The sequence below is a fragment of the Hyperolius riggenbachi genome, chromosome 5 (genome assembly GCF_040937935.1).
Source record: "Hyperolius riggenbachi isolate aHypRig1 chromosome 5, aHypRig1.pri, whole genome shotgun sequence".
Lineage (NCBI taxonomy): Eukaryota > Metazoa > Chordata > Amphibia > Anura > Hyperoliidae > Hyperolius > Hyperolius riggenbachi.
In genome coordinates, this window is record NC_090650.1 from 282,413,288 (window position 1) to 282,701,645 (window position 288,358).

A 288,358-nucleotide genomic window follows, 5' to 3' on the forward strand; every position below is an offset into this window, starting at 1 on the left:
AACAGTGCATGCTTTGTGAAAACCCACAGAGGTAATTAATCAGCTCTGCTGACACAGGGCTAGAGGAATCTGAAAAGCTGGAGAAATCTTTTCACAAGGTTGAAACTCTCCATTAAATAGCTGTGATCCTCAGGCCCTCAGCCAGTGCTGTATTATAAATAGACTTAGGCCTGGAACCCGCTAGCAGTACGTTACTAAGCCGCTTCTAAGCGCTTGTGATTTGAAAAGTTCTTGCAAATGTAATTCTATGGGTGTGATCCCACTAGAGCAATGTGATTTGATAAAAATCACCCATAGCATTGCATTAGCATGAGCTTTTCAAATTACCAGCACTTAGAAAAGGATGCTAGTGGGTTTGAGCCCTGATTCTGTAGTGGAAATCACTGCATGGGCTTAGGGCTTCTTAGAAAAAACTTTATCAACTTTTATCAGTTTGTCGCCTGAATGCAAGTGAAATCTCCATCAAATAAGGAAGAAACTATATAGAAATTTGACCTTAAAGCTGAATCAAAATCTCAAATTCTTTTCAGAATACATGGACACACTCTGGCCCTTAATCAATTCACATGTTCTACTAAGTTTTCTTCTAGAAAAGATTTTTAATCTTCTGTTTAAAATGACTTTTCAGCACCCTGGAATTGAAAACATTCCAAAAACTAGAGGAAAAAGTACTGTAAAAATTATTCTAGCTTAAAAGGCATTTTATTCACAAGTTGTGAAAATATCACCTAGGAGGAAGCATTGATTGCATATAGGCCTCTGGAGCAAAGAGATGATGGACCACCCAGCTTAATATCACAGTACAGTTCTAACGCCAGCATCTACCTTGGTATGATGGTGCTTATATATAACACGGGAAGCTTATACATCTTGGAGTCAGTGTAAAGGTTGTATAAATTTGCTGTCCCATGAAAATAATTAAACACACAGCCGTTAATGTCTAAACCACTGGCAACAAACGGGAGTACACCCCTAAGTCAAAAATGTCAAAATTCTGCCCAGTAACCCAGTTTTCTCTCCTCAGGTCATGTTATTCCTTAGTGTTACTAGGTCTCAGGTGTGAATGGGGAGCAAGTGTGTTAAATTTGTAGTTATCACTCTAACACTCTCTCATACTGGTCACTGTAAGTTCAACATAGCACCTAATGGCAAACAACTCTCTGGAGATCTTAAAAAAAGAATTGTTGGTCTATATAAAAATGGCCTAGGCTGTAAGAAGATTGCCAACACCCTGAACTGCAGCAAGGTGGCCAAGACCATACAGTGTTCAAGCAGGACAGGTTCCACTCAGAGCAGGACTCGACATGGTTGAGCAAGGAAGTTGAGCTCATCCATATCCAGAGGTTGTCTTTTGCAAATGGACGTATGAGTGCTGGCAGCATTGCTGCAGAGGTTGAAGGTTTGTGTGTGTGTGTCCCAGATAGAAGCCTCTTCTAAAGATGATGCACAAGAAAGTCTGCAAGCAGTTTGCTGAAGGCAAGCAGACCAAGGGCATGGATTACTGGAACCATGTCCTGTGGTTTGATGAGACCAAGATAACCTCATTTGGTTCTGAAGGTGTTGAGCAAGATAATGTAATGATATGGACTTGCTTGCTGTTTTGGTTTCATTGTTGGCATCCCATGCCGGTTCCTGAATACACCTTGCCTGCTGCCAATACATAAACTGTCTGTGAACTTTTCACCACCCGCTGCCTGCGCCGTTTGCTTGTTTGTATGCTTTCTGTCAGCTGTCTTCCCTGACCTACTGCCTGGCAAACTCCTCTGGCTGCTTGTGACCTTTGACCTCACACTGGTTGTGGAACTCCTGTCTTTCCACCTCTGTATTGGGGATTCACCTGCTCTCCCTGCCTCCAGTGGTGGCAAACTTAGGTACTGCAACCTTGTAGTCACCTGCAGCAAAGTAAACTCTTGCTCACTATTGGTAATAGTCCATCGTCACTTGAGATATGCTCTAGTTACGACTAGTGTCTACTTAGATTTTGTGCCTTAAAGAGAAACTCCAACCAAGAATTGAACTTTATCCCAATCAGTAGCTGATACCCCCTTTTACATGAGAAATACAATGATTTTCTCAAACAGACCATCAGGGGGCACTGTGTGTTTAATTTTGTGCTGAAACCCCTCCCACAAGAGGCTCTGAATACTGCGGTACTCTGGGCAAACTGCCACAATGTAACAATGTTCACAGACAGGAAATGGCTGTTTAAAGCTGTCTGTAACAGCCAGAGCAGCTAGAAACAGCTACATAACTTGCCCACAGTAACAATGTCATCATGTAATACATGTCAGAATGTGAATCTGGGAGAGGAAAGATTTTACAATGAACAAACACTGACTAAATCATTTATACATAATTATTGTAAAAATGAAGCACTTTTTTTTATTAAATTATTTTTACTGGAGTTCCTCTTTAAGAAAGCCACAGCTTCCACTGGTGTCTGTGTCAAGAGAGCTGACAGTCAGTATGGAACCTGCAGGAGATTCCATCCCATTTGAAGAACCTTGCAGACAAGTTGCTGAACGGCAAATATCTGTTCAGGAAGAACAGCACAGACATTACCAGCTAGAGGGCCATCTGCGGATGCTGACTACTTAAACTGTCCCAGGCAGCCAGCCACTACCAGTTTTTGCCTCCCTGTGCCAAAGATCGGGTTGCCCAACAGATTCATGAGAGATGGGAACAAGTTGCAGCCTCCATTTCATGTCCAAGAAGATTCACTGTAGAGAGTATTTAAGTTGGAATACGTGTTTATTTATTGCAAGGCAATGATCTCTCGGATACTTCCCAAGGGTGTAGGTTTCTCACAGTCTACCAACCTGATTAGAGATGCTGCAGAATTGCATAGCTTATGTTCTGAGACTGACAATACCTCCTTAGTCTTTTAATAGGGTTATCATGGCAACATTTAGGTCTAGATGTCTAATCTTTCCAAATAAATTGTGTTTATTTTTTTTTACATATTGTGTAGAATCTTGATTGGTGAGATCTGAAATGGACAGAAGATTCTGGTTAATTCATTCATTCATTTTGATTATTTTTATCTTGCTAAACTTTGCATTGTATGGTAGGTCCCATTTTTCTGGCCTTCATTAAACATAAGTGATGATAAAAATTTGTTGAATCCAGACCAGCTTTATTTTTGCTTACAATGATTAGCCAATTGAGTTGATGACAGAGGGTCATATGATCAGAGACTGAATTCATCTCCACTTGCAGCCTCTAAGAGAAGTGCCTAGACAAAAGCATACAGGCACGAAAACTAGGTTATTAAATTAGAGTTTCAGCAGCACGAAAAATGCATTCACTTTAATTTATAATGCAGCAGCAGGAAGGGGGTTTGAACTTTTAAAATAAGGAGACTTCAAGGAACCAGGTGATATGCTTCAGGACAAGACTGAAGGTGCATACACACATCAGACTATAGTCTTTGGAAAATGAAAGATCACAGACCAATCTTACCACCCTTCATGTAGTATGAGAGCCATACTCTACACAGTCTTTTCTATGGAGCTGAACTCCATATCAGAAAAAAATCTTTGCAAGATGCTGCACACACAGATGCTGTACAGACACAAAAGATCAGTATCTGCAAAAGATCTGTTACTGCTAAAAATCCATTCCTGCAATTTGCAATGATAGTCTATGAGATCTGCAGATCATCGTACACACATGATTTAACTGACATTCATCTGCAGATCAGATCCACCAGGATGGATTTTCAGATCTGCGGATGATTGCTTGGTCTGCAGATGAATGTCAGTTAAATCATGTGTGTATGATGATCTGCAGATCTCATAGACTATCATTGCAATTTGCAGGAATGGATTTTTAGCAGGAACAGATCTTTTGCAGATACTGATCTTTTGCGTCTGTACAGCATCTGTGTGTGCAGCATCTTGCAAAGATTTTTTTCTGATGGAGAGTTCAGCTCCATAGAAAAGACTGTGTAGAGTATGGCTCTCATACTACATGAAGGGTGGTAAGATTGATCTGTGATCTTTCATTTTCCAAAGACTATAGTCTTCTGTGTGTATGAGCCTTGAGGGTTGACCCAAGTACTGGACAAGATGGCAGCACGGTGGCATAGTGGCCAGCACTCCTGCCTTACAGTGGCCCCACATTTAATTCCAAGCCTGGACATCGTGTGAAATTTAAATGTAGTCCATAAAAGACAAAAATGTTTTAGCATGTTATCTCTTCTATATGTTGCTGGAGGAGATTTTCCCAGATCTCCTTGCTATTATTTTATCTTCCTTGAGAAATTTTTATCAGCCTACTACACCCTGCATCTGTTCATTGAGCTCCGGAACTCAGAGAGAAGTCCTGCCATTAAGCACCATTACAAATATTAGCGGGGCAAAGTATTTTTTCTAGAATAGTAAAGGCCATTTACCTATGCTGTATTCTCTAAATGTTCTTGTTCATTCAGCCAGTTGATGACCTCTTCTTTTAAAATTTGACATTCCCATGTCAGAAAAGAATCTTAAAGGCTTTTTTTTCTTTACAGTAGCAAAAGCTGTATCCTGGTAAACCATTTGATTATGATTATGGTAATTGTTATTTAATCTGTGTATTGAGTATATTTATTCTGTGAGTAACATGGTTTATTTATCTAATTTATTACAGATGACCCCCAAGTCAAAGCGAAAAAGTATTCACAGCAGAATGCTGCGTCCAGTATCTAGAGCATTTGGTGAGTTTATTGAACAATTGGTTGCATTGGTTATTATGTAGACTGTTATAGGTTGTAGTATTTGCTTTGAAAAACATAAAGCCTGTACACACACTTGATTAAAGTTGCCTGAGGCGGTCAATAACCACGCCTCGGCCGATAACCAGGCATGTGAGATCTGTCATGGCATCCGCTCACCCGAGCCATGGCCGATTCTATTTGTTTATGCCGCTCCTCTGCCCACAACATGTCATCATGGATGCCCTGCTCCGTCGTCCGCCCACCTTACACACACACACACACACACACACACACACACACACACACACACTCACACACACACTCACACTCACACACACTCACATGTGTATGCACCTTTATAGCTACCTCAAACTTCTGCCCTGTAAGTGGTTGATAGTTATACAATCAAGAATTTTTCAGGGAATATCCATCATTTTACCACCTTGCACCAATAGACATCTATTGGAACAAAGAATGACCCTTCCCAGTCACATTTTTATCAATCTATCAATCAAAAATCAAAAGGGACAGGTTTTTAATAGATTTTCATTCATGTGATCCAATATTTTTATTAAATTGAAAGTCTAATCTACTACAAGCATTAAATGGTGTATGGTACCATGTAGCAGGAATTGCTCATAGGCACAATACAAAAGTTGCATTAACAAGACGATGTTTTGATGAAAGAGAAACCGGCTTTTTATTAGTGCTTATTCTTTTTTTCCCTTTTCATCCATTTCTAAGAAATGGAGTTTGATCTAGACAAAGCACTTGAAGATGTCCCAATACATATCGAGGACCCTCCATACTCCTCTGTGAAACAGGACAAGAGAACATCTGGTGTAATTGCAGAACTGCCATCCGAGGAAGCAAAAAAGCTGGAGCACTTCACTAAATTACGACCGAAAAGGATGAAGAAGCAGCAGCCCAGCAAAGCCAATGTTAGTATACATTAAAAAAACTTAAGTGTTCTGTGCTTATATTGAGGTTCTGCTACATGGCTTTTTTAACAAACTTACAATGTCTGCATATCAGAGAAAGAATAGAGTAGTGTACTCATTGCTGGAATCAAGTTTTTTTTACATCCGTATGTGTGTTTCTGGACCCAGCTCACTACACTTTTCCAAATCCACGAAGCTGCTGCATTTAATAGTTTTACTTTATTTTAATTGAGCTATAGTTTTATGAAGTTTACATTCCCAAAATATTAGTATTTATCTTTTTATGATATATGTATGAAAGTAGGCGATATCATTATAACTTGGCATGAACTAGAAGTGCAGTGATCAGAAGCAAATTCTTGGCAACGTACTGGAAATATTTTCTTAGGAAAGTGTTCCATAGTTGAGTTCTGAGAGTTTAAAGGGAACCTGAAGTGAGAAGTATATGGAGGCTGCCATATTTATTTCCTTTTAAACAATAACAGTTGCCTGGCTTCCTGTTGCTCTCTTTGGCTGTAGTAGTGACTAAATCACACACCTCAAACAAGCATGTAGCTAATCTTCAAGCCAGAGGATCAGCAGGACAGCCAGGCAACTAGCATTGTTTTAAAGGAAATACATAGAGCAGCCTCCATACCCCTTACACTTCAGGATCCCATATCTATCTGGGGTTCACCTCTTTTGACCTGAACTCTTACAGCGGATCCATTGCATCGGTTTGCATAGAATTAACTAGTATTCAATGAGGAATTTATTGTATCCACCTCCGGACAAAAATGGTGGGGTTGGCAGAAAGCCAGCTGGCCAATTATGTGACTGTCGTGTTTTAGTTCCTTCCAGCCCGAGAGCCCAAACAGCTCCCAGACATCATTAATAGTGTTCAGCAATAATAAATCTTGTCTCTGACGGCCCAAAACTTGCAGTAGAAGTGGGAATGAAATGGGAATGAAAATCTCAAGCTGTGCGTAAGGTACCAGTAATGACATATGGCTGAGCACATCCTGTTTGCCAAATTACAATAATGACAAACACTGATGAATTATTCTTTAAACAGACCTTGGATTGCTGTGGTCACATTGTAGAGGAGCATTGTTCCATAAACAAATAGTACAAGAAATTAATCTGCACCTTAGCTGTGATTAAAAGGAATGGGATCTGTCTTGAACATAGTAAAGCAAGGTATCGTAAGATCTTGCACCCACTGCCACTTAGCAGTGCTGCAGGTTAGCACCCACTACTACTTGGCAAAAGCTGCAACTGCGCACTCAATACTTTTGGGCACTCACTACTACATAAAGCCCACTGCTGCCGGGCACCCTTTGCAACTTGACATTCAGTGCTACCTGCTGGCAATGCTACTGCACCCTTTGTTACTTTTTGTACCTTCTACTACTTGGCAACCACTGTTATGCGACATTGAGTACTGCTTAGCATCCACTGTAACTTGGAACCCAGTGCTACAATTGCTACTTTTTTTAAAAAAAAACTATTTTTATTTTCAGATATACAAGACATTACATTTAACATTAGCAATATCCATAACCCCTCCCTATCCCCACCCCCCACAATCGGTTCCAATTGAGGTAAACATATTGTCCCCAGTACATAGACAAATCAAGAATAAAGAAGTACAGGTAATAGCAGTTAGAGTTATAGTATTATATCACATTTTGCATTAAGAGAGTTTACAGATCAATTTTAAATTTAGATAGCCATTTGGTCCAAATCTTGTAGAACTTCTTTTGCGAGCCTCTATTAGCATATATCCCTTTATAAATAGGCAGATCATTATTAATGGATTGGGTTAGTGCTTCTAAAGTAGGGGAATTGGCGGACTTCCAGCAAAGGGCAATTTGTCTTCTGGCATAGAATAACAGTATTCTAGCCAGCAGTAGTTTCTTTTCCGAGAGACTTTTAGTACCAAATATGTTGAGTAGCATACTTTTGGGTGTTGAGGGGATAGCTGGACTTACTACTTCAAAAAGTAAGGCATGGACATTATCCCAGTAATGTTTGATTTGGGGGCATGACCAAAAAATATGCATAAAATGGGTGTTAGAACTTTTGCATCTCCAGCAACTGTCTTGATTATTCAGGCCAATTTTTGGATAGTTTATGTGGGGTTAGGTATACCTGGTATAGGTATTTAAAGAGAGTCTGAAGCGAGAATAAATCTCGCTTCAGACCTCATAGCTAGCAGGGGCATGCGTGCCCCTGCTGAAACGCCGCTATAGCGCGGCTTAACGGGGGTCCCTGTCCCCCCAAACCCCCTCCGTGCAGCGGGGGAGCGCTTCCTGGTTGGGGCAGGGCTAACCGCCGCAGCCCTGCCCCATGCGCGTCTGTCAGACACGTATCTCCGCCTCTCCCCCGCCCCTCTCAGTCTTCCTTCACTGAGAGGGGCGGGGGAGAGGCGGCGATGCGCGTCTGATAGACGCGCTGGGAGGCAGGGCTGCAGCCGTTAGCCCTGCCTCCAGGAAGAGACAGCCAGCGACCATTTTACGACCAAGTATTGCGGGGGGTGGGTTGGGGGTGAAGGGACCCCCGTTAAGCCGCGGGATAGCGGCGTTTTAGCAGGGGCACACGTGCCCCTGCTATATATGAGAGCTGAAGCGAGATTTAGTCTCGCTTCAGTGTCTCTTTAAGCGCTGATAATTTGTGTCGAGCAGCTATTGGAGTGGGGATGAACAGAGATACCGATTCGTTCCATTCGGTGTCAGTGAGGTCTGGTAGATCTTTCTTCCACAGTCGGTAAGGTTTGGCTTTACAGGTATTATTAGTATTAATAAGAGTGTTATAGGTAAGAGAGATAAGACCTGTTTGATTAGTATGTGATAGGATATGTTCAATAGGGTGGGGTTGCATAGTCAGTGGTGAAGAAGTGGTGAATTGAGAGCGGAAAGCATGCCTAATTTGGAGGTACCGGAAGTATATTGAGTTAGGAAGGGAGAATTGTTGTTTGAGAGTATTGAATTGTTTGAGTTCGTTATCGTCCACTATATCTCAGTTTTGTTATGCCTTTATTAGCCCAGATTGAGGGATCAGGGATGGTTAGAAACTCTTTAAGTTTAGCATTGTTCCATAGTGGAGTAACTGGTGACCATTGGCCCCTGTTGGAGGTGAATTGTCCAGCTTCTTCCCATACTTGGGCAGCGGTGATCATTGGTAGGGTAAGAGTTACGCTGGCTTTGGGTCCCCTAAATGGTAAGCTAGCCAGAGCCAGTGGTGAGCCTATAATCTCCGCCTCTAACGCAGAGGCTGGGTTGTAGGGGGACTGTTTGAACCACCAATAGATGGTGGGGAGTACAGCAGCCCAATAATAAAGTTTCATATTTGGCAGGGCCAGCCCTCCCTGGTCAACTGGGAGTTGCAGGTTGGACAGGGCAACACGAGGAGATAGGGTGTTCCATATGAAAGAGGAGAACATGGAGTCAAGTGTCTTGAATAATTTAGCTGGCAATCTAATGGGTGTATGCCTAAAGACATATGTGAATTTTGGGAGGATACACATCTTAAGTAAATTGACCCGACCAATGAGTGATATTGGAAGAGTAGCCCAGGCTCTTAGCTTGTCTTTAACCTGCGTAATTAGGGGTTCAATATTATGGGCGTAATAGTCTTACGCTAGTTGTAAGTTTGATTCCGAGGTATTTGATTTGGGATACTATTTGTAGGGGTTGATTGTGTTGCATAGGAAAGGGATCTAATGGCATAAGGAGAGATTTGTGCCAATTAATGACTAGGCCAGAGTAGGAACCAAAGGATTCTATAGTTGTTAAGGCTGAGGTTAGGGACGCATGGTGATCTGCTAGATATAATAAGAGGTCGTCTGCATATAATGAAAGTTTTTCCTTGAGTGTGCCCACTTGTAAACCTACAATATCGGACTGTGAGCGGAGTATCGCAGCTAATGGTTCCATGGCTAACGCGAATAAAGCCGGGGATAGGGGGCAGCCCTGACGAGTGCCACGCTGCAAGGGAAAAAAAGAAGAGACTTGGTTCCCAGTACGGACCCTAGCCTTAGGGGAATAATACAGGGCTTTAATGTATGTAATAAAGTTAGGGCCCATATTAAATTTCTTGAGAACTTCCCAAAGATAGGGCCACTCAACCGTGTCGAAGGCCTTCTCAGCATCGAGGGAAGCAATGACCCTTGTACCACAATTACTGTGTTGTATAGATAGGTGGGTGAATAATCTGCGGAGATTGATATCGCATCCTTTCCCAGGAATAAAGCCGGATTGGTCCCTGTGTACAATGGAGTTGATAACTCTGTTTAATCGCATAGCAAGGATCTTTGCCAAGATTTTGCTGTCCACATTTAGGAGCGAAATGGGACGGTAGGACGAGCAGAGAGTGGGATCACGTCCCGGTTTATGTATTACCGTAATTAAGGCTTCAGACATTGTGGGTGATACGGTACCTGTGCGAAGGATTTATTTATAGACAGTTAATAATTGAGATGCGAATTGGCCTTTGTATGTAGAGTACAGCTCTGATGGTAGCCCATCTAGACCAGGGGCCTTCCCTTTTTTAAGAGAGAGTATAGCTTGGGTTACTTCCAGAAGTGATATGTCTGCTTCAAGCGAATTGAATTCATCTATATCAAGAGAGGGAAGTGGAATATTTTGTAAATAGGCGTCGATTTCAGCTGAGGCCCTCGACACGGTTGAGGTATACAGTTTTTGACAGTATGAGCAGAAGACCTTGTTAATGTCTCCTGGGTGTGTGATTGTTTCCCCGTCATCTGTCTTTAGTGTTGCGATTTGTGTACTGGCAGTGTATTGTTTGGTCAGCCGGGCAAGTAATTTTCCTGTGCGGTCGCCCTGTTCAAAGAGTCTTACTTTACGTAGTTGGAGTTCCTGTTTGGTATTATCAATTTGTTTGCTAGAGAGGGAAAGGAGTTGTGATTGCCATAGTTGGTATGTTTGAGGATTTGGATTCGCTATATATTCTCGTTCAGTTTGTTTAGTTTTTTCCTCTGTTGGTAAGTATAATATTAGATTGGCGTTTCTCTTCCGCTATGCTAGATATATAAGCCCCTCGTATAACTGCCTTATATGCATCCCAGGTGACCAGGGGGGGAACCGGTTCATGGTTTAGAGAGTGGTATTCTTTCATTCCATCTTGAACCAGATATTTCACTCTAGGTTCCAAGAGCCAATGCGGGGAAAGCCTCCATATTGTGTTGGATGTTGATCTACCTAGATCTAAAGTGAGTAAAAGCGGGGTATGGTCCGATATACCTCGGGGTAGTAGAATGAGATCATATACTAATTGTTGTGCAGAGGGTGAGGCAAAGGCGAGATCTATTCTAGATAGCGTGCGATGTGAGGCAGAGTGGCATGTGAAGCCGGGGTCATCTGGGTATTTCCATCTCCATATGTCAGTTAATGAGTATGCTTTCGCCCAATCTATAAGAGCCGAGGAGTTGGATGTTTTGGAATGTAAACGATCAGTTAGGGTGGAGGGGGCCATGTTGTAGTCACCTAGGAAGAAGCAATGAGGGGTAGAGTAACTGAGTGAGACCTGCGCCAATTCATTAAGAAGGTCCACAGTGCCTGGAGGGGGGTTATATAAGCCCGTGATTACAATTTTGGTTTCGTGAAACTTCCCATGAATTAGAACATATCTACCCGTGTCATCTATTTTAAGGTCTAATAATTGAAAGGGAAGATTCTTTCTGACCAGAATAGAGACTCCTCTGGAGTATGATGAGTGTGTAGAATTGTAATAGTGCCCTACCCAGGGTTTCTTGAGTGTGAGCGTTTTACTGCCGTGGAGATGTGTCTCTAGGAGAATGACCAAGTGTGGCGAGTACTTTTTAATATAATTAAATACCAGTGATCTCTTAAATGAGGAGTTTAGACCTCTAACGTTCCAAATTAAACAGCTGATCTGTTCACGTTTATGTGCCATTTATGAAGGAAGTGATAATCTGAGTATAAATTCTTGGAAATATTGTGTCTATGATGGGGACAGCAATGTCACAGAGAGCATATAAGATTTCCTTACCCTTAGAACCGAGAAACCCCCCACCCTGCATCTTCACTCAACTTGAATCTGCCTTGATCCCTTAACCCTTAATAAAAGTTCCCCTCCCCTTCTTTATCTAACTACCAACAATGTAGAAGAACTAGTGATACTTGCAAACTTCAAGGGAGTTCAACCGGGGGCTGTCAACTTCTTTATCCTCCGCGTGAGCTCCGCTGCCTAGTACGCCCCAACCTGCATTGGGGGTTATATCTTTGAACGTTGCTATAATAGTAAGACCCAGAAGCCCGAACATAGTGCAGTCAATAACATCTAATAATGAATGTATGTAACTATAAAAGCTAGTCCCTAGTTTTTAGCCTTCAGTTCCCAGACAGCAACCATGAGGGTATATATGAACTACAATTGAAGCGCATCATAACTACGACCCCCCCCGAGAGTGTCACCGCCGAGTGTAATTTGGATAGAGCATCACAGACATTCCTCCTCTGCGTTAGTATAGAGGGAGAGTAAAATGAGCGGGCATATTGATAGAGAAGCGAAATTAGGTGCATTGGCACCCTCTAGTGGATTCGGGAGAAGGAGGTAGTGTTACCTCGTTCCGTAGATGGGAGTTTGTTACGTAGTGATGATAAGAACTCCTCTAAAGAGGGGTATAGGGAAGTGACATAAAGTGGGTAATTAATAGGCTATCAATCGTAGGACATCGGGTGCCTCATGGGGCCGCCTCACGGAACTATCTCTCATGGAGGAGGATCACAATAAAAACGCGCATAACTGAGTTACCCAGCAACCCACCCCACCGCCCCCACATCCTCAAAGTACAATGAATAAGTGCATGTTTTGGTGTATGACATAACAATGACATCTCTAGTATTACTACAACAGCATGGGTTTATGCGCTAATCCCAGGGCATAGGGCAACAGGCGGGGGGCCCGATCGGAGGAGCCGACCCAGTGACGGGGGCCGCGCGCGGACCGGGGTATGAACTGGTATAAATTACCAGCACAGTGACGGGGAACCACACGTGGCCCGGGGTGTAAGTCGGAGTCCCCCGACCCCACCCCCCACCACACCCCCACACCCCCAGACCACCGCAACGAGCGGTTTCCACCGCGCGTATTAGTAAAGCTTGAGGTCAAGCAGTATTACAGCTTGCATTATTTAAATTGTAGTGGCTATAATTTAGCATTGAGGCTCTCGTCTCCCCCCCCCCCCCCCCCCGCAGTAAGCAGCCCCGAATTCAGCATCAGAAGGAGTTGCAGAGTAAAACAGTTTGCAGGCGCCAAAATTGTGGGAGTGCCAGATCAGAAGCCCGCCACAGGGAAGGACACACCCTCCCATTTCATGTTTTGCGGAGCGCGTGGAGAATATCTACATTACAACCATTATTACTGATAGTACATACATAGAGAAAAATCGCCCAGCTGTAGTGATTTGCTGGCAGATGACATATATAGCTGATGTATAGAGTAAAATAATAAAATAAGCAGTGAAAAACGTGGGCAGAGAATGCAATGTAACAGTCCGGCTGTTAGCTCCCGCGGCCATCTTGTGTCGGAGTTCTCAGAGTGTTCTTGTACAGTTTGTATGCAGAGGTCAGCGCCATGTTGTAGAAAATAACAGTCGTTTTAGACAGTGTGCATTATAAAATTGGCGTAGACCAGGGGCCATGCGGTGGGTCACAGGGCAAAAAAGTTTTTTCCTCGGGGAGGGAGTAAAAGGCTGCTGTATAGGTGTAGGACGTGGGAGTCAGCCATTTAGATGGTATGTTCAGGCAGTTCTGTGCGCATATAAAGTGTCCACAATGGTGGACTATGGAAACAGGTAATAAACAAAGTTTATAGTGAACATATTACTTACAGTTTGTGTTGCAGCGATATAAAGGAGGGATTATTATTTATTGCGGTGCTGGGAGGGAGTCCAGCCAAGTGAACACATCTTCTGCGGTTTCAAAAAAATGAGTCTCTTCATTATGCTGGATTCGGAGCTTGGCAGGGAATAGCATGGCATACTGGATGCCACGTTCTCTGAGCTTTTCTTTGGCCTTTATGAAAGATTTCCTCATCTTTTGGGTAGCAGCAGTGAAGTCTGGAAAGAGCATAATGCGGGTATTTTCCAGCTTGAGGTCACCTACCAGACGGGCTGCAGATAGAATCGCATCCCTGTCCTTGTAGTGTAGGACTTTGAAAATGAGAGCACGCAGTGGCTTGCCAGGAGGGCCCATTTTACTGGGCATCCGATGTGCTCTTTCGATTGTGAAAAACGGGGAGAAGGCGTCTGCAGGGAGCAGCCGTTTTAGAAGGGTCTTCACATAGGTAGGTACATCTCTTCCCTCAGTCCCTTCTGGCAACCCCAAAAGCCTGATGTTATTTCTGCGATTTCGATTTTCGGAGTCCTCCGCTCTATCTTCTAATGTTTTGAGCCTGGATTTCATGTCGGGGATAGCAGCATCATGATCTCTCAGCTGGTCTTCTGCATCCGAGGTGCGCCGTTCTATTGCGGTGATACGATCTCTGATTTTGGACATATCCTGTCTCAGTAACCCCATCCCCGCTTCCACGTGTTCCATTTTCAGGGTTAGAGTAGTTTGGCAGTTTTTTATGGCTTCCATCAAAGCCTCAACATATGGCGGGGGGGTCTCCGATTTCTCTCCATCATCAGGAGAGGATATCAGTTGATCTTGCTTGTTCTTTTTTGAGGTGTTGGGGGTCTCTGGAGGACAATCAGGTCCGCGAGCTTTCTCCCCTCTGTCTTTATCTTTGTTAGCTTTAACCCGTTGAGCCATCGGTGTACTGTATGGATGGAAGCGCGGGTGGGGAGGGAGACTCCTGGACGGCCCAGGGCTCTGGTCCCAGTCAGAGGCGTCGGGTTCAATTGCTCCGCAGCCGTCACTCGGAGGGTCAGTCCAGTCAGCCAGCGTTACTCCAAGACTGCTAGGAACAGGTGTAGCAGGGTTAAAGCGCAAATTTCGTGGGTAATATCCAGCAACTTTACAGTATAAAAGTATAGAGGCAGCGGAGCTCTCACACCACGCGTCCGCTCTGCATCCAAGCCACGCCCCCCTACAATTGCTACTTAGCACGCACTGTTACTTGGCATTCAACGCTGCTTTGTACCCATCACTACTTGACATCCACTGTAGCTTTGCATGCATTGTTATCTAGCTTTCAATACTCTGGACTTACTATTTGTCCACCATGACTTGTCACCCATTTCTTGTCATCCCACGATCTTTTACACTAGCTATTGCTGCTTGTCACCTACTACCTATCACCTACTTCCTTCCTTTCACTATCCGCTTGCCACTAATATAACCGAACTCTCAGTACTATCCTGTCTTTAGAACTTGTTGATCAATACTTGACTGAAATTAATATCTACAGATTACTACCAACCTGCCGCGAGAATGTAACTATAATTACTTGCATCCATGTCACTATTATTACAAAATTAATCTTTGTTAGGAATTGTGTTGAACAGTTGCGTAACAGTAGAGGGTGCAGAGGTTGCACCGGGGCCCACCCTTAACCACTGTATTGGCTCTCTATTGGTCCTATAATCACTTATATAGATGCTGTGAATAGTAGTGATCATTAACAAACTGTTCCCCATCTCCTGCCTGTTGTTGAATAGATGTGCTTTGTATGCAGATGTCCTACAATGTATAAAACTGAACTAAAGGAGTTGCCTTTTTCTCAGGAATAGCAGAGCCTGTTACCTGAACTGAAAACAAACTTATGAGATAGACAGTTACTGGTATATCTATAGTCCTAAGTTTAAATAGGCGCTCTTATTCTGTATGTAAAAGAAAACAAAAAGTCTAGGATATTGTTTAAATAAAAAAAAAAAAAAGAGCACAAAAAGTAAAACCCTTAGGGTCCATTCACACTTGAGCGTTTTGCCGGCGAATTCAGCAAAATGCTCAAACCCTAGCGCTTTTCAAAGCGCTAGGGTAATAAAAGTCTATGGGCCCATTCTCATTTGGGCGATTTGCGCAAATCACCCAAAAACGCTAAACGCAAACGCGTAGCCTGCACTGTTTTCAGGCATTTCCCGTCGATCATGTTTTTAGTGCTATAGAAGCGCAAAACGCGATTGCTAAAAAATCGCCAGGTGGGAATAGTGATTTTTTTTTTGGGGGGGGGGGGGCGTTAATTGCCAAAAATGCCAGAGCAAAACGCTAGCAAAATCGCTAGCGTTTTGCGATCAGCAAGTGTGAATGGGCCCTTATAGTTTCAGGTGAATGATGTCAGTTTGCAATGTTTTACAGCTCCTATCTGGAACTATTGACTTATTTTGTCTGTTCCCTAAATTTGGAAGTTTTTTTTTCTCTGACATGCAAGAGCTTTATATGGCCTGTTGGGTATCAGAGTTGTGCAACTGGTAACTAGAGTCTGACTGCAGAGAAGGGATCATTTACATCCCTGGATTCTTAACCCTTACAGTGAGAAAAATGGAATAGAGCATAGTTCTTTGTAGGCATGGAACTGTACATACCCTTGTCTGTTTCACTCTGTCCCATGTCAAGACAAGAAATGAACAACGAGATGCCAATAATTTCAAGTAGATGTAACATTTTATATTAATTGTATACAAATATTTGGAACTGAACCATCGAAATGCAATGGGTTATGATTTTGAGTGATCAAATTACAAGCTACATAATTCATTACTTAAAATTAGCATAACATTTGCATCAATTTAAAATTATTAGTATCTCACTGACCATCTTTAGTCAAGACTAGTTTATGATTATGAACAGTTTCAGGGCTAATGATAGTACAAGGCTTGCATATTCTGTGATCAAATTAGGAAATACTTGTGTTAGCGAAGCATGCATAGAAACACTGCTGGCATATCCAACTCCTGAATGCAGAGAAAAAATACAGTAGGGCTGTTATTTTAGTTCTGTATGTAATAGTAACTAACCTCACCAGTGGCATCTCACCAGCTTCCGCCGTGGCAGGTTCCGCTAGAACTAATCTATCAAAATACTGAGTGACAAAACCAGCCCTACCTATAATAACATTTGAGATACTTGATTTTGTTTTTGGGTGCATTATAAACTAGTTGATGTATAAATATCATCTACAATTTCACTTTTAGAATCAGCCTTTGTAATCTCTGCTCTGATAGCTTTCTTATGGCAAATACAAGACCTGTTTCATTTTTTAAAGCCAAGCAAACAGCACTTTGCTTACTTTTGCATTTTTAGTCCATGTTCTTATATTCTAGCCATTAGCTGAGTTGCAGTTGCATGATTACTGTTCTGGACACGTAGTGAGACTGCTCCAGCGCCTTCAGCAAGACAGATACATATTTCATAAAACCATCATAAATATATATTGGTCATTTGCTGGCTATATGGTTTGTGAGTGTGTAAAATATGAGACTAAGCTATACAAATATATAGGTGTATGTATATTTCTACAATAAAAGAAAGGCATAAGTAAGGCATGTTGGCTATGATGGATCTGTATTCATATTTACTAATATTCTTGGGCCACTTCTTTTCTCAGTCTACACCCGTGGCCTGGGACAACTAACTCTTTTGGCTTCCAGTATCACCTCTATGCGGATGACACCCAAATCTATCTCTCAGCTCCTGATCTGGCATCACTACTATCTAGAGTCCCCGACTGTCTACGTGCCGTTTCTGCATTTATGTCCTCCCGCTTCCTCAAACTTAACATCAGTAAAACAGAAATTGTGATTTTTCCACCATCGCTATCTACACCTCCACCAATTGCAACCATAATGGTAGACAACACCCCAATAACCTCAACCACTAAGGCCCGCTGCTTGGGTGTTATACTCGACTCAGAGCTCTCCTTTAAAGCTCACATTGCCTTATTAACCACCACCTGCTATTTCCAGCTCAAAAATATATTCCGTATCCGTCCTTTCCTTACACAAGAGGCCACCAAGATGCTTGTACATGCCTTAATCATCTCCCGCCTAGACTACTGCAACACCCTGCTCTGTGGGCTACCACAAAAAAGGCTAGCACCTCTCCAATCCCTTCTAAATTCAGCGGCCTGCCTCATTCACCTCTCCACACACTCTTCCGATGCAGCCCCACTATGCCGTTCTCTCCACTGGTTACCTATTACCCAGAGGATCCAGTTCAAACTCCTGACTCTAACATACAAAGCCCTCCATGAGTTGTGCCCTCCATACATCTCATCACTAATCTCAAGATATTGTCCCTCCCGCAACCTCCGCTCCTCCCAAGAAATTCTCCTGGCCTCTAAGCTGATCACCTCCTCTCATGCTCGCATCCAAGACTTTACACGAGCATCATCTCTTATCTGGAACTCTCTTCCACAGCCTGTACGTCATGCTCCAAACCTGAACATCTTCAAACGCACTCTTAAAACACACCTTTTCAGACAAGCTTATAACATTCTATATCCCTTATTTACTTATTTGACACAATGTAATCAGAGGCAAAGGGTCACTGCCTCATCCATCTTTCACCCCCTTACCTAATGTGTCCCCCACTACCCACTAGATTGTAAGCTCGCAAGGGCAGGGTCCTCCTCCTAATGTTTACTGTTTTTGTCACAATATTTGTGCTGCTTGGAACTCTGTTTTACAATTTGTTAGTATATCTATGTTCCCCTTGTCGTCTTAGTGCTTTGTAAAGCGCTGCGGAATATGTTGGCGCTATATAAATAAAAAATAATAATAATAATATTTCTGTTTTTTCTCTCCAGCAACCTGGAGCGGAGGTGCCTGTGGAGGGTGAGCAGAACGGCCTCACGCCTAGAGTAGATGAGGGTGTGGATGAGTTTTTCACCAAGAAAGTTACAAGAATGGAGTCAAAGTAAGTTAAATAATGGCTCTCAGCACAAAACATGCAAGTATGGCTAATCTTACCTAAAACTAGGTAAAAAAAAAGTTCTTATTTACTGCTTTGTAGTAAAGATACGGAAGCTCTACAATTAACAGTTGGGTCATGTTGGTGCGACTTTCTTGAGATAGAAGGCTATGCCTTGGCTTTGATCTATTCAGTGCAAGGATTTTAGCAAACGTTCTTTCATACCTTGGTTTTCTGTTTGGAGACACATGATCGTTTCAGCTGTTCCCGAATATCAAAAAGCCTGATGGATGTGTCAGTTTGCTGCTGCTCCAGATGTGTAGGAAGAGTTGTAATGCCTTGTGCTCTTAATAGCTGATGCAGGATGATGGGGGGAGTTGCTGAGCTTTTTAACATACAGAGTACGTTCTCACTAACATGTTGTGTTGCATTGTAATAGACACTATTTTGCGAGTTGTAGTGGCTGGATAGCCAGCACCTATTCAGTGAGGAGACCTTGGGCAAGATTCCCTAACACTACTACTGCCTATAGAGCATGTCCTAGTGGCTGCAACTGTGCCGCTTTGAGTCCGCCAGGAGAAATCGCAATATAAATGTTCTGTGTCTTGTCTTGATTCAAAGTCTATAAACAGTTTGCAACATTTGCTGTGCAACAGATCCCATTTTTACAAGGCAGAACATGCAGTACATTGTTAGAGGCGCAACTATATTGACGGCCATAATGTTGGTCAGTAAAGGTGCAGATTAGTCAATTGCTTCTTAGCATGTGTTGCATCACATACAACCACTGCAAATATTGTTATTGGTTGCATTATTTGTACATAATGCAATGCCCAAGTTTGAAACTAGCCTAAAGGACCAAGTTTGTGAAAAACTGTAAAATGGTACATATGTACATATAAGGTATGCATTTATCTCCAAGGAAATGCGCTATAATGACTTTGTTCCTGCTGTTACTTACAGTAGTTATTATCAAACATACCCAAAAAGTCCATCACAAATACCGTAAGTGCAATCCCTCCTAAATGAAAGTATCAATTGTTTAAAAAGATCTGTACCATTATAAATATGGCATTGTGAAATCTAGCATCGCTTCAGTAGAACTAATGCACTTTTTACAGTGATCAGCTGATTGCCATCTCTATAAGCAGGCCCCTAGGTCTTTGCTCTTATTACGTTTCTTCTTCCTGCAGCCATACAAATTGACACATGAAAATCAATTTCCCTTTGAAGTGAGCACAAGCATGGGCTACCGTTGCTGACTTTTCTGTAAAATGACAACTTATGAAATTAAAAGGCCAAAACACTTAATTGTCACTTGAATGTGTGGTTATGGCGCATTGTGAGATCCCTTTGTAAGAATCTGTTATCTAGGGGCTAGAGCCGCCAGCAAGTGCCTATTGAATACAATGGATAAGGTACTTATTAGAGCATGTTGAAAGCTTTTCCCAGATTGTTGCTTAGTGACATGTTAAATGATTGGAATATCCAGCTGTGGAGCAAATGTCTGATAATTAACTAGAAGGTGCAGAGTGGGTATTGTTGCATTTTCTTTTAATATTTTTAAACAAATGGCATGGAGGGCCGTGCTTTGATCAGGTTCTGTGCAAGTGCAAATGTTGTGTCACGCTTTTCCCCCCTGTGGTGACACAACGGCAGATTCTCGCTTCAGCCAGAAGTACAAGCCACAGTATTACAGTGAACCTAGATGTGCTTTAGTTACTGAGTACCTATGGCCCATGGCAGTGTGAGTGAAAAAGCAGGACAGATCTATCTTAAAATTTTTTTTTACTAATTTGGCCTAATCAATGTTTTTAGGGATGAGGATATCTATGTATATGCTCTTCCCTTTGTCTCTGTCTCCTGGTGACAGTGCCTAACCTGCCAACAACACTTCATGTGAGCACTTCTCATTGATGCTGAGGACAGAGCTCAAGTGCCACAACTGCCTGACACTACCAGCTGTTCCTTAGCTTGATGAGCGTGATGATATGATAGCTGGTGTGGTAGGGAGGAAGGATTACTTTTTTCTCCACAAAAGTGTTTTTTCACTTTAAAGAGACTCCGTAACAAAAATTTCATCCGGTTTTCTTCCATCCTACAAGTTCCAAAATCTATTCTAATGTGCTCTGGCTTACTGCAGCACTTTCTACTATCACTATCTCTGTAATAAATCAACTTATCTCTCTCCTGTCAGACTTGTCGGCCTGTGTCTGGAAGGCTGCCAAGTTCTTCAGTGTTGTGGTTCTGTGATGCATCTCCCCCCTCCTGGCCCCTCTATGCACACTGCCTTTGTGTTATTTAAATTAGGGCAGCTTCTCTCTGCTCTATTATCTTTTACAAGCTGGATAAATCCTCCTCTGAGCTGGCTGGGCTTTCACATACTGAGGAATTACATACAGGCAGAGCTGTCTGCACTCTGCAGGAAGAAACAGCCTGACACTTCAGTGAATGATAACTGCAGAGGGAAAGAAACACACAAATGATCTCTTGAGATCAAAAGGAAGGCTGTATACAGCCTGCTTGTGTATGGATGTATTTTCTATGTGTGGACATACTGTACATCAACCTACTTCCTGTTTTGGTGGCCATTTTGTTTGTTTATAAACAAACTTTTTAAAACTGTTTTTAACCACTCTTAATGCGGCGGAGAGCGGTGAAATTGTGACAGAGGGGAATAGGAGATGTCCCCTAACGCACTGGTATGTTTACTTTTGTGTGATTTTAACAATACAGATTCTCTTTAAACTACTGGCACTTTGCCATATTCTGGACTGCTTTCTTTATCTGGCTTTTGGACTGCTTTAACCCAAGTAAATGTGACCTAAGCTATCCTCTTACCCTTTTGACATGTCTAATGTTCTTCCTGAAAGGAGATGCCCAAAACCAGAAAACGATATAGATGAAATAGGGCCTTAGGCAAGATGGCACTTTTTGCCCTCCGCTAATGGCCACCTGTCTTTTTTAATTCAATTTGGAGGGGGCTCGCAGCCACCAAGCCCTAGACTCTCAACAAGCCCTAGGCAACTGCCTATGTTTGCCTTGTGGATGATCCAGCTCTGCCCCAAACTGCTTCCTATTCAGATTATGACCTAATAGTTATCTTATAAAGGCAATGTAGAGTTTTTATAAAACATTTTAAGAGAAAAAATGGTAAATAATCAAAGTCCACAATGAAAAAGATATATACTTTATTAATAATCAAAGTTAAGTGTGCCAAGGTCCATACGATAATAGTATAAAAGTAGCATACGATCATGCACTGTTGTGTGGACAAATAATTCCTAAACCCGAAGTTGCCTGATCAGAAGGATATTCCCCCAGTGCTGGTTTAAATGAGTAGTCGGTTCACAATATTTATAAACCTGTATTGGAAAGACTGCATTTCAAAGTTCAGATGTAATTCATGAAGGTAGTTATATCTAAACTTTAAAGAGACACTGAAGCGAAAAAAAAATTATGATATTATGATTTGTATGTGTAGCGAAGCTAAGAAATAAAACATTAAGATCAGATACATCAGTGTAATTGTTTCCAGTACAGGAAGAGTTGAGAAACTCCAGTTTTTATCTCTATGCAAACAAGCCATTAAGCTCTCCGACTAAGTTAAGGTAGCCATACACTGGTCGATTTGCCATTAGATCGACCAGCTGACAGATCCCTATCTGATCGAATCTGATCAGAGAGGGATCGTATGGCTGCCTTTACTGCAAACAGATTGTGAATCGATTTCAGCCTGAAACCGATCACAATCTGTTGAGCTGCTCCTACCGCCTGTGCCCCCTCCCCTATACATTACCTGACACTGGCTCCCGGGCGTCTTCTCCGCGCTGCACCGCACCGCTCTGTTCTTGCTCCATCCCGGCGCTTCCTGTGTCACTCCGTGACCAGGAAGTTCAAATAGAGCGTCCTCTATTTGAACTTCCTGGTCACTGCAGTGACACAGGAAGCGCCGGGATGGAGCCGGAACAGAGCGGTGCAGCGCTGAGAAGACGCCCGGGAGCCAGCGTCAGGTAATGTATACCTGATCGGATCGGCCGCCGCTAGCGACGCGCACCCTACCCGCGGGTGATCGAGGGTAATTTCCCGCACGGCACGATAGACGGACCGATCCGATTTCGGGAGAAAATCGGTTCGACGGGTGCGTTTAGCGCAAACGATTGGCAGCAGATTCGATCCCAGGATCAAAATCTGCTGTCGAAACGGCCGCGAATCGGGCCAGTGTATGACCACCTTTAGTCGAGGAGAGGGCTGTTATCTGACTTTTATTATCTCAACTGTAAGATAACTGTTTACTTTTTCTCTGCTAGAGGAGAGGTCAATACTTCACAGACTGCTCTGATAGACTCATTTTGAATGCTGAGTGTTGTGTAATCTGCACATATTATAGAATGATGCAATGTTAGAAAAACACTATATACCTGAAAATAAAAGTATGAGAATATTTTCTTTGCTGCTAATCTTCAAGTAATTATTCATAGTACACAACCAATTCACTATATCATATTTTTTTTTCGCTTCAGTGTCTCTTTAAAAATGCAATGTTTCCAATGCAGGGTTATAAATGTATTAACGGGACTGCGCATTTAAACCAGCACTGGGGAATCTCCTTCTGATCAGCCAGCTTCATGTTGTTTGGGAACTGTTTGTCTACAATACAGTGAATGATGATGCTTTTATACTGTTATCGTACTGACCTGGGAACACTAACCTTTGGGGTGTCCCCAGGCCCATTTTTATGTATCTATATGGGGCATATTTTCTTTGTTGCCAGTGATTTGACAGTCTTTCTTGGCTGAGGTATTACACCTATACAAGATACGATATGGTTATGCCAGCGTTTTCTACATTGCTATGTACAGTGACACCCCTCTGTGTGTTTCAGGGTATCTGATGTTTTTAATGGTTAATTTTTGAATTTTTTTTTTATATTCATATAGTATATATGTTTATATATGTTTAATTGAATAAAAACAGTGATTGTATTTTATTTTATATTTCTTATTATTTTAGGAAACATTCCTTTAAAGGTGCAGAAGATGGTGGTGAAGGTGATGAAAAGAAGAAGAGAGAGTCCAGGAAAAGTGGTTTTCTCAATCTGATTAAATCTCGATCATCCAAGTCCGAACGTCCACAGACTGTTAGTGTATCTGAAGAGCCTCCATCACCCCGGCCCTCTATAAAGAGTCCTGCTCCTGACCTGGGCAGAAAGGAGAAGGTGTCTGACACCAATGGGGCGGTGAGCTCTAGTGCAAGTGCTGCCAGCAGTGGGCCAAGCAGCAGCACAGAGAGGTCAGAGGAGCTAAAAACTCCAGACTCTATTGAGGAAATTTTACAGCTTGATGATGGTGCTAAAACCGAGCGCACGGATAGCAAAAGTAGCCCACAGAGTGGAAGGCGATACGGCGTACAAGTCATGGGGAGTGGGCTGCTGGCTGAGATGAAGGCCAAGCAAGAGAAGAGAGCAGCAAATAAGGTATGAGCTTTCATCCATTTATCTTTTGCTACGCATATCATGGAGACCTGGACACTCGTGTCATATCAAAGCTATTCTTTCAGCAGCCTTTGAATCCTTCTCAGTGCTGGCATCAGCAAGGCTTAGCAGCGATTATGCCGGTGTTCGGACAGATAATGGTACTCCAAACTGCAATGTGAGAATAGACCGCATTAATTCCTTCCATCAAAATGTAATCTTTTAAAGGGCAAACCGCCTGCTGGGAGAATGTGCATATTCTTTTTTTTCCTTGGCTGGAATATAGCGTGTGCATATGTAAGCATGCAGTATTAAACCTGGAAGGCTTCTACTAGATCTACCATTCTGAAGCAGCCGCTAAAAAGATAATTAACACGATAAAACATTTTTACATGACTCACAACTTTTAATTACATCATGTTATTAAAAGATGTTACTGTAATATTAATTAATCCAAGCGAGGTAGAACTAAGAGTGCAATCATGATGATATAGGAGATGCTGGTCTCCACTGACACCAGCCTTTTTTAAAAGCATTAATCATGTGACATCATCACAGGGCCTTACAGTGACTACATTGTACAGGAAACTACACAGTGGCTCTCATTTATCCTTATAAAAATCGTAAGGCAGGCAGCACTTTCCTTCTCTCTAATGCTGGGAATACACGTTTCGTTTTTGCCTTCGTTTAAACCTTCGTTTCGATTGTGCCTTTTGTCCTTTTCGATCCCGAAATAATCGACCGTACGGTTAATATCACCACCCACGGTTTCGTTTTTTTTTTTCAATTCTGATGGTTTCGTTTTTCCAATGATCGAAGGCTGCAAAGAAACGAAACGTAGTACAGGGACGGACGGCATAAACGAATATATAATCGATCTGAACAGCCATCAAGCCTACCAATGGCTCGATTAGATGGATAAAGAGAGATAATATCAAACATGTTCGATCACTAGTCGTTCGTTTTTGGGGTCTATTAATCGAAACTATAATGAGATTATGACTATTTTCACATACGTTTTCAACACTCGATTCGTTTACCGAAGGAATCGAAGGCTAAAACGAAACGTGTATTCCCAGCATAAGTAAGCAAATCACATTGTTAGCCCACATGAGAAAATTATTGACATCTATTTTGCTTTGGACAAAAGTATTTTACGTTTTTTCTCAATTTTACAGAGATTGTACAGATTTTTTTTTAAGGGATGTATTGCAGAACAGGATTGTTTTGTGGTGCCCATACATTGCTCGATATTGCAGGCCCATTGACCTTCCGATTTGATAATTTTATTCTATTGTGGAAAAAATTGCTAACACAACATGGCTGCCTGATCGATCTTTCAGTCTTTTCAACACAGGTCACAAATCATATTAGATATCTGATTTTCCTGAGAAGATCTCTAATGTGTTGCCAGTATAGATCCAAACCACAGGTCTAATGTATGTAAAGTAACAAATGTCAGTGAAGATCAGTAAGACTGAATAAAGCACTGTTAAAGCAGCAGGGACAGCCGTACTGTCTAAGAAAAAAACATATATAAGTAGATAAATACTTGGTCTACTTACATATGTATTGTACAGTCCTTGTTCTGATTTCAGTGAATTTTATATAGTAAATAGAAAACCGTTCCAGGCATTTTCCATCGTTACTGTCTCTAACGGAAGCCACTCCTGATGTCATTTCCATCCTTACTCGTTTTTTCTCCTAGAGGCTGTACTGTCATATCTAGCTTGCTTTGTAAACACGTGAGCACAGCATAGGTTGGATTTCAGCAGCTTCTGCAGAGGGGTAAGGTGTATTTTCCTTCTCAGCCTCATGTCACATAGAAACTGCCCTCAGCCAATCAGTGAGAAGCAGGAATGTGGGAGGGGAGATGACAAGCTTCCTTCTCCCTGGCAATGTACCAGAAATGAGCCAGGCTAACTGAGATAAGATTCATTACAGCAGACACAGTTATGATTATATTGGAATGCTTGCAATGCAAACTGCATGTAGATTACATAATAAACACAGAGGTAAAAGGAATTAGATTGTGTGGCTGACAATCACGCGTTAAGAGATAAAAGATTTCCATGCCTTGCATAACATCACATTTTCCCATATTCCAGCATCCCCAGTGCATCTGCTTGACTCATGCAGTTTTAACCCCCTCTCATACAGTGGGATGCAACCGTTTGCGCAACCTTGCTAATCGTCAGGATTTTCCTGTATAAATCGTTGGTTGTTATGATAAAAAATGTCAGTTAAATATATCATATAGGAGACGCACACAGTGATATTTCAGAAGTGAAATTAAGTTTATTGGATTTACAGAAAGTGCACAATAATTGTTTGAACAAAATTAGGCAGGTGCATACATTTGGGCACTGTTGTCATTTTATTGATTCCAAAACCTTTAGAACTAATTATTGGAACTCAAATTGGCTTGGTAAGCTCCGTGAACCTGACCTACATACACAGGTGAATCCAATTATAAGAGAGTATTTAATGGGGTCAATGGTAAGCTTCCCTCCTCTCTTAATTTTCTCTGAAGAGTAGCAACATGGGGGTCTCAAAACAACTTTCAAATGACCTGAAGACAAAGATTGTTCACATCATGGTTTAGGAGAAGGATACAGAAAGCCGTCTCAGAGATTTCAGCTGTCTGTTTCCACAGTTAGGAACACATTGAGGAAATAGAAGACCACAGGCTCAGTTCAAGTTAAAGCTCGAAGTGGCAGACCAAGAAAAATCTCGGATAGACAGAAGCGACGAATGTTGAGAACAGTCAGTCAACCCACAGACCAGCACCAAAGACCTACAACATCATCTTGCTGCAGATGGAGTCACTGTGTATCGTTCAACCATTTGGCGCACTTTACACAAGGAAATGCTGTATGCAAGAGTGATGCAGAGGAAGCCTTTTCTCCATCCTCAGCACAAACAGAGCTGATTGAGGTATGCTAAAGCACATTTAGACAAGTCAACTTCATTTTAGAATAAGGTGCTGTGGACTGATGAACCTAAAATTGAATTATTTGGGCATAATAAGGGCGTTATGCATAGAGGAAAAAAACACAGCATTCCACGAAAAACACCTGCTACCTACAGTAAAATATGGTGGTGGTTCCATCATGCTGTGCGGCTGTGTGGCCAGTGCAGGGACTGGGTGGGAATCTTGTCAAAGTTGAGGGATGCATGGATTCCACTCAGTATCAGCAGATTCTGGAGACCAATGCCCAGGAATCAGTGACAAAGCTGAATCTGCGCCGAGGCTGTATCTTTCAACAAGACAATGACCCAAACACTGCTCAAACTCCACTAAGGCATTCATGCAGAGGAACAAGTACAACGTTATGAAATGGCCATCTCAGTCCCCAGACCTGAATATAATTAAAAATCTGTGGTGTGAGTTAAAAAGAGCTGTCCATGCTCGGAAGCTATCAAACCTCAATGAACTTGAGATGTTTTGTAATGGTTCAAAATTCGTTCAACCAGAATCCAGACTCTCATTGGAGATTTTTTAGTGGTGCCCAAATTTATGCACTTGCCTAATTTTGTTTAAACGATTATTGTACACATTCTGTAAATCCAATAAAATTAATTTTAATTCTCAAATATCACTGTGTGTGTGTCTCCTATATGATATATTTAACTGACATTTTTTGTCTTAACCAACGATTTATACAGAAAAATCATGACAACAAGGTTGCCCAAACTTTCGCATCCCACTGTATAAGAAGCCACATGACTAATCAGTCACATTTTATTATTTCCCGTTTGTGTAAATTTACCTTCTGTAAAAACTCACATTGAAAATATACTGAAATAATTGGCTTGACACAATAACATATCTGTCATTTCTGTAGTGCACACTATAATGTAGGAGAGAAACACATGATTGACTGCCATAGGAAACACTGATCATTTTTCCTATCCAGTTTTCTGGATGAATCCTGCTAACTGCGAGCATTAATTGGATGGCCTGACTTGATATGACTAAACCCTGTAATCCACACATTCTTCTCTGGCCAGTTATTCATGGTTGTCATCCTGTCAGATGAGAGAATCTGTTTGCAGACTGTGCTGTGAGTAGACCTGGATCTGAGCATGTATAACTAATATGTGAGCTGAGATGATGCAGTACTTAATGCATCAATGTAGATTGTATACAAGCTGTTTGTCAGCTGAAAAAAAGCTCTTGTCTGGCATTACACTATTGCAGAAGGTGTTCATACACGACATATACTTCAACTTCTGCAAAATAGTCTAGGAGCTTGTGTAAAAAGAATGTGCAAATGAAAAGCAAAATGTAAACTTATCACCGATTTTCTGTGTAAATGGACAATCCAGATGCAGCAGATTAGTGCATCTGGTACTAGAAACAGTATGAAGCAAAGGCAACATATATTTGGACAGCTAGTATTTATGTACGTTTGGTGTGGGGCAGGGGTCTCAAACTCGCGGCCCGCGGGCCATTTGTGGCCCTCAATACAATATTTTGTGGCCCGCGCCGGCAAAAGCTTCCTTCAATTCAATTCACTTTATTGTCATTGTGTAACACAACGAAATTACTTTTCATGACAACCCCCACGGTGCAGTGCTCCTAAGTAATCTGCCGCATCCCCGCCGCTAAACGAGGGCTGCAGAGCCCCCAAATCGCCCAGGGGGCAATCCGCTGGCATTTCCTGGAAGAAGCAGAGCTTTCAGCCTCTCCCCGCCCCTCTCTGTGAAGGAAGAGTGAGAGGGGTGGGCAGAGGCGGCGCCGCGATTGACGTCAGGAGGGGCAGAGCTGAAGCTGAAAGCTCTGCCCCTTCCAGGAAATCAGAAATCAGAAAACTTTATTTCGCCAAACACGACTGGGTCGTGTCCGGAATTGGGCTTGGCACGTACAGGGTACTGATACACGGTATACAGTAGTTACAGATACAGGACATGCAGTAGTAACAGAACATTATACAGAAAAACAGAACATTATATAACATTTATGCAGAGGGAGACAATGGCATAAGTTACAATACAATAAAAAACAACCAAAAAAGTACGCTTGTGCTGGAGCGCCGTCTATGTGCAGAGTGCCTCAGTGCGTCATGGTATTGTGGGGTGGGGATGGGCATTTCCGTGGCGAGAGTTCAGGAGGTTGACAGCTGAGGGAAAGAAACTGTTCTTATGTCTTGAGGTCCTGGTGTAGATGGATCGGAACCGGAGCTTCCGGCTCGAGGGGAGCTGATTAAAGAAGCTGTAGCGTGAGGGGTCGTTGGCGATCTTTAATGCTCTGGTGTACAGCCTGGAGTGGTAGAGGAGGTCCAGAGTGGGAAGGGATCTCCCGATGATCCTCTCTGCAGATTTGATGACCCTCTGCAGTTTGAGCTTGTCGCTGGCAGGGGAGCTGGCGTACCAGACCAGGATGGACGAGCATAGGACGGATTCTATCGTGGCTGAGTAGAAATTTGTCAGCAGTTTTTGAGCCATACCAAACTTTTTCAGTTGGCGGAGAAAGAAAAGTCTCTGTTGGTCTTTCCTCTGTGTTGAGGCAGTGTTGGTGTTCCACCTCAGGTCATTGGAGATAGTTGTGCCCAGTAGGCGGACACTGGGGACTCTTTCCACTTCCATGCCATCCATGTGGATTGGAGGCGGGGTAGAGGCGCGCCTCCTGAAATCAACAATCATCTCAACCATTTTTGCTGTGTTTAGGACCAACCCGTTCTCTCTGCACCAGCGGCATATGCTTTCGACCTGGTGGCGGTACGCCTTCTCATCGTTTTTGGTGATGAGACCCACAATGGTCGTGTCATCGGCAAATTTAATTACTTTTACCGAGTCCGAAGTGGATTTGCAATTGTTCGTATACAGAGCGAACAGGAACGGCGACAGGACGCAGCCTTGTGGGGCCCCTGTGTTGGTGATCCTAGGTTGTGAGGAGATGGTGCCTAACCTAACGACCTGGGACCTGTTGGTGAGGAAGTCCGTGATCCACAGGCGTAGGGTGGGGTGGACTCCTAGCGCAGCAAGATTGTCCTGAAGTATTTTAGGGCTGATGGTATTGAATGCTGAGCTGAAGTCCAGTAGGAGGATCCTGGCGTAGGAGTCCGGTCTATCCAGGTGATCATAGACGTGCTCCAAGCAGATGTTGATGGCGTCATTTGTGGACCTGGTCGCTCTGTACGCGAACTGGTGCGGGTCTAGCAGTCCCTCAGTAGAGTGCTTAAGGAGGGGTAGCACCATGCTTTCAAAAGCTTTCATGATCACAGATGTAAGTGCCACGGGCCTGAAGTTGTTGAGGTCGAGGATGCCCTGCTTTTTGGGGATAGGGATAATGGCAGACCTCTTGAAGCACGCGGGAACTTTGCCTTCCTGGAGGGACCTCGTGAAGATGGAAGAGAGGGTGGAAGCGAGCTGACGAGCACAGGTTTTCAGGCAGGCTGGCGACACACCGTCCGGACCTGAGGCTTTCCTAGCATTTAGCCTTAGCAAGTGTTTCAGTACATCCGCCTCCCTCACTGACGGTGGGGGTGAGTAAGGGCCTAGGGCTACAGTGGCAGATTGTGCAGGTGGCTGTGGGAGTCCTGCAGGTGCTGGCTGACTCTCGAATCTGCAGTAGAAGTCACTGAGACTCTCGGTAAGCTCAGAGCTCGGTGTGGCATGCTGAGGAGGGGGCTTGTAGTTGGTGGCAGCCTTCAACCCTTTCCACACAGCTCGTGGAAATGCCGACGGATTGCCCCTTGGGCGATTTGGGGGCTCTGCAGCCCTCGTTTTGCTGCGGGGACACGGCGGATTACTTGTAATGGGAGCACTGAAGCGAACTATAAGGTAAAATAGGCAAAATAGTTCGCTTCAGTGTGAATTTGATTTTGAAATAAAAATCAATGCAAGGGACGAGGGGGGGGGGGGGGGGTGCTGCTGATTGTGAAATCCCTTATGCGGCTCAGCCTCATCCTGACTTGCCTCCTGCGGCCCCCAGGTAAATTGAGTTTTGAGACCCCTGGTGTAGGGGGATGTTTTTTGGCATTGAAGCACAAGAGCCATGGGCTCTTTTCCCATCTAGGGCACTACTTGTGTGAAATTTGGATGTCCTCCCTATATTTACATGTATTTCCCTGATCAATCCAGATTCCCAAATCCACAAAACCTACTGAAAAAATCAATTGGTTCCTACAAAATTGTACATAGGCTAGGGTACAGACATTAGAGGACTGTGGTAGGAAATAGATTGTGAGGACAGTTAGTGACATGACGGTGCCTCTTTGGGAACCCTGTCCCTCTATCCCACTTTCGTCCCCATTTGTCCCTTTTTCAGGACTGTTGTGCAGATCTATATAAATATTTGTATTTTTCTACTGACACATTTGTTTAATTGACTTTTAATTTTATTACCATCCTTTAAATTGATAGATTTGTTACTTTCAAATGTTAATATGAAGGAAGTGCCCCTCCTTATTATCTTACAATTTGGGAGGCATAACTATGTGCTATGGTAAAGTGGTTGTTTTTTTAGGATGTCCATACTATATTAATACATACAGTATTCTAATGATTCCTGACAAAACTAAGCCTTTATTTTCTTTTCTAGTGACACGTGGCAAAGGCTCTATGTCATCTGTTGATAGTCATGTATAGGGTTCTGTAACAAACACAATGAACTCTTCCTTGAATTGGAACACATATGGCCTACAAATAATTTTATAGATCTCTATGTAAGTAGGAAGGCTGGCTTACCTCCTATAAGAGACAAAAACAAGCATGTTTATTGATAAAACGCATAGACTTTATTTACTGCACATTTTCTAGACACTCTGGCTTCACCAGGTAACATCTGTGTTAATGTAGTAATTAAGCTGAAGAGCACCTCTACTCAGCTATACCCTGTCCACACTTGCAACAGAATTTGTGGTTACTGTGTTGTTTTTGAATTCTGGTCAGCATGGCAGAAGTTAGCTGTGACCCTTTACTCCAAAGACACTGTGGGCCTGATCCAATTTACTTTCATATCCCGTTTAAAATAACTTTTCAGCACTCTGCAACTGAAAAAGTTTCAAAAAGTAGGTGACAAAGTACTGTCAGAATTGTTCTAAGTATTTTCTTGCTGGTGAGGCATTACCTAGGAGAAAACTTAGGAGGAAAAGTGAATTGGATCGGGCCCAGTCTCTGCTCTCATAGCTGAAAACAAACATTCATACAAATACACAATAATTGTTGGCTACATTGATCATGACTTGATCTTTCAGGTGACAGTTCAGGGCCAAATGCTGTACAGGCACATCACTAGGCTACAGCCTAGCAGTACAATCTGTTGATGTGGAGAGGGGAGGAAGGGCAATAGCAAAGTTCTTGACCGACCGGCTTCTAGCAAGAGAGGTAAGGAGGGGAATAATGCTTTTGCTCAAGATGATCCGGCACTCCAGAACTTAGTGATGCATTGTGATGGCTGTACACACAATAGATTATCCGCAGAGATGGCCCCGCCCAGACCCTTTTTTTACAGTTTGAGACTTAACTCTTGCAACTTTCTAATAACAGAATATGGCATAACTATATGCATTCCCATTTTCCTGTTCAGAATGAATAAGGTATGCTTTAGATTGGTCTCTGGGTATTGATCTTCTAGTATGCAGATTCCTTCTTATGTTAAAAGTAATAAATAAAAACATTTTCACACTTTTTTGGCCTTTGCGTTTATTTTGCTGTAGTCAGACCTTAGATAATTCATTCCTTTATAACTGTATGAAGGATGCCTGGTGACTGCAACATTCTAGTCAGCTTCAGGCAGCTTCTGGCAAGTATTCTCAGGGCAAGAAATTGACATAGTTCCATTACCTTATAACACTCCGGCCATTTCTGTAACTTCCTCTTCATTGCTCAGAATTGTAGCCATTCTTTACACTTGCAAGAACATTTTACTGGAGGAGACATAAACTTTATCTTTCAGGCAGGGACGGATCTAGAGCAAGTTGCCCCAAGTTGCGCCTGGGGCAAGGTCAGGTTTTGGCGCCTAAACTGCCATTCCCCATCCAAATTTTTCCGCCTTTTTAAGAATTCAACAAACTGCGCCTGGGGCAAGAGACCCGCTTGCTCCCCCCTAGATCCGTCCCTGCTTTCAGGATTTCCTGTATGGTGGCACTTCCTGGTACAGCCCTAGAAGTGACTGATCTTTAAGGGCTCTTTCACACTAGCTAACATGTGCACGAACCTGATTTCATGCACGCGCTATGGCATGATGTCAGGAAGTTGTGGTTCGACACTAGTTCTAATTCACCCGACAGGAAAATGCTTGCGCTGTACGAGTAAAAGCCCCCAGAAGCGTTACAATGCAATGCTCTGTAACGCTTTGTCTAATGTGAATAGTAACTTGAAAGTCAATAGACTTTCGTGTTACCTTTTTTACCGCATCCTAGGTGCGTTCCGTCAAAATGGAAATAGTGGAATATGTGTGAAAGAGCCCTAAGCAAACTTTCTGGCTGTGTGGTAGCTAAGCGAATCCTAGTTTCTTTCCTTCTTATTACGCTCACGAGGATTTGTAAAGCATTGGCATCTCCTGCAATTCTCATACTCTTTGATCCCCTTCATGAATTTCTTATGCACTGTGAACAGAATCGGTCTCTCCCTCTCTCTCTCTCTCTCTCTCCCTCTCTCCCTCTCTCCCTCTCTCTCTCTCTCTCTCTCTCTCTCCCTCCCTCCCCCTCTCTCTCTCTCTCTCTCTCTCTCTCTCTCTCTCGATTTGAAATGTGCTTGTCTTTGGGTGATTACACAACTAGGTGCTTTTATTAATTTTCTGCCTCACCTTCCAGTGTGTACAAAGCCAGTTTAACTTGCAGTCCTCTGGGAATTCAATAGCAACATACTGTAACTTTGATTTTCTTTCTCTAGTCGCTGGGAAATGTATTGTATCCATTGTATCTTGGAAAGCAAACTGCTATTATACCTACAAGTTGCGCTTGTGATTGATGTACATGGCTTGCAGTGAAGGCTCATCAGCCAGTTCCACTGTGCTAATTAAATCCTGCTCATGGACAGGAAATGTGATAGATGGTAGAGGCTTATAAAACAGAGGCAGTTTATATCTCTATAGCTGGTATTTACTGCTGACCTTTTTCTCTGCTATGATGATTTTCAGTAAATAAAATGTTTGCAGTTGACAATCGGCCACATATAGGTTTCAGGAACAAACCTATAATGGCGCTACAATACAGTCCTTTAGCCTGAATTCATCAAGGTTTTTTTTTTCTTCAGCAGCAGCATTGGAAACGGATCTTTTTACATTAGTGGAGTAGCCAGTGCTGAGCTCTGTTTTCTCGGGTAGCAGTGTAGAGTCCATGAAACAGGAGCCTCCCTATTTCTGGCTCCAGATTTCTCTCATCTTCTCCAAACTCTCTATTCTTTAAAATACTTTTCTGTACTACAGAGACTGGGTCTTCTTGTTGTAATTCCCACAGGAGCTTTCCTTACTAGTGTTAGTGTTGAAATTCGGCATAGTCGTTTCAACACATCTTAATACTCCCGTCTGCTGCTGTTCAGCCCTGAACAAGGGGACAGGGTCAGGAGGAGTCCACTGGCTTGGTAGTCACGTTGCATTTCACATGACTCCAAAACTTCACCCTTCTGGTTTGGAAGGAGGAAGCATCAGAGCATGACTTGCAAGCCTATGAACTCCTCCTGACCAAGTCTACTTGAACGGTGCTGAACAGCAGCAGACTGGAGTATTGGAATGTTTTGAATGGGCTATGCTAATTTTGAACAACGACTTTACTCCTTACATCAGCTCTGCAACTGACTCCTCCAACTGGCTTTCAAGCCCTAGTAAAGCCCTTAATAAGGCCATTAGCATTCTCCCTCTAGCAACCATCACTCTATCCAGTTAAAATATACTTTAATATACATGCTTTTAATATTTTTAAACCCTATTAAACCAGAAACATTTCTAAACTGGATAGCACTCCTACAATAGAGCATGCTATGTTTGCAAAATGCAATGTAAATACACCTGCAACACCCATGTACTCAAGTCATTAAACAGGACCTAACAATCTGTTAGGAACTACTATATTTTTTGCACTATAAGACACTTTTTCTTCCCCAAAAGTGGGATAAAAAAGTCACTGCGTCTTATAATCCAAATGCAGGAAGTTCCTGACTTGTGAAAGCCTGCCAATACAAACCTCCAACCCGCCACAATGTCGGAGACTCCCTGTACAGTGCCTATGCAGAACAGGACACGGGGGACACAAAGGGGCATAGAGGAGGACACTGGGGGACACAAAGGGGCATAGAGGAGGACACAAGGAGGACAGAGGCAGAAATGTGGGACACAGGTGGACACAAAGGGGCATAGAGGAGGACTCAAGGAGGACACAGGAGAGCACAAGGGGGACAGAGGTGGACACAGGGGGACACAAAGGGGCATAGAGGAGGAAAGTGGGTATAATCAACCAGATGCTTTACAGGCAGCATGGTGGTATAGTGGAATTCAATCTTGCCTTGCAGCACTGGGTCCCCGGTTCGAATCCCAGCCAGGGCACTATCTGCATGGAGTTTGTATGTTCTCCCCATGGGTTTCCTCTGGGCACTCTGGTTTCCTCCCACATCCCAAAAAACATACATATACCGTACGTTAATTGTCTTCCCCCTAAAATTGGCCCTAGACTACCATACATACACTACACAATACATACATATACATGACTATGGTAGGGATTAGATTGTGAGTCCCTCTGAGGGACAGTTACAAAACAACATAGTATGTACAGCTCTGCGGAAGATGTTGGCGCTATGTAAGTACTAAATAATAATAATAAGTAACATAAGCCTGGACATATAAAGCAATTCAAGTCAAACACTTAGCCGCCACCTTTTAATTATTTATAGACGATGCAGAAAGATGACAGGGCTTTGGTGGAAAGAACATATGGTAACTGCTGGGTTTAAGGCAGTGATATTTATCAGCTTGCCTGTGGTGAGCATTTGCAGTCCTCTGTCTCCATCTAGCGTACTGTTAGATGTAGCTTGTTGCAGGGGAATCAAATCAAGTGATCAACGTACAGCTTCAAGCTCCTGTGCTGAAATAACAATAACATTTCTATAGAGTTTTTCTCCCATAAGTGCTTAGGCTTTCTCAGATTCAGTAATTGTTAGTAGGGGGATGTATTAACACAACAATGAACAGGAGGTTACCTTTCAAGGTCAGGAGATAGTCAGTTCACTGACGTGCTTACAGAAGTTTAAACCAAGCTTGTGAAATGGTGTAATCACTTAATGCTGGGAATACACGGTTCGTTTTTGAGGTGATTAGATGGTTCGATAGATAATTTCCGACATGTCCGATCACCCTTTCGATCGTTTCGCCGCTCGATTTCTGATAGCTAATTACACCAGAGAGGAAAAATGTGTGCATCAACCAAGTGAACCTGACAAATCTGGCTTTGCAAATTTGGCCTACTGGCTAATCACGAGACATAGCTCATGCAAATATGCATTTGCTTTCGCATGCCTAAATATGCAGGGTCAAAAACCAAAAACTGCAAAACAATCGCCCTGTGGGAATTAGTTCATGCTACATAGCACTATCCAGGGGCGCCACGAGGAGGCTTCCCATTACCTCCATACAACCGGGGGGCCGCGGGGGTCCCAGGCCCTCTCACCGCCTGGAACCCACACAGCGGCACCCCGGAGAGGGAGGCTGGGGGGTGCAGGCGATCTCCCCAGCGTGGCCAGCGCCGGGAAGAGCCGCCCGCACACACCTCCCAAGATCAAAAACAGGCACTTACCTTAACGTCCATTGCGTTCTGCTACATGCGCATGACCTGGGCGCGACACATAAGGGGAGGACAGGCGCAAACAGCCTGCTCCGATTTCTGATAGAAGTGAATGGAAAAAGATAAGAAAAATGAGCAGAAGATAAGAGAATCGACTGTAGAACTGAGCAGCAAAAACGTTCGAGAGTAGAATCGAGCACCAGAAACGAACAGTGTATTCCCAGCATTACAGAACACAAATACACTCTAGCCCACGTGTCGAACTTTAGTCCGCAGCGCCAGAAAACTTGGCCCGCCGCTACTTTTTAAATTAACGTTAGCTGTGGCCCGCGATGCTTTCAAAGCTGGCCCGCAGCCACGCTAGAGGTTCTGCCCCATCACGCCCATCATCCTCGCGTGAGTTGATAGAGCGTTGCTACGCTCTATCTCTCACCTGCTCCGCCTTCCGACTTTCTCTGCCTCCTGTCACCTCCCGATGATGGCCCATCTCCCTCCCTCCCTCTCTCTCTTCGCCGTGGGCCGTTGTCCTCTCTGGTGCGGTGGGTGGCGGCAGTTCTGCACACCAGCGTGACCCCCGCACTGATCACAGGAGAGCTGTGTGCCCCTGGCTGCTGACGTGCGTATACAGGAAGTTCCTGTATACGCCTGCCAGCAGCCAGGGACACACAGTTCTTCTGTGTCATTCTCCAGTGCAGGGCTCACGCAGGTGTGCAGAATGCAGAACAGCTACCACCCGCCGCATTGGTGAGTGCAACGGCCAGCGGGCTATTACTGGGACAACTTCCTACCTACCTATACATGGGCACCTACTTTTTGCCTGGCTACGTACAGTGAGGTACCTACCTATAGCCTGGCTACCTATACTGAGGCACCCACCTATTGCTTGGCTATCTATACTTAGGCACCTACCTATAAGCCTGGCTATCTATACTGAGGCACCTACCTATAGCCTGGCTACCAGACTGAGGCACCTACCTATTGCCTGGCTACCTATATTGGTACACCTACCTATTGCCTGGCTACCTATATTGGCACACCTACCTATTGCCTAGCTAGTGGCTACCTATGCTGAGGCACGTACCTATTGCTTGGCTACCTATACTAGGGCACCTACCTATTGCTTGGCTACTTATACGGAGGTACCTACCTATGCCTAGCTACCTATACTGAGGCACCTACCTATGCCTAGCTACCCATACTGAGGCACCTACCTATGCCTAGCTACCTATACTGAGGCACCTACCTATGCCTAGCTACCTATACTGTGGCACCTACCTATGCCTAGCTACCTATACTGAGGCACCTACCTATGCACGGCTACCTATACTAAGGCACCTACCTATTGCCTAGCTACCTATACTGAGGCACCTATTTATTGCCTAGCTACCTATACTGAGGCTCCTACCTATTGCCTAGCTACTTACTCTGGCACACCTACCTATTGCCTGGCTACCTATACTGGCACTACTACCTATTGCCTTGCTACCTATACAGAGGCGCCTACCTATGCCTGGCTACCTATAGTGGGGCACCTGCTAAGCCTGGCTACCTGTACTGAGGCACCTACTTATGCCTAGCTACCTATAGTGGGGCACCTATGTCTGCATAACTATACTGGAGCACCTGCTATGCTTAGTTACCTATTCTGGGGCTCCTATGCCCGGTCACCTATACTGGTGGCACATACCTGGCTAACCTTTACTCTGGGCAACTATGCCTGGTTAACCTAAACAGTTTTTTTTGCACCGCAGTTATGACGTGCGGTGCAAATCGTGGGGTGTTGTGCGATCATTCCAAATGGTAGGGAAGGGGGGAGAATAAATATGGCTGTCGGCCCTCCACCTGGTTTAAAGGGGAACTGAAGAGAGAGGTATATGGAGGCTGTCATGTTTATTTCCTTTAAGACAATACCAGTTGCCTGGCAGCCCTGCTGATCCTCTGCCTCTAATACTATTAGCCATAGCCCCTGAACAAGCATGCAGCAGATCAGGTGTTTCAGTGGTTCAGACTTATAAGTCTGATCTGACAAGACTAGCTGCATGCTTGTTTCTGGTTTTAATCAGATACTACTGCAGAGAAATAGACCAGCAGGGCCGCCAGGTAACTGGTATTGATTAAAAGGAAATAAACATGACAGCCTCCATATACCTCTCTCTTCAGTTCCCCTTTAAGTTTTAACTTTCGGCCCACCGTCTATTTGAGTTTGACACCCCTGCAGATCATAGATGAGCATTTCAAAACATTAAAGGATCTTGCAGGACTGAGCACTGTAGGGATTATAACTTTACTTATAAATATAAAGTTAAAATATTAGTATTTTTCATTTGTCCATATAGCATTTACAATTATGCCAATGAGTATTAGGTGACCTCTTCTGTTTAAGTCTCATAAATGGCAAACTCGAATAGGAGATCTTTGTTTTGTTTTGTTTTCTGTTTGTTTTTTTTGTTTGTTTTTTCTTATATCCATCCACATTTTGCACACCTATTAATTTCCAAATATGCACAAAATTTGAGAACTAGTCCATGCTCAGCTATGCCTAGTTATCATGATCTGAAAATAATATATCGACACACCAGACAAATTCATTTAGAAAATCCCTAATAAAGTTTAAGTAAAGGCTGGCCATCTTCACTGAGCGTCTAAAGGTCACTCATCCAGGTACATCTGTCCTATTTATTCTGCTTTATTGCAGGTTAAATCCAAACTGCACGGACAGACATAGCTTGGCGTCTTTTGTCAAATGTCTAACCTCAACTTACTATTAAATAGTGCATATCCTCACAGGAAGGGTGGGTACCTTACTTAACATATGCAAATCATAAGTAGCAAACTCCTCCTAAAATGACTCTACCATGTACAAGAAATGTACTCAAAGCTAATCTAAACAATTTATTTAAACCTAGGGGGCATAAACAATCCATCTGTCAATCCACTTGGCCTTAATTGATTATTTGAGAACTGCTGTTCCTTTCTGGGCGACCCTCCTACTTTAAATTACATCATTGACTGTAACAACATTTTTCAAACAAGCCAAAAATCTTAATACATGAATTCCAGATAAACATTCCTCAAGGTCATGCACAGAAGTATTGTGATAATTAGAAGGTATAGCCTTTGTTTGTTTTTACAATTTCCAGCCTCTTCTCAATTGGCAGAATTGTATATGTTACGGCCAGAACCCGAAGTCCTGGAGAAGGTAGTGATTTAAGTGGGATAAAAAAACCAAAAAAACGTTCTTATCCTTTCTTTGTAGATGGTATATATATGTTACGGCCAGAACCCGAAGTTTGGCCACTTCTAGTTCTGGCTGGCCACTTCGGGTTCTGGCCGGCCAATGTGCGAAGTGGCCGCTGCGCTGCGGCCAATGTGAGAAATGGAATTATCCCTGTAACATTAATGTATCTTCTGCCCGCAGCGCAGCGGCCAAATGTATCACAACTTAGTTAATTTAATGCAATTGAGCCGGCGGCAATGTAACAGATGAAGCCGCCGGCTTTTGCTCTACCTCTCTCTCCTCCCCCGCCTCTCTCTCCTTCTCTTATGGGCAGCCGGTGGGGACACGCGTGTCCCGAGAGTCGTTAGTCGCGCCAGGAAAGCAGAGCGGGGAGGCTGCAGACATTGCTTCTGCCAGCACCCGCTCTGCAAGAACGGCAGGATTCCCTGCCGCGACAAACGACCCCGGGGGGACACGCGTGTCCCCACCGGCTGCTCATAGGAGAGCGAGAGAGGTGGGGGGGGGGGGGGAGAGAGAGGCAGAGAAAAAGCCGGCGGCTTGATCTGTTACATTGCCGCCGGCTTAATTGCATTAAATTAACTAAGTTGTGATACGTTTGGCCGCTGCGCTGCGGCCAGAAGATACATTAATGTTACAGGGATAATTCCATTCTCACATTGGCCGCAGCGCAGCGGCCACTTCGCACATTGGCCGGCCAGAACCCGAAGTGGCCGGCCAGAACTAGGAGTGGCCTAACTTCGGGTTCTGGCCGTAACATATATATACCATCTACAAAGAAAGGATAAGAACGTTTTTTTTTTTTATTATTTAATCCCACTTAAATCACTACCTTCTCCAGGACTCTCCATCTTAGCTGGCTAACTGTGTGACCTTGCATATGAAAATGCTTAGCTAACAAGGTTTACAGTGCACCTTGCCTCCATCCTCCAAACATGCATTGGTTGGATTGGAACCGTGAATTTCACTCTTGTGCTCATGTAGTCTCAGCTTAATTTTTCTCATGGTAACATTCCAGTGCCCTTTCCAGTCTACTTTCACACTAGTTGTGTTGAAGAGATGCTTACTTTGACACATATGAATACAGTACATGCAGCTTTAGAGATGATTCATTTTAGATGGGACTTGTCATCTGTCACTCACACTGGGAGAGGGGAGACCTGTTCAACTTATGACATCAGTTATTTTCCATTTTCTTTCAAACAGTACTAAGAGTATTTGAGAAGATTTAAAATGCCTTCATTACATGGGTGATGGCTTGGTTTGTTTTCTTCCTTAAAGTGAACCTCCGGACTAAAAATCGACTCAGCAGCACTGAAAAGGCTTAGTGTTTCTTTAACAGTTTCACAGCATCAGAACTTTGTTTCTCTTATACAAGCCTCATTTTTAGCTGCACGGAAGAAAACTGCCCGGGCTTTTTTCCCCTGATGCTGTGCAAAGCATGATGGGATTTCTAATTTTGTATTTCTCGTTCTGCTGTTTTGGTGAAATTTTTTTTTTTTACATTTTGAATTTGACATTTGAAGCCTAGCGTGTGCAGCTGGGAGGGGTAATCAGGACACAGGACAGTTGGAACTGTGTCTCCTGCTCCTTGTCACCTCCTTTCAACCAAAAAGATGGCTGCCCCCATGACAAAGATGGCAGCCCCCATGAGTCACAAACATTTACCTGTTCTTTTAAAACAGGGTGGGTAAAAGATTATATTACCTATCTGTTCTAATTAACATAACTAATGTAACTTGATGACAGTATGTTTGTTTAGGCTGAAGTTCCCCTTTAAAGGGGAACTGAAGTAAGAGGTATACAGAGGCTGCCATATTTATTTCCTTTTAATCAATGCCAGTGCCTGGCAGCCCTGCTGGTCTATTTCTCTGCAGTAGTATCTGAATAACACCAGAAACAAGCATGCAGCTAGTCTTGTCAGATCTGACTTTAAAGTCTGAAACACCTGATCTGCTGCATGCTTGTTCAGGGGCTATGGCTAATAGTATTAGAGGCAGAGGATTAGCAGGGCTGCCAGGCAACTGGAATTGATTAACCACTTAAGGACTGCAGTCATAAAACCCCTTAAGGACCAGAGCCTTTTTTTCCATTCGGACCACTGCAGCTTTCACGGTTTATTGCTCAGTCATACAACCTACCACCTAAATGAATTTTACCTCCTTTTCTTGTCACTAATACAGCTTTCTTTCGGTGCTATTTGATTGCTGCTGCGAGTTTTACTTTTTATTATATTCATCAAAAAAGACATGAATTTTGTCAAAAAAATGACTTTTTTAACTTTCTGTGCTGACATTTTTCAAATAAAGTAAAATTTCCTATACATTTGAGCACGAAAGTTATTCTGCTACATGTCTTTGATAAAAAAAAACAACATTCAGTGTATATTTATTGGATTGGGTAAAAGTTATAGCGTTTACAAACTATGGTGCCAAAAGTGAATTTTCCCATTTTCAAGCATCTCTGACTTTTCTGCGCACCTGTCAGGTTTCATGAGGGGCTAAAATTCCACGATAGTACTAATCCCCCCCAAATGACCCCATTTTGGAAAGAAGACATCCCAAAGTATTCAGTGAGAGGCATGGTGAGTTCATAGAAGATTTTATTTTTTGTCACAAGTTAGCGGAAAATGACACTTTGTAACAAAAAAAAAAAAAAAAAGTTTCCATTTCTTCTAACTTGCGACAAAAAAAAAATGAAATCTGCCACGGACTCACTATGCTACTCTCTGAATACCTTGAAGTGTCTACTTTCCAAAATGGGGTCATTTGTGGGGTGTGTTCACTGTCCTGGCATTTTGGGGGGTGCCTAATTGTAAGCACCCCTGTAAAGCCTAAAGATGCTCATTGGACTTTGGGCCCCTTAGCGCAGTTAGGCTGCAAAAAAGTGCCACACATGTGGTATTGCCGTACTCAGGAGAAGTAGTATAATGTGTTTTGGGGTGTATTTTTACACATACCCATGCTGGGTGGGAGAAATATCTCCGTAAATGACAATTGTTTTATTTTTTTTACACACAATTGTCAATTTATAGAGATATTTCTCCCACTCAGCATGGGTATGTGGAAAAATACACCCCAAAACACATTATACTACTTCTCCTGAGTACGGCGATACCACATGTGTGGCACTTTTTTGCACCCTAACTGCGCTAAGGGGCCCAAAGTCCAATGAGTACCTTTAGGATTTCACAGGTCATTTTGAGAAATTTCGTTTCAAGACTGCTCCTCACGGTTTAGGGCCCCTAAAATGCCAGGACAGTATAGGAATCCCACAAATTACCCCATTTTAGAAAGAAGACACCCCAAGGTATTCCATTAGGAGGATGGTGAGTTCATAGAAGATTTTTTTTTTTTTGTCACAAGTTAGCGGAAATTGATTTGAATTGTTTTTTTTCACAAAGTGTCATTTTCTGCTAACTTGTGACAAAAATAAAATCTTCTATGAACTCACCATACTCCTAACGGAATACCTTGGGGTGTCTTCTTTCTAAAATGGGGTCATTTGTGGGGTTCCTATACTGCCCTGGCATTTTAGGGGCCCTAAACCGTGAGGAGTAGTCTTGAAACCAAATGTCGCAAAATGACCTGTGAAATCCTAAAGGTACTCATTGGACTTTGGGCCCCTTAGCGCACTTAGGGTGCAAAAAAGTGCCACACGTGGTACCGCCGTACTCAGGAGAAGTAGTATAATGTGTTTTGGGGTGTATTTTTACACATTCAGATGCTAAGTGGGAGAAATATCTCTGTAAATGACAATTATTTGATTTTTTTTACACACAATTGTCCATTTACAGAGAGATTTCTCCCACCCAGCATGGGTATGTATAAAAATACACCTCAAAACACATTATACTACTTCTTCTGAGTACGGCGATACCACATGTGTGACACTTTTTTGCAACCTAGGTGCGCTAAGGGGCCTAACGTCCTATTCACAGGTCATTTTGAGGCATTTGGATTCTAGACTACTCCTCACGGTTTAGGGCCCCTAAAATGCCAGGGCAGTATAGGAACCCCACAAGTGACCCCATTTTAGAAAGACGACACCCCAAGGTATTCCGTTAGGGGTATGGTGAGTTCATAGAAGATTTTTTTTTTTGTCACAAGTTAGCGGAAAATGACACTTTGTGAAAAAAAAAAACAATACATATCAATTTCCGCTAACTTGTGACAAAAAATAAAATCTTCTATGAACTCACCATACTCCTAACGGAATACCTTGGGGTGTCTTCTTTCTAGAATGGGGTCATTTGTGGGGTTCCAATACTGCCCTGGCATTTTAGGGGCCCTAAACCGTGAGGAGTAGTCTTGAACCCAAATGTCTCAAAATGACCTGTGAAATCCTAAAGGTACTCATTGGACTTTGGGCCCCTTAGCACACTTAGGCTGCAAAAAAGTGTTACACATGTGGTATCGCCGTACTCAGAAGAAGTAGTATAATGTGTTTTGTGGTGTATTTTTACATATAACCATGCTGGGTGGGAGAAATATCTCTGTAAATGACACATTTTTGATTTTTTTTTACACACAATTGTCCATTTACAGAGAGATTTCTCCCACCCAGCATGGGTATGTGTAAAAATACACCACAAAACACATTATACTACTTCTCCTGAGTATGGCGGTACTACATGTGTGACACTTTTTTGCAGCCTAGGTGCGCTAAGGGGCCCAACGTCCTATTCACAGGTCATTTTGAGGCATTTGTTTTCTAGACTACTCCCTACGGTTTAGGGCCCCTAAAATGCCAGGGCAGTATAGGAACCCCACAAGTGACCCCATTTTAGAAAGACGACACCCCAAGGTATTCCGTTAGGGGTATGGTGAGTTCATAGAAGATTTTATTTTTTTGTCACAAGTTAGTGAAAAATGACACTTTGTGAAAAAAACAATAAAAATCCAATTTCCGCTAACTTTTGACAAAAAATAAAATCTTCTATGAACTCATCATACACCTAACAGAATACCTTGGGGTGTCTTCTTTCTAAAATGGGGTCACTTGTGGGGTTCCTATACTGCCCTGGCATTTTACGGGCCCAAAACTGTGAGTAGTCTGGAAACCAAATTTCTCAAAATGACTGTTCAGGGGTATAAGCATCTGCAAATTTTGATGACAGGTGGTCTATGAGGGGGCAAATTTTGTGGAAACGGTCATAAGCAGGGTGGCCTCTTAGATGACAGGATGTATTGGGCCTGATCTGATGGATAGGAGTGCTAGGGGGGTGACAGGAGGTGATTGATGGGTGTCTCAGGGGGCGGTTAGAGGGGAAAATAGATGCAATCAATGCACTGGGGAGGTGATCGGAAGGGGGTCTGAGGGGGATCTGAGGGTTTGGCCGAGTGATCAGGAGCCCACACGGGGCAAATTAGGGCCTGATCTGATGGGTAGGTGTGCTAGGGGGTGACAGGAGGTGATTTATGGGTGTCTCAAGGTGTGATTAGAGGGGGGAAATAGATGCAAGCAATGCACTAGCGAGGTGATCAGGGCTGGGGTCTGAGGGCGTTCTGAGGTGTGGGCGGGTGATTGGGTGCCCGCAAGGGGCAGATTAGGGTCTAATCTGATGGGTAACAGTGACAGGTGGTGATAGGGGGTGATTGATGGGTAATTAGTGGGTGTTTAGAGGAGAGAATAGATGTAAACACTGCGCTTGGGAGGTGATCTGATGTCGGATCTGCGGGCGATCTATTGGTGTGGGTGGGTGATCAGATTGCCCGCAAGGGGCAGGTTAGGGGCTGATTGATGGGTGGCAGTGACAGGGGGTGATTGATGGGTGGCAGTGACAGGGGGTGATTGACAGGTGATCAGTGGGTTATTACAGGGAAGAACGGATGTAAATAATGCACTGGCGAATCGATAAGGGGGGGGTTGAGGGCAATCTGAGCGTGTGGGCGGGCAATTGGGTGCCCGCAAGGGTCTAATCTGATGGGTAACAGTGACAGGTGGTGATAGGGGGTGATTGATGGGTGATTGATGGGTAATTAGTGGGTGTTTAGAGGAGAGAATAGATGTAAACGATGGATTTGGGAGGTGATCTGATGTCGGATCTGCGGGCGATCTATTGGTGTGGGTGGGTGATCAGATTGCCCGCAAGGGGCAGGTTAGAGGCTGATTGATGGGTGGCAGTGACAGGGGGTGATTGATGGGTGATTGACGGGTGATTGACAGGTGATCAGGGGGGATAGATGCATACAGTACACAGGGGGGGGGAGGGTCTGGGGGGGGTCTGGGGAGAATCTGAGGGGTGGGGGGGGGTGATCAGGAGGGAGCAGGGGGCAGTTTAGGGACTAAAAAAAAAAATAGCGTTGACAGATAGTGACAGGGAGTGATTGATGGGTGATTAGGGGGGTGATTGTGTGCAAATGGTGGTCTGGGGGGTGGGCAGGGGGGGGTCTGAGGGGTACTGTGGGCGATCAGGGGGCAGGGGGGGGGCAGATCAGTGTGTTTGGGTGCAGACTAGGGTGGCTGCAGCCTGCCCTGGTGGTCCCTCGGACACTGGGACCACCAGGGCAGGAGGCAGCCTGTATAATACACTTTGTAAACATTACAAAGCGTATTATACGCTTCCTATCCGGGGATCGTCGGGTTAACAACCCGCCGGCGCTTCCGATTGGCCGGCGGGTTGACGTCACAGGTGGGCGGAGCCTATTGCCGGTGGATGCGCACGCATCCCAGCGCGCGATCCCCGGCCAGAGAGTGCCCCAGGACCTGACGCCAATCTGCGTTACGTGGTCCTGGGGCTGCCACTTTGCCGCCGCCAATATGAAGTAGGCGGTCGGCAAGTGGTTAAAAGGAAATAAATATGGCAGCCTCCGTATGCCACTTACTTCAGTTCCCCTTTAAAGTACCCCTGAATGGGAGGGGGAATGGGAATGAATCAAGCCCATGGATTACCTTATGCTGAGAAGCTTGATGCTGCCTGTCTTTGGGGTTCCTCATCCCTGTCCTCAGTCTTAGACTGGCTCCGTCAGTTGAAGCACCCCACCACAAGTGCTTTCTTTCACTGCACGTGTGTGATTAGGAACTCACTCGTGTAGTTCAGAATTTCTAGTAGCCACTGAAGGAAGCTTGGAGCAGAGAAGCATTGGGGTAGGGAAGGAAACCCAATGACTATTAGCACCAGACTTTTCAGCATAAGATAAACTAGCCCTCCATGGCCTTAATTCAATATTCTTTCCCTCGATTCTTGGGTGCATTAAGTTTGTTTGCAAAAGATAGCTGTAAATATATGACACATTTCTTCGTTCAGGCACATGGCTTATGTATCTTTTTGTTTTATAGAAACAAGGCAGCGATGTTGGTGGCAAAGACTGTTTAGATGCAGAAAAAGCTGATGGAAGTGGAGCAGGTTTGTTTTATTTAAGTCCACAGAAAAGTCAAAATTGCCATCCTGTCTCCTTTTTCAAGTCTGTGTGAAGTCAAAGGTCAGTTTGTCTCTTTAAATTCTTATAACTTACAAGACTGGAAGTTAAAATACCGGTATATAGAGTGTTCTCACCCCACTCCATCCCCTTGCGTGTAGAAGGCTTGGGGTAGATATGGTTAGTGAAATGCTGATCATTTTGATCAAATTAAAATTTCATATTCATTTTACATGATCAATAAGTGCATTTGATTGATTGAATTCCAAGATACATTTGCATGTAATTAACACAAAATTTGCATAAACTCAAAAACAGCATCTCAATGGCCTTCCCTAGTTTAGAATTATATCTAAAGCTGACTACTTACTTCGTGACCCAGGAAGATGGATCCCTGCGACGTCCCACGATGATGAGAAACATTTCCCCCCCCCCCCCCCCCCTCGATCCATCATCCTGGCGGCAGGTATACATGACAGAGCACGACGGGCGCAAACGAGAGGTCAAGGGATCCAGTACTCTATGCAGGAGCCTTCTGGGATCTTAAAGATCCGTTCCACCGTGACCATACCCATGTCACGAGATCGCTAACTGCTCAAAAAAAACGCTGGTTGTCTGAAAAATCAACGGAAAAATCGCGTAGTGGCATTGCTCCTGAGATATCAAAGATGCAGATTTTCTCTTTGACTTCCTAGTGTTCATTCATCGCAAACATACGCCAGGTAATATTTTTGACAGGATTTGGATCCTGGTGATTGGCTACACCCAGATAACAATGCATCCATTGACAAAGTATATACTGTAGCCGATTCCTTCTTCATCCAGTGCCCATATGTCTACTACTCAAGCCTTTCCAACACATGATTAGTCTGTCCTGGCAAGTTAATATGTGGTTGATAGGTAGTCTTGCATCCCGTCTCCACTATCCCCACTCACTACCACTCCACGCTCAGTCCCAAGGAGTCTCCCGCCTGGCTAGATCCTGGTTGATGACGTAACTCAGTAGGGTGGAAGTTCAGGAAATGTGAAGTCTAACACCCTGCCACAGTACTATCCAAAGTAAGGGTGGAAGTGATATCAGTGTATAGCGTTTTAGCCTATCAAAGGGATTAAAGCGGAACTAAAGATTGAAACGGTTTGCTTTTTTCCTCTTACCTGGGGCTTCCCCAAGCTCCCAAAAGCCGTTCTGTCCCGTGCCGGTCCTCCACGATCCTCCGTTCTGCCGCTGCTAGCTAGTTTCGGTTCCGTCTCAGTGGCAACTGTGCCTGCGCGCCACAGACAAAGCGTATCTTTCTTCGCATTCCAACTCACAAAAGCATTCTGTGCTAATAGTGCAGGATGCTATCGTTGGCTGGAATGTAAAGAAAGCTACGCATAGCCCGGGGCATGATGGCGCAATTGCCATCGATTTACAAGGAAAGTGAAACTGTTTGCCTTTTTCCTATCTTCAGTTCTGCTTTAAAGAGAACCCGAGGTGTGTTTAAAGAATGTTATCTGCATACAGAGACTGGACAGCCCAGCCTCTGTTGCTATCCCAAACCCCACTAAGGTCCCCCTGCACTCTGCAATCCCTCATAAATCACAGCCGTGCTGTGAGACTGTGTTTACATCTGTAGTGTCAGTCTCGGCTGCTCCCCCGCCTCCTGCATAGCTCCGGTCCCTGCCCCCATCCCTTCCCTCCAATCAGCAGGGAGGGAAGGGATGCAGGCGGGGACCGGAGTTCTGCAGGAGGCGGGGAGAGCAGCAGACTGACACTATAGAGATGAACACAGCCAGCTCTGACAAGCTGTTTGTCAGCAGTGTGGCTGTGATTTATGAGGGATTGCAGAGTGCAGGGGGACCTTAGGGGGGTTTGGGATAGCAACAGAGGCTGGGCTGTATAGGCAGATCCAGCCTCTGTATGCAGATAATATTCTTCAAGCCCACCTCGGGTTCTCTTTAAGGGTGGAAGTCGGGCTGTGTGAAGGGCAGAAGTGCATGGGAACAAAGGCTCCCATTCACATAAAAAACATTGAGGTGCTAGCCCCTGATGAGTTCTTTAGACGAAACGCATAGTGCATCAACCGGATGGGGAGGAGACTCTTTGGGACTGTGCAGGGAGTGGGGTTTTGGGGAGAAATTGTGATTGGCAATAGCTTGTGAAAAATAAAGAAAAAGTTGTCGCTGGGCACCCGGCAAAAAATGGGGATAAACCACACTTGCTGCAAACATACGCTATATTACTCAAAGGCCTCACTCTTCTGGCCGCACAACTATATGCGCAGTGACGTGCTCACAGTGTTGAAAACACGGAAGGAAGTCCCAAGTGATGCGGAAAACATGGAGAAAAAAGAACTGGGCACCGTCCTGTTAGAGCATTTATTTGTAACTTGCAGCCAAATGACATATGGTGATGAACACAATCATAACGTCAAACCTGTCTGATGTCTTGCATCGATATATTGGTAGATACATCCAGTGAGGCTTGCGGGGGGACGTGGTGACCAGGGGATAAAGGATGTGCACAACAGCCGTTTCGCGCTCTGTAGCGCTTGCTCGCATGCGTATCCGGGCGAATGACGGCGCTTCTGGGTCTCGGAGATCAAAATTCAAGACTCCGCCCACGGCATACGTCATTGGTCCGCGAGTAAAAGTTGGGGGAAGTGTCTAGTGTCAGAGGGTGAAAGGACGTCAGTGCTGGCGGAAGTTGCCAGTACTGGCGGAAGTGTTGCATAGGGATTAATTTCTTAAAACGAAATGGTAATGGTGTGATAAAGTGATTAGGGGGAATAAACCCATTATAAAATGTTACATTGGGGTGATTATTATGTAACCATGTGAAACTATTGCTCTAAGAATATCACAAACATCACCGCAAACTCCACAACGGATTCTTCTAAAACCAGCACTTATCAAAATCTATTATAATAAATTTAAAACCATTCCGTTTATTCAAAAAAATTTTTTACCTACTACCTAAATTAAAAACACTATAGGGGAACCTTTTGTTTAAGGAGGAAGTGATCGGGATTATTGCCCGATACACTATCCGACCATGGTTGTAGCAACCTAGTCCTTAAGACTGGACTTCTTTTGGGCTAAAGCACGTAGAAGTGGCCACACAAAGAGACGCTGTATCAGCACAGGAACAATACCCCGGGCTCATTGCCCCAAGGCATTACCTATGGGCTAGTGTGCCAGAATGGACATACAGCTCAGGCACACACCAAGTGTGCGCCATCGCTGCAATAAGTCATTGTCCCCCCGACCACGGGCATCCACACCTAAAAAGGGGAAAGGAAAGAAAGAGGCACCCCACTGTTTGTCCCAAAGGCATAGCGGGGGAAATGGGGTGTGCGAAAGGACGGGGGGCAGCAAAAATCACGCCGAGCCACGACAATTGCCTCCCAGAAAACATGGGGCCATTGACTAAATTAAATGGGAAAGAAGGCGCTGTACAGCCGTATGTCCCATACATGTCAAGTCAAGGCGGTGCTGCCCCCCGTGTACGCACCGCCCCCCACTTCACCCAGCCTCAGAGACCAATACAAAGGTCTTCGGGACAGGGAAAGCCATATGGCAAACCCCGGTGTAAATTACACTCGCTGTGGGGTGCATCACCTCCAATCGGCGTGGATACCCGGCCGGATCGGGCAGGGTACTCTTAGAATCTGTGGGCAATGGGTATTCCCATCGGAATTGGATGGGAAAGGATATCCCTGTATCACTCATAGGGGAGAGAAGAAGAAAAAAAAATTACTAAGGGTACTTCCTAAACTTATGAATGTAACAGGCAGGTGTCTGGAAGATCGAGGAAGGGGGGAGGGGAAGCAGAGAAAACAGGAAGGAAAAGGGGCAAAGGAGAGAAGAGAGAGTGGGCGACAATGGATCCCCCAGCTGAGTGGCCATCCCACTTTAGGGATCAAGGAAGCATGCCAATTCTAGTCTGTCATTGAGACCCAACGGTCCCATTGCATCCGTCTGTAGGATAATTCGCGACTCACGTCTGGTTAGCTCGCGATCTCGATCGCCCCCTCGCCTCGACGGTGCGACGTGTAGGAGGCCCACAAATCTCAAACAAGAGGATCTACCCCCATGTACATTACGGACGTGCTCGATCAAACGTTGACATCCCTTGCCACTCTTTATGGAGCCATCCGATCCCTATTAAGGCGGGGGGTCGAATTGGGGTACATGTCACAGAGGTTGGCCCTTGACCTGATCCCCCAGGCCCCCAGACACCCTGTATGGTATCACCTTCCCAAGTTACACAAATCAATGGTCAATCCCCCCGGCAGACCGATAGTGTCGGAGTGTGGGTCCTTGACAGAGCGCCTTTCCCGGTATCTGGACCACCTCTTGCGTCCACTGTTGGGAGGAGTTCCAGCCTATTTGGCGGATACGCTAGATGCAATAAGAATTGTTGAGAGCGTAACCTGGCAACCAGGCTACAGGCTAGCCACAATAGATGTGGAAAGCTTGTACAACAGAATACCACACGAAGATGGCGTACGCGATGTAGGTAGGTTCTTGGACAGAACCAACAAAGACGATGGTTACAAAGACTATCTGGAGGAGTGCCTTCAATATGTCTTAACGCACAATGCCTTTATGTTTGACGGAAGGTGGTACATGGGGACCTCTGTGGCATGTACCTACGCAGGACTTTTACTAGGTGTCTGGGAGGATTACGTATGGACTATCAGAAATCCCTTCCGCAGCAGGATAAAGGTATGGACCCGCTATGTGGATGACGTGCTGGCTGTATGGCAGGGAACCAATGGAGAGTTCCAGATGTTCATGAGTTATCTGAATTCAAATAACATCAATATGCGCTTTACCAGCGACCTCAGTGACAAGGAAATCAACTTCTTAGATTTGAAGATAAAGCCAGATGGCGCCAGGTTGATTTGTGAGGGCTTCAGGAAACAGACAGCTGTTAACTTACTGCTTCACATGCACAGTTTTCACCCCGTGCATGTGAAAAAATCCCTGCCATACGGCCAGTACCTACGTCTGAGAAGAAATAACTCCACTATGGCGGGTTTTGATGCACAGTCTGATGATTTAACCAAACGCCTTGAAGCAAGGAACTATGGTAAAGACCTCCTAAAAGTAGTAAGAGACCGAGCCAGAGATAGGGATCAAGCCTCCCTTCTAGTAAGGAGGGAACAAAGAAGGGATGAAAGATCCATTACCTTCACATTCGATTACACTTCCATGTCGAATAAGATCAAACAGATTGTGAAGAAGAATTGGGCTATGATCACCAGGGACCCCACATTACAACAGATCTTCCCCAAGCCCCCACGAATAGCCTTCCGTCGAGCTCCCACTCTGGGAGACACTCTGGTCCAGAGCGAGTATCGATCACCCTCCCCCCTGAACTGGCTATCTGCCAGACGAGCCAAAGGAAACCACCACTGCAGCCACTGCAAGTTCTGCCCATACATGGTGGAGGGCACGAGCTATCAGTTGGGCGCGGTGAGTTGGGAAGTAAGAACTTTCATCACTTGCCAAACTAAATTTGTCTCATATGTCATGTTCTGCCCATGTTCATTTTTCTACGTGGGCAAGACAACTAGGCCTTTAAAATAAAAGAGAGAGTGGGTGAACACCATGGCTCCATAAAGAGTGGCAAGGGATGTCGACGTTTAATCGAGCACGTCCGTAATGTACATGGGGTAGATCCTCTTGTTTGAGATTTGCGGGCCTCCTACACGTCGCACCGTCGAGGCGAGGGGGCGATCGAGATCGCGAGCTAACCAGACGTGAGTCGCGAATTATCCTACAGACGGATGCAATGGGACCGTTGGGTCTCAATGACAGACTAGAATTGGCATGCTTCCTTGATCCCTAAAGTGGGATGGCCACTCGGCTGGGGGATCCATTTTCGCCCACTCTCTCTTCTCTTCTTTGCCACTTTTCCTTCCTGTTTTCTCTGTTTCCCCTCCCCCCTTCCTTGATCTTCCAAACACCTGCCTGTTACATTCATAAGTTTAGGAAGTACCCTTAGTAATTTTTTTTTCTTCCCTCCCCTATGAGTGATACAGGGATATCCTTTCCCATCCAATTCGGATGGGAATACCCATTGCCCACAGATTCTAAGAGTACCCTGCCCGATCCGGCCGGGTATCCACGCCGATGGGAGGTGATGCACCCCACAGCGAGTGTAATTTACACCGGGGTTTGCCATATGGCTTTCCCTGTCCCGAAGACCTTTGTATTGGTCTCTGAGGCTGGGTGAAGTGGGGGGCGGTGCGTACACGGGGGGCAGCACCGCCTTGACTTGACATGTATGGGACATACGGCTGTACAGCGCCTTCTTTCCCATTTAATTTAGTCAATGGCCCCATGTTTTCTGGGAGGCAATTGTCGTGGCTCGGCGTGATTTTTGCTGCCCCCCGTCCTTTCGCACACCCCATTTCCCCCGCTATGCCTTTGGGACAAACAGTGGGGTGCCTCTTTCTTTCCTTTCCCCTTTTTAGGTGTGGATGCCCGTGGTCGGGGGGACAATGACTTATTGCAGCGATGGCGCACACTTGGTGTGTGCCTGAGCTGTATGTCCATTCTGGCACACTAGCCCATAGGTAATGCCTTGGGGCAATGAGCCCGGGGTATTGTTCCTGTGCTGATACAGCGTCTCTTTGTGTGGCCACTTCTACGTGCTTTAGCCCAAAAGAAGTCCAGTCTTAAGGACCAGGTTGCTACAACCATGGTCGGATAGTGTATCGGGCAATAATCCCGATCACTTCCTCCTTAAACAAAAGGTTCCCCTATAGTGTTTTTAATTTAGGTAGTAGGTAAAAAATGTTTTGAATAAACGGAATGGTTTTAAATTTATTATAATAGATTTTGATAAGTGCTGGTTTTAGAAGAATCCGTTGTGGAGTTTGCGGTGATGTTTGTGATATTCTTAGAGCAATAGTTTCACATGGTTACATAATAATCACCCCAATGTCACATTTTTTAATGGGTTTATTCCCCCTAATCACTTTATCACACTATTACCATTTCGTTTTAAGAAATTAATCCCTATGCAACACTTCCGCCAGTACTGGCGTTTGCATGGACCTCTTGCCTGGCAACTTCCGCCAGCACTGACGTCCTTTCACCCTTTGACACTAGACACTTCCCCCAACTTTCACTCGCAGACCAATGACGTGCACCATGGGTGGAGTCTCGAATCTTGATCTCCGAGACCCAGAAGCGCCGTCATTCGCCCGGATACGCACGTGAGCAAGCGCTACAGAGCGCGAAACGGCTGTTGTGCACATCCTTTATCCCCTGGTCACCACGTCCCCCCGCAAGCCTCACTGGATGTATCTACCAATATATCGATGCAAGACATCAGACAGGTTTGACGTTATGATTGTGTTCATCACCATATGTCATTTGGCTGCAAGTTACAAATAAATGCTCTAACAGGACAGTGCCCAGTTCTTTTTTCTCCATGTTTTCCGAAATTGTGATTGCCCCCGGTGTGCTGCCTGTGGGAACATAACAAAAACACTAGATCCACCTGTTGCCAGAGACTGATAAAAAGGGCGCCTGACGTTTGGGCGCTGCTGGGCCCCACCATAGACTGAAATGTGAATTAAGGCTATAGCAGCGCTCAAAGGGTAATTTGGGTGGCGGCAGAAGATTGAGCCTAAATGACAAAAAAAAACTGAACAGTTCAGCCACCAGCAACAGCTTGCAGCTGAATTGCATCTGAGCCCCGAGTCCATGGCGACTGGAGGCGGAATTGTAATCTACGCCGCCGGGAGATTTGCATTGGCAGGGTGAGCCATTTTTCGCTTCACCTTGCGTCCAAATTTCCCAGCGTCCATTTTACACGTGTATCCTTTTGTATGAGGTGGCTACAATCCAGTAATCTGAGTGCAGTGTGGGGAGCATGATTGTAGAGCACTAAACATAGAACACTTGGCGGAGCAGTGAATCCGAGCGGGATCATTTACAGAGAATGTTTTATATGTGTTTTCAAGCCACAAACTGGCCATGCAAAGTAAAATCGTGATTGAGAAGTGCCACAAATTTCACCAAAGTATCAGACACATAGGACAGTCTTAAACAATCCATATCTGCTTCAATAAACCGTTAACAGTTTATATTTTCTTGATTGCATTAACATGATTTCTTTGTGTAAATGTTTGTTTTTACAGGAAGCAAATTTCCCCTGACAAGGGGGGATTCTGCTGGTTCATCTCCAGAAAAAACTTCAAAATCAGAAATGAAGCCAGAGGCCAGTGTGCGGTCTAAATCTTCCTCCAGCACACCAACTAGTCCAAAGCCACCTCTTCAGTCATCCAAGCCTTCTCTGACTGTGCGTCCAACTGTGCCTCTGAAACCCAGAAGTAGTTCCCGTACCGGTAAGCATGATGTCCACAGAACAATGGGAATTCATTATATAACATTTAGCATATCATGGAGAACTCTTTCAATGAAATAGGAGAGAGAGACTGTATGTGTGTGTTGCGGGTGTGTGTGTGCGTGTGCACACACGTGGCAATGGATTTTGAAATGCCTGTGTACGTTTGTGGTCTGTGGTAACATTTCAAAATGATTGCCTCCCTTTTCATGCTATGGAGTGAGAGATGCAATACCTTACAAATCATTTTTGCAAGTTAAAAATGTAATATATAGATGTTTCAAGTTATTTGCATGCAATTTGGCAAAAGGACCACTCGAATGTCAAATTGTTCAAAAAATGTAAACGCATACATATAAGACCTACATTACTCCCAGAGTAAAATACACTTAAAAATATTTTTTAGCTATGTTGCTGTCGCTTACAGTAGGTCATTAAAATCTAATAGGTTTTGGACTAGCACATCTCCTCATGGGGGATTTTCAGTATCACATTTATTCTTTACAAAAACACTTCTTGAGAAAAGACCTGTACAAAGATGCTGTCAAACCTCCCTATTTGCTCACACGCTATTTTAACAGGCCGAGCGGCCTGTTAAACGTAGCGTGGATGTTTAACGTAGCGTGGATCGGGGGGGTTCGCCCTAGAGCTGCGCAGCCGCACTAGCGGCCAGGCGGACTGCGCAGCCGCGGCCAGAGGAATCGGCTATGTTGCGAGAGGCAGGAGAGCCCGACCCGGGCCGTGGGGTCGGCAGCCGTCCCGGGGGGCTAATGAGCGGGGGGACCCGGCGGATCGGCACGGAGGGCGCGGACGGCGTCCTCCGTGCCTTAAAAGATGAGGCAGGTAATTTACTTTTTTTTTGTAATTTCGCCTTGTAAGTCCTCCACTTGAGGACCCACCCTTTACCCCCCCTTAAGGACCAGCGCTGTTGTAGCTAATCTGTGCTGGGTGGGCTCTGCAGCCCCCAGCACAGATCAGCGTGCAGGCAGAGCGACCAGATCGCCCCCCTTTTTTCCCCACTAGGGGGATGATGTGCTGGGGGGGTCTGATCGCTCCTGCCTGCCGGGTGTTGCGGGGGGGGGACCTCAAAGCCCCCCTCCGCGGCGAAATCCTCCCCCTCCCTCTCCTACCTGGCCCCCCCTGGAGATCCGGGCTGCACAGGACGCTATCCGTCCTGTGCAGCCAGTGACGGGACGTCCCCTGTCACATGGCGGCGATCCACGGCCGCTGATTGGCCGGGGATCGCCGATCTGCCTTACGGCGCTGCTGCGCAGCAGCGCCGTACAAATGTAAACAAAGCGGATTATTTCCGCTTGTGTTTACATTTAGCCTGCGAGCCGCCATCGGCGGCCCGCAGGCTATTCACGGAGCCCCCCGCCGTGAATTGACAGGAAGCAGCCGCTCGCACAAGCGGCTGATTCCTGATTAATCAGCCTGCAGCTGGCGACGCAATACTGCGTCGCTGGTCCTGCAGCTGCCACTTTGCCGACGTGCGTTATGAGTGCGCGGTCGGCAAGTGGTTAACAACCTGTCTTTAACTCTGGAGTTATTTTAAGGATTGAAGAGTTAATGGGCAGGTGAAGTGTCACATTTTTCACTTACTTCAGAACTCCTAGCTTGGCAGACTCTTCTTATTTCATGATAAATGTTTTCTGTGTGGAGGTGAAAATAAACCCAGCCGATGTATTTATTTTGTGGGAGCTACCATAGGTGTTCTGATGTGTGATGTTACTATGAAATCTGGGTGCAGCTAGTTCGGTCTTAAATGCATTTTCTCAGCCAGAAAAAAACACATAATGTAATAAAGGAAATATGGTGAATACATTTCATGTAAAGATTTAGGATCTCTTATTGAACAATCTAACCTCAAAATGAATATACATGTTCTATGACAGATAAATAGAGGGCAGCTTCTGTTCTCCTGTTCCAGCATTAATAATATGTTGTTAATTTTTTATTGTTTGCTTTCGGTTGTGATAGACGAAGTCCCTGAATCTCCTTCTGGGTCTGGTTCCCCCAGATCGGCAGTTCTGCCTTCAGCACTGAAGAGGGTCCCATCAGAGAAGGATAGAGATGGTCAGAGCAATACCCAGGCTACGTCCCGACCTGCTGGAGAGGAAGGTGAGGAGAGCTGTGTGCAGGCAGCCTTCATTATGGTTTTAAATGTACACCCATTGCATAAAGCATGGAATGTTCAAAGGATTATGTGTTTGTTTTTACTGAAACTTGATTTAAAAGCAACAAAGATCCCTCTGTCACCCACAGACACAAGCTGACATCAAACAGATGCTAAATATCAACAGGGTAGTTAGTTTAGTGTTTCATTAATAACTCCATTTTGTTGTCCATACTGAAAGCCCAGAAGACTGAGCGAGTTTTCATTTTCAGTGTTGCTCACCTAGTATGAAGTGCGAATAGGTTACAGGCGTGCTACTGCCATGTAATAACTAATAAACCATAGATCACTAGAATGATGGCAACAATGTTTGAGATTTCTTTTTTCAAATGATTAATTTTAAATGTGCAGCTGAATTTTTCAGAAGTTTGGAAATATTCATATTTTTAATCAGACTATTTTTTTGGTAGATATATTTGCAATATTACCCCGATATCTTTTTTTATCACAAACGTTTTATTGTTTTCAGAATAAAAGTAAACAAATCCATATACAACATATATGACATATGCAAGTGTAGTAATATGTGCAATACAAAAGGTACAGAGAAATCTGCAACAACAGAAATTTAACACAGAATTAACATGGGAGTCGGTGGCACGAGGCATCATTCACCGACTCCCCAAGGAAGTCAATAAATAGCTTAAGAGCCAGCAGTAAAATGATGGCCACCACTCAAGCTTGGTGACCCTTTAGCTCGCGACTAAGAGTACCCTATTTCCGTTTTTTATAGTCTGGGGGTTATTATGATACCTACTTAATCCGAAGGGAAGTTTACCCAGACTCAAATAGTCTCTTGGCTAGAAGCTGTAGGATATGTTAGGGAAATGGGACAGAACCATTTAAAGGAGGGAAGGGGTAGAGTATGAAAGGAAGAAAGAAGAGAGAGGAAGAGAACAGGAAAGAAGAGCCATTCGCCGCTCCATCGCACCCCCAGGTGTGGACATGACAGTTTAAACATTGGTGAGAGAGGCTGGGAGCCAATGTGAGTAGTGAGTAAAGTATGGTCTCCACACTTTGTCAAATTGTCGGAGCGAATCATCTAAGATAGCTTTCATCTTCTAAAAAACAAAGCGCGTGGCTAAGTTTGATTTTAAATGAGCTAAACAGAAGCGAGTGGGTTTTCCATGAGCCCGCGATCACTCTTTTAGCGGCCAGGCATATATGCATTAGCAATTTATGCTGGTATTTTGTAATATCGGGAGGTTTTATACCCAGAAGGGCCACCTCTGGGAGTTTAGGTACTTGCGCTCGGATGGTGGTGTATATTACTTGGTAGATTCGGATCCAAAATCTGCGCACTCTTGGGCAAGACCACCACACGTGTAAAAAGGTACCCCGATGGCCGCATTCTCTAAAGCATAATCCTTTATTTGTTAAGCAAAATTTCTCAATACGATCTGGAGTCAGGTACCATCGTAGAAGTACTTTATATTGAGTCTCTACCAGAGAGGAGCTTATAGAGAGGCCAGGGGTATCCCTCCACACGTGCCGCAGGTCTTCAATGTCAAAAGTGTTATTAAGATCTTTCTCCCATCTTAGGATATATTGTGGCTTAGACAAATATGAGGGTGAAATTGCATTTTTATACAGTAGTGAGATTAGGCCTGGGGAGCCCGGGCTTGTAGCGCAGACGTGCTCGAAGCAGGTTCTAGTGAGGAGTGATTTGAGAGATCTGATGTGCTTATTAATGAAATGGGAGATCTGAAGAAAGCGGAAAAGTTCAGTATTTGGTAACTGTTTATGGTCTTTGAGAGAGGAGAATGTCTTAAGGGCCACGTCAGTGACTAAACTGTAAATAGTTGTTAGGTTATGTAATCGCCACCAATCAAAGGTGGGTGCACTGTGTAACCCAGGTAGGAAATCCGGGTGGCCCAAAAATAAGAGTGGCAGGTGTGGGGAAATTAGTTTGTCTTTAGCTTTAGTTTGGCCCCAAACGCGTAGGGAGTGCTGTATTATCGGGTTTTTGATAGTTTTGCATTTAGCGGATGTGAGCCAGAGCAGATTACGGAGTGCCACGGTTGAGCATAGGGAACCCTCTATCTCACACCATAATGGGACGTGCTTTTCTTCGTGCCATAGGGTTAGTTGTGCGATTTGGGCTGATTTATAATAGGCTAGTAAGTTTGGCACTCCAAAGCCTCCACCTGAACGCAATCTGTATAAGGTTTCCCGAGAAATTCGGGGACCAGAGTTTTTTCAGATGAAGGAAAGTAAAATTGTTTGCACTTTTTTGAGGAATGGGCGGGGTATAGGAATTGGCAAAGCTCTGAACGCATATAAGAATTTTGGTAATATGGTCATTTTGATCGCCGCTATCCGACCCAGCCATGAAATTGCATAACGCTTCCAACATTCCAGTAATTGTGTTACTCCCGCCAACAGCCCAGGGTAGTTAGCCTCAAAAAGAGTGCTATAGGAGTCAGTCAAAAAAATACCTAGGTATTTCAGCTTGTGGGGTTTCCATTTAAATTCGAAAGAATTTTGTAGATCCTGCACAACTTCCCGGGGTAAAGTGATATTTAATTCTTTGGATTTGAGGCTGTTTATTTTTAGTCCAGATATGTCCTCAAAGGATGAGAGGACGTCTGCTAAATTTGATAAGGACTCACGTGGGCGTGTTAAAGTTAGAATAACATCATCAGCATACAAACATAACTTATGTTGTCTACCTGCCAGCTCAATGCCGTGTATATTTTCATGGTGGTTTATTAGTAGGGCCAATGGTTCCATGATGAGAGCGAATAACAACGGGGATAAAGGGCAGCCTTGGCGGGTGCCCCTACCAATTGGATACGTGGCAGATTTAAACCCATTGTACTTAATGAAGGCGCTAGGGGAGGAATAAAGGGCCCCGATCCATTTAAGGAAATTGGGGCCGAAGCCCCAAGTGGGCAGTAATGCGAAAAGGTACTCCCAGGATTCCGTGTCGAAAGCTTTTTGGATGTCAAGAGACAGCAGCATCATGGGAGCACCCCTAGTCTTCGCTGAAGATATCAAGTGCAGTAATCTTCTCACGTTATCGCTGGCTTGGCGGTGTGGCATAAAACCCACCTGGTCCCGTCCAATTATATCCCCGATACCCCCACTGAGCCTAGTGGCTAATATTTTGGCCAGAATTTTAATATCGTTGTTCAATAATGAAATGGGCCTGTAATTTGTCCATTGTGTGTGATCTGAGTCTGGCTTAGGGATCATGCTAACTAGCTAACAGGGATTCTGGGCCGGGTTTCTCAATATGCAGTAGTTTATTAACCTCCTGAGCGGTATGGATGAGCTCAGCTCGTCCATCACCGCCGGAGGTTGCCGCTGAGGCCCTGCTGGGCCGATTTTCCTCAAATAAAAAGCAGCACACGCAGCCAGCACTTTGCCAGCCGCGTGTGCTGCCTGATCGCCGCCGCTCTGCGGCGATCCGCCGCGAGCAGCGGCGAAAGAGGGTCCCCCCAGCCGCCCGAGCCCTGCGCAGCCGGACCAATCAGTTCCGGCCAGCGCTAAGGGCTGGATCGGAGGCGGCTGACGTCAGGACGTCGGCTGACGTCCATGACGTCACTCCGCTCGTCGCCATGGCGACGAGGAAAGCCAAACAAGGAAGGCTGCTCATTGCAGCCTTCCTTGTTACTTATGCTTGCCGGAGGCGATCAGAAGAACGCCTCCGGAGTTGGCTGCATGAAATAGATTTTTTTTTATAAAAAAAAAACCCTCACGCAGCCTCCCTGGCGATCTCAATAGAATGCCGGGGAGGTTAAAGGCTCTGGTCAGCGGAAAAGCAAAGGTGTCCGCGTATTTTTTATAATATAGGGCCGGAAAGCCGTCTGGGCCAGGGGCCTTGTTGATCTTAAAGGATTGAATAGCACACAAGACTTCTTCCGAGGTGATCGCCAGGTCAAGCGTTTGTTCGAATGTTTCATCAATACCAGGCAGAGGTAACTCATTCAGTGTATTAAGGAGTAATGTAGAGTTAGTGGATGTAGATTGTTGGTACAATTTAGCCAGACCATTATGGAAGACTTCTACTATTTTCAGAGGGTTACAGGTATGTGCGCCATTCCCTATATTTAAACTGATTGGCTTATAGCAAGGGTCAGGTCTTTTAAGGCGGCGGGCAAACATGGAGGACGGCTTATTACAATTAACTGACAGTCTATATTTGCTCCATCTTAGGTGCCTTTCAGCCTTGCTAGTGAGAAAAATGTTCAGGGCCTCCTCTGCTTTAAACCTAGTGAGCTTATTTGAAGGGGAAGGGTCGCTACTAAAATTCTCTTCTGCTTCAGTGTAAGTTTGTTCTAGGAGGGCTAACTCCTGTGCATATTTCTTATTCCTGCTGGAAGCGAGAGCTATAAGATGGCCACATAGGACTGCTTTATGTGCTTCCCAGATAATATAATCTGGAACCTGATTATTACTCGGATTGAGCGTAAAATATTCTTTTATGTGTGACTCTATTGTGGCTGCAATGGCTGGGTCGGATAGCAGCGACTGATTGAGAGACCAGCGGGATTCAGTAGGTTTAGTGAGTAATGAGGATAGTGAGATAAAGACTGCTTTGTGATCAGACCATGGGATAGATTTAAGTTCGGCTTTAGTGAGGTTAGTAAGGAAGTTAGTATTTACGAAGCAGTGATCAATACGGGACTGTGTGTTATGCGGGTGGGAGTAGACGGTAAACCCTCTCTTGTTGGGGTGCATTTCTCTCCAGCTATCTGCTAACGAAATTGATTGCATTAAGTCCCTAAATTGTTTAGCTTGTCGGGCTACTGAAGGTGTTGGTCGAGGGTGAGCTGGACTATCTCTGTCGAGGTTGGGCTGCAGGACAAGGTTGGAATCACCACATCGGAGCAAGGTGCCCGTTGTGTGAGTGCTAAGCATGTCTACCAGATGGCGAAAAAAAGGTAATTGCTCCGTGTTAGGTGCATAGTAAGATACAATCGTAACCTTGGTGTCCTGCACAGTTCCCACCAAGACAAGATACCTTCCTTCTTGCATATAAAATTAACTGATCTTCTGAAAGCAATAAGAACACCTCTTTGTTTTGTCTTAGCATTGGCCATATAGAATTGTGGAAACGTGCTATGAAGGTATTTAGGAGTGTAGTTTGTTGGGAAGTGTGTTTCCTGTAAACACACAACGTCAGCGTGCATAGTTCAGAAGGAGGCAAACGCTTTAGTGCGCTTAACAGGGGAGTTGAATCCCTTAACATTCAGGGATAGCACGTTAACAGACATTGTTTTGTATTAGAAAGCATGATATGCACCATTCCTTATATTGGATAGTTCGTATGGAGGGAGGAGAACAGAGCGGCGAAGGGCTAGCAAGATGGGATAGCAAAGAAGGGAAAGAAAGAGAGTATGAAAAGGAGAAGGAGATCCAAGAAACGGAGCTCCTCGAGTAAAAAGGTGGATACTGAAAAGCATCCAATTGCTCCCGTGGGGTGTCAGCCATTAGACACTCGTCGGGTGCGTGTGGGGTTGCATAAGGGGTCGGGAGAAGCTAACTATGAGATCAATTTATAAGTCTATCACCACACCGGCTGTTGTGAAAGCCTTCCAAGGATATAGAAGTGCAGACACTTTTGTAAGCTATAGACCACGTTTCACACTACTAGGATCTGGGTAGATTTTTTTTGTTCCATCCTGTGCAGGAAGGTATATACTGCGGGCTTAATGGATCAGAAACGTGGCCCCAGCCCCCCCAGGGCAACACCCGGTCGGAGAATGCCGCAGTGGCGGACCCGGAGCATAAAACTTGCTCTGTGACGGCATGCATAACATTGTCACAGTCGGGCGTGCCCCCGAGGGGCGGGGGACCCAAGTCCAAACCAGAAGCAGGAGTGATTATACGTTGTGCTTTCATGCAATCTTGCTTTCTTAAAGTGATTGATTTCGCAATCACCTCTGAGTAGTCCGGTATGTTCCTGAAGTGACCCCAGCCCCCCCAGGGCGACGCACGGATGGAGAATGCCGCAGTGGCGGACCCGGGTCATAATACGCCCCGGGACGGCATGCTTAACATTGTCGCGGTCGTGCGCGCCTCCGGGGAGCAGGGGGCACCCACCACACCGAAGGCAGGGGCAGACAAGTATTGTAACCCTCTCAATGGTACAGGACATTTATAAAGTAACTGCATGGTAACTGTAGAGATCCAGGAGGGCTTTAGCTGCTTTTGTTATCATGAAGGTAGAATCGTTAGGGCGAATTTAAGAGGACCACTGTGCACATAACGTGGCCCCAGCCCCCCCAGGGCGCCGCACGGTCGGAGAATGCAGCAGTGGCGGACCCGGACAATAACCTCAATCCGGGACGGCTTGCGTAACATTGTCTCAGTCGTGCTCGCCCCTGGAGGGCATCGGCCCGGCCCACCAATCACAGGCTAACCGGGGCTATATATTTGAATAGCAGTAGTGCCACGTAAGTATAGCAAATCACATGCCTTTGCGATTGATGCCAGCTCTCGAACACTTTGCTTGATAAAAATAAACTTAAGCATACTGATCAGCTGCAAACATAGTTAATCCGCCGTTTATGGAGCGGAAGACTTAGCAGTGCACACAGCTAATCCATATTGTTCACAGAAAATAACTGTATTGCAATATGCTGGGATATGTTAAGAGATCAACCCATCAAGCGAAAGTCGTGGTTCGTCCCCCTGGCCCCACTATGCCACACAATTTTGTCAATCACAAGAATCTTTGATTGAATGGTGGCCATCTCAGTAGTAGTGCTTTATGGATTTCTCTGAGGTGAATATACTCCCAATTCATATAAAAGCCTGAGAAAGCGCTTGATACAGCTTTTCAATATTATTCATTATCCTTCTGCAATCTATGATTCTTGTGACTGGAAAAATAGCATGGGGTGGATTGATGGGAGTGCTGTGCTCCACATAATTAAAGAGGTTACTATTTTGCACCGAGATTGGATATCTTGTGGTTTCAACTAAACAATTTCACCATTTATATGAATTAAACCAATCACAAATGCAACAAAATGCCAATATGATTGGGGTTCCATGCCAAGATACTATTCCAGTCAACTCACCCTATTCCTAACAGACGGTACCATTACTGGCCTTTTTTGGCCTTTTTCCTTATCCTGGTTGTATGTTAAGTGAACAAAGATTGAATTTACTAAGCATCACCTTTGTACATTAATCCCATCATACGTATCTGGTAGGAGACACACTTGTAGCATGACTGGAGAGAAGCTGCATTGTAAACTATTTTTAGTTTGCTGGAGGTTTGGCGGGTTTGCTTCTCCTGTGGCTTCACTCGTTAATGTTTCAGTGACCCGTAACCAGCATGGAGGGAACTTATTTCTTCACTGGCTGGATGTCTAGTCAGTTGCTCATAAATTATTGAAGCTACAGATGAGCATGATATAGCCTTGGGAGAAGCAACTTCTAAAAAATGCTAAGAATAGCCACTTTTATGTATCAGCCAGCACTAGAACATTTATGGAGATATTATCTGTGTTCTTTGTTGAGGGTTATGTCATAGTCTCTTGATTGTGTAAGTTTTCCTAGGAGGATGCTGCAGCATGAACACAGAAATGAACATGGTTGCCCTTCATTTGATCTTTGTTGTTCTTATCTGTTACAACTCACTTGTTTTTGTTTTGTTTTTTTCTTTTTAAAAAATCCATTGTTTATATTCCTTCTATTTTTTTTAATATAATATGTCATACTTTGTATTAAGCAGTATTTTCGTTTGGTACTTTGCTGTGAGAGTACAGCAAAATTCTTAGTTGGAAATTATTTTTTTAGGCACATGATGGCGCCCCAAGCACACTTTGCAGTAAGTTGCTCACAAAAACCAACAAGCAGTTCTACAGTATTTCTTGTTGTTGAAATTTGCAGTGTGATTACTGGACAAGGACAGATGACGGCAGAGACTAAGCAGTGCATATAATTAAAGTGCAGTCATTTCTTTACCTATTATGTGAATGTAATATGGCATCCACAGTAATTGTTTCTGTGATAATTCAGTTACACATTCTTTATCAGCACAAATGTTTGACAGTAGCGTTCAGTGGAGTGTTTTACATGCATCTACATGTTCAAGCAACCTTGCTGTGTTTTGAACATGGAAATTCATGATTGTGTTTTTGTTTTGTTTGTTTTTTGTATTTTTTTTTTTTTTTTTTTTTTTTTTTTTTTTTAGTTATTTTGCATTTTAACAGAAAATTCTGCATTTACATTTTCACCTGAAAGCTTTCCCAGACTCCCTTTACCAATTTGCCCTCCCACTCTCCAGCTGTTCTGAGTGATGTTTGGTATACCCCACATTCTATGTACCGGTATACTGTACTGCATAAGACCAGATCACCTGAACTGTTAATGAGAATACTGTTAATCCAAGTGTGTTTTCTTTGGAGAGAACAGTGTGGGGAAGGTGCAGCTCCAATCGAATCATTGGTCACAATATGGTGCCCATTTTTATTATTATTTTTAATGAATAGAGGGCAGTATCACCAGATTCCTTTAGGTAAGATGATTATTTTCTTTTTCCACAAACAAACAGACCAATTAATGCATTCATCACTGTCCGGTATGCTCAGTACAACATTTCTTTCTTTCTGATCTCTGCATTGCGTCAGAGTATTGCCGGCTATAAATAGGAATTGCATGTAAACTAGCAGTTATTAAAATTCTTTTTGTTTAATAAATGAGATTTGAAATATTTACCTAAAATTCTGCTCTGAATCCACCAAGTTACAAATCATGGGTTATTATTCTGCTGTGTTTGGTGAATAAACTGTCATGTAAATGTTATGAATGTTTATATATATATATATATATATATATATATATATATATATATATATATATATATATATATATATATATATATATATATATATAGTTAGCAAGTATTATTTTATTATTATTATTATTTCATACACTTTATTGAGGAATCATCATACGGTAAAATACAGCCTCCGTAGAAGCGCGAAACGGTGTAAGACTCTTCACCCTCCGCACCCACCGCACCATCCACAGTCACCCATGGTATGTGTCTTCTATTTTTGTATGGACAATGTTGTATTTTACCGTATAATGATTCCTCAATAAAGTGTATGACAGCAGTGCCGGCACTCTCCACCTTCCCTTCTCTTCGCATATAGATATGACTTCGGCCTGAGCACGCTGAAGACGCACAGTACACACACCACAGTCTGGGACTATGCAACCCCCCCCCCCCCCCCCCCCCCCCCCTGGATGGAAGAGGGCTACTGCAGTGCCAGCATCTGTATTCTTTTTCACTCACATCTTATTATTATTTCAGCAGCACGGCCAGTGACTCCATCAGACTCCTCTCCAAAAAAGAATCGCAGGCAGCCCTCAGCTGAAGGTCATGAGCTAAAATCCAGATCATCCAGTAAAGACTCTCACAAGCGGAGCAAGTCTAGTGACTCTGGGGAGGAGGTGGATAAAGAGTTTGTTTTTATATAAACATCTGTTACCAGCACTGCCATTAAGCCCTCTATATATTGTTGTTGTTTTCTTTAGTGTTGATTTAGTGTTTGTTTTATGACACCATGCACCTTTTAGACATGTACGTATGTCCTGAAATTTCAAGTGCAGCTCTAGTAGACACCCCACACTCCACTGAGCAGTGGTACTCTTGGCATCCACAGGCTTATTTACTAATGCAGTGAAAAAGCAATAATGGACACCATTAGACAGAAATCCTTTAATATGTCTTGCCATTCTCCCCACATACACGGCAGTATGTATTTGCCAAAAACAACATACTGTACCTCTATTTTTTTTTTTCACCTCAAAATATTAATCCTGCGGCAAATTTTGTAAACCATTGTGTTTTGTTAATGAGTGTATAATAGCAAATGGTAGTGTACTCCCTAGTTCTCCTTCAGGTTTCTGTGGCATGGTACAGTTCCCTCCCTCAACCAGCTGCGTCAGCCCACTTGTGTGGGTGTTGCTGGGCAGACCTAGGCAGTTGAGAGCTAGCTCAGCTGTTTTTACATGGGAGTTCTGTGCACACAATTGGACACGAGTAGATCATGTCACGATGCCTTCAGTTTACCTTCCCACTCAGAAGTTTTGAAGTAGTAGTTAGTCATAGACCATAATATTGAACTCATCTACAGCAATTTTCAGAAGATAATTGCTGGGCCTAATGAGCACAATTTCAGTTCATAGCAGGTTATTTCAACCTGGTCATACTGAAAGCCCCTTCTTATGACTGGAAATATACTTTAATTCTTCTAACTGCAGGAAAAGAAAACCTGAATAAGGGATAAACATTATTGCAATTCCCGTGCTATTAATGCCTTTTTGAACTGCTATATTGAATAAGCCACTAAAGGGACTAGTGTATTTTGCTTATTTTATTTACTTCTTCTGTTTAGTGCTACACTTGTTTTAAAAAATGTTTTAGTAAGAACATTTTACAAATGTAATATGTTCATTTTGGAGTTCTGCCTTCTAGTTTGACTGGTCAGTTTTGTCAGCAGAAAAGTGCATTGCTTTACTGCTGTAGTAAAAACTAGTGTAACATCTCAGAAGCATAGTATTGTAATAATGGACATACCTAATCATTACTACACAGCAGTAAAGCAAGAATATGTTTGAGGTGCAATACATGACAGTCGTGCTCCAAACAATAGTTTGTTATAGTTAATATTTACATGATTTAAAGAGAACCTGGGACAGATTACAACAAGAAATATAGATACTTACTCAAAAAGGAAGCCTTTGAACCCTGGTGAGGCTTCCCACATCCTCCAAAAGACCACCCCCATTGCTTGGGACCCTCTACAGCCTCCCTGGCGGTATGGACAAGCCTGACTTGTTCTGAGAAAAATAACTGAAAATGGTATGGACGAGTCAGGATCGTCCAGCTGTTCGAAGGCAGGGTTAAATTTTTTCACGTGTTTTTCGCTTTAAATTTCAGGTTTGTATTTACATTTTTGCATACACTGGAAAACCTGCAAGCACAATTTGCACACCTGCAAGCAAAATAGGCCACTGCTTGTCACATTTTGTTTAGTTACAGGCAAAAAAAAAAATCATGAAAATGAATTGAACGTTTTGCGCAGAAAGTGCCAGGGAGGTTATGATCGCTACTGCGCTCCCATTCATGCACACGTAGGGCCACACCTGTGCACTAGCTCAGAGCCTTACTGCACAGGCACGGCTTTACTCACACATGCACAGTACAACAGCGCTTGTACATGGCGGGGAGCACAGTCATGAGAACATATCCGACATGCTCTTGTCTGATATGTTCCAGAGGTCAGCGTGTGGCAATGGTGGTCGCTAGGAGGACGTGAGAAGCCTCTGCAGGATCCAGAGTCTTCTCTGATAACTAATTTTTTTTTATATGAATCCGCTTCGGGTACACTTTAAGGAAAAAATTCTGGATACTTAGTAAGAGCACTACTGCAAAGCTCATTGATAACAGATTTGCTAATGACAGATCATTTTATAAAATGAAGCCTTTAACTATCTGAATTTTGATATAAAAACAAAAAACTGTTACACAATCTTTCCCCTTATTCAGTGTTCTCTCTGTGTAGGCAGGCCTCAGTTTCCTGTGACTTTACAGCGCCAGTCCAACTCTTTCTTCTTGCTGTGCATTTGCAGTTGTGTAATAGACAGGACTGGCTTCCCATACCAGACAAACATTGCCTATATTGCCAAGGCATCAGCAGATGAGGACACTGCCAGACTAGCCCCCTCCCCCAGGCACAGAAAGGGGCAGTGCAACCTACCATTCCTGTATAAGACTCCAACAGGTTTTCTATTTAACTGGAGGGGGGGGGGGGGGGTGTAGTATGGGAGTATATACAATATAAATCTATTTTTAGTATTAAACCCGATAAATAAGTAAAAACATGGTGAACATTCGCTATACATTCCCTTTATATGTCTTGTAAGTGTTTTATTTCCTGTATTTGTACAACCTGTACCTGTCAGATCTCCTGACTTTCTATGGAAGCAACTGCACATTGTAATTTAACAAAGCACACTAATGACAAATTATTTGTATAAATGGTAAATACATATATATAAACAAATATCTCTTTACATACATACAAATATATATATGATGATGACTGAAAAATGTTTGTACATCCTCTGGTAGGAATCTTTTCGCCTTCCTATGCTTGTATATAAATAGCCATTCATGCACTTACCAATAAGCACAAGCATGGAACCACAGAGAGTCCGTAAACTGGAAAACTCTCTAATGTACAAAGAGATTTACATAGACTAAAGAAGGATCTGATTTGGAAGATGCCGTCCTGAGTTTTAACATTTTATGTTTTGGTTCCACTCTGCCATTTTTGACGAGAAAATGTCTAACTACTGTAAATACAAGGGGGGAAAGCTTTTTTTGACAGTACATTAATAGATATTCACTTATATTACAGGTTAAAGGGGTTTATTCATATGTATATTTGTATCAATAAAACAGTTTTACAACTTTAACCTGCTTTTGCATTCCTTGTTTGTTTGCCATTTTATTATTTACTGTATATCCATACACTATGTACTACCAGAACATACCCTATACACTACCAGAACATACACTATATACTACCAGGACACTTGCTTAGCACTATATGGAAAATGTGTCCTTGCTCACGTCCGGCTCAGAAGCTTTTATTATGATTAGGAACTTAAAGGACACCTGAACAGAGAGGGATATGGAGGCTGCCATAAAGTGGTGGGCTCACGAGTCCCTAAGGGGGCCTTTCTCAACCTTTTTACCCTGGAGGAACTATGCAAATAACTTTTGGATCTCAAGGAACCCCTGCAAACCATTTTTTAATCTCGAGGAACCCCTGCATTTATTTTTCCGGAGGCATGGTCTTTAAAATAAGAAGAGGCTTTTAATTTCACTAACTCCTATTACACTGCCACTCCTTATACTGTGCGCATTATTATTCTGACCCCCAATTTAGTGCTTATTTTTACAGTACCCCCTATTATAGTGTGCTTTATCATACTTCCTCCAAGATGGAGGAAAATGCCAAGGAACCCATGCAAAGTCCTGACGGAACCCTGGTTGAGAAAGCCTGCCCTAAGGGCTCGATTTGTGATTTTCAATGAGGCTTAATTACCTCAGCTGTGTGGCTGGGAGAGAGGGAGTTAGTTACCCATAAGTCCGTTGGACTTCCTGCATTCCAAACGTCTTGCACGCGTCCTATTGGAAGGAGTAAGTGCACTGTAGTAAGTCTTGCAACTCATCCAATAGGACGCGTGCAAGACGTTTAGAACGCAGGCAGTCCCAACAGACTTATGGGTAACTAACCCCTCTCTCCCAGCCGCACAGCTGAGGCAATTGAGCCTCATTTAAATCATGAATTAGGGACTCGTGAGCCCATGCCTGCTGCCATATATATTTCCTTTTAAACCATTCCATTTGCTGGCAGTCCTTCTGATCTCTTTGGCTGCAGTAGTGTCTGAATCACACATCTGATCTGCATGCTTGTTCTGGGTCTATGGCTAAAAGTATTAAAGGTAGATGCTCAGCAGGACAACCAGAAATCCTCACTGTTTAATAGGCAATACTGTAAATATGTCCTCTTCCATATCTTTCTTTTGGTGTCCTTTAAGTTCCTAATCATACTCGAAATTTCACTAGGGCTAGGGGCCGTGAGCAGGCAAACATTTTTCTTATAGTGCTAAGTAAGTGTTATGGTAGTACATAGCGTATGGACAGATTTGCTTTGACAATCCTCATCTTACTGGTGCTACAGCAGAAGCCATAAACCATGGCAAGGTGGCATTACTTAGGAAATCTATAATGTTTTCATGTTTATGGGAATGTTGTAGTATACATTAGCAGTGTACGTTGTGTAAGGACTTCGAGAAGGAAAAACAGAAATTGCAAAAAGTCACGGAGTGCTCAACCATCGTTCGCCAGACAGCTTCTGGACGATTTACTGTCAGATCGATTATATCCAATATGTCCGATTTGCTTTCCGATTGATTTCCGAGCATTTTCCAATTGATTTCCGTTCACTTTAATAGGAAGTCGATCGGAAATCGATCGGAAAGCAAATCGGGCATGTTGGAAATAATCGATCTGACAGTAAATCGGCCAGAAAATCTCAGTGTGTACCTAGCGTACCTAGCATAAATGGAGTAAGGACACCTCTAGAACATCAGTCTCAGGTCTACAATTGTGACCACTATGTCTGAAAAATAAAGCATACGTAAGTCGAGTAAACACACCTCTAGAACATCATCCATGGACACTCAGTCATTCTAATAGATATAAAATACAGCCTTCAGGGCATTTGTTTTTTGATGGCAGAAGATACATCTGTTGTATCCTAGCCCATCACAAAATATGGGTATTATGTTCATCTAGTTTTTGACAAACCGGGAATCTGAGAAAATGTTGGTTTTTGGCAGAGGCTGCTTATTCATCTAATTGCCATAATGATATGATCAGGATCTGGAGGGTTTTTGTTTGTTTGACCATAAAACCAAGAAAATGGCTAAATAAAAGATAACAACTAGATTTTATGATATGCCAGGTGCGTGTGACCTCTGATAATATATATTTTATCTATCATATTCTTCTACCTTCAGTAACTTTTTACTGTTCTTTATTTTTCTTCTGCATCATACACTGATCAGCCAAAACACTGTGCACTATTGTGTAGGTTTCCTTTATGCCACTAATACATCTGTGGCCCACTCAACTATGGATTCCTCAAGACCTTTGATGGTGTCCTGTGTTCTGGTACTAGGGCATATTTAAAAAAGCAGATTAAAGCACACCTGAACTGAGAGGGATATGGAGGTTGACTTAAAAAATGGAGATTACCTGGCTGTCCTGCTGACCTTCTGCCTCTTATACCTTTATCCATAGACCCTGAACAAGCATGCAGAGCATTTGCTCTGACTTTAATCTGACTAGATTGTCTCGTGTGTGATTCAGACGCTGCTGCAGCCAAAGAGATCATCAGGACAGGAAGGCAATTTGCTAATTTATTGAAAAGGAAATAAATAGGGTGGCCTTCACATCCCTCTCAGTTCAGGTGTCATTTAAGTCCTGTGTATAATGAAGTGGAGCTTTAATGGATCATTGTGGATTGTTGTTGTTTTTTTTAATCCAAGCACAATCCACAGATACTCAATTGGATTGAAATCTGGGGTCTTTGGAGGCCAAAGAAAATGTGACTCAGGAGATCAGACCCCTCCCATTGTTCCATGGTCAGATCTGATCCTCACATGCTCTTTGTAGTCTTTTTCAGAGTTGGACAGGTGTCTGCATGGGCAGTATGACCGGTCTGCAGCTATGCAGTCTCATGTGCAGCAAGGTAGGACACACTTTGTGTTTTACGCCTTGCTTTGATGGATAACCTTACTTTTTTTTTTTTTACAATTTCTACTTTGCTGGACCAGATGAGCTAGATTTTGCCTTCCAGGTGCATGGAGCTTTAGATATCCACAACCCAGTCACTAGTACATTATTCTTCCATGGGACACTTTTGGTAAGAACTAACCTCTGCTTGCTGGAAGACCACCACAAGCCCTCTCTAGTCATCCCATCATCACTATTTGGCTCTGGTCAAGGTTGCTCAGATACTTACACTTGACCAACTTTGCTGCTTCTAGCACATCTCTAAGAACTGTCTGTTCACTGTCTGCCTAATATATCCTACCCTTTAACAGTTGCCTTGGTAATGAGATAATCCAAGAGAGGGGTGGGCCAACTGTGATTGATTTTACTGCCACACCTACCTAATGACTGACAACCTATTAGATCACAGTCACTAGGGAGGCAAGACTGGCAGGGATTGAAGTTTTCTTTGATCACATGCCTTACAACCTATCAATTCTGGTACATGTAACCTCATGAGGAATGAGAGGAAGCAGCGAAAATGTTAGTTTTATGGTGGCCATACATGGTACAATAAAAACTTTCCATTATCCCATTTATTCGATCTAAATGATCGAATCAAATGAAAGTTGAAAATATTTTTTTTCGATCAAGAAATTCGAACGATTATCCCGTTTTTTCCAGAAAAATCAGATCGGACATGCTGGAAAAATCTTTATAGTCGATCTAACGGAATAATCGAAGTAAATTATCGAAAAATCGAAAAAAAAAATGAAAAATTGTACCATGTATGGCCACCCTTAGATTGCAAAAACGAAATATTATACTATAGCTTTAAATGCCCTTTTTAAGTTCCATTTCTATGAAATGCAATTATAAGAAAATGATCCTGAGCGTTTAAGCGCATCCTGTTCCACGTATAGCATTTTTAGGTCACAGGAGGACATTACTTTTTGCCTGACATTGACTTTATCTTCCTTTTATGAAAAGTTTTGCAATGGGGAAAGCTGAAACCATAAAAAGTGAAAAAATAGATCCTTTGTAATTGTTTGATTGACACTTGGTCTTTGTGAAGCAGCAGAATCACACTGTGCACCATCCGTTTCCTTTCCTGAGCTATATAATTAGGAAGGCACAAGAAGGTTCCAGCAACGGGAAGTAAACAAGTCCTAGTGAGTTATGGCATATTATACCAGGCCTCTACTCAGAAAGCACATGTCAGGGTTTATAAAGCACTAGGTAGCTTTATAAATGGGAAAAGGTATTGGCAAGTGTTTCCTTTTAGTCAGTGCTGGGATAAATGGCGTGATCAGTCATTTGCTTCTGAATGTAGGTTTATTATGACATTGCCTGCGTAAAACCTCACACTGAGGCAGGTCTGGATTTTATGTATCTGCATTTTACACCTTTGCTTACACACTTGTTTATCACATAACTAGAAAAGAGGAGAAGCAGATTAGCTCACTTGGCTGTACATCAGGGACCACCAGCCCAATCCATAGACCAAAGAAATCCATCCACAGTCAGCATTGTTGGTCTGTGAATAGATTGCTTGGTCCTCCACATAACTAGAAACTAACTAGCAAAAGAAACTACTGTTTTCTGAAAGTGCAGAACAGTTGCATGAAAAAATAGTGTTTTGTTTGCAGATCATGAAATATGTAAAATCAGGGGTTAAATTTGGTTGGAGAAAAGTTTTTTTTAAAGCATACCGGTTTTTAGAAAAATTTAAAAAGATACATTTTTTGCTTTTTTTGTTTCAAACATTTTTATTTTATGTATGACAAAGTAAGGCACTGTCAAAGTTGTTATACACATGGGCCCATATGCAATTCACGTTTTATCCTGAGTTTTCTCCTAGGAGATAATTTTTCATTTTCTATTTAGAATAACTTTTCAGTACTTTGCAGTTGAAAAAGTACCAACAAGTAGGTGAAAAGGTACTGTCAACACTATATTTTAAGTATTTTTGTGCTTGCCAGTGAAATAATTATTTTACGACTGCGTCACACCGATGGGCGTGGCTGCAGCGGCAGCCCAAGTCCTGGGGCTGTAGTTTTCAGGAGATCACGCGCATCTCCTGCTGCCTGTCAACTTCTATTTATGCAATAAAAATTTAAGAGCTATTTTTAATACATATACTGTGTGGTGCCGATCCTTTGTGGACTGCAGACTGTTTTGACCCTATGGTACTAGGGTGAGGATCTGGGCACACACTTTTCAACTGCTGAGCATTAAGTGGGTGCTCCTGGATACATGTTTCTATATTATTATTATTTATTGTATTTACAAAGCGTCAACATATTACACAGCGCTGCACAATAGATAAATGGGTTAACATGCAAGGTAGGACATACAGGAAACTCGCAACAAAACTATATCATGCAAATGATTTGATAACAGTACAGTGTTATATTTCAAAATAGAGACTGTTCTAGTCCACAAGAGGAATGTTTGACCGTAAGATTGCATAATCAAGCTGGAAACACTAGGGAGGAGGGCCTTGTCAGAGGCTTACACTCTAAAAGGTGGGGGTGGAGACAATAGGTGCATCTGTTGAGAGGGTGTCTAACAGAACGTATTATGGTGCTGGTGTAGGGGGGTATGCGAGCATGTAAAGGTGAGTCTTGAGAGCTTGTTTGAAGGTATTAAAGACTGATGGCTGGTAGGAGCGAGTTCCAGTGAGTGGGGGCAGCCCTAGTGAAGTCCTGCAATCGTGCATTGTACTGAGATATGCGTGGTGTGACTAGGCACAGGTCATTGGAGGATCTTAGAGGGGTGGCTGGTATGTGTCTGTGGACCAGATCAGAGATGTAGTTCGGGCAGGTCTTGTGCACTGATTTGTAGGCCAAGCACAGGATTTTGAAATTGATCCTAAAGCTGATGGGGAGCCAGTGTAGGGTTTTACAGAGCGGAGTCGTAGAGGCACTGCGATGAGAAGATTGTATCAGTCTGGTTGCCGCATTCATTACCGATTGAAGTGCAGCAGTACGGTTAGAGGGGACGCCAGACAAGAGAATTGCAGTAGTCTAGGCGGGAGATGACAAGGGCGTGAATAAGGAGTTTAGTGGTGTCAGGGGGCAGGTGTCAGGGGGCAGGTAGGATCTTGGAGATGTTGCGGAGGTGGAAGTTGCAGGATCGGGCAATATTTGGATGTGGTGTGTAAAGGAAAGTACAGAGTCCAGGGTAACACCTACACAGCGTGCTTGGGAGTTAGGGCGGATGGTAGTATTTTCGATAGTGATTTGCAGCTGTGCGGAGCGGGAATATCAGAAGCTCAGTCTTGTCCAAATTAAGCTTTAGGAGCCTGGCGGCCATCCAGGAGGAAATGGATGTGAGGCAGGCGGAGACTTTGTCCATGGTAGAGGAGGAGAGATCTGGGGTGTGGTTGTATATCTGGGTGTCATCAGCATACAGGTGGTAATTGAAGCCTATTAAGGAGATGATTTTGCCAATTGAGGCAGTATAGAGTGAGAACAGTAGCGTTCCTAGGATGGAACCTTGAGGAACACCAACTGAGAGGGGTGCAGCAGTGGATGAGGAGCCATTGAAGAATGTTTTGAAGGAGCGGTTGGAGAGGTAGGAGGAGATCCAGGCTAAGGCTAGGTCCTGAATGCCCATTGACTGCAAGGAGTGGAGGAGGAAGAGTGGTTGACAGCGTCAAATGCCGAGGAGAGGTCCAGGAGGAGCAGGGTGGAGTATTTACCTTCGGTTTTGGCAAGGTCATTGACCACTTTGGTGAGGGCTTTTCTGTAGAATGGGCTGTACGAAAACCAGATTGCAGGGGATTGAGAAGGCAGTTGGAATTGAAGAAGTTGGCCAGGCGTTGGTGGGTCAGGCGGTCAAGAATTTTTCGAGGCAAAAGGGAGGAGGGAGATTGGGCGGAAGTTGGATGGCAGTGCAGGGTCAAGTGAAGGTTTCTTTAGCAAGGGAAGCACAGTGGCCTGTTTGAATACGGAGGCGAAGATGCCGGTGGAGAAGGAGAGGTTGAACAGGTAGGTGAGGACAGGGGCCAGATCAGAAAAATGTGGGCGGGAGGGAATCAGATGGGACCGGATCTAGGGGGCGGGAAGTGGCAGGTGAAGTTGCCAGCACCGGGTTGACTTCCTCCACCCCAACAGGAGTGAAGGAGGTAAGGGGGGGGGAGGAAGAGGCAGGAGTAGGATGGGATGAGCAGGAGGGGGCGATGGAGTGGAGGAGAGAAATATTAGTCTAGGGAAGGGTGCCATTTTTCAGGAGGTTTATTCTACCCAAAAGGGATAACATTAGTCTACTTTGAGGATTTGGTATCTCAGGGGGTTGTTCAAGAGTACTGCCACCCCCTTTGTTTATTTGTTTTTTGTATAGGTGGAGGTGTATTGTTGTTTGATACATGAGTCTCGAAAGTACTGCCATATCCCCCACTCTGCAGTGCGCCTCTTGCAGAAAAAAAAATGGGTCAGGACGCAGGGATCATAAATGAAGTACCTTACGTCTTCTTATCGGGTGATTTAACCCACCTATATTCCACGATGCACATCTAAAGTGGGAGTGGTGGCTAACAACCTGTTTTGCTTCAGAAGTCATCAGACAGCAACAGGAAACTGTGTTTGCCTGCAAAAAGTTCTTTGTATAAAAAGCCATAGGGTGTCCCAGCTGCATCCCCCAAATCTACGTTTAGTGTCTTGATAATATCCCCTTCCCCTCTCTTCCCTTCTTCCAAGGGGCCCCTCCTCTCAGCCTTTAGTATACAATACCTTATGAATCTTTCCTTCCATGTTTTACATTTTATTTCAACTTCTTGTAACCACAATATCCCATTGGGGGAAATAAAAAACAGTTTACAGTGCAGTGCTTCATGTGTGCTCTATCCCGCTTCTGCTAATGCCCAGGTCAGCAGCAACAAATACACCTTCCTCCAGTAGTTGAAGCCCATGCCTCTGCTGTGATGCAGGCTGCATTTTAGAAGAGGATGCAACTGCACTTCCGCTACTCAAAAAAACCAATGAGAATCTTTCCTGGGGAGGGCCAATTCCTATTGGTTTTTGCAACCAATGGGAGCCTGAGCTGCTTCTGCTGGGGACTTGGGATCAGAATACTGACATTTGTTCCGTGCAGGGACGAAAATAGATGGCAGCAGGTGACCATCTTGTGAAACACGTGACCATTCATTTTTACAATATAAAAAGTGATTTAAAACTGTTATTATTATTTAGTATTTATCTAGCGCCGACATCTTCCGCAGTGCTGTACAGACTATATTGTCTTGTCACTTAGCTGTCCCTCAGAGGGGTTCACATCACAATCTAATCACTACCATAGTCATATGTCTATGTATTTATAATGTAGTGTATTTATCTTATTCTAGGGCCAATTTAGGGGGGAAGCCAATTAACTTATCTAGGTGTGGGAGGAAACCAGAGTGCCTAGAGGAAACCCTTGCAGACACAGGGAGAACATACAAACATTTCAAATTCCTTTCAGGTGAAGCAACATTTGTTACAATAATACGTATTATACACATTGAGCACAATTAATATTTCATAGCATGTACAATAATAATCCATTGAAAATAATTCTAATATAACTGTATTTTGTAACTTACAATTTAGAGCATGATGGCATTGCACATATTGTTTTGACTGCACTTTATACCAGTCAGTCACATTTACTTGTGTTTTCTGGCTTCACAAATATCAATAATCTCAAGTGGCCGAGATACGTTCAGTTTGGAGAACACGATGCTTCCTTCATGAAGTGCTGAAGAACATGCTGTTCCTTGCACCAGAAATTATGTATTTTTTTAATAAACAATTTAATTAGTGTCTGTTTTTAATAGCAGTCTATAAACACACACATGTTGGCCACTGTAGCTTGTTTGCCTTAACTAAATCCGCTTTGATTTTCAGCAGCGTAAATGTTGGCATGGCGCTGAGCAGGTGTTGTTTGTTTGTGAAAATTGGTTGGCTGAGATGTGTCCACATTGATTTTTACTGCATCCAGGAATTAATTCTATTATGTCAGCAGGTAAGGAGTTATCTCCTGCCGAGTGCATAGAAAGTAAACGTGTGAAGCTTTAAATATCCCTATAAAATATATGTGATCCAAAATTACTAGAGAGAAACAAGCTTTGTAAACAACCATTCCCCCACAGCCCAGTATATTATGAGGTTTTACCTAATGGCTTATGGGGTTCAAATGTTTTAGTTTTGGAGGGAGTAGAGTGCTTCAAGCAAAATGTATACTGTACACTACAGGGAGTGCAGAATGATTAGGCAAGTTGTATTTTTGAGGAATAATTTTATTATTGAACAACAACCATGTTCTCAATGAACCCAAAAAACTCATTAATATCAAAGCTGAATATTTTTGAAAGTAGTTTTTAGTTTGTTTTTAGTTTAGCTATTTTAGGGGGATATCTGTGTGTGCAGGTAACTATTACTGTGCATAATTATTAGGAAACTTAACAAAAAACAAATATATACCCATTTCAATTATTTATTTTTACCAGTGAAACCAATATAACATCTCAACATTCACAAATATACATTTCTGACATTCAAAAACAAAAACAAATCAGTGACTAATATAGCCACCTTTCTTTGCAAGGACACTCAAAAGTCTGCCATCCATGGATTCTGTCAGTGTTTTGATCTGTTCACCATCAACATTGCATGCAGCAGCAACCACAGCCTCCCAGACACTGTTCAGAGAGGTGTACTGTTTTCCCTCCTTGTAAATCTCACATTTTATGATGGACCACAGGTTCTCAATGGGGTTCAGATCTGGTGAAGGAGGCCATGTCATTAGTTTTTCTTCTTTTATACCCTTTCTTGCCAGCCACGCTGTGGAGTACTTGGACGCGTGTGATGGAGCATTGTCCTGCATGAAAATCATGTTTTTCTTGAAGGATGCAGACTTCTTCCTGTACCACTGCTTGAAGAAGGTGTCTTCCAGAAACTGGCAGTAAGACTGGGAGTTAAGCTTGACTCCATCCTCAACCCGAAAAGGCCCCACAAGCTCATCTTTGATGATACCAGTCCAAACCAGTACTCCACCTCCACCTTGCTGGCGTCTGAGTCGGACTGGAGCTCCCTGCCCTTTACCAATCCAGCCACGGGCCCATCAAGACTCACTCTCATTTCATCAGTCCATAAAACCTTCGAAAAATCAGTCTTGAGATATTTCTTGGCCCAGACTTGACGTTTCAGCTTGTGTGTCTTGTTCAGTGGTGATCGTCTTTCAGCCTTTCTTACCTTGACCATGTCTCTGAGTAGTGCACACCTTGAGCTTTTGGGCACTCCAGTGATGTTGCAGCAGTGGCGTACCTAGGGTATTTGGCACCCGGTGCTGATTATCCACAGACACCCCCCCCAATCAGGAAGACAACGTGCGGCTGCGCTGAAAAATGGGTGTGGTCATGGACCAAAATGTGGGTGTGGTCAAAGGTAGAGACAAATTTACATGAACTTAGCAATGGTGGGACATTAGATTAGGACAGTGGTGGTGAACCTTTTGGAGGCCGAGTGCCCAAACTGCAACCCAAAAGTCACTTATCTATCGCAAAGCACCAACAGCAATTTAAACTAAATACAAACTTTTTAACTCATACGTGAACATTATGAAAAATAAACTGTAAAGATAAACAACTCATCCATCCTACTCCTGAAAAATGTATTGTTTTAGAAACCCCCTCCCCCCAGTTTTAATTTTCTGTTTTAAAAAGCTAAAAAAGTAAATTTAAGGCTATTGTCTCATATGATTATGATTCAGCTTTTCACATAGTCTCACAGTTAGCAATCATGAGGCCCCCAACAAGACTAATTCAGCAATCATGAGGACCCCAACAAGTCAAATTCAGCAATCATGAGGCCCCCAACAAGTCAAATTCAGCAATCATGAGGCCCCCACCAAGACAAATTCAACAATCATGAGGCCTCCAACAAGACAAATTCAGCAATCATGAGGCCCCCAACAAGACAAATTCAGCAATCATGAGGCCCCCAACAAGACAAATTCAGCAATCATGAGGCCACCAACAAGACAAATCCAGTAACCATGAGGCCCCCAACAATACAAATTCAGCAGTCATGAGGCACATAGACAGCATTTCACATAAATGGGCAGAATGCCCCCTTAATATGGTAGACTATCACAATCAATAGGAGAAAAAAACGTTCTATTGATGCTCACGGTACCTATAAGTGAATACTAAGATACAATCATAAAAATGTATTAAGTAAATTTTATTCAATAGATCAAATCCATAAGCAAAAAGTTAAAATAACATGAGATAGCCATCTCCTCATGCAGACCCACATCGCAACCACCACTCACCACCACTCATATAGATAACTGGCCAGATGATTGTCAAAAGTGAGCTCACAGAAAGAGTGTGGGACCTCTATATATCAAGGTTGTCCATATGAGCAGGAAGCAATTGGCATCCAAAGCAGGTTAGAGAAAACAAAGCAAAGCAGCGACAAATTTGCCATCAGTGTGCATAAGGGCAGCGTGAAGCAGCCGAATTCATATTAGCAGCATCAGCCAACATGTATTACCAAAGTCTCTCACCACTCTGTCATCCTCTGTTTGACCAAGAGCTTGAGATTCCTGCGCGTGAGTGTGTGCATCTACTGAGGCTTAGTGGACCAGATGCTCCATACTGCTTGCAAACGTCCAGTGTGGCTTGCTGTGTGATTCTCCACCATAAGTGTCCTCCAGCCTTGCAGTGATGCTGTCAGGCCCGTGATAGAAGTCCCGTGTGGTGGGCCGAAGGAGGAGCAAGCAAGGGAAGCTTGAGGGTCGCAGGAGGAGACGGCATCTCATGCGGACACGGCCTTTACATGTTTCGCCGTTCTCTACGGCATCATCAGAAGGCGTGTCCATCTCCTAATCCGAGGGGTTCAAATGTGCGGCTATGGCCAATCAGGGCACGGCGGAAACCCATCCGCGAAACAGAAGTGACGCGTGCGCCTCAGCGGTGAGGAAATAAATCCCCTGCCGCCAGCGCCGCGTCCCAGCCGCTCGCGAACCGCATGTCCACCGCGCCATAACGGTCCCATACTTATTCTTTCATACATTGCAACATACAACCATTGAAAGTATATACATATCTATCTAAATCCATATATAGAAGAGGTTTTAGTGGGCAATATAAAGAAACTCCAAAAGACCCACTACTTCAGTGGGATCATCGCAGAGTGTGCATGCCCTAACAGCAAATTGCGGTCAGGGCATGCCAAAATGCCGTCAAAAAAAGGGGGCCCATCATATGCTTACAGCGGGAGAGCCATGCCCCCGGGGCAAGAAGAGGGAAGACGCATCCCAACGGGGGATTTTTTTTTTGGGGGGGGGGGGCGGTTTGGTGAGGACAACAGGCCACCAAATCAGGACTACGAAGGAAGAAAATGAACAAAGTAACAACAAGACAAATTCAGCAATCATGAGGCCACCAACAAGACAAATTCAGCAATCATGAGGCCCCCAACAAGACAAATCCAGTAACCATGAGGCCCCCAACAATACAAATTCAGCAGTCATGAGGCACATAGACAGCATTTCACATAAATGGGCAGAATGCCCCCTTAATATGGTAGACACCTCTCACCTGGCTTCTGAATTCTCCCCTACTGGCTGCTATGCCTGGCTGGCAGGGCCGGCCCTAGACTTTTTGCCACCTGAGGCAAGTTTTGAAAAAGCTGGAGGGGTTGCCTGGCTTATCCGACCAATAAAAGAAAAGTGTTTTTAAAGCAAAAAAAGTCAACCTTCAAATAATTATGTTCAGTTATGCACTCAATACTTGGTCGGGAATCCTTTTGCAGAAATGACTGCTTCAATGCGGCGTGGCATGGAGGCAATCAGCCTGTGGCACTGGTCAGGTGTTATGGAGGCCCAGGATGCTTCGATAGCGGCCTTAAGCTCATCCAGAGTGTTGGGTCTTGCGTCTCTCAACTTTCTCTTCACAATATCCCACAGATTCTCTATGGGGTTCAGGTCAGGAGAGTTGGCAGGCCAATTGAGCACAGTAATACCATGGTCAGTAAACCATTTGCTAGTGGTTTTGGCACTGTGAGCAGGTGCCAGGTCGTGCTGAAAAATAAAATCTTCATCTCCATAAAGCTTTTCAGCAGATGGAAGCAAGAAGTGCTCCAAAATCTCCTGATGGCTAGCTGCATTGACCCTGCCCTTGATAAAACACAGTGGACCAACACCAGTAGCTGACATGGCATCCCAGACCATCACTGACTGTGGGTACTTGACACTGGACTTCAGGAAATTTGGCATTTCCCTCTCCCCAGCCTTCCTCCAGACTCTGGCACCTTGATTTCTGAATGACATGTAAAAGTTGCTTTCATCCGAAAAAAGTACTTTGGACCACTGAGCAACAGTCCAGTGCTGCTTCTCTGTAGCCCAGGTCAGGCGCCTCTGCTGCTGTTTCTGGTTCAAACGTGAGTTCATGCTTCCATCTGCTGAAAAGCTTTATGGAGATGAAGATTTCATTTTTCAGCATGACCTGGCACCTGCTCACAGTGCCAAAACCACTGGTAAATGGTTTACTGACCATGGTATTACTGTGCTCAGTTGGCCTGCCAACTCTCCTGACCTGAACCCCCTAAAGAAACTGTGGGATATTGTGAAGAGAAAGTTGAGACGCAAGACCCAACACTCTGGATGAGCTTAAAGAGGAACTGTAACATAAAAATATCCCCTGGGGGGTACTCACCTCGGGTGGGGGAAGCCTCCGGATCCTAATGAGGCTTCCCACGCCGTCCTCCATCCGTCAGGGGTCTCGCTGCAGCCCTCCGTGGAGTCCGGGCAGCGGTGACGTCATTATTTACCTTCCTGGCTCCTGCGCAGGCGCTCTGACGGCTGTCGGCTCCGAACTACACGGAAATACCCGATCGCCGTCGGGTCCGCTCTACTGCGCAGGCGCAAGTTTCCTGCGCCTGCGCAGTAGAGCGGACCCGAATGAGATCGGGTATTTCCGTGTAGTTCGGAATGGAAAGCCGCCACAGCGCCCCCGCTGGAGCCAGCAAAGGTAAATATTGAAATGACAGTCGGCACAGTCGCCGGCTGTTCGGAGGGCTGCGGAGAGACCCCCGTGGGACAGAGGACGGCGTGGGAAGCCTCATTAGGATCCGGAGGCTTCCCCCACCCGAGGTGAGTACCCCCCAGGGGATGTTTTGAATGTTACAGAGTCTCTTTAAGGCCGCTATCAAAGCATCCTGGGCCTCCATAACACCTGAGCAGTGCCACAGGCTGATTGCCTCCATGCCACGCTGCATTGAAGCAGTCATTTCTGCAAAGGGATTCTTGACCAAGTATTGAGCGCATAACAGAATATAATTATTTGAAGGTTGACTGTTTTTGCTTTAAAAACACTTTTCTTTTATTGGTCGGATGAAATATGCACATTTTTTGAGATAGGAATTTTGAGTTTTCATGAGCTGTATGCCAAAATCATCAATATTAAAACAATAAAAGGCTTGGAACTACTTCAGTTGTGTGTAATGAATCTAAAATATATGAAAGTCTAATGTTTATCAGTACATTACAGAAAATAATGAACTTTATCACAATATGCTAATTTTTTGAGAAGATCCTGTAGAAGGTCCCTACATGCTTGCTGCTGGGTGATGATGTTATTAACGTTAAATACCTTACTTGTATTCGTTTTCAAAGCTGTGACTAATGGCTTCAACTTATTGTTCACTTTTTATGCAACTATAATAGATTCAAGGTTTCTGTCATGAATGGTAAAATGTGCTACTGCTTACATAAACTGGCATGATTGAAGGTATATATATATATGTAAGTATCTGTGAGTGCATTTAAAGGCAGATTAAGTCAAGGGCTGGCAAATTAACTAGGTAAACAAGATTAGAGTCTGTGCAAAGTATTTTAAACCTCCTGCCTGCTCCCATAGCATGTACCCTAGTGACTATTTGCCACCCTCCCTCTCCAATAGCGTTTCTTGGTATCAAGTGGAGGCCTGCCCCCTCTCATAGCATGTTCCCTGATGACTAGTGTCCATTCACCCTCTCTCATAGCATGTTCCTTGATGTCTAGTGTCCATTCACCCTCTCCCATAGCAGGTTCCTTGATGTCTAGTGTCCATTCACCCTCTCCCATAGCATGTTCCCTGATGACTAGTGTCCATTCACCCTCTCCCATAGCATGTTCCTTGATGTCTAGTGTCCATTCACCCTCTCCCATAGCATGTTCCTTGATGTCTAGTGTCCATTCACCCTCTCCCATAGCAGGTTCCTTGATGTCTAGTGTCCATTCACCCTCTCCCATAGCAGGTTCCTTGATGTCTAGTGTCCATTCACCCTCTCCCATAGCATGTTCCCTGATGACTAGTGTCCATTCACCCTCTCCCATAGCATGTTCCTTGATGTCTAGTGTCCATTCACCCTCTCCCATAGCATGTTCCTTGATGTCTAGTGTCCATTCACCCTCTCCCATAGCAGGTTCCTTGATGTCTAGTGTCCATTCACCCTCTCCCATAGCATGTTCCTTGATGTCTAGTGTCCATTCACCCTCTCCCATAGCATGTTCCTTGATGTCTAGTGTCCATTCACCCTCTCCCATAGCAGGTTCCTTGATGTCTAGTGTCCATTCACCCTCTCCCATAGCATGTTCCCTGATGTCTAGTGTCCATTCACCCTCTCCCATAGCAGGTTCCTTGATGTCTAGTGTCCATTCACCCTCTCCCATAGCAGGTTCCTTGATGTCTAGTGTCCATTCACCCTCTCCCATAGCATGTTCCTTGATGTCTAGTGGCTGCCCATCCTCTTCCATTGCATGTTCCCTGGCATCTAGTGGCCATTCACCCTCTCCCATAGCATGTTCCTTGATGTCTAGTGTCCATTCACCCTCTCCCATAGCATGTTCCTTGATGTCTAGTGGCTGCCCATCCTCTACCATTGCATGTTCCCTGGCATCTAGTGGCCATTCACCCTCTCCCATAGCATGTTCCCTGATGACTAGTGTCCATTCACCCTCTCCCATAGCATGTTCCCTGGCATCTAGTGTCCATTCACCCTCTCCCATAGCATGTTCCTTGATGTCTAGTGGCTGCCCATCCTCTTTCATAGCATGTTCACTAGTGTCTAGTGGGCGCATTCTGTCTTCCATAATGTGTTCCCTGGCATCTAGTGGCCAACCTTTCTCACCTATAGCATGTTCCCTGATGACAAGTGACCGCCCTCTCTCCCAGTGTAATCCTTGGTGTCTAGTGGCTGCCAAGCCACTCTCATAGCATTTTCCCTTGTGTCTATTCTTTTGCACTCCCTCTCCCATAGCATGTTCTCTGGTATCTTGTGGCCACCCTCTCTCTCCCACAGCATGCTCCCTGGTGTCTAGAGGTGTCCCGCCCTCTCTCATAACATGTTGCCTGGTGACCACTGTCAACCCACTCTCTCCCATAGAGTGTTTCCTGGTGTATTGTGGCTGCCCGCCCTTCAATGGCCTATTGTAAAATCTTCCCTCACTATAATTTGCATTCTGAAATGTATCACAAGTGGCAACATCTTTAGTGCTGTCAGATGCATCTCAGGTGCAAAGTTCACTTACGCTGTGTTCCAAAGAGAGTAGAAATAGTACCTGGTCTCCCAGAATGCTCTGGGAAGATAACTCCACATAGCTTAACAGCCTAGGCTGTGAAAGCACTAGAAGGGTGGGACTACATACTAATATTTAGCAATACAAAGAAAGTTTTTCTAATGCTGAAACCAGGATAATGAACGTAAAAGTGGGTACCCTGAATAATTTGCTATCTTTAACTACATTGCCTCTTTAAAGAAGTCAGCAGATGGTTCAATCGCCAGCATGAATCCATAAGTAAAGTATGAGTTTGAAGAATCTGGTACTGGAGAAATGTATAGATAAACAAACTGTAGTATAATAAAAATTGTACCTTTGATAATCCTGAGCCTCTGGAGGGGACAGCAGTGTCACACGGCTGTCCCCAGTGCAGCGCTGCATTAGATAGCAGCGCTGTACAGGGTAATTAGACAGCGGTCAATCGCCGCTGAGAGACTGAAGGCGGAGCGGAGCTCCTGCAAACCACACCCCAAGGACCTTACGCCGATCAGCATTAGGCGGTCCTGGGGCTGCCGCCAGGTCTAAGCCCATCGGCATGACGCGGTCGGCAAGTAGTTAAACTGAATTCTCACAGACACCTTCGGTATTAAGAAGGCAAAATGACATTCAGTGTTGCTTTCTAGTAATAGGGCTTTTCAGTCTCTTTTAGCGCCTTACACTTTCCTAGCGGTTCTGGGTCACCATGAGCTGTCTGGTATTCTGTAATCCTTATTAAACACATGGAGAAAGGTGAGTAAAATAGCTCAGCAGTGATGCTTTACATGTGCAATGAAACTTGTTCCCATAAAATGTTCACTGCTTTTGCTTAAATGGGATAAGGAAATATTATTACATGGAATTATAATGTGAAGAATGTTATGACCTGCAAGTGGTCACCTCCCCTATAAAATTTCTACAGTGCTGAATTTGACAGCTTTACCTCGAATCCTGAGTTTTGAAACAGATGTTCATTTATTGTTTAAACCTGAAGGGTTTAAAAAAATAAATAAATTAAAGTTTGGTGTTGAAGGACACTGCTGTCATTTCAAATAGCTGCGCCATGAATAATTTATGCATGGTGGATGGTGGTTGAAGCAAATGATAATGAAAAACGAAGTACATTTTTGTCATGCTAAATAATTTAGCACAACACTTCCAGAAATATTTCCTATGACATCTAGATATGAGTTATTAGATATAAGTATAATTAGGCAATCATTTATATTTCTAGCATTGCTATTTGCAGCAAGATTTATCCTGCTCTCCTGCCTAATTACTACTTTTAAAGTTCTCCACTGTAACCAATATGTCCACTAATACTATAGAGTTTGGTTATTATAGCTTATACAATGTGTCCAAAACACCTTATTCCCGCCAAAAATAGCAAAAGCAATAAAGCATCTCTGCAAATTGACCCACGCTCAGGTTTTATTTCTGAGTTTATTTAGAAGATCAGCAACACTTTCCAACTGCTATGTAGGAATCGAACAATAATGTTTGGGTGTGTCGGGATATTATGACCTGCCAACAATTGCCGGCAGCACTCCATTCAAAGCACCGTTAAAAGGAACACAGGTGTGAGACCTATAAAGGCAGCTAGATTTATTTCCTTTTAAACAGTACCAGTTGCCTGGCAGTCCTGCAGAACTTTATGGTCAGTAGGACCGTCTCACACACCTGAAACAAGCATGCAGCTAATCTTGTCAGATTTGTCATAGACATCTGATCTGCATGCTTGTTCAGGGTATACGGCTTAATGCATTAGAAGCAGTCGATTAGCAGGACAGCCAGCCAATGTGCATAATTTAAAATTAAATAAACATGTCAACCTCCATATCCCTCTCACTTTGGGTTCCCTTAAAATATATGCCAACCTATGCCTATGGGCAGGGGCGTCGCTAGGGCCTTTGATCCGGGGCACTGGCCTGGAACCTGTTGCCATGGTGCCCCGGATCTATTGAGCGGCAGGAGGGGGCACTGGGTGGAGCGGTGGGGGGGAGCGGGCAGTTAAAAACTGACCTGTCTTCAGATCGCCGCAGGCACAGCTTCCATGTGCTTCCGAATTCCTCCCCGCGGTGTCCGTCGTCTTGGTTACAGTGCCCCCTGTGTTGACATCACAGGGGGCGCTTATACCAATGCGAGGTACCCTGCGGGGAGGAAGTCAGAGGCACATGGAAGCTGTGCCTGCCGCGATCTGAACACAGGTGCGTGTTTAACTGCCCTCTCCCCCCCGCCGCTCCGCCCAGTGCCCACTCCTACACTAGGGGAAGCTGCCTATCTAATCTACGCTGGGGGAACCTACCTATCTAACCTATACTGAGGGAACCTACATATCTAATCTATACTGGGGGAACCTACCTATCTAATCTATACTGGGGGACGCTGCCTATCTAACCTATACTGAGGGAACCTACCTATCTAAATCTATACTGGAGGAACCTACCTATCTAATCTACGCTGGGGGAACCTACCTATCTAACCTATACTGAGGGAAACTACCTATCTAATCTATACTGGGCGATGCTGCCTATCTAACCTATACTGAGGGAACCTACCTATCTAATCTATACTGGGGGAACCTACCTATCTAATCTATACTGGGGGAACCTACCTACAGTGGGATGCAAAAGTTTGGGCAACATTGTTAATCGGCATGATTTTCCTGTATAAATCGTTGGTTGTTGCAATAAAAAAATTCAGTTAAATATATCATATAGGAGACACACACAGTTACATTTGAGAAGTGAAATTGTTTTTTGGATTTACAGAAAGTGTGCAACTTCTGTTTAACCACTTGCCGACCGCGCACTCATAACGCGCGTCGGCAAAGTGGTAGCTGCAGGCTAATTAATCAGGAAACAGCCGCTCGCGCGAGCAGCTGCTTCCTGTCAATTCACGGCGGGGGGCTCCGTGAATAGCCTGGGGGCCGCCGATCGCGGCTCGCAGGTTAAATGTAAACACAAGCGGAAATAATCTGCTTTGTTTACATTTGTACAACGCTGCTAACAGTAGCAGCGCTGTACCAGATCAGCGATCCCCGGCCAATCAGCGGCCGGGGATCGCTGTCACATGACAGGCAGGAGCCTGTTAGAGGCTGCACAGGACAGATCCGTTCCTGTGCAGCCTCCGATCTCCGGGGGAGGGAGGAGAGGGGGAATCCTGCGGTGGAGGGGGCTTTGAGCTGCCCCCCCCCCCCACCAACCACACGCAGGCAGGAGCGATCAGACCCCCCCCAGCACATCATCCCCCTAGTGGGGAAAAAAGGGGGGCAATCTGGTCGCTCTGCCTAATGTTTGATCTGTGAGCCCACCCAGCACAGATCTCAGTAATCAGCGCTGGTCCTTAAGGGGGGGTAAAGGCTGGGTCCTCAAGTGGTTAAACAAAATTAGGCAGGTGTATAAATTTGGGCACCACAAAAAAAGAAATGAATTTAGTAGAGCCTCCTTTTGCAGAAAGTATAACCTCTATACGCTTCCTGTAGGTTCCAATGAGAGTCTGGATTCTGCTTGAAGGTATTTTGGACCATTCCTCTTTACAAAACATCTCTAGTTCATTCAGGTTTGATGGCTTCCAAGCATGGACAGCTCTCTTTAACTCAAACCACAGATTTTCAATTATATTCAGGTCTGGGAACTGAGATGGCCATTGAAGGAATATTGTACTTGTTCCTCTGCATTAATGTCTTAGTGGATTTTGAGCAGTGTTTAGGGTCATTGTCTTGATGAAAAGTCCAGCCACGGTGCAGCTTCAGCTTTGTCACTGATTCCAGAACATTGGTCTCCAGAATCTGCTGATACTGAGTGGAATCAATGCGTCCCTTAACTTTGACAAGATTCCTAGTCCCTGCACTGGCCACACAACCCCACAGCATGATGGAACCACCACCATATTTTACTGTAGGTAGCAGGTGTTTTTCTTGAAATGCTGCGTTGTTTTTCCTCCATGCATAACGCCCCTTGTTATGCCCAAATAACTCAATTTTAATTTCATCAGTCCACAGCACCTTATTCCAAAATCAAGTTGGCTTGTCCAAATGTGCTTTAGCATACCTCAAACGGCTCTGTTTGTGCTGTGGGCAGAGAAAAGAATTCCTCTGCATACAGCATCTCCTTGTATAATGTGCGCCGATCCACAGTGACTCCATCTGCAGCAAGATGATATTGTAGGTCTTTGGTGCTGGTCTGTGGGTTGACTATGACTGTTCTCACCATTCGTCTCTTCTGTTTATCCTAGATTTTTCTTGGTCTGCCACTTCAAGCCTTAACTTGAACTGAGTCTGTGGTCTTCCATTTCCTCAATATGTTCCTAACTATGGAAACAGACAGCTGAGATCTCTGAGACAGCTATCTTTATCCTTCCCCTAAACCATGATGGTGAACAATCTTTGTCTTCAGGTCATTTGAGAGTTGTATTGAGACCCCCATGTTGCTACTCTTCAGAGAAATTTAAAAGAGGAGGGAAACGTACAATTGACCTCCTTAAATACTCTGTTCTATAATTGGATTCACCTGTGTATGTAGGTCAGGGTTCACTGAGCTTACCACGCCAATACGAGTTCCAATAATTAGTTCTAAACGTTTTGGGATCAATAAAATGACAACAGTGCCCAAATTTATGCACCTGCCTTATTTTATTCAAACAACTATTTTGCACTTTCTGTAAATGCAATAGACTTCATTTCACTTCTCAAATATTACTGTGTGTCCCCTATATGATATATTTAACTGACATTTTTTTATCGTAACAACCAACGATTTATACAGGAAAATCATGACAATTAACATTGTTGCCCAAACTTTCGCATGATCCCACTGTATCTCATCTATACTGTGGGAACCTACCTATCTAAACTATACTGGGGGACCCTACCTATCCAACCTATACTGGGGGAACCTACCTATCTAATCTATACTAGGGGAAGCTACCTATATAACCTATACTGTAGGAACCTACCTATCTAATCTATACTGGGGGATTCTACCTATATAACCTATACTGGGGGAACCTACCTATCTCACCTACGCTGGGGGAAACTACCTATCTAACCAGGGGCATAACTAGGCCCCACGGGGCCCCCTGCAGAGCGCCCCCCCCCCGTCCCGTTTTGGGGGGCTGGAGGGGTCGCAGCATGAGGGGAAAGCCATGGCCACACTCGGCGGGGAGGAGGGACGTCCCCCCCCCCCCTCCCTCACCTCGGGGCTCTCCCCTCTGCGCTCCCCTCCAGATTAAATTACTGTCTGGGTAGCGGCAGCTGCATACCTTCTGTGCGCTCCAGCGTGCATTCCTCTCTCTAGTCTCTGACGTGACTTCCTGTTTAGGTACGCCCCCCCCCCCTCCCCGCCGAGTGTGGCCATGACTTTCCCCTCATGCTGCGACCCCTCCAGCCCCCCAAAACAGCCCAGAGCAGGCCCCAGGGGGGAGCCTGCCCCCCCCCCCTTCCACGGGAGCAGGGGCTGCAGGCCCTATTGTTACGCCAGTGTATCTAGCCTATGCTGCTGGAACCTACCTATCTAACCTACGCTGGGGAAACCTACCTATCTAACCTACACTGGGAAAACCTACCTATATAACCTACATTGGGGGAAGCTGCCTATATAATCTATACTAGGGGAAGCTGCCTATCTAACCTATGCAGGGGGAAGCTGCCTATCTAATCTATACTGGGGGAAGCTGCCTATCTAATCTATACTGGGGGTAGCAGGGGTGTAGCAATAGGGGGTGCAGAGGTAGTGGCCGCATCGGGGCCCTTGGGCCGGAGGGGCCCTCCCTCAACTACAGTATTAGCTCTCTATTGGTCCTGTGCTCATAATAATCACTTCTATAGATACTTTGGATAGTGGTAATCATTAACAAACTGTTCCCCATCCCCTTCTTGCATCTCTGACTGTAGTTGCCATTGGCAGGTTTTGGTGCGCTGTATCAATTGTTATGTATAGAGTGCCTGGGGGGCCCCATTGTAAAACTTGCATCGGGCCCACAGCTCCTTAGCTACGCCACTGGGGGGAAGCTGCCTATCTAACCTATCCTTGGGGAAGCTGCCTATCTAACCTATCCTTGGGGAAGCTGCCTATATAATCTATACTGGGGGAAGCTGCCTATCTATCCTACACTGGGGAAACCTACCTATCTAACCTACACTGGGGGAAGCTGCATATCTAATCTATACTGGGGGAAGCTGCCTATCTAACCTACACTGGGGGAAGCTGCCTATATAATGTATACTGGGGGAAGCTGCCTATCTAACCTACACTGGGGGAAGCTGCCTATATAATGTATACTGGGGGAAGCTGCCTATCTAACCTATACTGGGGGAAGCTGATTATATAATCTATACTGGGGGAAGCTGCCTATCAAACCTACACTGGGGGAAGCTGCCTATATAATCTATACTGGGGGAAGCTGCCTATCTAACCTATGCTGGGGGAAGCTACTATCTACAGTCAAGAAAAGCCCCAGGGCCCCAGCAAAGCAGAGCACTCAGCAAAGCAAACCCCCCAGCCTAGCAAAGCCTCCTGGTCCCAGCCCAGCAAAGCGTAAAGCCCCCAAAAAGCCCCCAGCAAATTGCCCAGCCTAGCAAAGCCCCAGCAAGTCACTCAACATCACCGCCAGCCAGGCGGCACAGCATCACCATCAGCCAGGCCATGCCCATTTTTTGCCGCGGTGCCCAGGGGTACCCTGGATCTCCCAGGAACCTAGAAACGTCACTGCCTATGGGTATCTTGATACTTAATGTAAATAATCTGTACCAGTTATGTACAAGGGAAATCTTGTTACTAAATAGCTGTTAAATCAAGTGGCTCAAATCTTAATGATCCAAAGTAGATATAAATAGTGTAGACACCACTGTTCTTAATAATAATGTTAACATTTGTATAGCGCTTTTCCACTGAAAAATAACTTGAGAGCTGCAGCCACTTAGGTAGGGTGCTCTCAGTAGTCCACCCTGCAGTTTTTTAGGCAGACTTTCCCCGGGACTCCTAACTGAATAGATACTGTTCCCAGCCAGCTTTCAAATTCGGGTCTCCTATGTCAAAGCAGTGCGCTAAACCAGCATACTATTCGGACACTGTTAAAATGCAAGATGTTTGTGATGTTAAAACCAATAAATCATTCCAAAACTTTTCCCTACCTGTTACCTGTATAATTCAGTTAAAAACAAATTTATTGAGGGAAATACAAAAAATAAAAACTGGACATGCAGCAAGTGTGCACAAATTGTAACTCTTTGTTTCCCCACTCTGCTGAAGCACCTTTTGATCTTATTACAGTATTTTGCTGGAAAGTGTACACGTTAAGGGCACCACCTTTCTAAGGTGTTTTGAGTCCAACAGGAGAAAAGTTCTTTACAATTGTTAGAATTATTTTTAGATACACTCTAAGCAGCAGATTTTCCTGACACTTACTTGCTTATTACAGTTAAAGCCATGATTCCTGGATTGCTACCAAATTCTAAGGCGGGGGTGATTTTAGGCCAAGGGGCATATCTCCATTCTTAAAAGGGCTGGGGGAGGGGGACTAGAGAAATTAAACAATTTTCGCTGATTGCTTTTAGGTACACTATGCCTTTGACATTTTGTCAAATAAAATATTTCCATGGGAAATAACCCATATACTATGTGCAGTTAGCACAGTGGCAGCTGCTAATCAGTGGCTGCTATTGCTACAGTGGTGGCTGATAACCTACGGGCGAGCAAAGGGGGATGCGGAGCAGAGACGCAAGATAGCCCCTGCATGCAGCACCACAGCTACAGCCTGTGGGCTGCATGGAATGCACAACTGTAGAGAGCTTTCGGGGCCAGCAGAAAAGACTTGGCGGGCTGCATTCGATCCCCGGGCCCGACATTGGACATGCCTGATCTTAGGGATCTCATTGTTGAAGGTATCAGTCAGGTGAAAGATACAAAAACAATTCCCCAGCATTGGCTATTCCAGGGAAAACAGCGAAGACAACCATCAAAAATAGACACAATATGGGACAACAATGACAAATTGAACCCCTTTGAAATCTTATCAAAGACAAGGTGAAAACTGGTCAGGTAAGTTACCAAAAGATCTTCAGCAACACTGAAATAGCTAAAGCAAAAACTGGTTGTATACTAAATGTAGCAAACCTGTCCAGTATACTCCATTCATCTGAACTATAGGGTAGTGTTTCAAGATGTGTTTTCACAAAGAAAAACATACAAGTCTAGCTAAAATTTTGAAAAAAAAAATCAAATCTTCCAAAAGCATGAGGGAAAATAATCTACTAAAAGTTTGTTTTTGAAGGTGTTGTGTGATAGCTTTTTTTACTATTAAAATCTTTACTGTATATACTGTAGTAACTATTTTTTTTCCTTGCTGGCCTATGTAAAAAAGTAATGAAAGAAATGGTTTTAATATGTGCAAGCAAAAGACTGAAACTTTCTAATCCTAAATTCCTCATACACCTTACACCATACAATATGAATTATAAAATCTTGTCTTATCTTACCACATCTAGGTTATATCAATGTAGTCTGTTTAAAGTCATTGGGAGTCATTTGTTTTTAAAGCCAGATACTTACCTAAGGAGAGGGAAGGCTCTGGGTCCTATAGAGCCTTACGACTCCTCTCCTGGTCCCCGTTCCAGCACTGGCATCCCCCGTAGCAGTATTCGACCAATTTGGTCAAATATTGTTGTCTCCACCATTGAAAGGAGGCTTCAGAAGTCTTCGGGAGCGCGTGCACAGTATGGAGCTGCTTGTCTTCGGGAGGACTCAGCTCCCAAAGACTTCTGATGTCCCTCCGCAGTGGGGGATTCAAACAGAGGAGCTGCCGCCTTAACGAAGGGACCAGGAGAGAAGAGGGAAGGCTTTATAGGACCCAGAGCATTCCCTCTCCTTAGTATTTGGCTTTTATTTTTTAAATGACTCCCATTGACTTTAAGCCTGGTACACACTTTCAATTATGATAGGCTAATCACTGACCAATTTTACCACATCCATATAGTATGAGGGTATACCGACACAATCTGCTCATGTATTCAATATCTTTTGACCCTCATACTACATGGCGGTGGTAAAATTGGTCAGTGATTAGTCAATCATAATTGAAAGTATGTACCAGGATTTACCCTTATACTAACAAAAGAAAGGCTTAATGAGCACCTTCATTGACTAAAATTGTGCATGTCAACATGTACAGTTCTAGCAACGTACTGCATGTTTGGCATTGTAACACTTGAATCCATTAGAGCCCTTCCACACAGAAACGCTGCATAAGTAGCAATAGTCCTATGGGGCTATCACATTAAACATGGTGCAGTGGGTCCCGTCTTGACGATGCGCAAGTGCATCATACGTGTTTAAGAAGAATCATATCACAGCGGACAGTCTGATGTGGAAGGGACCTTGAATCACATCCCAAATGATAAGTGGTGAACTGTTATATAGACTGGTATAGGCTTTGAATCACAGCACGTTACAGTTTGAGATGCGTTGCTTAAGACACTGTATTGTAAAGTGTAAAAGTACCATTAGCCACTGTTGCATAGATGCATAGAATGCAACTGAAGTGAGGTACCAGAGAAAAACAAGCAGGGCTGGATTTAGGTCATGGCCTAGGGCACCACAGGAGCAAGGGCACCAAAACAGCAGGCTAAACTGGTGCAGCATTTGCAAGCTTGCAAATGCTGCAGTACAGGGAGATCAGGCGAGTACCTGATCGCAGTGCTCTGCTGCTACCGGCCTGTACAGCGGCCACCCTGCTCTCTCTGCATGTTGGCGTTGTGGCCGGTGGCTATAGACTTGGGCAGCATTGCAGAGCTACAAGTGGATGTGGAATAGCAGCCACCAGTCGCTCACCTCTCTGCTCGTCTCCAACGTAGAAGCTTCCTCTTCCCGTTTGACTCGCTGGTAACATGCCGACAAGTCACGCGTGAGAAATGCTGGTTGGAGGGACAGATGTACAGCAGCGGCTGATGGAGATGGAGGGGGAGGTGAAGAGAAAGTTTCTGCGCTGGAGACGAGTGGAGAGGTGACACTGATGGCTACTGCAGTGTGGAGGCGAGCTGGCTACATATACTGAAAGGTGGGAGTGGGAAAGGGAGGGATTAAGGTAGTCATCTAGCTACCTATACTTGAGGGGGAAGGGTCATCAGGCTACCTACACTAGAGGGAAAGGGGGAGGGGTCATCTGGCTATCTATACTGAAGGTGAGCGGCTGGTGACAGTAGCCTTGGGCGGTAAAGAGTACAAATCCGGCCCTGAGAACAAGACAACAAATGCACCCAGCTCTTCATCTTGGGGAGGCTCTTGGAATCTTCTGCACATAAATTCTGTGTTTTGCTTAAGGCCAAGATCACTGGACGCCTTTCTGTGTGCAGAAGGATGTGTGGAACTTCTGGTATGAATAATGAAATCACTACCATGGAAATGTTATGTTTCCATGGCAGTCATTCTCACTTGTGAGTCCAGAGGAGGGAGAGTACACTAATGTATACAACTGTACATAAACACATGACCAGGGCTGTCCGTACATACAGAGCAGCAATTCTTGGGTTTCATTGCTCGGATATTGCAGTGTAACACCCACTAGCTGCTTAGCATAGCGGACTGAGGAAAACTGAATATGTAAAGGCAGATGCACTTTTCATCATTATGAATTTTCTACTACTGTGCATTTACTTCATTGTAAGATGCTTTCATATGTAAGATGATTTCATAACCGATATACAGAAATTAGTTATAGCAAATTTGCTCTATAAATACTATTTCCACCTACTACTTACATTAGCTTGATGGGTTTACAAAACAATAAAATGAATAGGCTGCTTTCAGGTGACTGTCTGTGACCTGTTTTTCCCCAGAATAGAGCTTATTCAGTCTCTTGATTGCAGTTAAAAAAAACAACAACTAATAATCCAGTAGGATACACACATCTGACAATATGCAGTATTGAATGCGGTTAGACAGGACTACACGACTGTAATGCTTGCGTACTAGGAAGCATTATTTCAACAATATGCAGTAAATGCTAAGAAATAATGCCAGAACTCGCAGAGGAAGCAGAAACATGAAAGTAAGGAAATTGGTTATACAAAACAGTGTGGTTTTAATTAACTTTGCAATGCTTGTTTAATTCGAATCACTTGGCCAGGGCCGGATTTACCATAAGGCACTGTAGGCACCTAATAATGGAAAGGAGTCTTACTCTGAGTGCCCCTCTCCCTTCTTTCCTATGCAGAGCGCTGATGAGAGTGTAAATGAGGGGCTACTAAGTCTGCTATTGGCATTCTACTGAAGAGATCTCCCTTCAGTCAGGGGAACCTCTAGTTCCTTACCATAATACTGAGGTTCCTCTGGCTTCCTAATACTTGGGGGCACCTTTAGCTACTTAATTTTGTGAAACTTCAGGCTACATAATACTATGGGACACCGGTAGCTACCTATGACGGGCAAGGGAAGTAAGGGAGAAGTGACAGCTGGGACAGCCAGCACACTTGTGGTGCAGTTTGGTTGGGGTTTGAAGATGCATGGAGGGCGAAGTCTAAAGTGCCAGGACATCTGTGCCTATAGGCTCCTGTGAGGTAAATCCGGGCCTGCACCTGGCTATTCTGTGCAGAGACTTTCCATGCATGCTTTCTCCTTGCTTGCTGCAGTCCAAGAAAGACCAGAACACACAGCACACACCTAAACCACACTGAAGCGGAAAAAAAACCCTTATGATATAATGAATTGTATGTGTAGTAAGGGTAATCATAGAACATTAGTAGCAAAGAAAAGTGTCTCTTATTTTTTTTTCAGTTATATAATTTTTTCTATAACGTTGCATCATTCTCTAATATTTGCAGTTTACAAACTATACTCTGAACTTTCCTGCTCTGTTTCATAGTTTAAAATACAAAGGGTCATTAGCTATGCAGTAAGACCTTAAACAAACAAGAAACCGTGAGAGACAGGTTGAGATAAGTGATTCAGAAAAGAGTTCTTAGTCGGAGAGCTCAGGAAAGCTCTTTTACATAGATAACTGAAGTTTCTTAACTCTTCCTATATTGGAAACAATGAGACTCATATCTGTGCTACTAATGTTCTATTTCTTAGCTGTACTGCACATACAAATCATTATTTATATCATAAGTTTATTTTCACTTCAGATTCCCTTTAAAGAGAACCTGTACTGAGTAAAATTATTTAAAATAAACACATGAGGTAACTTCAAATGAACATTACATAGTTACCTTGTTATTAGTTCCTCTCAGAAGCTCACCATTTTCTTCTGACAGTGATCCCTTCCAGTTCTGACAATATTTTGTCAGAACTGAAATATATCAGTTACTGTCAGTTATATATCAGTTGCTGTCAGTTACAGCTGAGAGGAGAACTGATGTGTCCATGTTTCCCTATGGCTCAAGTGGGCGATGTTACAGTTTAACTGTGTGCTGACCAGAAAGCTGTTATGGTGTAATGGCCATTTTCCAAATGGAGGACGGAGAATTCCATTGATCACAGTGGACAAACCGGATGCAGGAGAGGAAAAAGAGATTGAGGAGTAGACTACACAGGAGGTAAGTATGACTTGTGCATGCTTATTTTGACTTTTTATTTCCAGTTCAGGTTTTCTTTAAGGTGGCCATAGAAGATTCCATTTTTTCTTTTTTTTTTTTTTGTTCAACCAGAGAAATTTTACTATTTGATAGAATAATCAGAAAAAATCGAACCAATATACCATACACTTATGATCGATTTTTCTTAAAATATCAAACAAATGATCAAATAGAAATGTAAGTTTTTATATTGCTGTATCTGAATTTTCACACACAATAGATATCCTCTCTGTTCGATCATTTTGATTGACTAAACAGAAAAATCGATCAATTTCATTGTACTGTGTTTGGGCACCTTTAGGGAAACAATAGAATTAACTCCTGACTGCTCAGTTCAAATCACTATGATGATTATCCGGATGTTGTTAATCTAAACAGCATGCTCAGTGTTTAACCAGGTGCCTGTTAGGGCTGGGGCCCACTAGAAATCACAAGACACTCAAAAATACTACTGTTTTTGGCCTTGTTCACATGTCTGTCCACAGTGGGCTTATTTTGAGGAGTTTTTTGTTTCTGATTCCCGGTGCTTGGGTAGGCGATTCTTGTTTGTGGTTAGAGGTTTCCGGCGCGTTTTTCCAGAGCATTTTGGTAAATTACTCCCTGACGCAAGTCAGGAAGTGAACTCTTTGATCCAGAAAAGAATAAATATATTCTTAAAAACGCAAACGCAATTGCTCCACAAAGCAGTTTTGTGAGTGTTTTGCATTTTTCCTACACCTTCCATTGAGGAGGAATCGCCTCAAAAATGGCTCAAGCACCGCTTATCTAAACAGATCAGAAATGAACCGCTTAGATATGAACTATCTCATAGAGAATTATTGTGTAAGCGCTTTCAGGGCGATTTTGAAAAATCGGCCACTCCTAAAAAATAATAAAAACACCTGCACTGTGAACAAGCCATTTGAGAGTGATTTTTGCAGTACAAAAAACGGTAATTTGTTACCAGTGGCCAGGGTCATCACTAGCCATTTTGTCACTCCAGACGAGAAAGCCTGTGGCCAGAGTTCACCAGAAAATAATCGTAATGTGGCCAGCGTTCACCAGAAAATAATCCTATGTGGCCAGCGTTCACCAGAAAATAATCGTATGTGGCCAGTGTTCACCAGAAAATAATCGTATGTGGCCAGCGTTCACCAGAAAATAATCGTATGTGGCCAGCGTTCACCAGAAAATAATCTTATGTGGCCAGAGTACACCAGAAAATAATCTTATGTGGCCAGCGTTCACCAGAAAATAATCTTATGTGGCCAGCGTTCACCAGAAAATAATCTTATGTGGCCAGCGTTCACCAGAAAATAATCTTATGTGGCCAGCATTCAACAGAAAATAATCGTAATGTATAATCATAATGTGGCCAGCGTTCACCAGAAAATAATCCTATGTGGCCAGCGTTCACCAGAAAATAATCTTATGTGGCCAGCGTTCACCAGAAAATAATCGTATGTGGCCAGCGTTCACCAGAAAATAATAGTATGTGGCCAGCGTTCACCAGAAAATAATCGGATGTGGCCAGCGGTCACCAGAAAATAATCTTATGTGGCCAGCGTTCACCAGAAAATAATCTTATGTGGCCAGCGTTCACCAGAAAATAATCTTATGTGGCCAGCGTTCACCAGAAAATAATCTTATGTGGCCAGCGTTCACCAGAAAATAATCTTATGTGGCCAGCGCTCAACAGAAAATAATCATAATGTATAATCATAATGTGGCCAGCGTTCACCAGAAAATAATCGTATGTGGCCAGCGTTCACCAGAAAATAATCTTATGTGGCCAGCGTTCACCAGAAAATAATCGTATGTGGCCAGTGTTCACCAGAAAATAATAGTATGTGGCCAGCGTTCACCAGAAAATAATCGTATGTGGCCAGCGTTCACCAGAAAATAATCTTATGTGGCCAGCGTTCAACAGAAAATAATCGTAATGTATAATCATAATGTGGCCAGCGTTCACCAGAAAATAATCCTATGTGGCCAGCGTTCACCAGAAAATAATCTTATGTGGCCAGCGTTCACCAGAAAATAATCGTATGTGGCCAGTGTTCACCAGAAAATAATAGTATGTGGCCAGCGTTCACCAGAAAATAATCTTATGTGGCCAACGTTCACCAGAAAATAATCTTATGTGGCCAGCGTTCACCAGAAAATAATCTTATGTGGCCAGCGTTCACCAGAAAATAATTTTATGTGGCCAGCGTTCAACAGAAAATAATCATAATGTATAATCATAATGTGGCCAGCGTTCACCAGAAAATAATCCTATGTGGCCAGCGTTCACCAGAAAATAATCTTATGTGGCCAGCGTTCACCAGAAAATAATCGTATGTGGCCAGTGTTCACCAGAAAATAATAGTATGTGGCCAGCGTTCACCAGAAAATAATCGTATGTGGCCAGCGTTCACCAGAAAATAATCGTATGTGGCCAGCGTTCAACAGAAAATAATCTTATGTGGCCAGCGTTCACCAGAAAATAATCTTATGTGGCCAGCGTTCACCAGAAAATAATCTTATGTGGCCAGCGTTCACCAGAAAATAATCTTCTGTGGCCAGCGTTCACCAGAAAATAATCTTATGTGGCCAGCGTTCAACAGAAAATAATCATAATGTATAAGCATAATGTGGCCAGCGTTCACCAGAAAATAATCCTATGTGGCCAGCGTTCACCAGAAAATAATCTTATGTGGCCAGCGTTCACCAGAAAATAATCGTAATGTGGCCAGCGTTCACCAGGAAATAATCGTAATGTGGCCAGCGTTCACCAGAAAATTATACTAATGTGGGCAGCGTTTCACTAAAAATGTATAATTACCTGTAAAAAGAAAAATATTTACTCACCTGCAGAAGCCTCCTCTCCCTGGGCGCAGCTCCCCTGACGATCTTCCTGCAGCAGCGCAGCCAGCCTCCGAAAGTCCCACGCTGACAGGCAGAGCAGGGCTACAGGAAGATGGCGCCCAAAGCCCTGTACTGGATACACAAATAGTCTCCAGTACAGGACTTCAGACGCCATCTTCCCGTAGCCCTGCTCTGCCTGCCGGAAGACTATGCAGGCTGGAGCAGTGAGCTGCTGGGATGAACTGGTGCGGCGTCGCACAGTCTGGCGGGGAAGGTGGGCACTTTTCCCCCCTAGCGCGGCCGCGCCCCGGCGCTCCAGGCCACCGTTTGTCCTTGCCTGGTGGCTGGGACACCTCTGCCAGTGGCTGCAAAGCTAACTAATAAAAGCTTAGAGCTGTTAAACCACTTTATTGTTTTGGCCACAGTGCTGCAGCTCAGATTCAGGGTGATGATAATCTTCTTATGGCCCAGAAGAAGATTATTCATGTAAAGCAACAATTCTTTTTTTTTTTTTTTAAGATCCTCAGAGAGTTCTCTGCCATGAGGTGCCACATTGAACTTCCAGTGACCAGTATGAGAAAGCGCAAGAGGGATAACACCAAATGTAACACATCAAAGTGTCATATCTTCAGTGCTGTTCCATGATAAGATATAATAAAATATTTACATAAATGGGAGAGTGAGCTCCCTTTCGTGAGAGGCTGTAAAAGTTTGGCAGTTGAGTCCCTATGCTAAAGATCACATGAAGGGAATCTCTTCTGAACACTAATCCTTTAAGAAATTGCTGTTCCTGCAAATAAAGGGTATTGAAGAGGAACTGTAACCAAGGATTGAATTTCTTCCCCATCAGTAGCTGAAAACCCCTTTTTCTATAAGAAATCTTTACCTTTTCCCAAATAGATCATTAGGGGGTCTTTATGACTGATATTGTGAAATAATATTGTCATATGGATCCCACAGTTTGAAAGTTTCCTGCCTGTGAGCCTTGTTGCATTGTGGGAAATGATGACTGTTTCCAACTGCCAAGCAACCAGTATCTCTATCTGTGCATATGTATATCTATAAAAAACATTTTAGCCTATTGCTTGGTGTGATTATAAATAATGGCAGTTGGTGCTGTCTGTTTTTTTCATGTCTGCCAGTAGTAAAGATGATGACTTGCAGGCTGATTGTGGATCAAACAACATGAATAAATTACATGGCCAATATCAATATTTTCTTGATCTCTCTTCTATTTTTTAACTTCTTACTTTGCAAATGTATTGCTTTATTTGTGTCCCTTTTTCGCCAAAGTTCCTTTTTAAGTGTAGCACTCAACCTCTTTTTAAAAGCTCATTAGACAAACACAATTGACAGCAGCGGCTACTGAAGAGGGCATCTGTTAGCTGCACTGAGTTCAAGCACCACATTAGACAGACTAATTAGAGGCGTTAAGGATGACTCAAACCAAAAGATTGCAAACTACCATAATTTCAGTGAAGCTCCATGTTTGTTAAACATGGAAAACTCCTCTCCAACATAGCCCTGTACATTGCAAGGAATAGGCTCACACAATTTACATTTTCATTATAGTTGTAGTGAGTGTTTACCTACAAAGGCTTGCAAAAGAGTTCCTGACAGGAAATACTCAGGGCTCGTTTCCACTATAGCAAATCCGCATGCGGGCACTGCATGCGGATTCGCATAGTCAATGTAAGTGGATGGGGCTGTTTCCACTTGTGCGGCGGCGGGAGCGTTTTTCAGTGCGGCAGAAATCTGCACGGCAGAGCCGTCAGATTTCGCGTGCGGGAGGAATGCGGGCGAATCGCCGCTAATGCATTTAATAGGGAAATCGCATGCGGCTTTGTCATGCGGATTTCCCCGCGATTTTGCGTGCGATTTCGCATGGTTTGCTATGGAGCTTTACTCAGGCAGTGACATGGTTAAATTCGCCTGGCTCCTTGCCATGCGAAATCGCATGCGAATTTGCGGCTAAATCCGCAGGCGGAAACGCAGCAGCATGCGATTTCTTCTGCGGTGGAATCCAGGCGATTCTGCACCGCAACAGTGGAAACGAGCCCTAAATGAGAGTGTCAATCTGCTATAAATAAACGTTGAAAATCTGCTATAACAGAAGCAAGGCGTCATACTACATGTCATGTAGCAAATAAACACTGTAAACGAAACTCCCCCCCCCCCCCCCCCCTTTGATTTTTGCAAGGAAAATGAAATTAAACGCAAACTTCTCGACATTTTCTAAAGGTGGATGCACATTTTATGGAAATTTGATTTTCTTTTCAACATTAACTTACAGTTTCATTAAATAGCACCAATATGATAATATAGCAAGTTGTTAAACTACAGATAGGATAGGGTACAAATAATGGAAGAAATTGTATAACCTCACAAAACGTTGTTGAGAGGAACATCACTCATCCTAGACTTATTGTGTCCACTTGCATATCCCTGAATAGATGTGTGGTGCTCAGTCTCAAAGTAGGCAAAAGCCTGGAATAGTATTCACAGCAGTCAGCCACACAAAACCACTGTAGCAGATATTATATGCCCCAAACCCACAGAGTTTACTATGTACGAGCAATCAACCTCTAACCTATTCACACACAGTTGTGGGCTAGTACACCAAATGTGAATCGGAAAACCCAACTAGATGCAGGCCTTGCCCAGATAGGTAGAAGCTAGTTACAGCAGATGAGTTTCACTGTAGAAATTTAGTCATTAGAAATATCTATTTGTGGCTTTTAGGGTCCTTATAGACTATGTCAAACAGCTGTATCGTAGCTTAGAAGTGCAATGTGATACATAATGTGAAGCACATGGTACAATGAAAATATGCTTCACTGCCACTGTAAACACGCGTGTTGTCAGGTATGCATGTAGTGTGTTTCTCCAATGGAACCCACCGCACCTTGGGCCCATATAGAAATTAACTTTTTCTTTTGAGTTTTCTCCAAGGAGATAATTTTTCATCTTCCATTTAAAATAATTTTCCAGCACTTTTCAACTAAAAAAGTAGATGAAAAAGAACTATCAAAATTATTTTGTGTATTGTCTTGCTTTCTGGTGGCTTGAAAGGCCTTTTTTTGACAAGTTTAAAAATATCTCCTAGGAGAAAACTCAGGTGAAACAGTGAATTGCATATGGCCCCTGATGTGAACGTACCATAGAAATATAATTGCATTGCATTGTCCAATGCACCGCAATGCAATAGACGATGCGGGAAGAACCCTGATTTAGGTGGGTTATCTTAAAGAAGGTGGATACTTATGCAGCCATGTTTATTTTCTATTCTTTTCTATTTTTAAGAACTTCACCCAGCGTGAATAGTGTTAGAATATTTGTCCCATGCTGGTGAAATGCTATTGTCCATGTGCCCAGCAGCCACTAAGTGCACTCCTGCTGTATAGTGCGGTGACTGTAATTTAATTCACTTTGTACAGCGCCATGAAATGTTGGAGCTTTATAACTTAAAGGATACCCCAACTGAAATGTGACATAATGAGATAGACATGTGTATGTACAGTGCCTAGCACACAGATACCTATGCTGTGTTCCTTTTTTTATTTTTCTGCCTGAAAGAGTTAAATATAAGGTATGCAAGTGGCTGACTCAGTCCTGATTCAGACAGGAAGTGACTACAGTGTGACCCTCACTGATAAGAAATTCCAACTATAAAACACTTTCCTAGCAGAAAATGGCTTCTGAGAGCAAGAAGGAGGTACAAAAGGGGAATTTCTTATCAGTGAGGGTCACACTGTAGTCACTTCCTGTCTGAGTCAGGACTGAGTCAGCCACTTACATACCTGATATTTAACTCTTTCAGGCAGAGAAAGAAAAAAAGGAACACAGCACAGTTATCTGTGTGCTAGGCATTGTACATACACATGTCTATCTCATTATGTCACATTTCAGTTGGGGTATCCTTTAATAATTATAATAATAATTCATTTTGCAGAAAAATCTGTTTTCATTTAGACATAAAAAGTTGATTTCTGTTGATCAGAAAAGGAAACTTAAATATTACAGTGATTTAATGTTGTATGACAATAAATCACTAAAACTTTGAAGGGAAGAATAGTTTTAATGGTGATGTAAACTGAACTTCTGCTTGACATGGTGTTTTTGTTCATTGGGCTGAAAGGATTGGATTTCACCAGCCCTCGCCTGTAGCAGCAGCTACGTTTTCGCATGAGTATTTTGGCAATGTTCCAGTATGTTCTCAGTATATTAAAGGATTATTTGGCAAATGTAACAAACACTTACTAAAAACTAAATAAACAATATTGATGATCTGCCAAATATATGAGACAGAGATATTGTACATTGTTACAATATGGTTAGAGATTAATGGTAAAAGACCAAGTATATTTACTGTTGTACTATATGTATTTACTCAATCAATGTACACACCAAGACATGACATATTGTGAAGTATGTATGAAATTAAAGAGAACCCGAGGTGGGGTTCTGACAATGAAATCTGCATACAGAAGCTGGAACTGCCTATACAGCCCAGCCTCTGTTGCTATCCAGATCCCCCCTAAGCTGCCCCTGCGCTCTGCGACCACCCATAAATCACAGCCGCTCTGCCAACACGCAGCGTGTCACAGCGGGCTGTGTTTACCTGTGTACTGTCAGTCTGCTGCTCCCCCCGCCTCCTGCATAGCTCCATCCCCGCCCGTGTCCCTTCCCTCCCTGCTGATTGGAGGGGAAGGGATGCGGGCGGGGACGCAGAGCTATGCAGGAGGTGGGGGGAGAGCCAAGACTGACAATACAGAGGTAAACACAGCCCACACAGCGCGGCTGTGATTTATGGGTGATCGCAGAGCGCAGTGGGGGCTTAGGGGGGATCTGGATAGCAACAGAGGCTGGGCTGTATAGGCAGACCCAGCCTCTGTATGCGGATTTCATTGTCAGAACCCCACCTCAGGTTCTCTTTAACAAAAACTTGCAGCCTAGTAAAACTATTCAGTAACATAACTCACGACAGCCGGTTCATTTATTTTTTAGTTACTCTATTGGATATTTGAATTTAAAATGATAGTAGTATGCTGGTGGGGTGGGTAAAAAGGAGGGGAAAACGCTTGGTGCTGGTGTGGTGGATAAGAGACAAGGAAAAAAGTTGGGTGCTGGCAAGGTGGGTATGAGAGAGGGAGAAATGCTTGATTCTGGTGGGGTGGGTACGAGTGAGGGAGAAATGCTGGGTGCTGGTGGGGTGTGTAAGAGGGAAGGAGTAACGCTGGGTGCTGGTGGGGTGGGTAAGAGAGAGGGGAAAAAAAGTTGGGTGCTGGTGGGGTGGGAAAGAGGGAGGGAGAAATGCTGCTGGGTGGGGGGAGAAATGCTGGGTGTGAGAAACACTTGGTGGCTGGGTGGCATAGTGAAAGACTGGGTGCAGCTGGGAGGGAGAAATGCTGGGTGCTGGCTAGAAGGGAGAAACGCTGGGTGCTGGGTGGGAGAGAGAAACTCTGGGTGTGAGAAATGCTGGGTGCTGGGTTGGAGAGAGAAACAATGAAATGTTTATTAATTGTAGCTGATAAGGAAACATTAGCAACATAACGTAATCACTTGAATTTGAATATACGCTTCCCACTTTTTTTTTCTAGTAGTAGGTTTTATGCTGTAAATAATATTTTAAGGCAAAGAAGAAGTGATTAGTTTCATACCACTTTAATCAGCTGGGTGGGAGAGTGAAATGCTGGGTGTTGGGTGGGAGGGAGAAATGCTAGGTGCTGGGTGGGAGGGAGATTTTCTGGTCGGGAGGGAGAAATGCTGGTTGTGAGAAATTCTGGGTGATAGAGAGAAACAATGGGTGCCGGGAGTGAGGGAAAATGCTGGGTGTTGACTGGGTGGGAGAAACGCTGGGTGCCATGTGGGAGAAACACTGGGTTCTGGGTGGGAGAAATGATTGGTGCTGTGTAGAAGGGATAAACACTGGTTGGGATAGGGAAATGCTGGGTGGGAGGTAGAAACGCTGTGTGAGAGAAACCTTGGGTGCTGGGTCAGAGAGATAGTAATGCTGGGTAGGAGAAATTCTAGGTGCTGGCTAAGTGGGAGGGAGAAACGCTGGGTGGGAGAGAGAAACGCTGGGTAAGAAGAAGAAGGAAGAAACGCTGGGTGGGAGAGAGAAACGTTGGGTAAGAAGGAGGAAGAAATGGGTGCTGGTGGGGTGGGTAAGAAGAAGGGAGAAATGCTAGGGGCTGGTGGGGTAGGTAAGAGGGAGGAAAAAACTTTGTTGCTGGTGCGGTGGCTAAGAGGGAGGGAGAAAAACTGGGTGCTGGGTGGGAGAAATGCTGGGTGAGTGCAAGAAATGCTGGGTGCTGGGTGGGAGAGGGAAATGCGGGGAGGGAGAGAGAAATGTTGGGTGCTGGATGGGAAGAGGAAACACCGGGTGGAAGAAGTGCTGGGTGGGATAAATGCTGAGTGCTGGTTGGTAGGGAGAAATGCTGGGTGCTGGGTTTAAGAAACGCTGGGTGGGAGAAACACTGGGTGCTGGTGGGTGGTAAACACTGGATGCTGTGGGGTGGGTGGAAGGAAAAATGGGTGCTGGAGAGGGAGAAACACTACATCAATGCTGCCCAGTGCGATGTCTCTCTCTGGTTCTGGCTCCAGCCTCCCCCAGTGCCACAGGCAGCTATTATTACTGCAGGCACGTGAAGGATGGAGGCGGGGCTGACCAGGGGAGTGCACGCTGTCTGGGTGAGGGACAGCCAAGCAGAGCAAGGCAAGCCAGGCATGTGAGGGATGGAGGCGGGGCCAGCCTGGTGTTACAGTCCATGACAGAAAAGAGCAGCTATATGACCAGCTCTTAATCTTGTCAATTTGTCACCCCTCTCAGTTTGGGCCCATTTCCACTAGAATGTTGCATTCTGCATCAGTTTTTCTGGATCCAGATTTCTGGATGACAGGCTATCAGTCATTGTATGGGAAACTGATGCATGATGTAGAAATTCGTTTAGTGGAAACAGGCTCATAGGCACGCATTGGAGTAAGGTTTTTCCGCATCCAAAATCTGCGTGTAGTGGAAACAGGCCCTTAGTCACCCCCCATCATAGGTACACCGCTGATTATTTCCAATTTGTAATGTTCTGCTCTCACCTTAAAGCTGGATTATAGTCTATGCATTCGTGAGCTCTCTCAGATCCAAAAGCAACACAGCAAACAAAATGCAAGCACACTGTACATTTTTATATGCATTCACATGTTCACATGTGCATTATAAGTGTGCATGAGCCATTCGGAGGCGGCCTGGTGATGCGCTGATCCACCTTTTGCGCAATTTTCAATTTTACTTGGTGGCGCACCCAGGCTATGCATATGCATATGCATAGGTTAGGATTTAGTTAGTGTTAGATCCCCTCCCATATGAGGATGACTTCTCTGCAGCGGGAGGGACGAGTACTTAACAAGTTGCATGCAAGCTCTTTCAGGAAACCAACATCCTCCAGTGGTAGACAGGTAATGTGTATGCTAGGTGTGTATTTTACCCCACAAGTGGGGCTTGCACTCTCTTGCGGGTAGGTACTTATCTGTTTTTAAGTAGCACTGCTCATTTCCTTCATTTTTGGTCAGCTGCTCCCACTTAACAGCCTTGCTTTTGGTGTATATGCAGAGCTTCTGTTTGGGTTTAAGGTGCGTTTGCAGTTTCTGGGGGGGCTCAGCGCACCTCTGATAGGAGGCCATTTGGAGGCGGCCTGGTGATGCGCTGATCCACCTTTTGTGCAATTTCCAACAATCAGCACTGTGTACTACTCTGCATGTGGGGAAGGGTGGAGACTGACATGAATGATGATGAGAAGATGCATTCACAAGGAGTGGGGTCAAGAGGTCTCTGTGACAAACGGAAAGCTTGTGCTGCTATTGAATGACATTCAGAATCTATATTATACCAACCAGTGGTGCTCAGCAGAGCTCGAATATTCGAGTAGCTCGAATATTCGAGCTCTTTCTCAGCTATTCGAGCTCGGTATTCGAGCTCCGAATAGCTAGAGCTATTCGAATGGGGCATTCGAGTACACTCGAATAGCCCATTCACTATTCGAGCTATTCGAGCAAAACGGCGCTATTCGAGCTCGGTACCGAGCTCGAATAGCGTCATAGCCCAGATTGATGTCCTTAGAGCCAATCAGAGGGCTCCCAGGCCCTCTGACGGCAGCCAATCACAGAGGGGGACCCTGGCCAGCCCCTACCCTATAAATAGCGGCCGCCATGTTAGGTTTCTCCGTGCTTGCCTGAGACTTGTACAGAGAGAGAGTTGCTCCTTTGTGCTTTGGCTTAGCAAGAGCTCTATTGTGGTCATTTACCTAGCGTTTTTGCTCACATACACCTCCTATATACACCTATATTGTTGTTAGTTAGATAGACATTGTATTTTAGTTAGTAGCTTTTGTGTTACATAGACAGAGACACAGCTGCTGCAGGCTTACACAGCTTTAGGCCTCAGGGCCTGCCTGTGTGGGCAGCTGTTCTCTCCTGTCCTCTGTTAGTATATTTCTCTCATCTATACCAGTATTTCTGCTGCTGTCCTTTACTACTGATTGATTCTGTATTTAGTATTGTAGTTAGGCTAGCCTAGGACACTCACTGTCACTGTTCATAGGCTAAGGCTAAGGCTACTAGCTCCTGCGTGTGTGCACTCACAGTCTTGTACACACACACTCTATTTCCTTCTGATTAGTGATTGATTATTGTAATTAGTTAGTTACTTACTGTTACTACTTGTTACTCTTACTGTACTAGGAGTCTAGGACACTCAGTCACTGTTCATCGGCTACTAGCTCCTGCGTGTGTGCACTCAGTGTCTGATTACACACTACACACACTCTATTTCCTTCTGATTACTGATTGATTATTGTAATTAGTTAGTTACTTACTGTTACTACTTGTTACTCTTACTGTACTAGGAGTCTAGGACACTCAGTCACTGTTCATAGGCTACTAGCTCCTGCGTGTGTGCACTCACTGTCTGAGTACACACTACACACACTCTATTTCCTTCTGATTAGTGATTGATTATTGTAATTAGTTAGTTACTTACTGTTACTACTTGTTACTCTTACTGTACTAGGAGTCTAGGACACTCAGTCACTGTTCATAGGCTACTAGCTCCTGCGTGTGTGCACTCACTGTCTGAGTACACACTACACACACTCTATTTCCTTCTGATTACTGATTGATTATTGTAATTAGTTAGTTACTTACTGTTACTACTTGTTACTCTTACTGTACTAGGAGTCTAGGACACTCAGTCACTGTTCATAGGCTACTAGCTCCTGCGTGTGTGCACTCACTGTCTGAGTACACACTACACACACTCTATTTCCTTCTGATTACTGATTGATTATTGTAATTAGTTAGTTACTTACTGTTACTACTTGTTACTCTTACTGTACTAGGAGTCTAGGACACTCAGTCACTGTTCATAGGCTACTAGCTCCTGCGTGTGTGCACTCACTGTCTGAGTACACACTACACACACTCTATTTCCTTCTGATTACTGATTGATTATTGTAATTAGTTAGTTACTTACTGTTACTACTTGTTACTCTTACTGTACTAGGAGTCTAGGACACTCAGTCACTGTTCATAGGCTACTAGCTCCTGCGTGTGTGCACTCACTGTCTGTGTACACACACTACACACACTCTATTTCCTTCTGATTACTGATTGATTATTGTAATTAGTTAGTTGTACTTCCTGACTGTTACTACTTACTTACTGTACTAGGGACACTCACTCAGTCACCTCACCCACCAACCCACTCCATTAAAGTACCCCACTTTTCACCCGCCCTTTTAAAAAACTTTTGTCTTTACGCCCAAAACATCGAAGATGTCTGGAAGTGGCAGCCAGCGCGGTTTGGGCAAGGGGAAGGGCAGCAAGGGAATCAGGAGGAGAGGGAGCAGCATTGTGGCAGGCCGCGGCCGCGCCACCATGCACAGTTCCGCAGCAGCAGCAGCAGCGTCAGTGGCTAACATTCCTCCCATAGCCACTGGCCGTGGACGCCTTGGGCGCCGCCCAGCAGGAGCATCTGCAACTCACGCTGCAGAGACACAGCAGCAGCAGCGTGTAGCACCTGCTCCGATTTTCCTCCAGCCGGGTCGGAAACGTCCCATTGAGGAAAAGCATGCAGACACTGTGGTGCAACTCATGACGGAGGATGAGCAGCCCGCCATCAGCTCTGCATCCGAGGCCTCCACCCTCACCACCACCACCACCACCCCTGTTCGCAGCAGCCGCCCAGCAGGGTCTGGGGAGGAGGCCAGTTCACCGTCACTCGCCGACCTGTCATTCAGCAGTCTTTTGACCCCAGGCATCATGAGTAAATTGTCTGCTGTTGTTGGCGATCTTGAGGAGGAGATGCTGATGGGCACTTTGGGGGATGAGGGATTGGACAGCAAGACTGTGGCGACAGTCAAGCAGCCCATCCATGCATCAGGAGAGGAGTTTGGGGGGTCATCATCCCAGCAGGACATGTTTCAGGAGGGGGAGGATGATGATGACCCGGTGACAGACAGAGACTGGGTGCCACCACCTCCAGGGGATGTCGTCCTCAGCAGCTCTGAGGAGGAGGAGGAGGATGCGCTTGTGGGCCTTGCAAGGAGGCGCATCATTGCAAGCATTGGCAGCAGTAGGCAGGTCCCACAGCCAGCTGGTGTCTCAGGCTCAGCAGCAGCAGCAGCAGCATCTGCCAGTACCACCACCAGCCGCACCCAAGCCCCCCCCCCAACCACCACAGGGAGACAGGCAGCAGCACTTCCATGCCGTAGGGGGATGTTTCTGTCACCAATCTGGCGATATTTCACCATGCCCACTGTGTACAGCAAGTACGCCACTTGCAACCACTGTCAGCGGAAGTTGAGCAGAGGTGCAGACCCCTTAAAGTTCAGCACCAGCTCGCTCATCAACCACCTTGCTGCGAAACATTTCCACCAGCATGAGGAGTTCCAGAGGCTGAAGGCATCTGGTGCTGGCAGTGGCACCACACCCATCACTGCACAGCCTTCAGCAGCAGCAGCAGCAGCAACAGCAGCCACCCGCCCTCCTGCTCCTCCAGCAGCACCAGCAGGAGTGCGGAAACGCACTGCTCCTCCCCCCTCTGCAACTCCTGCCGCCGACACTGAGGCCTGTTCTGGCAGCCAGTCCTCAGTGGCCTCCTCCGCTGTGTCTGCTGATTCCCGTGCCAGCAAAAGGCCACGCCAGAGCCTTTTGAGCGAGTCCTTCCAGGGGGTGGTTAGGGCTCTGCCTCCCAGCAGCCGTCGCGTGCGGCAGCTGAACGGCTTGCTGGCACGGGCCATGTGCTCCCAACTCCTGCCATACACGCTCGTGCAGGAGGGGAGCGACATTCGTGCGCTGCTTGCTTGCGCAGCCCCAGACTGGCAGCTCCCCAGCAGACACTTTTTCTCCCGCAAGGCCATTCCTGCACTGCACCGCTTTGTGATGGCCAATGTGGAGAGAGGGCTGGAGCACGCGGTTGGTGAAAGGGTCCACGTCACCATGGACTCCTGGAGCAGCCGCTTCGGGACAGGCCGCTACCTGTCCTTCACTGTCCACTGGGTCAGCTTGGTGGAAGGGGGTGAGGATGGGAGAGCAGCAGCGGGCACAGCAGCAGCAGCAACACAGTGGGTGGTGCCACCCCGCAGGGTCAGGGGAACTGCAGCAGGTTCCTCCGATCCTCTGCCATCCTCCGGCACACCTGGCCAAACCCCCCGCCTCAGCAGCAGCGTGAAGGCCCGCCACTGCCAAGCGCTGCTGCACTTGGTCAGCCTTGGGAAGACCAAGCTGACGGCAACCCATGTGTTGGCCAAACTCCAGGAGCAGGAGAGGATTTGGCTGACCCCCAGAGGCCTCAGAGTCGGAAAGGTGGTGGCCGACAATGGGGCCAATTTGGTTGCCGCAATAGACAGGGGAAACCTGACCCACATCCCCTGTCTTGCCCATGTGCTGAACCTGGTGGTGCAAAAGTTCTTGCGCACCTACCAGGGGATGGGCGAACTGCTGGAAACGGCAAGGAACGTTGTGCGTCACTTCCGGCGCTCGGCTGCAGCCTGTGCGAGCCTGGAAGACGTGCAAAAGGAGCTGGATCTGCCACGCCATCGGCTGATCCTTGACGTTCCGACTCGCTGGAACTCCACCCTGGCGATGTTGGAGCGTCTGGTTGAACAGAAGCACGCTGTCAACCAGTACCTTGCCCTGGCCACTGTTTCCGCCGCTCAGAGAAGGGACAAGACCAGCAACATCCCGTCCATCGTCCCCGATGATGACTGGAGGCACATGCAGCAGGTGTGCTTAGTGCTGGCTCCCTTTCTGCAGGCCACTAACATGGTGAGCAGGGACCATGCTATGGTCTGCGAGTGGGTGCCCCTGGTTTGTCTGCTGAACAGGGCCCTCGATGCTTTGCTGGAACAGGGAGCGGCAGCCTTGGACCAGCAGGAGCGGCAAGCAGCTGCACAGTCCACCTCTGAGGGGGAGGAGGAGGAGGACTTGGTGGAGGTCCCTGACCTTGCTGCTGATGAGGGGGAGCAGCACAGTGCAGCTGAGTTGGTGCGGGGGTGGAGAGAGGATGAGGCTGACGAGGCAGAGGAGGAGGATGAGGACAGCAGCACTGCCGTCGATGTGCCAGCAGACGTGGCCCGCCTCTTCCCAATGGCAGCGCACATGCTGACGTGCCTGCGCAGGGACCCCAGGGTGATCCAGATGAAGCAGAGGGAGGACATCTGGATCAGCATGATGTTGGACCCACGCCTCAAGGGGAAGTTGAGCCAGTTCCTGCCGCCTGCAGGAGGAGACCCAGCGCAACAAATAAGGAGCTTGCAGCAGGCCCTTGTTGAGCGCTTGGAGGAAGCCTTCCCCCAGCCTTCCACCCCCACTGTCCAGCAGCCAGCACAGAGGCAGCAGCAGGTGCCTGCATCCAGCAGCAGCAAGCGCCCCACAGACCTGCTGTCTCTCAGCCACGAGCTCTACAGGACTGTAGAGGCTCCGGCAGCAGTGACTAGAGAGGAGGTGCATGCAGCAGCATCCTCCTCCGGTCACAGCCAGCGCCTGACCCGCATGGTGGCTGACTACATGGGGTCCTACAGCGGGCTTGACAGCGATGCCCCTGTTGATCCCATGGAGTATTGGGTCAAGCGCCTGGAGATCTGGAGCGAGCTGGCGCAGTACGCCCTGGAAGTGCTGTCCTGCCCCCCTTCCAGCGTGCTGTCCGAGCGCTGCTTCAGTGCAGCTGGTGGCGTGGTCACCGAGAAACGCTCACGTCTGTCTCACAAGTCTGTGGACAGACTGACGTTTCTCAAGATGAACCAGGCGTGGGTGGAAGGCGAGTTCCTGGCCCCTGTTGTCGGCGAGAGGGGGACATGAACTGGCTAAGAACCATCGTTAATGTGCCTTACCACCCTTTACCACCTCCTGGCTCCTGCTCACTAAGCCAGCCTGGTTCACTTTGACTATTACGTCGCCTGCAGCCACACATTTTACACCTACAGTGGGCTGCTGTGTGCTGCTGCTGCTGTCTGTCTGTCTTTCCCACCGCCAGGGTACACAGATTTACCTTCTGCTGCCACTCTGCCACCAGCTATTACGTCAAAAAATAGCTATATATCTGTGTAATTGGTTGTAAAACCAAAACTAAAAACCATTACAAAAAAAGGTTTAATTTTTCTGAGGTGCCCGGGTTGAAAACTGTGTTGTCCCAGTTGTGTATTGGACACAATGTGGGCTGCACGACCGCTGTCTGGGACCTCCTGTTGTGTTTATTTACGGCCTGGTATCACCGCTAGGTACCAGGGCTATTATGTCACGCTGTCTACCTGCTGCCACACTCACACTACTCCTCCATTACTCCTGCTGCTGCTGTCTGTCTGTGTTTCCCACTGCCAGGGTACACAGAATTACCTTCTGCTGCCACACTGCCACCAGCTATTACGTCAAACAATAGCTGCTCACATAATTACTCCTCCATTCCTCCTCCTGCTGCTGCTGCTGTCTGTCTGTGTTTCCCACCGCCAGGGTACACAGATTTACCTTCTGCTGCCACTCTGCCACCAGCTATTACGTCAAAAAATAGCTATATATCTGTGTAATTGGTTGTAAAACCAAAACTACAAAACCATTACAAAAAAAGGTTTAATTTTTCTGAGGTGCCCGGGTTGAAAACTGTGTTGTCCCAGTTGTGTATTGGACACAATGTGGGCTGCACGACCGCTGTCTGGGACCTCCTGTTGTGTTCATTTACGGCCTGGTATCACCGCTAGGTACCAGGGCTATTATGTCACGCTGTCTACCTGCTGCCACACTCACACTACTCCTCCATTACTCCTGCTGCTGCTGTCTGTCTGTGTTTCCCACCGCCAGGGTACACAGATTTACCTTCTGCTGCCACTCTGCCACCAGCTATTACGTCAAAAAATAGCTATATATCTGTGTAATTGGTTGTAAAACCAAAACTACAAAACCATTACAAAAAAAGGTTTAATTTTTCTGAGGTGCCCGGGTTGAAAACTGTGTTGTCCCAGTTGTGTATTGGACACAATGTGGGCTGCACGACCGCTGTCTGGGACCTCCTGTTGTGTTTATTTACGGCCTGGTATCACCGCTAGGTACCAGGGCTATTATGTCACGCTGTCTACCTGCTGCCACACTCACACTACTCCTCCATTACTCCTGCTGCTGCTGTCTGTCTGTGTTTCCCACTGCCAGGGTACACAGAATTACCTTCTGCTGCCACACTGCCACCAGCTATTACGTCAAACAATAGCTGCTCACATAATTACTCCTCCATTCCTCCTCCTGCTGCTGCTGCTGTCTGTCTGTGTTTCCCACCGCCAGGGTACACAGATTTACCTTCTGCTGCCACTCTGCCACCAGCTATTACGTCAAAAAATAGCTATATATCTGTGTAATTGGTTGTAAAACCAAAACTACAAAACCATTACAAAAAAAGGTTTAATTTTTCTGAGGTGCCCGGGTTGAAAACTGTGTTGTCCCAGTTGTGTATTGGACACAATGTGGGCTGCACGACCGCTGTCTGGGACCTCCTGTTGTGTTTATTTACAGCCCTGGTATCACCGCTAGGTACCAGGGCTATTATGTCACGCTGCCTGCCTCATTGACTGCATGCTGCCACACACTCATCCTCCTCCTCCTGCTGCTGAATTTACCTCCTGCTGTCTGTGTGTTTCCACTGCCAGGGAGCACATACAATGGCGCTTCCAACATGCGTGTGCCACCAGCTATTTGTTGTTACGCTCAAAAATAGCTGCATTTCTTAAAAAAAAAAAAATGAAAAGAGAAATAAGTGAAGAAGAAGAAGACGATATAGGAGAAGATGAAGAAGAAGAAGATGAAGAAGAAGATGAAGAAGAAGAAGAAGAAGAAGAAGATGAAGAAGATGAAGAAGATGAAGAAGATGAAGATGAAGAAGATGAAGAAGATGAAGAAGATGAAGAAGAAGAAGATGAAGAAGATGAAGAAGAAGATGAAGAAGATGAAGATGAAGAAGATGAAGAAGAAGAAGAAGATGAAGAAGAAGAAGAAGAAGAAGATGAAGAAGAAGAAGAAGAAGAAGAAGATGAAGATGAAGAAGAAGATGAAGAAGAAGATGAAGAAGAAGAAGAAGATGAAGAAGAAGATGAAGAAGATGAAGATGAAGATGAAGAAGATGAAGATGAAGATGAAGATGAAGAAGATGAAGATGAAGAAGATGAAGAAGAAGATGAAGAAGATGAAGAAGATGAAGAAGAAGATGAAGAAGATGAAGAAGATGAAGAAGATGAAGAAGAAGAAGATGAAGAAGAAGAAGAAGAAGAAGAAGACAATATAGAAGAAGAAGAAAAAGATATAGAAGAAGAAGAAGAAGATATAGAAGATAAAGAAGAAGAAGAAGAAGTATATACAGTACTGAACAAAATTCTGGACACAACTTCTCTTTTCACCTTTTTTTTTTTAAAGGAACATCCCCACATAATCACTTGCTGTTGTTACTTGGAAAAAAATATGTTTCTTGCATCATTCACCCTCAAAACAAGTGTTGGGAAGCTATTTAAGGCCAATTCGAATAGTCAGCTCGAATAATGAGCTCGAATACCGACTCGAATAGTGAGCTCGAAGTCCGAGGTCGAATCGAATAGTAAAATTTATTCGACTCGAATATTCGACTGACCTCGAATAATTTACTATTCGAATTCGACCAAACTCGAATTTTAAAAAGGGGTATTTGAGCACCACTGATACCAACAAGTATCCCCTTCAGAACATGCAGCCCTGGCCAAGTTTCTGATAAGTGCCTTCATGTGCTTAGTGGTAGGATTCCCCTGATGGGGCCCCAGAATTCCCCTGGGCCCTTACACCCCTCCCCCTACTGATGGTCTGTCTGTGGCCCTGATTGCAGTTACAAAAACATGTCTGCTAATCTTAATTTCAACATTTAATATGAAAAAGAAGTGTAAATATGAGTGTCCAATGATGCTGTGAGTTTACATGAGGATGACTTCAGCAGATATCAGAGAAGGTTTGTTTGAGGACATCAGAACATGATCTCTAACTCCACAAAGTAGGCATGTCCAACACCAGGCTTGCTGTCCTTAAAAGCCCTAAGCCCTGCAAAAAAAAAAAAAAAAAAAAAGTGGCAATCTATATTACAAGTACATTGTTAAAGATTGCTGTCTCTATAAGTGGCTATCCTAAACCTAAGCAATCCTGCTGCTGGTTAGACTATTCTGTTTACAATAATGATGACAAACACATTTGAGAAGTAAGATATTTCTTGCTTGATGACCAAACTTTGCACTAAGTCCTCACAATACTTTGATTTACACTTTTGGTACTAATTGCAGAACTGTCTCCAATCGTCTTAAGTAACATTACTAACAACATCAACCAGTACTGTTTAAATGCAATTTTAAAAACAAACACGTAATATCTGGGCAGTTGACTTTTGTCCCCAGCATAACAATCATGATTATCCACACAAAACAGCTCTTTAATCTTTAGCATTTCAGTATATTTACAACCTGATTTGTATAGTAGAATATCACATTCTGAAATTTGTGCAGAAAAGCACTCATGCACACCTGCTGTAGAACACAAAATACAAGGTAAATGTATGTGGTAAACAGATCATCAGTGCAGTTAGATATTTCAGCAGTCACTTGCTGTTGCTATTGTTGTCATCAAAGACACTGCATCTACTTTTACCATGATAACAGCTCCTGATCCAAGCAGAAAAAGAGAGACTGACTTGATAGATCATTACTTTGCAATAGTTGTGGCACAGCATAACCTTAGTAGTGATGAGATAAACCTCTTTTTTTTGTACCAAGTCAAATCTGAATTATCCATCTTTCCTACTATATGTTAAAATAAAATAAACTAAAACCATGGTTTCTCTAGCCAGCGCGTTGCACTGAATCTTCAATGCATTGATTATGTATCTACCGAGACCATTTACTTCCACTGTAATGTGCTAGTTTCTGCTCTGATGTGAGCCATATGGCAATGACGCAAGAAATCCAGCTGAACAATATAACTTCGTATAAGGCTCATTGGACTTTAACCTTCACAGCAGCATTTCTGTTTTAGCTAAACCTGCCTTCTTTTCAGGGACAGCAACAAGTGTTTAATGGGAGGAGATAGCTGGTAACCATAAATAGAGCCGAGTGCTGAAGTGGAAGAGAAGGTTCAGCTCCAGCCTGCGCTCTATCCTTTCAGCGGTCAGCACATTCAGCACCATGGACAGCGGCTTTCTCAAGCTGGATGCTGCCGAGTTCTTAGATATCTGGCAACGCTTTGACTCTGATGGTAAGTGTGCAGACTTCATGCCACAATGAGTTTAGCTCTGTAAACCAGAACGTGACGTGAGATCCTGTGCAGACAAAAAATAGTCTGAAAAAATGTGAAAAAGTAACCAAAGCTTTTTACTTTATTTAGCTATGTAAATAACATAGGATGTGTAACATTGATGGTATGATTTTTACATAAATTTTGATCATTTAAGTCACCTTAAACTTTAAATGTGCACACAACACATAAACTCTCTCTCTCTCTTTCTCTCTAGTTTAGTTTTAATTTTCCAGTAACCCTCAACCAAGAGTGCTTATTATATAGTTAAACATGCATTTTCCATTTCCTAGGAAACAGAATTGAATTTACCCTGTGAATGTTTTTTAATCATTGGAAATAACTGTAGCTTTTATAACCTAATATTGCTTGCATGGCCTCACCCAGCAAATCAAGGTTCTGTTGTACTTCACAAGTGCATGCAGGACTTTGCTAATGCAATACAGTGATACAGACATTTCTACTGATCTGTGGTGACCCATAGCAACTAAGTAGGGCTATCTTCCATCTTTCATGATGGGTGTTGATAGTCACTGAACTTTGCCTATTTGTCATTATCTTAACAAAGGAGGTATAATTTACGTTGTAAGCAGCACATAGGAAACTGAAGACATTGTGAAAGAACAGACACATAATTATTTGCTTATATGTGGTAGCTTACATAAACATTAACATGCATTTGTAATCTATTCTCTTTGTATGTAGACAACGGTTACATTGAGGGTAAAGAGCTTGATGCTTTCTTCTGTCATCTCCTAAAGAAACTGGGCACAGTAAGTGAATATTTAACTTGTGTAATCAGAATGTTATTTTTTTCATTGTATAAGAACCACATATTTTGTTATATTACACCCACTAGCATGCTGCATTTCCCGAGTGTCATATGAAAAGCAGCATTGTTTGGAAAGTTGCATACATTTTGTAACTGTAAAGCTTTTGCAGGCATCTTCAGTTCCTACAGTAATATATAAAGCACACGATAGCTTATGATATGGATATATGGATAACATGCTTGATTTCTAAGAACCTAGATTACCATATTTATAACTCATGTTAATGAGTATAGTTTGAATAGTGAAATATGTTATTCGGTTACCATTGTGATTTCTTCTGTTTGACTTATGTTGATGTTAATACTAAAGCTAGTAACAGCTCTTGAAATACAACAATATAAGGAAGATACGAGCAGGAATTGTAGTAAAGTTACACATAATACTTTACATACTTACAATAGGAAAAACAAACAGGAAAAACAACCTTATTTAGAAGTGCATCAGGTTATTTTGTACTAATGCCCTTTATGGAATCGACATTTCTTGAGATTGTTGAATTTGAATGGTGAGCTAAAGGCAAGTTGCGCAATAGTCATGACTGTCTTCGGTGAATTATATACAGGGGTAATACAGTAGTGATGTTGCATGATGGTCAAATTCATTGTATCTCATTTGTATTACTTTTCAGTCTTTAGAAATCCCGTCTTGGTTGCAGATGAAGTTTGATTGTATGGACATCACAAATTCAAGCTACAGCCACTTTATGGTTCATTATATGATGTAATTATATCTTTAAGCTGTTTCTCAACTCATATATATTAAACTCACATAAAGGCAGTAGACAGTAGAGATGGCCCGAACGGTTCGCCGGCGAACGGTTCCAGGCGAACTTCCGGTGGTTCGCGTTCGCAAGCGAAGGCAAACTTTCCCGGAAGTTCGATTCGCCCCCATAGTGCACCATTAGGGTCAACTTTGACCCTCTACATCACAGTCAGGAGGCCCATTGTAGCCAACCAGGCTACATTATCTCCTGGAGCCACTCCCCCCCCCCTTATATAAGGCAGGCTCCGCCGGCCATTACACTTACTCGTGTGCCTGCTATAGTGAGAGTAGGGCAAGCTGCTGCAGACTGTTTCTCCTAGGGAAAGATTAGTTAGGCTCTTGGCTTGTTAACTTGCTCCTGGCTAATTCTTATTGCTATAATAGCACCCCACAACAGCTCTTTTCAGAGCTAATCTTGTTCTTGTGATCTATTTTTTTTTCTGTGTGCCCCACTGACACTTGTGTTGCATAGACAGCCTTGCTAATTCATACTATGTGTGTGCCACTGCTTGCCAGGCCCAGCACATTCAGTGACTACCTGTGTGACAGGTGCACATTGTAATACCCAGTACTGCATATACCTAGTACCTGTTGTGTTTAGTTAACCCACCTTATCACTGCATATAACTACCTTTTGTGTTCAGTGAACCCACCTCACTGCATATACCTAGCTGTTGTGTTCAGTGAACCCACCTTACTGCATATACCTACCTTTTGTGTTGAGTGAACCCCCCTCACTGCATATACCTAGCTGTTGTGTTCAGTGAACCCACCTCACTGCATATACCTACCTTTTGCGTTGAGTGAACCCACCTCATCACAGCATATACCTAGCTGTTGTGTTGAGCGAACCCACCCCACTGCATATACCTAGCTGTTGTGTTCAGTGAACCCACCTCACTGCATATACCTACCTTTTGCGTTAAGTGAACCCACCTCATCACAGCATATACCTAGCTGTTGTTTTCAGTGAACCCACCTCACTGCATATACCTACTTTTTGTGTTGAGTGAACCCACCTCACAACATATACCTAGCTGTTGTGTTCAGTGAACCCACCTCATCACAGCATATACCTAGCTGTTGTGTTCAGTGAACCCACCTCATCACAGCATATACCTAGCTGTTGTGTTCAGTGAACCCACCTCATCACAGCATATACCTAGCTGTTGTGTTTAGTAAACCCACCTCATCACAGCATATACCTACCTTTTGTGTTGAGTGCACCCACCTCATCACAGCATATACCTAGCTGTTGTGTTCAGTGAACCCACCTCATCACTGCATATACCTAGCTTTTGTGTTGAGTGAACCCACCTCATCACAGCATATACCTAGCTGTTGTGTTCAGTGAACCCACCTCATCACAACATATACCTAGCTGTTGTGTTCAGTGAACCCACCTCATCACATCATATATCTAGCTGTTGTGTTGAGCGAACCCACCCCACTGCATATACCTAGCTGTTGTGTTCAGTGAACCCACCTCACTGCATATACCTACCTTTTGCATTGAGTGAACCCACCTCATCACAGCATATACCTACCTTTCGTGTTGAGTGCACCCACCTCATCACAGCATATACCTAGCTGTTGTGTTCAGTGAACCCACCTCATCACTGCATATACCTAGCTTTTGTGTTGAGTGAACCCACCTCATCACAGCATATACCTAGCTGTTGTGTTCAGTGAACCCACCTCATCACAACATATACCTAGCTGTTGTGTTCAGTGAACCCACCTCATCACATCATATACCTAGCTGTTGTGTTGAGCGAACCCACCCCACTGCATATACCTAGCTGTTGTGTTCAGTGAACCCACCTCACTGCATATACCTACCTTTTGCATTGAGTGAACCCACCTCATCACAGCATATACCTACCTTTCGTGTTGAGTGCACCCACCTCATCACAGCATATACCTAGCTGTTGTGTTCAGTGAACCCACCTCATCACAACATATACCTAGCTGTTGTGTTCAGTGAACCCACCTCATCACATCATATACCTAGCTGTTGTGTTGAGCGAACCCACCCCACTGCATATACCTAGCTGTTGTGTTCAGTGAACCCACCTCACTGCATATACCTACCTTTTGCATTGAGTGAACCCACCTCATCACAGCATATACCTACCTTTCGTGTTGAGTGCACCCACCTCATCACAGCATATACCTAGCTGTTGTGTTCAGTGAACCCACCTCATCACTGCATATACCTAGCTTTTGTGTTGAGTGAACCCACCTCATCACAGCATATACCTAGCTGTTGTGTTCAGTGAACCCACCTCATCACAACATATACCTAGCTGTTGTGTTCAGTGAACCCACCTCATCACATCATATACCTAGCTGTTGTGTTGAGCGAACCCGCCCCACTGCATATACCTAGCTGTTGTGTTCAGTGAACCCACCTCACTGCATATACCTACCTTTTGCGTTAAGTGAACCCACCTCATCACAGCATATACCTAGCTGTTGTTTTCAGTGAACCCACCTCACTGCATATACCTACTTTTTGTGTTGAGTGAACCCACCTCACAACATATACCTAGCTGTTGTGTTCAGTGAACCCACCTCATCACAGCATATACCTAGCTGTTGTGTTCAGTGAACCCACCTCATCACAGCATATACCTAGCTGTTGTGTTCAGTGAACCCACCTCATCACAGCATATACCTAGCATCCCCCCCTAGATGGACAAAACAGACAAACCAGGTAGAGGAAGAGGTAGAGGCAGACCCAGAGGAAGACCACCCGCACCGGCAGGTCTGTGCGAGGTCGTGTTGATGTGATTTTGTGTGGCCCTGGCCCAAAGGACAGTGCTCAGAAGAAGGCATGTGCCATCAACTCCCAAGATTGTCAGAACGTGGTTGACTATTTAACACAGAACACCTCAACTCCCGCAGCCACCAGCGCTACTACAAGCACCACATCCGCTGCATTTGACACTTCTCAGGAGTTATTTGGTGATGAAATCACTGATTCTCAGCCACTACTGCAACAACAAGATGAAGACGCTAAGCAAGTTACACCACCTCATATGTGTGAGTTATGCGACACTATGGACGTAACGTGTGAGGATAAGGATGATGAAGTACCTGCTGTTGGTGCAGTTTTGGAGGTGTCTGAGGCAAGCAAAGCTGGGCAGGATGATTATGATAATGACGATAATACGGATCCCACGTATGTTCAGAATAGAGGAGATGAAAAGAGGGACAGTTCAGAGGGGGATTCAGAGAGGAGTAGGAGGAGACGAGTTGCTGAAAGAAGCAGGGGGAGCTCGACGTCAAAAACAGCTGGTGGCAGCATCCGGCTCCATGTATCGCCACCTATGTACAGCCAGCCAACATGCCCTTCAACGTCAGCTGCTGAGGCCACCATAGTGCCATCACCCCAGGGGGGCTCAGTGGTTTAGAAATTTTTAAGTGTGTGTGCCTCAGATTGGAGCAAAGCCATCTGTACTCTCTGCCAGCAAAAATTGAGCCATGGAAAGGCCAACACCCACGTAGGGACAAGTGCTTTACGAAGGCAGCTGGAGAAAAGGCACAAACTGCAATGGGAAGAGCACCTGAGGAAAAACAGCACACAAAAGAAAAGCCACCCTCCTTCTCCTCTTCCTCCTTCAGGTGCAGCGTCTTCAGCCGCTTTCTCCCTTGCACCTTCACAGCCACCCTCCTCCACTCTGCCTCTGACCTTGAGTGGTTCCTGCTCCTCTGCCCACAGCAGCCAGGTGTCCGTGGAGGAAATTTTTGAGCGGAAGAAGCCAATTTCTGCCAGTCACCCCTGCATGGCACATGTTCTCAATCTAGTCATTCAAAGATTTGTGTCAAAGTACCCAGGCTTAGAGGATGTCCTGAAGCAGGCCAGGAAGTTGTGTGGGCATTTCAGGCGATCTTACATGGCCATGGCACGCTTTGCGGACATTCAGCAGAGAAACAACTTGCCGGTGAGACACTTGATATGTGATCGCCCGACTCGCTGGAATTCGACCCTGCTAGAACAGGAGAAAGCCGTCACCCATTACCTGTACAATTATAGTAGAAGGACACAATATGGGGAGATGGGGATGTTCTGGCCCCTGAACTGGACACTGATGCGAAATGCATTCAGGCTCATGCAGCCATTTGAGGAGGTGAACAACCTGGTGAGTCGCAGTGAAGGCACCATCAGCGACTTGATCCCCTATGCTTACTTCCTGGAGCATGCTGTGTGTAGAGTGGTGGATCAAGCTGTGGAGGAGCGTGAAGAGTAACAGTTATGGCAGGAACAGTTGTGGGAGCAATTTGCATCAGAACTAGATGTTTCCTCAACAGCACAGAGGGGGGAGGAGGACGAAGAGTGGTGTGGGGAAGAGGAGTCAGACTCGGATGATGAGGAATGTGTTGCTGTGGAGGAGGAGACAGCGGGAGAAGAACAACCACAGCAGGTGTCGCAGGGGGCTTGTGCTGCTCAATGTCCCTGTGGTATTGTTCGTGGCTGGGGGGAGGAGGACTTGCCTGACATCACTGAGGAAGAGCAAGAGGAGATGGAGAGTATGTCTGGATCCAACTTTGTGCAGATGGCATCTTTCATGCTGTCCAGCCTGTTGAAGGACCCCCGTATAAAAAAACTCAAGGGGAATGAGCTGTACTGGGTGACCACGCTACTAGACCCTTGGTATAGGCACAAAGTGGCTGACATGTTACCAACTCACCAGAAGGCAGAAAGGATGCAGAACAAGCTGGCAACTATGCTTTACAATGTGTTTAAGGGCGATGTCACAACACAACGCAAAGGTACCACTGCCAGTAATCCTCCTCCCATGTCCACGCAGGCAAGGACAGGATGCTCCAGCGATCTCATGGTGATGTCGGACATGAGGACATTCTTCAGTACAATGCCTCACCTTAGCCATTCCGGATCCACCGTCCACCAACGCCTGGACTGGCAGGTAGGCGACTACCTGGCCTTGAATGTGGATGTAGCCACTGTGAGCAGCGATGATGAACCCTTGGACTACTGGGTGCGCAGGCTTGACTTGTGGCCAGAGCTCTCCCAATTTGCCATCCAACTTCTGTCTTTCCCTGCCTCAAGTGTCCTGTCAGAAAGGACCTTCAGCACAGCTGGAGGCATTGTCACTGAGAAGAGAAGTCGCCTAAGTCACAAAAGTGTTCAGTACTTCACCTTTATCAAAATTAATGAGGCATGGATCCCGGAGGGCTACTGCCCGCCTGAAGACTAAATCAGTCCCCACACACAGCATCTCTGCCTGCAGTCCGCTTGCCTTCTCCGCCACCACCAACAGGGTCCAGGACTCCAGGCGGATTCCTGAATTTTTAAGGCCGCTGCTAGCAGCGGCCGCTATACTCCTTTTTCTGGTGCGTGTACATGCCTGCCTGATTTTTCTGGCTGCACTGCGGCTGCAACAACAAAACAAAAGGCATGTACATATGCCCATTCCCATTCGTGATCATTACCTTTCCACGGTGAAGGGGCTTGCGAATCACAATGAAGCAATGACCGCCGGCTATATGAATGTCTCGGGGGGGAGTGGGGAGGGCACATTAAAGATAATAAGGTCGTTGCTTCATTGTGGACAGACCAAATTTGAACAGCTGGACAGTCACTGTTGTTCTATCATTGAGCTACCACAGCTCGGCGACCATATGGGCTTGAAAAACCGCCACGGCCTGCACTCTCGCCATGGTGCGCACCAGTCCAGCACGGCCGTCACTGCACATACAGCTGCTTGCGGTGCATTACACAGTGAGTTTGGTGTGTCAGTGTGAAGCAGTACTCTAATTACACACCCTGATTGATGTATACACATGCAAGATGTTTGAAAGCACTTTAGGCCTGCAATTTAGCATTCAATGTGATTCCTGCCCTTAAAACGCTGCTTTGCGTCAAATCCAGATTTTTCCCTGGGACTTTTGGCATCTATCCCACTCATCCACGCCCCCCTCCAGGTGTTAGACCCCTTGAAACATCTTTTCCATCACTTTTGTGGCCAGCATAATTTTTTCTAGTTTTCAAAGTTCGCCTCTCCATTGAAGTCTATTGCGGTTCGCGAACGTTTGCGGAGGTTCGCGAACCTAAAATCAGAGGTTCAGGCCATCTCTAGTAGACAGTAATGACACGTTGGACTCTTCCCCCAGAATATAATAGGAGATGTCTCTGACCATTTTTATGAGAAACCTTCAGCAGGCTAAATTTTACTCTAAAAGGACAGTCCTATTTCATGAAAAATCCACTTACTACTGTAGTGGTTCAGTATAACAATATGAATCATAATAATTTTAACTGTAGTTGCCCTTTTAAATGTACAGATATAATTTAGGTAATGTGCATATGGCCCGGTTCACACTTGTGTTAAGTGGCAAACGGATCTGTGAAAATGGTCTGATTACCGGTCGAGCGGATCCATTTTCACTCAGCCTTCAGCTGCTTCTGTTCCATTTCCCCACATCCCCTTCCCCCCCCCCCTCCCTTCCCCCAGACCCTCCCAGCAAAGTAAATTTTACTGGCTAGAACAGTTCATTTCATCACTAGTGTGAATTTTCTCATTGCCCCCAATACAGCGCTTCAGCTTCCGTTTCCAATCCACTGGGCTCAGCAGTCTGGGAAAAATTGCTGCAGGAGGAAACTTGCGGTCCCTTTGGCGGATTGTGCTGAACGGATCCGTTTGAATGGACGGATGTGAAAGGATCCATAGGTTAACATTGGATCCATTCCCATCCGTTCCGATCTGTTCCCTTCCAATCCGAGAACGGACCATTTTTTAGTGCAGATTTCAGGGCACTCAATGGGCTAGACCAGAATGCTCTGGTCACTCCTCAGCATCCAACGATGAGTTGGAAAACAGTTTTCACCATCCTGGTAGTGGCAGTCATCTTATTGGACATCTGCATCATCAGGTATTTGGCCTTCCCAGGGTGTAAAAAGGGAGAAGACATACTTAGGGCAGTTATATCGGTCTTGTGTGCCTCTGGAGCTAGGTGATTCTGCTGCAGAAGAGATAGGTATGTGGTTTTGGAGGAAAAAGAAAATATTCTGTTGTGGTTAAGGGCTCTAATATAGCTTTGTCTGTATAGCTTTTAATATAGCTTTGTCTGATTGTACTAAGTGCTGGTAACCAATTTCTGTTTCAAAAAGGCAAGCAGGGAACCAGCCAGTCACAGTAGATTGTATATTTTCATGTCATTTTAACCACTTTTATTGTTGTACTACTTGAATGATTGAACTTTTAAACTGCATCACTTTAATTGTTCTGAGTCCAATACTGACCACTCATAAACAAAACAATTAAGCCATATTTAAGGAAACAACTCTTGTATTCAACCTATAATTCTTCAATCTACATTTCAGCAATTAATTACATAATATTGTTGAAAAAGGGGCTGAAGAGGTTGGGGGTAGAAGATGGTAGAAATTGGCTCCTTAACCAGGTCTAGCTTAATAAAGATTTAATAAAATGACACAGACTAAAAGAGGTTACACATTCCTGCTATTTCTTAAACCCCATCTCTGCCTTACTTTACAACTTACAGCCCATTAAGAATGTTGTAGAATGGATGACCCAACACTGGTCAACTAAACCCACCACTTCCTCTTCCCAGGTCCAAGAAATACCACATGTGTAGGGAGAAATGATCAGATTGGCTCTCTGCTTTCTCCCAAGTTGATTCCCCCAGATACTCTGTAACAAGTTAATCAACAAGTAATCTGAGGACCCGTTTTAGCACTCTGTATAAAGGGTGTTGATGAAGGACTCAACCAGAGAGACAGGACCAAGACTTACGGTACCAAACACTAACGTCCAACTCTTACATTACTCATTGGAGGAAGAGGAGGAGCTCAGCCAATGGAGAAATAGCAGGGTAGGTAAGTCAACAAGCAGCCTTCCACAGATAATGCCTGAAATGGGAGGAAGCAGAAAAGCTACCCCCCCCCCCCCCCATTGTATATTGTGAGAAATAGCAGCATCACGTCATCAGCACTTTAAAAGGACCAAAAAAAACTAAACAGCTGGACACCAGTTGCATTAATCATCATGTGAGGGTCCACCACACAGCTGAGTAAAGAGACCACATGTACCAGAGTAAAAGAAAAAAAAAACGCTGACTTACCTTGCTCCCTCTTCCAGCACTGCTGCTGCATCTTCCTCTTCTAACTACCATGCCACATGATACCAAAAGAAAGCAGAAGGAGAGGAGCCACCTACCAGTACTGTGCAGTGTTGCCAACCTTTCACGTTATTTTTTACTGACAAATACCTAAAAATTTAATGACAAAAGATTTTTTTTACTGACAAAACACCCTGCGCCGCGCTACGCGCCGAAAATGGGCGTGGCCACGCAACAGAATGTGGGCGTGGTCGTGGGTGGGGCCAAATATACATGATTTTAATATTGCTGTGAAAGGTCTGCCAGGGAAGTTTGAGCTCTGCCATAGTGTTTCCCCCCCTTCCCCCAAAATACATGTAATCTTACAGCATTTCACCAAAAATCCACGTAATCTGGCAGAGGTTCTTCCAAAATACATTCAATCTGACAGCAGTGGTTCCCCAAAAATAGGTAGCCCCAGGTCTATAGGTGTCCCCAGAATAGGTGGCCAGGGGTATAGATGTCCCTAGAACAGGTAGCCAGGGGGAGAGATGTCCCCAGAACAGGTAGCCAGGGGTATATGTGCCCAGTATATGTAGCCAGGGGTACAGGGCCGGTTCTAGACTGGCACATATGAGGGGGCAGTCAAATGGGTAGGGGGCAACATGTTCGAGGAAATTTGCGGCGACTAAAGTGGGCATGGCAAGTAAATGCACATAATGAGAGACAGCCTTTCACCAGTAAATGCACATAAGAGACAGCCTTTCACCAGTAAATGCACGTAATGACAGACAGCTTTTCACCAGTAAATGCACATAAGAGACCGCCTTTCACCAGTAAATGCACGTAATGACAGACAGCTTTTCACCAGTAAATGCACATAAGAGACCGCCTTTCACCAGTAAATGCACGTAATGACAGACAGCTTTTCACCAGTAAATGCACATAAGAGACCGCCTTTCACCAGTAAATGCACGTAATGACAGACAGCTTTTCACCAGTGAGTGCACGTAATGAGAGACAGCTTTTCACCAGTAAATGCACGTAATGAGAGACAGCTTTTCACCAGTAAATGCACGTAATGAGAGACAGCTTTTCACCAGTAAATGCACGTAATGAGAGCTAGCTTTTCCCCAGTAAATGAACATAAGAGACAGCTTTTCACCAGTAAATGCACATAATAAGAGACAGCTTTGCACCAGTAAATGCACATAATAAGAGACAGCTTTGCACCAGTAAATGCACATAATAAGAGACAGCATTTCACCAGTAAATGCACATAATAAGAGACAGCATTTCACCAGTAAATGCACATAATAAGAGACAGCTTTTCACCAGTAAATGCACATAAGAGACAGCTTTTCACCAGTAAATGCACATAATGGCAAACAGCCAGTGTCCTCAGTATATGTAGCCAGCAGACATATGTGCCCACTATATGTAGCCAGAGGTATATGTCCCCAGTATATGTAGGCAGGGTTATATGTGCCCAGTAGATGTAGCCAGGGGGTATATGTGCCCAGTAGATGTATCCAGGGTTATATGTGCCCAGTAGATGTAGCCAGAGGTATATGTGCCCAGTAGATGTAGCCAGGATTATATGTGCCCAGTAGATGTAGCCAGGGTTATATGTGCCCAGTAGATGTAGCCAGATGTATATGTGCCCAGTAGATGTAGCCAGATGTATATGTCCCCAGTAGATGTAGCCAGATATATATGTCCCCAGTAGATGTAGCCAGGGTTATATGTGGCCAGTAGATGTAGCCAGATGTATATGTGCCCAGTAGATGTAGCCAGAGGTATATGTGCCCAGTAGATGTAGCCAGAGGTATATGTGCCCAGTAGATGTAGCCAGGATTATATGTGCCCAGTAGATGTAGCCAGGGTTATATGTGCCCAGTAGATGTAGCCAGAGGTATATGTGCCCATGGGTAGCCAGGGTTATATGTCCCTAGTAGATGTAGCCAGGGTTATATGTGCCCAGTAGATGTAGCCAGGGTTATATGTGCCCAGTAGATGTAGCCAGATGTATATGTGCCCAGTAGATGTAGCCAGAGGTATATATGTGCCCAGTAGATGTAGCCAGATGTATATGTGCCCAGTAGATGTAGCCAGATTTATATGTGCCCAGTAGATGTAGCCAGATGTATATGTCCCCAGTAGATGTAGCCAGATGTATATGTCCCCAGTAGATGTAGCCAGATGTATATGTCCCCAGTAGATGTAGCCAGGGTTATATGTGCCCAGTTGATGTAGCCAGATGTATATGTGCCCACCCAGTAGACGAGTGACTGGCAGTGGCAGGCGGCAGCGAGCGGAACTTACCTGCGTCTTCTCTCGTCGCCGGCGCGGGATGATCTGCCGCTACTCTGGTCTGGTCCAGACCAGAGCAGCAGAGCTTCCGGCACAGGAGCGAGACGGAAGGTAAGTCCCGCCCGCTGCCAAGCGCCACTGCCAGTCACTCGTCGGAGGGGGACAGTCAGCGAGGGAGGGAGAGCAGTAAGGTGAGAGAAGGGGGGGGAGATTGCCCCCCTTCTCCACCGCTGCCCACAGCTCTTCCTCCACTGCGCTGCTGTCCTGCAACAGAGCGGGCGGCCCTTTTACGGACGCTGCTGAATTCCTTACGGAATTCACGGGCAGCTTAATTTGTATAAAAATTTACAGGCTGCCCGTAAATTTACGGGCGGTTGGCAACACTGATGCAGTTTAGTAATAAGGTTGTATAGAAAGTCACCTCACTAATTGATTTTTATACCAAGACTCCAAGTCCACTCCGAGGTCCTCAAGCCTGGTCTTGAAAATGTCCCTTGTACACTTGCAGAGCTGAGAAGGGTATATATAATCTTATCACTTCTTTCCTGGTGTTAAACGCACTACTCTGAGCATATGTGCTGCAATCTGCGATACTTTTTGTTAGTTTGTTTTTTTATTTTTATTTTTATTCAGGTAGTACAGACAGGGTATCTGAAATTTATATATAAGCTTTGTTTAAATGAGGACTTATAGTATTTGACTTTGTGCACTTGGCATAGAAAATGACAAATCTAGATTCATGACAACTGGTTACATAGATTCCTGATATTTTAAGAGTGTGGTGTGGAACCCAATCCGTGTTATCTTCTCATTAGGAGAATGACAGCAGCAGACGCCTTAAGACTAGAGGAGCTCTTTTCTGCCGGGTAGCAATGGCCTGCTCTTTTATCTGACAGCCCCTGTCAAATCAGTGTCACCCGCTGCACAGTATATGTAGGAAAATAGCGATGATGACATGATGGTGAATGGAAATTGAAACCACTGAGACAAATAACATCTTCGTGGACATTTTGATTTGAAGCCTTGGAGTGAGAGGTGGATAAATGTACGCACATTCTGCTCAGTCAGCGTTATGTCCACAACTCATGCCATTGTTTTTCTTATGCTTTAAAAGTCTGCTGGCTTTCAAATGGTTGGCATATACTATAATATGTAGTAAAGAATAGATAACTATCTGGTCATTTACTAGGTTAAACCGTTTAGTATAAGTTCACATGTAATATCATCTGCATTACTGCCACTGCTAGCTTTGTATGGCTTGATGCTTTTTACTGCCTAGTACAGCTATGGGCCCAAGTGACCCCTCAAGCACTCATACATATCAATTGATATGGAACACCAAAGCCTGCACAGGACAACCGTAGTGGAAAAAGGTGTAAGTGGGGCAGGGGAACAGTGTGTTAATTGATTACCTCTATTTAAAGCACATTTAGAGGTTAATGTTACCATCACAACACCAGTGAAGACCTAATACAAGTACTGAAGAAGGGCCTTTGGTAGTGATGCCAGGCTCTAGGTCTTTTCTCTATGATGGGCAGAGGAGGTTTTGTGAATCTTGAATTTGCAGAGGTTGAGCTTGATTGTTGCCTATGTTCAGGAACATCATCGCTGTACGATCTGTACTTGCTACACATTCTCTGCTCATGATACCGGAAGATGGAAGGGCACAACCAGTGTTCAGAGTTGGCCAAGCCAGATGCCAGAAATAACAGCTGAAAAGAGAAAAAAACAAGATATAGATAATGAATGGAAGGAGCGCTGAAAGGTGAAAATTGCTCTGGTACAGAAGGGGAAAAACCCTTCAGTTAGTGAAGTGGTTACGGGAACCTTAAGTGACATGTGACATGATGAGATAGACATTAGTATGTACAGAGCCTAGCACACAAATAAATATGCTGTGATGTTTTTCCACCTTCTCTGCATGAAAGAGTTAATATAGTGCTAAGCAACTGGCTGTTTTTCTCCAGTTTGATCTTGCAGTGAATTGGCCCTTTTTCGCTCTCCTAACTTTTTGGTGATAATGGCGCCTATTTGAGTCAAAGTTTGCCTTTACATATTTCTGTGCATTTGCAGGCAGATTTCGGAGCGGCATTGCATTGAAGAGTCGCCGTTCATAAATAGCAAAGGATGGTATTGTCTTTAATGAAGTGCATCTAATCAGTGGTGCTCACCGCCAGGTCGTGATCACGCTTACGCGTGGATTCACGACCATTTTGACGCATTCCGCCTCGGACACGCTAAGCCGTGAATAGATTTTCAACCACGAAAATCTACTTCGGCTTCGGCTTCGCGTGAATGCGGACAGAAATCCGCATTCACGCTCGTGAAACCCGGCGCTGAAGTCGTGGTTTGCGGAAATGCGTCAAACTATGCGGAAGTGACACATTGCAGGCCAATCAGAGTGCCCCAGCCAGGCCCTAGCAACCAATCACAGGAGGGGAGCTATGCCCTCCCCTCCTGAATATAAAGCGGCGGCCATGATGGAAAAGCTCTGTCCTTGCTAGACTGTGGTGCTGAGAGGATTATCTCCAGGCCATTGTTGTTTGAGCAAGTGCATTTATTGTGTTAAAAACAAAGCGTTTTTTTTGCTAACACTGCTCTTATACTGTACACAGTTAGCTAGTCAGTGAGTGATTGCTGTAGTTAGTTGTAGTCAGTGTAGTGTAGTGGGAGTGTGGGAGTCTAGTCTTATTTAACTGTGTGTAGTGCAGGCAGGTTCAGTGCTGCAGTGTAGTCAGTGTAGTGGAAGTGGGGATTATCTGTGTGTAGTGCAGGCAGGCAGGTTAGTGCAGCTGCAGTGTTCACTTGTATATTCCAGTGACAGTTATACACTTGTACTATTTGCAGGCAGCCAGTCACACCGCCGGCGCCGCCACTCTCTGCCAGCGCTGTTCATTCATTCTGTCAGTGACCTTGTGCCGTGCCCAGTGCCCACTGCTCGCTCGCTGGCATATGAGCATCTCATTACACAGTGTGACATCCTTGTGTGCCCACTGCATCCTTCAGTGACCTAGTTGTATATCCAGTGCCCACTGCTGTGCCCACTGCATCCTTCAGTGACCTTGTACTGTGCCCACTGCATCCTTCAGTGACCTAGTTGTATATCCAGTGCCCACTGCTGTGCCCACTGCATCCTTCAGTGACCTTGTACTGTGCCCACTGCATCCTTCAGTGACCTAGTTGTATATCCAGTGCCCACTGCTGTGCCCACTGCATCCTTCAGTGACCTTGTACTGTGCCCACTGCATCCTTCAGTGACCTAGTTGTATATCCAGTGCCCACTGCTGTGCCCACTGCATCCTTCAGTGACCTTGTACTGTGCCCACTGCATCCTTCAGTGACCTAGTTGTATATCCAGTGCCCACTGCTGTGCCCACTGCATCCTTCAGTGACCTTGTACTGTGCCCACTGCATCCTTCAGTGACCTAGTTGTATATCCAGTGCCCACTGCTGTGCCCACTGCATCCTTCAGTGACCTTGTACTGTGCCCACTGCATCCTTCAGTGACCTAGTTGTATATCCAGTGCCCACTGCTGTGCCCACTGCATCCTTCAGTGACCTTGTACTGTGCCCACTGCATCCTTCAGTGACCTAGTTGTATATCCAGTGCCCACTGCTGTACCCACTGCATCCTTCAGTGACCTTGTACTGTGACCACTGCATCCTTCAGTGACCTAGTTGTATATCCAGTGCCCACTGCTGTGCCCACTGCATCCTTCAGTGACCTTGTACTGTGCCCACTGCATCCTTCAGTGACCTAGTTGTATATCCAGTGCCCACTGCTGTGCCCACTGCATCCTTCAGTGACCTTGTACTGTGCCCACTGCATCCTTCAGTGACCTAGTTGTATATCCAGTGCCCACTGCTGTGCCCACTGCATCCTTCAGTGACCTTGTACTGTGCCCACTGCATCCTTCAGTGACCTAGTTGTATATCCAGTGCCCACTGCTGTGCCCACTGCATCCTTCAGTGACCTTGTACTGTGCCCACTGCATCCTTCAGTGCCCTAGTTGTATATCCAGTGCCCACTGCTGTGCCCACTGCATCCTTCAGTGACCTAGTTGTATATCCAGTGCCCACTGCTGTGCCAACTGCATCCTTCAGTGACCTTGTACTGTGACCACTGCATCCTTCAGTGACCTAGTTGTATATCCAGTGCCCACTGCTGTGCCCACTGCATCCTTCAGTGACCTTGTACTGTGCCCACTGCATCCTTCAGTGACCTAGTTATATATCCAGTGCCCACTGCTGAGCCCACTGCATCCTTCAGTGACCTTGTACTGTGCCCACTGCATCCTTCAGTGCTGTTGTACTGTGCCTGGTGCATCATTCAGTGACCTTGTACTGTTCCCACTGCATCCAGTGATTCATTACTAGCAACATGTCTGGCAGGGTTTCGCGGGGTGAGAGGAAAGGGAGTTCAATTGCCTCAGCCACTTCTGGGACTGCTCCACGTCCAGGGAGAGGACGCCCAGCTGTACGTGGTCGTAATGCAGCAGAAAGGGGGGCAGCAAAGCCTGGGCCGAGTCAGCGGACGCCATTGTCCAAATATTTTAAAGTTTCTGGTCCCCGTGTGGTGGTTGAGCAAATGGAACCTGACGTACTCATGGACATCATGACTTCCTCCCAGACCTCTACTGTGAGCACCACTCCAAGCAGCAGCAGCAGCAGCAGCAGCAGCAGCCAACGTCCCACGCTTGTTGTGACATCCACCCCAGCACCCACTGGTCAGCAGCCCTCCCAGGATGACAGCGTTCTGTCCCTCAGTCCGGCTTCTGGGAACCTGCTGATGCAAGAAGCTCAGGACTTACTGGGGACCGATGTGGCAGAGATTGAGATCGGGCCACAATCACAAGCGTTGTTGAGTTCTGGTGATGAAGAAGAGGGGTCTGTGTCTGGGGATGTAGGGACACAAGAGGAGGTGGTAGAGTCAGAGGAAGAGCTGGATTATGATGATGCTGCTGATGATGACGACGTTGTGGACCCTAACTATGTGCAGCCTGCTGAGTCCGTGGAAGAATGATCAGAGGCAGAGCAGGATGACGAGTCACCTCGGCCTAGGCAAGGATATCGCCATATGTCAGGCAGGGGCAGGGGCATCGGCAGCAGTGGGCGTGGAGGAAGTAGACAGGACACTGCTTCAGCCGGCACCACCACCATGCAACCCCCGGCAACTACTACCACACATTGTTCCGCTGCACCCTCTGCTAGTGGGGGCCGCAGTAAATTAAAGTCACCAGTGTGGGATTGCTTTGAGGAATGTACTGATGACAAAAGGTATGCGGTGTGCAGGTTATGCAGCAAAAGATTGAGCCGTGGGAAAAGTCTGAGCAAGATGGGTACCTCATCCCTCCAGGGCCACCTGAGAAGCCGCCACTGCCGCGAGTATGCGGACTTTAAGAGGAAGCAGGCACTGCTGGCAGGGGTTCCTGAGAGCAGAAGGCCCACCAGCGCAGCAGCATCATCCCTCCCTCAGGGTCGTGAATCCCCCACAGCAGCAGCAGTAGTAGCACGCAAGCGCTCGTCCACCTCGGCTACTCAGGACACAGACATTGAGGCTGGCAGCCAGTGTTCGTCTCTCTCCTCTGTCTCCCCTGCATCCCAGCGTGGTCAGACCCTGCTGAGCGACACCTTTCAGGGTCTGACCAAGCCTCTGCCTCCAAGCCACAGGCGGATCCGCAAACTAAATGGCTTGCTGGCCCGGGCCATGGCATCACAGCTGCTTCCCTACTCCCTGGTGCAGGAGGGGAGCGCCATGTGGACGCTGCTCCAATTTTGCATCCCCGAGTGGCAAGTCCCCAGTCGCCACTATTTCAGCAGGAGCGCGATCCCAGCACTCCACAAGTTTGCGGTGGAAAACGTGGCCCGTTCCCTGGACTACTCTGTGGGCAAGCGGGTCCACGTGACCATGGACTCGTGGAGTAGCAGATTTGGGACAGGTCGCTACCTGTCCTTTACGGCCCACTGGGTGACACTGATGGAAGGGAGGGAGGACAAGAGCGCATCAGCCCAGCTAGTGGTGCCACCACGCGGGATCAGGGGGGATGCAGAAGGGTCCTGTCATGACACTCCCTCTGTACCCGGAAAGCAAGCCCGCCTCGGCAGCAGCAGCGCCAAGCCTCGGCACTGCCAAGCTCTTTTAAAATTGGTGACCCTGGGGAAGGAGAGGCTTACGGCCACCAACGTCCTTGCCGCCCTCAGGAAGCAGGAGCGGAGGTGGCTGACCCCCAGAGGCCTGGAAGTGGGGTATGTGGCAGCCGATAATGGGGCCAACCTGGTGGCAGCAGTGCAGCAGGGAAACCTCCAGCACATCCCCTGCTTGGCCCACGTGCTCAATCTTGTGGTGCAGCGCTTCTTGCGCACCTACCAGGGGATGAGCGAGCTTCTGCAGGATGCCCGGGCGGTGGTACGCTTTTTCCGCCTGTCAGCCACTGCCTCTGCACTCTTGTCCACCTTACAGCAGCAGTATGGAAGGCCACAACACCGGATGATCATCGACATGCCAGTTCGCTGGAATTCGACTCTGGCCATGTTGGAGCGGCTGTGTCAGCACAGGCTGGCTCTTAGGGCCTACATGCTAGACCCAAGTGTCCCCAGCAACCAGCAAGTCCCCATGATTACTGCCACTCAGTGGACACTGATGCAGCAAGTATGCCTGGTGCTGAGTCCCTTCCTGGAGGCAACCAAGATGGTCAGTGAGGAGCGGGCCTCTGTGTGCCAGTGGGTGCCCTTGGTTTGTCTACTGGAGCAGGCAATGGACAATTTAATTGAGCGTGGGGGTGAAGCCCTGAGGCAGTTGGAATAACAAGAGCAGATGGCATCACAGTCCAGCTCAGAGGAGGGCTCACAGCAGGTAGTGGAAGAGTTGGAGGTCCCTAACCTGAATGAGGAGGAGGAGGAGGAGCAGAGTGCAGCAGGCGTTGTACGTGGATGGCGGTTTGAGGAGGACAACGACATGGCACAGGAAGAGGACAGGCATGCGTTATGGGACAATGGCGAGGACGAGGAAGATCTTGCTGGCAGGGCCCACTTGTTTCCCATGGCTGTGCACATGTTGCGCTGCCTTCGCAGGGACCCCCAGGTGATCCATATGCGTTCAAGGGAGGACATCTGGATTACCTTGATGCTTGATCCCCGTCTGAAGGGGAAGCTGGGAGACTTAATGACGCCATCCACCACCGAGCAACGCACAAGGGAGTTGAAGGAGGCCCTTGAGCGCAGACTACAGGAAGCATTCCCCCAGCCTTCCACCCCCACTGTAACTGCTCTGCCAAGCCAGCAAGAGGTGCCTGCCATTGCCACTAGCAGCACAACAACAACCACCAGCAGTAGCAGCAGCAACTGGCGCCCCGGAGACCTGAAGAGCCTAAGCAAGAGCCTGTATGCAGTGCAGCAGCCCAGAACAGAGGTGCCCGCCACAGCATCCACCACCAACCAGCACAAGCAACGACTGACCACCATGGTGTCTGACTATATGGAGTCATCCAGCGGGCTTAATGACACCGACAGCCCCGTGGACCCCTTGGAGTACTGGGTCAAGAGACTGGACATCTGGAGCGAGCTTTCCCAGTACGCCCTGGAACTCCTATCCTGCCCTCCTTCCAGTGTCCTCTCAGAGAGATGCTTTAGTGCGGCCGGTGGCGTGGTCACAGAGAAGCGCTCTCGGCTCTCCCACGCCTCTGTGGACAAACTCACCTTCCTGAAAATCAACCAGGCTTGGGTGGAAGGTGAGTTCCTGGCCCCTATTGTCGGACACAGGGGGACATAAAGTGGCTGCTGCATGTGCTGTTGTTAACTATGCCTGCCTTTATAAAGACAGTTACTACCTGCCTAGTGCCTACCTTGGTTAATTTTTTGGTGTTATGGTACTACTACCAGTAAGTTGCCATGGTCCTCCTTCTGAGCTGCTGAACTGACCGCCCGCTTTGTCCTCCTGACTCAGTCGCTACTACACTCTGCGTTCACACTGCCCGGGTCACTGGGTGCATTTAATTTTTTGGCCAGCACTATGACGCTGTGCTGCTACTACTAGCACCGGTATGTTGCCATGGTCCTTCTGTGCTGCTGCTGCTGCTGAACTGAACGCCCGCTTTGTCCTCCTCCTCCTCCTGACTCAGTCGCTACCACGGTACCACCAATGTACTCTGTCTGCGTTATCACTGCCCGGGTCACCGGGTGCATTTAATTATTTGGCCAGCACTATGACGCTGTGCTGCTGCTACTACTACCACCAGTATGTTGCCATGGTCCTTCTGTGCTGCTGCTGCTGAACTAACCGCCCGCATTGTCCTCCTCCTCCTGACTCAGTCGCTTCCCGCTGCTGCACTCTGCGTTCACACTGCCCGGGTCACCGGGTGCATTTAATTTTTTGGCCAGCACTATGACGCTGTGCTGCTACTACTACTACCAGTATGTTGCCGTGGTCCTTCTGTGCTGCTGAACTGACCGCCCGCATAGTCCTTCTCCTGACTCAGTCGCTACCACCACTGCACTCTGCGTTCACACTGCCCGTGTCCACTGACAACTCTGCTGCGATGTCTTTGCTTATTGCTGCAAAAAAAACAAAAAAAAAATTACAAAAACCTCTCTGGGGCCTTTTTGGCGTCAGCCACTCATCCTCCTCCAGCGGTACCTTCGCCGCCAAGTGCCATTGGAACTCGCCTTCACCTCTTTGACTGCTTAACGCGTATATCCCTTTTTAAAACCACTTATTACCAATTAATAGCCCCATTTAAAGTGTTGATTTCACTTTAAAATCCATTTTCTCTAGAAAAAAAAAATCTTTTGGAATTTTTTATGTTGAAGTTATGTTGCCCCTTATCACCTCGATAATCCATGCAATTTGGGGGATTGTAGCATGTATGGGGGCTTTGTTATTAACGTTAAAAGAAAATCCGCCTCCGGGCGGGAATCCACGCGTGATTACGCCATTCACGGCAGAAAATCCGCGTGGTTGCGTGGACGCGAACGAAAATCCGCATGCGGCCGGGCAGAATGCGGATTTTTTTTTGCAACCACGCGGATTGCCGAATTCGTGGATGAGGCACATTTGAGCATCCCTGCATCTAATCACAAAACAGCTGTTAAGCGCTCTTTGTCAGCCCACTGCTAATGCTGCTGTATCTACCCAGCTAGAAATAAAAGGCTTTTATAGAAGGAATGCCTCGCGTACCTCTTTCCTCACAAACCAGCATTGGAAATTGTGTGAGAGCACGCTAGCTCTGTTTCCTTTGTCAGCTTTACCCACCTGTACCTGGTGCTGGGATCTACATCTTTGTATTTCCAGGTTTATAGCAAAGCCCCCATACATGCTAGAATTACAACATTTGCTAGGTAGTGGGAACAGGGGGAAAAACTTTCAAAAAGACCTTGTAGTTTTTTGAGAAAATGTTAAATGCAGTTACAGTGGGTTGCAAAAGTATTCGGCCCCCTTGAAGTTTTCCACATTTTTTCACATTACTGCCACAAACATGAACAATTTTATTGGAATTCCACATGAAAGGCCTATACAAAGTGGTGTACACGTGAGAAGTGGATTGAAAATCATACATGATTCCAATTTTTTTTTTACAAATAAATAACTGCAAAGTGGAGTGTGCATAATTATTCAGCCCCCTTTGGTCTGAGTGCAGTCAGTTGCCCATAGACATTGCCTGATGAGTGCTAATGACTAAATATAGTGCACCTGTGTGTAATCTAATGTCAGTACAAATACAGCTGCACTGTGATGGCCTCAGAGGTTGTCTAAGAGAATATTGGGAGCAACAACACCATGAAGTCCAAAGAACACACCAGCTAGGTCAGGGATAAAGTAGTTGAGAAATTTAAAGCAGGCATAGGCTACAAAAAGATTTCCAAAGCCTTGAACATCCCACGGAGCACTGTTCAAGCGATCATTCAGAAATGGAAGTAGTATGGCACAACTGTAAACCTACCAAGACAAGGCCGTCCACCTAAACTCACAGGCCGAACAAGGAGAGCACTGATCAGAAATGCAGTCAAGAGGCCCATGTCGACTCTGGACGAGCTGCAGAGATCTACAGCTCAGGTGGGGGAACTTGTCCATAGAACAACTATTAGTCGTGCACTGCACAAAATTGGCCTTTATGGAAGAGTAACCACAAAGATGTATGAGACCGCACACTAGCGATGTCGGGGGATGGGCGTGCAGCGGATCCACCCCTGTACCCACAGGGTATAGCGTACAATTTCTCCAAGACGATCCAGCACAGCTCTTTTAATCAGAAGATTATTTTATTGGATCATAAAAATACAAACATTAAAGCTGCATAGTGGCTACGGTCCACCGCTTCGAACCATCACAGTCCTTGTTCACGCCACACAGCCAAATGAACAACTGCAGACATGCTCTTTATATAGTCAAAGCTCCAACAAGGCAACCAATCAGAGGAACCTATGCAAATGACTGGACCTGATGGGGAACTGCAGGGCTTGTCCACAAAGGGTACCGCCCTCCCACTCCATTGGTCAAACATTTTGAAATGCATGACGTCATTGCAGTAACATAAACATGTAAATAGAAACATTTCTAACTCTGATCTATAGCACCTGTTAAACATCTAAAAAGATCCTGGGAGGAATCCAGGGCATCATGATGCAGAGGGCATGGGTTTGGATGTGTCATATACAGTATAAAACTGTAAACGAAGGAACACTGAGCGCTGCCCGCCGTCGCCATGGCAACCACCATCACATGACAACCAATGCAGAAGGACGTACGCAATGACGCCTCTACTGGCGTCCTAATGCCACCGCGATGCGGAAAAACAGACGCATGGTACGCGTATAAAAATACGGGACAGACACAGACAAAAATGTGTATTTTTGTCTGTGTCTGTCCCGTATTTTTATACACGTACCATGCGTCTGTTTTTCCACATCACGGTGGCATTAGGACGCCAGTAGAGGCATCATTGCGTACATCCTTCCGCATTGGTTGTCATGTGACGGTGGTTGCCATGGCGACGGCGGGCAGCGCTCGGTGTTCCTTCATTTTCAGTTTTATACTGTATATGACACATCCAAACCCATGCCCTCTGCATCATGATGCCTTGGATTCCTCCCAGGATCTTTTTAGATGTTTAACAGGTGCTATAGATCAAAGTTAGAAATGTTTCTATTTACATGTTTATGTTACTGCAATGACATCATGCATTTCAAAATGTTTGACCAATGGAGTGGGAGGGCGGTACCCTTTGTGGACAAGCCCTGCAGTTCCCCATCAGGTCCAGTCATTTGCATAGGTTCCTCTGATTGGTTGCCTTGTTGGAGCTTTGACTATATAAAGAGCATGTCTGCAGTTGTTCATTTGGCTGTGTGGCGTGAACAAGGACTGTGATGGTCCAAAAGGGGGGACCGTAGCCACTATGCAGCTTTAATGTTTGTATTTTTATGATCCAATAAAATAATCTTCTGATTAAAAGAGCTGTGCTGGATCGTCTTGGAGAAATTGTACGCTATACCCTGTGGGTACAGGGGTGGATCCGCTGCACGCCCATCCCCCGACATCGCTAGTGTGCGGTCTCATACATCTTTGTGCTTGATTCTGTACCCGGAGACCTGCACTGTGATGGATACGGACGGAGATCTGGCCCCGGAGGGCAGCTCTTACTCCCGGACGCAGACACAGAGCATCTTGGCGTTGGCTGAAGGGGGCGCCACTTTTCTGAATCAATCAGACGCCAAACTCATCAAGCGCGAAATTGAGACCCTCCGCAAAAGTAGAATCTCATATGATTTGCATGCTAAAACTTTAGCAGAATATCATAAAGCTGGAAGAATCCCAAGATCCATAAGAGGGAATGTACCACCTATGATGTTTCCTGGCGAGAAGGAGTTTTGCAAAGGATGGGAAGGGTTCTGGAATAAAGCCGCTTTTGATTCCATGCTATTCACGATTGTGAGGATACACCGAGAACTACAAGTGATCGATGATAAAATTAAAGCCTTAAAAACGGAACTGCGCCATGCATTAACAGGGGAGGAGTATGATCAATACATGGAAAGCCTTGATGACAAGATGGAAACTTTCCTACATTCCCAAGAAGATACAAAACGAGCGAAGTTCAAACGAGATATCTCGGATTACACCAGTGGTTACGTATACACATGGCAGAAGGTTCCCAACCCTGCAGTAGGCAGGGGAAGAGGACGCGGCTGACCCAGACCCCGCAACCCTCCCCACCCGAAAGGTGAAGCAGTAGGCAGCTCCGCAGAGGAGAGTAATACTTCTGAGACCTCGATACCATCGGGGGACTCCTCACCTGCCAGTACAGGAAAAGTAGCCGCAGGGGTGGCAGGAAACACCGGTCCAAAAGGGAAGAACAACAGGAGGGATCCAATGCAACTACGCCAGAGGAAAACGTAGTCTCCCTTGTTGTGAATATCTCAGATTCACCCCTCAGTGTGATCGAGGAGAGGGTGCTTAATTTTGGACTTTCTTTTTGTCCTACCAATTTTCCCAATTTTTTTCTCTTGGATATCGAATTGCACAGTTTTTTCAGATCAGTGAAACTTAAAATTTTTTTCAGTAATCTTCCAGAACGTCCAGTTGCTCAGGAAGTTGAAGAACATGGTCTTTCTCTTAAGAACACTGGCCTTAGGAATAAGAGTGCGTTCAAGCCACCCTCCAATCCTGCCATCGATCTTTTTATTTCTAATGTTAAAAGAGAACTGGCCACTATTGAGGCAGAGTGCAAAAATGGCCAACGGAGAACTGTGTCCAATCTAACTAGTGAGGAACGTCTAGCAATTAGTAGTCTTCAAGAACGGAAGGACATTACGATTCGTCCAGCTGACAAAGGAGGGGCGGTGGTGGTCCTTAATACGGCATATTATGTGGAGGAGATATATGCACAGTTAGCTAATGGTGATGTATATGAAGAACTGCCTTGTGATCCCACATATCGAGTACAACAGAAACTTAAGGGACTTGTTGATAATGCTGTCGGCCAAGGTATTGTGGAAGAGGACTTAAAACAGTTTTTGATTAACGAACACCCTGTAGTTCCTCTTTTCTATACATTGCCAAAAATACATAAGGACCTTCACCGCCCCCCCGGACGACCTATTGTTGCCGCCGTGGACTCTGTGTTCACTCTCGTGGCACAATTTTTAGATAAAGTGCTACAACCATATGTTACACAGCTAGATTCTTATATTAAGGACACAGGAGATTTTTTGAACAAACTTGCCTCTATTGAGCAGGTAGAGGGAGAGCTGATGCTGGTCACCATTGATGTCGAGAGCCTCTACACCGCCATCCCACATGATGGCGGTGTAGAGGCTGTAAACCACTATCTGTTCACCCGGTCCGACTACGATCACCAACAGCGAGGTTTTTTGATAGCGCTTTTGAATCTGATTTTGCGGGAGTATTATTTTTCTTTTGAGGGTCGATTTTTTCTGCAGCGACGCGGTACTGCCATGGGGTCGAACGTGGCCCCTTCTTACGCTAATCTTTTTATGGGTCTCTGGGAGGAGGCCTTTGTTTACCACGACCCACTGTTCACGATGTACGCCAAAGGATGGTGGCGGTACATCGATGACATTTTCTGTTTGTGGGCGGGGCCACGTTCGACCTTTACAGTGTTCGTTGATAATCTACATAGCAAATGCAGACACATTCGTTTGGTGGTCAACGCGGACCGGCAGAAGGTGTCCTTTTTGGATATGTGTGTCTTTAAGAAGGATGGGAAGCTTAGCACGGACCTGTTCGTCAAAAGTACGGACAGGAACTCGGTGCTTCATTTTGACAGCTTCCATCCACGTCATCAGGTGGTCAGCATTCCTAATAGCCAGTACGATCGGGTGACAAAACTGTTGGTGACACTCAATTGAGGGAAAGGAGACTAGTTGAGATGGGCAGAAAATTTCAGTCTAGAGGCTATCCCCCTGATATAGTAATGAGATACCAAAAGAGAAAGAATAAGTTGAGAAATAGGGGTAGGGATCAGGGACGAATAGCATTCGTCTCTACTTTTAATACTATCAGTGATGAGGTACAACGTATTGTTATGAAACATTGGCGCACCCTTAAAGATTCCCTCCCACATGTTCCTGAATTCCAGCAGCCTCCTTTATTTTCCTACAGAAGGGCCTCCTCTTTAAGATCCAGGCTTGTTCACTCCGACCCTAATCGTGGGTCCAATATACAGGTGCCCCGTGTGTGTGGTACCTTCCCTTGTCTCAGCTGCCACATGTGCCATAGCATTATTATTTATTATTATTTAGTATTTATATAGCGCCGACATATTACGCAGCGCTGTACAGTATATGTATATACAGTATATGTATATACTAACTGTCCCTCAAAGGAGCTCACAATCTAATCCCTACCATTGCCATATGTCTATATTACGTAGTGTAAGTACTGTAGGCTAGGGCCAATTTTTAGAGGGAGCCAATTAACTTATCTGTATGTTTTTGGAATGTGGGAGGAAACCGAAGTGCCCGGAGGAAACCCACGCAGACACAGAGAGAACATACAAACTCTTTGCAGATAGTGCCCTGGCTGGGATTCGAACCAGGGACCCAGCGCTGCAAGGCGAGAGAGCTAACCACTACGCCACCGTGCTGCCCACAATTAGAGGTGATGTTTTTTCTCACCCTTCCTCTGGTAAGAGATATGCGATTAGAGGTCGCTTTTCTTGTTGTTCGCGCTTTGTTGTTTATATGCTTAAATGTCCATGTGGCAGCTGCTACGTGGGAAAAACCACACAGGAGCTCAAAGATCGTGTTTCCAAACACAAATCCAATATTAGAGGTAGAAGCTTGGATCATGCAGTCTCAGAGCATTTTGTTCAATTTAGACATGATGTTAGTCAGCTTAGAGTCCAAGTTATTGATGGGGTGCCCCGTGGGTTTAGGGGTGATAGGGGTAGAGAATTGTTAAGAGAGGCACGTTGGATTAGGGAATTGGGGACTATTGGTCGTGGGGGATTAAATAAGGAATACGACTTAAATTTTGTATGGTAGATGTTCCATGGCTCTGGGTCTGTTGTTTGGGGGTAGGGGGTGTCCTTTGGGTCCCCTTCTCATTGTCACTTTTGTATCATAGGTTCTTATGCACTTTTTTACTATGCATTATAGAACTAGGGGTGTTATTTTATGGGTTGAGTCCGGGTCACCTATTGATAGCATTGGGCATGCGTATTTTTGTCTGTGTCTGTCCCGTATTTTTATACGCGCACCATGTGTCTGTTTTTCCGCATCGCGGTGGCATTAGGACGCCAGTAGAGGCGTCATTGCGTACGTCCTTCCACATTGGTTGTCATGTGACGGTATTTGCCATGGCGACGGCGGGCAGCGCTCTGTGTTCCTTCGTTTACAGTTTTATACTGTATATGACACATCCAAACCCATGCCCTCTGCATCATGATGCCCTGGATTCCTCCCAGGATCTTTTTAGATGTTTAACAGGTGCTATAGATCAGAGTTAGAAATATTTCTATTTACATGTTTATGTTACTGCAATGACGTCATGCATTTCAAAATGTTTGACCAATGGAGTGGGAGGGCGGTACCCTTTGTGGACAAGCCCTGCAGTTCCCAATCTGGTCCAGTCATTTGCATAAGTTCCTCTGATTGGTTGCCTTGTTGGAGCTTTGACTATGTAAAGAGCATGTCTTCAGTTGTTCATTTGGCTGTGTGGCGTGAACAAGGACTGTGATGGTCCGAAACGGTAGACCGTAGCCACTATGCAGCTTTAATGTTTGTATTTTTATGATCCAATAAAATAATCTTCTGATTAAAAGAGCTGTGCTGGATCGTCTTGGAGAAATTTATGGAAGAGTGGCAAGAAGAAAGACATTATTAACAGAAAAGCATAAGAAGTCCCATTTGCAGTTTGCCACAAGCCATGTGGGGGACACAGCAAACATGTGGAAGAAGATGCTCTGGTCAGATGAGACCAAAATGGAACTTTTTGGCCAAAATGCAAAACGCTATGTGTGGCGGAAAACTAACACTGCACATCACTCTGAACACACCATCCCCATTGTCAAATGTGGTGGCAGCATCATGCTCTGGGGGTGCTTCTCTTCAGCAGGGACAGGGAAGCTGATCAGAATTTATGGGAAGATGGATGGAGCCAAATACAGGGCAATCTTGGAAGAAAAACTCTTGGAGTCTGCAAAAGACTTCAGACTGGGGAGGAGGTTTACCTTCCAGCAGGACATCGACCCTAAACGTAAAGCCAGGGCAACAATGGAATGGTTTAAAACAAAACATATCCATGTGTTTGAATGGCCCAGTCAAAGTCCAGATCTAAATCCAATCGAAAATCTGTGGCAAGATCTGAAAACTGCTGTTCACAAACGCTGTCCATCTAATCTGAGTGAGCTGGAGCTGTTTTGCAAAGAAGAATGGGCAAGGATTTCAGTCTCTAGATGTGCAAAGCTGGTAGAGACATACCCTAAAAGACTGGCAGCTGTAATTGCAGCAAAAGAGGGTTCTACAAAGTATTGACTCAGGGGGCCGAAATAATTATGCACACCCCACTTCGCAGTTATTTATTTGTAAAAAATGTTTGGAATCATGTATGATTTTCATTCTACTTCTCACGTGTACACCACTTTGTATTGGTCTTTCACGTGGTATTCCAATATTATTGATTCATGTTTGTGGCAGTAATGTGACAAAATGTGGAAAACTTCAAGGGGGCCGAATACTTTTGCAAGCCACTGTAAATAACAGATATTTGACTTGATTCACTAAGACAAATAGCATGACTTATCCAAGTTAACATGCCGTATCATAGCGAGCGCAACTTATGCCTCCTAATTGGCAATGATGAGAGCTCCTCTCGTCCTGTCCTGATCCCCTGTGGGCTCGCTATGCTACTCTGAAAAGGCATGATAACTCTGATAAGCTGTGTTATCTCTGATAAGGCATGCTATTTGTCTTAATGAATCAAGCCCATTATATCCACCAATCAGTAATGAAAATGAACATATATCAATAGAAAGAGCATTGTATTTCCTTCCGGGGTTTCCAGGCAATCAGCACACCGCGCGTAATGACCACCTTAACACCTGGTGCAAGTGCAAGGCTTTGCCAGGCATTCAAATTGGTCTGTTAAAGGACCAATAGGAGCCCCAGTGCCTAGTGACACTTTCAAAGATGCTTTGCTGGGCTTGCTTGATATAGTTAAAGGGGCACTATGGCGAAAAATTGTAAAATTTTAAATATGTGCAAACATAAACAAATAAGAAGTACGTTTTTTCCAGAGTAAAATGAGCCATAAATTACTTTTCTCCTATGTTGCTGTCACTTACAGTAGGTAGTAGAAATCTGACAGAAGTGACAGGTTTTGGACTAGTCCATCTGTTCATGGGGGGATTCTCAGGGATTTATTTATTTTCAAAAGCACTTAGTGAATGGCATTTGCTCTGTCCAACTGCCAAAAAGCTGTGTAGCGAGCAGGGAAGCTGGCCAGCATCATTGTTTAAATCCTTTATAGGGAATATCTTTATAAAGAATAAAAGACTTGCTGAGAATCCTCTATGAAGAGATGAACTAGTACAAAACCTGTCGATTCTGTCAGATTTCTACTACCTACTGTGAGAGCAACATAGGAGAAAAGTAATTTATTGCTCATTTTACTCTGGAAAAAATGTACTTCATGTCTGTCTGTGCACATATTTTAGATTTTACAATTTTTTGCCATAGTGCCCCTTTAAAGGAGTTATCAGGCAATACTACGACGTCATCACCGCAGACCGGGAAGCAGAGGAGGCGAGGAACATGCTGGGAGCTTGGGGCTGGAGAAAGTCCCGGGTAAGTAGCCCTTATTTTATGTAGTATTGCCTGATAACTCCTTTAAGCATAGCAAGTACTGTTTGTCGCTCGTCTGGGATCTTCAATCAACATAATGAGAGGATGTTGGTGTTGGACATTTTTTAAGGGTATAGGCAAGGGATTAACTAAAGGTAAGTATTTATGGTCAGTAAGGACTAATCAAAAACAATTGTCATTGTTACATCTTTTTTTTTTTTTCATTTTAACTCTCTATTGAAATGGGAAAGGGATATTTCAGTAGCCCAATACCCATTCCACCTGGGTGGACGGGCATCAGGAGGCCCCCCTCCCCCCTCTTCCCCAGGGCCTACGCTCACAGCCTAGTTTACCTTCGTCAGGTGTCAGCCCAGGGATAAACACACTGGAAATGCAATGGGAACAGAGATGCCTTTTGCTGTATGTTAGAAAGATAATTTAACCATTTGCACAATATACTGTATTTGTGCCTGAAAGCTGTAAGATGTATTCTAAATCCATCTACTGCTCTTAAGAGACAAAGGCGAAATTATATTTCTTACATATAGGTAACCATGGGAACAGACCTAACCTACTGTATAGGGTGACTTTTGCCTCTGTTTTGCCTCTGTTTTATAACCTGGTTGGGAGCTGGATATTAGCACTTGTTTGTGTTTATAACCTGATGCTAGATAGTTCTTGATGTGCTGAATGGTTGAAGATTCTTGCTTGAGCTGCCATGTGTTGTGGCTTGTGATTTCACCTTTACGGTACTAGTCTAACTAGCATGTTAAAGGGACTCCGAGCAGTGCCTGTGGGTATGCCTTTAAGCATACCCACAACGAATTAATTATATCCTCACAACTACCGGCATGATGTTTGTAATAATATCCCCCTGGGTTCCTTGTATTTCATTGCATTGCACTAAATAGAGCTGCCGACACTGGGGAAAGTGTCATCCTGCATAATACAATGCTGAATAAGGAATCCAAGGATGGCGGCTGCGATTTCAAATTCGATTCGAAAATAGCGAAAACTAAAAGGCGTAGGGTGGCGGTGTATATATAAATGGAAAGAGGAGAAAGAGAGCTTCAAAATGGTATGCATCTTTCCATAGTTACTGCACTGTTCGGAGTGCCTTTAATGTCAGGATTCATAACACCATTTTGGTGATCTAATATTTGAAGTGATTTTATCTTTTAGAGTCGCCATTACAAAAATAATGTTTTTAGATTACAAAATGAATACAACAGGTGAAAACAGAATACTAGAATGCTCTGGAATGTAGATTGTATACAAGGCCATGTGTCTATTTGTGTAGCATTGTTCACATTCAATACATTTTATGTCAAATGGTGCTATCTTACACGTTTTATTAATTCTTTAAAAATCACTCATGTATTGGTTTCTAGAATGCAATTACTAAAGAGAAAGTCCAAAGAGTGAAGGACCGATTCATGTCTGCATATGATGTCACTTCAGATGGACGCCTACAGATACAAGAGGTATGATGTACATATTTATATTTATTAAGGCAATAACAATACCGCTAAAGCAATGAAGAGAAGTCTATACTGCATCATTGATGCAGAACTGTGCATACATTTCTTTTCAGTTAGACATGGATAATGCAGAATGTGGACTTCTACAGGTTATTAATGCATTGTGTAACCTTGAAGATAATTTTATGTGAAGTCTTGATTGAAACATATAGAGAACTCACTTCTGCAAGTAGGCCAGGGTTCTTTGCTTTTAATATACCTATAGTTTTAAAAATCTTTTTATTGCTAAAAGGAGCAATAATATAACCATAACAACAATAAATTATAACGAAAATGCTCATACAATACCTTACAGGTTTTGCATACAAAATATTGATTATTATGGCTTTGGGCTTACTGCTATTAATATGTAGTTGTCTGCCTTTATTTTAGCACACCTTGTTATGTTTAGAAAAGACAGATCACATAAAATAAGGAGGGGAGTTCTGTATGTTTTGAAAAATCTCTTTATATCCGTTATGAAAGAAGACATGGCTGAGGACTGTGGCAGAGTGGAGTCTGTATGGGAAAATGTTCATGTTGGAAGTAAGAGTTGTCAATTACTTATTGAGGAATATTATCAACCTCAAAACATAAAACAACATGGAGGAAGTATAATTATTGCAGCAGATTGAAAAAGCTACAAGCAAAAATGGGGTCATAGTTGTATGCAATTTCAATTATCCAAACATTAACTGTTATATTGAGGCTACTTGCTCTAGTAAAATTGGCAGATTGATTTACACGACAAGACAATTACTTAACCATGCTTGCTTGATGTGGTAATTTCAAATAGACCAGATATTATATCTTATCTAATGTGCAAATTTGAGAACACTTGGAAAACAGCAACCATAATACACTAGTAAGTAGTCAGATCAACTTGTGACCTGTGGCTGTGTGACTGTCCCTAAAGAGCAAGGGTTTGCAAGTCCACGGGGTGGGGGGAAAGGGGGCGCAATTTTTACACCCTCGCCCTGGGTGCAATTTAGCCTAGAAACTGCCCTGATTATACTCAAAATGGGTTAGCAGTGGGGTCCCGCAGAAATCAGTGCAAGGTGCAATCTTTTTCAATTTTGATCTAGTAGATGGAATAGCATGAAAAAAACTGAACTGAAGCATAAAGCAATAGAAATCGACCATGAATGCGCATAAAACAGCATGCTAACTCAAGCCAAAGATTTTAGCACACCAGGCAACCTGGGCCTTGCATTTACGTCACAGGTGCTACATTAGCAATTGGATCAGCTGGTAAAGCATGTATGTCATGCAGGAAGACAGATGGGACACTTTTTTTTACACTTGGAAGTGAACAAAACTCTATAGGTGCTAGTGTTTTCCAAGAAAAGTTTCTTGTGCAAATAGGGGTCATGTCTTGTTATATTGGTAATACTTCCAGCATTGCTTTTATCTAATTTATCCCCTGTTTATCCTGTATTTTAGTCTATGTTAGCACATTTCTGCCCATTAGGATAGAAGTGAGCTAGAGGTAGCCAGTAGAGCCAGGGCCAGATTTGTACTCTTTACCGCCCAAGGCCACTGTCACCAGCCGCTGGTGTAGCCTGCTCGCCTCCACACTGCAGTAGCCATCAGTGTCACCTCTCCACTCGTCTCCAGCGCAGAAGCTTTCTCTTCACCTCCCCCTCCATCTCCATCAGCCGCTGCTATACATCTTTCCCTCCAACCAGCATTCCTCACTTGTGACTTGCCAGCATGTTACCAGCGAGTCAGACGGGAAGAGGAAGCTTCTATGCTGGAGACGAGCGGAGAGGTGAGTGACTGGTGGCTGCTATTCCACATCCGCTTGTAACTCTGCAATGCTGCCCAAGTCCATAGCCGCCAGCCACAACGCCAGCGTGCAGAGAGAGCAGGGTGGCTGCTGCACAGGCGGCTGACAGCAGAGCACTGCGATCAGGTACTCGCCTGATCTCCCTGTACTGCAGCATTTGCAAGCTTGCAAATGCTGCACCAGTTTAGCCTGCTGCTTTGGTGCCCTTGCTCCTGTGGGGCCCTAGGCCATGGCCTAGGTGGCCTTGGCCTAAATCCGGCCTTGAGTAGAGCTGAAAAATCACAAACACTGGTTCACATGACAGCTGGGGGCCCCAGTCTCTCTCACTGGCTGGGGCCCCCAAACCACCATGCAATACCCAGAGGGAAGTGTGGGTGGGCCCTGGACCTCTCACCCCCAGGGAATTCACCCCCACTGCCTCTGAATTGAATGCTAACTGCAAAACACACAATTTGCTCACTCCCAGCTCACCTTTATCTGGTCAGCAGGCGCCAGTCAGCCAATCAGGTATACTGTCATACACCCTTTGCCTGCTGTACCAAATCTAGCAGGAATTGCATAAATTAGCATTCAGGTGTGAGGTTTTTAGTGGACGTAATCATAGATTACATCTTTTACAGGGCACATCTGTAGGCACATCTCCCACACAGTCCCCTCCCTAACCACTCACCTGTCAACCGCATCCTGGAAGCTGCAAAAAATAAATTTAAAATCGTAAACACTGGTTTGCATGACAGCCGGGGGCCCCAGTCTCTCTCACTGGCTGGGCCCCCCAAACCACCATGCGATACCCAGAGGGAAGTGTGGGTTGGCCCTGGACCTTTCTCCCCCAGGGAATTCACCCCCACTGCCTCTGAACTGAATGCTAACTGCAAAACACACAATTTGCTCACTCCCAGCTACAGCACTTTCCTACCTTTATCTGGTCATCATGCGCCAGTCAACCAATCAGGTATACTGTCATACACTGTCAAACGCCCCATGTAGGCACATTTCCAAACACGGTCCCCTCACCTGTCAACCGCATCCTGGAAGCTGCCAAAAAATGTTTTTAAATCACGGGGCGTCCCTGTAAAAGATGTAATCTACGATTACGACCAACCAAAGCCTCCCAGCTGAATGCTAATTTATGCAATTCCTGCTAGATTTGGTACAGCAGGCAAAGGGTGTATGACAGTATACCTGATTGGCTGACTAGCGCCTGCTGACCAAATAAAGGTGAGCTGGGAGTGACCAAATTGTGTGTTTTGCAGTTAGCATTCAGTTCAGAGGCAGTGAATTCCCTGGTGGTGAGAGGTCCAGGGCCCACCCACACTTCCCTCTGGGTATCGCATGGTGGTTTGGGGGCCCCAGCCAGTGAGAGAGACTGGGTCCCCGGCTGCCATGCAAACCAGTGTTTGTGATTTTAAATTTCTTTTTTGCAGCTTCCAGGATGCGGTTGACAGGTGAGTGGTTAGGGAGGGGACCGTGTGGGAGATGTGCCTAATCTACGATTACATCCGACCGGAGCCTCCCACCTGAATGCTAATTTATGCAATTCCTGCAAGATTTGGACAGCAGACAAAGGGTGCATGACAGTATACCTGATTGGCTGACTGGCGCCTGCTGACCAGATAGAGGTAGGACAGTGCTTTAGCTGGGAGTGAGCAAATTGTGTGTTTTGCTCTGAGTAGAGCTGGCAAGGTAAGTGTGAGTGGTAGGAGTGCAGACAGTGAAGGACTATTACATAGGTGATTGGTCTCTGATTTATGATTATTAGACCAATGGATGTGCTTCCAAGTTCCAACAGTGTGGATGAGCTAAATCTCGGGTGGACTAGAACATTAGTGTATGATAATCATTATGACAGGCAACAACACAGAGGAGGTAGGTGATGGTTTGGGTAGCCCAACATGTATAGAGCCTGGATGTCTTGTTTAGAGAGAATAACATTAAAGTAGAGTTTGCTTCCTCCCTGTGGAGTGCCCAACAGGCAGATGTAAAGTTGTGCTGCATGCACAAGGTCAGGACAGTAAGCCTTCAGACAGCATGGAGCAGAAAAGACAAGTAAATAGGGCAACATTTTTTTAAGTGCCTAATATTGTAGCACAAGTGTGAAGATGGGGAGGCGTATCTTCGATTCAATTCAAAACTGTCCCACTGGCGTATCCAGACGGGGGTTCTGGATGTATGGAACACCCCCCTGAGACTCCTGTACCTTTAAAAAAAATTCCCTGAAATCGATGAAGCAGACAAGCTGGTAAATATACAGAGGCTTGCCTGCAGGGTCTGTGGGAAAAACTCAGCTCTTTCCCTATTGTAAAGACTGCATGTAGACAGCTACATAAGGTATGTCACAGGCTGAAAAGTTTTTGACAGTCCCTAAACTCCAGGAGGGCTGCCTGCAGCTTGTGTGAGATTCTCCACACCCCTATGGATGGTATACCTATATCATTCCCCTATTCCCGCAATCCTCCCCACCATGTTGTTAATGTTTTGTTTTTGCTTTGGCAATGCTAAATGTATTTGGTCCTGCCAATAAATCTTTGTTGGATTTGGCTGGCAGGGACAGGAGACACAGTACAGGCAAGTAGCCTCTGTGAGATGTGGAACTGCAATACAGATAGGCTATCTGCTCTATCTCAGTCTCTCCACTCCACCTGGGGGGCAATCTCCCCCCAGGCCCCCTTTCATTCAGTGATTTAGGGCTGGTGTCTGGTGTATTCAGGTTTGTTGTTGTAAGGCAATGCAAAATACTAGGCTAGCTGATAAAACTGCAATTAAAGGGCAGGAAAGCTGGTATATATACACAGCATGATGCAGAGCTTGCCTGGAGGGTCCGTGGGCAAAAATCTGTCTCTCCCCTATGTCATAATGACTGCATCTTGTTAAACAAGGTGAACATTTTTTGACAGTCCCTAGACTCCAGGAGGGCTGCTTTCTGACTTGTGTGAGAGACTGGAGTCCTATTACAGGCAAGTAGCCTCTGTGTGATGTGGGACTGCAATACAGATAATGCTCTATCTCAGGCTATTCTCAATTTCTCTCCACTCCTCTTCTCTCTGGGCTAGTGCACGCCAAAATCACAATAGCAATCGCTAGCAATTAGTGAGTGCGATTTTCAGAGCGATTTCTGAATGAATCACTCAAAAAAAATGCTACATGCGGTATACCTGCGATTTTGAAAAAATCACAACGCTGCTGTGGGAACACCCACATAGGGTAACATTAGCCAAGCGCTTTTTAAATCAATGTTGATTTGAAAAATGCTCAGAAGCCCTCTTGGTGTGCACCAGCCCTCCCTCATTCACCTTTGTTTCCCTCTTCCCCTAGTGCTGGCTGGCTGTGTCTTCTTGTTATACAGGAAAGCTAAATAAAAGTGCAATCCTGGTGAGGCAAATTATTATTATTTAGTATTTATATAGCACCGCCATCTTCCGCAGATACATATATCCCTGCATCATATGGGTATCGCTTGCGACATGTGACATATTCCACTGAATTGTCCAAACTAAGTCTATCTCCCGTTCCTCTCTCGGGGAGTTGTTCCAGCGCTGTCCCCTGTTCAAATGTGCTGCTTCCAGAAGCCCTCAGAAACACTTGTGTCCTTGAGTACTTCCAAAGATAGGCAGCTCCGTAATACGCCACTGCACTTTTGTGCATGGGCAGTATGGAGCCACCTGTATTCGGAAGCACTCGGGGACATAAGTGCTTCTGGACCTTTCAGGAATCCCCCCATTAAAAATCCTGCGTTTGCCCCTGTGTCCCTCTGCAATTTGGGATATCCAACAAGAACTTTTACATCTATTCACTATGGACAAATTAGATGCTTGGATACATACAGAACGGAGTGCCAAGACGTTTTTAAAAAGTGGAAAAAATACGTAGAACACAGCTTTTCTCAGGAGGAGATACAGCGAATAGTCACATTTTTTCAATACACCACGTGGTATGCCACCATGGATCTATTAGAACAGTTAGAATCTTTGAAATTGAGCTAGACACATATATAGAAATTATGGGAATAAGGAACAGCGGAAAAGGGAGGGGGCTTGGGGGGTGGGACCTGGAGAGAATTTAAGGGGTGGAAATAGAAGGGAGAGGTTATCTTAGGCTGTTTTTTGAGTTTTTATGTTAACTTAGATTGTGTTACATTATTACCAATGCTGGATGTTACCAGTGAAGGCTTGCAAGCCAAACGTTCCAGCAGACTATGCTACAGGTAGTCCTTGGGTTACGAATGCCCAACTTACGAATGACCCGCCGATATGATTGGCCCGATCCCCTCGCGATTACGTCAATTCCGCATGGGGGAAGTTTGAAGAAACGGCTTCAAACGTCCCCCAAGTGCCGGCTCTTGCAGCAGCAGCATTGGACTCACTTCCAAACCGAGTCCAATGTTGTCTGTCGACTTCTCTCCGCATCCAGATCCCTCTAGCCGCGTACAGCACCGCTTCCTGATGTCATGTGACATACAGGAACCTGTATGCCACATGACATACAGCCGCTGTACGCGGCTAGAGGGAGCTGGATGCGGAGAGGAGGACAGACAGCGTTGGACTCGTAAGGAGGTGAGTCCAGGGGGGGGGGCAAAGAGGAGGCTGCACATAGGGATCACAGCAGGAATGGAGGCCCAGAGGGGACATAGAGAGGCACAGGGGGACAAACAGGCGCAGAGGGGGACACTGGAGGGAAAGGGGGGCACATGAAATTCAAAGGGGACAGAGATGGCACAGCGTTTCGACTTAAGAACGGATTTAGGTTAAGAACGAGCCTACAGTCCCTACCTCGTTCGTTAACCAGGGATTACCTGTATTTGTCTAAGTGAAAATTTCAATAAAGTATTTAAAAAAAAAACTGTCCATCTGTTCGTTAACACCTCTATTTGCCTTCTTTTTTGTTAAATCCACCTTTCTGACCAGATTAATACTGCAATCATAGGCAGAGAAATAACCTCTAAAGTGTGTTGTTATTTCATGTTTTGTTTTATTAGCCTGTAGTTCTCTAAACGCAGGAGAGAGCATGATGAAAATGTGGAAGAATACAGTGGTCCCAGTGTCTGTAGCCATCTTTAAGCTCTGCCTGCTCCACAAACACACTTCCACAAGGGTAGCTATATTTGACCTTTGCATCCACCCCCACACACACTGTAAAGGCCCATTCACACTTGAGCGTTTTGCCGGTGATTTTGGCAAAATGCTCAAATGCTAGCGCTTTTGAAAGCGCTAGTGTAATAAAAGTCTATGGGCCCATTCTTACTTGGGCGATTTGCGCTAATCGCCGCAAATCGCCCAAAAACGCGAAATGCAAATGCGTCGCCTTCACCATTTTCAGGCGATTTCCCGGCCATCGCTTTTCAGTGCTATAGAAGTGCTAAATGCGATCACGGAAAAATCGCCACAGTGTTCAGTGATTTTTTTTCAGCTGAAAAATCACTCACGCAAAACATTTTGCCCTTTCAAGTGTGAATGGGCCCTGAGACCCTCACACTCCACCTATGCCACTCCCATGAGAGGTTCTGCCCACCATATAGGCATGGCCGGCTCTAGACTTATTGTCACCTGAAGCAATACATTGTGAGGCACAAATCACAATACACTGTAATGAAACATACTACAGTATAATACATGTAGCCAGTAACAAAACATATTACATACCTGCTATTTATTCAGGTCACACAATTTTATGTATCTCATCTTCTTCTCCTGTGTTTGTGACCTGAGCTGCCTACCCCCACCTCACAGGCCTTATCTTATCTCAATGGTGGGAGTTGCATGACAGTGCGCAGGGAACTCACTCACAGAGTGGCCAATGTAGACAAATAAATAATAAAAGATTCTCTTTTTCCATAACTTATTACATTTACATAATTACCAGTGTTTTCCATGTACCCAAAATCATGTATACGTGTACTACAAATGACTGACAATTCCTTCCACTGTATTTCTTAATTTTTACTGTCCTTAGATCGTGTTTCCTTTATTTTTTTCTCTGGTAATATAACATCTTGACGTCAAGCTTGCTCACAGAAATGCACATGGCAATGTATTAGCTCAATGGCCTGTTGTGTAGGGAACATGTGCCCATTACTTATTACACACTGATGCACCTGGCTGAAATCAACACTGCTGCACAACAGTGTGCCTAAGCCTTTCTCGTATACTATCCATATCAGCAATACAGTTACCCAACCAACACTACACTTACCTAGAGGTGTACCGAACGGTTCGCCGGCGAACAGTTCCAGGCGAACATTGGGGGTTCGCGTTCACCTGCGCCAGGCGAACTTTTCCGGAAGTTCGATTCGCCCCATAATGCACTATGAGGGTCAACTTTGACCCTCTGCATCACAGTCAGCAGGCACATTGTAGCCATTCAGGCTACAGTAAGCCCTGGAGTCCCACCCCCCTTATATAAGGCAGGCTCCGGCGGCCATTACAGTCACTCGTGTGCCTGCTAGAGAGCTGTTGTGTTGAGTGAGAACCCACCTCACTGCATCTTAAGTACCTTTACTGTTGAGTGAACCCAGCTCACTGCATCTAACTACCCAGTACCTGTTGTGTTTACTTAACCCACCTCATCACTGCATATACCTAGCCTTGTGTTGAGTGAACCCAGCTCACTGCATCTAATTACCTGTTGTGTTGAGTGTGAACCCACCTGGCCACCTCACTGCATCTAACTACCTGTTGTGTTGAGTGAGAACCCACCTCACTGCATCTTAAGTACCTTTACTGTTGAGTGAACCCAGCTCACTGCATCTAACTACCTGTTGTGTTGAGTGTGAACCCACCTGGCCACCTCACTGCATCTAACTACCTGTTGTGTTGAGTGTGAACCCACCTCACCTGTTGAGTGAACCCAGCTCACTGCATCTAACTACCCAGTACCTGTTGTGTTTACTTAACCCACCTCATCACTGCATATACCTAGCCTTGTGTTGAGTGAACCCAGCTCACTGCATCTAATTACCTGTTGTGTTGAGTGTGAACCCACCTGTCCACCTCACTGCATCTAACTACCTTTTGTGTTGAGTGAGAACCCACCTCACTGCATCTTAAGTACCTTTACTGTTGAGTGAACCCAGCTCACTGCTTCTAACTACCCAGTACCTGTTGTGTTTACTTAACCCACCTCATCACTGCATATACCTAGCCTTGTGTTGAGTGAACCCAGCTCACTGCATCTAACTACCTGTTGTGTTGAGTGTGAACGCACCTGGCCACCTCACTGCATCTAACTACCTGTTGTGTTGAGTGAGAACCCACCTCACTGCATCTTAAGTACCTTTACTGTTGAGTGAACCCAGCTCACTGCATCTAACTACCTGTTGTGTTGAGTGTGAACCCACCTGGCCACCTCACTGCATCTAACTACCTGTTGTGTTGAGTGAGAACCCACCTCACTGCATCTTAAGTACCTTTACTGTTGAGTGAACCCAGCTCACTGCATCTAACTACCCAGTACCTGTTGTGTTTACTTAACCCACCTCATCACTGCATATACCTAGCCTTGTGTTGAGTGAACCCAGCTCACTGCATCTAATTACCTGTTGTGTTGAGTGTGAACCCACCTGGCCACCTCACTGCATCTAACTACCTGTTGTGTTGAGTGAGAACCCACCTCACTGCATCTTAAGTACCTTTACTGTTGAGTGAACCCAGCTCACTGCATCTAACTACCTGTTGTGTTGAGTGTGAACCCACCTGGCCACCTCACTGCATCTAACTACCTGTTGTGTTGAGTGAGAACCCACCTCACTGCATATAGCTAGCATACCCCCGAGATGGACAAAATGGACAAACCAGGTAGAGGAAGAGGTAGAGGCAGACCCAGAGGAAGGCCACCAATCACCGGCAGGTCTGTGGCTGTGCGAGGTGGTGTTGCTGTGATTTCATGCGGACCTGCCCCAAAATACAGTGCTCAGAAGAAGGCACGTGCCATCACTTCCCAAAATCGTGAGGAGGTGATTGAGTATTTAACACAGAACACCTCATCTCCCGCAGCCACCAGCGCTACAACAAGCACCACATCCGCTGCATTTGACACTTCGCAGGAGTTATTTGGTGGTGGTGGTGGTGAAATCACTGATTCCCAGCCACTACTGCAACAACAACAAGAAGGCGCAGGTACACCACCTCATACGTCTGAGTTAGGTGGCGATAGTATGGACGTAACGTGTGTGGATGGGGATGATGGTGGACCACCTGAAGTTGGTGCACTTGAGGAGGTGTCTGAGGAAAGCGCAGCTGGCCAGGAGGATTATGATGACGATTATACGGATACCACATATGTTCCTGGTAGAGGAGATGACCAGGGGGACAGTTCAGAGGAGGAGTCAGAGAGGAGTAGGAAGAGACGACTCCATGATAGAAGCAGAGGGAGCTCGTCCTCAGAAACAGCTGGGGGCAGTGTCCAGTGCCATGTATCGCCAGCTATGGCCAGGGAGCACACATGCCCTTCAACGTCAGCTGCTGCTGATGCCACCGTAGCGCCATCACCCCAGGGGGGCTCAGCGGTTTGGAAATTTTTTCACGTGTGTGTCTCAGATCGGAGCAAAGCCATCTGTTGTCTCTGCCAGCAAAAATTGAGCCGTGGAAAGGCCAACTCTCACGTAGGGACAAGTGCCTTACGAAGGCACCTGGAGAGAAGGCACAAACAGCTATGGCAAGAACACCTGAGTAAAAGCAGCACTCCTCAAAAGACAAGCCAAACTCCTTCTCCTCTTCCTCCTTCAGGTGCATCGTCTTCATCCACTTTCTCCCTTGCACCTTCACAGCCACCCTCCTCCACACCGCCTCTTCCCTTGAGCGGTTCCTTCTCCTCTGCCCACAGCAGTACCCAGCTGTCCGTGAAGGAAGTATTTGAGCGGAAGAAGCAAATGTCTGCCAGTCACCCTCTTGCCCGGCGTCTGACAGCTGGCGTGGCGGAACTATTAGCTCGCCAGCTATTACCATACAAGCTGGTGGAGTCGGAGGCTTTCCGTAAGTTTGTGGCCATTGGTACACCGCAGTGGAAGATACCAGGCCGCAATTATTTTTCTCAAAAGGCCATACCCAAACTGTACCGTGCAGTTGAGAGGCAAGTGGTGTCATCTCTGGCACACAGCGTTGGGTCAAGGGTCCACCTGACCACGGATGCCTGGTCTGCCAAGCACGGGCAGGGCCACTACATTACATACACAGCCCATTGGGTCAACCTGGTGACCGATGGCAGCAAGCAGGGAGTACGTGGCTGCGCAGAGGACCGACTTGTCACACCTCCACGGCTTGCAGGCAGGCCTCCAGCCACCTCCTCTCCACCTGCTATCACCGCTTCGCTGTCGTCATCCTCCTCCTCCTCCTCCTTGGCTGGTGCCGCCATCTCCTCCCCAGCTACACAGCCCCAGCACCCCAGGGCCTATGCTGCATGCCAGGTGCGACGGTGTCATGCAGTGTTAGACATGTCTTGCCTGAAAGCGGAGAGTCACACTGGAGCAGCTCTCCTGGCTGCTCTTAACAAACAGGTGGAGCAATGGCTGACCCCGCACAAGCTTGAGATCGGCAACGTGGTGTGTGACAACGGCAGCAATCTCATTGCTGCGTTGAATTTGGGAAAGCTGACACACATACCCTGCATGGCACATGTGCTTAACCACTTCCCGACCGCCGTATGTACAATTGGCGGCCGGGAAGTGCACCCCGCAAGGACCGCCGTATAGACAAATGGCGGCGGTCCTTGTAGGGGCATGGGCGGAGCGATCGCGTCATCCGTGACGCGATCCTCCGCCTCCGCCTGGCGCCGCTCACCCGCCGCAACATCCCGCCGGCCATACGGAAGCGCCGGCGGGATGTTAACCCGACGATCGCCGCATACAAAGTGTATAATACACTTTGTAATGTTTACAAAGTGTATTATACAGGCTGCCTCCTGCCCTGGTGGTCCCAGTGTCCGAGGGACCACCAGGGCAGGCTGCAGCCACCCTAGTCTGCACCAAGCACACTGATTTTCCCCCCGCCCCAGATCGCCCACAGCACCCATCAGACCCCCCCCTGCCCACCCCCCAGACCCATGTTTGCACCCAATCACCCCCCTAATCACCCATCAATCACTCCCTGTCACTAACTGTCAACGCAATTTTTTTTTTATCCCCCCCCCTGCCCCCTGCTCCCTCCTGATCACCCCCCCACCCCTCAGATTCTCCCCAGACCCCCCCCCCCAGACCCCCCCCCCCCATGTACTGTATGTATCTATCCCCCCTGATCACCTGTCAATCACCTGTCAATCACCTGTCAATCACCTGTCAATCACCCGTCAATCACCCCCTGTCACTGCCACCCATCAATCAGCCCCTAACCTGCCCCTTGCGGGCAATCTGATCACCCCCCCACACCAATAGATCGCCCGCAGATCCGACATCAGATCACCTCCCAAATCCATTGTTTACATCTATTCTCTCCTCTAAACACCCACTAATTACCCATCAATCACCCATCAATCACCCCCTATCACCACCTGTCACTTTTACCTATCAGATCAGACCTTTGCGGGCACCCAATCACCCGCCCACACGCTCAGATTGCCCTCTGACCCACCCTTATCAATTCGCCAGTGCATTAATTACATCTGTTCTTCCCTGTAATAACCCACTGATCACCTGTCAATCACCTGCCAATCACCAATCACCCCCTGTCACCCCCTGTCACTGCCACCCATCAATCAGCCCCTAACCTGCCCCTTGCGGGCAATCTGATCACCCACCCACACCAATAGATCGCCCGCAAACCGGCCGTCAGATTACCTCCCAAATGTATTGTTTACATGTTATCTTCTCTAAACACCCACTAATTACCCATCAATCACCCATCAATCACCCCCTATCACCACCTGTCACTGTTACCTATCAGATCAGACCCTAATCTGCCCCTTGCGGGCACCCAATCACCCGCCCACACGCTCAGATTGCCCTCAGACCCCCCCCCCCCTTATCAATTCGCCAGTGCATTAATTACATCTGTCCTTCCCTGTAATAACCCACTGATCACCTGTCAATCACCTGCCAATCACCTATCACCCATCAATCACCCCCTGTCACCCCCTGTCACTGCCACCCAACAATCAGCCCCTAACCTGCCCCTTGCGGGCAATCTGATCACCCACCCACACCAATAGATCGCCCGCAGATCCGACATCAGATCACCACCCAAGCGCAGCGTTTACATCTATTCTCTCCTCTAAACACCCACTAATTACCCATCAATCACCCATCAATCACCCCCTATCACCACCTGTCACTGTTACCCATCAGATCAGACCCTAATCTGCCCCTTGCGGGCACCCAATCACCCGCCTACACGCTCAGATTGCCCTCAGACCCCCCCTTATCAATTCGCCAGTGCAATATTTACATCTGTTCTCCCCTGTAATAACCCACTGATTACCTGTCAATCACCTATCAATCACCCATCAATCACCCCCTGTCACTGCCACCCATCAATCACCCCCTGTCACTGCCACCCATCAATCACCCCCTGTCACTGCCACCCATCAATCACCCACTGTCACTGCCACCCATCAATCAGCCCCTAACCTGCCCCTTGCGGGCAATCTGATCACCCACCCACACCAATAGATCGCCCGCAGATCCGACGTCCGATCACCTCCCAAGTGCAGTGTTCACATCTGTTCTCTACCCTAAACACCCACTAATTACCCATCAATCACCCCCTGTCACTGCTACCTATCAGATTAGACCCCTATCTGCCCCTAGGGCACTCAATCACCCGCCCACACCCTCAGAATGCCCTCAGACCCCAGCCCTGATCACCTCGCCAGTGCATTGCTTGCATCTATTCCCCCCTCTAATCACACCTTGAGACACCCATCAATCACCTCCTGTCACCCCCTAGCACACCTACCCATCAGATCAGGCCCTAATTTGCCCCGTGTGGGCTCCTGATCACTCGGCCAAACCCTCAGATCCCCCTCAGACCCCCTTCCGTTCACCTCCCCAGTGCATTGATTGCATCTATTTTCCCCTCTAATCACCCCCTGAGACACCCATCAATCACCTCCTGTCACCCCCCTAGCACTCCTATCCATCAGATAAGGCCCAATACAACCTGTCATCTAAAAGGCCACCCTGCTTATGACCGGTTCCACATAATTCGCCCCCTCATAGACCACCTGTCATCAAAATTTGCAGATGCTTATACCCCTGACCAGTCATTTTGAGACATTTGGTTTCCAGACTACTCACGGTTTTGGGCCCGTAAAATGCCAGGGCGGTATAGGAACCCCACAAGTGACCCCATTTTAGAAAAAAAGACACCCCAAGGTATTCTGTTAGGTGTATGACGAGTTCATAGAAGATTTTATTTTTTGTCAAAAGTTAGCGGAAATTGATTTTTATTGGTTTTTTTTCACAAAGTGTCATTTTCCACTAACTTGTGACAAAAAATAAAATCTTCTATGAACTCACCATACACCTAACGGAATACCTTGGGGTGTCTTCTTTCTAAAATGGGGTCACTTGTGGGGTTCCTATAATGCCCTGGCATTTTAGGGGCCCTAAACCGCGAGGAGTAGTCTAGAAAACAAATGCCTCAAAATGACCTGTGAATAGGAATTTGGGCCCCTTAGCGCACCTAGGCTGCAAAAAAGTGTCACACATGTGGTACCGCCGTACTCAGGAAAAGTAGTATAATGTGTTTTGGGGTGTATTTTTACACATACCCATGCTGGGTGGGAGAAATTTCTATGTAAATGGACAATTGTGTGTAAAAAAATCAAACAATTGTCATTTACAGAGATATTTCTCCCACTTAGCATGGGTATGTGTAAAAATACACCCCAAAACACATTATACTACTTCTCCTGAGTACGGCGGTACCACATGTGTGGCACTTTTTTACACCCTAAGTACGCTAAGGGGCCCAAAGTCCAATGAGTACCTTTAGGATTTCACAGGTCATTTTGCGACATTTGGTTTCAAGACTCCTCCTCACGATTTAGGGCCCCTAAAATGCCAGGGCAGTATAGGAACCCCACAAATGACCCCATTCTAGAAAGAAGACACCCAAAGGTATTCCGTTAGGAGTATGGTGAGTTCATAGAAGATTTTATTTTTTGTCACAAGTTAGCGGAAAATGACACTTTGTGAAAAAAAACAATTAAAATCAATTTCCGCTAACTTGTGACAAAAAAATAAAAACTTCTATGAACTCACCATACTCCTAACGGAATACCTTGGGGTGTCTTCTTTCTAAAATGGGGTCATTAGTGGGGTTCCTATACTGCCCTGGCATTTTAGGGGCCCTAAACCGTGAGGAGTAGTCTTGAAACAAAAATGACCTGTGAAATCCTAAAGGTACTCATTGGACTTTGGGCCCCTTAGCGCAGTTAGGGTGCAAAAAAGTGCCACACATGTGGTATTGCCGTACTCAGGAGAAGTAGTACAATGTGTTTTGAGGTGTATTTTTACACATACCCATGCTGGGTGGGAGAAATGCCTCTGTAAATGACAATCTTTTGATTTTTTTACACACAATTGTCCATTTACACAGTTATTTCTCCCACGCAGCATGGGTATGTGTAAAAATACACCCCAAAACACATTGTACTACTTCTCCCGAGTACGGCGATACCACATGTGTGGCACTTTTTTGCACCCTAACTGCGCTAAAGGGCCCAAAGTCCAATGAGTACCTTTAGGATTTCACAGGTCATTTTGCGGAATTTGATTTCCAGACTACTCCTCACGGTTTAGGGCCCCTAAAATGCCAGGGCAGTATAGGAACCCCACAAATGACCCCATTTTAGAAAGAAGACACCCCAAGGTATTCCGTTAGGAGTATGGTGAGTTCATAGAAGATTTTATTTTTTGTCACAAGTTAGTGGAAAATGACACTTTGTGAAAAAAACAATAAAAATCAATTTTCCGCTAACTTTTGACAAAAAATAAAATCTTCTATGAACTCACCATACTCCTAACGGAATACCTTGGGGTGTCTTCTTTCTAAAATGGGGTCATTTGTGGGGTTCCTATACTGCCCTGGCATTTTAGGGGCCCTAAACCGTGAGGAGTAGTCTGGAAATCAAATTCCGCAAAATGACCTGTGAAATCCTAAAGGTACTCATTGGACTTTGGGCCCTTTAGCACAGTTAGGGTGCAAAAAAGTGCCACACATGTGGTATCGCCGTACTCAGGAGAAGTAGTATAATGTGTTTTGAGGTGTATTTTTACACATACCCATGCTGGGTGGGAGAAATAACTCTGTAAATGGACAATTGTGTGTAAAAAAAATTAAAAAATTGTCATTTACAGAGATATTTCTCCCACCCAGCATGGGTATGTGTAAAAACACACCCCAAAACACATTATACTACTTCTCCTGAGTACGGCAATACCACATGTGTGGCACTTTTTTGCAGCCTAACTGCGCTAAAGGGGTCCAAAGTCCAATGAGCACCTTTAGGCTTTACAGGGGTGCTTACAATTTAGCACCCCCAAAATGTCAGGACAGTAAACACACCCCACAAATGACCCCATTTTGGAAAGTAGACCCTTCAAGGTATTCAGAGAGGGGCATGGTGAGTCCGTGGCAGATTTCATTTTTTTTTGTCGCAAGTTAGAAGAAATGGAAACTTTTTTTTTTTTTGTCACAAAGTGTCATTTTCCGCTTACTTGTGACAAAAAATAATATCTTCTATGAACTCACCATGCCTCTCAGTGAATACTTTGGGATGTCTTCTTTCCAAAATGGGGTCATTTGGGGGGTATTTATACTATGCTGGAATTCTAGCCCCTCATGAAACATGACAGGGGGTCAGAAAAGTCATAGATGCTTGAAAATGGGAAAATTCACTTTTTGCACCATAGTTTGTAAACGCTATAACTTTTACCCAAACCAATAAATATACGCTGAATGGGCTTTTTTTAATCAAAAACATGTTTGTCCACATTTTTCGCGCTGCATGTATACAGAAATTTTACTTTATTTGAAAACTGTCAGCACAGAAAGTTAAAAAAATCATTTTTTTGCCAAAATTCATGTCTTTTTTGCTGAATATAATAAAAAGTAAAAATCGCAGGAGCAATCAAATAGCACCAAAAGAAAGCTTTATTAGTGACAAGAAAAGGAGCCAAAATTCATTTAAGTGGTAGGTTGTATGAGCGAGCAATAAACCGTGAAAGCTGCAGTGGTCTGAATGGAAAAAAAGTGGCCGGTCCTTAAGGGGTAGAAAGCCCTAGGTCCTTAACCTGCTGGGCGGTCTGGACGAGCTCAGCTCGTCCAGTACCGCCGGAGCCTGCCGCTCAGGCCCTGCTGGGCCGATTTGGCTCAAATAAAAAGCAGCACACGCAGCCGGCACTTTGCCAGCCGCGTGTGCTGCCTGATCGCCGCCGCTCTGCGGCGATCCGCCGCGAGCAGCGGCGAAAGAGGGCCCCCCTAGCCGCCTGAGCCCAGCGTAGCCGGAACAAAAAGTTCCGGCCAGCGCTAAGGGCTGGATCGGAGGCGGCTGACGTCAGGACGTCGGCTGACGTCGATGACGTCACTCCGCTCGTCGCTATGGCGACGATGTAAGCAAAACAAGGAAGGCCGCTCATTGCGGCCTTCCTTGTTTATTCTGGGCGCCGGAGGCGATCGGAAGATCGCCTCCGGAGCGCCCTCTAGTGGGCTTTCATGCAGCCAACTTTCAGTTGGCTGCATGAAATAGTTTTTTTTTTATTAAAAAAAAACCCTCCCGCAGCCTGCCTGGCGATCTTAATAGAACGCCAGGCAGGTTAAGTGGTTAATCTGGTCGTGCAAAGATTTGTGTCCAAGTACCCAGGCTTAGAGGACGTCCTGAAGCAGGCCAGGAAGTTGTGTGGGCATTTCAGGCGCTCTTACAAGGCCATGGCACGCTTTGCAGAGATTCAGCGTAGAAACAACTTGCCGGTGAGACGCCTGATTTGCGATAGCCCGACTCGCTGGAATTCCACCCTGCTGATGTTCTCTCGCCTGCTAGACCAGGAGAAAGCCGTCACCCACTACCTGTATCATTACAGTACAAGGACACAATCTGGGAGGATGGGGATGTTGTGGCCCAACAACTGGACACTGATGCGAAATGCATGCAGGGTCATGGAGCCCTTTGAGGAGGTGACCAAACTGGTGAGTCGCGATGAGGGCACCATCAGCGACTTGATCCCCTACGCCTACTTCCTGGAGCGTGCCGTGCGTAGAGTGGTTGATACAGCTGTGGAGGAGCGTGAACAAGAAGAGTTAGGGCAGCAGGATTCATTGGAGCCATTTACACACGAACCCGATGTTTCCACAACACCGGCGGCAGCACAGAGGGGGGAGGAGGAGGAAGAAGAGGAGTCGTGTGGGGAAGGAGAGGAGTCAGACTCTGATGATGGTTAGAGTTGGGCCGAACCTCCGATTTTAGGTTCGCGAACCGGGTTCGCGAACTTCCGCGGAAGGTTCGGTTCGCGTTAAAGTTCGCGAACCGCAATAGACTTCAATGGGGATGCGAACTTTGAAAAAAAAAAAATTATGCTGGCCACAAAAGTGATGGAAAAGATGTTTCAAGGGGTCTAACACCTGGAGGGGGGCATGGCGGAGTGGGATATACGCCAAAAGTCCCCAGGAAAAATCTGGATTTGACGCAAAGCAGCGTTTTAAGGACAGAAATCATATTGAATGCTAAATGACAGGCCTAAAGTGCTTTAAAACATCTTGCATGTGTATACATCAATCAGGTAGTGTAATTAAGGTACTGCTTCACACTGACACACCAAACTGTTCACTGAACAGAACAGGTATGCAGTGGCGGGTTCACTAAACAGGTATACAGTGGCGGGTCCACTGAACAGAACAGGTATGCAGTGGCAGGATCACTGAACAGGTATGCAGTGGTGGGTGGGTTCACAGAACAGGTATGCAGTGGCAGGATCACAGAACAGGTATGCAGTGGTGGGTTCACAGAACAGGTATGCAGTGGCAGGATCACTGAACAGGTATGCAGTGGTGGGTGGGTTCACAGAACAGGAATGCAGTGGCAGGATCACTGAACAGGTATGCAGTGGTGGGTGGGTTCACAGAACAGGTATGCAGTGGCAGGATCACAGAACAGGTATGCAGTGGTGGGTTCACAGAACAGGTATGCAGTGGCAGGATCACTGAACAGGTATGCAGTGGTGGGTGGGTTCACAGAACAGGAATGCAGTGGCAGGATCACTGAACAGGTATGCAGTGGTGGGTGGGTTCACAGAACAGGTATGCAGTGGCAGGATCACTGAACAGGTATGCAGCCAGGAAAAGCTAAGCCTAACTAATCTTTCCCTATGAGAGACAGACAGCAGCTCGCCCTACTCTCTCTAATGCAGGCGCTCGAGTGGCCGTAATGGCCGCCGCTGCCTGCCTTATATAAGGGGGGTGGGGCTCCAGGGGCTAGTGTAGCCTAATTGGCTACACTGGGCCTGCTGACTGTGATGTAGAAGGTCAAAGTTGACCCTCATAGTGCATTGTGGGGCGAACCGAACTTCCGGAAACGTTCGCGTGCGGGAGGCGAACGCGAACCACCGAAGTTCGCCGGGAACCGTTCGCCGGCGAACCGTTCGGCCCATCTCTAATAATGGTGATGATGAGGAAGGTGTTTCTGTGGAGGAGGAAGAGGCGGCGGAAGGAGAACAACCGCGGCAGCCATCACAGGGGGCTTCTGCTGCTCCACGTTCCCGTGGTATTGTTCGTGGCTGGGGGGAGGAAGAGGAGTTGCGTCCCGTCACTGAGGAAGAGCAAGAGGAGATGGAGAGTACCTCTGCATCCAGCTTTGTGCAGATGTCCTCTTTCATGTTGTCCAGCCTGTTGAGGGACCCCCGTATCAAAAAACTCAAGACGAATGACCTGTACTGGGTGGCCACGCTACTAGACCCTCGGTACAGGCACAAAGTGGCGGACCTCTTACCAACTCAACAAAAGGCGGAAAGGATGCAGCACTTGCAGAACAAGCTGTCGATGATGCTTTACAATGCGTTTAAGGGTGATGTGGCTGCACAACGCAATCAAGGTACCACTGGCAGTAACCCTCCTCCTCCCAAGTCCACGCAGGCAAGAACAGGACGCTCCAGCGATCTCAGGGTGATGTCGGACATGCGGACGTTCTTTAGTCCAACTCCTCGCCATAGTCCTTCCGGATCCACCCTCCACCAACGCCTGGACCGGCAGGTAGCCGACTACCTGGCCTTGAGTGTGGATGTAGACTCTGCGAAAAGCGACGATGAACCCTTGGACTACTGGTTGCGCAGGCTTGACCTGTGGCCAGAGCTGTCCCAATTTGCCATACAACTTCTCTCTTGCCCTGCCGCAAGCGTCCTGTCAGAAAGGACCTTCAGTGCAGCTGGAGGCATAGTTACTGAGAAGAGAAGTCGCCTAAGTCACGACAGTGTTCAGTACCTGACCTTTATCAAAATGAATGAGGAATGGATCACGGAGGGCTACTGCACGACCGAAGACTAAGTCAGTCCACTCCCCACACACAGCATCTTTGCCTGCAGGCCGCTTGACTGCCTTCTCCGCCACTACCAACAGGGTCCAGGACTCTAGGCGGATTCCTGAATTTTTAAGGCCGCTGCTAGCAGCGGCCGCTACACTAATTTTTCTGGTGCGTGTACATGTGCCCATCCCCCTTCGTGATCATTACCTTGCCGCGGTGAAGGGGCTTGCGCATCACAATGAAGCAATGACCGCTGGCTATTTGAGTGTCTCGGGTGGGGGTGGCACACAAAAGATATTAAGGTCGTTGCTTCATTGTGGTCAGACCAAATTTGATCAGCTGGAAAGTCACTGTTCTGTCATTCAGCTACATCGGCCGGGCAAGCATATGGGCTGAAAAGCCACCATCACCTGCACTCTCGTCACGGTGCGCACCAGTCCAGCACGGCCGTCACTACACAAACGGCTGTTTGCAGTCACTGCATACCTTTCACTGCATCTGTGACTGCACATTATACCTGGCAGTCAGTGCATAACTTGCACTTGAATGGATACACTTTCAAACAATTTAAAAATACAACCATCTAAACTTTCAAACAATTTAAAAATACAACCATCTAAACTTTCAAACAATTTAAAAATACAACATCTCTCATTTTCAAAAAATTTAAAAAAAAGGGCAAAAAAACTTGCCCTCCGTAAAACATTCTTGGCAAATGCTTTCGACTTGGTTTGTCTTCCGCTGGCTCAAGGGTCCATCTGACCACAGATGCCTGGTCGGCAAAGCACGGTCAGGGCAGCTACAGCATGGGTCTCAGCAGGCTCCCACTTCGGGCCGGAATCCAACCTTCATTCCCCGCGGTGACAATGGCAGACTTGCCCTCCATAACGGATTCCCGTTAAAGGATTTAAAGTTAGTTCATTTCAATTAGGGCCGCAAAAGGTCCTCCTGAGTCCTGTATTGTTATTTTTGGTCACTACCTCGGGGCGGGCGTGCATGCCTGCCTGCTTCCCTCCTTGCCTGGATGTGTGGTGGTAGACGTTGATCAGGCTCCAACTCCGGAACGCAATACAAGAGGGAGCTCGTCCTCAGAATCAGCTGGGGGCAGTGTCCGGCGCCATGTATGGCCAGCTATGGCCAGACAGCCAACATGCCCTTCAACGTCAGCTGCTGATGCCACTGTAGCGCCATCAGCCCAGGGGGGCTCAGCGGTTTGGAAATTTTTTCACGTGTGTGTCTCAGATCGGAGCAAAGCCATCTGTTGTCTCTGCCAGCAAAAATTGAGCCGTGGAAAGGCCAACTGTCACGTAGGGACAAGTGCTTTACGAAGGCACCTGGAGAGAAGGCACAAACAGCTATGGCAAGAACACCTGAGGAAAAGAAGCACCCCTCAAAAGACAAGCAGCGGAGAACAACCGTGGCAGCCGTCACAGGGGGCTTCTGCTGCTCCACGTTCCCATGGTATTGTTCGTGGCTGGGGGGAGGAAGAATGGATACACTTTTAAACAATTTAAAAATACAACCATCTAAACTTTCAAACAATTTAAAAATACAACCATCTAAACTTTCAAACAATTTAAAAATACAACCATCTAAACTTTCAAACAATTTAAAAATACAACCATCTATCATTTTCAAAAAATTTAAAAAAAGGGCAAAAAAACTTGCCCTCCGTAAAACATTCTTGGCAAATGCTTTCGACTTGGTTTGTCTTCCGCTGGCTCAAGGGTCCATCTGACCACAGATGCCTGGTCTGCAAAGCACGGTCAGGGCAGCTACAGCATTGGTCTCAGCAGGCTCCCACTTTGGGCCGCAATCCAACCTTCATTCCCCGCGGTGACAATGGCAGACTTGCCCTCCATAACGGATTCCCGTTAAAGGATTTAAAGTTAATTCATTTCAAATACACAGCAGGGCCTCGAAAGTCCGCCTCCTGTATTGTTATTTTTGGTCACTACCTCGGGGCGGGCGTGCATGCCTACCTGCTGCCCTCCTTGGATGTGTAGTGGTAGCCGTTTCTCAGGCTCCACACCGGATTCCATCCCTCATTCCCCGGCCATTACCCGGGGTCACAAATGACAGACTTGCCCGCCTCCATATGATTCTCGTGAAAGGAATGTGGTGTCATCTTTGCCCGCCATAACTGGTTCTCGTTAAAGGATTTAAAGTACATTCATTTCAAATACACAGCAGGGCCTCGAAAGTCCTCCTCCTGTATTGTTATTTTTGGTCACTACCTCGGGGCGGGCGGGCGTGCATGCCTGCCCGCTGCCCTCCTTGGATGTGTAGTGGTAGCCGTTGCTCAGGCTCCACACCGGATTCAAACCTCTCATTCCCCGGCCATTACCCGGGGTCACAATGGCAGACTTGCCCGCCTCCACAGGATTCTCATTGTAGTGGTACTGAACAAGTACACAGCAAGTAGAAAATGTAAATTAAAAACAAAACGTAAGCTTTTTAACAATGCCATGGAAAGTTGAGAAGGAAGTCACACATTACCTGACATCACTGAGTGAGGAAGAGCAATCACGTCATGTTGCGCAGTAGTCCAGCATGGCCGTCACTACACAAACAGCTGTTTGCGGTGCGTTACACTGTGAGTTTGGTGTGTCAGTGTGAAGCAGTACTCTAATTACACTACCTGATTGATGTATACACATGCAAGATGTTTGAAAGCACGTTAGGCCTGCAATTTAGCATTCAATGTGATGTCTGCCCTTAAAACGCTGCTTTGCGTCACATCCAGATTTTTCACCGGGACTTTTGGCATGTATCCCACTCCGCCATGCCCCCCTCCAGGTGTTAGACCCCTTGAAACATCTTTTCCATCACTTTTGTGGCCAGCATAATTTTTTCTATTTTTCAAAGTTCGCCTCCCCATTGAAGTCTATTGCGGTTCGTGAATTTTTCCGCGAACCGAACCTTCTGCGGAAGTTCGCGAACCCGGTTCGCGAACCGAAAATCGGAGGTCCGCGACATCTCTACACTTACCCACATATTCATGATTTTGCATATCCCTCTGCATTCACTGTCCCTCTTTCTTCTTCATTTGTCCCTCTTTCAGGTCTGATGTACAGGTCTGTGTAAATATATGTATTTTTCTACTGAAAAATATGTTTAATTGACTCTAAATTGTATTCCCATCCTTTAAATTGATCTATTTACTAATTTCAAATGTTCATATGAAGAAAAACTAGCAATGATCGAAAGGACCAGCGTGGTTTGAATTTTAAAATGGCATATTTTGCTTTGTTAGTGGTATGCCTGACTAGAGGTGTGGCAGGGGCGTGACTAGAGGTGTGGCAGGGGTGTGACTAGAGGTGTGACAGGGGCGTGACTAGAGGTGTGGCAGGGGTGTGACTAGAGGTGTGGCAGGGGCTTGACTAGAGGTGTGGCAGGGGTGTGACTAGAGGTGTGGCAGGGGTGTGTTTAGAGGCATGTCAAGGTGTGTCTTAAAGTGTCCCTCTTTCTTATCTCAAAAAGTTGGGCAGTATGGGCCTTAATGTAAAACTGTCACTGGGATTCAATGCTCCTTATCTACACCCCAGTACATATGTATAGATTAGGAACAGAATGGCTGAACGCTATCATATCATACAACTGTAAGGTACACTTCTGGCAATAATTATATATGGCCTTAATTTATTACCTTTCTCAAAAAAGTGAAAGCTGCTAGATTTGAAGTGCTCCATAACATTTCTGTAAGTTCATGGTTGCAAGAATTCTAGACTCAGTAAAACGGAATTTATGTAGCAAACAACATTTTACTGTCTCCTCTGCCAAAGACATATTTTAGCAGTATAAAGATCATGCACGCTGCACTGAGGACCTGTCCAAAAATGACTAATGCAAAACACTTTTAGCTGTGAATGTGGCATAGGAGAGACAGCATGGGCATCCCTTATCCACCTGACTATTTACAGCAGCTGTACTGAGGGGGCATTTACTTAATACGTGAAGTATGCCTGGGGAAAAGCAGGCCTCTTTCCTGACATCAAAGCTGCATTAACGTAAGTCACAGAAAGACATTTCGTATTCTCAAGACACCTTCCTCATAGGTTTGAAGACAGCGTGTACATTGTTTAGGAATGTCACTTTCTAAATTATTTTCAGCAGACTGTAACTTATGGCTGCATTTTAGAAGAAAATCTGACAAGACTGTGTTGCTTTTTAAAACAAAAATGATAGCATCCACTGAGTTGATATTAGCTTTGATTTATTTACTGTTTTTCCTTCTTATCTCAGAATTGTCAGTCTTATTTCTAACAACATATTTCTAAACTATGTCACACTAAGAGCTACCTGTAGATGTATAGTCCTCTATTATACCCGGAGACAAAACTTTCGCTATGGCATAGCCTTTTTTGAAAGACCTGTGATTAGATTTTTTTGATATAAGTAGCCCCTGATCAATATTTAAAGTAGAATGCTTTGCTGATTGTATTCCTGGAAGCGTAAAAAAGAGGTGGAGTATTGTATGTGATACCCTTTCTGGAATGTTAGCTTTCAGGAGTCTAGTATAGAGATTATATCTACAGCAGTATTTGTATGATTAGTAAGTTGTAGTAATAACAATTTAATAGTAACTTAAATGTTACATTTTCTAACTATTTAACCCAAACCATCTTTGTACTACCTTCAACAGGCACAGGTCCAGTTGACTTTGGCTTGGGCAGTTGCCTTAACATCACAAGTCCCCTTGTCCAACAAAAGCTGTTTTTAATATGTTTTTTCATGTTTATTCTAACAAATAATAGTCATACCCAAACCTTAATCCCCATTATATTGCCTGCAGGAATCAAAAATACCCCATAAGGGTATTTTCTAGGTATCACAATCTATTGTTCTTTCTATGAGGGACAGTTTGACTGGCAGCTAGAGAAGTCACTTTTATGTTCTTGAGCTAATCGAGAAATTAAATCAAGCACTCTGAAGAAACCCTCACAGGTACGGGGAGAACTTAATTAACTCCATGCAGATTGTGTCCTGTGTGGGGTTTACAATTGAGATTCTGTCTCTGCAAAGGTTAGAGCCCTATCCATCTTACTACTCATTAGCTAAAAATCCAGCTATGAAGCACCCTTACTGCTTTCAACTCCTATGAATATGAATACCATGAACATGGGGTGTGTACATACATCCACATTTTTGATTGCCCAATGATTGGACAATTTTACCACTTCCGTGTACTATGCGTTTAGTTACACAATGGGCTTGATTCACAAAGCGGTGCAAAGTGTTTGCACGCCAGTGAAAAGCCCCTTATCACGTCTAAACTCACTTTAGGCGTGATAAGAAGAAACTCGCGCGAAGTTACCGCGCGTACGTGCGTAAGTGCGCGCGCAGCACCCGACGCTTCGCGCGAAGCTCCCATTAAACCCTATGGGACTTTGCGCGCGCGCTCACGCGTGTACGCGCGAACGCGCGTACGCGCGGTAACTTCGCGCGAAGAGCAGGAAAAAGCGGTGATAACTCAGTGGTGAAAAGGTCATCACGCCTAAAGTCTTTTAGGCGTGATAACTGGGTTATCACCGCTTTGTGAATCAAGCCCCATCTGTTCCTAGTATTCAAAACATGTTGACCCTCATACTAGCAGAAAATTGGCAAATCATTGGCCAACCAAAACTGGATAAGTTTTTGCACCCTTTGAACATTGACTACAATGTTGTTTTGCTGGGGAAATCAGGATATGGATGCAACCAAAAGAAATAATAGGGGTTGTCACTTGCCTCTGCGATCACTCAGTAAATAACCTGATCCTGAAAAAGCACCCACAGCTATAGATACTTTTCGTTAATGATAACAGGCTCCCAATGTAATCTACAGCCAGCTTGTCAACTTCAAAGGAGGCCAAAGAGTTTACTAACAAGCCTAGCGGAGCGGCCTTGTCCTAACAGACAAGTTTTTTATGAGAACTCTGCAATGCAACAGTGAATGAAGCTGATCCAATCATTACTAAGCAAATCTGCCTTATTATTTTTAAGCTAAACAATAATTGTTGGACTATGGTTGTGATTGTTCCTGCTGTAGATGTCAGCCCAGAATTATGACTGTAGGTTCCTTTAGAGCAATTGGCTGGGGTGAAACTTAACTGCAGGCATGGCTCTGTATAGTCGCTGCTTGTTACAACAGAGCTATTCTATATTTATACTGTATGTCTCTTTTCCGCAAAATTAATAATGCAGTAGTCTGCATTACTGATGAGAGTCTACTTTTAAAGTGATTCTGGCCTGTAGTGAGAGGGATAGGGAGGCTGACATATTTATTTCCTTTTAAAAATGCAAATTGCCTGGCTGTCTTGCCTCTAGTATTATTAAGAACCAGTACGTAGATCAGGAGTCCTGACTTAAGTCTGACTATACTAAAGTAACCACATGCTCGTTTCAGGATTCAAACACTACTAAAACCAAAAAAGAACCAGCAGGACTGTCAGTCAGCTGGCATTGTTAAAAATGGAAATAAATATAGGAGCCTCCATATTCTCCAATATGTATTCTCTCGCTTTAAGGCTGGTGCTTTGGGCAGCACTTTCGGAGACTTCCATAAGCAGTTGGCAAAGCATTTAGAGAGATTTTTAGCAGTAAGATGATAAAACAACCAGGGGTGTAGTAGCAACAATCCCCCAGGCCCCCAAGCATAATTGTTATGGCGCCCCAAACACCTGCTCACCATCACCATCACCACCACCACGTGTGTCCATTCACAAACAGTTTACAATCTACCCCTCCCCTATGCAGAGTAAGAACAATGTATTGTGTGATATTTACCATTGCTTTGTCAGGTCTCCTCTTCTTCCCTGGCGGCCACTTGCTCTGTGCTGGATATCCAGCACCCAAGCAACATGGATCAGTAGCCAGAGAATGGCAGCATAGAGTGTGCGACTGCCAGGAAGAAAAAGGTGATCCAATGCAGTGCTGGAGTAGGTAGATATATACTGCTCTGTTGTGCTTACTCTGGGGTAGAGGAGGTAGTAGGTGGTTGAAATGATTCAGGTACATATCTCCCAACAGTGAATACTCAGCCTAAAGCTCCCTATGGACTTTTACAGTCTTAATCAATCATTCATGATTGTTTTGACCAACAGTCTGAAAACAGCCAGTGTCAGGTCATGCACACTTTGCTAAGGCAGGTACTATCCAATGGGGAGCAAAGGAGAAAAATAAGCAGTCTGTAACAAAACAGTCTGCTGGAAATAGCTGGACTGGCCACCTACTTCTCACCCTGCATGAAGTGGACTGCAAACGGCTGGAAATGCCTGTGTAGACATCAGACCGACAGCGATTGTGAATGATCGTTTCAGCCATCAAAACCTATCTGTACTTACCTTAAAGCTTTTTAGGGAGAAAAGTTAAAGATATCGTTTAAGGAAATTAATCTGGATCAGATTACTTTTTCTCTAATCGCAACGTGTGTACCCAGCATTAAAGTTTCTTATAATCCTTTTACACTATATTTATTTTGCAGCTTGCAAATATGATTTTGCCAGAGGATGAAAACTTTCTGTTACTTTTTCGCAGAGAAACTCCTTTGGATAACAGTGTTGAGTTTATGCGGGTGAGTGTCATTAAAGACCCCTTATGTTCAAGTTGCCTAATTTATAGGTACGATTCTCCAGTGAAATTCTTTTTTTGCATAGTAACTCGTATTCCCAAGGAAATGGAGTAAAATGAATATGAGCTGTTTTACAGTGAACAGGGCTTTTTAGGGGCATAACAATAGACCCTGCAAAGGATGCAGCGGCAGGGCGGGCCAGAAGCCGCAGGGGGCCCCGTGGGGGGAGAAGGTTCTTGTACCTGTCCTGAGAGACTGACAACTAAGAGCACAGAGAGAAAAAAAGCTTTCTGCTCTCTGCACAATTGTTCTAATGACTGCATTTGCTCAGCCACTGACAAGGAATCATACAAAGTTTTGCAGACAAAGATTTGTAGACAGTCCTTATTCAATATGCAGTAGGCTCTTGTCTACAGCGCCCTGCCCACAACCTCTCTACTCCTCCCCAAGCGCTGTGTACCGTAGTGATGCAGGAGAAGTCTGCACAGCCAGCTAGTTCAGTGTAATAAGCTAAGGCTGGGAGCACACTCGTCAGTCGGTTTTCTGCATGCGTTTTCTGCACACCATGGGCTTGATTCACTAAACCATGATAACTCATATCACGGCCGTTTTTGTGCGCATTTTCACATTTGCGCGCAAATGCAAGCGTGAAAATGCGTGCAAAAACGGCGGTGATATGAGTTATCATGGTTCAGTGAATCAAGCTGTATGTGTGAAATCACAGAAGCTAATGTAATTGATAGAGAAAATGCATGCAATGCTTCACTGCTGTCTGTTCTTATCTGCATGGGGAAAACACATTCAAGTGCACAATAGCCAATTGAATAACATTGGTCCTCAGTTTACCTGTGTAGAAAGCGAGGGGAGAGGAGGCATCCAAAGTTTCGCAGGTGGGCCCAGTGATTTTTAGTTACACCTGTGAAACTAAACACTGGTCTTAAAGGGAACCTGAACCGAGAAGTGTATATTGAGGCTGCTATATTTATTTATTTTTAAACAATACCAGTTGCCTGGCAGCCCTGTTGGTATATTTGGCTGCAATCGCACCAGAAACAAGCATGCAGCTAATCTTGTCAGATTTGGCAGAAATGTCAGAAACACCTGAACTGCATATGCTTGTGCAGGGTCTATAGCAGCTTGGTACACACTTTCAATTATTATTGCTCAATCACTGAGCAATTATACCACCTCCATGTAGCACGAGGGTCAAGAAATATTGAATACTATAGAGGTAAAATTGGTCAGTGATTGTCCCGTCATAATTGAAAGTGTGTGCCAGGCTTTAGAGGCAAAGGATCAGCAGGATAGCCAGGCAACTGTTATTGCTTAACTACTCTAAGACAGCTCCACGCCAACGGGCGTGGCCGCGGCGGCAGCCCCAAGACCGCCTAACGCCGATCGCGCGCAGGGTGTGGGCGCATCTCCTTCTCGGGGGGCGGAGCTCCGACCCGTCTTCAGTCTCCTAGTAGCTATTGCTGCTCGGGAGACTGTTATATGGCGTGATCGCCGTCTATTTACATGGTACAGCGTTGCGATCAGCAGTGCTGTACTGGGGACAGCCGTGTGACACGGCTGTCCCCCTGGCAGAAGCCTATGACAGCCGATCGCCTGATTGGCCGGCTGGGGGAAGGGAGGGGATTTCTACAAAAAAACAACAACACAGAATTAGTAAAAAAAACACTACAAAACAATGAACATAAATATTTATTAAAAAATAAAAAAACACAAGGGGGGCGATCAGACCCCACCAACAGAGAGCTCTGTTGGTGGGGAGAAAAAGGGGGGGGGGGAATCACTTGTGTGCTGTGTTGTGCGGCCCTGCAGCTTGGCCTTAAAGCTGCAGTGGCCAATTATGAAAAAAACATGCTGGTCTTAATGGGGGTTTACCACTGTGGTCTTCAAGTGGTTAAAAGGAAATAAATTTGGCAGCATCCATATACCTCTCGCTTCAGGTTCCCTTTAAAGGATGTCTATTGCGGAAATAAAAAAAATTATAATGGTCAGTGCTATACTATTACCATCATTATAACAATCACAGATGAGCATTGTAAAATATTTGCCTTTATTCCCTAAAATCTTCCAGTCAGATTTTCTATTAAAAAGCTCAATGTCATTGAAACAAGATTGTGCCATCAGCATTAGGGGGTGACGTCAAGAGATTATTCTAATTTATCTTATTTTATTTCAACATCTGACAGTTACAGAACCGTCTGTCAAGACGTGTAATAACAAAATCTACACCTTATTACAACAGTGCTGTCCTGTGAGGCAGCGAGTAGTTAGTGATCTTTACAACTGCAGAACTCCCCCCCCCCCCCCCCCCACACACACACATGCTCACACACACACACATGCTCACACACACGCCCACACACACATGCACACACCTCTGTATAGTAATAGATGAGTTCCCAACCTTTTTGTAGGGAATGAAGGCAAGTAGTAAAAGTTATGCACATCTCCCTATCAATACAATATAAGTACTAGCCACCTAGTGGGTGCTCAGTCCATAAACCAGGCTCTAACAGCCTTACAAACCATGTAAGAAAAATTGACTTGCGCACCAGCAGTTTCAAGATTGCAAAAATATGTAATAGAGATTCCAATATGCAAGAAAATACATACAAGAGTATACAATACATACAATATCAGATACAATGGTACACAGTGTATAGGAATAAAATGGAACTCTATGGGGCTACAGATCAAACGTACATGCAGATCACAACAATGTATTGGCAACAATATGCATAAATCAACCTGGATACAGACAGGCAAAGTGGCTACTATAACATTGATTACTAATCAGCATTGTTCCGGTCTCCGTAAGTGCCTTACGCTACTTCCTGATAAACAGGAAGTAGCGTCAGTCACTCCGAGAGAGGAACCTATGGCGCATGGAACGCATGGAGGTATATCTGTGTTCCTGCCCCGCTGCTGCCACTGGTTAATGCTGCAGGGGGGAGCGCTGAGGTGAGGGAGGGGGGGGAGTAGCCCATCCAAATTTTCGCAGGGGGGGCAGTGATTTCTAGTTACGCCCCTGAGTAATACAGTGACATCTACAAGCCAGAAGTATGAACACCACATTAATGAATCATTTTGTAATAAAAATGCATCTTTGTTTTCAGATATGGAGGACATATGATGAAGACAGCAGTGGATTCATCTCTGCAGTAGAACTCAGGGTAATGATTCACCTCTTTTACCTTAATTTCCTTAAAACTCACCGAAAGTTAACAGGGAATGCAGCCATCAGAGATGTAGTAACATCTTTTCCTCATTTACCTAAGATGTCCTAGTATCTCATCTTTTTCCTTTACCTCTGTGCATCAGTTAAGCGTAGTAGTGTCACACATATAAATTACATGCTGTAAAGGAGGTGGTGCATTTGAAGGTAGAGCACTTGCAAAACAGTTCATAAGGTCTTATTTCTGTGAAGGTTCTCCTTATCCATGTCATTGTATATAAAAACAATAAAGCAGCTTCAACTGTTCTAGAAAGCATCTAATTATTCTTGCAGTCAAACAATCTAGCTAATTAATAATCCTATGCAGATGTTAATTGTGCCTGGTGGAAGTTGGTTACTAACTCCAAAACATCTAGACAAACAAGATACAACACCTACTGCCTGGTATATGCATGACATACTACTTAAACACAAAGCATAGGCAGTACGACCTTCTACCAAAAACACACAATAGATAAACATCAAGATCACACAGAGCAACATATTAGCCTCCTTGGAATGTGTTCTAAATATCAAAGAGTGGGATACATAGACATAAAATTGTATAGGAAATTTAACCATAGAGACCAGTACCTCATTTATGATCTCCACCACCCACTGGAACACAGTCTAGGTGTTAATAGAACTCTGCACCAGGCTAATATAATAACTTTCTGAAAATAATAATAAAAATAAATCGTACACAAATCACTGTGCCTGCTTGTAACCCTGTAAAAGAATCATAAAAATGCAAATAGTGCCCAGTATTGCTTATGCCAAGCCACACAAAGCACCCCGTGGCACACTCCAGGGGGTAGTGCCACCACCTTATGAGAACAGTATCAGAATCCCCCTTTGTGGGTGCACTCACAGGAAGCGCGTCTTGAGTAATTGCATATCACAAATACACTTCTTGCCAGCCAAGGAGCCATCAGCCTTATGTAAAAGCAATTCTTTTTTAATAAAAAGAGATACCATATGTGCAGGTTCACAGATGAGGGCACTCTCTCCACCGCGGATTATACAGAGCCGCAAACCCCGACTGTTCCTGCTTCCTGATGACGTCAGCGCAAGCCTCCGACTCCGCCCTCCGGAGTCGGTGGCGTGTGCTGACGTCATCAGCCCTGCAAAGCACCCAACCCAGCAAAGCACCCAGTGCAGCAAAGAACCCAGCCCTGCAAAGCACCCAGCCCAGCAAAGCACCGAGTACAGCAAAGAACCCAGCCCTGCAAAGCACCCAGCCCTGCAAAGCACTGAGTGCAGCAAAGAACCCAGCCCTGCAAAGCACCCAGCCCAGAAAAGCACCCTGTGAAGTACATAACCCAGCCCTGCAAAGCACCCAGCAAAACACCCAGCCCTGCAAAGCGCCCAGCAAAGCACCCAGCCTTGCAAAGCCTCCAGCCATGGAAAGTGCCCAGCAAAGCTCCCAGCCCTGCAAAAGCACCCAACCCTGCAAAGTGCCCAGCAAAGCTCCCAGCCATGCAAAGCCTCCAGCCATAGAAAGTGCCCAGCAAAGCTCCCAGCCCTGCAAAAGCACCCAGCAAAGCACCCAACCCTGCAAAGTGCGCAGCAAAGCTCCCAGCCATGCAAACTGACCAGCAAAGCTCCCAGCCCTGCAATTTGCAAAGCGCCCAGCAAACCAAAGTGCTCTGCAAAGCAAATCACCCAGCCCTGCAAAGCAAAGCCCACAGCCTTGCAAAGCAAAGCACCCTGCAGGGCAAAGTGCCCAGCAAAGCAAAGCACCCAGCCCTGCAAAGCACCCTGCAGGGCAAAGAGCCCAGCAAAGCAAAGCACCCAGCCCTGCAAAGCAAAGCACCCTGCAGGGCAAAGTGCCCAGCAAAGCAAAGCACCCAGCCCTGCAAAGCAAAGCACCCTGCAGGGCAAAGTGCCCAGTAGAGATGGGCCGAACGGTTCGCCGGCGAACGGTTCCAGGCGAACTTTGGGGGTTCGCGTTCGCCTACATCAGGCGAACTTTTGCGGAAGTTCGATTCGCCCCATAAAGCTGTATTGAGCAAAATTTTTCGCCTCCATTTTACTGTCAGCAGACATGTTATTGTGAAACAGACTGCTTTCAATGCTAAAGACCTCACCCTCCCTCCCTTCAAGCTAGGTCCTTTTATACCATTTGACTCAGTTGTCTGCCTACACTAATTAGTTATGGGACAGCTGCTACACACTCTGCTAGGGAGATTTTAATTGGCCTCCCACCTCCCTCCTCCCACCTCCCACCTCCCTCCTCCCACCTCCCACCTCCCTCCTCCCACCTCCCTCCTCCCACCTCCCACCTCCCACCTCCCTCCTCCCTCCTCCCACCTCCCTCCTCCCACCTCCCTCCTCCCTCCTCCCTCCGATGGCGGCTCGCAGGCTAAATGTAAACACAAGCGGAAATAATCCGCTTTGTTTACATTGTACGGCGGTGCTGCGCAGCAGCGACGTAAGGCAGATCGGCGATCCCCGGCCAATCAGCGGCCGGGGATCGCCGCCATGTGACAGGAGACAGCCTGTCACTGGCTGCACAGGACGGATAGCGTCCTGTGCAGCCCGGATCTCCAGGGGGGGCCAGGTAGGAGAGGGAGGGGGAGGATTTCGCCGCGGAGGGGGGCTTTGAGGTGCCCCCCCCGCAACACCCGGCAGGCAGGAGCGATCAGACCCCCCCAGCACATCATCCCCCTAGTGGGGAAAAAAGGGGGGCGATCTGGTCGCTCTGCCTGCACGCTGATCTGTGCTGGGGGCTGCAGAGCCCACCCAGCACAGATCAGCTAAGACAGCGCTGGTCCTTAAGGGGGGGTAAAGGGTGGGTCCACAGCCGTCCCAGCCATTAGGCAGCTATAAATTTTTGCCTAGGGCGACAGGAGGAGGGAAGAGCGCTGTTGCACTGAGTAGTGAGATAAGAAATGCCTCTGAGCTCACTCAGGGGTCAGATTACAACAGCAGCTAAAAGCAGCGCCTGACTCCACTCATAGCTGATTAATTCAGTTCCTTCAGCTCAATGATTCAAAGAACCACAGTAATGAATGAGTCAGTGAGAGAAGGCACTGGTCCCAGCTCACTCAGTTCCAGCTCACTCAGTCAGGGATCCATTGGAGTACAGCCTCAGCTTCTGAGTCCTGACTGATTAAGTCAGTTCCTCTCTCTCTCTCTCTCTCTCTCTCTCTCTCTCTCTCTCTCTCTCTCTCTCTCTCTCTCTCTTTCTGCTACTGGTAACTCAGTGGATTTAGAGAGACTTAGTGTAGCAGCCAGGCATGGACTGCCCCCCAGGTCGCCTTTCATTCAGTGATTTAGGGCTGGTCCAGTGCCTGGTGTATTCAGGTTTGTTGTTGTAAGGCGATGTCAAACACTAAGCTAGCAGATAAAAGTGCAATTAGAGGGCAGGCAAGCTGGTAAATATACACAACATAATGCAGAGCTTGCCTGGAGGGTCTGTGGGAAAACATCTGTCTGGTCTCTCACCATTGTTAAAATGACTGCCTGTGCAGATAAGGTTTTAAACAAGTGGAAAAATGTTGACAGTCCCTGGACTTCAGGAGGGCTGCTTTCTGACTTGTGTGAGAGACCGCCAGGGACAGGAGTCCTATTACAGGTAAGTAGTCTCTGTGTAATGTAGGACTGCAATACAGATAAGCTCTCTACTCCATCTCAGGCTATTCTAAGTTTCTCCACTCCACCTCTCTCTGGGCTAGTGCACGACAAAATCGCAACAGCAATCGCTAGCAGTTTGCGAATGCGACTTTGTGAAGCGATTTTTGAAAGAATCGCTCCAAAAAATTAGAAAAAATCCCAACGCTGCTGTGGGAACACCGTCATAGGGTAACAATAGCCCAGCGCTTTTCAAATCACTGTCGATTTGAAAAATGCTCAGAAGCCCTCTTGGTGTGCACCAGCCTCCTTCATTCACCTTTGTTTCCCTCTTTCCCTAGTGCTGGCTGGCTGTGTCTTCTTGTCATACAGGGAAGCTAAATAAAAGTGCAATCCTGGTGAGGCAAACATCCTCTTCCCTCTCTTTCAGCTTTTCTCTCCTCATTATTTCTCTGCATAAGGGCTCAGACACACTATAAGGTAGTGAAAACCGGGATTAGTAGAGATGGTGGTGAAGGGGAGGACATAGGTAGGTAGGTAGGTGTGTGTGTGTGTGTGTGTGTGTGTGTGTGTGTGTGTGTGTGTGTGTGTGTGTGTGTGTGTGTGTGTGTGTGTGTGTGTAGTGTAGTGTAGTGTAGTGTAGTGTAGTGTGCGTGTGTACTGTAGTGTGCGTGTGTACTGTGCATGTGTATAGTGTGTATATAGTGTGTACGTGTGTAAAGTGCTGCGTAATATGTTGGCTCTCTATAAATACAATAAATAAATAATAAATAGTGTGTGTGTATGTATAGTGTGTGTGTTTGTATAGTGTGTGCGTGTGTATAGTGTGTGTGTGTACTGTGCGTGTGTATAGTGTGTACGTGTGTATAGTGCTGCGTAATATGTTGGCGCTTTATAAATACAATAAATAAATAATAAATAGTGTGTGTGTGTGTGTGTGTGTGTGTGTTTGTATAGTGTGTGCGTGTGTATAGTGTGTGTGTAGTGTGCGCATGTGTATAGTGTGTGTGTGTATGTATAGTGTGTGTGTAGTGTGTGTGCGTGTGCACTGTGTATAGTGTGTATGTTGTGTGCAGTGTATGTGTGTGTACTGTGTGCGTGTGTATAGTGTGTGTGTGTGTATACTGTGTGGTGTGTGTGAGTGCATGCCGCAATAAGTATATTTTATGGTGAAACGCTCTGCTGCATTACAACTATTTTCTGGTGAACCCATTCCGCAATAAGTGTATTTTCTGATTTTCTGGTGAAACGCTGCTGCATTATGATTATTTTTAGGGGTTTTGGGGGTGGGGGGTATGGGGCTGGGGGGCAATCGCGGGGGGGGGGGGGGGGGGGGCGGGGCGCCACAGGATTTCTCGCCTGGAGTGACAAAATGGCTAGAGGCACCCCTGGGTGGGTCCTCAAGTGGTTAAAAGGAAATCAATATGGTAGCCTCCATATACCTTTCACTACAGTTCTCCTTTAAGCAACCTAATGGTTCTATTGCATTGAGCAAAAATGTTAAATTTTAGGCAAGCTTCACTTACTTCTGTAGTGGTACAGTGCTTAGGGTGACGTGCCCACCACACAGTGAGATCTGGGTTCGATTCCCAGCTATGGTATGATCTGGTGTTTGACATTTTTGTAAGATCTGACAAGATTAGCTGCATGCTTGTTTCTGGTGTGATTCACACTACTGCAGCCAAATAGATCAGCAGGGCTGCCAGGCAACTGGTATAGCTTAAAAGGAAATCAATATGGCAGCCTCCATATACCTCTCACTACAGTTCTCCTTTAAGCAACCTAATGGTTCTATTGCATTGAGCATAAATGTTACATTTTAGGCAAGCTTCACTTACTTCTGTAGTGGTACAGTGCTTAGGGTGACGTGCCCACCACACAGTGAGATCTGCGTTCGATTCCCAGCTATGGTATGATCTGGTGTTTGACATTTTTGTAAGATCTGACAAGATTAGCTGCATGCTTGTTTCTGGTGTGATTCACACTACTGCAGCCAAATAGATCAGCAGGGCTGCCAGGCAACTGGTATAGCTTAAAAGGAAATCAATATGGCAGCCTCCATATACCTCTCACTACAGTTCTCCTTTAAGCAACCTAATGGTTCTATTGCATTGAGCATAAATGTTACATTTTAGGCAAGCTTCACTTACTTCTGTAGTGGTACAGTGCTTAGGGTGATGTGCCCACCACACAGTGAGATCTGGGTTTGATTCCCAGCTATGGTATGATCTGGTGTTTGACATTTTTGTAAGATCTGACAAGATTAGCTGCATGCTTGTTTCTGGTGTGATTCACACTACTGCAGCCAAATAGATCAGCACGGCTGCCAGGCAACTGGTATAGCTTAAAAGGAAATCAATATGGCAGCCTCCATATACCTCTCACTACAGTTCTCCTTTAAGCAACCTAATGGTTCTATTGCATTGAGCATAAATGTTAAATTTTAGGCAAGCTTCACTTACTTCTGTAGTGGTACAGTGCTTAGGGTGACGTGCCCACCACACAGTGAGGTCTCGGTTCGATTCCCAGCTATGGTATGATGTATACTCATGTATGTATCCCCAGCTATGGTATGATGTATACTCATGTATGTATTCCCAGCTATGGTATGATGTATACTGGTTTTTAAAATAGTATAATTCCCTGGCAGAAGAGACCCTCCTCCCTCCGGTAGGAGGGAATAGGTAGAAGGGTAGAAGGGTAGGAGGGAGAAGGGAGGAGGGAGAAGGGAGGAGGGAGGAGGGAGGAGGGAGGAGGGAGAAGGGAGGAGGGAGAAGGGAGGAGGAGGGAGGAGGGAGGAGGGAGGAGGGAGAAGGGAGGAGGGAGGAGGGAGAAGGGAGGAGGGAGGAGGGAGAAGGGAGGAGGGAGAAGGGAGGAGGGAGAAGGGAGGAGGGAGGAGGGAGAAGGGAGGAGGGAGGAGGGAGGAGGGAGAAGGGAGGAGGGAGGAGGGAGAAGGGAGGAGGGAGGCCAATTAAAATCTCCCTAGCAGAGTGTGTAGCAGCTGTCCCATAACTAATTAGTGTAGGTAGGCAAATGGTATAAAGGACCTTGTTTGGAGGAGGGAGGGAGGGTGGGTCCTCCAGCAATGATGTGTATTTCACTCAATTAGGTGTGGCTCCAGGTATTAGAGCTTTTGAAACATGTTTTCTATCATTTTTCCAGCTGATAGAATGTTTTAAAACTTTGAAAGTTCGCCTCCCCATTGAAGTCTATTGCGGTTCGCGAACTTTTTCGCGAACCGAACCTTTTGCGGAAGTTCGCGAACAGGGTTCGCGAACCTAAAATCGGAGGTTCGGCCCAACTCTAGTGCCCAGCAAAGCAAAGCACCCAGCCCTGCAAAGCAAAGCACCCTGCAGGGCAAAGAGCCCAGCAAAGCACCCAGCCCTACAAAGCAAAGCACCCAGCCCTGCAAAGCAAAGCACCCTGCAGGGCAAAGTGCCCAGCAAAGCACCCAGCCCTGCAAAGCAAAACACCATGCAGGGCAAAGTGCCCAGCAAAGCAAAGCCCCCAGCCCTGCCAAGCAAAGCCCCCAGCCCTACAAAGCAAAGCACCCAGCCCTGGAAAGCAAAGCTCCCTGCAGGACAAAGTGCCCAGCAAAGCAAAGCCCCCAACCCTGCAAAGCAAAGCACATGGCAAAGCACCCAGTCCTGCAAAGCAAAGCCCCCAGCCCTGCAAAGCAAATCACTCTGCAGGACAAAGTGCCCAGCAAAGCAAAGCACCCAGCCCGGCAAAGCAAAGCACCCTGCAAGGCACTTTGCCCAGCAAAGCAAAGCACCCTGCAGGGCAAAGTGCCCAGCAAAGCAAAGCACCCAGCCCTACAACGCAAAGCCCCCAGCCCTGAAAAGCAAAGCACCCTGCAGGGCAAATTGCCCAGCAAAGCAAAGAACCCAGCCCTGCAAAGCGCCCTGCAAGGCAAAGTACCTAGCACTACCTAAAACTGGAGGGCACTTGTCACCACCTAAACTGGGGGTGGGGGGGGGGGTGTCCCTGTCACTATCTAAACTGGCTGGCACCTGTCACCAGCACTTGTGTCAGAAGCACGCACTCACAATCTAATCCCCACCATAGTCCTTGTATAATGTCCTATCATTGCTAAGTTCATGTAAATTTGGCTCCACCCGTGAACACACCCACATTCTTCAACTGATCAGTGATGTATATGGCCATCTAGATGCATACCCATGCCCAGGAAAGACACTCTGATGTCCTGGGTTCTGACTGCCCCTCACTGGCATTCAGACACTAAGATTTTGAAGCACATTTATTATTGTAAATATACCAATGAAAGTATACATATCTCTCATTAGCAATTCTGTTATTGGTGGCTTTACTTTCTGCAGGGGAGATATGGTCGAAGGTATGGATGTATTCTGTTTAATGAGAGTATATTAGGGAGACACATTGCTGTACAAAACAGAGTGAGCACCAATGAGTGAGTTCCACTGTACATGTCATGCAAACATTTCAGCAGTAATGGGTGAATATGGACATGTTTGTTTTGTCACTCATAATTTTTGCAAAAAAAAAAAATTTCTGCACTGATGAGAATATTTGCAAAAATGTATGGGCTTGGGTGCAAAAACCCATTTTTACCAAATACATAGAAGTCAGTGGGCATGAGAGAATGCCTTTTCCCACAACTGAAAATATGCATGAAAATATATGGAGTTGCATGCAAAAGCACAATTTCACCACAAGCATAGAAGTAAATGGTCATGAGAAAACATAATTTCACAGGGATGAGAATATACTGCTATATGAAAATATATGGACATACAAAGTTCTCAGTTTAGCGAATATGTGTATCTTACATAAATCCTTTATATTTTTGCAAAGTCATGCAAGAATGGTAATTGCGATGTGAGAATGATTTCAGCAAAATTTTAGCTCATCCCTAACTTTCAGCTCATCCAGCTCATCTAATAATGGGGGGCACAAAAATAAAAAGAGCAATGCACAGGCTCCCTACCCACAGGACACCCCTGGGGAGCCAAGACAGCTACTATGGCTAATGTTTAGTTTCATGGTTCAAAAAGTGGCATCCTTTGACTTTACATGTTGAAAGGTTACCAAGCTCTTCATATGACTGCCAATCTTAAGCAATTTTTTGTGTGAAGAGATTCCATTGTCATATACTTAACTTTATGCAACTTTTTTTTAAAAGAGTATGGCTGAAAAAGATGGATGCTGTGCACAGATTTTTTTTTCTCCTGTGAAACAACATTATATGAAATTCTTCCAGCAATAATGCTGTTTATGTGTCTTGTACCAGTACAAAACAAATCCGTGTCTAATGATTTCAGTGGAAAGCAGTCATCTACTGAAAAGGAAACACATTGCCCAGAGGAGCCATTATGGACCACTCAGTGACTGGCATTGCCAAGCCATTAGTAAATCAGGTTATGGGATTGTAATGAAACAACGATTTATATTCTGCTCCAACTTTGTTCCAGATTTTTGCTATTTTGATATAAGCAAAATACCCAAAATCAGTTAGAAAAAAAATCACATCATTAACATGCCACATAGTTTACTGGTACTCTTATAGAGCACTTACTGTATATAGTAGCAGCACAGTGCTGATCGGACATTAGGGTTTGAATTTCTGCATCATCTGCTTGTATTCTGTTCAATCAACATTTGCATTGGTTTTCTGGGGATAATAATTTCCCCATTCAATTCAGATACCAGTAATCAACCTTTAAATGTGGTAAGTAGGGATAGTTGGAAATGCCAATTTCAGATTCCGCAGAAATTCCACCAGTAGGTGTCTCCAGTTTAGGTCTATAGGTGTCCCCCAGTTTAGGTATCCTGGAAGGGGGACTGGGCACACACACACACAGCAGCGGGGAAGGGGGGACATCTCCCCCCCCTCCTTCACCTGGGGCTCCCGCTCCCCCTTCCTCGCTTTCCTCTCCAGTCCAGGGTCGCGTGCCTGTTTTAATGTTGTCACTGACCAGACCGCACCAGCAGCATGCAGAGTTTCCCCGGCCGGCTGCTGCCACTCGACATGATTCTGGAGGGGGGAGCGAGTGCCCCTCTGTGTGTGTGTCTGCTCTGTGCTGCTCCCCCCTCCCCCCCCCCCCTTCCCCCCAAAGCCGCACATACAAAAAAAAAAGATATACAATAAAAAAAATATATAAAAAGAATAATAAAAAAGCCAATAGGTGGCCCATGGCACCGGCCCACAGGTGCCTCTTAAGAGATATGGGCCTGCCTACCACTTACCGCACTACAAATCCTCATTCTCTGGTTGGCGTATTCATTTTGAGTCTTCTGATTGGCTTAAAATTACAGAATATCGGTATAGCGGAATTCCCACGGAAATTTCCGACATTTCTGTCGAAATCCGCTTGCCATACTATGATTTCCGCATTCCGATGCGGAAATGCGATTTCGGAAATGTGGAAATTTACATTCTACAAAATTGGAATGAGCATCCCTAGTGGTAAATCCATTAGATTATAAACTCCTGCTGAGTGGCAGTGAAGGGGTTTGCGTTTTTTAAAACAGAAAAAGAAAATTGCCAACCTCCTAGTAATACAGATATATCGAGGCACAAAATCTCTCTTAGAGAATAGCTTTGTTAAAGGTGGTGAATGCTATTGAAGAATATGGGACCACCAAGGAGGTAGCTAGCAAGTTGCTCAAGTGAAAAAATAAAAGGCCAATTAGCTCAGCCTAAGGCCAGTTTTACACCTGGCCAGTGCGTTTGTGGTGCTATGCCCCACCACTGCCGCATCGCACCGCAACGCACTAAACATCAATCATATGACCCTGCAGCAGAATGTGCCAACAAGGTCATATGCATAGAGCTGCCCCCTCCCCCCACACACACCTCTCGCCCAGTGACATACTTCCTGCTGGACAGGAAGTACTTCAATGGCATTCATGGGGATCCCCGTCCTATTCTGCCGTTACACGCATGCTCGCTGCAATGCAGGTGGCAACCTTTTTAAAAGGTTTGCATCATAGAATTACTTACATTACTTCTGCCGCTGCGAAACTCCAGCTGCAATGCGCTGTTGACTTTGCGGCGGATTAGGCACTTCTAGCATGATACTGTCAGTGTGCTAGGCCCAATAGCGTTACATTGTCTTTGCATTACCCTGTGGTAAAACAGGGTAATGCAACGCACACTTTCTATGCAAGTGTAAAAGGGGCCTCAGTCAATCCTACTCTGAGAAGCACATGGCTGTACTGGATTGACAAACAGGTATCTGAACTCTGTGTTATAAAAGTTGGTGTTTTCTGTTGTTTTTGATCTGGGACAAGTGGTAGGATTGCTCCCAGTAGGGAGGATTCTCACATTTAAGTTGTAGTTGGTAGCCCATCTACTGGCAAGGTTTTGTGTTTGTGTCAGTAAATAATTTGTACAGCACAGCTAAAACCTGCTAATGGTGAATCATGGACTCTCTCCACATTTGCTTTGCACTGTGCCTATCTAAAAAGCAGAAAAGCACCTTCTGCCTATCCCTCTTTGTTACAAAAGATTGACTCGATTGATAGTTTTTTCCTGTGAAACAACATTATATGTAATTCTTCCAGCATAATAATACTGTTTATTTGTCCTGTACAAATATGAAACATAACAGTGCTTAACGACTTCAGTGGAAAACAGTCATCTACTGAAAAGGAAACACATTGCCCAGAGGAGCCATTATGCTCCACTTAGTGACTGGCATTGCCAAGCCATTAGTAAATGAAAATAAATGTTATCTACAGAAAAGAGGTGGAAATACTCCATATTTAACTTAGTGCACTGTTACTGCAATACATCTGTTGAGCTGTGGTGTTTTATGAACATAATGGTGTGGAACTAAGCTATGTCACATAGCCACTCATCTGCTTCTGCTAAGCCATGAATGAAAAAGAAATATTGACTGTTCCCTCGTAGATATTAGAGTTGACACAAATCCATGGTGTAGTTCTACTATGTTTCAACTTTCTTTGTTTTGATTGCTAGAACTGATATACGGTATGTGTAACTGTGCATTATGGGGTTTCATACAAAATTAGTTACCATATTTTCCTTTTTATTTTATTTTAAATATATTTTTATTTTGCCTTCTCTTAATGAAAAAAATCAACCCATGCTAAAATTTGCTGTAAACAAGTATTACTGCAGCACACTTTTCTCAGTTTAATGTTCTTAAAAATTATCTTTTCAACAACATTTGTATCCAGGTTTCTGCTAAAACAACTGCTACAAGCCCAAACTGCACTCATTTTCTAGTTTTGGATCTTAAAGGACAACTGAAGTGAGAAGAATATGGAGGCTGCCATATTTAGTTTCTTTTAAACAATACCTGGCTGCCCTGCTGATCTATTTGGCTGCATTATTGTCTAAATAACACCAGAAACAAGGATGTGGCTAAACTTATCAGATCTGACAATAATGTCACAAACACCTGAGATCCGCTGCATGCTTGTTCAGGGTCTATGGCTAAAAGTATTAGAGGCAAAGGATCAGCAGGACAGCCAGGAAACTGGTATTGCTCAAAAGAAAATAAATATGCCAGCCTCCATAATCCTCTCGCTTCAGCTGTCCATTAACCCTGTGTTCCAGTTCAAACAGCCCAGATATTTTACTTTCCTCCAGGAATAACCAGATGCACAATGCAGGAGGTAATTTTCTGACTCCTGCACTAATTAAAAGCAGAATGGACCTTTCCAAGGTGGAAGGCTGTGTTATGGTTCTTGTAGAGGGGATGAGTGAATGTATGCTCAGAGTAAGGTTTACATTTAACTAATTTAGAACTGATCCTAGCAATGTGAAGAGCTCAGCTGGACTTTAGGGATTGTTTATTTCACACCAAAACTGGAGTTTCACTTTAAACCTCTTGTGAGGACAGCTATCAGTTCTTGCCCTTCTAACTACATAGTAGAAAGCTTTTGGTAAAAATGTGATGCATTGAGGAATCTAGGCATTCGTTCCCTACCACTAGGGAGTACTGTATGACAAGGAAGCTCTTTGCAATTAGCAGCTCTTCATGCTGCACGGAGGAACTACCTACATTTAGTACACCTCTATATCTATGCTCTGAAAATACACCTATACAGTTAAACATCTGAATATGAGATAAAAGACAAGAACTTAAATGGGGTGGGAGTGCTATTAACACACTGATGCCACATTCTGGGGTTGAAGCATATAACTTTATACCTACTTTCTATCTACCTATATAAGCCTGACACATGTGACCACTGTGTACCTGAAAGTTTATCTATAGACTTCTAAAGTCTGTTAGATGTGTTGTTTGCTATACCCTACACACGGGCGTTTTTAGGCATAGGCATTCCAGGCCACTGTTTGGAGTGCCATTGGTCCTGGGGGCGTTATGTCCCTGAATAAACCCAGCCCCAAACAAAGCCCTGCCCCAAACAAAGCCCAATTTCCAAACTAAGCCACGCCCTCACGGGTGTTTGTGCCTCCTTCTGTCCCCTTTTCTTCCTCCTTCTGTACCCTTGTATCTCCTTTAGGATCGATGGGTTGTTTGTATCTTAGGGACTCCCTGTATTTTGCTCCCACCCTATAGGGCACATGGTTTAAATCATTTAGTGTGTGTGTGTGTGTGTAGTTTTTTTTTGGGGGGGAGGGGGGTTGATACAGGACTTCTTGCCTTGAGTGACATAAAGGCTAGAAACGCTCCTGACTTAAAATTTGCTAAAAGATGTACAATCAAACTTAAAAAAATGTAAAGTACCGTCATGTGCAGCATTACATTTAACCTTTTGTTTGTTCTTTTAATTCTAGAATTTCCTACAGGACCTCTTCGTCCAACACAAAAAACAAATGACTCCTGATAAACTGGATGAATATACCGACACTATAGTAAGTGGTGCACACATATTTTCAGCATTGTTAACATATACATATAATGTAAGGCATTTCCTTGCTGCATGTTATTCCTTTATCATTTGCATTTGAAAACATTCATACTGAAAGTCAAAAGGTGTGAACCCTAAGGCTCGGTTCACGTTAGCGTTTTTTTGTGGATTGGAACCGGAACGTATACTGTACAAACGGAATCGATGTGAATGGATCCAATGTTAACCTATGGATCCATTCACATGCATCCGTTGGTACAGATAAGTTCCGTACATTCCGGGCCCCGAATCTAAAAAATGCTGCAGGCCCTAATTTTCTGGACCGTTCTGCCCAGCGGAACGGATCCAGACAAAAAATGCTGCAGCATTTGGGGCAATGTAAAACGGAACGTTTCTTCACACTAGTGAAGAAACGGACCGTTCCACGGGGGATGGGGACATGCGCCAATGCGAATCTGAGCAACGGGAGGATTAGGGAGGGTGCAGCAGCCGGGCGGGTGGGTGAGCGAGGTTTTATACATACCTAATCTTCTGTAGCAGCCGGCGGTCACATGACGCGCTGTGTAGTCACAGCGGAAGAAGAGGAAGCCTCTACCGCCGGCTTCTACAGAAGATTAGGTATGAATTTGCTGGCGAAATTGAGTGAAAATAGATCCGATCAATCATTGATCAGATCTGTTTTCACTTTCCATTTTCAATGTGAACCCAGGCCATGGACATAGCCATCCGGATCCGGTGAAGCGGAGACCGGATCAGCTCACCGGATCCTTTTTGGCTGAAGCGCTAACGAGAAAAAGCTGTGAACACTGGCCATAACTTCATTATATATAACATCTGAAACAGCACCTGCACCTGTTTCAGTAACTGCCCCACCAGCAAAACCCAGTGCCTACTCCAGTCACTTCTACCCTACCAGAACCCAATGTATCCTCACCTCAATGGTTTTCCAAGGTCTGCAGTCACTTGCACTCCTTCAAAATTCATGTCAGCTATTTTTGCCCAGTGATCCTTCACCGCTGTCAAAGCGTCACCTTGCGGTGGATTTATTATCATCCCCCCAACAAGGTGTTCCTTAACCCCTTAGCAGCCATAAAACGTAGAACTTTATTTGTTTGTGGGGTCGAAATTTTTCCTGCCTGGCAGGCTCAGCGGGGTATGTGGCAGTGGGGTGGGGGGAGGGCTGATACATACCTGTCTGATTGGCTTCTTCTACCTCCACCGTGGCGACAAAGTACTACCGGCAGGATTCCTCAGTTCCGATCACATGGTATGACGTGATCAGAACTGCCATCCTGCAGGTACACGCAACGTCATGCGATGGCATATGATGGGAAGTTGAGTGATGGCGGTACTTTGCGCAGAGTCATCAAGGATCTTAAAGATCTGATTCACCATAACAGTGGTTATCGCAGCGCTTTGCCAGATGTCATTTGCGTAATTATTACCTGCCTGTACCCATGTCGTGAGATCACGGAAACTATCGCTCAGTGCTCACAAAATCGCCGGTTGCGTGAACTTATTGTAGAAATCGTGTAATGGGTATGGGCCTTAAGGTTGCTTGTGTGTACCAGAACTCATGGAGAAGCATGTGATCAGTCTGATCAGGTAAAAGGTTTGCAAAGTGTTCATCTCATCAAACCAATTCCATGCTTCCTCTGGTACACATGAACAACTCTACTGTTACACTGTCGAAATGCACTGTATTGTTTCCTTTAGGAGTTAAAATTCTCTGGCTCTGTATTTTTTCCATTTCAGATGAAGCTCTTTGATAAAAATAAGGATGGTCGTTTGGATCTGAATGACTTGGCAAAGTAAGCATCTTATAAACTTCTCCCAGTTTATTAAAGTGGACCTGAACTCTTGCACAGGACAGAAGGAAAACATATAGAAATGCTCCCTGTATGTATTTAGAGAGTTTAGCTTGTCTAATCCCCCCTCATCTGTGACTAATCACCACTGTAATTTGATCTCTCAAATCATTCAGCTCAGGAATCTGTTCTGCCATGGCAGAGAAGCTAATTTGTAAACACTCAATGCTAACAATATGTCTGCTCCCATGAACGCAGGAAGTAGACACACTGCAGATTTATTGCAGGATTTATATCGCCTGTAACAAAGAAATGTTTTTCTTTAAAGGTTATTACGTTGTTGTGTATCTTTTAGAGCAGAGAGGAAGTTCTGATATCAGGTCCACTTTAAAGAAAACCTGAACTGAAAATAAAAAGTCAAAATAAGCATACACAAGTCATACTTAACCTCCCGTGTAGTCTACTCCTCAATCTCTTTTTCCTCTCCTGCATCCTGTTTGTTCACTGTGATCAAGGGAATTTTCCGTCCTCCATTTTGAAAATGGCCATTTCTCCATAACAGCTTTCTGGTCAGCACACTGTTAAACTGTAACATCGCCCACTTGAGCCATAGGGAAACATGGACATTACCTGGTACATCAGTTTTCCTCTCAGCTATAACTGACAGCAACTGATATTTTACTGACAGCAACTGATGTATTTCAGATCTGACAAAATGTTGTCAGAACTGGAAGGGATAATTGTCAGAAGAAAATGGTGAGCTTCTGAGAGGAACTGATGGCAAGGTAACTATGTAATGTTCATTTGAAGTTACCTCATGTGTTTATTTTAAATATTTTTACTCAGTACAGGTTCTCTTTAAGTATATTATATGTTTATAATTCCTTATTTGCAGAGCTGTTCTTTAAAAGACAACTGTAAATAGAGGGATATGGAGGCTGCCCTGTTTATTTCCTTTTAAGCAATGCCAGTTGCCAGGCTATCATGCTTATCCAGTGGCTCTAATATTTTTAGCCATAGACCCTGAACAAGCATGTGCAGCTCCGAGATTTCTGACATTATTGTCAGATCTGACCTGCATTAGCCACATGCTTGTTTCTGGTGTGATTCAGTCACTACTGCAGGCAAATAGAACAGCAGGGCTGCCAGGCAACTGATATTGTTTAAAAAGAAATAAATATGGCAACCTCCATATTCTTTTCACTTCAGTTGTCCTTTAACCTGCTGAGCGGTCTGGACGAGCTCAGCTCGTCCAACACCGCCAGAGGCTGCCGCTCAGGCCCTGCTGGGCCGATTTTCACCAAATAAAGTGCAGCACACGCAGCCGGCACTTTGCCAGCCGCGTGTGCTGCCTGATCGCCGCTGCAGCGCGGCGATCCGCCGCGTGCAGCGGCGAAAGAGGGTCCCCCCAGCCGCCCGAGCCCAGTGTAGCCGGAACAAACAGTTCCGGCCAGCGCTAAGGGCTGGATCGGAGGCGGCAGACGTCAGGACGTCGGCTGACGTCCATGACGTCACTCCGCTCGTCGCCATGGCGACGAGGGAAGCGAAACACGGAGGGCCGCTCATTGCGGCCTTCCGTGTTATTTCTTGCCGCCGGAGGCGATCAGAAGATCGCCTCCGGAGCGCCCTCTAGTGGGCTTTCATGCAGCCAACTTTCAGTTGGCTGCATGAAATAGTTTTTTTTTAATTAAAAAAAAACCCTCCCGCAGCCACCCTGGCGATTTAATCAGAACGCCAGGGTGGTTAAAGAAAACCTGAACTGAAAATTAAAAGTCAAAATAAGCATACACAAGTTATACTTACCATCCATGTAGTCTACTCCTCAGTGTCTTTCTCCTGTCCCGCGTCCTGTTTGCTCAAAGTGATCGAGGGAATTTTCCGTCCTCCATTTCGAAAATGGCCATTACCCATAACAGCTTTATGGTCAGCACACAGTTAAATTGTAACATCGCCCACTTGAGCCATAGGGAAACATGGACATTACCTGGTACATCAGTTTTCCTCTCAGCTATAACTGACAGCAACTGATATATAACTGACAGCAACTGATATATTTCAGATCTGACAATATATTGTCAGAACTGGAAGGGATTATTGTCAGAAGAAAATGGTGAGCTTCTGAGAGGAACTGATGGCGAGGTAACTATGCAATGTTCATTTGAAGTTACCTCATGTGTTTATTTTAAATATTTTTACTCAGTACAGGTTTTCTTTAAAGAGAAACTCCAACCTAGAATTTAACTTTATCCCAATCAGTAGCTGATACCCCTTTTTACATGAGAAATATAATGATTTTCACAAACAGACCATCAGGGGGCGCTGTATGACTGATTTTGTGCTGAAACCCCTCCCACAAGAAGCTCTGAGTACCGCGGTACTCTGGGCAAACTGCCACAATGTAATAATGTTCACAGACAGGAATTAGCTGTTTACAGCTGTCTCTAACAGCCAAAACAGCTAGGAGCAGCTACATAACCTGCCCACAGTAAAAATGTCACCATGTAATACATGTCAGAATGTGAATCTGGGAGAGGAAAGATTTTACAATGAGCAAACACTGACTAAATCATTTATACATAATTATAGTAAAAAAAATGAAGCACTTTTTTTACTACATTATTTTCACTGGAGTTCCTCTTTAAGAAAGCCAAAAAGTTGATCCATAACCAGTACTCCAGAGAAAGAGGGATACAAAATGATGAGCACTACCTGCCAACAGCGTCACTTTTCCATTTGCTACAAGTTATCATTACTTTTACTTTAATTCTATGCTGTTTGAGTGTACTAAAAGCTGCTTAGTGATGTATGTTAGTCTGTATTCAACCTGCCCTTGATCTGTAGATAAATACGTAGTATCAGGGGCGTAACAATAGACCCTGAAAGGACGAAGCCGCGGAGGGCCCAGAAGCCACAGGGGGCCCCGTCCTAAGAGACTGACAACTGAGGGCAAGGAGAGAAAAAAAACTTACTGCTCTCTGCTCATTTGTTGTAATGACTGCATCTGCTCATCCACTGATAAGGAATCATACAAAGTTTTACAGACAAAGATTTGTAGAGATACCCTATTCCATGTGCAGCATGCTCTTGTGTACAGTGCCCAAACTCTCTACCCCTTCCCAAAGCTCTGTACTTTAGTGATGCTGGAAAAGGCTGCAGACCTAGAGCCAGATGGACAGAGTGACTGTAATAAGCTGAGGCTGGGAGCACACTCGTCTGTCGGGGGGGGGGGGGTGATGGGGGTTTGGCGGGGGGGGGCCCCATCCAAAGTTTTGCAAGGGGGCCCAGTAATTTCTAGTTATGCCCCTGCGTAGTATTCATCATTCATAAAAGTTTTTTAATATATTCCATATTGAATAAATCAATATGTATTTTAGTCTTATTAAACTACGTGTGAACATTTGTCAATACCTCATTAGGATTTTTATTTGTGTATTTCATTGTTATGTTTCCATTTTGACTCAAGGATTCTGGCACTGCAAGAAAACTTTTTACTCCAGTTTAAAATGGATGTAAGTATTGCAGATCTAATAACATAATTTTGGTACATACAGAATTACATGAAATAATCACATTTACTAAGTTAAAATAGCCAGCTCTACGTCAAAAGCAACAGCATGGCCACCGGGAAAAGGGCGCCTGAGCTGCCTGTATGAAAAGGGCACCTTCATAGACATCAATGTTATTTCTGAAAATATGGGCTACAAGGTGGTGAAAAGGGCGCCCGAGTTTTGATATAGGCTACAAATGGGCGCCCCTTTGTAGCCCATATTTTTTGAGGCTACAAGGTTTTCGGCTACAGTAGGGTACCCCTTTGTAGCCCATATTTTTTCGGCTACAAGGTTTTCGGCTACGGTAGGATGCCCCTTTGTAGCCCATATTTTTTGGGCTACAAGGTTTTCGGCTACAGTAGGGCACACCTTTGTAGCCCATATTTTTTTCAGCTACAGGGTTTTCGGCTACAAGGTTTTTGATTCTGCTACAAAAGGGCACCCTTTTATAGCCGAGATTCGGGGGTGCAGGGGGGTTAGGATTAGGCATCACAAGCCGGGGGGGGGGGGGGTCTAAGGGTTAGGCACCACTAGGGGGTTTAGGGTTAGGCACCACCAGGGGAGTCTTAGGGTTAGGCACCACCTGGGGGGTCTTAAGGTTAGGCACCACCTGGGGGGTCTTAGGGTTAGGCACCACCTGGGGGGTCTTATGGTTAGGCACCACCTGGGGAGTCTTAGGGTTAGGCACCACCAGGGGAATCTTAGGGTTAGGCAACACCTGTAGTGGGGGGTCTTAGGGTAAGGCACCACCTGGGGAGTCTTAGGGTTAGGCACCACCTGGGGAGTCTTAGGGTTAGGCACCACCTGGGGAGTCTTAGGGTTAGGCACCACCAGAGGAATCTTAGGGTTATGCGCCACCTGGGGGGGTCTTCTTGGGGTTAGGCACCACCAGGGGAGTCTTAGGGTTAGGCACCACCTGGTGGTATCCCAACAAATTTTGCCTATAACAGCATCCTTTTTATAAACTAAAACTATATGACATATATGGGCGACAGCAGGTGCCCTTAGTAGCCAAATTTGACATATATATGGGCTACACTAGGTGCCCTTTGTAGCCGAATTTGGCATATATGGGCACCACCAGGTGCCCTTTGTAGCCTAAGTTGGCATATATGGGCTACACCAGGCGCCCTTTGTAGCCGAATTTGAAATATATGGGCTACACCGGACGCCCTTTGTAGCCGAATTTGGAATATATGGGCTACACCAGGCACCCTTTGTAGCCGAAGTTGGTATATGGGCTACACCAGGCGCCCTTTGTAGCCAAAGTTGGTATATGGGCTACACCAGGCGCCCTTTGCAGGCGAAGTTGGTGTATGGGCTACACCAGGCGCCTTTTTTTGTAGCCGAATTTGGCATATATGGGCTACACCAGGCGCCCTTTTCAAATAGATGCATGACAACCTTGTCTTTAAGTCACATGTGAGTTTAAAAAGCACATAAAAAAGAATGTATCCCAAATAAAGAAGCTTTTTGTGCATATTTGAAAAGATGTCACTCGTCCTCTCCAACTGGAGGAATAGGTGAGTGAATGCATAGTATGAAAATAAGAAAAGGTAGGAATGGATAAAAAAAAGGAGTAAGCTAAGGAAGTGGATGAAAGTTATGGGAAAGAAAAGAAAACATATGGGGACACATGAAGAAATAGATACTCTAGAGCAGGGCTTCCCAACCCTGTCCTCGAGTACCACCAACAGTACATTTCTTGCAGAAAACCTCAACCATTCATTGGCGGGATAATTAGTGTCCCAGCAAAGTTGATTATCTACCTCTGTGGATTGCTACAAAATATGCACTGTTGGTGGCACTTGAGGACGTGTACATGCAAAAAGGGTGTCGAGAAATAATAGCGTTTTTAAAAATATTGTGTTGTATTTCGATTACAAATAATGTTTTACAAATTAAAAAACATTTAATAATGTGTGTGAATTCGCAAATTGTGAAAATGATAATCTTCCCTGTTTTAAAAGTAAAACTTATAATTACATTTGTTAAAAAAGGATAATATATGTTTAATCGTTATAATTGCATATTATTGTGAATAACCTTCATTTATTGTTTCTTCATATAATAAAATCTGAAAATATTGTTTATAACGATGAAAAAAAATATATAAGTGTGTTCAAAATAACTATTGTAAAACATTAGTAAATATTACTAACATTTCACTACAACCAAACCTAACCCTACTCTCACACAGAACCCTCCCTGTACCTATCTCTAACCCTTAGACCCCCTGGTGGTGCCTAACCCTAAGATCCCCCTGGTGATGCCTAACCCTAAATCTCACCTGGTGGTGCCTAACCCTAAGAATACCTTGGTGGTGCCTAACCCTAAGACCCCTCTGGTGGTTCCTAACCCTAAATCTCCCATGGGGGTGTCTAATCCTAAGACCCCACCTGGTGGTGCCTAACCCTAAAACCCCCCTTAGTGATCGTTTTATTGTGTGGAGAATAATGTTTTACAAATAGTGACTGCAAAAAATATATTACAATTATATGTTATGTACTGATCACTTTATTTGTGAATAATAATGTTTTACAAACCGTAAGGGATAACATTTTAAATAATGTTTTACTTAAATACGATAAATATGTTTAGTATATTTGTAAACGTTATTCGTCATGGGTGCATTTTGTAAACTTAAATCATCACAAGCGCCTTTAGAAAACATTAAAAATCTCCGGGCGCCGTTTGAAAACGTTAATAATCTCCAGCGCCCTTTTTTCCTGTTCAGCGCCCATTAAACAATATTTATTATGGGAGTGAATGGTGACGCCCTTTATGTCCACTTGCCTCATGTGCCCAAATTTCCTGCGTCCCTTGAGTACAGGGCAGGGAAGCCCTGCTCTAGAGCATACATGTCAAACTCTGGCCTGTGGGCCAAGTTTGGCCCACTTGGTCATCAAAGTTGGGCCGCAAGTGGGTTACCCACTCTGCATTATGTTTGGCCCACTCTAGACCACCAGGGGGGCTATATTGGAGGTGAAGCCCTAGTTCACCAGGGAATCCATATGGGAGAAGGAAGAGCAAAGCACTAGACACCAGGGAACTGTATGGGGGGGTGTTGGTCACTAGACACCAGGGAACTTTATACGAGTGGGAGGGGGTCACTAGACACCAGGGAACTGTATAGGAGAGGCAGGGTGGACCAATAAACACTGGGGGGGGGGGGGGCATTAGAAACCAGGGAACTTTACAAGGGATGAAGGGGATCTCTGGACATTGAGGTTGGCCCATGACTTGGTCCCAGTGTTTAATTTCGGCCCACTTTGTATTTGAGTTTGACGCCTCTGCTCTAGAGGAATACGTTTTGGACCCATCGGGTTTGCACCACCCAGTAGTCCTTTAGAATCAATTGATTCTAAATAGAATTTCACTGGATTTAGTACTGTACCACTTGATGGAAAGAAAAACTTACAGCTGACAAGGTTGCATTGCATTAAGGCTTGTCCACATGCTAGATAAATGTCTGTTGAAACGGCCAAAACGACCGCCTCAGCCAATAATCATGCATGTGTAAAGCAGCCACTGCCTGCCGCCTGGCCAGTAATCCACCAGGGTAACCAAGCAACAGTCAATCGCTGCTTGTCCTGCCTTCACCCCATAACGTCACTAACCTAAATAGCGTGAGTAACCTCCTGTTACTCAGGCTATTACATCAGTGTGCCTTAATTTTATGTCTCTGCACACTACACACGCTAGTGGCAGCGCAGCGTGTGTAAGTAAGAAACGCAATCTAGTGCAGGCTAGCGAGCGCTGCTAACTTACTCGTGCTCCCTCTAATTAACCGCAGCTCCACTGAACCCACCATGAGCCCACCCCGGTGGGTCCAGTGGCTTTCTAGAACATGATCCCGGTGCTTTGATTGGCCCAATAGGCTGTGTGCCACTTGAAAGCCAGCCTATTGGGCCAATCAACATGCAGGGATCACGTCCTAGAAAGCCAGTGGACCCGTGCAGAGACTTAAAATGATGGCACATTGATGTAATAGTGCAAGTAACAGGAGGTTACTCACGCTATTTAGGTTAGTGAATCAACCCCATTGTCAGCCGGAAGTCTGCACAGCCTCAGCCCAGCGATGTCTCACAAGAGATCAGGTCCTGATTCTCATTGGGTGACATCAATCATCAATGGGCCTTTAGTTCAGTTTAAGTAAATCTAGGGCTTCAGGTGCTTGTGTACTTGTCATGATACACATCTAACACCAGGGTGGAAAATCGCTTTTCTGAAACACTGAAAATCAAGTTATCAGACTCTAAATATATCATGGTGTCTTTCATATCTGAACAATGGGCAACCAAGAAAGTACTCATCCTCCACAGGCCTCTTTTTGATTTATAGTTATTCAGTGGTGTGGCAATAAGGAAAACTAAGTTTATGACCACAATGGGGCTCACCAGGGGGAATTTGTTCACAGTTCCTAATCCTGGTAACTGTATGGACCTGTAGAGGCTAGTAATATGATATACTAAGTTTGCTACCAGACTGGGGCCCCTGGAGCAGTGGGAGCCACCAGGGGCCCTCCTTCATCTGCTGCATAAGCTCTCAGATGGTATTCTAGGAATGATTACCTCTATATGTGCTTTAAATAGTAGTACGCATTATCTAACTGTTTCGCTCTCCTGTAAAAAACTCTTTGACAATGTACTTGGCAGGTTTTGTCATTCCTTATCTATTGTTGTGTATAGAGTGCCGGTGGGGATTATAAAACACAAATTGGGGCCCATAACTTCTTGGCTACATTAATGTGTTTATGACATTGAATGAGCATATAAGGTTGATTTAGAACTAATAACATTTCCATTGCTGTGCTGTACAGAACATGTATTGTATGTGATACAGAGAGAGCTATGGCAGTGCCATATCTTGTTTACAACACTAGATTTTTATGACATGTGAGGCTGAACACAGATCATTGCTTTCATTGATTACTTGTGTTAAGTGAGCCAGACGATGTGTTTGCAAAGCAAAGCTTTAAACCTTTTACACCTTGATGACCTGTATAAATAGAAATCTTGTTTGCTAAAGCCAATCAATATGCTATCTGCAGTCCACCACTGAGTCACAAACATCCATAACAAGTGCTTTGTATATAAAATCCAGACGATGTTTCCTATTCCTCCATGCTGGTTTGCCCCCCCCCCCCCCCCCCACCTTAGCTTCGTTGAGAGAGGAGACATCCTCTCCCAGCAGAGAGACATGGCAGCTCCTATAATTATTAGAAACCAGGAAAATAAAAAAGTGGTGCTTGGTTCCCTTTAAGTCAAGACCTACACACAGCAGGCTTTCCAGCAATGGACCACAGAGACAGGTCTTCCTGCAACTCCAATCTGTTTCTTTTTTCTTTTTCTACCATTACTTCTGTGCATGCAACTGCTGACTTGTCCGTTACTGCTGAGAAGTATTGGCTGCTAGGTCTTGCCAAGTAGAAGGGACCAAGATAGTAGTTATACAGTGGATATTAATTAATGATAATAATAATAATTTGCTTTTTAGGCAAGCAGTCAAGATGAGAGAAAAAGGGATTTTGAAACCATTTTCGCGCACTATGATGTTGTAAGTCAAATTAATTGCATACATCTTAAGTACAGAACTATGTTTATGATTGAAATGTAAACATGCATTGGCCTCTATTCAGATAACTTTTTCCTGAGTTTCCTCACAGGAGATGTACAACTTATCAATAACATTTCTTTTAAGCTCCCAGTAACCAAGAAGTTACTTAAAATAAGTCTGAGATTAAGTTTTTTCCCAACTTTGTAGTGTTTTTCAGTTAAGTGTTAAAAAGTTGTAGATAAAATGAAAAATGATCTCCTGGGAGAAAACTTGGGAGAAAAGTTAATTGAGTAGGGGCTGTTGAGCTAAATGTTCAGTCTGTCCAGAAGTCATATCTCAGCTATAACTGGTGTCTGGTGGGCATCTCTTTGGGGCTCTAATAGTGAACATTTCAATCTCTTTTCAACCCTTTTCCAATTAATTTAGTACTGTCACTAATCTTGGTGCAAAAAAGGTGTTGGTATCTCCTATAGCTTTATTCATATCAGCTACTTTAGAAATGTATCTACTACAACACATAGATGCCGGGCAAGTTTAATGTTACTTTTTTGACATCAAAGCAGAGATCCAAACAACAAAGGTTGCATTGCATATAATACCCAATAGCACGCATATACTCCAGATCCAGGATTTCAGAGTCCTCTGTGGGTCCAGTCAAAGTACCAAAAGTACAGACTCTGCAAAGTCAGATTTACCAAAGGCAGGAAGTACATCATGGATCCATTACAGAGCATAGCAGCTGGGCAGGTTCACTACAGAGTAGCTCTAATATGATGGCTTAATTATAACAAAGTAAATAACACTGAGAAAATATTATTTGCTGTTTTGCCCAATTACCTCAATTATAGGCTGAAGTGACTGATTACTAAAGTATATTGTTTCCAAGTTGACAACAGTGAAGACCTACTGTCATCTGTCACACATCTGTCATCTGTACACAATATTGGTGACATGTTTCATAGCGAGTTGTCTTTCATAAAGCGGACCTATCCTTGATAACTACAGTATTCAGGCAAAAGAAAACTTGGCACAGTGAATTCTCAAAACCAGTTCTTGAGTAGATAAACTTTCAGTTTGGATAAGATCTATTTACTGTTAATCTAATAAAAGTATACTTCGTAGTAGATTATGTGTACCTTTGTAGGTGAATTACCATATTTCCTATTTTCTAGAGTAAAACTGGAGCTCTTGAAGGTCCTGAAGTTGACGGATTTGTCAAAGACATGATGGAACTAGTCAAGGCAAGTTTAATACAGATTTTGAACAATTAAACAGAAAATACATTCCTGCAAGTATAAAAGCATAATTTAGTGACAGGTTTAGTAATATGAGAAATTACCTGAGGTCCTAATTTTTCATTTACATGGGCCATTTTATTTTCTTTATTTTGTGTTATCCCAATTATTTGTTTCATTTCCTTTTAGGTGCACCTTTGTGAATGAATTTCTGTTTGGCTCAGCCATTATACTAGGGATGTGACTTATTTTTAGGAAGTGCAAACCTCTTTTATGAGTGTGGCTGGTTATGCTATGCTCATGCATTCAGCTGAGGATTGGTTTATGTGTAACTGAAATAGAACCAGTTATGGCTATTCTATGGCTGAAATGCCACTCTAGGATGTAAGCACAAGATTCAGCCATTGTGAGGCCAGAAGTGCCGTGCCAAGTTATTGACCAGGGATGGTCGTAGGCAGCCAACTTCGCTACACTGGAACTACGCGTATTTTTACGCAAATACGCTTCGCAATCTACGGCTCCGAAATCAGCCACTTCGCTACATTAGCATACCGTAGACTACGCATTAAAATACGCCAGCTTCACGTATTACGTAGCGTAGTTGATGCGACCACTTATGCCCTTATGCGGAAAAATTTCGGCAATAATCTGCTAACTATGCGCATACACAAACTAATTTAAGCATACATTCCAACATCCAATGCGGAATTGTATGCGTATAAAGGGCAATAAAATTTCTGCGCATGCGCAATGACCCATATAAATGCAGTTACCGCACGCGTAGTTGACTTCGCAATACGTACGTCAACTACGCGTAGCGGGCGAAGCTACGCATAGCGGGACTACGACTATGCGGAAATGCGTAAGTGTAGTTCTTAAACTTCGCCTACGAACTACGATGCGTAGTTGCGTACTACGATGCGTAGATTCGCGCTGGCGTAGTTTACGAGCAACCCTGTTATTGACTCTGCAAGGGTCAATTCAGGAAGATGTTTCAGCCTCTCTATAGCCACAAAACATTTTGTACTGGCCAGTGAAGAGAATGAGAGGTAAGTATAAGTTAGGGTTAGCCACTGGGGTTAGAGTTCAGCCCTGATATTAGAGGGATAGTTTTAGAGAATTGTATAAGAAGTGGTTAGCTTTGAGTTGTTATAGTTAGAAAGTTGGGGTTAGTTGTTTGTAAGGGGATTACATTAGGCAGGGAGGTTAGATGTAAACAATAAGTAGGGTATTATGTAAGGCAGGGATGCTCCCTAAATGCCCCCTGGCAGCTTCTACTAGGTCATTGGAGTCAGGCATTAGTGCATAAAAGCTGGCCCAGCTGCAGACATCCTACAGCACATGCCCGTGGCCGGGAGCACTCTGTGCATGCGCATGACATAGTCATAATATCGTGCACTTGCATAATGTGCTCCCGGCCAAGGGCACAGGATGTAGGACACGCAGCTGGGCCAGCACCTGCGCACTAATGCCTGGTTCCGGCGAACTGGAAGAGGCTGCCGGGGGACATTTAGGTATGAAATAAGGGGGACAGAGAGGAACGGGGGAGCAGTAGACATCAGGACAGCTGCCAGTACATGCCTGCTCTCCCTGTTTTTCCTATTTTATTCGGCTCTGGTATCCTTTAAATATTAAATTGAGATGGTGCACTTTAAACCTCCAGGTGCTGTGTTCCTACATTTCTATAGCAGATATGTTGTGATTAAAGCTGATTAAAATGAGAATTCATATGATAGATGGATTACAGAATGATCTTGGAAAGGTCATTGTGGATGAATAAAATGTTTTGTTTCTCTGAAATAGATTATGGAGCAAGTTGACATTATAAGATAGTATAAATTAGTTGTCCTTCAGCTTACCTTGGCTAAGTGCATTTTATATTATTAGTATTGCTAATGTTGGGTAATATATGAACGTTGAGCTCCAAGAATATAGCTTAATGTGCAGCTGAAGCAGAAGTACAACACATGAACTTTCCTTATTTTAGGCTGACAACATCCTGCATTAAAAGTGTAAATTAGGTCAAAGCGGATTAAAAAAAACCCCAAGATAAAACAGATACAACAAAAATGTGCAGTTTTTTCAAGAAAACACAGTCCACTACCTGTAGAGTTCCCCTTTGGTCCTGTTTAGAAAGTTATCTGCTGAGCCTCTACCCCTAGAGCTCCCCTCTAAACTTTTTTTTAGCTTAGCCCTCTAAGCCCGATTTGACCTTACATTCTCCAAAGTTAAGGGGTAAAACAATTAATAATGGAATTCAAGGTACAAGGTAGTAATATGGTGTATGATGGCCAGTTAGAGTGTCCTAGGTGAGATTATTGGCTTGCCTAAAGATGGTAAGTGTGGGTGAGTGACAAACAGATTGTGGAAGGGAGTTCCAGAGAAGGAATCTGAGAAAAGCTGTTTAAGCAAAAATGAGAGATGACTAAAGAGAATGAAAGGGAATATGGTTAGTAGAAGTGAGGTTTCATGTAGGGCTGCTTTTGGAGACAAGTCTAGTTATATAAGAAAGAAATAGACAATTAGGTGCTTCGTAGGTGAGAGTTAGAATCCTGAACTGTATACTTTGTGAGATAAGCAGTCAATGGAGGCACTGCTGGAAAGTTCACAATGGACTGGAGCTGGGAAAGACCACTAGCATGTAGGCTATAGAGGAGAGAGCTGAAGCAGTAATAAAGACGTGAAACAATCTGGGCATGCACAAGTAGTTTGGTTGTAGCCTGTTTCTGATTGAGGTGTTGGATGTGCCGAGTATATATGTTGGTGATTGTATGTCAGATTGACCATGAATAAGGACCTTTAAGGGTCTAAAATATGTTAGTTACTGTATATTATGGGGGCATCGGCTGTGTATTATCTGATGCACATGTGCGCACACCCACTGCAGTAACACTGGATGAGAATACACATGCAGTTATACTTTAGAAGCATCTATCTGGACGACTATAGTCATAGAGATAGACTCAAGTGGTAAAGTCCATGTTCTGGCTATCTTTTTTTTAATTTGACATGAACTTTGGGAAATATGGCATTTATTAATGCAGATAGGCTTGATTCACAAAGCGGTGCTAACAGTTAGCACCCTGGTGAAAAGCCCCTTATCACGCCTAAACTCAGTTTAGGCGTGATAAGTTTAGGCTTGATACGTTTAGGCATGATAAGTTTAAGCACCAACTGGGTTAGCACCGCAGTGCACAGCTGATCAAAAGTTTTGCGCTAGCAAAGTCTGGTGCACTTCGCATAGAGTTTAATGGCGCTGCTTTGCGCGCGGGACTTTTCGTGCGATCTAAACTTATCTAAACTTATCACGCCTAAACTTATCACGCCTAAACTGGCTTTTCACCAGCGTGGTGCAACGGTTATCATGCCTAAAGTCTTTTACTGGGTTAGCACCGCTTTGTGAATCGAGCCCATTGAGAGATGTCTGATTTGTAGATTTTTTTCTAAACTAATGGCAAACAGACTTGGGCCTTGATTCAGCAAACTTTCGCCATTAGTTTTCTCATGTACATTATCAATAAATTCCATTCATAGCCCCTAGCATACAAAAACTTTTATTTTTTTGTCCAGGTGAAATGAAGTTTGATGCTGCCTTTAGTGCCTACCTTTTTTTATAACTTTTTCACTTGCTAGATGTTGAAAAGGTATTTTATCAGGGAGCTTATTCAATTCACTTATATAAGGGACCTTATTCAATTCACTTTTCTCCTAGGAGATAATTTTTCATTTTCTGTTTAAAATAACTTTTCAGTACTCTTCAGTTGAAAAAGAATAAAAAGTACCGTATATACTCACAAGCAAGCCGAATTTTGGACCCACAAAAAGTGGGTCAAAAGTTGGGGGTCGGCTTGCTTGCGAGTGATGTGCCTGAGAGTCGCCCCCCCGCCCTCTCCCACCCGCTCCCCCCCGCGGCCGCTGCTATTACCTTAGCTCCGCGGCTTCCTATTCCCCTGTTATGCTCTTAATTAAACAGCAGCTCGCCCCACGGTGGCTGCTGCGTGATGACGGAGGAAGTGCAGAGAGAGGTTCCCATAGTAACCAGGAAGCCGCTCTCTGCGACTTCCTCCATCATCACGCAGCGCAGCAGCCACCGTGGGGCGAGCTGCTGTTTAAGAGCAGGACAGGGGAATAGTCAGCCGCGGAGCTAAGGTAATAGCAGCGGCCACGGGGGGAGCGGGGGACGCCCTAAATTCGCTATCCTGGGCACGATACTAGCTATCCTGGGCACGATACTAGCTATCCTGGGCACGATACTAGCTATCCTGGGCATGGTACTAGCTATCCTGGGCATGATACTAGCTATCCTGGGCACGATACTAGCTATCCTGGGCACTATACTAGCTATCCTGGGCACTATACTAGCTATACTGGGCACTATCCTGGGCACTATACTAGCTATCCTGGGCACTATACTAGCTATCCTGGGCACGATGCTAGCTATCCTGGACATGATGCTAGCTATCCTGGGCACAATACTAGCTATCCTGGGCACTATACTAGCTATCCTGGGCACTATACTAGCTATCCTGGGCACGATACTAGCTATCCTGGGCACTATACTAGCTATCCTGGGCACTATACTAGCTATCCTGGGCACTATCCTGGGCACGATACTAGCTATATTGGGCACATTACAAGCTATACTGGGCACGATACTAGCTATCCTGGGCACGATACTAGCTATCCTGGTCACTATACTATCTATCCTGGGCACGATACTAGCTATCCTGGGCACTTTACTAACTATACTGAGGCACTACGTTACCATACTGGGCACTATACTAGCTATACTGGGACACACTGGGGGGGATCATGCGGCCAGCATTTCCTACCCCCGGCTTATATGAGGGTCAATCATTTTTCCCTGGTTTTCAGGCAAAAGTTGGGGGTCGGCTTATATGCGGGTCGGCTTGCTTGCGAGTATATACGGTAGTTGAAAAAGTCCTGTCAAAATTATTCGGAGTACAGTAAAGTCCGAGTTAACCCGCAACGCAAGCAGCTGGCAGTCTCAACTAACTGGCTTGCCTGGGGGGGGGGGGGAGAATGGGAGCATTTCTTTCTATGTTTACAGAGCCGTGCACAGCAGAGTGACTTATAAATCCTCCAGGTGCCGGCCTTCTTCACTCCTGTAGCTCCCAGCTGCTTTACAGCACTTTGTACAGCTCCCTGGTGTGTCACCTAACTCTCATTGGGTCACATGGCACAAGGGAGCTGTGCAAGGAGGACACCACAAAGCCGCTGGGAGCTATAGGACTGAAGCAGACCGGCATCTGGAGGATTTGTTGACTTTTTGACTTCTGACTAATTTTTTTTTTTTTTAATGGATTTTTTTGACTTCTCTAGCAAGCAGCAAGAACACATATCCAGCATCAGACAATCCCCGTCTGTGCTGAATAAGTGAGGCTCTACTGTACTTTTTGGCTTGCTCGTCTTGCTTGCTCTTGGCTTAAAAAACATTTTATTGATAAGTTGTGAAAGTATCAACTAAAAGAAAACTAGTGTATTGAATAAGGGCCAAGATGAGAAAACATCCCTGAGAGAAGACGCATTAGAAGAGTTACAGAATCACTTGCTTGGATAGAAGCAAAAGATCTAGTTATAATTTGTGTTACATTATGTCACATAATCTGCATCTTCTCATTTTACACATGTATCATTTTGTTGACAGCCAAGTATCACCGGCGTGGACTTGGATAAATTTCGTCAGATTCTGCTGAACCATTGTGATGTGAACAGAGATGGTAAAATCCAGAAGTCTGAGCTGGCTTTATGTCTTGGTTTGAAAGTAAGCCCATGACGCCCTGGTGACTCCGCCTTCTTGTGCCTCTTCTATTGTCAGAACCTGCTGGTTTCAGAGTAACTTTGGTCTGCTACAGATCTTCATCACGCTTGATGATTGTGGACTTAGGAACAACCATAGGTTAAATGTATGAGTAGAGCAGATGCAGTTATTTGATTGTATAGCAGGTGTTAAATGGTGATTACAATAAATAAAAAAATTAAAAAAAACATGCTGTTTCACATATTTGGTTAAAAGACTCTCATACGTTTTGATATGTTTTTGTTTTGTTTTTTTAACTTCACTCTAGTGATATTTCGAAATAATGCTAAGATATATAATTTTCAGCCAAGCTGTAAATGTGTTGCTAATAAATTTTATTTCATGACAGCACATGGAAACTCCTGAGCTTACTGACATTTTGCACCTCTGTGAAACAATAAAGTCATGTGGTCTTTTTTGAAATTATCGCTTTTTGACTTGTTGGCTTGTTGCTAACAGTGACTTTTCACAATAAAGCAAAATTATCTGGCATGTGTCTGAAAAATGTATTTTACTTTTTATTATGTAAGGTCTAAGCTCTTCTTTTTCCGCTGCATTATCTCTTCATTGGTGTTGTTAATGCACAGTATTCTTATTGATTTATAAAGCACCAACATGTTCCATAGTAGAAATGATCACCTTTATATGTGATTAAATACAGGTAGTCCCTGCTTTACAAATGAGATAGGGACTGTAGATTTGTACTTAACCTGAATCTGTCCATAAGTCGAAACACTGTGCCATCTCTGTCCCATGTACCTCCTCTATATTTGCCCCCCCATGCCTCCAGTGACACCTCTGCTCCTCCACTGTGTCACCTCTGCCCCCCTGTGCACTTATTGTACCACATCAAAACGTCATTTTACTAGGTTAAAAACAATTTTTTCTCAACCATTTTTCTCAAATTGTCTATTGAGTGCGCTCTCCCCCTCCTTTCCCCCCCCCCCCTTGTCCTCTACAGATTTCCTCTACTGTGGCACCTCTCACAGATCTCACCAAGAAGGGAGCTAATCCTTCTGTCTGGAACAGTGAAGCTGTCCAGGCTTTCAGTTCTTTAAAACAGGCATTTTTTCCGTTCCTGTCTTGGTACATCTTGATATCCAGAAAGCATTTATTGTTGAAGTTGATGCATCTGAGTCAGGGGTTGGGGCAGTGCTCTCACAATATTCTGGGTCACCTGAATGCCTTCACCCCTGTGCTTATTTTTCCAGGAAGTTCTCCTCATCTGAGAAAAACGATGACATTGGCAATAGGGAGCTTTTAGCGGTCAAGTTGGCCTTTGAAGAATGGAGGCACTGGTTAGAGGGAGCCATTCATCCTGTTACCGTATACGCTGACCATAAGAACTTAGAGTACATTGAGAATGCTAAACATTTAAACTCGCATCAGGCAAGGTGGGTTTGTTTTTTTCTCATTTTAATTTTGTTATAACAGACAAACGAGGATCCAAAAATGTTAAAGCTGATGCTTCATCTCGGTCATTTGAGAAACAAGTCTCTGATTCAGAAGACCCAGGGTTCATTCTGTCTAGAAAATGTATTTCAGCTGCTGTGGTTACCTGTAATTGTCACCTGATTTGTCTAGGCAGCTGTGTAAGGTACAGGATGAAGCTTCCCCAACTAAATCTCCAGACCGCCTATTCGTGCCTTTTAATTTCAGGTTACAAGTACTTAAACAATTTCAAGTACAAGTAAACTAGTCGGTCATCCTGGAGAGAAAAATACTTTGGAGTTGCTCAAGCGGGTGGTCTGGTGGCCTACTTTGAACAATGATGCCAGTGCCTTTGTCAAAGCTTGTCCAGTTTGTGCCCGCAGTAAGTCACTGCGAAGTTCTCCTCAGGGGCTTCTTCAGCCTTTGCCTATTCCTGAGAAGCCATGGACTCACATTGCCATGAATTTCATTGTAGATCTACCGGCTTCTCAGGGATTTACTGTAATTTTTGTAGTCATTGATAGGTTTAGTAAGATGACCCATTTTGCGCCACTATCTAAACTGCCTTCTGCCAAAGAATTAGCTCAAATTTTTATTGATAATATTGTCAGGTTACATGGTATTCCAGAAAATGTGGTATCTGATTGTGGAGTAAAATTTGTTTCCCAATTTTGGTGTGCGTTCTATTCCCATCTTGGCATTTCTTTATCTTTCTCTTCTGGTTTTTATTCAGAAACAAATGGTCAGACGGAAAGAATGAACCAATCTTTGGAGCAATATTTAAAGTGTTTTGTAGCTGACTGCCAAGAAAATTGGGTAGAATATTTATCATTTGCTGAATTCACAGCTAATAATCTGGTTAATGCTTCTACCAAGATGTCTCCATTTCAGATTGTTTTTGATCTGAACCCGAAGTTCTGTTCTCTCTCTGGTCCACTCTTTGCTCTTCCCAGCTTGGAGGATTGGCTCAAACATTTTCCTGATGTCTGGAAGCAGGTGCATGACAATTTAAAATCAGCAACCGAGCATCAGAAAATTTTTGCCGATTTGCATCGTTCCCCTGAGCCAGAATTCTCTATAGGTAACTTGGTTTGGGTGTCTACTCGTAACATTCCACTTCATCAACCTTCAGCCAAGTTGGGGCCTAAATACATAGGACCATATCCTGTTACGGAAAGAATAAATAAGGTCACCTACAGAGTAAAATTACAATCTTCTGGAAGAGGGGTTGATACTTTTCATGTCTCATTATTGAAATCTGCAGCTAATATTGACATTTCCAAGTCTTTACCTCCTCCAGTTGAGATAGATGGGGAACAGGAATTTGAGGTAGAAAGAATCCTTGATTCTCATATGGTAAGAAATTCTCTTCAGTTCCTCATTGACTGGAAAGGGTATGGACCAGAGGAGAGGTCGTGGGTTCCGGCCATTGCTAGCGGCATTTGATACGGCGATGACCGACACATAGCGGCAGCAATACATCACCTGTCCGGCCGGCATGAGTCTCCGGGTCCCTGTAGTCTCTCTCACTTCTTCCGGCGTCTTCTCTTCACTTCCTGTCAGTGTCCCATCCTGTGAGAAAGCGAAGTTCAAACAGTAGTGGGCGCTCTACTGTTTGAACATTCTGCTTGTGACAGGACGGGACACTGACAGGAAGTGAAGCAAAAATGGAGGAATACACTGTAAGAAATGAGACTGCGGGAACTCGCACCGGCGGACAGTTAATGTATTGCTGCAGGCCGAGGGAGCACATGGGGAGCGCGAGGCAGGCCGAAGCAGCAGTTCCAAAGGTTGTGAATCGATTTCATGCTGAAATCGATTCAAAATCTGATTGCAGTGTATGGGCAGCCATTAAATCCCTCTCTGATCAGATTCGATCAGAGAGGGATCTATCTGTTGGTCAATCTGGTGGCAATCGACCAGTGTATGGCAGCCTTTAGAAGGAATACATTTTATTTGTTTTATACATTTGCCTAATAGCAATTCAGGCAAAGTTTTTTTTACCTCTCAATCACTTGCTTTCCCCAATTATAATCACAAAGAAACCTACAGATTTTAGATTGTCAAGTTCTTGCTAAATCATCCTAGAGATGGAGGCTACAGTACAGATGCCAAGAAAAGTCAGGACACACTGACCTAGGAGACATCAAATCAATACAGATGCCAAGAAAAGCCTGTGCATATTGACCTAGGAAATGTAATATCATGAAGGCTGCAGATAAGAAGTTATACCGGCAGACACAAACCTTACTGAGCACAAAAAAGTTACATTTGAAAAAGCCGACTACGAATAAAACACAGATAGATTGAACTTAGATGTCTGTCCCGGTAATCTGGTGGTCAAACTGAGGTTATCTTCATGTAGAGCCGACCATCACATGGACAGCCGAGCTTACATGGACAGTTAATAATTTCATTACATACACTTGTGAAGGAGACATGATCCTGTTGTGCACACAAGTATTTTTGCACCTGAACCTATCATCTATGATCGCCTTGTGTGAAAATCTTGTGTGAGTACAGGTATCCAATTATTATTATTATTATTATTATTTATTTATATAGCGCCAACATATTCTGCAGCGCTTTACAAAGCACAATAAGACGACAAGGGGAACATAGATACAACTAACAAATGTACAGCAAAGTTCCAAGCAGCACAAATATTGTTACAAGAACAGTAAACATTAGGAGGATGACCCTGCCCATGCGAGCTTACAATCTAATGGGTTGTGGGGGACACACTAGGTAAGGGGGTGGAGGATGGATGAGGCAGTGATTCTTTGCCTCTGATTACATTGTGACAGAGAAGTAAACAAGGGCTATAGAATGTTATAAGCTTGTCTGAAAAGGTGTGTTTTAAGAGTGCGTTTGAAGATGTCCAGGTTTGGAGCATGACGTACTAATGACGTATAACCTGCTGTTAATAACACCACTAGCGATCCATTGTGTTGGGTCACTAATAATAACTGACCACTATTGTTAGCTATTGTCAAGTTGTATAGCCAGGTACCTGCAACTAGTCACTCCACCTCCTCTCTATATAGAATAGTATTGGTTGCTTGACAGACTTTACACCAATTTCCCCTAAACTGCTGACCATTTTGGGCAACAGTAATTAAGCATTGGTACATTAGTTTGTGAATAGTGATGGTCAATGAGATGAACGTTTCAATGCAAATTATACACAGTTCAAAATTGGGCCAACCAAATCCACTACCTGGCAATTCCAAGCTGCATATTATTTAAATTAAAGTACACCTAAACTGAGAGTAATAAGGAGGCTGACATATTTATTTCCCTTTGAACAATGCAGATTGGCTGGCTGTCCTCTTACTCTAATGCTGGGATTACATGACACGTTAAGTTTTTTGCGTTCGATTCTGTGTGCGATCTATTAGCCATTTGATTCTCTGCTCGATTCTCTTATCTTCCACTCGTTTTTCTTATCTTTTTTTCATTCACTTCTATGAGAAATCGAGTGGAAAAGAATCGAGCGGAACATCGGACATATCGGAATTTTATCATCGAAGGCATCTATCGGAACGATTCTTCACAAAAACCGTAACGTGTAATCCCAGCATACTGCTCTTAGCTATAGACCCTGAACAAGTATGCAGATCAGATGTTTCTGACTGAGGTCTGACTGAATTAACCACACGCTTGTTTCAGGTGTGTGATTCAAACACTATTGTAGCAAAAGAGATCAGCAGGACTGCCAGGCAACTGGTATTGTTTAAAAGAAAGTAAATAAGGCAGCCTCCATATCCCTCTCAGGTCCTTTAAAAGAAACCTGAATTGAGGCGGATACCATATTGAGTTATTTTTAAACAATACCAGTGTCCTGCTGATCTTTCTGTCTGCAGTAATGTCTGAATCACAAACCTGAAATAAGTATGCAGCTAATCTTGTATACTTGTCAGAAACATCTGATCTGCATGCTTGTTCAGGGTCTATGGCTAATAGTATTAGAGGCAGATGATCAGGTAGACAGCCAGGCAATGCGCATTGTTTAAAAGGTAATAAATATGTCAACTTCCATATTCCTGTCACTTCAAGTGTGCTTTAAACCATCATCTTCAAATCCACCCATTAATACATTCCACATCCCAGCCCCTTCCTCACATCTTGCAAGTTGTATGGTGATAGAAAGACAACCAGTGGCATGGGGGGGGGGGGGGGGCACAATGAAAAAAGGGGATGCACAATGAGTTGGATGACATAATACTAAGGAAAAGACAGCTACAGGTGGTCTTAGTATGGAAAGGGCAGTAGTAATGCTTGCAATGAGATGGCATATGGCTCCAGGAGTTGTGTCTCCAGGCAACAGCACCCACTAATGGCATCTTTTGGCACATGCCTATTGCTCTCAGTTGGGAATCCAGCCCTAGACCTAGTTAATACACCTGCCAAGCAGTTAATTATTTTTTTTCTGACATGAACACACATTTCTATCTGAAGTATTAGGCAACATGACAACAATATAATGCTATCTTTTCCTGTTTTTCATTATTGAGCATTAATGTCCCGATTTAAGTGTTTATACAACACCTTCATAAAGACTTCAGCCTTGCCACCTGTGACAGCTGGTATTCTGTCAATGTTAAGTAGACACAAATAATATTTGCCTGGCTTTGTATAGATAAAATGTGAGGAAGATGACACTGTGTCAAGGATCTGTAAATCAAGCTGAAATGGTAGCATAATGAGCACTGCCACCCATATCCATGAAATGCACCTGCACACTGAGAATGTAAAAATAGAAAACACTAGAACATGTCATCTAATTGCTTGTATGTTACAATCTTCTGCCAATGCCATGGTGAATATTTTGCTTTGAATCGGTGGCCATGCTGCAGTCTGGCATCATCCGCAATGTTCGTCTAAGTGCTGTCAGGAATTTGAATACAGTTCCTGTTGTGACCATCAAGTGCATTTTCTTGATAAGGCACGGATCCAAAAATAGGTATCTGCACAGGAAGTCAAACTACAAAACATTTAGCCTGTTTAGTTTTCACATAAACAAACATTAGCTTAAAGGAATACTATTGATGTATGCATTTATTTTTAAATGCTGTATGTTGTAGCACACATTAGGGCAAGTACTAGGAGCAATTTGATTCCTCACACAGCTGTTCCTCTCAGCTGTAAAATCCCCCGTCAGTTTTGGTGTCAGTGTTGGATACAAAATGTATCTAATACTGAGCTCCCAGAGGGCTAGACCATGTCTCTGCACAGGGGAGTTGCTATCAACTCCTCAGTTTATAGTTTAATTATCACCTTGCTGAAAGAATCTTATTGATATGGTGGTAAGGGGTTAAAGATTCTAGCAATGTGTGTTTATTATCTTTGCTTCTCTTGACTGATAAAGATACTAATAATGCTAATTGTAGACAGTGGTCTCCCCTCTCAGCAGCTTGTAAAGTGGATGCAGCCTGGAGTGAATCACCTCAAGCAGGCAGCCAGTCTGAGTGTAAACACAGACTCGTGGTATAGCTAGTTATATTCCAGCAATATTCCAGCTCATTTAGTTACCTGTTACCACCTCAGATCAGCCTATTTCTCCTCATGTCTGCTGCATGCTGTGAGTGACACAGTGAAATATATTTGTGAGCTGTGTGACAGAGTAACCAAGCAGCTCAGCGTGACCCAAACTACTATGAGCTGTGTGAGAAATGAATTTTTAAGCAAGGATAGTGACAGAGAGACCTGGGTGAATAAATAAAGTGCCCCTAGCACTAGTGGTAATGTGTACACTAATATAGAGTATTAAAAAAAAAGTTGTTTCAATTGATAGTACTCCTTTAACTGCTTTGTGCGCCGAGGATAGTATATCTACACCCCACAGGACTCCAGTTCCTGCACAGGGGTCTAGATATTAGTCTATTGTGGAGGATGGCCGCAGCTCGCTCTGGCTCGTGCACCAGTGCGAGTACTCACCGCTGCCCATTAGAGGGGAGATGAATGAATGGGAACTCAGTTTCCATTCATTAATCTAAGTCCCCGTGTCAATGATCGCCGGCATCAATGAGATGCCTGCATCATTGTATCTTCCGGAGTAACACGTTCACTCATTACTGTTTGTTTATCGTACTTATAGTACACTACTAGGGAAAAAAATTGTGAGGCAAAATAGTAAAATTACACCTAAATACATTTATTTTAATAAAAAGACCCATATATACAGGTATGTATATATACAATTAAAATTAACCCCTTACCTCCCACCCTCTCCCATAGTTACATAAATAACTTACATGCATATAAAAAAAATGACAACTAAAAAAAATACATAAATAGTTACTTTAGGAACTGAACTTTTTTTTTTTAATATAAGCTTCTAATTAGTGATGGATGAAAATTTAAAAAATGCACCCTTATTTCTAAATAAAATATTGGCACCATACATTGTACTAGGGAAATATTTAAAATGTTTTAATTCCTGGGACAAAAGGATAATAAAATAAAATGTGTGTGTTTTAATTACGGTAGCATGTATTATTTTAAAAATATAATAGCCGAAAACTGAGAAATAATTATTTTTTCCCATTTCTTTTCTTATTTTTTCCATTAAATTGCATTTAGAATTAATTCTTAGCAAAATGTACCCCCAAAGAAAGCCTAATTGGTGGTGGAGAAAACAAGATATAGATTATAGATGTAATGCTGAGGGGTCATACTTTCTGACCACCCAGCGCAACAAGGCTAAGTAGCTGGATAATAGAAAGGCTCCACAGATGGACATAGGAGTAATGAACAAGGGAGCAAGATTGCCCAGAGCAACTGCAGCTCTGGGCCACCTATCAGGCTAGATGCTATGTGATACAATACACAACATACGTAGTCGGTAACAGGCTTGGGTCATACACGTTAATTCAGATGTCAGTCGTATTGGAAGGATTAGTCAGATTCGAAGTCGAGAAGCGGGCAAAGATCGGTATACAAATGTAACGTTTGCGGAGCCGTTTCCGTGGTCAGCACACAGAACGCGCGCTGACACTGCGGAAAACCTCCACGAACGTGTAATTGAGAGAACCCAGGTTAGGTGCGAAGCACCGGCAGAGGGCAATTCCCACCGGCAGATGGCGCTGTGGAGTGCAGACGAGCACGGCCTTTGCACTGCCACAGATGTCAGATGGGAATTGTACAGATTTACAGCAATGCAGGGCTGAACAGCCCTTAAAGAGAAGGAGCACAGAGACAGGATGAATGTGTGTCCACCAATCTAGTCGCCACCCAGCGACGGTGAACACACATCAACAGAAACAAACACTCCAAGAATACAGATCAGAAGGATCCACAGCCGCTACCGCTAGAAGCTAGTGTGATCCAAACAGATGAACAGAAGGGGCTACCAGTAGCAACCGCTGCTCTGGTTAGCACCCTGAGACAGACAGAACGATTTTCTTTTGACCACCGCTGGCGACAGGACAATCGCAGCAAAGAGACAACACAGGCAAAACAGATAATGCAAGTTGACTGCACTAGAGGAGCTGCCTAGTGCAGTCCCTAGAATTACTCTAAGATAAACTTTAGTAAACAAACAGGGCTGATACTCTAGGAGAGTTCATCAGAAACAAACCATGAAGGATGACCAGCCAAGGATTCTGGGAAAACATGGTATTTATACTGCCAGCCTTCAAAGGAGGCAGCTAGGCAATTTACATAACAAATTCCTCAACAGCAGAGCAGGTCTGAAACTTGCAAAGGAAAGACAGGTCTCTCTTCCAGAGACCTGCAGCCCTCAGACTTGCAGCCCTCAGACTTAAGGAATGGTCAAACGGTGATGCCGTTATTTTTTTTAACGCTTATTATTTAACAATACGCTATAAACGTTATTAAACTTTATTTAACGTTTAGCTATAAAACGTTATCAGCCAGATAACAGAGTCTGCCCATGCAGCCAGCTGAGCGGATCATTACAACAATATTACAATAATACAATACTGACTAGAGTACATATATATTGTGCTGATGTGCAATATATGAAATGTAGCTCTCAAATAACTCACTAGCTAAAGCACAAGTAATGACAGTTAACAAGACAGACAGACGGAATGCTCAGCCAATCTAGTCGCTGTTTCAGTGACGGCAACATTCACACTGAGATAGACAAGACTAACAGGTCACCAACGTGGTGCTGGCAGAATCTGACCTTGTCTCGCTACATGAAAAACAATTTTTTTTTTTAAAACGGCTTTGCTGCCCCCTGGTGGATTTTCATAAACCGCCAGGAGGGTTAAGATTATTATTAGGCTTCTACAAGCTTTATTATTTTAAAGTTTTAAACTAACCTAATCAAAAGAAGCAGAGAAGTAGCAATAGGGGTTGCAGAGGTTGCGACCGCATCTGGGCCCTTGGGCCAGAGGGGCCCCGTAGGGCCATCCCTGAACTGCAGTATTAGCTCTTTATTGGTCCTGTGTTCATAATACTCCCTTCTATAGATACTTTGAATAGTGGTAATCATTAACAAGCTGTTTCCCAGGGTCCAGTCAAAAATGGCGCATAAGAAAAATGGCGCACGGTGATGCCGTTATTTTTTTTAACGCTTATTATTTAACAATACGCTATAAACGTTATTAAACTTTATTTAACGTTTAGCTATAAAACGTTATCAGCCAGATAACAGAGGCTACAAATATAAATGCCAGGGCTCTGCCACTGCCACTGCCACTGAAAGTACTTTCTTACCCTGTGCATGATGCTCCAGACTAGTGGCTGGCTGGCAGTGACGGCTGTCTAGTGGTGCTGGAAGTGGTCAGGCAGCCGATCCTGTGTGGGTGACTCAGCACACTGCTGTCTGCGTGGCATTCTGCGTAACATTCTGGCTCCTCCTGCTGCACTCTTCTCCTGCCAGCATCATCCCCGCACTGCGCCAACCATCCTCATCCCAGGATCTGCTTTTCCTAGACGGCAGAGGTGGCAGGGCTAACATGTCTGCTCTCTACCCGTCCACTCCTCTCTCTTCCCTCCTCTGCTTATTTTGAAACTTGAGAAGCCGCCACATACGAGGAAATTGTGTCAGTGAATGAGCCAGCAGCCGAAGATACCCTCCTCACAGTGGGTTAATTAACGTTAAAGACAGTAAAATGATAATTAGCGATATGCCGCTTAACAATTTAAACTTCTTGCACCTCTGACATTGTAGATGCCATTGACAGGTTTTGGTGCGCCGTATCAATTGTTATGTTATGTGCTTGGGAGGGCCCTAGGAGATTGGAGCTTCTCTTTAGTATGTTGTACTTGTAGGACACTGGAAATACTATTATCATGTCTGGCAGAGATTAAGCATAATTTTACCAAGATCTTTTTTGAAATGTAAAATACCGGGTGACAATCAAAATTCATATTGGAATTTCAGACGCAAAAGCACAAGCAGATGCCTGAACGCTTTTGGCATGGAGAACCGCTCTTGCATTTAACACAATGTTTTGATCAGCGTAATGTGTGTTGCCACCATTATCCATGATAAAGTAAATATTAGTTCACCATCTGCCGCCATATGAAAGAGCTGTTTTCTTTAATGCAAATGTTAAGGATTATTCAGTGTTCATTAACAACTTGTTGCGCTTGGCTGATCTTAAGCAATAAGCTTCTCTGATGAACCCTCGCATACGCACTGAATGAGACTCTACCATGTAATTATACGGTTTATAAAGGTTCAGCTATAAAAAGGCACCCTATATAGATTGTGCCAATGTATAGCCACGCACTATAATTTTTGAAGCCTTCCAGTGCACCTGCATTTGCTAAATTTACATGTGGCGTTATAAGTCTCAGCAAGGGAGATAACCTCTTTATAGAGTTACAATTAAAGGCACAGGGCACAAAAATAAATTTAACGCAGTAGGAAAAATATCTTCCCACAGTCCATGTGCGCCATTGCCATATAATTTTAGCAAATGTATTATTTCCTTCACAAAAAGTTATTTAGAGCCATGCGAAAATCTGTGAAAGTAAATTAAAGGGTATAAGAGAGAGAAATTTCAATACAATTGCCAGCAAATTAAATAGCCTGAAGCTTTTAGATTTCATTGCAGAATCTGCAGATGGCCACAGAGAACAGACTTTGGGCTGGTGCACACCAAAAACCGCAAGCAGATCCGCAAAACGCTAGCAGATTTTGAAACGTTTTTTTTTATTTTTCTATGGCGTTTTGCTAGCGTTTTGCGGATTGCTGCTGCGGTTTTCAGTATAGTAGATTTCATATATTGTTACAGTAAAGCTGTTACTGAACAGCTTCTGTAACAAAAACGCCTGCAAAACCGCTCTGAACAGGCGTTTTTCAGAGCGGTTTGTGTTTTTCCTATACTTAACATTGAGACAGAAACGCATCCGAAATCCAAAAAATGCCTCACCCAGGCATTTTTCGTTTCTGCAAAACGCCTCCCGCTCTGGTGTGCACCACCCCATTGAGATACATTGACCAAGCAGATCCGCAGCCGCAAGCGGATCTGAAAACGCCCAAAAAGCCGCTCGGTGTGCACCAGCCCATACAGCTGCTGGTGGATACTGCATGAGTTCACCAAATACCTCTAGTGCCAGACTTCAGCAAGGAGGAAAGATGTGTTGTAAAATACATTTTTTACATGGGCAATTAAAAAAATATATTAAACACTGATTTGGTAACGTATATAAACTTACAAACAAAATGTGTTTATAAATGAGTGACAATTAACATTGTTTGTCCCTCAAAGCAGATAGAGCAGCAACATAGTCTTTCCTGGACTTTGCATTCAGTAACACCACGCGTGGCTAGTTTGACATTCGGCATGTTACCCAGTGGTATCTCAGCCTAAGTGCACACATAGTAGAAAATGCTAGCATTGCGGAAAATGCAGCGTTTTGCCGAAAAATGCATATCAAAAATGCATATGTATCTTTGATGCGTGCATTTTCAAAAACGCTGGTTTTGTTGAATAATCTTCAAAAACGCAGCAAAGACGCACATAATGAAAGTCAATGGAAACGCAATGGTATGCATTTTACATGCGTTTTTCTATAAAATTGTATTTCCGCTTCCTGTTGTCTTCCTAATGATTTGCATAAAACACAAAAGAAAAACACATCAAAAACGCATACAAAACACATATGCGAACTGCCAGGGCCATGCCGACACAGAGGCCAGCGAGGCTGGAGCCTCAGGGCGCAGGTCATTAGCACTCTGGGGGGCGCAACTTGCAGTCTGTGACTGTGTCTGTGTTACCTCTCTGGCTGACCGCCCCCCGCCCTGCATTCATATTGCCTGCCGCCCGCCGCTACACTGTCACACAATGCTGGGCTGGCTGACGCCGGAGCGGGAGCGGCGTGTATACATACTTCACTCTCCGCTAAACTGTTGCGTTGCCATGGTCACCGGCGGGACGCCTCCAAGTTGCTCCAATGTGCGCTGCCGCCAACCCCTCTCTCTCTCTCACACAGAGGCCAACCAACGTGCGCCTCTCTGTGTGACGTCAGCAACCTGTCGCTGGCTTAACGTGCCTCTCAGCGTCGCTCTGTCTCCTGTGCTGTGACTCAGCAGCTAGGGAGGAGTCAGGCAGGAGACATGGTGTGGCTGTGTGTGTTGACGGTGGAAATTGGAGTCGCCTGCTCTGTGTGGCCCGCGGGCTGGCTGTCCCTTCAAATTTAAGTAAAAGTAAGTGTGACAAGTTGAGGGAAGCAGCATTATTATGGCTATCATATTGGACAATATTCTAAAAGCTCCCAATGCTCCCCTCATCATGCATAATATTTTAGATACATACTATTACATTAATGTGACAAGCACAGCTGAGCTCCTGTCTGTCCTGCATTATGGAATATGGATAATATATTACATAATATTATAATGTGACAAGCATATCTATATCAGCTGCTAATACAATATCCATTTATGGTGCATTATATGAAGGATAATATTAGTGTGTCTGTGCACTGTCTGTCATCAATCATGTCACTCAGGTGTCTGCTATCCATGAATTTGAACAATGCACCTTATTTTGGTGTTAAAGAAATCATTAGGTCAAAAAATTAGCTTTACTCACCTGGGGCTTTCTCCGCTCCGCTCTCCGCCACTGTCCGGGGCTCCCTGCACAGTGTAGAGGACGACCGCGGGGTCGTCCTTATTGCGCCTGCGTGAAGCGCCGCTGTCAATCATGGCCACGTTGTCCGCGGCGCAGGCGCAGTAGTTCTGTGCAGTGCGCCGCGGACAATGTGGCCATGATTGACAGCGGGCAGCGGCGCTTCACGCAGGCGCAATAAGGACGACCTCGAGGTTGTCCTCTACACTGTGCAGGGAGCCCGGGACAGTACCGGAAAGCGGAGAAAGCCCCAGGTGAGTAAAGCTAATTTTTTAGCTGATGATTTCTTTAACACCAACATAAGGTGCATTGTTCAAAAGCATGGATAGCAGACACCTGAGTGACATGATTGATGACAGACAGTGCACAGACACACTAATATTATCCATGATTGACAGGACAATACATATGATGAACATAATAAGAATGAGATTCACTTACCTGGGTGGTGCCTTTCTCCACCCCTGGCTGGGAGCCTGTGTGTCCCTCAGCGCAGCTCCACTTCCAGACCGTCCCCTCCGTAGCAGCACAGTTCTGTGCAGACGCAGTACTTTTCTGCCTGTGCAGAATGCTCCTGGCAATGGGAGCCTGATAGCAAGCAGATCAGATGGGCGCCTGCGCAATGGATGCTGACCTGCCAGTTCGGCATTTGCTACAGAGGGGGCCACAATAGATGGGCTGGGACTCTGGGAGTGGAGCTGCGCTCAGGGACACACAGGCTTTCAGGGGCTGGAGGAAGACTCAGGTAAGTAAATACACGCCCCTATTAAGTTCAGCTGCAGATCAGGGGCGTGTATATACGTACTGCTCTGTTGTTGTCCTCTGCGCACGATCGTGGGCGCGCATGCGCGCACCCATGTCCGTCCTGCCGCTGGGTTGTTTATGAACGGGAACTAAGTTCCCTACAGCCGCTCCTGTGCCCCAGTAAAGAACGATCGCTGCCAAGGGCAATGGCAGTGATCGTAATCATGTATCAATAAAAGTAAACATGCTCGCCGTCAGGGGGGAGATCGTGGGCGCGATCGTGCACGCGCATGCGCGTGCACCTGCCGGGCTCTGATTGGCTGTGGTTGTTGAGAGGGAACTCTTGTTCCCTTAAGCCAATCACAGTGCCTTTAGCATTGAATTGCATTTTAATATAAACTATAACTACTATACCCCTGATCAGTCCATTAACCCCTTCCCTCCCTTGTCACTCCAATTTATTGGCCACCTGTCAGTTTGGGTTATATACACTATAGTGGTATATACCATATATATATATACACACACATATATATATATATATATATATGCTGCAGAGGTATATACCCTATATCCCCTATATACATACACCGCAGGGTGTGTGTTTTCACCCTAACTGCCATCTTATTGGAAAAAAAACAACAACTTTTTATTTATCTGCTCCCCTGCCTGACTAGTCACTTACGTAGTAGCTTAGTATAGCCTAGATTCATTATAAAGATGGCAAAGAGGCTTTATACTGCAGCACAGGCGGCCGCCATGCTGCAAGTTGAGAGCAGCAGCAGCAGCGAAGAGGAAGAAATTGAGGAGTCAGATAGTGACTGGCTGCCTTCGGCGGAAACAGACTCTCTTTCAGAGAGCGACTCAGAATCTTACATCTCAGAGTCTGATGATGAGCAACCAACTTCCCAGGGTGCCATCAGAGAGGTACAGGAGAGATATGAAAGTGACACCGACACTGCACCAGAAGAGGAATCAGAAAGGGAATCACCAGTAGCTACCACCAGCCATGAGAACGTCAGAGGTCAGAGGGCTGCCAGGCCAAGGCAGCGCATGGCAGCAAGGGCAGCACAGCTACCCTATGAACTCAGTCACCCCCAGTGGTCACCCTCTAATATGGAGGACCCTACTATCCCTCCCTTTACAGCCAGGAGTGGAATTCTAGTGGACACCGCCAATATGCAGCCAATAGATGTTTGGGGTCTGTTCATGCCAGAGACCTTCCTTCAATATATTTGCGAACAGACAAATATATACGCCCACCAAAGCATTGTGGAAAATCCCACCTCACATTTTGCAGCAAACTGGATACCCACAAGTCTCCCTGAGCTAAAGGTCTTCTTGGGCTTGACCTTCAACATGGGCCTTTGTCATAAACCAGAGCTACACCACTACTGGTCCAAAGACCCCATTCACTGTATGCCCATTTATTCCGCCACCATGCCTAGACGCCGGTACCAAATGTTGCTTACCTGCATGCACTTCATCAACAATGACGAGAAACTCCCCCCGATGACCCAGCCTATGATCGGCTATTCAAATTGCGTCCCCTCATCATTTTGATCAAACCTTCCAAGAGACCTATATGCCATCACAACAAATCGCAATAGATGAGTCCCTAGTCCCATTCCATGGAAGACTAGGGATCAAGCAATATATACCCAGCAAGTGATCACGATATGGAGTGAAGCTCTACAAGCTGTGTGAGAGTGGGAGTGGATACACCTTTTCATTTAAGATCTATGAAGGAAAGGACAGCTTGATCGAGCCCGCTGGATGCCCTCCCTACATGGGTACTAGTGAAAGAATAGTCCTCGACTTGCTGAACCCTCTACTCCATCAAGGGTACCACCTGTACGTGGACAATCTTTACAGTAGCGTCCCTTTATTTAAATATTTATTTTCTGCTCAGACACCAGCCTGTGGAACTGTTAGGGCAAACAGGAAAGGCCTGCCACCGCAGGTCCTGAATAAAAAGTTAACGAGTGGGGAGAGCTACAGCAACCGGAATAATGAACTGCTGGCCCTAAAATTTAAGGACAAAAGGGATGTTTACATTTTGACCAAAATCCACTCCGAGGCTACAACACCAGTTGTGTCTCGTAGAGTGACCGTCAACAAACCAGTGGCAATTGGGGATTACAACAGATTCATGGGGGCAGTAGATTTGGCCGACCAGGTGCTCGCTCCATACAGGATTGACAGAAAAAGGAAGGCCTGGTATAAAAAAGTGGCGTGGTATTTAATGCAGGTTTCCATCCATAATGCCTTTCTCGTCTACAAGAAAGCCGGCAATGAGGTCACGGCCAAACTGCGCAGGAGAAGAGCACCCTCTATGTTTCTCTCACGGCTGCTGGAGAGATACGCAAAGAGCGCACTTCACTTACATTAGACTGGCCGCGACTGGCTGAACTAACAGGACCCGATACAGAAGACGGAGAAGACTGAGGACAGCGGCGTGGGAGCGATCCGTGCGCATGGGGCTGGAGGAAGCCCCAGGTATGTATAAAATCTTTAATTTAAAACAGCTCTGGTACACTTTAAAGCTCTTGCGAATGTAATGCTATATGTGTGTAGCAGTGTGATTTTGAGCAGTGTGATTTTATAAAAATCATCCATAGCAATGCATTAGCAAGAGCTTTTCAAATCACTCAGCTTTTCAACCAGCACTTAAAAAAATATTGCAGTGTGAACCAACCCTTAGGGGTTTTCTTTTTTGCTCTTCTGGACTTCTCTTTTTTTTTACTGGTCTTACTTGACCTTCCGGATGTGACCTCTGGCATGACTGACTGACTGGAATCTGACCACTCACATGGCTACCAACCACCTTCTGACCACTGGCATGGCTACCAACCACCTTCTGACCACTGGCATGACTACCAACCACCTTCTGACCACTGGCATGGCTACCAACCACCTTCTGATCACTGGCATGGCTACCAACCACCTTCTGACCACTGGCTTGGCTACCAACCACCTTCTGACTACTGGCATGGCTACCAACCACCTTCTGACCACTGGCATGGCTACCAACCACCTTCTGACCACTGGCTTTGCTACCAACCACCTTCTGACCACTGGCATGGCTACCAACCACCTTCTGACCTCTGACATGGCTGCCGAACACCCTCTGATCTCTGACCACCTTCTGGCTTCCACGTGTCTACAGCTTCTTCAATGGTGAGTACCACTCTGTTTGTTCTTATGTTTAGAGACCTTGCTGTACTCCCATGTAGTATGAGAATGTCTGCCTACACAATCTGTTAGCCCTCATACTATATGGATCATTGGCCAAAAGTGTAATGTTCACTTTAATTCTAACTGTCTGACTATGTATATGATATATCATTTTAACCATGACAAGCAAGAGAATAGAATTTGGGGTGTATTATTGTTAAGGCCTATGTCAATTGCTATTTTTTTCGTGCCGAAGTGAAAAAAAAACTGTAAAAAAAATAGCATTTTCAAAGTTATGGTGCAATTTTAGCAATACCAGATTTGTCGAAATGCTACACAACATGTATGTCTGAGTAGGCCTGGGTCTCTAGTTTTCAGAACGGTGACATTTGTGACCTGTTTCTAATGTTCTGAGACTTCAGGGGCTTTGCTAAGAAAGAAAGACTATTAATTTTGATGCAAAAAATGGCCTTGAAAAATCCAGTGGTGCTACTTGTAGTTAACAGTGTGCCGTGTGCCCAAAAAGTTATCTGACTATGTATATGATATATCATTTTAACCGTGACAGGCAAGAGAATAGAATTTGGGGTGTATTATTGTTGAGGCCTATGTCATATGCAAGTTTTTTTTGCGCTGAAGTGAAAAAAACTGTAAAAAAATAGCGTTTTCAAAGTTATGGTGCAATCTTAGCAAAACCAGATTTGTCAAAATGTTACACAATATGTATATCTGAGTAGGCCTGGGTCTCTAGTTTTCAGAATGGTGACATTTGTGACCTGTTTCGAATGTTCTGAGACTCCAGGGGCTTTGCTAAGAAAGAAAGACTGTATTCATTTTGATGCAAAAAATGGCCTTGAAAAATCCAGTGGTGCTACTTGTAGTTAACAGTGTGCCGTGTGCCCAAGAAGTTATCTTACTATGTATATGATATATCATTTTAACAGTGACGGGCAAGAGAATACAATTTGGGGTGTATTATTGGCCTGGGTCTCTAGTTTTCAGAATGGTAAAATTTGTGATCTGCATCGAATGTTCTGAGACTCCAGGGGCTTTGCTAAGAAAAAAAGACTGTAATACTTTTGGTGGAAAAAATGGCCTTGAAAAATCCAATGATGCTACTTCTGTTTAACAATCTGCTGTGTGCACAAAAATCTACCTGATTATGTATATAGGGTATCATTTTAATCGTGAGAAACAAGAGAATATAATTTGGTATATATATATTACGCCTGAGGCATATGTCATGTGAATTCTTTTTAGTCACAAACTGAAACTGAAAAAAGTAATAAAATTGTTGTTTTCCTATACTGTGTTCCAAAATAAAATACTTGCAAAAAAAAAAAAAGTGACAGAATTGAAAAGAGAATACAAAAAAGTTACCTCAGGGATTCTGCTTTATAAATAGGTATGCCATGAGCATGTATTACTGTTAACTTTGCAAATAAGAGCTTGTAATAACTGATAGAGTACAATGAGAAAACGAAAAACACAAAATGGAAAAAATACATCTTGATTTCCAAATAATATATTGTCGCCATACATTGTACTAGGAACATAATTTAAATGTTGGGATAACCAGGACAAATTAGCAAATTAAATGTGTGGGTTTTACCTATGGTAACATTGTTTATTTTAAAACTATAGTGGATGGAAATTGAGAAATAGTGTATTTTTTGGATTTTTTTTCTATTTTTCTCTTTAAAATGCATAGAAAATAAAGTAATTACTGAAAACAAATACCACCACCAAAAAGCCTAATTGGTGGCGAAAAAAACAAGATATAGATCATTTAGTTGTGATTAGTAGTGATACAATTATTGGGGAATGAATGGGAGAAGGGCTGACAGGTGACAAATGCTCTGGTTTTTAAGAGGAAAAACCTGTGGTAGGGAAGTGGTTAAAGAGACTCTGAAGTCTCCAAAAAATTAGGTTTTTACCTTAAAAATCTTGTTAACATAATTGCCCCTCTTAAATCACTGCATCCCCATGGCTGAAAACACCCTAAATCACCCCAAACTCTCTGGGGTACATTGCGGGCTCCTTCCGCATAGAGGCAGAGCATTTAGCTGCAGCTCTGCCTTTATGCGTGTCAATCAGCGCGGATCGCCGCCTCTCCCCCGCCCCTCTCAGTCTTCCTTCACTGAGGGGCGGGGGAGAGGTGGAGATATGCGCTGATTGACGCGCATAGAGGCGGCAGCAAAATCCACGACTAAGAAAGTCGTGGATTTTGCAGGGCGAGTTTAGGGTGTTTTCAGCCGCGGGGATGCGGCAATTTAAGAGGGGCAATAATGTTAAAAATACTGCCTTATTTTTGGATATCTTAATGGTACATTAAACTTTGCATATTTATGTGCAATTACAACAGCTTGAACTACTCGAAATGGGGAAGGGGCACTTGGGGGGGGCGCACTTGGGGGAGGGGGGCGCACTTTGGCAGCTCAGCCTCTGTTGACAGTGGACCTTGTCCCCGCACTGCGAACCGCAAACGCATTAAAATGCATGAAAAACTCTTGAAAAACTTAACTGCGGTACAAAAAATGCACACAACATTGCTTTTCATGTTATGTCATGTGTGCACCTAGCCTCATATGGTGTCTGAGCATGGCCATTCTGAAATGCACCTACGTGGGGGGCACTCATCCACCACCTGTGCCCAGCGCTATCAAGCACCTGTCTGGTGGATGGGAGCAACAGACAGGAGTGGAATTCACTGCCTTTACCCGCTTGAGGGAAAGAGGCCTATTTGAGACACATAGGAAGCTGACAGATGCAACTGAGAGGGAAAGTTTAGTTACCATTTTTTTTGCTTTGTTTTTTTACTTTTATGTGTTGTCCTCATCATTAACTACCTAAAGACCGCCTAACGCCAATGGGCGGGGTCAAGGCAGCAGCCCCAGGACCGCCTAATGCTAATTGGCGTCAAGTCCTGGGGCGGGGATTTATAGGAGATTGCGCGTGCCGATGCGCCTCTCCGCTCCGCCATCAGTTTCCCAGCAGCGACTGCCGCTAGGGGACTGTTGGAAGGCCGTCTTTTGTAGCCGTACAGCGCTGCGATCTATGACAGCGCTGTGCTGGGGACAGCCGTGTGACACGGCTGTCCCCCTGGGAGACATGACAGTAATTGGCTGGCGGGGGGGGGGGGGGAGGGAAGGGGAATACAAAAATAAAAAAAACAGGAAAATTTATTTAAAAATAAATAAATATTTGTATTTAAAAAAATAAACATTGGGGGAGCGATCAGACCCCACCAACAGAGAGCTCTGTTGGTGGGGAGAAAAGGGGGGGATCACTCTTGTGCTGAGTTGTGCTGCAGCGAGGCCTTAAAGCTGCAGTGGCCCATTTTGTAAAAATTGGCCTGGTCTTTGGGGGGGGGGGTGTTAAGGCTGGTTAAGCCCATGGTCCACAAGTGGTTAAATGCCAAAAATATGGGGGACTCTGCAAAATTATGTTTTTAGGGATACAGCTGCATAATAATGTTGTTTAAAGGTATACTCTACCTAATTGATCATTGGATTATTGTAATCTTTGGAGGAGGCTGATGTGGGAAGCCTCATTAGGATCCAGATGCTACCCTCTCCTTAGGCTTGGTTTACACATAAAAAGGTGTGCAGTCCTGTCAATTTTTGACAGTTGGCATCAGTTTTGCATGTTTTTTGATGGCTGTGCTCACACATAAATTTGAACATTTCCATTCTGGTCCTGTCAGTTTTGTATCAGTTTTGTTTGTGTTACTATGGCTGTGTTCACATGTAAAAGGTATACATTTCTGGTCCAGTCCTGTCAGTTTTGTGTTCGTTTTCTAAGGCCTCCTTCACATTGTGCTCTGATCACGTTTGCGTTGGCTGTTTTTTGGCACTCTTTTTGTCGATTTCTGTGCATTGGATGATTTTGTTAAGCGATTTTGCAGAGTGATAGCGTTTGATCTGGAAAAGAATAAATACAATGTATTTATTCTTAAAAACGCGAGCACAATGGCTGCACAAAGCGATTTTGTGAGCGTTTTGCGTTTTCCTATACCTTCCATTGAGGTGGAATCGCCTGAAAAATGGCCCATGCACTGCTTTTCTTAGCGGATCGGAAACGAACCACTCAGATGTGAACTCTCTCATAGGGATTTATGGCACAAGCGCTTTCAGGGCGATTTTGAAAATCGCCAGTGCTTAAAAATTGTCAAAAAACGTCCCTAGTTTGAACGAGCCCTAAGAGTGTGTTCACACATTAAAGTTGTACATTTCCGGTCCAGTCAGGTAAAACTGATAGAAACCTAATGCAAAACTGATGCATAACTGATAGAAAAAACTGGACTGAACCGGAAATGTGCAGATTTATGTGTGAACCAAGCCTAAAGGTGGCCACACATGATACACTAAAATGATCCGATTTTATGGCAATTCAATAAAAACGTTTGGTTTTCACGAAAAATGGAAAGTTTTTTTTCTTTAAGCAAGAAATGCGATTGGATTTCCCATTTTTATTACTCGATCAGGAATGGTGGATTTTTCTGATCAATTTTTATGAAAATTGAATGGTGTGTGGTAGATTGTCAATTTATTAATATATACATCCAAGCAATTTACGCAGGATTTGCAATCTTTTTTTTTTTCATAATTAGGGAAAAATTGAACAAGTGCGGTACATTGGTCAGATATTTAAAATGTTACAATCAGTCAGAAAAATTGATTGCTATTCTTGAATTGGAAAGATATTTAAAAAAATGTGTGGCCACATTTAGGGAATGTGATATTGTACTCAAGCTTCAGCTCAGGTTCACTTTAAAACAATGTTTACATGTTACTTCAAGCAAGACACACTTTCACATGATCATTATTTGAACACGTTTAAAGCTAATGGGAATCGTTGTAAAAAAAAAAAAATTTAAACCAGATAGTTACCTAAGGAGAGGGAAGGCTCTGGGTCCTAATGAGCCTTCCCTCTCCTCTCCCGATTCCCGAAGCCCTTGTTGCAGCAGCAGCAGCTCCTCTGTGCGAATCCCCTGCCGCAGGGGTCTTTGGAAGTTGAGTCCTCCCGAAGACAGGCGGCTCCATACTGCGCACACAAGTGTGCAAGAGAGGGCGCTCGCGCGCGGGCAGTGTGAAGCGGCCCGTGCTCCCGGAGACTTTCCGAAGCCTGCTTTGGCAGCAGAGCGAGAAGCGGGGCGTAACTAGAAATCACTGGGCCCCCTGCAAAACTTTTGCCCCCCCCCCCCGACTTTCTGCACAGGTAAACTGAGAACTAGTGTTATTCAATTGGCTAGTGGACACTTGAGTGTACAGTATTTTCCCCGTGCAGATGAAAACTAAGCACTGCAGGCATTTTCTCTATCAATTACATTCACTTCTGTGATAAATGTGCTTGGTTTTACACATAGAGACACATGGGGCTTGATTCACAAAGCGGTGCTAACCTACTTAGCACGTCTAAAGTCTTTAGACGCGCTAACCAGGGTGCTAAGTAGGTTAGCACCGGATTTCTCAATCAGATCGCGCGCTAACTTTGCGCGCATAAAGTTTTACGCGCATAAAGTTTTGCGCGCGTAAAGTTTTATGCGCGAAAAGCTTGTTTAGACGTGCTAAGGGGGTTTTCACAGGCGTGCTAACAGTTAGCACCGCTTTGTGAATCAAGCCCATGGTGTGCAAAAAACGCATACAAAAAACCAAGTGTGCTCCCAGCCTCAGCTTATTATTACACTCACTCTGTCCATCTCTGATGGAACAGAACTGGCTCTGCAGACTCCTCGAGCATCACTACAGTACAGAGCACTTGGGAAGGGGGTGGAGGGGGCAGCTGTACACAATACCCTGTTGCACACTGAATAGGGACTGCCTGTCTACAAATCTTTGTCTACTAAACTTTGTATGATTCTTTATCAGTGGCTGAGCAGATACAGTCATTAGAATAATTTTGCAGAGCAGAAAGCTTTTTCTCTCTGTTTCCAGACTCCTCAAGCATCACTACAGTACACAGCACTTGGGGAGGGGTACAGATGCTTGAGCCAGAGACCCTGCTGAACACTGAATAGGAACTGTCTACAAATCTTTTTCTGCAAAACTTTGTATGATTCCTTATGAGTGGCTGAGCAGATACAGTCATTAGAACAATTGTGCAGAGAGCAGAAAGTTTTTTCTCTCCTTGCCCTTAATTGTCAGTCTTCTCCCCCCATGGGGCCCCCTGCGGCTTCTGGGCCCTCTGCAGCTGCACCCCTTGGAGGGTCTATTGTTACGCACCTGGTGATCAGTATTTTAACCAAATTGGTTGAATACTACTATCAGAGAGCCAGCGCTGTAACGGGACCGAGAGAGGAGCGGGAAGGCTATACAGGACCCAGAGTCTTCCCTTTCCTTAGGTAAGTATTTGGCTTATTTTTTTTAATATGGATTCCGATTCACTTTAAATAGAAAAGGGTTTTCCTTAGTGATAGAAATACCTTTGAGAAAGTGATATATTGTACATTATCAGGGGCAAACCGAGGATTTTTTTTTGGGGGGGGGGGGGTGAATTCCAGAAAGGTTTCCCTCAGCTACACACAATACAGTATAATAGTATGGTAGGACATCATGCTGGGTACACACAATGCAATTTTTCCTCCAACTGATAGGATCTGACAATTATTTCCTAAATGTCCAATCGGCTCTTGATCAACAGCGGAATAGATCAGGAGCAGTTTGGATGCAGATAATAATGAGGACAGCCGACATTGCTAATGAAGGGGAAAATTAAGCATTCACATAGCAGGGCACAGGGCTGTGCTCATACCTTACTCTGTGCCGTTAAGTTTCCCAGAGATGCTCCATGCTCTGTACACACACTGCTGATCCATCCAAAGTCAACTGTAGCAGGGAAAGAAAGGGGGCAGTGCTGTGAGCTGCAGGATGCCTGCAGATATTCTGGTGTCTCAACTTGTGCCTGTCCCCAGACACTGCACCGGCCCTGGTCTGAGGGGGAATTCTGGGCAGCTGTAATCCCCCCCTGCGTTTGCTTATGATAATTGTTTATGCGGTTCCTCGTTGAATCCTGGAATGATTTTACTGCCATTGCAGCACAAGTTTTCTCCGATATCTGAGATCACTTCAGAGAAAAGACAAAGACAGATGCTCCAGGCAACAGACTTTCAGGAGCTAAAGAGCTAGACAATTAATATCTGACAACGTGCTCAAGTACAGTAACTGCACTCCATCCAAACAGAATAGATGAAAGGTGCATGGCATGGTGTAATGCTGCTTTGCATTACTGATGTTATTTCTATTACTGATATTGCCAAAGCGTGAAGCCCAATGCCAAATGTGGCTTGTATCTCCCCCTTCCCTCCCACTAATATTTTGGTACAGATGGAATGGAAGGTTTATTATTTTCTTACTTGCTTTCTTTTTAAAGGGGTTGGTGAAAACATGTAAAATTCTAATGTACACATACATATAAGATGTGCATTTGTTCCAGAGTCCCAGAGTAAATTCACAATAAACATTTTATGTCCTATGTAGTTGTAACTTACAGCACACCTTATAATGTACCAACGCTGAACATCTTACTCACATGGCTAAACTATCTCCTCATGGGTGATTCTCAAGATTTCTTTTATTTTCAGAAGAACTCCTTCAATGGTAGCAGCACAGCCCAACTGCCAGAATAGTTTGCATTTGAATAGGCAGGCTGTATAGGTCCTTTCTAAGGAGTGATTTTTAAACACTTAAGGATCTGTAATTAAAAAAAAAACCTCTGGGAGATACTTACCTCGGGAGAGGGAAGCCTCTGGATCCTATCAAGGCTTCCCCCGTCTTCTGGTGTCCAACTCCACATATTCCCCTGCATCCTCCCCTACTTATCCGAACTCCCCATAATCCCATGCACCCTCCCCTACTTATCCCACAAATTGCACAGAGTCCTACTCTACAACCAGTGGCATAGCTAAGGAGCTATGGGCCCCAATGCGAGTTTCACATGGAGTCCCCACAAGCACTCTATACATACCAATTGATACGGCGCCACAAAACCTGCCAAGGACAACACAGTGTCAGAAGTGCAAGAAGAGGATGAGGAATAGCTTTTGCACTTAGAAGTGATCATTACAAGCACAGGACCAATAAAGAGCTAATACTATGGTTGAGGGAGGATCATAAAGGGGACCCACTGGCCCAAGAGCTCCAGTGTGGTCGAGACCTCTGCAACCCCTATTGCTACGCCACCACCTACACATGCCAACATCCCAACTCCGCGTATTACACAGCATCCTCCCCTACACATGCCAACTCCACATATTACACAGCATCCTCCCCTACACATGCCAACTCCACATATTACACAGCATCCTCACCTACACATCGTAGCTCCACTTATTACACAGCATCCTCCCCTACACATCCCAACTCCACATACCACACTGCATCCTCGCCTACAACGCCTACTACTATCCCAACACCACTTATTACACTATACCCTTGCCTACTTAATAAAAGAAAATCAAAAAATAATATATAATAACAGTAATACAAGCTCTAGACTGGTCAGTACTTGTGCACAAGTATATATTTGTCGAGGTACAAAGTCGCAAGGCTAAATCGTAGTCAAATTCAAGCTGGGTCATACACGTGTATCAGATGTCAGTCGTATTGCGAGGATCAGACAGTAACAGAGTCAGGGACAGGCCGAGTCGGTAACAGGTATCAGATGACTGAGGTACAGAATCGTCAGGCAAGAGCGGAGCCAAAAGGCAGGCAAAAGTCGGTACACAGATAAATATACAATAGATATGATTTCATAGGAAATTACAATTTACAGCTATCAATAATCAACTGACAACGACTGACTAACTGGAGTACATACTGTATATATGGTGAGTACCACCATATATGATGTAGCTCAAAGTAGCTAGCTAGGGCCAAGAAACAGCGAACTGATTAGTATCAAGGTCAGTGAACAACTGAGAGTTCTGGCCTTATATACACAATGGTGATTCCTGAGACCAGCCCCAGGAGAGGTGTCAGCTGATGCTGTCATCAGCTGACACCTTAGACACGCCTTCTCAGCCTGTAAAGGCTGCCCTGTGCTGCGCGCGACCGTTCAGTCGCACTGCGCAGCCGTGGATGCCGGAGCTCGGGCGCGGGAGTGCTGGGGATGCCCAGGTCAGAGGGATGCTGGGGATACCATCAAAAGACGCCGGAGCAGAAGTCCCGCTGTCGGAGACGCCGCGGGACCCGCTGGAGACAGGTAAGATCGTCACAGGACAACTGATGAGCAATGTAATGTCTTTGTTTCCCTATGGCTCACGTGGGTGGTATTACGATTTAACAGTGTGATGACCAGGAAGCAGAGGCGGCCTTTGGGGGTGGCAAGTGGGGCGATCGCCCCAGGCCCCGCACATAAAGAGGGCCCTGCATGCCTGCCATACCATGCCCATTTTGGTGGTAGTGAAGGGAAGGTCTACAGAAGTCTAGCTGTTTGTGTTCTGAGCAGTGTGTCATTTACAAATACTCAGATTTTCCTATTTTGTTTTACACACCTTATATTTTGCAACGCCCCCCCCCCCCCCCCCCCTTTTTATTGTTTAGGTTTTCGTCTTCAGCATGCTTTACTGTACTATGCCGCTTGCATTTTTGTAATGAATTTCTGCACTGACATGAAGCTTGCCAAATGTCAGATTAAGGTAATGTGCAAGAGCCTCAGCCTGAGGGCCCCAGGGTCATTTAGGTCAGTCAAGCATGGACTGGAGCTAGAGGGGGCTCAGGCTGGAGCTTCCAGACTGGCTGGGGATTGGTGCTAGGTTTCATGAGGAGCTAGGGATAGGTAGAGGCTGGCTGGGGAGCTAGGGATAGGTACAGTTTGATTACATTACGTATTGTAATTGTTCCTGTATTGGTTGGCTTAGGGGCCTTTTACAAGTTTTTAAACAATAATAAGGCATACTGCTTTAGAGGTGGACAAGCCCGTGACTGTGGTGGTACGGTACATGGCCTTCACTTATGCCTCTAGGCCCCACATATGACACTCGCCCCAGGCCCCGCGTACTCTAAGGCCGGCTCTGCCAGGAAGCTGTTATGGTGTTACAGGGTAATGGTCATTTTCAAAAGGGAGTAGAGAGAATTTCATTGATCACAACAGACAAACAGGACGCGGGAGAGGAGAAAGACATTGATGAGTAGACTACACGGGAGGTAAGTATGACGTGTGTATGTTTATTTTGACTTTTAATTTTCACTGTTTGCTTTAAAGATTTTTAAGAAAACCACATCTGCAGAAGGTCACAACCGCAACACATCATAGTTCTGTAACACTGATAACAACCCTTTTGTATATATGTACTCTATTTGATTGTATGCTGTCTGGGCTGTTCCTCTCTGTGACAGCTTTTATTCTCTCCAAGAGAGCAGCCTAGCTAATTATCTGCTTAAACTGCGGAACCACAATGCCAGCATCTCTGATGGAACAGAGAAAACAGATCCGGGCTAATCATAATGTAAAACAACAGTACTAGATGTTTTAAACAACTTCCGTAGATTATTGTTGTTTCATCTGCCACTGTAAATTGTGTTCTTTTGACATACAATGGCTTTCAGCTGATGAACTGAAAGAAGTTCATATTGTGGTATTTAGAATTAAGACAACATTAAATGTGTTTATGTAAAAAAATACCTTACATACAGTATATATACAGCACTTTTTCTCTAGCAATAAAGTTTTTTCTTGACTGCTGTTTGAGACAAAAAATACATGTATTAGGACAAACCCCAGTTGTGTCCAAATCAATTATATTGCAGTATGTGTTAACAGAACCCAAGGTGAGAAAGCTATGGATACTGCTATATTTATTTATTTTAAAACAACACCAGTTGCCTTGCAGTCCCCCTGATCCTGTGTCTCTAATACATTTATCCATAGACCCTGAACAAGCATGCAGCAGATCACGTACTCAGTACTCAGCGGACTCAGGTTTTACTTGATTAGTCATATGCTTGTTCCAGGGTTTTGACTCAGACACTAATCATGCCAGAAGATCAACAGGGCTGCCAGACAACTGGAATTGTTTACAAAGAAATAAATATGGCAGCCTCCATATCCCTCTCACCTCGGGTTCCTGTTAAGTCCTGTGGGGAGTGTCCTGGCCATGCCTAGGCCCCAGTCCTACTATCGCTGCCTTAAAGTGAACTGAGCACCATTTTTATCACCCAGGGCTTCCCAGCAGCCTATTAAAAACAGCACTGTATGCTCAAATTGTAAAAAAAAACCAGCACTGTAAAATCACCGTACACTCTTACGATTCAGAGCAATCGCAATCAGCGCTTTTATAAGCACTGTATCGCGATTGCTCAAGAATCAAGAGAAAATGCTGCAGGTAACACATTTTGCAATTGCCGTTAATCGTGAAACACCCACGATTGATGGCAATCATGGCAGTGAGATCACTGCCATAGGTTAATACTGCGCTTCGGCGATTAGGGGTAATCACTCGCTAATCACCCAAGTGAGAATGACCCTCACAGACTTATATTGCCCTACTTCCGTTGGCCTGCCAGTCCCCAGAAAGAAAAAAGAGCAAGCAGATAAGGATTGCAGTGATTAGCAGTAGCTATAAGTAAGCAAAAGGACAATGTACTTCAAAAGGTTTAAGGCACATGCCGCAGGCACGACCTGACGAACCGCACGACCTGATGACCTCCATGACCTTTATGTCCACATGTCTAGACGGATAACAGACGGACAAACGATCAACTCATTTACATAATGCTCAGGATGGACTAAGCATTCAAAACTAGTACAAGTCATTGAAACGACTTGTACACACAGACCAACTGCACAATATCAGACGACCGTAGGCCAACATAGAGCCGACAATTGGATCGGACGCAATGCCTGTTATCAGTCACTTGTCAAGTCATTTGCACGCGTACACATGCCTGATTGTCATTCAACATTTTAAAACAGACTAAAGTCAGACGACAATCTGGCAGTTTTGTTGAGCGTATGTACTGGCCTTTAGAGAGTCACACTTCATTAAATTCACCCCTTCTCATGGATAAATAAGGGCAGGGTATGTCACCCAGCTCCACCGCTGGGACCTCCAAGGAGTGGCCTTCCTGTTCATGCACACTAGCCAGGGCAGTTTCTTGGGCAGTGCAGACAGGGTGACGGCCCTGGGCGCAGACCAGCAAGTAGAAGAAGGGGGGCGTAGGCAGAAGGACATAACCGCCAGGGAGCTAGTGCAGCGTGGTGCAGCCAAATAGAAGAAGAGAGAAGATGACCAGCGCGATCACCTTCCTTGACTCCTCCTGAGCTGCCTGCATACGACCACGTGATGACACCTGATGTCCTGTAGCGGTACTGCAGGCTGTCAGTGCGCAGCCTCATGGAGGAGTCAGCTTTTCGGGCTCTTTTCACCTGTGTGTTTTCCTGGTTTCTGCTTCCTCCTGGATAAGCGGCTGGTCACTAGCAAGTAGGCAGATCTACTTGTGACCTGTGGTTGTGTGACTGTCCCTAAAAAGTAAGCGTTTGCGAGTCCACGGGGGTGTGGGGGAAGGTGGCGCAATTTTTACACCCTCGTCCTGGGGGCAATTTAGCCTAGAAACTGCCCTGACACTAGCACCATTCCACTCAGGCTTCAGAGGAAATAGCAGAGCCTTATCAGGTTTGTGCTACTGTGCAGACAGCTCGCGCCTTTGCAGTAGCGCGGACCCAATCCAGCCGAGCTTTTCTGAGGAAAGCCAAGCGGGATGATGCTAGAGCTGTCACCAAGCTCTTTTTCAGGGGTCCCAGTGCTGGAACAGGCACAGACTGTAAATGAAATCAGATGTAGCAGGGGATCTGTGATAGACTGATGGACCATAGTGTTGCAGTGTATTGAAAATTGTAATTATGCTGTTCAATAGATTTTCATGGTGAAATCTATTTAAAATCTGTGCAGTGTATGGGGGATTCGATCCCTCTCTGCACAGATTCAGATCAGAGAGGGATTGATCCGTTTGCCACATTGTAAGACAATCTAACAGTGTATTGCCACCTTATGTGTAATTGTACACTGCAATTACATTGTAATGGTCTGTTCACATTTACACATTAGTGGTTTGGTGGATTCAATAGAATAATGACCATGTTACAGTTACAGTAAGGAGAAGCATACTTTTATGTACTGTATGCTCCACAGTATGTGTCACATCACACTTGTAAACAGTCCTGTTCTGGGTGTCCGGCCCCATCTAATAAAACATAGCTCCCAACTGTCTCTCTTTTGGAGGGACAGTCCCTCTTTGGGGACGCTCTCCCTCTGTCCCTCTTTTCTCCATTTGTTCCTCTTTCAGGACTGATGTACAGATCTGGGTAAATATATGTATTTTTCTACTAAAAAATGTGTTTAATTGGCTCTAAACTTTGTCCCTATCCTTTAAATTGCTATATTTCTTATTTTCAAATGTTAATGTGAATGAAAATGAATGAGGCTAGAGAAGACCAGTGTGGTTTGAATAAAAAATAAAATAAAAATCTTTATAGTATGTGTGACTAGGGGTGTGTCAGGGGCATGATTAGGGGTGTGGCATACCATAGGTGTGTCTCTCTTTCTTATCTCAAAAAGCTGTGAGGTATACCGTAAATCAAATCCCAATATATTAAAAAGCTTCATCTGCAGCTGCTTACACATAGCGGGTCTCCATCACTCTGTTGGCTGTAAAGGTGCCCATACATGGTACAATTTTTTCATTTTATTTCGATTAGATAATTTAGTTTGAATATTCCGTTAGATCTAATATAAAGATTTTTCCAACATGTCCGGTCGGATTTTTAATGAAAAAAACGGGATAATCGTTTGTTTTTCTTGATAAAAAAAAAAGATTATTTTCAACTTTCATTCGATTCGATCTTTTTGGTCAAATGAACGGGAAAGTCGAACGTTTCTATTGTACCGTGTATGGGCACAAGAAGAGAGAGGCAGAGCCAACTGCAGCCACTCTCGCCGCTGCCTGTGTCCCAGCATCTCCATTGTGTAGATTTCAAGCAGCCAATAGGAGGCTGGGTGGCTCTTGGATGACTCTACACAGTATGGACAGCAGTGAGAATGGCTGTGTGAAGCTGCACCTCTCCTGCCAGCTATAGATGTCAGTGTCTGTGCAGTGGTGAGCACATGAGGCTGGAGGTAGACCAGGCTGCAAGTCAGAGTGTTCTGAGAGTTTTGTGCTAGGTACACACCATACTATTCTCTGGCAGATATACCTGCCAGATCAATTATTTCCAACATGTTCAATCTGAATTTGTTCACGCCTATGAAAATCGATCGAAAAAAGGGTGGTGTACTTAGCATTCGATACCACCTCATTATTATATTTTGGAATAGTTCTCTGTGATTTACCCAGTGAGATATGTATAAAGAAACATCTATAGATGTTCCCATTGTTGGACCTTGAATGACCTATTCAGATCTTTGTCCCGTGCAGAAATAAACCAGTTGGACTTAATAAGTGTACTGTTGAGTAAGTGGTAAAGAGTGGCTGTGCCTTTAACTCTACTAAATTGTGCTAGGTAGAGTTGAAGAGTTTCTGGGTGCATTTTGTTTTCCAGGTAAGGCCTGGTTCTGATTATCTCCACCACCAAATTGTACAAGTTTATGTCGGTATCAGACAGGGAATACTCTTTTTTCAGTTGCAAAAAGGTTTTATCCTCATCTAAACAAAGCAGATTTTGTATACTTTCAATACCTTTCTAAAGGTGCCCATACACTCGTCAGATTGGCAGCAGACAGATAAGAAATGCATCTGATGATCTATCTGATGCGTTTTTAGAACATTTTTTACCAGGATAGAATTCCAATAGATTTCAGTTTGAAATCTGTTGAAATTCGATCTGATGGCATTTTTTTGCCATCAGATTTCCATTAAGGCCAATGCAAACTGATAAGCAATCTCATCAGATCGACCTAAATTTTCCACCCTGCTAGTTCGATGGAAATCCATCGAAATCGATCAAAATCGGCCGTCGATCGGTCGATTGGCCAACCGATTTGCGATCGATCGATCGATCGATCGCGATCGATCGGTCGGCCAGAAAATCGGCTGAGTGTATGGGCTGCTTTATGCTAGCTATCAAGCGGTAGATCACAGCCTAGATGGGGAAGCCACATCAAGGGGATATGGAAGCGTCCGTAACGAGATTGCATCTGTAATTTTCCCGTGCTACTAATGTAGCTTTTTGCACTAGCAAGGATTTGGAGGAGAATTTTTTTTCTGACATAGCATGGATCAATATGGAGATGAAGAGAAACATGCACAAGACCGCACACACAATCTGACGAAACCCCATGACCTGATGACCTCTACGACCTTTATGTCCACATGTCTAGACGAACAACAGACAGACAAACGACCAACTAATTTACATAATGCGTTGAAACGACTTGTAAACACGGACCAACTGCACAATATCAGACGACTGTAGGTCAACATAGATCCAACAATTGGATCGGACGAAACGCCTGTTATCAGTCGCTCGTCAAGTCCTTTGCACACGTACACATGCCTAATTTTCGTCCAACAGTCTAAAACAGACTAAAGTCAGATGACAATCAGGCAGTCTTGTTGAGCTTGTGTACTTGTTGAGCGTGTGTTAAGTGCTTTAATTGCTTTGGTTATTTCCTGTTTCTTCTTTGACTTTAAGTAGGTGTAATTTGGTCTAGAAATTTGGTGTTCATGTCTGAACCTGGTTGCAGCACATGAGATTGATCATCCAAGTTGTACAGATCATAGTAATATTGTGCAAACCCTGTCCACAATTTCTTTTGGATTATTTATCTTGGATTTGCCATCTTTACTCTTGATAAAAGGTATCTTAGTTTTGGCTTGCCTATTTTTTACGTGGTTGGAGAGTAATGCGTCCGGCTTATTATCCTGGGCATAGAAATTAGCTTTAGATTTAAATAAATTAGCCTTGAATTGATCTAGTGTGAGGTCATGCAACTCGTTTCTGGCTTTGTGTAGATCAAATAAAGTGTTTGTATTTAGATTACTTTTATGCGTACATTTCAGTGTTTCTGGTGAAACAATGCTGCCCACATTATGATTATTTTATGGTGAAACATTGCTGCATTACTATTATTTTCTGGTGAAACACTGCCCCATTATGATTACTTTATGGTGAAACATTGCTGCATTACGATTATTTTCTGGTGAAATGCTGTCCACATTATAATTACTTTATGGTGAAACATTGCTGCATTACGATTATTTTCTGGTGAAATGATGCCCCATTACGAGTATTTTATGGTGAAACATTGCCACATTATGATTATTTTATGGTGAAACAGTGCCGCATTACGATTATTTTCATGAGGGGGTGGGGAGCACCGGGGGGGAGTTTGCTGTACTTCACCGAGCATTAGAGGAATCTAAGTTAACATCCAAAAGGGAGTTTAAATCAGCTATTAGGAGGATATTGCCCTGTAACGATCGGTGTAACACAGAGAGGATCTGATTACCGGTGATCTGCAGTATCACCGAGAATGCAGATATATACCCGATTATTGATGATCTGCAGTATCACCGATAATCAGATATATCTCTAACCTCTGGACACCTGAGAGATGAGAGTGTTTGGGTGCAACAGTAATACTTTGAGGACCGCACCTGAATATCAGGTGCTAGAGCAATAAGGAGTACTGCTCCGCAGCAAGCTCCTTCCGTTGGTCTGAGCTCTCCGCAGGGAGGAGTCAGACCGAGAGTGGGAAGGACAGAACGTGAGTGTCACCAAAGAGGGAGTGTCACTGACAGATCTGTGAACTATCTCTCAACAGGAGAGATAGTTCTCGAGGTCGGGCAGGCCAGGTCGTTAACACACGGACAGATACAGTACAGATACAGGAGACAGATGCAGAATCCTAAGACTAGCCGGGTTTGGCAACAGAGTATCAGAATGACAAAAGGTACAAAATCAGAGATCAGAAGAATGGTCAGGAAAGCAGAAGGTCATAACAAATAATCAACAATTCCTAGACTAAGGTGTGCGTTCCTTGGTCATCAACACCTTGGAAACTGGTCTAGATAATAACACAGATAATAACAGAATTCCTAGACTAAGGTGTGAGTTCCTTGATCATCAACACCTAGGAAACTGGTCTAATGTAACACAGATATTGACAAGGTCTGAGTGCTACCACGTAGTGATCGCAACGCCAGACACCAGAAGAATGACCAGCACCCAGTATATATACACCAGCGCTCACCTGCGCCTCCCCTAAGTGCTGGACCAATGAAAACTGAAAGAATTGTCAGCTGACCGGCCTGGTCAGCTTACACCCTTCTGGCTGTCATAAATGCTCTGCCTCTCCGCACGCGCACGTGTCCTTCTGAACCTGTGTGGACTATCAGTCCCAGCCACACCAGACATGTTTTGTAATGCCTCTACTGTTTTGGATGCGGAATCCGCCGCACCACTGTCCGAGCGTGCAGCGTTTTCTCCGCGTTCAGCAGTACTGACAGAAGTAGGCCTATGCGCCGCGTCGGACGCGGAATCCGCCGCCCTGTTCTCTGGGCATGCGGCGGTTTCTCCGCGCTCCGTCAAGCCAGTGAATGCAGGTCTTTGCGCGCAACCTGCCATGTTGAACGCGGAATCAGCCGCCTTACTCTGAGTACTTGCGGCGGCTTTTCCGCGTTTTCTCACATGCCCCTTTGCATTTTCCTGGCAAAGCTTACTACTTTTTGTACAGAAGCAGCATGGTTAGGAGCGTGAAGGTTCACTAGAGCAGGCCTTCTTCACCCTGTACTGAAGTACTACCAACAGTGTATGTTTTGTGGAAATCTGCAGAGGTAGTTGATCAGCTCCGATGAGACACTAATTACCTCACCTGTGAATGTTTGTGGTTTTCTGCAAAACATGCACTGTTGGTAGTACTTGAGGACAGGGTTTGGAAGCCCTGCACTAGAGTGGTTGGTTTATTATTAAAAACTGCAACTAGAATAATAAATCTTCCTTGTGGGTCAACATGTACTTCCGATTAAGAAAACGAGACAGAATCGCTAATCGCTGTAACACCTTTCCTCTTAAAGGAGGTTGATAATATGTTAAAAATGTAAGGGAATTTGGGGTGAGAGAATTTAGGTGCTTTATACGCTTGAAAATGGGACTCCTGGATGCATACAACCTCTGCCTTGCTTTGAATTGTCTCTAGTCTCAACACAGAGCCTTTATAAATGGAGTTTAACTCCTTAGTGTTATGAATATGAATATTTATATCAACTATTAATAAAAAGAGAAATCCAGCAGTCACTTAGATAATTAGACATTCCAGTTACGGTAGTATTGCACTATAAATTCTGTATAAGCACCTTTGATTAGTGTATACATTGCAAAAGCATCCCATATGGCATAACATAAGTAAAACAAACACCAACATGAATAAACAACAGTATAAACACACTAACGATCAGTGGTTACAAAGGTAACCTTTAGCAAGTGTGTGCAAAACTGAGCGTGATAACAAGTTAACAGACTAACATAAAATGTACACACTTGCATACACAACTCTCCTTCATAGGAGGTGGAGGGGAAAAAAACTAGTAAATGTGGTCAGAGGCTCATGCCACCCAGTGAATTCCTGCTTAAAGAGAACCCGAGGTGGGTTTGAAGAATGTTATCTGCATACTGAGGCTGGATCTGCCTATAAAGCCCAGCCTCTGTTGGTCTCCCAAACCCCCCTAAGGTCCCCCTGCACTCTGCAATCAGACATAAATCACAGCCGAGCTGTGCTGGCTGTGTTTACATCTGTAGTGTCAGTTTCGGCTGCTCCCTCGCCTCCTGCAGAGCTCCGGTCCCTGCCCCCCTCCCTTCCCTCTAATTAGCGGGGAGGGAAGGGAGGCAGGCAGGGGCCAGAGTTCTGCAGGAGGTGGGGAGAGCAGCAGACTGACACTATAGAGAAAAACATAGCCCGCTGCGACACGCTGTGTGTCGACAGGGAGGCAGTGATTTATGAGGGATTTCAGCGTGCAGGGGGACCTTCGGTGGGTTTGGGAGACCAACAGAGGCTGGGCTGTATAGGCAGATCCAGCCTCTGTATGCAGATCACATTCTTCAAACCGACCTCGGGTTCTCTTTAATAGAAGGAAAAATATAAAGTACTTTAATAGAAACAGATGAAAATCAGGTAAGAGAAGCAGAAGGAAAAACATCTAATTTCACTTCCCTAAATAGGAGACTATTCCTGAGAGCCCACCTCCTGCCAGTCTGCGAAGCAGTGCAGTGAGGATCTGCTGCAGGACCTAAAAGGTGAAGGTGGGGTAGGAGAGGAAGCACTTTTCCAGTTACAAAGGAGTTCCATGCCTTCCTTCTTTAGGATTCGAGATGATATATATATATGTACAGTGGCTTGCAAAAGTATTCGGTCCCCTTGAAGTTTTATTTTGTCATATTATTGCCACAAACATGAATCAATGTTATTGGAATTCCACGTGATAGACCAATACAAAAGTGATGTACACGTGAGAAGTGGAATGAAAATCATACATGATTCCAAACATTTTTTACAAATAAATAACGGCAAAGCGGGGTGTGCGTAATTAGTAATTATTCAGCCCCTTGAGTCAATACTTTGTAGAACTACCTTTTGCTGCAATTACCGCTGACAGTCTTTTAGGGTATGTCTCTACCAGCTTTGCACATCTAGAGACTGAAATGCTTGCCCATTCTTCTTTGCAAAACAGCTCCAGCTGAGTCAGATTAGATGGACAGCGCTTGTGAACAGCAGTTTTCAGATCTTGCCAAAGATTGTTGATTGGATTTAGATCTGGACTTTGACTGGGCCATTCTAACACATGGATATGTTTTGTTTTAAACCATTCCATTGTTGCCCTGGCTTTATGTTTAGGGTCGTTGTCCTGCTGGAAGGTGAACCTCTGCCTCAGTCTCAAGTCTTTTGCAGACTCCAAGAGGTTTTCTTCCAAGATTACCCTGTATTTGGCTCCATCCATCTTCCCATCAACTCTGACCAGCTTCCCTGTCCCTGCTGAAGAGAAGCACCCCCAGAGCATGATACTGCCAGCCTGCCACCACCATATTTGACAGTGGGGATGGTGTGTTCAGAGTAATGTTCAGTGTTAGTTTTCCGCCACACATATTGTTTTGCATTTTGGCCACAAAGTTCAATTTTCGTCTCATCTGACCAGAGCACCTTCTTCCACATGTTTGCTGTGTCCCCCACATGGCTTGTGGCAAACTGCAAACGAGACTTCTTATGCTTTTCTGTTAACAATGGCTTTCTTCTTGCCACTCTTCCATAAAGGCCAACTTTGTGCAGTGCACAACTAATAGTTGTCCTATGGACAGATTCCCCCACCTGAGCTGTAGATCTCTGCAGTTCGTCCAGAGTCACCATGGGCCTCTTGACTGCATTTCTGATCAGCGCTCTCCTTGTGCGGCCTGTGAGTTTAGGTGGACAGCCTTGTCTTCGTAGGTTTACAGTTGTGCCATACTCCTTCCATTTCTGAATGATCGCTCGAACAGTGCTCCGTGGGATGTTCAAGGCTTTTGAAATCTTTTTGTAGCCTAAGCCTGCTTTAAATTTCTCAATAACTTTATCCCTGAGCTGTCTGGTGTGTTCTTTGGACTTCATGCTGTTGTTGCTGCCAATATTCTCTTAGACAACCTCTGAGGTCGTCACAGAGCAGCTGTATTTGTACTAACATTAGATTACACACAGGTGCACTCTATTTAGTCATTCAAGGGGGCTGAATACTTTTGCAAACCACTGTATATATATATATATATATATATATATATATATATATATATATATATATATATATATATATATATATATATATATATACATACAGCCCATCCTAGTAACAATCAGTTCAGTCGGGAAACCTCACCGATATAGGATTTTCTGTGCTCTCAATTTGGATGGAACTTCTTGGAATGATTTCCTCATAGCTGCAGTCTTGGTAGAAATATTTATAAAGTATCTGTTGTCTTGGAATTGGTCTAGGAGAGTCAGTGGTTTCCTCATAGATACCATCAGACTGCCTTTTATGTCATAAAAAGGCAGCCTAGCAAGAACATCTTTGGGAATATTCTCTGGGAGACCTTTGGGCTTAGGGAATCCGGTGGATCTGGACAATCAATAAATTGCTATCTGATGCTAGGGGAAGCAGAATTTTATATTTCAATAGTTTTTATTGTACATTTTTAAAGTTAACAAACTTACAAAGTAGATATATGCTTTGTCTGAACATCAAGTAATGACATGACGCTAAAACCAGTCAAAAAATATGAAGTGAAGTTCACAATATATCATTAATAACAGAGTGTCCTTTCCACCCAATTTTCATGGCCACTCTGGGCTTGGGAGTAAGGGCATTCAATCTCAGAATAAAAGTTGTGACATTAGGCAGTTAGATAGAGATTCAGAGAAAAAGAACTAAGATATAAGATATAAGGCAAAAGCTATAATATAACATAGCCATATAACATAACCATAGGGCAAAATTATTGGATCCGCACAAAACTGTCAAATGTCTTGCAGATATTATTTTGGTCAATAGTGGATAATGATCTGAGGTAGGAATTTTGTTTCAAGGGATTAAAGTGGAGTTATATAGGCACTTGGCATGATGTGAGGGAATTGTAATTTGCCAGACACCACGGGTAAGATGTGAGTATTAACAGATATCCTCTATGATTTTTTTTATCCATTCATAGATTTGGTAAGGTTCTGTGTTTAGATAAGTTCTACCTCTTATTTAGCATTCAAGTTCCATATTGCTGCACACTTTAGATAATAGGAGACTGAAATGGATCACAGCGTTTTCACACTCCTCTGAACCAGCTATATAGTCTGCTGTTGCATGCCTTTTGCTGAGATAAGGTTTGTTAAGTGTTGTCTCAGTAGATCCAGGAATAGGCATCTTTATCTGCTCCCCTTTTGATGCATTACTGGGGGGATAGAGCATTTTTTACCTTTTGTCTGTTAAATCTAAAGGCCTCGTCTGAGTATTGTTAAAGTCTGTTAGCAGTTACTAAATCTAAAGACCTAGTTTGAGTACTGTTAAAATGTGATTATCACGGTCATGGATTGGCCGCACATGTGAATGGCCACCCAGTGGCAAGGCTTCGTCACCCTTCTCTGAAATAGAAAATCTAAAGTCCTCTACTCTATTCTCATCCTCCTAGAGCTCTCTTCCACTTTGGACATAGTGGACCACCCTCTCCTTTTCCATATACTCTCATCCATGGGCATTCAGGGTCTTGCTCTCTCCTGGCTTTCCTTTTATTTTATTTTTTTGCAGATAGGACCTTCAGAGTCGCTAACTTCAGCACCACCTCCTCTTCATGACCCCTCACTGTTGGAGTTCCCAAGGCTTAGTCCTTGGACCTCACCTTTTCTCTATCTACACTTTCTTGGTCAGCTCATCCATTCCTTCAACTTGCAATATCGCCTCTATGCTGATGATACCCAAATCTACCTTTCATTCCTTTTGGATATTCTAACAGCTCGTGTCCCTGACTGTTTTAATGCAATCTCTTCCTTTATGTCCTCCTGTTTTTTTAAGAGTCAATATGGACAAGACTGAAATGGTAATCTTTCGACCTCGCAATTCCCCTGCATGATATCATTGTTTCCCTTGATGGCACTTCAATAACGCCTGTCTCCCAGGCTCTCCGCCTAGGTATAATAGTGGACTTGAGTCTTTCATTCAAACCAGACATTGACAAACAATCCTCGTCTTGTCTCCATCTAAAACCATCTCCCACATCTGCCATTTTCTCACATAGGACACTACTAAACTGATTGTGCATGCCTTGGTTATTTCATGACTAGACTATTGCAACTCTGTGACCTCACCACAAACTATTTATCCCGCTACAGTCCATTGTGAACCCTTCTGCATGACTCATCCACCTTTCCTCCTGCTTCTCTAGCCCTATCCCACTCTGTCAGTCTTTTCACTGGCTGCCAGTTGCACAAAGGATGCAATTTAAAATCCTGACTCTTGCCTACAAAGCTCTTTACAACCTAGCTCCTTCTTACCTAAATACACTTATTTTCAGATACCATCCTACATGCAATCTCTAACAATACTCTCCAGTCTTCCTCTCTGGTCACCTTTTCTCACCTCTGCTTACAAGAATTCTCTCAATCATATCCCCTCCTCTGGAACATTTTTTCTCAACACGTCAGCCACTCACCCACACTTACTCTTTTTAGGTGCATCCTGAAAACTCACCTATTGAGGCAAACATACTCTCCTATCCAGTGGTGCTCAACAGAGCTCGAATATTCGAATAGCTCGAATATTCAAGCTCTTTTTCAGCTATTCGAGCTCGGTATTCGAGCTCCGAATAGCTGGAGATATTCGAATGGGCTATTCGAGTAAACTCGAATAGCACATTCACTATTCGCGCTATTCGAGCTAACAGCGCTATTCGAGCTTGAATACCGAGCTCGAATAGCGTCATAGCCCAGATTGATGTCCTCAGAGCCAATCAGAGGGCTCCCAGGCCCTCTGACGGCAGCCAATCACAGAGGGGGACCCTGGCCAGCCCCTACCCTATAAATAGCGGCCGCCATGTTAGGTTTTTCCGTCCTTGCCTGACTTTGTACAGAGAGAGATCTGCTCCTTTGTGCTTTGGCTTAGCAAGAGCTTTATTGTGGTCATTCACCTAGCGTTTTTGCTCACATACACCTCCTATATACACCTATATTGTTGTTAGTTAGATAGACATTGTATTTTAGTTAGTAGCTTGTGTGTTACTAGAGAGCCAGCTGCTGCAGGCAAGCTTACACAACTTTAGGCCTCAGGGCCTGCCTGTGTGGGCAGCTCAGCTGTTCTCTCCTGTCCTCTGTTAGTTTATTTCTCATCTATACCAGTATTTCTGCTGTCCTTTACTAGTACTGAGTGATTGTATTTTGTATTGTAGTTATATAACTGTACTAGGACACTCACTGTCACTGTTTGTTCATAGCTCCTGCGTGTGACCGTGTGTGTGTGCGTGCACTGTCTGTAGTGTACACACACTCTATTTCCTTCTGATTACTGATTATTGTAATTTCTAGTTGTACTTACTGTTACTACTTACTGTACTAGAGAGGGACACTCAGTCACTGTTCATAGGCTAGCTCCTGCGTGTGTGTGCGCGTGCACTGTCTGTAGTGTACACACACTCTATTTCCTTGTGATTACTACTGAATCTGATTATTGTAATTTCTAGTTGTACTTCCTGACTGTTACTACTTACTTACTGTACTAGGGTAGGGACACTCACTAAGTCACTGTTCATAGGCTAGCTCCTGCGCATGTGTGCGCGTGCGTGCACTCACTGTCTGTAATGTACACACACTCTATTTCCTTGTGATTACTACTGATTATTGTAATTTCTAGTTGTACTTCCTGACTGTTACTACTTACTTACTGTACTAGGGACACTCACTCAGTCACTGTTCATAGGCTAGCTCCTGCGCATGTGTGCGTGTGCGTGCACTCACTGTCTGTAGTGTACACACACTCTATTTCCTTGTGATTACTACTGATTATTGTAATTTCTAGTTGTACTTCCTGACTGTTACTACTTACTTACTGTACTAGGGACACTCACTCAGTCACTGTTCATAGGCTAGCTCCTGCGCGTGTGTGCGCGTGCGTGCACTCACTGTCTGTAGTGTACACACACTCTATTTCCTTGTGATTACTACTGATTATTGTAATTTCTAGTTAGTGTACTAGGGGACACACTCACTGTTCACTGTTCACACTTACTGATTACCGATTATTGTATTTTGTATTTGTACTGTACTAATCAGTTAGCGATCTAATCACTTAGTGATTAGTGTCACCTCACCCACCAACCTACTCCATTAAAGTACCCCACTTTTCACCCGCCCTTTTAAAAAACTTTTGTGTTTACGCCCAAAACATCTAAGATGTCTGGAAGTGGCAGCCAGCGCGGTTTGGGCAAGGGGAAGGGCAGCAAGGGAATCAGGAGGAGAGGGAGCAGCATTGTGGCAAGCCGCGGCCGCGCCACCATGCACAGTTCCGCAGCAGCAGCGTCAGTGGCTAACATTCCTCCTATAGCCACTGGCCGTGGACGCCTTGGGTGCCGCCCAGCAGGAGCATCTGCAACTCACGCTGCAGAGACACAGCAGCAGCAGCGTGTAGCACCTGCTCCGATTTTCCTCCAGCCAAGTCGGAAACGTCCCATTGAGGAAAAGGATGCAGACACTGTGGTGCAACTGATGATGGAGGATGAGCAGCACGCCATCAGCTCTGCATCCGAGGCCTCCACCCTCACCACCACCACCACCACCCCTGTTCGCAGCAGCCGCCCAGCAGGGCCTGGGGAGGAGGCCAGTTCACCGTCACTCGCCGACCTGTCATTCAGCAGTCTTTTGACCCCAGGCATCATGAGTAAATTGTCTGCTGTTGTTGGCGATCTTGAGGAGGAGATGCTGATGGGCACTTTGGGGGAGGAGGGATTGGACAGCAAGACTGTGGCGACAGTCAAGCAGCCCATCCATGCATCAGGAGAGGAGTTTGGGGGGTCATCATCCCAGCAGGACATGTTTCAGGAGGGGGAGGATGATGATGACACAGTGACAGACAAAGACTGGGTGCCACCAGCTCCAGGGGATGTCGTCATCAGCAGCTCTGAGGAGGAGGAGGATGCGCTTGTGGGCCTTGCAAGGAGGCGCATCATTGCAAGCATTGGCAGCAGTAGGCAGGTCCCACAGCCTGCTGGTGTCTCAGGCTCAGCAGCAGCAGCAGCAGCATCTGCCAGTACCACCACCAGCTGCACCCAAGCCCCCGCCCCACCACAGGGAGACAGGCAGCAGCGGCTCCAGGCCGTAGGGGGTTGTTTTTGTCACCAATCTGGCGATTTTTCACCATGCCCACAGTGTACAGCAAGTATGCCACTTGCAACCACTGTCAGCGGAAGTTGAGCAGAGGTGCAGACCCCTTAAAGTTCAGCACCAGCTCGCTCATCATCCACCTTGGTGCGAAACATTTCCACCAGCATGAGGAGTTCCAGAGGCTGAAGTCCATTAGCAGAGACAATGTAACACCTTGGTCAAACTTCAAAGAAATTGATGAAGAAGTCACATCAAGCATCCTCCTTCACGTCCGCCTAACTACCTGTGACCTAGATCCTGGCCCAACACAGTTCATGTTGAACTGCCCCGACCTGTTCGTACCGGTATTCCTAAAAATTGTTAACTGTTCCTTAAAATCAGGGATATTTCCTGCTTTACTGAAGGAAGCAATCATCAGGCCTCTCCTCAAAAAACCCTCCCTGGACCCAGATGCAATGACCAGCTACAGACCTGTCTCTAACCTTCCCTTTCTGGGCAAGCTAATTGAAAAAGCTGTTTACATCCAGCTAGAAGCCAAAATCCTACAAAACAACAGTTATGACCCATTCCAGTCTGGCTTCAGGAAACACCACAGCACTGAAACGGCCCTCATCCAAATATGCAACCACCTGCTCATGGCAAGAGACAGAGGAGAGTGCTCCATCCTCATACTGCTAGACCTTTCTGCAGCCTTTGATACAGTTGACCATGACATCTTGATAAACAGGCTACAGGAATACGGCGGCATTGATGGCATAGTTCTTCAGTGGTTCCAATCCTTCTTGAGTGGCAGAACCCAAAAAGTGTCTATGGGGCCCTTCCTGTCCACCCCTGTATCACTTAGGTATGGTGCCCCAGGGCTCAATCCTCTCTCCCCTGCTTTTCACGATTTACATGTTACCGCTGGGAAAACTAATCCAAAAACATGGCCTGACATACCACTGCTATGCAGACGACACTCAACTATATCTTTCCTTCAAGCCTGGTGTGACAGACCCAACTCTAACTATAAACGCCTGCTTACGTGAACTACAGCAATGGATGAATGACAACTGGCTGAAACTAAATGCAGACAAAACTGAAGTCCTCCTGATAGGAGGGCAGAGCATGATAACAAAACAACTTAACTTGCAGTCTTCACCACTGGGAATAGGAGGCACGGATCTGCGCAGCTCTGATCATGTGCGTAGCCTGGGAGTTCTAATTGATTGGGATTTAAAGTTCAGAACTCAAATCTCTGCTGTGGTGAAATCATCCTATTTTCACCTGAAGAACATTGCAAAAATCAAGCACCTCATACCCCCAGAAGATCTGCCAACCTTAGTCCACGCCTTCATCACATCCCGACTGGACTACTGCAATGCTCTCTACACTGGCCTTCCAAAAAAGGTCTTGTACCGACTACAGCTGATACAGAATACTGCTGCCAGACTGCTAACCAACCAACCCCGTCACTGCCACATAACGCCAGTCCTGCACTCCCTTCACTGGCTACCTATAGAATGGAGGGTCCTATTCAAGATCGGCCTACTGACATTTAAATCCCTGAATAATTTAGGCCCTGGATACATGAAAGATATGTTGCAGCTGCGTAGCAATCCCCGCATTCTCAGATCAACAGGTTCTAATAATCTAGTCATACCCAGAGTCCACTTGGAAACTTTTGGTCCCAGAGCCTTCTGTCATGCTGCCCCTACGTTTTGGAACTCCTTACCTCAACAGATCAGGACAGCTCCATCCCTGGACGTGTTTAAATCCAGACTGAAAACCCACCTGTTCAGTTTGGCATTTGCAGAAATATAACTTTTGTTGTGTGAATACTTCATCCTACTAATTACTGAATCTGAGAGAGCCTAAGCGCTTTGAGTCCTATGGGAGAAAAGCGCTATAGAAATGTTATTGTATTATTGTATTGTATTATTGTATAAGTCATCTGGTGCTGGCAGTGGCACCACACCCATCACTGCACAGCCTTCAGCAGCAGCAGCAGCAGCAGCAACAGCAGCCACCCGCCCTCCTGCTCCTCCAGCAGCACCAGCAGGAGTGTGGAAATGCACTGCTCCTCCCCCCCTCTGCAACTCCTGCCGCCGACACTGAGGCCTGTTCTGGCAGCCAGTCCTCAGTGGCCTCCTCTGCTGTGTCTGCTGATTCCCGTGCAAGCAAAAGGCCACGCCAGAGCCTTTTGAGCGAGTCCTTCCAGGGGGTGGTTAGGGTTCTGCCTCCCAGCAGCCATCGCGTGCGGCAGCTGAACGGCTTGCTGGCACGGGCCATGTGCTCCCAACTCCTGCCGTACACGCTCGTGCAGGAGGGGAGCGACATGCGTGCGCTGCTTGCTTGTGCAGCCCCAGACTGGCAGCTCCCCAGCAGACACTTCTTCGCCCGCAAGGCCATTCCTGCACTGCACCACTTTGTGATGGCCAATGTGGAGCGAGGGTTGGAGCACGCGGTTGGTGAAAGGGTCCACGTCACCATGGACTCCTGGAGCAGGCACTTCGGGACAGGCCGCTACCTGTCCTTCACTGTCCACTGGGTCAGCTTGGTGGAAGGGGGTGAGGATGGGAGAGCAGCAGCGGGCACAGCAGCAGCAGCAACACAGTGGGTGGTGCCACCCCGCAGGGTCAGGGGATCTGCAGCAGGTTCCTCCGATCCTCTGCCATCCTCCGGCACACCTGGCCAAACCCCCGCCTCAGCAGCAGCGTGAAGGCCCGCCACTGCCAAGCGCTGCTGCACTTGGTCAGCCTTGGGAAGACCAAACTGACAGCAACCCATGTGTTGGCCAAACTCCAGGAGCAGGAGAGGATTTGGCTGACCCCCAGAGGCCTCAGAGTCGGAGAGGTGGTGGCCGACAATAAGGCCAATCTGGTTGCCGCAATAGACAGGGGAAACCTGACCCACATCCCCTGTCTTGCCCACGTGCTGAACCTGGTGGTGCAGAAGTTCTTGCGCACCTACCAGGGGATGGGCGAACTGCTGGAAATGGCAAGGAACGTTGTGCATCACTTCTGGTGCTCGGCTGCAGCCTGTGCGAGCCTGGAAGACGTGCAAAAGGAGCTGGAGCTGCCACGCCATCGGCTGATCCTTGACGTTCCGACTCGCTGGAACTCCACCCTGGCGATGTTGGAGCGTCTGGTTGAACAGAAGCACGCTGTCAACCAGTACCTTGCACAGGCCACTGTTTCCGCCGCTCAGAGAAGGGACAGGACCAGCAACATCCCGTCCATCGTCCCCGATGATGACTGGAGGCACATGCAGCAGGTGTGCTTAGTGCTGGCTCCCTTTCTGCAGGCCACTAACATGGTGAGCAGGGACCATGCTATGGTCTGCGAGTGGGTGCCCTTGGTTTGTCTGCTGAACAGGGCCCTCGATGCTTTGCTGGAACAGGGAGCGGCAGCCTTGGACCAGCAGGAGCGGCAAGCAGCTGCACAGTCCACCTCTGAGGGGGAGGAGGAGAAGGACTTGGTGGAGGTCCCTGACCTTGCTGCTGATGAGGGGGATCAGCACAGCGCAGCTGAGTTGGTGCGGGGGTGGAGAGAGGATGAGGCTGAGGAGGCAGAGGAGGAGGATGAGGACAGCACTGCCGTCGATGTGCCAGCACACGTGGCCCGCCTCTTCCCAATGGCAGCGCACATGCTGACGTGCCTGCGCAAGGACCCCAGGGTGATCCAGATGAAGCAGAGGGAGGACATCTGGATCAGCATGATGTTGGACCCACGCCTCAAGGGGAAGTTGAGCCAGTTCCTGCCGCCTGCAGGAGGAGACCCAGCGCAACAAATAAGGAGCTTGCAGCAGGCCCTTGTTGAGCGCTTGGAGGAAGCCTTCCCCCAGCCTTCCACCCCCACTGTCCAGCCAGCACAGAGGCAGCAGCAGGCGCCTGCATCCAGCAGCAAGCGCCCCACAGACCTGCTGTCTCTCAGCCACGAGCTCTACAGGACTGTAGAGGCTCCGGCAGCAGTGACTAGAGAGGAGGTGCATGCAGCAGCATCCTCCTCCGGTCACAGCCAGCGCCTGACCCGAATGGTGGCTGACTACATGGGGTCCTACAGCGGGCTTGACAGCGATGCCCCTGTTGATCCCATGGAGTATTGGGTCAAGCGCCTGGAGATCTGGAGCGAGCTGGCGCAGTACGCCCTGGAAGTGCTGTCCTGCCCCCCTTCCAGCGTGCTGTCCGAGCGCTGCTTCAGTGCAGCTGGTGGCGTGGTCACCGAGAAACGCTCACGTCTGTCTCACAAGTCTGTGTAATTTTCTGTAAAAAACAAAACAAATAAACCATAAAAAAAAAGGTTTAATTTTTCTGAGGTGCCCGGGTTGAAAACTGTGTTGTCCCAGTTGTGTATTGGACATGATGTGGGCTGCACGACCGCTGTCTGGGACCTCCTGCTGTGTTTATTTACAGCCCTGGTATCACCGCTAGGTACCAGGGCTATTATGTCACGCTGCCTGCCTGGCCTGCTGCCACACTCACACTACTCCTCCATTCCTCCTGCTGCTGCTGCTGTATGTCTGTGTTTCCCACTGCCAGGGTACACAGAATTTCCTTCTGCTGCCACTCTGCCACCAGCTATTACGTCAAACAATAGTTGCTCACATTACTCCTCCATTCCTCCTGCTGCTGCTGCTGCTGTCTGTCTGTGTTTCCCACTGCCAGGGTACACAGAATTTCCTTCTGCTGCCACTCTGCCACCAGCTATTACGTCAAACAATAGCTATATCTGTCTGTGTAATTTGTTGTAAAAACAAAACAAATAAACCATAAAAAAAAAAAGGTTTAATTTTTCTGAGGTGCCCGGGTTGAAAACTGTGTTGTCCCAGTTGTGTATTGGACACGATGTAGGCTGCATGACCGCTGTCTGGGACCTCCTGCTGTATTTACAGCCCTGGTATCACCGCTAGGTACCAGGGCTATTATGTCACGCTGCCTGCCTGGCCTGCTGCCACACTCACACTACTCCTCCATTCCTCCTGCTGCTGCTGCTGTCTGTCTGTATTTCCCACTGCCAGGGTACACAGAATTTCCTTCTGCTGCCACTCTGCCACCAGCTATTACGTCAAACAATAGTTGCTCACATTACTCCTCCATTCCTCCTGCTGCTGCTGCTGTCTGTCTGTGTTTCCCACTGCCAGGGTACACAGAATTACCTTCTGCTGCCACACTGCCACCAGCTATTACGTCAAACAATAGCTATATCTGTCTGTGTAATTTGTTGTAAAAACAAAACAAATAAACCATAAAAAAAAAAAAAGGTTTAATTTTTCTGAGGTGCCCGGGTTGAAAACTGTGTTGTCCCAGTTGTGTATTGGACACGATGTGGGCTGCACGACCGCTGTCTGGGACTAGTGTTGGGCGAACACCTAGATGTTCGGGTTCGCGAACGTTCGCCAAACATCGCCGCGATGTTCGGGTGTTCGTGCCGAACTCCGAACATAATGGAAGTCAATGGGGACCCGAACTTTCATGCTTTGTAAAGCTTCCTTACATGCTACATACCCCAAATTAGCAGGGTATGTGCACCTTGGGAGTGGGTACAAGAGGAAAAAAAATATTTGAAAAAGAGCTTATAGTTTTTGAGAAAATTGATTGTAAAGTTTCAAAGGAAAAACTGTCTTTTAAATGTGGAAAATGTCATGTTTCTTTGCACAGGTAACATGCTTTTTTTCGCCATGCAGTCATAAATGTAATACAGAGAAGAGGTTCCAGGAAAAGGGACCGGTAACGCTAACCCAGCACCAGCAGCAGCAGACGTGATGGAACAGGAGGAGGCGCAGGAGGAGAAGGCCACGCTTTGTGAGACACAACAACCCAGGCCTTGCATGAGGACAAGAAGCGTGCGGATAGCATGCTTTGTACCGCCATGCAGTCATAAATGTAATAAAGATAAGTGGTTCAATAAACAGGGACCACGCGGCAACGCTAACCCAGCAGCAGCAGACGTGATGGAACAGGAGGAGGCGCAGGAGGAGAAGGCCACGCTTTGTGAGACACAACAACCCAGGCCTTGCATGAGGACAAGAAGCGTGCGGATAGCATGCTTTGTACCGCCATGCAGTCATAAATGTAATAAAGATAAGTGGTTCAATAAACAGGGACCACGCGGCAACGCTAACCCAGCAGCAGCAGACGTGATGGAACAGGAGGAGGCGCAGGAGGAGAAGGCCACGCTTTGTGAGACACAACAACCCAGGCCTTGCATGAGGACAAGAAGCGTGCGGATAGCATGCTTTGTACCGCCATGCAGTCATAAATGTAATAAAGATAAGTGGTTCAATAAACAGGGACCACGCGGCAACGCTAACCCAGCAGCAGCAGACGTGATGGAACAGGAGGAGGTGCAGGAGGAGAAGGCCACGCTTTGTGAGACACAACAACCCAGGCCTTGCATGAGGACAAGAAGCGTGCGGATAGCATGCTTTGTACCGCCATGCAGTCATAAATGTAATAAAGATAAGTGGTTCAATAAACAGGGACCACGCGGCAACGCTAACCCAGCAGCAGCAGACGTGATGGAACAGGAGGAGGCGCAGGAGGAGAAGGCCACGCTTTGTGAGACACAACAACCCAGGCCTTGCATGAGGACAAGAAGCGTGCGGATAGCATGCTTTGTACCGCCATGCAGTCATAAATGTAATAAAGATAAGTGGTTCAATAAACAGGGACCACGCGGCAACGCTAACCCAGCAGCAGCAGACGTGATGGAACAGGAGGAGGCGCAGGAGGAGAAGGCCACGCTTTGTGAGACACAACAACCCAGGCCTTGCATGAGGACAAGAAGCGTGCGGATAGCATGCTTTGTACCGCCATGCAGTCATAAATGTAATAAAGATAAGTGGTTCAATAAACAGGGACCACGCGGCAACGCTAACCCAGCAGCAGCAGACGTGATGGAACAGGAGGAGGCGCAGGAGGAGAAGGCCACGCTTTGTGAGACACAACAACCCAGGCCTTGCATGAGGACAAAAAGTGTGCGGATATAGCAGCAATGCTTTTTGCCGCCATGTAGTCATAAATGTAATACAGATGAGAGGTTCAATAAACAGGGACCGGAAACGCTACACCATCCCAGATGTTCATTGGTCATGTTACTTGGTTGGGGTCCTGGAGTGTTGCATAGTCATTTCCAATCCAGGATTGATTCATTTTAATTTGAGTCAGACGGTCTGCATTTTCTGTGGAGAGGCGAATACGCCGATCTGTGACGATGCCTCCGGCAGCACTGAAACAGCGTTCCGACATAACGCTGGCTGCCGGGCAAGCCAGCACCTCTATTGCGTACATTGCCAGTTCGTGCCAGGTGTCTAGCTTCGATACCCAATAGTTGAAGGGTGCAGATGGATTGTTCGACACAGCTACGTCATCTGACATGTAGTCCTTGACCATCTTCTCCAGGCGATCGGTGTTGGAGGTGGATCTGCACGCTTGCTGTTCAGTGGGCTGCTGCTGCATGGGTGTCAGAAAATTTTCCCACTCCAAGGACACTGCCGATACCATTCCCTTTTGGGCACTAGTTGCGGCTTGCGTTGTTTGCTGCCCTCCTGGTCGTCCTGGGTTTGCGGAAGTCAGTCTGTCGGCGTACAACTGGCTAGAGGAGGGGGAGGATGTCAATCTCCTCTCTAAAGTCTCCACAAGGGCCTGCTGGTATTCTTCCATTTTGACCTGTCTGACTCTTTCTTCAAGCAGTTTTGGAACATTGTGTTTGTACCGTGGATCCAGAAGGGTATAAACCCAGTAATTGGTGTTGTCCAAAATGCGCACAATGCGTGGGTCACGTTCAATGCAGTCTAGCATGAATTGAGCCATGTGTGCCAGAGTCCTACCAGAATCCTCATCATCCTCTTGTGAGCGTTGTGATAGTTGTTGTGATGCATCATAGTCGTCACCTTCCTCCTGGTCTGCTTCTGCTGACCATTCGCGCTGAATTGTGGAAGTCCAACGTGCACCGCTCTGGCCCTCGTCAGTGGTGGCATGAAATTCCTGCTCCAACTCCAGCTGTTCCTCCTCCTCTTCTTCGTCATAGCTGCTGGGGCCAGCGTTCCCTGAGGCGGATGGCCTGATGTTGGTACCATCACGCTGATCGTTTTCTCCTTCAGATTCCCCCAGTTGCATCATGACAGCTGTTTCCTTGATTTTCAACATTGACCTCTTCAGTAAACACAGCAGTGGTATGGTAATGCTGACTGAAGAGTTGTCACTGCTCACAAGCAACGTGGATTGCTCAAAATTTTGGAGGACTTGGCAGAGGTCCAACATGTTGGCCCAATCGGATCCACAGAAGCTTGGCAGCTGTCCGGATGCGCCTCGGTACTGCACCGTCATGTACTGGACCACTGCACTCTTCTGCTCACAAAAGCGGGCTAGCATGTGCAGCGTAGAATTCCAGCGCGTAGGGACATCACACAGCAAGCGATGGTGGGGGAGATTGAAGCGCTCCTGCATCTTGGCGAGTGCCCCCGAAGCAGTACTGGAATTTCTACAATGTTTGGCCACTCGACGCACCTTCAACAGAAGATCGGCCACGCCTGGGTATGTCCTCAGGAACCGCTGAACTACTAGGTTCATCACGTGCGCCAGGCAAGGGATGTGTGTCAGCTTAGCCAACCTTAAAGCGCGAATGAGATTACTCCCATTATCACACACAACCATGCCCGGTTTCAGGTCCAGCGGTGCCAGCCACAACTCCGTCTGTTCCTTTATTCCCTTCCAAATTTCCTCCCCTGTGTGCTGCTTATCCCCAAGGCAGATCAGCTTCAGCAATGCTTGCTGACGCATGCCAACAGCTGTGCTGCACTGCTTCCACGATCCTACTGCTGCTGGGTTAGCGTTTCCGGATGAGGTACAGCTTTGAGATGTGTTGGAGGAGAAGGAGTCAGAGAGGTAGGTGCTGCTGTTGTTATCCAGTGGGAGGGACGGCGGTGCAGCTGTTTGTGGCGTGGGCAACACCCGCGCCGTAGCAGGTGAGGAATCGCTGCCAGGCTCCACAAGGTTCACCCAGTGCGCGGTAAGGGAGATGTATCGACCCTGGCCGAACGCACTCGTCCAGGTGTCAGTGGTGAGGTGAACCTTGCAGGCAACGGCATTCTTCAAGCTTCGGGTTATTTTGCTGACCACGTGCTCATGCAACTCAGGCACTGCAGAGCGTGCAAAGTGGTAGCGGCTGGGAACCACGTAACGTGGGATGGCCACTGACATCATGCCCTTGAAGCTGTTTGTCTCCACCACTCGATATGGCAGCATTTCGCAGGCCAGAAGCTTGGCTATGCTGGCTGTTACTGCCACGGCCCGGGGGTCATTTGCTGGCAATTTCCTCTTGCGCTCAAACATCTCCGACACAGACAACTGAACCGTAGCGCTGCACACGGAAGGGCTGTTGGTTGTTGTGTTTGATGAAGACTGGGAGACCTCAAGAGCACTACTCCGGAAAGTGACAGTGTCAGCGTCGTCTGATGTTTGTGAATGTTGTGAACCATGCAATGGCTGGGCTACCGCTGCTGCTGAGGCGGGTCTGGTGGTGAGTCTGGTGAACCCAAGGGAGGCAGTGTTGCTGGTACCCTGTCCTGCCGAGTTTGCCCACAGAGTGGGATGTTTGGATAGCATGTGGCGGCTCATGCTGGTGGTGGAGAGGTTGTTAATACTTTTCCCCCTGCTCAGGCGGGTCTTGCACACCTTGCAAATCGCCATGGTAACATCCTCAGTGCAGTCTTCAAAGAAAGCCCAGACTTTGGAGCACCTGCCTTGCTGGCGATTTCTGTTTGCTCCTCTTTTGCCTCTCACTTGAACTTCCACGCTTGTGGTGCCTGAAATTGCGCGCCGCCTACCTTGTGGCACAAGGCGAACTCGTGCAGCAGTGGGTTCTTCAACAGACTCATCTGTGCTGCTGCTACGACGGCGATGTTCTCGTTCACAAACAAAATCTGGGTCTCTGTCCACATTGTCCATACCCTCCTCTTCCATCTCCTCAAACTCGTCATATGTCATTGTGGGGGGCCTCCGCCGTGGAGTAGAGCTCCCCAGAACAACCTCTGCGCAGCTCACTCCAACGTCGTCTTCCAGATCTTGTCGGCCAACCTCCTGCAATTGCAACCCCTCCTGCCCAACTTGCTCTGGGATTTATGTTTCCGAGTCCTCCTCGGACTCGCCTTGTATTTCAGTGCGCGGTGCATTTCCCACAGTTAATGGTTGTGAATCCGGGCACAACATTTCTGGCTGTTCCTCGATTGACCTTTGAAAGGTGAAAGTTTGTTGGGCTGGGAATAGCTCCTGCGAATACCCCATTGTGTCCTGAGGTAATTCATCGGACTGGTTATCTGGCAGTTGTGTGCGTGGTGTCGCTGCCGGTTGTGTCAGCTTTGTGCCCACTGGCTCCTTGTAACTGGCTGAGGACTCGGACCTCGTGCGTGATGTGCTGGTGCTGCTTAACCCACTGCTGGACGCTTGAGAGTCATCCAAGTAATTATCTGGTCCTGTTCTTTTGGATTTGTGAGGGTTGTTGTCCTGGACAACATGGGCGGTATTGAGTGGGTTTTCTTGGGTGCTCCCCTGTGGCCTGTACGTGAACCGTCAGGGGAAAGACCTTTTCCCTTGCCCCTCCCTCTTTCACCGGATTTCTTCCTCATTTCACTTATCCTTACAGTACACGCTAACTGGCAGCAGTACAGTGGCAGTACAGAAATGCTATACAGTACCACTATTCCCAGCAGCGACACAGAGCACAATGCTATACAGTGGCGGGTGAGCGGTGTACCACTATTCCCAGCAGTGACACAGAGCACAATGCTATACAGTGGCGGGTGAGTGGTGTACCACTATTCCCAGCAGCGACACAGAGCACAATGCTATACAGTGGCGGGTGAGCGGTGTACTACTATTCCCAGAAAACACAGAGTGGCAGTAAACAGAATGCTATATAGTGTGGCTGAGCGAGGTACACAGAGTGGCAGTAAACAGAATGCTATACAGTGTGGCTGAGCGAGCCGTGTACTACTATTCCCAGCAGACACAGAACAGTAAACAGAATTCTATATAGTGTGGCTGAGCGGTGTACCACTATTCCCAGCAGCGACACACAGCACAATGCTATACAGTGGCAGGTGAGCGGTGTACCACTATTCCCAGCAGCGACACAGAGCACAATGCTATACAATGGCGGGTGAGTGGTGTACCACTATTCCCAGCAGCGACACAGAGCACAATGCTATACAGTGGCGGGTGAGCGGTGTACCACTATTCCCAGCAGCGACACAGAGCACAATGCTATACAGTGGCGGGTGAGCGGTGTACTACTATTCCCAGAAGACACAGAGTGGCAGTAAACAGAATGCTATATAGTGTGGCTGAGCGAGGTACACAGAGTGGCAGTAAACAGAATGCTATATAGTGTGGCTGAGCGAGCGGTGTACTACTATTCCCAGCAGACACAGAACAGTAAACAGAATGCTATATAGTGTGGCTGAGCGGTGTACCACTATTCCCAGCAGTGACACAGAGCACAATGCTATACAGTGGCGGGTGAGCGGTGTACCACTATTCCCAGCAGCGACACAGAGCACAATGCTATACAGTGGCGGGTGAGCGGTGTACTACTATTCCCAGAAGACACAGAGTGCCAGTAAACAGAATGCTATATAGTGTGGCTGAGCGAGGTACACAGAGTGGCAGTAAACAGAATGCTATATAGTGTGGCTGAGCGAGCGGTGTACTACTATTCCCAGCAGACACAGAACAGTAAACAGAATGCTATATAGTGTGGCTGAGCGGTGTACCACTATTCCCAGCAGTGACACAGAGCACAATGCTATACAGTGGCGGGTGAGCAGTGTACCACTATTCCCAGCAGCGACACAGAGCACAATGCTATACAGTGGCGGGTGAGCGGTGTACTACTATTCCCAGAAGACACAGAGTGGCAGTAAACAGAATGCTATATAGTGTGGCTGAGCGAGGTACACAGAGTGGCAGTAAACAGAATGCTATATAGTGTGGCTGAGCGAGCGGTGTACTACTATTCCCAGCAGACACAGAACAGTAAACAGAATGCTATATAGTGTGGCTGAGCGGTGTACCACTATTCCCAGCAGCGACACAGAGCACAATGCTATACAGTGGCGGGTGAGCGGTGTACCACTATTCCCAGCAGCGACACAGAGCACAATGCTATACAGTGGCGGGTGAGCGGTGTACTACTATTCCCAGCAGACACAGAGTGGCAGTAAACAGAATGCTATATAGTGTGGCTGAGCGAGCGGTGTACTACTATTCCCAGCAGACACAGAACAGTAAACAGAATGCTATATAGTGTGGCTGAGCGAGGTACACAGAGTGGCAGTAAACAGAATGCTATATAGTGTGGCTGAGCGAGCGGTGTACTACTATTCCCAGCAGACACAGAACAGTAAACAGAATGCTATATAGTGTGGCTGAGCGAGGTACACAGAGTGGCAGTAAACAGAATGCTATATAGTGTGGCTGAGCGTGCGGTGTACTACTATTCCCAGCAGACACAGAACAGTACACAGAATGCTATATAGTGTGGCTGAGCGAGCGGTGTACTACTATTCCCAGCAGACACAGAACAGTAAACAGAATGCTATATAGTGTGGCTGAGCGAGGTACACAGAGTGGCAGTAAACAGAATGCTATATAGTGTGGCTGAGCGAGCGGTGTACTACTATTCCCAGCAGACACAGAACAGTAAACAGAATGCTATATAGTGTGGCTGAGCGAGGTACACAGAGTGGCAGTAAACAGAATGCTATATAGTGTGGCTGAGCGAGCGGTTTACTACTATTCCCAGCAGACACAGAACAGTAAACAGAATGCTATATAGTGTGGCTGAGCGAGGTACACAGAGTGGCAGTAAAAAGAATGCTGAGCGAGCGGTGTACTACTATTCCCAGCAGCGACACAATGACTGGGGGGACCCTGGCTAGCGTGGCTGAAGCGCGAACTACCCTGCCTGCCTACCCAAAGCTAAACCCACAGACAAATGGCGGAAATATGACGTGGTTCGGGTATTTATTTACCCGAACCACGTGACAGTTCGGCCAATCAGAGCGCGTTCGGGTCCGAACCACGTGACCCGTTCGGCCAATCACAGCGCTAGCCGAACGTTCGGGGAACGTTCGGCCATGCGCTCTTAGTTCGGCCATGTGGCCGAACGGTTTGGCCGAACACCATCAGGTGTTCGGCCGAACTCGAACATCACCCGAACAGGGTGATGTTCTGCAGAACCCGAACAGTGGCGAACACTGTTCGCCCAACACTATCTGGGACCTCCTGCTGTGTTTATTTACAGCCCTGGTATCACCGCTAGGTACCAGGGCTATTATGTCACGCTGCCTGCCTCATTGACTGCCTGCTGCCACACACTCATCCTCCTCCTCCTGCTGCTGAATTTACCTCCTGCTGTCTGTGTGTTTCCACTGCCAGGGAGCACATAAAATGGCGCTTCCAACATGCGTGCGCCACCAGCTATTTGTTACGCTCAAAAATAGCTGCATTTCTTTAAAAAAAACAAAAAATTATATATACTTTTTATTAATACTGTGTGATATTATTTTTAGAGGTGTCCGGGTTGAAAACTGTGTTGTCCCAGTTGTGTATTGGACATGATGTGGGCTTCACGACCGCTGTCTGGAACCTCATGCTGTGTATTTACGGCCTGGTACCACCGCTAGGTACCACAGCCTATTATGTCTCGTCTCGCTGCCTGCCTCATTGACTGCCTGCTGCCACACAATCATCCTCCTCCTCCTGCTGCTGAATTTACCTCCTGCTGTCTGTGTGTTTCCACTGCCAGGGAGCACATACAATGGCGCTTCCAACATGCGTGCGCCACCAGCTATTTATTACGCTCAAAAATAGCTGCATTTCTTTAAAAAAAAAATATAAAAGAGAAATAAGTGAAGAAGAAGAAGACGATATAGAAAAAGAAGGAGAAGAAGAAGAAGAAGAAGAAGAAGGAGAAGAAGAAGAAGGAGAAGAAGAAGAAGAAGAAGGAGAAGAAGAAGAAGAAGGAGAAGAAGAAGAAGAAGGAGAAGAAGAAGATGAAGAAGAAGAAGATGAAGAAGATGAAGAAGATGAAGATGAAGATGAAGAAGAAGAAGAAGAAGAAGATGAAGAAGAAGAAGATGAAGAAGAAGAAGATGAAGAAGAAGAAGAAGATGAAGAAGATGAAGAAGATGAAGAAGATGAAGAAGAAGAAGATGAAGAAGATGAAGAAGATGAAGAAGATGGAGAAGAAGAAGATGATGAAGAAGAAGAAGAAGATGAAGAAGAAGAAGATGAAGAAGATGAAGAAGATGAAGAAGAAGAAGATGAAGAAGATGAAGAAGAAGAAGATGATGATGAAGAAGAAGAAGAAGATGAAGAAGAAGATGATGATGAAGAAGATGAAGAAGAAGAAGAAGAAGAAGACGATATAGAAGAAGAAGAAGAAAATATAGAAGAAGATATAGAAGAAGAAGATATAGAAGAAGAAGATATAGAAGAAGAAGAAGAAGATATAGAAGATAATGAAGAAGAAGAAGTATATACAGTACTGAACAAAATTTTGGACACAACTTCTCTTTCCACCTTTTTTTTTTTAAAGGAACATCCCCACATAATCACTTGCTGTTGTTACGGTACTTGGAAAACAAGATGTTTCTTGCATCATTCACCCTCAAAACAAGTGTTGGAAGCTATTTAAGGCCAATTCGAATAGTCAGCTCGAATAATGAGCTCGAATACCGACTCGAATAGTGAGCTCGAAGTCCGAGGTCGAATCGAATAGTAAAAAAAATTCGATTTGAATGTTCGACCGAACGCGAATAATTTACTATTCGAATTCGACCAAACTCGAATAATAAAAAGGGGTATCCGAGCATCACTACTCCTATCTAGGACACTACGGCCACTGACCACCATTTCTACCATCTTATACACAGCTTCCCTTTACCTACTGTCCTATCCCTTAAACCAGGGGTCTCAAACTCAATTTACCTGGGGGCCGCAGGAGGCAAAGTCAGGATGAGGCTGGGCCGCACAAGGGAATCAATCAATCAATCAATCAATCAATCAATCAATCAGCAGCTCCCAAATTCACACTGCAGTGAACTATTTTGCCTATTTTACCTTATAGTTCGCTTCAGTGCTCCCATTACAAGTAATCCGCCGTGTCCCCGCCGCAAAACGAGGGCTGCAGAGCCCCCAAATCTGCTGGAATTTCCTGGAATGGGCAGAGCTTTCAGCTTCAGCTCTGCCACTCCTGACATCAATCGCGGTCTCATTGCCGCCTCTGCCCGCCCCTCTCACTCTTCCTTCACAGAGAGGGGCGGGCAGAGGCGGCGATGCGCCGCGTTTGACGTCAGGAGGGGCAGAGCTCAAGCTGAAAGCTCTGCCCCTTCCAGGAAATGCCGGCGGATTGCCCCCCGGGCGATTTGGGGGCTCTGCATCCCTCATTTAGCGGCGGGGATGCGGCGGATTACTTGGGAGCACTGAAGCGAACTATAAGGAAGCTTTTGCTGGCGCGGGCCACAAAATATTGTATCGAGGGCCGCAAATGGGCCGCGGGCCACGAGTTTGAGACCCCTGCCTTAAACCTTTAGATTGTAAGGTCTTTTGAACAGGGCTATCGCCTCCTCTAGTCTCACAATTGATTGTAATGTATGTGCATATCTTCCACACCTGAGTAAAAATCTGTAGTTGACTGGTTCAGTTGTACTCCACCATTGTCTTATAATATTAACTGTTGTGTTGTTTATTTTGTATTGCTATACCCTGTATTCTCTTGTTTAGTGCCATGGAAGATTCTGGTGCTGTATACAGGGCTGGGCCGAGGCATAGGCTGGAGAGGCTCCAGCCTCAGGGCGCAGAGTAGGAAGGGGCGCACAATTCATTCAGCTGTCATTCCTAATTGTGTATGAAGCAGAAAGAAATAAGAAAAGGGGATACATTGCAGTGACTGCAAGCCAGATAATTAGATATTAAGGTGTTGGGGAGGTTGTGGGCCCTGTGGCCCTCTTAGTCTAATAGCAATTAGTGTGTGACGGCTGGGGTGGGAGGGATGGAGGGGCGCACTTTGGTGTCTCAGCCTTGGGTGCTGGAAGACCTTGTCCCTGCTCTGGCTGTATAAATTAAAAATAATAATATCACGTTGTTCTTGTGCTGAAACTGCCATGCTCTGGAAATACGCAAATTGCAGTCAGATGCTTCAGCTTCATACTTAAGCCTAAAACCTCTTTATGTTGCTTTTACAGATAATCTGCACCTGCAGAGCCCATTCCTGAGTATACAATATTTTTCATGATGTAACTGTGTTTGAACTTAGGTCCTTTCTGAATTATACAGTATTATAATTCAAAATGTGTACAATGATTCACTAGACATCTTGAAGTATAATGATTTTACAGCTCTAAATGACCTAATGTCTTGTTTGGCCTAACACTAAACAAAAATGTTCCAGCTATTGTTTAACAAATTAGATATTGATCTCTTTAACCACAGACAGACATGTCTGCTTATACTCTGAATTATGTTTTACTTTCTTTCTGGCTTTTAATTGGCGCCAATTTTTTATCAGTAATCCACTCTACAAAAACAAGTATTGAAATACTTTATGACTTCAGTGACCAGATTTTTTCAGTGGCCAACCTGGGATGGAGAGGGGATAGGGAGTTACATTAGTGTGGCACGCTTGGGGCTTGATTCACAAAAGAGTGATAGCTGCTAGCACGGCACTTATCACGCAATCTGGATTACGTTCACGTGTAAACTAAGGTTTGTGCGCGATCACACATGCAAACGCGCATGTCATCTCGCGCAAACCTTCGTTTACATGTGAATGTAATCCTTTACGCGCGCAAACCTTCACGCGCAGCAGATCACGTGATTACTGGCGTGCTAGCAGTTATCACGCTTTTGTGAATCAAGCCCTAAGTGTGTTGTGGTGAAAAATGGACATGGCTATGACATGACACAGGCGGAGCTAACTCTAATGTACCAGTGCAACTCAAACATAGTGGGCCCTAGTTTCCTCCCAAAACACAATTAGGCAAAGTGACCCTAAAGGTAATTAGACAACATTTCCCAAATACATAAGAAAGCAGTGTGTCCCCCATGATGTGTTGAAGTGGGAGATTCAAATCATGGATGTAGGGATAATAAATCTGCAGAAACTGCATTATGCTATTATGTCAATGTGGACTTAAATCTTTGAGGAATGTCATGAAGAATAAAGCAGTTTGGAAGGCAAAAAGGGTCAAACTCAACACTAGCAACATGTTCCTAATAAAATGGCCAGGAAAACGAATATGTTTTCCTGTCTTTCTTTTGGTTAATTTATTAGCATACCATTTTGAAACCATGAGCCCTCGAAATGCCAAATGCTGCAACAATAATTCCCAAAAGTAGCAAATGCAGCTACTATGACCATCAAATAATAAAAGCGGGTGGCGGGAAGGTGACAGTGCGTGCTGCTGGGAGGGTAACACTGAGTGCTGCTGCGGTGGGAGGGTAACACTGGGTGGGAGGAGGGTGACACTGGGTTGGAGGAGGGTGACATTGGGAGCCTCCCCCCCCCAATCTGTATCTCGGTAACAATATGTGCCAGAAGCAAGAGCCATGCTTTCTGGCTGCTGATGATTGTTGCTCCTCATCTCGCCTCACTAGGCTTCTGCTGCGCAGTGTGTGACGTCTTCATTCAACGACCACATACCTATATAGACAAGAAGCATGTTGGGGCAGGGCTAATGCATATGCGGCTGGCCATGCTTTTTTGATATAGTAGCTATAGTGAGGCGGATTGGTGGTGGGCAGGAGGCGGGGCACGTGGCCACACAGAGGCCCGTGGAAAAAGTGAGACGTTAACCGGGTCAGTTTTCAGCCCAGGACACAGGACCCTGAATCCTGTGTCCCGGGTGAAGTGGGACATCTGATCACCATATTTATAACATTTAATCAATTATGTTCTTTCACTTTTAAATGAACAATTAGGAACTTGAGAGTAAATTGTGTGCTCTCATTAATCAAATGCAAGCCGGCCTTTGACCTGAGCAACTGGAGCGGTCGGGCATTCATCTACCTTGTCTGGACCGGCCCTGGCTGCATTTCTGCTTGGCTGAAGGCTCCGGGTCCGTTTGTGGCTACTGCGAGTTGTAGCTACGCCTCAGCCCCCCCCCCCCCCCCCGCCCCCCTGGTACCACTGGAGGTGATGGGGTGAAGACTCCAGGAACCTGCTGCTGCATCTTGCGGAGTGTTTGTGAGCCGTGCGTGCCAACAGTGCCACCCCTCGCTCACAGCGATGTCTGATTGGATGGCTGCTTCAATGGGGAATGCAGGCAGCTCCGGAGCTGCGCACTTCAAATCAGAGACTTGTCATTCCTGACTCCTGAGTCCTGGCCCCAGCTACACAGCAGACAAGCAGAAAAGTAAGGTTCGGTAAATGCTTCCTGGTTGGAAAAATGGGGGGGGGGGGGGGGGTATATACACTAAAGGGGGATCTGCCAATATACACTAAGGGGGATCTGCCCATATACACTATATACACTAAGGGGGATCTGCCTATACATACTGTGTACACTAAAGAGGGAGGGGATCTGCCTATATAAACTAAAAGGTGGGGAGGGGGGGGGGGGAATATGCCTATATACACTAAAAGGGGAGGATCTGCCCATATATTCTAAATGGGGATCTGACTATATGCACTAAAGGGGGAATCTGCCTATACATACTAAAGGGGGGAATCTGCCTATGTACACTAAAGGGGGAATCTGCCTATACATACTAAAGGGGGAATCTTGCCATGTACACTAAAGGTGAGGAGGGGGGGAGCTGCTTATATAAACTAAAAGGGTGGGATCTCCCTATATACACTAAAAGGGGGATCTGACTATATGCACTAAGGGGGATCTGCCTATATACACTAGAGGTGGTGGTGGGGGGCTGACTATATGCACTAAGGAGGGGGATTAATGGTGATCCTCCTGTGCCCAGTTACTTGATTCCTGAGCCTAGCTGCAGTATGAAGCGTAAACGGATCCCAGGGTTCACGTACCATTTCATTTTGAAATTCTATAATTTTTATTTAAATTCCAATTCAGAGTAGCACTTTTTCACCAACTTTTAGGTACTTTTTCAATTGTAAAATGCTAAAAAAAAAGTTACCGTATTTTAAAGCAAAGATGAAATGTATCTCCTAGGAGATATCTCAGGAGAAAAAGTGAATTGCCTATGGACTTGTCTTCGTGTGTGTGTGTGTGCGCGCACATAGAGGATGAATGGGGGGGGTACCAAAAACTGATTTTGCTCAGGGCACTGTGCAACCTAAGGCTGGCCATGAATGCAAGTAGTTAGGTCAGCCCCACCACAGGAACAAGCGTTGTTTCAAGTGACAAGAAGAATTCAGGAAGATTGAGAGGGCAATTCATGATCTCTAAGTTTATGCTGATTATCTGCAGCGGCTAATCCAGCTACAGGAAGACTATATAAGGAAATGCCTTGCTATGTTACCTTAGGGCATCAAGGCTTTCAAGCAGAGATATGGGCTACCATACCCTATGTTTGCAGGGAATCTGGCTGCATCTGCAATGCTGGGAATAGAGGTTTTTTTCGACAGATAGATGGTCCGATAGATAATTTCTGACAGGTCCGATCTGACTTTCGATCGCTTTTTTTTCTGATCAATTTGTATAGAAGTGATTAGAAAAATGATCAGAAAAATGATCTAAACCAGATCGGACCTGTCGGAAATGATCTATCGAGCTATCTATCTGCCAAAAAAACTCATTGTGTATTCCCAGCGTCGTGTATTTCCAGCATTACTGCCCTTATAGGAAATCAGAAATTGACTAAAAAATTCCATGATCTTTACAGACTGAAAACTAGTGAATACACAGCTGCAAAGCTGCTTAAGTTTTTTTTTAGCTAAATTAGTGCTTGCAGCAGGCTATTACACCTAGCCTAACCCCAGTGGCCCCAAGTGATCAATGCAGCAATCCTGATAACATAATTTAAAGAGACTCTGTAACAAAATTTTAAGCCTTATTTCTTCTATCCTATAAGTTCCTATACCTGTTCTAATGTGGCCTGTCTTACTGCAGCCTTTCCTACTTGCACTGTCTCTGTAATAAATCTTATCTCCTTTCCTCCGTCGTGTCTGTCGGGCTGAGGCTGGAATGTGTGGAATGTGCAGCACTGCTTGTCATTGGCAGAAGCTTTACACACCCCCTCCAAGCTCTGCATGAGTCACACAGTAAGCTAGTTCTCAGCCTATAATACTGTGGTTAGCAGCCATGTCTTTTGTTTGTAAACACTGCCTAAAACTGTTAATTACAAAGCAGGATTTCAGCAGGGAGTGGCAGAAACAGCACAGAGGGGAACAGGAGAAAATAAGGAATAGAATGGTATACTTTTTATTGTAAGAATATTAAAGTACAGATTCTCTTTAAAGCGGAATATAACCCTGCATTTCAACTTTGCTCTAAAACATTATTTACAGCATATTATATGCAACCAGCATTTTTTTTTTTACTAGACCAGCATTGGAAGGGTTACACACAAAGCTTTAAAGTTCTGTGGAGAGACATGCTGCCCGCAGCCGAAGTTTAGATAGATACATTTAAGTAAACAGAATGTAACAAGTGGTGAATGTTACACACTCTCTGGCTGTCCTCCAGCTCCTGCACAGTCAGAGAGAGTGAGTCACATTCCTCACTTGTTACATTGTGTTTACTTAAATGTATCTATCTAAACTTCGGCTGCGGGCAGCATGTCTCTACACGGAACTTTAAAGCTCTGTGTGTAACCCGCCCAATGCTGGTCTAGTAAAAAAAAATGCTGGTTGCATATAATATGCTGTAAATAATGTTTTAGAGCAAAGTTGAAATGCAGGGTTATATTCAGCTTTAAATTGTTGGCGTCGGTGCACAGCCATTTTAACTTCTCTCCAGAGATGTTCTAATACATTCAAATCTGAGCTCTGGCTGAGCCACTCAAGGACATTTACAGAGTTTTTGTGAAGCCACTCCTTTAATATCTTGGCTATGTGCTTAGAGTTGTTGTTCATCTGAAAGAACAACCTTCGCCTCAGTATGAGTTCAATAGCGCTTGGGAGCAGGTTTTCCTCCAGGATGTCTTTGTACATTGCTGAAGTGATCTTTCCCTTTATTCTGACTAGTTTCCCAGTTCCTGTGGCTGAAAAACATCCCTACAGCATGATGCCGCCACTACCATGCTTCACTGTAGGGATGGTATTGGCCTGGTGATGATCGGTGCATGGTTTCCTCCAAACATGATGCCAAAGAGTTCAATATTTGTCACACCAGACCAGAGAATCTTGTTTCTCATGGTCTGAGAGTTCTTCAGGTATCCTTTGGCAAACTCCAGGCGGACTGTCATATGCCTTTTACTAAGGAGTGGCTTCTGTCTGGCCCCTCTACCATACAGGCCTGCTTGGTGGATTGCTGCAGAGATGGTTGTCCTTCTGAAAGGTTCTCCTTTCTCCACAGAGGATCTCTGGAGTTCTGACAGAATGACCATCAGGTTCTTGGTCACCTCTATGACTAAGGCCCTCTCCCCCATTTGCTCAGTTTAAATAGCCAGCCAAGTCAGCTCTAGGAAGAGTCCTGGTGGTTTTGAACTTATTCCATTTACAGATGATGAAGGCTACTGTGCTCATTGTGACCTTCAAAACAGCAGAAATTTTTCTGTAACCTTCCCCAGATCTGTGCCTTGAGACAATCCTGTATCGGAGGTCTACAGACAACTCCTTTGACTCCAAGCTTGATTTGTGCTCTGACATGAACTGTAAACTGTGGGACCTTGTATAGACAGATGTGTGTCTTTCCAAATCATGCCCAATCAACTGAAATTACAACAGGTGGTCGATGGACTCCAATTAAGCTGCAGAAACATCTCAAGGATGGTCAGGGGAAATAGGATGCACGTGAGCTCAATTTTGAGCTTCATGGCAAAGGCTGTGAATACTTATATATATGTGCTTTCTTAATTTTTTTTTATTTTTAATACATTTGCCAAAACCTCAAGTAAACTTTTTAACGTTGTCATTATGGGATGTTGTGTGTAGAATCATGAGAGGAAAAAATAATTTAATCGATTTTGGAATAATACAGGATGGGAGGAGGAGGTTCCCCATTGTGAGTGTAAACTAAAAATTTGGGAATTAATAAGGAACAGTCTTACCTCGATATGGAGTGACAGTAATTTATTGGACACCAAAAACAAGCAATGCATTTCAGCCGCTCCTTCAGGTTAATAATACAGTGTCTTTAATCTCTGTAGCACGGGTAAGGACCACTTATAGGCCTAAATAAGAAACAATAGGACAAGGGCCTTGCCCTTGCAAAATTACAATCTAGAGTGGAGTGGAGTGGGGACACTAGGGAAAGAGACACAGGAGTTACAGGATGAGACATTGAGCCTCAACTGCGACCTACAGCAAATTATAGGCTAGAGGACAAGAGGGTCTCCTGAGAGAAGCGAAGATTCTGGGAGGGATGGTATCTGGAGATTAGTGAGGAAATGTATGGAGGTGACAACTTATGTAGAGCTTTGCATGATGGTGTGAGGCATTTAAACTGGATCCTTTGGCTAACTGGTAACCAGTAAAGAGATTGGCAGCGAGGGCTGACTCCAAAGAGAGGAGGTTGAGAAGGGACGCAGAGTTTAGTAGGGACTGGAGAGATAACAGTCTGTTTTTAAATTTTAGGTATAAAAGAGTACGATGTTACAGTAGTCAAGATGGGATATGATTAGTGCATGTGAACGCCATGACCCCAATTCAATTCACTTTTTCTCCTAAGTTTTCTCCTAGCAGAGAATTTTTAATCTTCTATTAAAAATAACTGTTCAGTACTTTGCATTTAAAAAAGTACCGCATGGTATGTGAAAAGGTATTATCAAAATTATTCTTATTATTTTGTTGGCTTAAAGAGACACTGAAGTGAAAAAAAATTATGATATAATGATTTGTATGTGTAGTAAAGCTAAGAAATAAAACATTAGGAGCAGAGACATAAGTCAAATATTGTTTCCAGTACAAGAAGATTTAAGAAACTCCAGTTGTTATCTATGCAAAAAAGCCATTGAGCTCCACGACTTTCTTCTGAAGCTTATTATCTCACGTGTCTGGCACTGTATCGTTTTTTTTCCTGCAGATAACAGTTCAAAAGTTCACTAGCCTGCTCTGTAAAATCATTTAGAATGCTGAGTAGTGTGTAGAGAATAATGCAGTGTTATAAAAAAAACTATATAACTGAAAATAAAAATATGAGAATATTTTCTTTGTTACTAATGTTCTAGTAATTATTCATACTACACAACCAATTCATTATATCATATTTTTTTTCACTTCAGTGTCTCTTTAAAAGACATCTTATTAATAAGGTGTGAAAACGTCCCGGCTCCCAATCACAGCACTGCTCGGAGGCTGCTGAACAGCTCTGGAGGCTACCTCGCTCCGGATCCGGCTCCTACCGCACCAGGACCCCGGCCTCACCATCCTAGCTGCTAAAGGTGAGACCCGTCTCTCTGGGCCCCTGCCACGTGGTCTTGCAGGACAAATTGATGCAGGGCACAGCCTATGGGCACGAACACTGCAGGACTGGGAAATGTTTTTGTGCTACATGGTGTAAGGCTTGGTGGTGTATTCTCCACAGTCAGCATGCAACGCATGAGCTGGCGTGGAGGAGGTACACACACTAGCACCAGGAAACAGGCTATCCCTAGTATAGTGGAGGGGAGGACTGACTCCAAAAGGAGATTGTGGCGCACAGAGCCGGTGCAGATCTGACAGCCACAAACAATGCTTTCGTTATAACGTCTCAGCGCAAAGTAGCGCTGAGCGCACAAACCAGAACTGAGGAGATCAGGACAGGTAGACAGAATGAACGCTTGCTAGCTAGCGGCTACTTAGCGACAGCAAGCGTCCAAAACCAGACAGACTGGAATGAGGCAGCCAATGCGATGCGGCGATGGCGTGCCTCACAAAGACAGGACAGGATAGTCAGAAAATAGCAGGATTAAGATAGATGAACGTAACACAGATAAATATACAATAAGTATGTTTTCCTAGCATATTACAATTACAGCTATAAATGAAACTATTTGTAACTTCTGACTAACATATGTATATATCGGCAATGAACCGATATATGACATAAGCAGGAACGCTGACTAAGACTGGAGTAATACAGGGGACAGGACTCAGAAGGATTCGCTATCTCTTCGCAGAGATGAACGCAATCCACCAACAGTAACAGAACAGGATTCAGAAGGATTCGTTATCTCTTCGCAGAGATGAACGCAATCCACAAACGGTAACAGGACAGGATTCAGAAGGATTCGCTATCTCTTCGCAGAGATGAACGCAATCCACAAACAGAACCAGGAGCAGGGTAACTACCTCAGCACGGGTGGTCACGGTACGCGCAACCTACCAAAACGTGCTGGAAGGCTGACTAACTGCACACAGGATATAAACAGTTCGTGTACGTATACATCAGCGACACTGATGTATTAACGTATCACAAATACAAGGAAAATAATAAACGTGCTGGTATGCATATATATTGGCAATGAACCAATATATGATGCAAAGACCAGCAAAGTATCTTTAACAAGAAACACGATCGGGGGCTAAAGCGACAGCAAGGCAGGCTTAAGCTGAAGCTATGAAAACCCAAGGAAACCCTGCAGGAAGCAGATCTTTATACTGAGGTCATTCAATGGGAGCAGACATGCAGATTCCCACACAGGTGAATGATAATCAGTCACAAGCTGACAGCAGGGAAAGACAGACAAGGCTATGCAGCTTGCATGGAAAGACATCAGAACTGCCTGAGCTGCAGCACTACTTCCAGCAATAGCTGCTGCAGCAGCGATCATTACAGTACCCCCGCCTTTAAAAGTGGATTCCAGACGCTTTTCAAAACTGAAATTTCCAACAAAACAGTCTGACTGATAATTCATGATGACCTGGACAGCCCGGCAAGACCGAATTCCAGAATCAGTCCCCACAAGACTGGACCCATCAGAACCAGAACCTACAGAACCATGCCCATCAGTACTACAAGCCCCAGTGTGACACCCATCAGAACCATGATTTCCAGAAGAAAGCCCTCCGAAACTCCCTGAGCGATACCCACCGCCTTCCAGGAACCGTTCAGAAACGACAAAGCCTTTGCAATGCCCACCGGTACTGTCTTTACCAACACAAAACCCACTGTTGAACCAGTCCAAGGCACCAGGACAAGTTTTCTCAGAGACCTCCCAGAACACCTTGAAGCTCCAAAGAGATCTCCATAGGTCAGAATGCCCCTTAGGCTCACATGGAGAACCATCAAGAACCCCTATGGAACCTAGGGCAATTCCCGAGTCAGGGCCACAAGGACAAACATCAATATCAGGGCTTTCAGGGACCAGAACCATCTCTGGGCATGCAGGCAAACTGGCAATATCAGAACGTGTTCCCACTAAGGAAGCATCAGAGCACGCTAACACCTTAGACACACTTGGGCATTCTGGCACACAAAGAACATCTGGGCACACCGGCACAAGAGAAACCTCTGGGCATGTCGAGGAACTGTGAGCCTCAGGGTCAGCCAAGACAGGACCAAAACCAGGACTGGCCAAAAAAAAATCATCATGACTAAACTTCGCAACTACTGGACTTTTACACGAGAATGCTGGATCAGACTTAGATGTCGCTGATTCCAGCAAAGTCAGTAACAAATCAGATTCAGGGGCACTAACAAGACAGGACAAATCTTCTGATGTATGCACTGAACCAGACAGGGACTCCACAACTACCTCTGGACTGGACAGAGACTCATTTAATACACTGGATTGGAGCTCATGAGGCGCTGCAGAACAAGTCAGTATTGCAGCAGCCCCCACTGGACTAGGCAAAACTGAGGAATTCCCTGGACAGGAAGGGGACTCTGGAACCTCTGCCACAGCGGCCAGAGAACCAGAATCTTTCAGGATACAGGGCTGGGTTTCAGGAACACTCATCAGACCGGACTGAAATTCTGAGATTTCTATTATTTTGACCAGAGAATCAGAATTATCCATGTTACAGGGCAAGACTTCTGAAACATTCAGAGGACAGGGCTGGAGTTCCTCGGCTGTTACAACACTGGAGAGGGACTCAACAACATTGGTTAAATCAGACTGTGTACAGGACAAGGTATCTGACACACTTGCTGACGAGGACAATATTTCAATGGCTTCTGCTTTGCTGGGCAGAAATTCATCAAGTTTTATTAGAGCAGACTGTAATTCCAAAACAGCTGCTAGACAAGTGAATATTACTGCAACACCAACTGAGGTAAGCAGTGCTTCAGCCTCCTCTGCTAGAGGGTTTAAAGTATCCAAAGTACTGGGTGAAGCATAAGACTCTGCGACCACAGCTTCACTGGACAGGATCACTGAACAGTCCATATTGCAGGGCAAAACCATGGAAGCACCTGCTGGACAGCATAATGATTCTGTGACCTGAGTTTCATTGGAGAGATCTACTGCACAATTCATGGTACAGGGCAAATTTATTGGAAAATTTTCTGAACAAGGTAATAATTCTGCGATTTCAGGTTCACATAGCAGATGCTCTGAGCTATTCACGAAACTAGAGCAAGGTGTAGAAACAGGAAGATCAAGACACAATGTTTGCGCATCTGCTGGATCAGACAGGAGTTGAACTTTATTAACACAGGTAATTTCTGCAGAAGTGTTTGCAGAGACAGGCAAGATTTTTCTGGTGTCTGTTTCACTAAACAAAGAGTCATGAGTACTGGCTAGGCTGGACTCGGAAGTCAGCAGGACCTCTGGATTCTCTGCTGAGAAATTTGCGCAGGGCAAGGTTAAGAATGTATCAGTGGCTTCTGTTTTACTGGGAAGTAACACTGAGTTATCCATGGTACAGGGTGGAATTGCAGGAACTTCAATTTCACACAAAAAGAGCTCCGAATCACCTGCTGAATCAGCCAAAGGTGCTGAAGCAGGCGGGTCAGAACGCCAAATTTGCGAATTCGGAGTCACAAAAAAATCATCCAAAATCAGTTCCCACACATCAATCAATGGAGCCACAAAGTCATACTCACACACACCAGTTTTTATTAGGTTATAGGCAGACTTAATGCATGCATTCAATACCAATTCACTTTTTGCACTGTAAAATTGACAAAATGAACTTGAATCATTCTTCCATTCATTGACCAGAGCTTCCATCTCTCCTTTCTCAAATGGAGGATTCCAAGCATACTTAACAGGCAGATCATGGTTTGCAGATATGATTGTGGCAGGCACATGTATAGGGTTAATTAGCAGGTGATTGGCAGATTCCTTATTCTTAAGAATATCCAATACCTGTAGCAAGTGTTGAACTGTAGTGTATGCAAACTTCCCTTGGTTCACAAATACGTTGATTTGTTCAATACTCTGTAATATCTCATCATAATCATACTCAGATAATTCTTTTAAACAAAAATCTTTATTTTCCCTAGCCAGGGAGGAAAGTTCATTAGTAGTTTCATAAGTCCATTTAACTCCCCTGAAAGACAATTGCATTTCATTATCTGTTAATGGCAGAATCTCATTATAGGTCTCAGTCGCTAAGGATAACGATTCTGCAGATTGGACACGTTTCTTAGAACGTTTGCGTTTTGCCTTTGACCTTGCGGTTTTTGGTGATTTATTCAAAGCTGCAGGAAAATCAGTAACACTTTCTGCTTGCTGCTCATTCTTGCAAGCAATTGAAGGAGCAGCTGATTGGCCTGCTGCCAGGAGTTCATTAAGAGGAAAAGGCAATGGATCTATGCGCAACCAGTTATGGATCACAAACGCTAGAAATTCCAGTGGTCTCTCTTTCAAATCGGAATGATTGAGAACATCAAATGCCCACTGGAATAATTCCCCTTTAAACAAAATATAACTTAGTTGGAGTGCCCAGGTTGAAACAGGAGTCGCTTGGAGATCAGGATTGGTCAGGAACCTGGCACATTCAGAGAAAAACTCATTTTCTGTTTCAGAGCTAAGTTCTTCAAATTTCTTAAAGGAACAGGAACCATAATTAACAGTGTCATACTTTCTGGGAATCCCCCCCACAATGGGGATTGGTAATGGGGTTTTCATAATGTAAGGCTTGGTGGTGTATTCTCCACAGTCAGCATGCAACACATGAGCTGGCGTGGAGGAGGTACACACACTAGCACCAGGAAACAGGCTATCCCTAGTATAGTGGAGGGGAGGACTGACTCCAAAAGGAGATTGTGGCGCACAGAGCCGGTGCAGATCTGACAGCCACAAACAATGCTTTCGTTATAACGTCTCAGCGCAAAGTAGCGCTGAGCGCACAAACCAGAACTGAGGAGATCAGGACAGGTAGACAGAATGAACGCTTGCTAGCTAGCGGCTACTTAGCGACAGCAAGCGTCCAAAACCAGACAGACTGGAATGAGGCAGCCAATGCGATGCGGCGATGGCGTGCCTCACAAAGACAGGACAGGATAGTCAGAAAATAGCAGGATTAAGATAGATGAACGTAACACAGATAAATATACAATAAGTATGTTTTCCTAGCATATTACAATTACAGCTATAAATGAAACTATTTGTAACTTCTGACTAACATATGTATATATCGGCAATGAACCGATATATGACATAAGCAGGAACGCTGACTAAGACTGGAGTAATACAGGGGACAGGACTCAGAAGGATTCGCTATCTCTTCGCAGAGATGAACGCAATCCACAAACGGTAACAGAACAGGATTCAGAAGGATTCGTTATCTCTTCACAGAGATGAACGCAATCCACCAACAGTAACAGAACAGGATTCAGAAGGATTCGTTATCTCTTCGCAGAGATGAACGCAATCCACAAACGGTAACAGGACAGGATTCAGAAGGATTCGCTATCTCTTCGCAGAGATGAACGCAATCCACAAACAGAACCAGGAGCAGGGTAACTACCTCAGCACGGGTGGTCACGGTACGCGCAACCTACCAAAACGTGCTGGAAGGCTGACTAACTGCACACAGGATATAAACAGTTCGTGTACGTATACATCAGCGACACTGATGTATTAACGTATCACAAATACAAGGAAAATAATAAACGTGCTGGTATGCATATATATTGGCAATGAACCAATATATGATGCAAAGACCAGCAAAGTATCTTTAACAAGAAACACGATCGGGGGCTAAAGCGACAGCAAGGCAGGCTTAAGCTGAAGCTATGAAAACCCAAGGAAACCCTGCAGGAAGCAGATCTTTATACTGAGGTCATCCAATGGGAGCAGACATGCAGATTCCCACACAGGTGAATGATAATCAGTCACAAGCTGACAGCAGGGAAAGACAGACAAGGCTATGCAGCTTGCATGGAAAGACATCAGAACTGCCTGAGCTGCAGCACTACTTCCAGCAATAGCTGCTGCAGCAGCGATCATTACACATGGAGCCCGTTTAGGGCTGCAAGTATCTGCTGGGCACCGGGATGTTGGTCTGTTCCTTGCATCCGTTGCCAGTGAACCGATAACCGTTTATCGCAGCTGGGTCACATGGCTGATGGTCTGTTATTGCGCACACCTTCTCACATCTGTGCCACACGGCTGATGGAACTGTTACCGCACATGCCTTTCACAGTGTCTTTTGGTTTACTGTGACATATGGCTGATGGACTGTTATTGCGCATGCTTTTCACATCTGTGACGCACGGTTGACGGACTGCTTTCGCACATGCCTTTTACACCTGGGTCACACGGCTGATGGACTGTTACTGGCGCATGCCTTTTACATCCGTGTCACACGGCTGATGGACCGTTATTGTGCATGCCTTGTATATTTGCGTCACACGGCTGGTGGACTGTTTTTTGCGCATGCCTTTCACATATGTGCCACACGGCTGATGGACTGTATTGCACATGCCTTTCACATCTGTGTCACACGGCTGATGGACTGTTACTGCACATGCCTTGTACATCTGTGTCACACGGCTGATGGACTGTTATTGCACACGCCTTTCACATCTATGTCACACTGCTGATGGACTGTTATTGCACATGCCTTTCACATCTGTGACACACGGCTGATGGACTGGTATTGCACATGCCCCTCACATCTGGGACACATGCTGATGTACCTATCGCACATACCTTTTACATCTGTGTCACACGGCTGATGGACTGTTATTGGCGAATGCCTTTACATCCGTATCACATGGCTGATAGACAGTTATTGCCCTTGCCCTTTACATCTGTGTCACACGGCTGATGGACTGTTATTGGCGCATGCCTTTCACATCTGTGTCATTTGGCTGATGGACTGTTATTGCGCATGCCTTCTCACATCTGTGTCATACGGCTGAGGGTTTGTTATTGCACATGCCTTTCACATCCTTCACATCTATGTCACACTGCTTAGGGACTGTTCGTGCACAATTCCAGGTTGCACTGTGTTGGCTTACTGTGTTGGCTTACCACTCATGCCTCCAATGCCACCCCACCCCCCTCGCACCACCTACTCCAGAGCACAACTCCTCATATGGGAACATTTCACAGCCCGACACCCAGAGGACAGTCTCCTGGCCAACTCTGTTTGGAGCCACATCCGGGAAATCTCTGCTCCTGCGGCTTGGCCTCGCACCGGCCAGCGGCGCAGAGGCTGTCAATCAGGTGTCCGGGCGAGGCTGAAGTGGAGAGGCCTGCGGTCGTCCATCCCTGCGGTCCTCCTTGCTAACGTCCGCTCCCTCCCTAACAAGCTGGATGAACTGAGACTCCTCAGTGACAAGAGGGAACTTGGTAACAACACCCCAGTCTTTTGCTTTACCGAAACGTGGCTTAATGACAACATCCCTGAGAGTGCTCTCCAGCTCCCAGGTTTCAGTCTCATCCGGGCGGACCGCGACAGCACCCTCTCTGGGAAAAAGAAAGGGGGCGGCATCTGCTTCTACCTCAGCTCCGCCTGGTGCTCAAACGCCTCTGTCCTGGCCAAGAAATGCACCCCAGATCTAGAACTCCTCCTCATCAATTGCAGGCCAAATTACTCGCCCAGGGAATTCTCTTCCTACGTTCTCGTCAGTGTGTATATCCCTCCTGACGCAGAGGTGAATGCCTCCCTGTGTGATCTCAGTGATACCATCACGCAGTGGGAGTCGGCCCTCCCGGACTCGCTGTTTATCATCTTAGGGGATTTCAACAAGGCCAACCTCCGCAAAGAGCAGCCTCGCATCCATCAGCACGTCACCTGCCCCACCAGGAGTGCCAACACCCTCGACCATTGCTACACGGTCTTGAAAGATGCACACAAAGCGACACCGTGGGCAGCACTAGGGTCATCTGACCATTGCATCATCCATCTGTTACCTACGTACAAAAGGCGCCTGGAAACCTCAAAACCTGTCATCAAGTCCTCCAAAGTGTGGTCAAGTGAGGCTAAACTACAACTTCAGGCCTGCTTTGACTGCACAGATTGGAAGGCTCTGGAATCGCCTAACCTGGACGAGTGGGCAGACAACGTATCCTCGTACATTAGCTTCTGCGAGGACTCCTGCATCCCAACTAAAACCTAT

General features: G+C 45.1%; 2 protein-coding genes across 7 annotated transcripts in view; both read left to right on the plus strand.

Annotated features, from left to right (window-relative positions):
- The window catches only part of CARMIL1 (capping protein regulator and myosin 1 linker 1), a 398,430-nt gene extending 328,202 nt beyond the window's left edge, over positions 1-70,228 (plus strand). For 3 of the 4 annotated variants that reach the window (XM_068236999.1, XM_068237001.1, XM_068237002.1), the window contains 8 exons: positions 4,630-4,696; positions 5,441-5,637; positions 18,352-18,461; positions 23,469-23,931; positions 47,170-47,236; positions 55,394-55,600; positions 57,580-57,720; positions 67,056-70,228. In XM_068236999.1, coding sequence (XP_068093100.1) covers positions 4,630-4,696; positions 5,441-5,637; positions 18,352-18,461; positions 23,469-23,931; positions 47,170-47,236; positions 55,394-55,600; positions 57,580-57,720; positions 67,056-67,222 — 1,419 coding nt within the window. In that variant the 3' untranslated portion in view covers positions 67,223-70,228. The remainder of the gene's footprint in view (positions 1-4,629; positions 4,697-5,440; positions 5,638-18,351; positions 18,462-23,468; positions 23,932-47,169; positions 47,237-55,393; positions 55,601-57,579; positions 57,721-67,055) is intronic. The other variant, XM_068237000.1, reaches the window with a different exon arrangement.
- A 27,429-nt stretch (positions 70,229-97,657) lies between these two features.
- Positions 97,658-214,064, plus strand: SCGN (secretagogin, EF-hand calcium binding protein). Of its 3 annotated transcripts, XM_068234657.1 has the most exons (12): positions 97,662-97,709; positions 119,653-119,850; positions 120,595-120,662; positions 151,073-151,165; positions 178,890-178,979; positions 182,105-182,161; positions 195,536-195,613; positions 197,365-197,420; positions 200,881-200,926; positions 206,465-206,524; positions 207,697-207,765; positions 213,428-214,064. In XM_068234657.1, the coding sequence occupies exons 2-12, from the start codon at positions 119,781-119,783 to the stop codon at positions 213,554-213,556; spliced, it is 816 nt and encodes a 271-aa protein (XP_068090758.1). In that variant the 5' UTR covers positions 97,662-97,709; positions 119,653-119,780; the 3' UTR covers positions 213,557-214,064. The 3 variants fall into 3 exon arrangements, with proteins under 3 accessions (XP_068090760.1, XP_068090759.1, XP_068090758.1); XM_068234659.1 differs by lacking the exon at positions 178,890-178,979 and having other exon boundaries at positions 97,658-97,709; XM_068234658.1 differs by lacking the exon at positions 206,465-206,524 and having other exon boundaries at positions 97,661-97,709.
- Positions 214,065-288,358: the final 74,294 nt, after the last annotated feature.

Coding starts and splice junctions, on each gene's coding strand:
- SCGN (XM_068234657.1), top strand. CDS start 119,781: ATGGACAGCGGCTTTCTCAAGCTGGATGCTGCCGAGTTCTTAGATATC. Junction 206,525..207,696: donor TTTTCGCGCACTATGATGTT/GTAAGTCAAATT, acceptor CCTATTTTCTAG/AGTAAAACTGGAGCTCTTGA. Junction 207,766..213,427: donor ACATGATGGAACTAGTCAAG/GCAAGTTTAATA, acceptor TTTTGTTGACAG/CCAAGTATCACCGGCGTGGA.